Source organism: Perca fluviatilis, chromosome 22, assembly GCF_010015445.1.
Source record: "Perca fluviatilis chromosome 22, GENO_Pfluv_1.0, whole genome shotgun sequence".
In the NCBI taxonomy this organism is placed as follows: Eukaryota; Metazoa; Chordata; class Actinopteri; order Perciformes; family Percidae; genus Perca; species Perca fluviatilis.
The window spans coordinates 8,387,822-8,634,246 of NC_053133.1; the positions used below are offsets into that span (position 1 = coordinate 8,387,822).

General features: G+C 40.2%; 9 protein-coding genes and 4 pseudogenes across 24 annotated transcripts in view; 10 read left to right on the plus strand and 3 right to left on the minus strand.

The window, feature by feature from the left end:
• The window catches only part of LOC120552161 (NEDD4-like E3 ubiquitin-protein ligase WWP1), a 39,970-nt gene extending 9,803 nt beyond the window's left edge, over nt 1-30,167 (minus strand). Inside the window, exons 1-17 of one of the 2 annotated variants that reach the window (XM_039789947.1) lie at nt 30,006-30,167; nt 21,076-21,132; nt 20,669-20,760; nt 20,331-20,469; nt 17,975-18,099; nt 17,192-17,344; nt 16,864-16,936; nt 13,089-13,266; nt 11,098-11,477; nt 10,454-10,549; nt 9,120-9,294; nt 7,518-7,572; nt 7,077-7,161; nt 1,051-1,179; nt 585-657; nt 397-468; nt 140-228 (exon numbers count right to left, since the gene is read on the minus strand). In XM_039789947.1, the coding sequence (XP_039645881.1) occupies nt 140-228; nt 397-468; nt 585-657; nt 1,051-1,179; nt 7,077-7,161; nt 7,518-7,572; nt 9,120-9,294; nt 10,454-10,549; nt 11,098-11,477; nt 13,089-13,266; nt 16,864-16,936; nt 17,192-17,344; nt 17,975-18,099; nt 20,331-20,469; nt 20,669-20,738 (1,892 nt within the window). In that variant the 5' untranslated portion in view covers nt 20,739-20,760; nt 21,076-21,132; nt 30,006-30,167. Of the gene's footprint in view, nt 1-139; nt 229-396; nt 469-584; nt 658-1,050; nt 1,180-7,076; nt 7,162-7,517; nt 7,573-9,119; nt 9,295-10,453; nt 10,550-11,097; nt 11,529-13,088; nt 13,267-16,863; nt 16,937-17,191; nt 17,345-17,974; nt 18,100-20,330; nt 20,470-20,668; nt 20,761-21,075; nt 21,133-30,005 lie in introns of both variants that reach the window. The other variant, XM_039789946.1, reaches the window with a different exon arrangement.
• Nucleotides 30,168-49,303: 19,136 nt separating this feature from the next.
• On the minus strand, nt 49,304-57,594 carry LOC120551944 (annotated as a pseudogene).
• A 30,711-nt stretch (nt 57,595-88,305) lies between these two features.
• Nucleotides 88,306-110,193, minus strand: snx16 (sorting nexin 16). 5 transcript variants are annotated; one of them, XM_039790141.1, is made up of 9 exons: nt 110,021-110,193; nt 108,059-108,604; nt 105,575-105,661; nt 100,371-100,519; nt 100,105-100,174; nt 97,134-97,270; nt 96,464-96,586; nt 94,645-94,687; nt 88,306-89,736 (listed from the first exon to the last, which is right to left on the minus strand). In XM_039790141.1, exons 2-8 carry the CDS (start codon nt 108,443-108,445, stop codon nt 94,669-94,671), a joined length of 972 nt encoding a protein of 323 aa, XP_039646075.1. In that variant the 5' UTR covers nt 108,446-108,604; nt 110,021-110,193; the 3' UTR covers nt 88,306-89,736; nt 94,645-94,668. The 5 variants fall into 5 exon arrangements, with proteins under 5 accessions (XP_039646075.1, XP_039646072.1, XP_039646073.1 ...); XM_039790140.1 differs by having other exon boundaries at nt 89,607-89,736; nt 94,650-94,687; XM_039790138.1 differs by lacking the exon at nt 94,645-94,687.
• Nucleotides 110,194-111,340: 1,147 nt separating this feature from the next.
• LOC120552258 (leukocyte elastase inhibitor-like) lies at nt 111,341-119,060 on the plus strand. 2 transcript variants are annotated; one of them, XM_039790136.1, is made up of 10 exons: nt 111,341-111,460; nt 112,043-112,230; nt 113,919-114,080; nt 114,941-115,081; nt 115,310-115,427; nt 116,705-116,847; nt 117,481-117,558; nt 117,788-117,877; nt 117,959-118,139; nt 118,335-118,561. In XM_039790136.1, the coding sequence occupies exons 2-10, from the start codon at nt 112,048-112,050 to the stop codon at nt 118,559-118,561; spliced, it is 1,323 nt and encodes a 440-aa protein (XP_039646070.1). In that variant the 5' UTR covers nt 111,341-111,460; nt 112,043-112,047. The 2 variants fall into 2 exon arrangements, with proteins under 2 accessions (XP_039646070.1, XP_039646071.1); XM_039790137.1 differs by having other exon boundaries at nt 111,352-111,628; nt 118,335-119,060.
• Nucleotides 119,061-119,927: 867 nt separating this feature from the next.
• ccdc135 (coiled-coil domain containing 135) lies at nt 119,928-133,885 on the plus strand. Of its 3 annotated transcripts, none has more exons than XM_039790143.1 (18): nt 119,928-120,044; nt 122,097-122,230; nt 122,781-122,949; nt 123,114-123,239; nt 124,879-125,073; nt 125,209-125,352; nt 125,585-125,803; nt 125,929-126,066; nt 126,710-126,779; nt 127,690-127,818; nt 127,985-128,113; nt 128,957-129,168; nt 129,984-130,199; nt 130,329-130,439; nt 130,768-130,878; nt 131,845-132,039; nt 132,620-132,759; nt 133,040-133,885. In XM_039790143.1, the coding sequence occupies exons 2-18, from the start codon at nt 122,097-122,099 to the stop codon at nt 133,125-133,127; spliced, it is 2,526 nt and encodes an 841-aa protein (XP_039646077.1). In that variant the 5' UTR covers nt 119,928-120,044; the 3' UTR covers nt 133,128-133,885. The 3 variants fall into 3 exon arrangements, with proteins under 3 accessions (XP_039646077.1, XP_039646079.1, XP_039646080.1); XM_039790145.1 differs by having other exon boundaries at nt 119,962-119,979; XM_039790146.1 differs by lacking the exon at nt 119,928-120,044 and adding an exon at nt 120,983-121,000.
• Nucleotides 133,886-135,447: 1,562 nt separating this feature from the next.
• LOC120552263 (leukocyte elastase inhibitor-like) lies at nt 135,448-147,469 on the plus strand. Of its 2 annotated transcripts, XM_039790147.1 has the most exons (10): nt 135,448-135,586; nt 136,358-136,539; nt 141,187-141,297; nt 142,701-142,841; nt 143,063-143,180; nt 143,314-143,456; nt 145,560-145,637; nt 145,909-145,998; nt 146,084-146,264; nt 146,471-147,469. In XM_039790147.1, the coding sequence occupies exons 2-10, from the start codon at nt 136,363-136,365 to the stop codon at nt 146,698-146,700; spliced, it is 1,269 nt and encodes a 422-aa protein (XP_039646081.1). In that variant the 5' UTR covers nt 135,448-135,586; nt 136,358-136,362; the 3' UTR covers nt 146,701-147,469. The 2 variants fall into 2 exon arrangements, with proteins under 2 accessions (XP_039646081.1, XP_039646082.1); XM_039790148.1 differs by lacking the exon at nt 141,187-141,297 and having other exon boundaries at nt 146,471-146,700.
• On the plus strand, nt 135,455-160,654 carry LOC120552264 (leukocyte elastase inhibitor-like). Of its 2 annotated transcripts, none has more exons than XM_039790149.1 (10): nt 135,455-135,586; nt 152,292-152,473; nt 154,962-155,102; nt 155,336-155,453; nt 155,569-155,711; nt 156,445-156,522; nt 157,639-157,716; nt 159,411-159,500; nt 159,577-159,757; nt 159,963-160,652. In XM_039790149.1, the coding sequence occupies exons 2-10, from the start codon at nt 152,297-152,299 to the stop codon at nt 160,202-160,204; spliced, it is 1,248 nt and encodes a 415-aa protein (XP_039646083.1). In that variant the 5' UTR covers nt 135,455-135,586; nt 152,292-152,296; the 3' UTR covers nt 160,205-160,652. The 2 variants fall into 2 exon arrangements, with proteins under 2 accessions (XP_039646083.1, XP_039646084.1); XM_039790150.1 differs by lacking the exon at nt 135,455-135,586 and adding an exon at nt 149,004-149,057 and having other exon boundaries at nt 159,963-160,654.
• LOC120552265 (leukocyte elastase inhibitor-like) lies at nt 135,478-208,535 on the plus strand. 6 transcript variants are annotated; one of them, XM_039790152.1, is made up of 9 exons: nt 135,478-135,586; nt 201,744-201,925; nt 204,077-204,217; nt 204,448-204,565; nt 204,839-204,981; nt 206,947-207,024; nt 207,253-207,342; nt 207,457-207,637; nt 207,844-208,535. In XM_039790152.1, the coding sequence occupies exons 2-9, from the start codon at nt 201,749-201,751 to the stop codon at nt 208,080-208,082; spliced, it is 1,167 nt and encodes a 388-aa protein (XP_039646086.1). In that variant the 5' UTR covers nt 135,478-135,586; nt 201,744-201,748; the 3' UTR covers nt 208,083-208,535. The 6 variants fall into 6 exon arrangements, with proteins under 6 accessions (XP_039646086.1, XP_039646090.1, XP_039646085.1 ...); XM_039790156.1 differs by lacking the exons at nt 135,478-135,586; nt 201,744-201,925; nt 204,077-204,217; nt 204,448-204,565 and adding exons at nt 191,179-191,286; nt 191,997-192,178; nt 192,782-192,922; nt 193,165-193,282; XM_039790151.1 differs by lacking the exon at nt 135,478-135,586 and adding an exon at nt 196,198-196,609.
• LOC120552268 lies at nt 149,043-170,646 on the plus strand (annotated as a pseudogene).
• Nucleotides 174,827-184,910, plus strand: LOC120552267 (armadillo repeat-containing protein 3-like). The gene is made up of 17 exons (XM_039790158.1): nt 174,827-174,950; nt 175,173-175,228; nt 175,421-175,538; nt 176,041-176,156; nt 176,423-176,501; nt 176,607-176,782; nt 176,893-177,087; nt 177,381-177,564; nt 177,698-177,850; nt 177,934-178,042; nt 178,644-178,893; nt 179,232-179,368; nt 179,723-179,891; nt 180,083-180,177; nt 181,920-182,087; nt 182,405-182,567; nt 184,596-184,910. Exons 2-17 carry the CDS (start codon nt 175,181-175,183, stop codon nt 184,800-184,802), a joined length of 2,367 nt encoding a protein of 788 aa, XP_039646092.1. The 5' UTR covers nt 174,827-174,950; nt 175,173-175,180; the 3' UTR covers nt 184,803-184,910.
• A 4,584-nt stretch (nt 208,536-213,119) lies between the features above and the next one.
• On the plus strand, nt 213,120-225,816 carry LOC120552266 (annotated as a pseudogene).
• Nucleotides 225,817-232,416: 6,600 nt separating this feature from the next.
• LOC120552269 lies at nt 232,417-237,188 on the plus strand (annotated as a pseudogene).
• Nucleotides 237,189-237,623: 435 nt separating this feature from the next.
• On the plus strand, nt 237,624-243,152 carry pigm (phosphatidylinositol glycan anchor biosynthesis, class M). Its single transcript, XM_039790922.1, has 8 exons — nt 237,624-238,050; nt 239,816-239,989; nt 240,694-240,814; nt 240,981-241,224; nt 241,839-241,942; nt 242,152-242,306; nt 242,580-242,681; nt 242,911-243,152. The coding sequence occupies exons 1-8, from the start codon at nt 237,880-237,882 to the stop codon at nt 243,076-243,078; spliced, it is 1,239 nt and encodes a 412-aa protein (XP_039646856.1). The 5' UTR covers nt 237,624-237,879; the 3' UTR covers nt 243,079-243,152.
• Nucleotides 243,153-246,425: the final 3,273 nt, after the last annotated feature.

The window sequence follows — 246,425 nt, forward strand, 5'->3', positions numbered from 1 at the left end:
AGGATGGAAAATGAAAGAAGAGAGAGGGGGGGAGACAAGAGTTGCACATAATCATTATGTTTAGTAAAAAGCTAGTTTGAGCAAAAAATAATAATAATTATATATGATAACATTATACAATTTTTATTGTCTTTATTACCGGGCTAAGCCACCATAGTCTAGACCCTCCTCGCCTCTGAAGATAACATAGAGTCTCCTCCTCAAGTCGTAAGGCTTCAGGGCCATAATCTAATAAACAGAGAAAACACACAGAAGATCAGCTAAAACACAACATCAGCAAATGACAAATGCACAGATGGCCGAAATGTTTGAATGTATTCTTTAAAATAAACAATGCATGTAAGCTGTGATGCATTTCTGCACTTGAACCTGACAGTGGTTGAAGGACCCTCTTACTTGCTGGAAAGAGTCTTCAAACAACGTCTGTCTGGAGACGGTGATCTTCACATGGCTAGGGAGAGCATTGGACTGAGCAAAGACAGGAAAAAACATGAATGCATTTAGGGGGGAGAAATAAGATTAAGAAGAATGACCAAAAGCAAGAGATGACTGCAGCGATTGCATAAGAGAGAAAAAACACATACCTGGCACAAGTAGCGAAAATGGGCAAGCTTCCATCGAAAGCTGCGCTCATAAGCAATCTGAGGGCCTTTGGTGCTAAGGGGAACAAAACAAATTCATTCATCACAGCGTTCTCCTAGGTTGTCTGTTTAACTGTAGGGGAAACACGGCATCATATAATGAAAAACAAATGTGGTGCAACGTTCCTGAGTAAAATAGAACCCTTGAAATGAAATACCAGTGGGAACAATTTATTTTCTGAAACAATATACAGTATATTTTCTTTAACTTAGGCAGTATGTACAAAATTAAAGCAAAACATGACTCCATCTGGTCCCAGTTAACATGTTCTCTTAAACTATGCACAAGCTCCCATAGCTGCAGCGCTTCAGGCTACTGGCAAAACACAGCTTCTAGCATAGCTTTCTGTAACATGTTATGTAATGTAGAACACATGAACAAGTAAATTGTCTAAGAATGCATTCTTACACAGAGGACTTTCCAGTGCGGGGGTCGCTGAAAGTGGTTGTTCGGGTGTTGTGATCCACAAAGTAGCGAACCCCTTCCCTTGTGTAACGGATCTCCCAACCTTCAGGAAGAGGGTCCTCATTCTGTAGCCTGCGCGCACACACACACACACACACACACACACACACACACACACACACACACACACACACACACACACACACACACACACACACACACACACACACACACACACACACACACACACACACACACACACAGATTATTTACATGGACTGAAACATGTGGAAAATGGAAACTATGTCCAAGGACAAGTCTTAAAATCCAAAACGTTACAAAAGACTTTAGCCCTATACTAGTTTATGAACTTGTTTTTGTCAAACTATAACTTTGGTGAAATCTAGACAGGCCAGCAACAGTTGACACACAGCTACTACAAAAAACATTCCCTTAGGGTAATGTGTGAAAATAACAATGAAAATATTGCCTTAAAAGTGAATGTCAGAAAACCAATTAATTGCTGAACAGGTTTTATCTATTAATGGTATTCCAGTATATGATGTATTGCCTTAAAGGACAATTCCGGCGCAAAACGAACCTAGGGGTTATTAACTGATGTGTACCTACTCTGTCGCTCTCCGGGACAAATGTGAACCGAAGCATTGACAACATTGTAAGTGTACAGATAGTTTATTAAAAAGATAGATTATAAAGACAGTCGCGTTCATGTTTACTTGCGGGAGCCATCTTGGAAACCAATCATGACTAGTCGAAAAACAGCCATCTTGGTTTCCAAGATGGCTCCCGCAAGTAAACATGAACGCGACTGTCTTTATAATCTTTAAATAAACTATCTGTACAATTACAATGTTGTCAATGCTTCAGTTCACATTAAGGGACCCTCATTATGCTAACGTTATGGTGTGGTGATATTTCGAGCCTTTTTAGTGGTATTAAATAACGATTTAATTTGAGTGTCCCCATGCCCCAAATACTAGCATTGTAAGCTAACCAACGGTCCGCGGTAGCCTCATCAAAGCTCCAAACTCATTCGATTAGCATGAAAACATGTCCCAGAGAGCCACAGAGTAGGTACACATCAGTTAATAACCCCTAGGTTCGTTTTGCGACAATATTTTTCCTGAAAATATCAAATTTTGAGAAATGTCACAATGGACCAACTTTTATAGGCTGTAAGGTCTGAATTGCAAGATCAGTTCCAAAATTATGTCCTCTTATACTGACATTGTAGAAAAGACCATAGGTATATTTGAAATTTGAAGGAAATTAGCAAAATGTGCTTTGATGATACCAGGTTGTTCTTTTACTGTAAATCATAACATGTTGTATGTTGTGCTAAAATACTAACTAAATTACTAACATTTGTTTCAAGAATGTATTCTTAGACTACTGATTGGTCAAATAGTTGCACAGTAAAGTTCATGGTTTAGACCAGTGTTTCTCAACGGGGGTGTTCAGAGGATGACGGGAGGCGCTGGAAGCAATATTTTGGAAAGGGGGGCATTGAGGTGCCATTCGGGGGTGTTTGTTTGAAGGCTAGTTTAAACCAAAGATTGACAATAACATTACATGTTTATACTTTAAACTATTTGCAAAAAAACAGTGGATTGCAACATTAAAACCTGCCAGTTTACGGCACTGCAACTGGATGAGACGGTGTATCATAACTCCTCTTCTGTCAGCTTCGTTGGGCGCAGCTCCGTGCTGCCTTCATGGAAACGGGATGTCAGAGAATCATTATATATGAGCGCCGTACTTTTTTACTTCGTTGTGTTCTTTAACCCCCCAATGTAACACAAGTAGACTTTATATTTCACAGTAACAGTTTCTCGTCAGATCGTTCATAGAACTCAACATTTCCTACTGCCCCTGAAGGCAGCTTCATTTCACAGACATGTGAGAGATATCGACCGTGCTTTGTTGTTTGACCAACATTTAGCTGTTTCACAAACTCCCGGGCAGTTCAGGGCTTGGGTTTGGTGTTTTAAAACTTTTAAATATATAGTCTTATAGATAGAGGCAGTGATGTAACAGTTTACTGTACGGGATTCTCACACCTCCTCAAAACGCAGCGTGACGTGGGGTTGCGTTTCTCCAAAAGATTTTTTCGGCTATTTACTCGCAAGACAGGCGATAGCAAACATATACTCTTCTAAGCACCATAAAACTTCAAATAAAAGCAGAGTCCGAATGAATCGCCTGTTACTGGCATGGTGTGCCTGCAGGTGAGTTGAGCTGCATAGCATATTATTATTATTATACAGTATGTTTAAACTTTTGTCAATATATGCATGCTGCACCTCGTTATGATAGTTAGATTCTACATATTTAGGTTCTTCAGTTAATTTTACGGAAACAGTATAATTTCTTCAGATTTAACAACTAGTATAGTAAACATGAGACCGAAAAAAAATGGCAGCATCATTAAGTCTGAATAATTGTCGATTCCTCAATTATTTATTTTGCTTTAGTCCGTAAGGATCCACCAAAAAAATTAAAAAATGTTTCCAAGTTGTGAATGTTATCATGTGAAGTCCTGTCATGTATCCCTTATTATCTCTTTTCACTGGGTGCACTTGTTTAGGTCACCTTGGTGGAGACAAACAAACGTTTCCCTACATGTCTCTGCTATTCAGTAGCATAATTCAAATTATGGTTTTGATCATCAATTGGAAGGTCATTCAAATCATTGCCGAGTAAGAGTTCTGTGCAAAAATGATTAAAGCAGGGCTCTCACTAACTTTCAAAGGTTGTATACTTATTTCCTTTGGAAGTAAATCCTTCTACTTTTACCCCTTTATAAGCGCCAGCTTGTTTTCCGTTGGAACAATTTGATTATAGATTTAGATTTGAATGAAAAATAAATTTGATTGCTAAATTGCTAGCTGTTTCTGATTGGCTACGGTTAGTGTTTGTAATGCCTAATTAAAGTTTGAATGTTACATATCTAGTTGTTCTGATTGGCTGTTGTTACCTAATTTAAATTGAATGTCAAATGGTTGCATTTTGTAAATATAATTTTTATTCAGATGGTTTTTTTGATCCCTGGGAAACTAATAAATCTGTTGTTGTCATTCAGTGATATGACTTTTTTTATTATGTTTTATAACAATAGTAACAACAATAATAGGCCTAATATTAGGGTGTAAATCATTAATATTCAGGGCAATTAGCCTACTTCTTATTTGATGGGGGACCTGGATAATGGATAGGGAGGCGCTGGCCCAAAAAAGGTTGAGAACCACTGGTTTAGACCCTGATACTAATTTGCATCATGACTGATTTACCTTTCGACAAATCCAAAAACAAGAGGTTTTGTTGCAAAATGTGCAAAATGTGCTTTGATGATACCAGGTTGTTCTTTTACTGTAAATCATAACATGTTGTATGTTGTGCTAAAATACTAACTAACATTTGTTTCAAGAATGTATTCTTAGACAACTGATTGGTCAAATAGTTGCACAGTAAAGTTCATGGTTTAGACCAGTGTTTCTCAACGGGGGTGTTCAGAGGATGACGGGAGGCGCTGGAAGCAATATTTTGGAAAGGGGGGCATTGAGGTGCCATTCGGGGGTGTTTGTTTGAAGGCTAGTTTAAACCAAAGATTGACAATAACATTACATGTTTATACTTTAAACTATTTGCAAAAAAACAGTGGATTGCAACATTAAAACCTGCCAGTTTACGGCACTGCAACTGGATGAGACGGTGTATCATAACTCCTCTTCTGTCAGCTTCGTTTGGCGCAGCTCCGTGCTGCCTTCATGGAAACGGGACGTCAGAGAATCATTATATATGAGCGCCGTACTTTTTTACTTCGTTGTGTTCTTTAACCCCCCAATGTAACACAAGTAGACTTTATATTTCACAGTAACAGTTTCTGGTCAGATCGTTCATAGAACTCAACATTTCCTACTGCCCCTGAAGGCAGCTTCATTTCACAGACATGTGAGAGATATCGACCGTGCTTTGTTGTTTGACCAACATTTAGCTGTTTCACAAACTCCCGGGCAGTTCAGGGTTTGGGTTTGGTGTTTTAAAACTTTTAAATATATAGTCTTATAGATAGAGGCAGTGATGTAACAGTTTACTGTACGGGATTCTCACACCTCCTCAAAACGCAGCGCGACGTGGGGTTGCGTTTCTCCAAAAGATTTTTCTGGCTATTTACTCGCAAGACAGGCGATAGCAAACATATACTCTTCTAAGCACCATAAAACTTCAAATAAAACAGAAACGGATTTGAGTCATTGAAGCGCCTGTCCTGGCTGGTGTGCCTGCAGGTGAGTTGAGCTGCATAGCATATTATTATTATTATACAGTATGTTTAAACTTTTGTCAATATATGCATGCTGCACCTCGTTATGATAGTTAGATTCTACATATTTAGGTTCTTCAGTTAATTTTACGGAAACAAAGTGTAATTTCTTCAGATTTAACAACTAGTATAGTAAACATGAGACCGAAAAAAAATGGCAGCTTCATAACTTTCAAGCATCATTAAGTCTGAATAATTGTCGATTCCTCAATTATTTATTTTGCTTTAGTCCGTAAGGATCCACCAAAAAAATAAAAAAATGTTTCCAAGTTGTGAATGTTATCATGTGAAGTCCTGTCATGTATCCCTTATTATCTCTTTTCACTGGGTGCACTTGTTTAGGTCACCTTGGTGGAGACAAACAAACGTTTCCCTACATGTCTCTGCTATTCAGTAGCATAATTCAAATTATGGTTTCGATCATCAATTGGAAGGTCATTCAAATCATTGCCGAGTAAGAGTTCTGTGCAAAAATTATTAAAGCAGGGCTCTCACTAACTTTCAAAGGTTGTATACTTATTTCCTTTGGAAGTAAATCCTTCTACTTTTACCCCTTTATAAGCGCCAGCTTGTTTTCCGTTGGAACAATTTGATTATAGATTTAGATTTGAATGAAAAATAAATTTGATTGCTAAATTGCTAGCTGTTTCTGATTGGCTACGGTTAGTGTTTGTAATGCCTAATTAAAGTTTGAATGTTACATATCTAGTTGTTCTGATTGGCTGTTGTTACCTAATTTAAATTGAATGTCAAATGGTTGCATTTTGTAAATATAATTTTTATTCAGATGGTTTTTTTGATCTCTGGGAAACTAATAAATCTGTTGTTGTCATTCAGTGATATGACTTTTTTTATTATGTTTTATAACAATAGTAACAACAATAATAGGCCTAATATTAGGGTGTAAATCATTAATATTCAGGGCAATTAGCCTACTTCTTATTTGATGGGGGACCTGGATAATGGATAGGGGGGCGCTGGCCCAAAAAAGGTTGAGAACCACTGGTTTAGACCCTGATACTAATTTGCATCATGACTGATTTACCTTTCGACAAATCCAAAAACAAGAGGTATTGTGAAAGGATTTTGTACTATGCGTATCTGAAGCTCAAAAGAGTTATCTGTATAGGGGTCTGCATATCCTTTTCTTGTAGATTAAATGTTACCGTACATCATGGTGTGTCATAAGGATTTCTTGACATTCTGTTTTGATATAATAACTTTAATTACTAATCTTGGCTTCACTGAAAGCATGTCAGACAAGCAGATGTTTCCCCTCCTCCATCACACATTCAATGAACTCACTATACCACAGTTGCTGCCTCAGGATTTTCTTCGCTGAATATTTATTCAACAACTTAGTAAAATTATAGATTGATTTTAGAGTTATGCCAAAGTTCCTTTTAAGCTTTTATATCCCCAAGTGAGGGGCAAAGAGTCCTTATGGATCGAGTATTTCTGTCTGAGTAAATACTACGACATTTATAGAAAGTAGACTTCAGCCAATAGACAGTAAATACTATTTTAGCACACCAGTTTCAGTGACTGCGAACAAGGCCAGTAAAATCACTGTTAAACCTCAGAGAGAACTGTGCAACCAATGTAGCGCAGAACAGGAAAAGCCCAATAACTTCTAGATGGCCTTTCATATTAACAAATATAATCTTTAAAAAGATCCTTCGCTCACCCTTGGGTTCGGGGGTCTTCCCACTGTGTTGTCTTGGTGTTATGGTTGACAAAGTACACTCTGTCATTGGAGTCCACACGCCTCTCTAAAGTTGATGAAAACGCAGAGAGGAATCTGTAGCTTAATAGACAGAACGGCCACTAGGCCCCACAAAGTGGCAACACACGTCAGATTATAAATCGGCGCTGACTCATGCTATAAACATAGACTTATTCCACTAGCTGCAATTTGTGATAATTGTGAACTGCGAGCAGTGACAGCAGAGGGAAGGATTTACAGGGGAGGAGGTTGAGAGGAGAGTCAAAATTATGGAGTCAACAAAACAATTTTGGCATGGAAATAGGTTCAATGTAAATTGATACAAAAAACATTTAAAAAACAGTACATACTGACATCCAGTGAAAATATGTACAGTATTTAGAAGAAAGAATGTGAACTCACCCCATCCAGGAGGCAGCGGGCCAAGAGGATCATTCTCAGCAGACATCATGGAGGCCTGAAAACGAGGGATGCACACATAGACATCCATTTCAAAAAATAAAGAAGACACAAATGTGGTAAAAAAAAAATATATATATATAGATATATTCCAACTATGTATATTTATTTAAAAAAATTTAAAAATAGACTCTAACAGCCTCTACAAGCATTTGGGTAATAGGAAAAATTCCAAATGAAAACTGTGTAACATGTGAAGGCAAGAAGGCCTCTGTGGCTGGTTACTGCTCAATACTTCCCAGCTGTCTGTCTTTGATATGTGTTGTAAGCTAATCATCATCAGTGAAGATGACATCACTGCTGAGATCAAAGATTTAGGAGAGGGACCCTCACCAAGATAACCAGATTAGGTCTGAGGCTAGGGTGTGAATATTTTAAATTCTGGCAAGGTAAAGTTCTCACCTTTAGGCTAAATGAGTTGAGCTGTGTATTGAGTGAGTGGGTTTGCACCCAGAGAACAGATTCATTAGGCAAAAAAATGGAAAGGACATAAGTTACATAATTTGTAACCACCATCAAAAGCTGGGATTTGATTTCTAAGCTCATCATGATGAAAAGATTGACATTGACTTGTTTACCCTTGCCAGTTAGGAGAGAAAAAAAACATATTGGGGTGAGAAAATAAAACCGTTTACTTTTCTTTGATATACTCTAAAATACTTTACAATAAACTTTACAGTAAGGCTAATCATTTTCAAAGCCTTCTGTATGTAGTGTTTTGGAAGGTCTTTTTACCACCCGTAATGTAGTCGCTGGTTTTCATTCATTTCACTTTAGTATGAAAATCAGCTTACAATGACTTGAAACTTGCTCGAGTTAGGTATAGCAATAAACGTAATTTCGGCTTTCACTGTTGTCAAAAGGAAAAGAGATCCCTGACATCACAGACCACCAGAAACTAAATTATCTTCGAAGGTTTTTTAAAAGCGGTTTCAATCAGAGCCACATGTCTTCTGTAGTACTGTCAAAGTACTGAGGAATGGTTTGGGCTAAATGCACACTTAAAAAAGGTGATGAGCTGATAAAAGCTAAAAGCTGGATAAATCCAGTGTGGTCAGGTGACACAAAAATGCATACAGGTTCTTTGAGTGTAAGAGCTAAAGATTGGAGTTTTTCAGACTAAAAGCATGTATATTTGGTCACCAAAATTGGAATTATATAGTGGCAATTACAAATTTACTAAGGGGTTTATTTATTTTTTTAAAAAATTCACAGGGTGTACATAAATGCAAAGATGTTTCAGTCCATGTGGACTTTCCTCAGTGCCTTTGGAAAAGTGACATGAATAGGATACAAGACCATGTACTAATATTCTAAAGTAATTCTGAAGTAATCTAAATGTCACAAATTTACAAATGGAGGACACACTGGCCATAATGCTTTTTTGCATGCACTAGTGTGGCCTCTCTTTTTCTATTAGTATGTGAAATGTTTTTTCAACAGTTAAACTAAAACTGAAAAGTAATAATGTTGACAAACTGAATTACTAGTAGACATGAAAACAGTTAAAAAAAAAAAAAAAAAAAGGGGTTTAAATTGTCTTACAGAGTAGAGGTATCTCTGGTTAAACTGGTGCATAGCTCCCTGCAGCTGGCTGCGCTGGCTCTGCCACTGCTCAAAATTGCGGACTGATTCCATAGTGGGACGCTGCCATGTGGTAGTTCGGGTGTTGTGATCCACATAATAGATCCTTCCCCGGTCATCCACTCGGCGCTCCCATCTGGCAGAGTGAAGGAGATGCGGTACAATAAACAAACAAAAAGCAAGCTGGTAAGCAAATGAATGAGCCAGTCTGGAATGTCCAAAGTTTTAAATAAAGGTTTATTTTGTCTATATTGTTTTGTTTAGGAAATTTTATTCAAAATAAATATAGAAACAATAGTTCTTTGTTAGTGCGTTACAAGACAACAGTAAAAATACTAGGGGTGGGAATTTTTTGGCAATTCACGATTAGATTCCGAGGCCAACGATGCGATTCTAAACAGATTATCGATGCAACAATTTTTTTATGTACATTTCCGTGTGATTTTTAAAAATATTCATATAAATCTTAGTTTGCTACTCAGTTTGTTGTAGCAGTGTTTTGCCATTGAGAACGAGCTAGCATGCTACGGTTAACCACCTCCTTTCGTCATAATATGGGCACTTGAAACATGCTTTTGAAAGTCACCTTCTCTCACAGTAATCTTCCATGTCAGAGGCTCATGTTTAAAGGTGGATAATTGGCTTCTTAGAACATGAAGGTGTCAGATGTAATGTCATAAAGTAGATGAACAGCCTGTATGTGTTTTGCCTAATTATTTTATGTATGTCTTCATAAAAAAAAAAAAAAAAAAAAAGGTCTTCCTTTTGGCCATTTTTGTGTGTTTTTTTTTCTGCGCTCTTGCCTAAACTCTTAAGCTGTTGTCCATTATCCCATCCTCCTTCAGTCACTCTGTTTCTGATTTGTACTTGTCTGGAGACAGTAACTTTTAAATAAAAATCAACACATTTAAAAAAAAAAAAAAAAAAAAATCTATTATTAACTTATCTGAATCGAGAATCTAATCGTTCTAGAGAGAATCACAATGCATCTAAGAATCTATTATTTTTCCCACCCCTAAAAAATACCACAGCACTTCATGGGACTCTTTTCATTCAGCAAATTGGTTATATTCATTTATCAGAACACTTCATTATGTAGTATACCAATCTTAAATATGTCGTCGTCTATAGAGACTAAACACAAGTGCAACAAAATTAATTTGGAACAATGGAGACTTATGTAAATAAAAGCCCAAAAGAGACTGCTAAAACGGCCAGATGAACCTGGTAAAGTTACAGATTCCATGTCTAAGAAGGGGCGAAAACAGAAAGTCAGAAAGAGATAGATAACTCACCCTGGTGGTAGTGGCTGTGGTCTTTCCCAGGTCGTAGTTCTGGTGTTGTGGTCTACATAATAAGTTCTTCCATGTGGGTCTTTCCTCTGCTCCCACCTGAAAGACACAACAATGAACAACAATCTGGAAATAAGCAGGATGCAAACAAAAAGCTACAGAAGGTTGTGCAAAAGGACAGAGATGGATAAAAATATAATGACAGTCAACATACAACCGATTTTGCTACATTATTGTTAAATATGAGTCTGTGCGTGTTTGATAATCAAATGATTTGGGCTCAAATCTCACCATAAGGTGGCAGCCGCTTCTTTACTGGGAGGCTTTACTATATTAATATTTATGTTATTGAAGTTGTTAGACAACAACTAAAATACAGTAAATGCCTTGTAATGTAATACTAGCTGCTAATAATAATAATAATAATAATAATAATAATAATAATAATAATAATAATAATAATAATAATAATAATAATAATAATAATAATAATAAGAAGAAGAAGAAGAAGAAGAAGAAGAAGAAGAAGAAGAAGAAGAAGAAGAAGAAGAAGAAGAAGAAGAAGAAGAAGAAGAAGAAGAAGAAGAAGAAGAAGAAGAATGTAACAACAGTTAGGGAATGCAGAAAATGCAGCTGATGATGTTTACCCCGGTGGCAGAGGATCTGAGGCTCCAGCATTGGGGGCCTGCTGCCTGGGCTTGGCCCCATCTGTAGTTACAGTTGCACTGCTACTACAGCTACCACCGCCGCCGCCTCCTCCTGAAGCATTCGCTTCTCCCATTGCTGGGGGGGAAGAGGACGATGATGAGGAGGTTGTGATGGTGGGGGCTCCCTGTGCTGGGGAGGTGAATGTGGAGGAATCAGCAGCAGTGCCATCAATAGGCTTAGCAGCAGAAGAGGAGGATGGAACCTGTGTGGAGGCTGGCAGGGCTTGAGATATGCTATCTGGGGCCGTTTCAGGGTCTGGCAGGGCGGCATCTTGATTGCAGTCCTCGTGGTTATCTGCAGGGGGCAGCCCATCACCTGTTGTAGCAGACGACAGCCTGAGAGCAGCATCACAGGACTCACCATTGACTGCAGAGAAAGACATTGGGGCTATTAACATGCATGAACTAAACACTTTATCCATCCATGACTTGATGTTAGCGACGACTTCCGGAAAATAATTGCCTTAAATGGCTGACTGGACAACAAGAGCCCATTAGTCTAGTAGTTAGGAATCTAAATACATACTGTATAAATGCATCAACTAATAGCAAATGGCTGATCAGCAGGTGTCGCTCTGAACATATCAATTCACAGAAGGAATTAAGCCATCAAGTTCTTAACTCAACATTAACTTTTTAATTGAAATTCGAAATGTGCATTCAAAAGTGTGGAAAAAAATAAATACTCTCAAATATATTATAACACCAATCCATTTAACAAGTTATGTGTAAAAGTATTTTGGACCCAACACTATAGCTATATTAAGGTAAGGCTATTTGCTGCCTTTTAAAAATGCAACAGTAACAATACCACAACCATGTGAAAGTGAGTGACTTTCTAGCAGTATAGGAACCACAAATAAGGGAAATCATGCCAATTCTTTTGATTAGGTAGCATTTGTTTGTTTTTTTAGCGTGGCCCTAACTTAAATGTATGTAAATAATTGATATTGTCTCATCAACCTAGGCTTATTGTGCTATTGGTGCCCTGCCTGTTCTCCATAGCATACTACACTCTGCCAGGGAGTTTTCTACAGAGGAGCTGACAGAAACTGAGATTATAGGCCTCACTTAATAAAAATAAATCTACTGTTATACTCTACTGTTTACTAGGACAAAGTTAGTCTCGCATTGCCAGACCTTCCTCCACAGCGCTGCGGAGGAGGATCTAGCGAGTCAACACAGCATTCCGGGATGGGAGAAAAACGTGCTCTGGTTTATTGGCATTGCTTTAAACCAATCACAATCTTCTTGGGCGGTGCTACACGCCAAGCGGAGCCACGGTGCCTCTGCAAAATGGACTCGGAAGGGAACTTGTTTTGGTGGAACGTGTACGTTCAAAGTTTGTTTTAATCGTGCAACAGAAAACTCAGATTGGACAGATAGTCTAGCTAGCTGTCTGGATTTACCCTGCAGAGATCTGAGGAGCAGTTAACCATAGTCCTCAGAAATCCACCAGAGTTTAAAATTACAACACAAAGAAAGCGGAAGGTAACGGGACATCCGAAAACGGCTATCCGAAAAGAGTGACATCCGGCGGAATTTCCGGCAGAACGAGAGCAATCCCGGAAGTGGAACATCGTGGATATAGACTAGGACGAAGTGAACAATGAAGAAGTAAAACTTAAAGTGGCCTGATCCCTGCCCAGGCAAAATAATGAATACCTGCTGGAAATATGCACATGTACAACTGAGGTGTTCTGATTATGGTTTGCATTAGTCCATCTTTTACATTAGCATATGGTTATCAAATAAAATCTGGAAAAACTGAATTCTCAAAAAAAAACTAACAAAAAACAACACCCACCAAAAAAAAAAAAAAAAAAAACAAAAAAACACAACAAAAAAAAAAAAACACAACACAAAAAACAAATAAAAAAAACCAACAAAAACAGAGTGAAACATATAAATATACGTATCTTCATATAAAACCTACTCTCTGTGTCACTGTCTGAGGGTTGGTGGACTGGGGTGGAGTTGGGTGTGGTGTCTCCATTGACGACGTGACCAAGGGCAGGGCTGCAGGAGCTGGAGGGCACCTGACTATCCACACCATTGGAGACCGAATAGGAACTTGACCTCGGGACCAAGTCTGTACCATTCACTGTGCTTTAAGAGACAACACAAAGGAATTCAAAATTATCTTATCAAATCTGAATCTGGGGATGCACACAACAATTCATTAACTACACAAATAGATCTTAATTCTAAGAATAAAAAAACTCAAGTTTAGATTTTTTGTGTGCGGGTGCCAGATAAAAGACCGACTTGTGACATTGAGACCATTGTCTTGTAGGGGTAAGGACAGCACATAATAGGATGACGTGGTGACGTAATGGGCCTAGCTGAAGAGGTCCTTTTGTGAGCCGGCATAGTTCAGACGGTGCCACAGACGTGCCCACACTAAGACCAATACAAAGTCAGCCGTATGACTTATGTCCAGGCTTTGTCTAGGTCAGTGGTTCCCAACCTTTTTTCCTTGGCGCCCCCCCTACTCATGTCTAAGAAAAGCTGAGCTCCCCCCAAATATCCAATATCCAGTATGCTGCATTGCACAGAAAGTGATGCCAACTAATTTCCCACCATATCTGCCACAGTTTAAATTTCATTAAAGAGCCAAGCAGAAGCTGGCAATCCTTCCAGCAAGGGTTATTTGTTAATTTCTATCTATATCTATAATACTTTATTTTTACCATTATACTGATGTTTCAATATTTATAAGTTAACTACAAATACTTAGCCAAGGGCAATTTGACTTGGTGTTTTAGTATTTAAATCTGATGGAGAGAAATAAATAAGGTACAAAGACAAAACAGACAAGCAATTACTGGAATTATATAAGAAAGAACACACACAATTTGAACCAAATACAACATTGTACTCCTGTAGCCAGCATGGAGGCCAGTATCAAATGTTTGGACAGGCTGTGAGACCAGGCGCCTTGGGCTCCAAAGGAAGGGTCTCGCTATTTGACCGTCTGAGAAAAAAGTAGCAACACAACCTAACTGAAATGGAGGGAAAGAATGAAGAAAAAGCAACAAACCAAAGCGGAGTAGAGTAAAAAGGAAAAATTAAGAGAAATTAAGGCACAGGCAAGGTGAGATTTCAGAAGTGAAAAATAAATAAAGGGAGGTATGTTGAAAGAGCTTAACAGAAAAGAGAAGAGAGACAACGAAGTGAAGACTGACAGTTAAAGCAACACTAAAGCACTTTTCCCCTTCGGTCCTCCTAAAAGGTTAGAAGCAGAATTGTCCATTACCGCTCTCATAATGTCTCATTATGTCTCATTAGAACTACAGATCCGCTACCCTATCTGGCAAACTTGCATAATGTAATGTAATGGACAATTCCGCTTACAACCTGTAAGGGGACCAAAGCGGGAAAAGTTCTAGTGTTGCTTTAACATCCAAGCATAACAGTGATGTAAGACCATGAAGGACGATAGGAGAGTAAAGAAGTAGGGCAACGAGTGCCCCAAGAATCGTCACCCAGCTAAATAGTAGACTCACCCCTGCTTTTATAAGCTACAAGTGAAGTCACATTTTTGGGGAGAATCAGGGAGGCTAAGGCCAAGTTCAGATTGAGACTACACTTTAAAAAAATCCAAGGGGGAATACGCATCAACCAAAACACACATAAACATGTTTAAGATTTCGTAATTAAGGTAACAATGACAAGGGAAAAATTAGTCTCGCCAGCACAAACACCCCTCAGATAGCTACCTTTCCTGTCTGGCTGACTAACATTTTGGGGACTCCCAGGAAGGAAAAAACGCTACAAAGTATTAAATATACCCGTTTGTGTATTGCAGTCCTGCAACTGCAATGCAGAGAGGAGCCAGGCAGCCACAAACCACCCCCCCCCACCAACCTCCTGTCTGTTGGGATGAGCAGATGGGCTTCCTTTGTGGCTTTCCCATAAAAACCCAGTTAGCCTCACTTAAGGACACTTTAATATATACAGATAAAAACTGGCACCAGCCGGGCAGCACTAGAACTTATAGCAGGAGAAGGGGATAGCCAGGGTTGAGAAAAAGCAAGACACAGACCTCTTTGAGGTTAATAAATAAATAAATAAATATATATATAGTGTATTTATGTCTTTTTTTACATAAGCTAGTGCAAGACAATAGAATATGATTATTGAGAGTAAATCAATTTTGCCTGCATGTGTTCCTAACCATGCTAAAACATAACTCTTTGCTGCCTGTTAGCATTTCTTTTTTTAAGGATTAGCATGCTCCATGGTTTCAAGGAGTTATTCTAACCAGGCCAACCATTTTAGGAAAAATGAAGTGGACAGAATCTTCCTCATGAAATACGTGGAGCAGCATAAAATGACCCAAAAAGGCTGGTTCGTTCCCACCAATGATCAGGGTTAGACCAAGTTTATCTGGCCCGTGATCAACCCTTTTTTGTCAGTTCAAACCAAGCCAGTCAACACAGGTTGATCCCTGGCCATGACAATTCAGATCCTACCAGGGTAACAACCCCAAGCAATGCATCCCAATGACCTCAGGTTTTGGAAATGGGCAGGGGGGGTTGTATGTCATATTCATTGAACAGCTAACGTCGCATACTCCAGTCCAGCTGTACTAGTGTTTTGTACTTAAATTCCTCATTGTGCAGTAACTATTAGAACATCACAATTAAACACAGTTCACTTTGACATTAAAAAATAATGTAATATTATGATTACTTCATTTCAAACAACATTTCAACATCAAAAAACAACCACAGACTGGATGGGTTCGGAGGGTTTATTCAGCACTAGCTATGCAGGGTATGTTATACAAAACACAAAATGTGCCAGTGTTGTTACATGTATAGACATAATCAGTGGCTTTCTTACCCTGTTTTAAGCACAGAGTAGGATGCAATTTATTTTTACTGCTGGACTGCGGTTGCAATGTAATTTAGACAGCAGCATCACAATTAGATAGGGAAAAAAAACGCAATGTTATGTAACAGTTGTTATGATTGAAGCAAAGCATTTGACATGATATCACAGACCCTATTACATGCAACTTTAATTCCATCATTTCTGCTGGCGATGGCGTTTTTACGCTTGCCTGTCCGACCGGAGCTGGAGGAGAGCGGACCAGATTAACGATAGCAGTCTGTCAATGCCTTGTTATGGTAACATACCCCACGTTGCCCCTCGCCTTCCCAGTCATCTGCTGCTTAATTTCTTCCTTACTGCTGACTGCCAGGAGCTCCCGCAACTCAAAGTTTTACCACATATCCATGTTGTTCAAATTGAACAACTCATTCACCTCTAGTGTAGCTGAAAACACGCTGGTTTGTTTATGAGCTAAGGCGACATGAGACAATTGCGTCACGACCATTTGCAACCGACAGATAATTTGTCACGCCCCCGTACTTAGCGACCCTGGTTGTGTTCATTACATGATAAAATTTACCTGATGAAGGTCTGAGACCGAAACGTCGTATTTTTCAAAATAAATTATTGCTTGCGTAATGGTCAGTGTGCGGGACTTTCTCTAAGCTTTTGATCTGCTACTTTTGATCATATCCTACGCACCTGCCCGACAAAAGAGGTGTGCAAAAAAGCTTTCCCACATTACATGATAAATTAAATGAAATGATGAATGAAGTTGACCTGCGTCGGTTAATGTGGGTTAACCCTTATAAACACAAAGTCAACCCTGGTTGAGCCCTACGTGTAAAAGGGGTATTAGTTTACCTGTTGGGAGCCCTTGAGGAAGAAGAAGATGAGTCACCATTTTCATGGATGGCATCGCCATTCTGTTGGACTTCTAGAGTGGATTGAGAAAATAATGTTAGCCTACACATATGTGTAAGTATATATTAAGTAAATGACTTCAAAGAAGAAGAATTAGTAAGTGCTTGATTGTACAAAATAATAGTGTACCAGTATTTTTCAGGACATGTATCGGTCTCATTTTTCTCTCTGTGTGCTTACTTGTTGACTGTCATTCACCAGTACACATGGTAAATAAAATTGGCAACGCCACTATCACCCACCCCTTACAAATAAATACTCAACTCACTGGTGCCATTTGCCGCATTGCCGTTGGTAAGCGGTGCCAGTTCCTCCTGGTCAGTGACAGTCAGGCCATCTAGGTAGACAGTCAGCTCCCCAGTGGGAACCAGAGCTCCCTTCTGCTCCACGCTCAGTTTCAGCACCTCCTTCACATTCTCCACTGTACAGCCAAAACAAGGATGGTGTGGGAGGAGGCATTACAATAAAGTAACATCAAGAAAAACAAAGCAAACCACTTCCATAGAAATGCTTCATTTATAATGTTCACATTAAAGAAAAACACGTCGACAACAAACTTGTGTTATAGTGATTCTGATTATAACATTTATAAATCAAGAGATGATAAGGGTATGTAAAATAGACAGGACAAGTTCAGAATACATTACACTGATGCTGGCTAGTCTACATAAATAGTACTTCATGAGTCTGCTGTTGTCTGGTACTAGGGAAGCAAATTTTGAGCAATTTTTTTAACCAAAAGTCCACCGCCTTAACAATCAATAATAGATTTATTTATAATTTATGAAATACGTTGGATGTTTTTCCATTAGAAAACCGTTTTAACCACCGACCTATGTTCAACACAAAATCATTTTTTTTTTGTTTTACAGTTTGTGCCGCAATCAATCTAATTAAAAAGTGAGAGGCTCCACCAAGTGGCGCAACTGCATACAACAGCAAAACTACATATTTTCTGAAAGTTACACCACATTGATAAAAAATGAACACATGCCACCCTAGACCTTGTATTACAATATGGTTCTGTAGGTTTGATGTAGCTTAATCATACATTTTCTGTCATGCTGCTCCAAGGCTTGACATAGGTCCAGAGTGGCTTTGCCCAAAAGAGCGTCTGCCTTCAGGGTATGGTGACTCCATACTTTGAAATCCACCTGTGTGTGCCGTGTTACATTCCTAAAAAAGGTCAGGAACACACAAAGACATGTAATTCTTAAAACATTTAAACACAAATCACACAAATGTACTAGTGCTGTCAAACGATTAAAATATTTTATCGCGATTAATCGCATTAATGTCATAGTTAACTCGCAATTAATCGCACATTTTAAATGTCCCTTGATTTCTTTTTTCCCCATTATTTCCTTCTCATTTTAAAGGAGCATCTTGTTCAATTGTATTTGTCTGTTCTGTATGTTCAAAAATATAAAACAATAAAAAGTTGATCTAAAAAAAAAAAAAAAAAAAGGAGCACAAAACGGTGAAAACAACCACTGGGTGAAAAAAGGGTATTTTACAATTACAGTGAATGCACCACGAGGCTGGCGAGGCGAGCAACATGACATCATGACTGTGTTTTTCAGACAACGGCAGCTACAGTCCAGTGTTTGAAACATCTCCGGTGAAATACAGACACACTTTACACCGTTTAGCTGTAAACAATTTAACCGTGTTTAATCCAGCTGCTAGCTAACGGTAGGCTAACGTTACCTGCTGCTAAGTGTTGACTGAACTCCTGTGCGGCGATGTTTCAGTTCCCTCTAACGTCCGTTTTCGGAGCATCAGAGAGAAGCGCAGGATTCTAAGTGGCACCTAAATAAGGCACCGAAATCTGCGTTGCTATTCAGTCCGGTAGATAACGGTTGTTAAGGCACCGTTGCCATATTAGCACCGGGTCTCGGACCCCATTCAAAACTGCAATTTTCGTCGAAAAGAGACTAGTTTGCAGGTATGTACTACTCTTTGGCCGGCTCGCAAACAAGTGCAAACAAGTGTGTGCAGCGTGCATGTTGTTTAGGTCTAGCTAGATCCGGTGTGGTGTTGTAGTTTTTCTAACTTTACTAGTTGTTGCAACAGCGTGTGAAAAACTACAACTACGTTTGCTGGGCCAAAAAGAACGTTAATCTCACGATAAAAAAATTTACGCTGTTAAAATGGGTTTGCTTCAACGCCGTTAATAACGCGTTAAACTGACAGCACTAAAATTTACATTTTCAGAAAAAAGGACAAAAGAAAAATAAATAGCATTGCTTTTTTTAACACTGATATGCATTTAGCTCCTGTTTACTCGATTAGTAGTACATTTAACTTTATCCAGGCTGGATTCACTAAGCACAATGGATTTTCAGTGTAAGTATAATATGTCTATGTGTTTTATAACCCTGTGAGACTTCACTGTGACAATTCTATAAATGTTTGGGACATGTGAATACATTTTTTTTGTGTTGAGAACAAAGACCAAGACACATGGTGACATATGTATATTTAACAAATAAAATCACCATTCCCAACATCCTACTTTCACCATCTGCTCCCCCTCAGAAAAGAAAAAAAGTGACAAAGAAAACAATTATTTAGCTGCTTCTCATTCTGCTCTCCTCCTAAAAAACTCTTGCCCTTGCTGCAGGCTGAGCAACTGATGTACTCAGCTCACATAACGCTGTTTCCTTGTGTTTTCTGTGCTTACACAAAATGAAGACTACAGCACACTCATTGTATTCACAGATGAGCAAAAAAGCCTAAAGAAAAAAATTCTAGGATTGCGGCTTAGATACCATGTGCAGGTATCATCACAGCTTGCAAAAGATCTGTGGGGCAAACACAGGATCACAAAGACAGCACCACTCTCTCTTGTTAGCAGCAATTAACCAATCAAGACAATGTCTCTGGCATTTAGCCAGGCTATTCGGAAGCCAGAGAGACGTAAAAGTCTTAAATGGTACAGAGAACTCTGTGTGTTGCCATTCAGCATTTTCCCTTGTTCAAATAATTATCAGATGAACCATCAAGCTTATGTTTGTTACATAAGGTATACACTGTCAGACAGATATAATTCCTGCACCAAAGCCAGCATACTAAAAGACCTAGAGAAGAGGACAGAACTGTTGCTCCATCTTTCTCTCACAACAGCTTTTCATGAGCATGGGCTATTTGGAGATCAATATGCTATCTCTAGGAACATTCTCTTTAGGGGGAGTAGCCTATGAAAAGACAGATGTCTGTGATAGATTAGACTCAGAAAACTTCAAAGTCTGTTTCACATTTTAGCTTCTGCAAATATTAAAGTGACAGGGCATTCATGAGTTGTCCCGACATTTATAAAGCACACTGTGAACATAAACTTGTGTATATAACATGCTATGACACACACATAGACAGACAGAGGAGGCAAAAATGTTGCTTCTTACAGAGTGAGCCTTTCATCCCATTTAGGACTGGAGGAGCTGTGAGACTTCGCTGTGCGGCGCGACTCCCCCTCCGCTGTCACCTCCACATAAATGGCAGTCCCAAACAGGCTCTTCTTCCTCTTGATTTTGGCACAGGAAACTGGCGGTGAGTACATGAAGGAAGTGATCAGAATTCTTCTTTTCAACATTTTACATTTTCAGCATAAAGTTGACACTCTTGTTCAAATAATAATTGTTAACAGTGTTTCAATGTGAGCTCTCTGAGGGAGGGACTTGGTCAAGACCCTGAGGCCACCCTGCCACTCCCATACATTCTAACCTACTGTGTTTGGACTCACCAATGGCATGGAGCTGTGAAGTTCCCCCGTGGTTATGGCTAGACTCTGCTCTAGATGAGGCCGTGGCCATGTCATACACCACAGTGGGAAACCTTCAAAACCATACACACACAGTCAGACAAATAAAACAAACATCAAACATACAAGACATATACCCAGTAAAATCCCAAATAGGAAACAGGTGAACTTGGCAGGGTTCTAATAAAAATACAGACGAGAAGTCATAGAAGCTGTTTTTGCATATTCTGAACATTTTGTTCAGGTTTATGATCAAGGTCCTAACAGCTCTTAGCTAGTAATATTTACCTAATTTAAGTGGAATATTACTTTATTTACCTAATGTTTTAATTGTTTCCCATACTATAATTCTACATGGACATAATGGTATAAAAATAATTTATACTCACAATTGGTGTGTGCTGCTAGACCCTCTGGTTCAGCCCACTCCGTGTCCCATGGTTCCCCTGAAACCGAAAAGACTTCATTTTTAGGACAAGGCACAGCACAATCTGTGCAAACTACAGCAATTAAAAGAATGACCTCTGATTAAGACACTTATTTATTATTTTGCATGTATATTTCATATAGCAGCAATTGTTTCACATATACTAACTGTGGTGTTCCCCAACATGGACGAATAAATGGAGCGCTCTTTTCACTGTCACACAATAACATTAGATCTAGTGGTATATTCTATAGTTGCACAAAGCAACTTGCATTCACTACAACTGATCACCAATCACAACTACATCATGTTTGATTCTTGTTTTAGCAGTGGTCAACCATAAAGCTCTGCGTTTGTCAGCACTGATTTCTCCCATCATAGCCATAAACCGACTTCAAACTGCAGTGATTTTACATTCTACTGTGTCACTACTGTATTTTCTAAAAGGTCAACTACACTTGTGAGTAGGGTTGGCCACCGAAACCTAAATGCTCGGTATCTACCAAACCGAATGAGAATTCTACTTTTTAAGTATCGTTTCAGGCACTGTTTAAGCACATGCACAGTTTTGAAAGGATCGTTTTAGCACCGGTAACTGAAAAAACCAAAATAATACCCAACTCTACTTTGGGAATTGTCCAACTTCTTTTGTCAGCAGTGACAATAACATCATCCCGATCACCAATGTCCAGGCATGGTAGCCTCCTCCACAGAAAATTAAACAAGACAACAAGGTGAAGACAACATTCCCATTAATTGTCGAGGTCTCTGCTCCAGAAGTCACTACACCCTATTGTACCAAAGTTAGCTAATTAAGATCAAGCATTTAACATGATTAAATGATCACAGCACCAGGTTGACACATAGGCTGGTTGATCACCCAACATGAATTGCAAGTTGGAGCAGACAGCTTTAAGCAGCTTAGGAGGAACCCAATTAAGAAGTCAGGGTCAGTCCATGGCAGAATGAACTGATCAATGTGCAGGCTACAGGGCAGATAGAGACAAAAAAAAAAAAAAAAATCAGCAGCACAGTGCCAGGCAAAGTTAAGTATGCTATCTTGCTATTTAAAGTTTCATACCAAGTGAGTTCACTAGTGATCTACATTCAATTTCAAAACCCCTTGCAAAACCTTCCACACGACATACAAAAATGTCCATTTTATCCTAATGTTTCAGAGCTTTGGAGTTTATTTATTATTTAATATGTTGCTAAAGTTGCACTTTTTTTTAACTGTAAGATTAAAGGGAGAAGAGCTTGGATGTTAAACAAGAGATTATTCATTATTTTACATACTAGCCTACTGTTAAAAAAAAAGCAAATACAGGCTACTCTTTTTACACTTGTTCTGTTTACTTCAAGTTCTTATTTTTGTATTCGTCCTGAAAGTGACTTTATTTTGCTGTTGGATAGATAGCCTACATCTGGCTTCAGGTTGCACTACAAATTCATTTTACTTTAACAGTGCAGTGTTAAACAATTTTAATAAATAGAGATTTGAACCTTATTGAAATTTGAACTCCGATACTTTTATGGCACCGAATAAAATCCTATGAGTATTTGAAATTATTTATCTTTCGGTGCCAAATTTCGGTTCCAAAAGCGTCTGAGCGCAGGCTTATCTGTCCTCTCCAACACACACACACACACACACACACACACACACACACACACACACACACACACACACACACACACACACACACACACACACACACACACACACACACACACACACACACACACACACACACACACACACACACACAAAAAAGTGCTATGAAAATATTTTATATTCTGAATACAATGTTGTCAGTGTATTAATGTTGGAGTCCCGACCCGACTCTTAGCAAACAAGGGATTGCGCCTGCTTTAGAAAGTTAACTAGTTGCAAGTTTGCGGTAAAATTCAGTTCAGTTGTCAAGGTCAAAACACTATATGTAGCAGCTGTGAATCAAATAAAACATATTATAAATAATGTTATGTCATTTTTTACTCTAACACTGAATGTTTGCTGCTTCAATCCAGATGAGTATTGAACAGTATTTTCCACGACTGAAAAAGACACGTGTTGAGGATGAGGACCAGGCTGAACCGGAGGCATCAGTCTGAAATAGAGCTGAACAGTCCGACCAGTGTAATTAGTTAGGTTATTAATTTGTTTACAATATTTTCAGGCTTCAACCAGTGCTGCTGAAAGACATAGATTTGTTAGACGTTGACGAAAGAGTAGGATAGGAGGACAGCATCCAACAGTGTGTCCTCCTCAGCTTTTGATACTCGACCGTTACGAAAATAATTATCTTCCCCCCTCCCGCGCACGCCACAAATTGCTTTCTAATCTATAGTAAACACTGGTTTATTTTGAATATCTACTGTGTGTTATTTTTTTTCTTTAACACAAAAACAACAAAGTGTTCAATGAGAGAGATGGGGATATATTAAAATTAATAATAAAATAAAAAACATGAGTACATTGTGGCATGTTAGGGCATTATTTATAATATACCAGGCCATCGGGAGTTAAAGACTTACTTTTGCAAGGTATGTCTAATGAAGAATGCAACAGCATTAAAAAAAAACAGTGGCACAGTGATTAGCAGTGTGGCTTCCAACAAGAAGGACGCAATCAATTCCTGGCCCTATCACCATCCATATCAGGTTTTTATGCTCTGCCTGTGTCAGTCTGGATTTCCGCTTGGTGTTCAGTGTATTCTGACAATCAACATACAAGTCATGTGTGCTACAGTCTATCAAGATATACACCAATATCATATTTCTATTTTCTTACACACCATAAGAGATAATTCCTTAAGCACATTAAAAACAATCTAGGTAAAATACACTTGACAACTGAGTAGATGTGCTTTAAAAAAAAACAGACGGCATTATAGCTCTCCCTTAATGGTTTTCTAAAGTGTAAATATAGGCCAAGTTCATTTTGTAAATATCCCTTTGGCAAATCAGCTTGGGGCATCCCAATTAAAGTCATTACATTTCCCCGAAGCATGAATGTGGACTTGCAGAATCTGCGGCATAATTTAATGAAGAGCCTTATTATTATATAAATATATGTATTGAAACAAGAAAACTAAAATACAATAAAAATTTGCCAGAAGCAAACTAATTAATATAATAAAATTAATTAGAGTCAGTGCCAGGATGTTGACAAATTGTCTGGTAGGGCACAACCCCTCAACTCGTTCAGGGCATTTGATCAGTGAGTTATATGATTAAATGCAATCTTGAAAATATTTGAATTACCACACCAGAACCCAAGTCATTTTAACTCCTGTCGTCCGTGCATTTGTCTGATAATGCATGGCAGATGGCAAAGCGTTGTAGTTTCCTAGTCTCAAATGTCTTGTGAAGACAGCCAGCAGTAAGAAACTGCCATAATTAGTCAACTAATTGATTAGTTGAGCAATAGAAAATTAATCAACAATGTTAGTAATCAATTAAATTGTCAAGTAAAAGTCATTTACTTACAAATGTACCAAATTTGTACAAATGTACTAAATTAAGTGGTTTCACCTTTTTTAGTTTTCTATGATAGTAAAGTTATTATCTTTGGCGTTTGGACTGTTGCTTAGACAAAAGAAGGATCACCTTCAGTTGTTTGGCACTTTTCACCATTACCTGACATTTTATCTAACAAACGTTTAAACAAAAATGGTCTAAATACAGTGCTTTTCTAAAATGCCTGTTTGACCTTGAGGGATCACTTTAATTGTCTCAAGTCCAAGAGATAATAAACTATGAACATGTAGGATCACGTTCAGGTGAGAAACACAACTCTGGGTTTAAAAGTGCAATTTGCGCAATAATATTTAACCTTGAACTGATTGCTTATACTGTCTAATGTGCTGGTCAACCTGTATAAAGAAAAGCTGGTAGTGGTGGTTCAGGGATATATTTGCTTAAAAACAGCTAGCACCCTACTTACTGCTAGGCAATCACTTAATATCTTGTGGTGCATGTGCGTTTGTGTGTCTGCATAAATGCCAAAGCCTTTTGAAGGTTTTTTGACAGACCTTAGAAACTGGGCTCATACATGGAGTATTTAGGTTCTTCATTTCACACACAACTGAGTCAAACTCAGTAACAGAACACAAGACTAAGCCATAACACACACTAGTCTTGCTTTGTTGTCTTGGCTTTCCATGAGAGGTGTTGAAAACACACACACACACACACACACACACACACACACACACACACACACACACACACACACACACACACACACACACACACACACACACACACACACACACACACACACACACACACACACACACACACACACACACACACACACACACACACACGAGAGTGGAGAGAATCGCAAATCGAGAAGTTCAGTTCAATTTTATTTATATAGCACGTTTAAAAACAACCATAGTTGACCAAAGTGCTTAGCAAGGTCCAAAATCAAAGAGATAATAAACACAAACAATACACAACATACAATACAAAATAACAAACAGTAGAAAAAGGTAAAGATATCAATGCTCAACTTGAATTGAAAGCCAATGCATAGTAATGGGTCTTAAGCAAGGACTCAAATGTTTCAATGGTCCGAGCTGTTCTCACATGAATAGGTAGACTATTCCAGAGGTTTGGAGCAGCCACTGCAAAGGCTCTGTCACCTTTGTTTTTGAACCTGGATCTGGGCACATTGAGGAGCATCTGATTAGAAGACCTCAGTGCTTTGACAGGAAGAGGAAATAAAACACTGAGAAGCATCGAGAGACACTAGATGCGCTAGATGTGGTAACAGTGGTTTAATAGGGTTTGAGTAAGTTTTACATTGAAACTGCTGTAAGGAGATATAATTTTGTGTAGCTAGAGTTTTTAAAGTGGAAACTGATAGAGAAACGGGTAAAGGGGTAGTTGTGTGTACCATATTTGAAGGGTGTGATTTGTGTTATGTTTTTTTTGTTATTCAATCTAACGGCAAAATATTATTTGTACATTTAAGTCATTTTTCAGTAAACAATACCTTTTTTGTTAAAGAGTTGTCTGGGGTCAGTTATTCCAATACAGCACAATATATTTGCAGGTTAAAAGTAGGGTGGTCTATGACTAATCCAAAATAGGTAAACCTTTGTGGTAGCTACCTTAAAGAAACAAACCCAAACACCTCATCATTCCAGTCTAAAGTTACTTATTGCAGCTTGGGCATTGCACATGACAATGCAAGCTTGTCAAGCCAAATATCCTATATGGCTTTAATAGAAAAATGTTTTTTCCAAAACAAAAAAAAAAGTGTTTTCCAAAGCCAATGATGACGTCCCAAAAAGGTCTTGTTTTGTCCACAACTCGAAGATATACAATTTACTGTTACAGAGGAGTGAAGAAACTAGAAAAAATTCACATTTTAGAAGCTGGAATCAGAGAATTTTTCCTTCTTTTTTTTTTTTTTTTTTTTAATAAAAAATGACTCAAAGCGATAATCAATTATCAAAATAGTTGGCGATTATTTTAGAGGTGGGCGATATTAATTGATTAATCTTTGCAGCTCTATTTTACACAAACCTTACCCATAAAGTACATTTCAAATGTAATCGTATAACAACAGGAGGCAGCCAGAGGTTTTGATCAGTCCAATTAGACCACATAGGGTTCACAGCAGCAGTCTACTGACCATCAGGCACTCCAAATTTGTGATAATTGCATAGTTTATCCTAGGTAATGAGACAGCAATCGTTCCCTGCATACAGTAAAGGCTGTTGTTTAGCCTAAACATTAGCAATCTTTAACCTAGCTCTACTTTCTCTTTTTTATCTTACTTTACAGGTCCAATATGTAATATATTTGATGTAATAAATCCAAAAATGACCCCAATGCGTCATCAGATATTAAGGAAACATGTTAAGTTGAAATACTATCTTTTCTGACAATAATGCTAACGCCAGTATTTTCTCCTTTTGAAATTTCTGTACTGTGACGGAATTTCTGTTTGCGTTTTGGCCTGTGTGCTGGTATCAACTGCCCAGTTTGACAGCCAGACCGGGGTTGCCAGATATACCTGTAAAAAACGTAAACTCAGCGCGCTACAGCTGTAACGTTAGTACAGCCATGGAAGCAGCAAACAAACAAACAGGATCAACGGAGATAGATTCTACCAGACCTAAAAACAAAACGGCATATTTGTAACAGTTGTGTGACCAGACACGTAACAAACCATATTGGGGATGTATTTGAAAGATGGAGACAGCTTAGAGCCCAAAAGGACGCCGAGTTGGCTAATTTCCTCCTGAACATGTAGCTAAACATTACCTTCAGGTTTATTTATCATGGCTACAAGGGACGGGCATTGTATGTAATTTCAACATCTGTGTACTCACATTGAATTAAATAGCTAGAGTACCCGAGTTGGTTAGTCGCAAAAACAATTGAGATGCAGCCAGTAAAGTGATCCCGACAGGTCCTGGCAAACCCTGCTAACTGCTAACGTTACCGGAGGACCACGCAAGCGGGTCACGGCGGTTTACAATGTGTAGCCTGTTCAGCAGCTATAACCGACAACGGTGAGTTATTTTAAGCCAAGAGAGGGGGGCTGTAAATCGGAAAGAGAGGACCGTGAGTTTGCAGTGGGTTTAGCAATTGTTGCCGTAATTCTAAGACAATAAAGTGTGTTCAGTCGGGTGGAGAGGACGGCAAGGTAGTGTTATTTTTAGCAGTTCCTACCGTAATTCTAAGCCTAGGAAGTGCGTTTGTCCGTTGGGTGGAGAGGACAGAAAGGTTGTTGTGTTTTTAGCGGTTCCGACCATAATTCTAAGCCGAAAAAGTGTGTCTGTCAGTTGGGTACACTCGAGTCTGGGGAGGAGAGGGCGGGGGAGACGACTCTCTCCAGTATTTTTAATTTGTACTGCAGTAACTATTTTAAACACTAGCTGTCAATATTACATATTGCACCTTTAAATTCTTACAACTTTTCTTTTTTCATACCGTGGTTTATTCAACTTTTTAACACTTCATCACTGAGTGTGAGATAAGACTCATATACATCACTAAATGCACCTTACACAATAGGTTCTACATCTTTATCAATACTAGTGAAACAGTTGTACATTTTTATTCCCAACTTGTATATATTTTAATATAAAGTTGTTCTTGTATTGTATTCTATTATTTCATTTAATGTATATTCTGTATGCGTGTCTGATATTTTGCTGCTGCAACCCCGTAATTTCCCATTTTTTGGGATCAATAAAAATCTATATCTATCTATCTATCTATCTATCTATCTATCTATCTATGACACACTAGCTTCAGACAGTGGCGACAGGCTACAACTCCTACTTGCTCCCCAGCTGCTTTCTTGCTTTTCAAAGGTCAATGTGTGTGTGTGTGTGTGTGTGTGTGTGTGTGTGAGAGAGTGAGTGAGTGAGTGAAACACTGAGAAAGGACGATAACAAGTATATTTCAGAGCCAGACAGCCAAGGTTGCTACTCAAGTGACAGCTTCCTGTGAGTAAATCCCTACCAATGTGGCATTAACATATACAGTAGCCTCTGTGACAAGCCAGAGCTGAAAAAAACAAAAAAAACATTGGTCATAGCTGAGAGAAAGCAAGCCGCTCACTAATGGTCCTGAAATACAATTGCCAAGACTGTATAGAAAATCTTCACCAGTCACTGATGTTTCACCATTTCTCTGGGAGACTGAGCCTATGCACAAAAAGGGAATTAGACAACTTGACCTAACTTTTATTGATAGGGATTCCCATCAGAACAGGTATTAGCTGAGCCAAAGTTCACTATGTTAGTCCTATGGCACATTGTGCTCAAAGTCCTGTCTTTGAGGACGTTACAGTATTCATATTAATAGAAGGGGTGCTACTGATATGTTGAAACAGTGCTGTATTAAATAGCCTATGTTTACCTGTGTCTTAAGTCAGGTATTGTGCATGACATCTTGATAAACACCTTGTAGACAACAGATGCCAACACATTTAAAAGTTAGAGGTAGCTAACTTAACCATTGTTTCCTTTTCGTTTCAGATCAAGTTCAGTAAACAAGACCATGGATTACTGGATAATAAAGATGCAGATTGCTCTCACTTTCAAACTATATTCAAATATTTTAAGCCGTTACGCTAACACCTTATTGATACAAACGCAAACACTTAGCATCAAACACACTGCGAACATTGGCTAACTGTTGATGATCTACTGACATGCTAACGTTAGCTCAAAAAGTAAGAGTAATTTAATAGGCATCTAATGTTACTGGCCTTTGGATAACAATCTCCTAAATCTGAGCCAATGTTTGGTAATCTTATATTCACACCAAGCATATCACATACGTACAGTAAGTTATACGGCTAACGACATGTAGCTAGCTATGTCGTAGCTAGCCACTAGCACTAGTCTGCAACGAAAGCTAAAGTCAGTTAGCAAGCTAGCCAGCTAGCCACAGAAGAAGAAAAAAACGTTTTAATGTTATTTGTTTGAGTTAACGTTACTAGCTTACCGCTAGCGGACTATCCTACTACCGTCACGATATCTAGCTACATATCTAACTAGCTAGCTAAAAAGTGATATCCTCAGATAATTGAAATAATCAATGTGTTTGTTTAATATTTAGCTGTACAACTTGCAGCAAAGCAGACACGGCTAGTTTAGCAAGCTAACCGTACAAACTTAGCCAAGCTATTTTCCAATTGCTGCCAGCTGACGTTAGCCGGACAGCCGGCTTGCTAACGAATTTAACGTTACTTAGCAGCTTTGCTAGCTAGCTAGCTAGTTGTCCGCCATCATAGAGCTAACGTTAGTCAAACAGTTTGGTTAGATGTTGAAGACAGACTTGTAAAGAATACATTTGGGACATTACGATAAAGTAGTTCGTAATGGTTTGAGTTACATAAGCAGCTGTGTTTACCTTGTCCGTTGTTCCACTCCTTTCCTAGTCGCTGCGTCTCTGCTGTTCTAACGTTAGCTAGCTACGGTTGTCGGTAAAATGACCAACCGTATAGGCCCCACAGTCTGCTACGGTCCTCTTGCCATCTCTGTGCAGAAACCTCCGAGCAGCAAAACACTCGGGCGACAGGCGCGCCCCCCCCAAATATTGCTGTGTAATAACACGGGACACAAGAGTTAACCATCTAAGTCAATACTTAAAATATATACGTATAATATTGTTACTGCACATCCTCACTACCCAGACCATTAGATTAGGGCTGCAACTAACGATTATTTTCATAGTTGATTAATTTGATAATTTTCTCGATTATTCGATTAGTTGTTTGGTTTATAAAATGTCAGAAAATGGTGAAAAATGTGGATCAGTGTTTCCCAAAAGCCCAAGATCACGTCCTCAAATGCCTTGTTTTGTCCACAACTCAAAGATATTCCGTTTACTGTCACGGAGGAGAGAAGAAACTAGAAATTATTCACATTTAAGAAGCTGGAATCAAAGATTTTTTACTTTTGTCTTAAAAAATTACTCAAACTGACTAATCATTTATCAGAAAAGTTGGTGATTAATTTAAGATTTGACATAATCGATTAATCGATTAATTTTTGCAGCTCTACAGTAGATAAACAGTTAGACTAGACAATATGTACTTTGCCCGTGCTTATCATCTACAAGTGTGATTTAAATATGCATAATGTGTGTAGTTTTTTACAGTGCATAAACCAAGACACTATCTTATCTAAAGTTACTTTTCAAAGTGAACGCAAGCACATCATTTCTACATGTTATGTGAATTTTGTTTTCCAATATTGATATTTCTTGAATTTCTCTTATATTCATTTATTTATTTATTGTGTAAATGGGCAGTCCTTCACACACATTTTTGCATTTGTTTTCACTCAGAGGCACCAGCTGCTATGGTTGTCATTTTGGCTGCTTTAGAGGCTGCTGTTGTAGTCTGGCAAGACTGGCAAATATCATGAAAAGACTCATGTTCATGATTTTAAGATACACCCGACACATTATCTGTGAGATAACCTGGGGTCATTGTGTGTTTTAGGTCCTTCAATATCAGACACCCAGCAAATCTTGGCACATGTAAGCTCTAATTCCCTGAGTAATAAAAAAAAGGATTTATCGGGTTGGAGGTTTGAATTCCAGAGTTTACAGTGAGGCTTATACATTAGTCTGGCAAATATTGGACCACAATACCATGCCAGGTTCTTCTGTGTCATCATTCCAAAGTCACTGACATCTTTCGGCTAAAGCTTTTGTCTATTTAATTAAAAAAACAGTATGCTATGTGACAGCTCAGATGAAGTTTGGACTTGTTCTGCCAATCTGTTTATGATTTGATCTTCCAGCTTTTATGCTTTTCCCTTACAATAATCACATTCCTTTGAGTGTAAATATATCCAGAGATTTCTTCAACAATTTATATAGAAATAGACTCATTGAGTGGCTATATTAGTGAAAAGAAACTTGCAGTTTTCAATGCTGGACTGTATTACATTTTTTTTCAATTGCTTAAGCACAATTTTGAATACAGGGCCCGGTTTTTCAAACCCCTTCACACAATCAGCACAATACTACACCAAAGTAGCACAACACCTCAGATCATTTGCTAAATGGAACACTTTTGTCAAAACTATACAATGTCTTATAAAAACCTTATTTTGTTGTCATAACATAAACACAACCATCATATGGTCTGATTCAGTTTGAATCAGTTAAACACTCCTGTGCTCAACCTAAAACACTTTTAGCATTTACACAGAAAAAGTTTAAAAATATTTTCACCAACACCACATGACACCAATTGTGCAGACTAATGAAAATATTTATTTCTTTTCATGTACTCAAGTCAGTCAATACTGAACATTTCAACAAAACATTTTCCGGTTTTCATTTGCTGAACGTACCATTGTACTGTAAGCTTACAGTAATACTGTAACATAAATTACATATCCAGTTCAGTACAGAATAAAAAAAAGAAAAAAAAACTAAACATCTCTCCGCCTAGCCGGATCTGGCCACAGGGCCTCGTCAACATCACAGGCTATATTTTCATTTGCAAGGCAACGTGAAAAGAATCTTTTGGAGTGACGACTCCGCTCTTGTATGGATGCTGCTTCAATTTGATCACATGCTTCCTCCATAGCTTGAATGAGGGCCATCTGGACATAGGGCCAGAGATCATAAACCTTCCACCGCCATGCTGAGAAGAACTCCTCGATGGGGTTTAGGAAGGGAGATTATGGTGGAAGGTATTGAACTGTAAATTGTGAGTGTTGATGAAACCAGTTTTGGACCAGAGCAGAACGATGGAAAGATACATAGTCCCAGATGACAATGTATTGCATCTGGTCCGTTTGGTTTGCTGCTGTGATAAAATTGTGTAATCTGTCTAAAAATGTAAGAATGAGGTCAGTGTTGTAAGGACCCAAGTTGACATGGCAGTGGAGGACCCCATTTCTGTGTAATGGCAGCACAAAGGGTAATTTTACCACCACGTTGCCCTGGTACATTGACAATAGCCCTGTGGCCAATTATGTTTCATCCCCTTCTTCTCACTGTTGTCAGGTTAAATCCAGCGCCAGCCTTATCAATATAAACTCATGCGGGACTTCGTCCGCATCCATTTGCAAAACTCTCTGTAATACAGCAAAAGATCACATTGTGTAGATCAATATACTGTAGGTCTGCTATACAGTAAAATTACATGTACAGTAAAAAGGTTATGTGTGCAGTACACACTACTACAGTCAGTGAACAAAACATACCACCACATATTCACGCCGCAGGACTTTCACCTTGTGAATTTCTTTCAAATGGCACTTTATATATCAGGACTTGATGTTTTTTAAGGATATGGGCTATTGTTGAGAGACCTGTTGGACATTATTGAAAATTTGGTGATATTGACAATATGGGCTTGAATTTCTCTAAGTCTGATTGCATTATTGGCTAAAACAAGGTTTATGATCTCTCTCTTGCTCCTGTGTGAATATGGGGCCCCTCCCTCCTTGGTGTTCTCGACGTTCAATCCTATGTTGGCCAAACAAAATACGTGTAGCTTACTGTAAAATGATACAGGAATAGATAACAAAACTGTCGATATAGTACATGCAGTAAGCTAGACACGTTTCTCACCTGTGCTCTTGATGAAATCCACTGTGTACCTCTGTGTACATGCTTAGGTTAGGCTGTACTCTCAGTCCAGCCTCCCTCAGTGTTAGTCCGTGGTTTATTACATGGTCCACAATTGTAGCACGAATTTCGTTACACAGATTTGGTTGTCTTCTTCTTTGTGCATGTCCTACCCCTCCTCCAGGTCTCCCTCTCCCTCTCCCTCTACCTCTCCCTCTACCTTGACCTCTTCCTCCACCTTGTTCTCTCCGGATTCCCCCTCTCATCCGCACTCTCCCTCTTCCTCTGACACCGTCCATTTTTGCTGAAGACAGGTGAACTTACCTGTTTCCTTTTTATAGTGCTTAAACCTGATTGGTGTGTCTACAATTACTGTAAGTACCAGTGTGTGTGTGTGTGTACACCTGGTGGCTGTGTTTAACCAATTGGGTCATGGGTGTGTTCATTTGAAAGCCTTTGCTTTGAAATTGCAAGGAAATTACATCATGATACATTTCTGTGTCAAATGCATACAAGTGTGTGTAATGTTTTGCAAAAAATGTGAAGCTGACAATGTGCTTACAGTTGTGCAAATCTAGGCCGGTGTTTTGCTCCTTGAGTGTAAGGTTTTGCTAATTGTGGGAAAGTTTTAATTTTAGTGTGTAAGCAATTGAAAAAAACTGTAAGCAATTGTGTGTTGCAAAACTCTCTGTAATACAGAAAAAGATCACATTGTGTAGATCAATATACTGTAGGTCTGCTATACAGTAAAATGACATGTACAGTAAAAAGGTTATGTGTGCAGTACCTGATGGCTGTGTTTCACAGATAGGCTAGGTGTAGTCATTTGACAGTCAGTGCTTTGAAATAGCAAGGAAGTGACATCATGATATACTTCTGTGTCTAATGTCTACAAGTGTGTTTAGTGTTTTGCAAAAAGTGTGAGGCTGACATTGTGCTTGTAGTGGTGCACGTCTGGGCCAATGTTTTGCTCCTTGAGTGTAAGGTTTTGATAATTGTGTAATACCTTTGATTTCAGTGTGTAAGCAATCGGCAAAAACTGTATAAAGCTGTCATTAGATAGTTGCATACCTGTTCTCATTTCTGAAGGTTCGAAGTATGGACGCCACTGTAAAGCTACTCAAGATGGGCTTCTCTCATGGTCAATCCGTGGTTGATCACATGATGAATAAGTGTGGCCCTGATCTCATCAGAGATGACCCTCCTTCTGTCTCCTCCTCCTCCTCCTCCTCATTCTCGTTGTCATCCCCTGTCTCTCCCTCCTCCTCCCCTTGCTCTCTGTCTATTGTTGGCATCCATTGTTCAAAACAGGTAATCTGACCTTTGACCAATGTATAGGCCTATACTAAAGCAGTGATTGGTTAGTGTTCAGTTAAGCATAATGTGTTTGCACATGTGAGGAGTGTGTGTGTGTGTGTGTGTGTGTGTGTGTGTGTGTGCCCTGGTAAATAAGTGTAGTATTTTGATTGGTTGTGTTTGGAAAAGGAAAAAAGTGTTTCATGCAATTGAAAACTGAGTGAAAGGCTGAGAAATAGCTTATGGTTTTGGAGATTTGGTGTGTAGTTTTGCACTTTGAGTGAGAGGTTTCAAAAATCGTGTGACATGAAAAGATTTTGTGTGTAAGCTGTTGGAAAAAACTGTATCTAGAAACCTACTCTTCACGACAGAGACTGACTCTTTCAGAAAACACTTTATTTACCTCAGCAGGCTACAAAGCCTACCTACCAAAATATACCTCAAAGGTAAGTCAGTGTATGCATCTGTTTCAAATCAGTGGTGCAGTATTTGAGTATGTTGCAGGGGACCTCTCAGAATACACGTTCCTTGCCAAGCATTGGAAAAAAAAATTAGAAGACTAGATGTTCTCGAGACGTTTCCCAGCCCTCTCCCATGGGCTGTGTTTGACTTCACCATTCAATTCCATTAAAACGAGATAAAGCATTTCCCATTTGACACAGTCTATCTATGCTATTTATTGAAGAAAATTGCACATTCACTTGTGCTATCTAGTACTGTAGAGAAATCACTAAAAGACGTGTCACTTAGATTTCTGGAGGAAGGAGAGGCTGGGGTCGAATTGAAAGTTAAGCAAAAGGTTTAATAAAACCACACGGTGAAAACGACAGTCAAAACACAATCAAACATAAAACATAAAACACTGCCAGTAGCAGACTGCAAAACATGCTTCCCCTTGTCGGGACACAGATTGCAGCCATGCGACATGACAAAACAAATGTTACACTGCAGCTGACAGCGGACTGAATCTATGATTCTCCTTGTGGAGTCACATAAAAACAGTCCTGAGACATTCTCCGGACTACACATATATTCCCCTACACCTGGGTGGTTCCTCAAATGAAATCTTCCCCTATTGGTCAGATGTCTCTCAAAAGAAAAGGTGTACGTTCCCAATCAATGTGTCTTCAGGCCACACCCGGTCACAGGATCTTACCGAGACGGTGTCAATTGTTTCCAAACTACAGCAATACTCATTCTTTGTCTTAATCACGTCTGGCTCAACAGGGGATGGCTCTCAAAGTTGTTTAAACAATAAGTCTTCTTGAGCTTCTAACTTTAAGCTAAATAACAGACATGATTAATTCTTTAGAAGCTAGGTTTTGGGTGATGCAGTCAAATGCTGATTAGTGTAGTTACTTAATTAGATTTAGCTGCGGGCCCCATTAAACAATGTTTTCAAAACATAGCCTATGGTTTTAACTTTTTACAACCTAACAGTCCACCCCTTCACACCTTAAAAAAGGTGTGAATATCACAATAAATGTTATTGAAAACGAAATAAAACAAAATATGTTGGTTTTACATAGTGCAAATATTTTTTATCTGGCTCAAGGAAAAAATGCATTAGGTTTGATCTTAATCACAAAGGAGCTAAAAACTGACACACACACACACTTCAATATATGCTATCAGTTCAGATGGAGTGAGCACAAAGAAACAATCTTCATCAATGTCCTTTCTGTAGTGAAAGATGCAGACTTGTGATAAAAGTCTGAAATCCAGATTTTGAAAGTTCCTTGTTCAATATTGTCCAATCTGAAAATTTGGGACAAAATCTCAGATCGCTGCTGGTTCATTCTCATGCACCCAACGCCAGGCTGTAACGTCGTCAAAAACCCTAGGAGGCTATTGTGCTCCCATGACATCACATTTGCGCGTCAGCTCAGCTGCAGCTTCTGTAAAAAATGTCCTTATCCTTTCTGACCGAAGAATTGGCTGAACATCCTGGCCCTTTAACAGTTGACTGGAAGGTCAGATCAGAGGGGAGCCCAGGGTCTCCTTGTGGATTTACTGCTGACCCAATTCTCCTCGCTCCCCTTGTTGGCGTTGGTAAACCATGTCTGACACCTGTGGATGTCATCACTGGCCTCTCCCTCCTTATCCCTCCTGTTTCTGAAACATGAAGGTGGACCGGCTGTGTGTGCTGCCTGCTCCAGCCTGTAGGAAAAAGCCATCCTTAGCTTTCCCGGTGCTTCAGCAGGGACTCCAGTCTTCCTGCTCTGTCAGGAAACCACCGCAGGAATGATCTGGTCTGCAGAAGTCAGCATTGTTGGTTTTCTCCGTCGGCGTCTGAGCCTGGACTCCCTTTGACACTCTGCTGGACAGTTGTTGAAGTGTGAACATGGTTCCTTGTGATGAGTCTCTCCCACTCCACTGCAGCGCTGGTGTCCAGCAGCACCTTGCATGAATCTGACCTGGATTCCTTGATCTCCTCGATCAGATGTAGTCATCAGGCTGAATGGCTTCATCAGCAGGAATCTGGAGACTGCTTTCACCTGTGAATAAAATGGCTGTGACAAGCCGACGCACTGCCTTGCGAAAAGTCATATTATTGTTTTCATTGTTGGGAAATGTCTAGGTGTGAAAACAAGGAAGAAGAAAAAATGTGGTAGTTTGTCCTTGATTTGTCCATTAATTTCTCATAGACGAGAAATGTTTCCGCTGTCATCTGTGTTTTCCAAAGTCCTTAAGACAATGGGCAAAAAGCTTTAGTCCATAACACAATAAATGATCCCAAAAAGTCATGAGTCCATTGTAAACATACAGTATATACAGATCATCAAAAACAAAAACATATTCAAATAAAAACACCACAATTTTCTTTTTCAATGGGGGAAATGGGCTGCTTGATTCATCTTTTACTATTACTTCAAACATTTTTGACAAACTTGATCAGCAAATTGCTATTTTTTGAGCAAATCAATTTCTATATAAGTCCCGTGTCATTCTTTTGTGCCACATTTAATACCCTGAGAAGAAGATTTGCATAGCACTTCTGTGTGGCCAGCACAGAGAAGCTTTACAAATCCTCAGATCTCCCCCCATTTTTTATTTATTTTTTAACCAAATATTTTCAAACTACAGAATAAAAATAATAAAAAAAATCAACAAACCATAAAGAAATATCAATGGAAAAACTACTACCTTGACTCTATCAACCCAATGATTTTTTCAGAGACATCATCAGCAACACAGAAGAATAAAAACCAACAAAACAAAAACTAGTGGAAGAAGATTAGCTACAGTAAGATCAGAATGCTTACAAATACAATTAATTTATCTCCATGTTCCTGTTATTTATCATTTTTAGTGAAAAACAAACCAATTTTGAGTCAAGATACACAAAAATGCCAAATATATCTACCAAATTATCCATTGAAAAACCCCCTAAGAATCTTAAATTCATTTTGGTCCAATTTTAGCTAATGTTAAATTGCTTAAAGTACCTCAAATTATTTTTCCCCTTTTCAGAGAACTCCCTGGAATGCTCTGACTTGCAATGGGCTTCATCAATAACTCGGACACAATCCTACTCAAAAGCAACAAACCAAAAAGTAAAAGAAAAGAAAAAGATAACAGAAGGATTAGAGTAAAATGTATTAAAAATGTAGCAGAAGAAAAACAAACTCAAAATCCAGTAACCTACTTAGAATATAATGATTAATCCCTTATTTCAATTACAAAATATTCTGGCATGGCGGAACATATCAAATAGTTCAGAGAGAAGATTACAACGATTCACTCTGGAAATCTGTCTGCATCTATTGCATTGAATGAGGTGTGAAAACCCCCCTGTGTCTCCTAGACAGTCCTTCATTAACACAGGAGACAATATTGTAAGAGTTTGTTTGTTGGAAGAATAACTGAAACTTAGTCAAGGAACAGGAAAATGGATTTAAAGTTAAAAAAGACTAAAACTGTAAGGTATTCTCCATTTCTGTCCCTATAGAACAACACTAAACATGAACAAAAATTAATGTAAAAATAAACCAATCATTTCAATATTCATTACATTCTTTTATGCGTACATTTCCATACATTTTCATTTTCAACTGCTTAGCACATTTTCATACATTCACTGAGAAACTCCATTCAAACTTTAAAATGTTCCACGTCTTTCATACCTTCAGGGTCGGCGCCCAACTCTTCAAAGACATTCATACAGATTAATCAATTTTCTCACTGCTCCACCCTTTTCCACAAAAATCCAAACAGCCTTCCAGTTAGCCTTTCAATCATAAAGCATTCACAATGCAATCTCTTCAGGAATTTCATTTCTCTAGTTTACCGTATTTTCCATAGTCTGACCCCTAGCTGGTTTTAGTAGACGCTCTGTTGTAATGATTAACCAACCAGATGGAGTCGCTGTTCGTTATACCACTCAGGAAATGGAATTTCCAATGCAAAACTCAACACAAACGAATATCCACAACCACACTGCGCCCGCAACCTCAACACGTCCACAAACCCCACCGCTGAGCTGCTGCACGCTCTCAATTTAAACAAAACAATCTTACAATGAAGTTATAACCACACTGCGCTTTCAATTTCAACACATCTTATTTACAGTTTCACAAAACACCACGCGAGTCACTGCCGCGGACTCCAATTCAAACACAATTCTATTTTCAAAAAAAATATTTACAGTAGCCTTTATACAACCCTATATTTAATTGTTTCCTATCTTTAACCTCACAGAGAATTATTTCTCTATCGCCGGCTCTATCGGACTTTCTAACACTATGGCCACACTTCTTGTGACCGCACAAAGAAAATGGTTTTTCCTGTCGCCGGCTCTATCGGACTTTTTAACACTATGGCCACACCTCTTGTGACCGCACAAAGAAAATGATTTTTCCTGTCGCCGGCTCTATTCGGACTTTTTTAAAACTATGGCCACACTTCTTGTGACCTCACAAAGAAAATTATTTTTCTTGTCGCCGGCTCTATCGGACTTTTTAACACTATGGCCACACATATTCGCTCATATTCGGTCTTTTTAACACTAAAATTTTACAGGATTCTAAACCTGGCCGCTTAAAAAAGTGGACTTCTAGCGCACTTAACCATGGACCCTCTTTGCGGGCTTTTAGCTTTACACAACCACATACAAACACACACTATCACATACAATAGGCCTACTTTTGTATTTATCATTTGCTGTTTCAATTTGTTTCTCATTACTTAAAATCACTTTAGATTTTAACAGACTTACGGGGTGATGCTGCTGAATTTTCACATCTAAAACGTTTCCTATATAAACTCTGCAGTGTTTTGATAAAAACAGGTTTTCTGCTCACCTCTCAGTTGTCTGGGCCCATGTGAAAATTCAGCAAGTCACCATGATCCAGTCTTTCAATATGCCTTTTTCCTTTTGTCCTCCAAAGATCACACCAGGGTCACCAATTGTAGAAAAATCACTAAAAGACGTGTCACTTAGATTTCTGGAGGAAGGAGAGGCTGGGGTTGAATTGAAAGTTAAGCAAAAGGTTTAATAAAACAACACGGTGAAAACGACAGTCAAAACACAATCAAACATAAAACATAAAACATAAAACACTGCCAGTAGCAGACTGCAAAACATGCTTCCCCTTGTCGGGACACAGATTGCAGCCATGCGACATGACAAAACAAATGTTACACTGCAGCTGACAGCGGACTGAATCTATGATTCTCCTTGTGGAGTCACATAAAAACAGTCCTGAGACATTCTCCGGACTACACATATATTCCCCTACACCTGGGTGGTTCCTCAAATGAAATCTTCCCCTATTGGTCAGATGTCTCTCAAAAGAAAAGGTGTACGTTCCCAATCAATGTGTCTTCAAGCCACACCCGGTCACAGGATCTTACCGAGACGGTGTCAATTGTTTCCAAACTACAGCAATACTCATTCTTTGTCTTAATCACATCTGGCTCAACAGGGGATGGCTCTCAAAGTTGTTTAAACAATAAGTCTTCTTGAGCTTCTAACTTTATGCTAAATAACAGACATGACCTGATTAATTCTTTAGAAGCTAGGTTTTGGGTGAGGCAGTCAAATGCTGATTAGTGTAGTTACTTGATTAGATTTAGCTGCGGGCCCCATTAAACAATGTTTTCAAAACATAGCCTATGGTTTTAACTTTTTACAACCTAACAGTACCTTTTACGTATTATGTTGATCTTGGCCTAATTACTTCCACAAAGGGGTTATCACCTCCAATCTTCTGTTCTCCATTCTTCATCTCCTGTTCTCCTGTGACCAGCATATCCCAAACACCAATGGCTTGATCTATCATCACCTTTACTCTAGCACTACCATCAGGCCAAGCTTTGAGTGTGTCCTCTGATGCCTTAAAGGTCCAGTGTGTAACGTGTTTAGTTGTTCATTATCAAAATCTGTGTTGCCCGTTCTCAAACTTGTCCTTTTTCATGAATATTTACCACCACCATCAATTCCAAGTATTCCTTTTTGCTTGAAATTTTACATTTGCATTTGCATGAACTGGGGAAGACGCTCCATATTCATGCGCCATCTTGAAATACGTTAGCCGGTAAGGGACATACAGGACATACTGCTCCGCCTTTCACGTTTTCGCTGTCACATGATAAACTTACAGGTGCTGCTAATGGGTATCGTAGCTTCCCGGCCCCAGCAAGTTTGAAGAAGGAAACATGGAGGACCACACATATTCAAAATCCAAATTTCAGGAACAGGAGTCTTCTTCGCCCAGAAAAAGAAAAAGGATATTGAAAGCGTGAAGGCTACCGTAACTGTGAGCGCGAGAGAGTTGATTGCAATATATGATCTCAATGCTAGATGGGAAGAATTCCTACACATTGGACCTTTAACCTTTAAAGGGACAGTTCACCCCAAAACCAAAAATAGATATTTTTCCTTTTACTGCTGTTTATCAATCAAGATGTTTATTTTTTTTAAGATTTTGCTGTTTATCAATCAAGATGTTTATTTTTTTAAGATTTTGGGGCATTTCAGCCTTTAATGGAAAGAACAGCTAGATATGAAAGGGGAGAGAGAGGAGGATGACATATAGGAAATTATCACAGGTCAGACTCGAACCCTGGACCTTCTGCATTGAGGCATACACCTCTATATATGCATACCTGCTCTACCAAATGAGCTAACCCGGCCACATCAATTGAGATGTTTTTGGTGTGAGTTTCCCAGTGTTGGAGATATTGGCCATAGCAATGTCTGCCTTCTCCCATATATACAGTGCCTTGCGAAAGTATTCGGCCCCCTTGAACTTTTCAACCTTTTGCCACATTTAAGGCCTCAAACATAAAGATATAAAACTGTAATTTTTTGTGAAGAATCAACAACAAGTGGGACACAATCATGAAGTGGAACGAAATTTATTGGATATTTCAAACCTTTTAAACAAATAAAAAACTGAAATATTGGGCGTGCAAAATTATTCAGCCCCTTAAGTTAATACTTTGTAGCGCCACCTTTTGCTGCGATTACAGCTTTAAGTCGCTTGGGGTATGTCTATCAGTTTTGCACATCGAGAGACTGACATTTTTGCCCATTCCTCCTTGCAAAACAGCTCGAGCTCAGTGAGGTTGGATGGAGAGCGTTTGTGAACAGCAGTTTTCAGTTCTTTCCACAGATTCTCGATTGGATTCAGGTCTGGACTTTGACTTGGCCATTCTAACACCTGGATATGTTTATTTGTGAACCATTCCATTGTAGATTTTGCTTTATGTTTTGGATCATTGTCTTGTTGGAAGACAAATGTCCGTCCCAGTCTCAGGTCTTTTGCAGACTCCATCAGGTTTTCTTCCAGAATGGTCCTGTATTTGGCTCCATCCATCTTCCCATCAATTTTAACCATCTTCCCTGTCCCTGCTGAAGAAAAGCAGGCCCAAACCATGATGCTGCCACCACCATGTTTGACAGTGGGGATGGTGTGTTCAGGGTGATGAGCTGTGTTGCTTTTACGCCAAACGTAACGCTTTTTGCATTGTTGCCAAAAAGTTCGATTTGGTTTCATCTGACCACAGCACCTTCTTCCACATGTTTGGGGGGTGCTCCAAGGTGGCTTTTGGCAAACTTTAAACGACACTTTTATGGATATCTTTAAGAAATGGCTTTCTTCTTGCCACTCTTCCATAAAGGCCAGATTTGTGCAGTATACGATTGATTGTTGTCCTATGGACAGAGTCTCCCACCTCAGCTGTAGATCTCTGCAGTTCATCCAGAGTGATCATGGGCCTCTTGGCTGCATCTCTGATCAGTCTTCTCATTGTATGAGCTGAAAGTTTAGAGGGACGGCCGGGTCTTCGTAGATTTGTAGTGGTCTGATACTCCTTCCATTTCAATATTATCGCTTGCACAGTGCTCCTTGGGATGTTTAAAGCTTGGGAAATCTTTTTGTATCCAAATCCGGCTTTAAACTTCTCCACAACAGTATCTCGGACCTGCCTGGTGTGTTCCTTGTTCTTCATGATGCTCTCTGCGCTTTACACAGACCTCTGAGACTATCACAGAGCAGGTGCATTTATACGGAGACTTGATTACACACAGCTGGATTCTATTTATCATCATTAGTCATTTAGGTCAACATTGGATCATTCAGAGATCCTCACTGAACTTCTGGAGAGAGTTTGCTGCACTGAAAGTAAAGGGGCTGAATAATTTTGCACGCCCACTTTTTCAGTTTTTTATTTGTTAAAAAAGTTTGAAATAGCCAATGAATTTCGTTCCACTTCATAATTGGGACCCACTTGTTGTTGATTCTTCACAAAAAATTACAGTTTTATATCTTTATGTTTGAGGCCTTAAATGTGGCAAAAGGTCAAAACGTTCAAGGGGGCCGAATACTTTCGCAAGGCACTGTATATAATGGAACTAGATGGCATTCAGCTTGTGGAGCTCAAGAGCCAAAAATTACATTTGAAATACTCAACAGCAATGTCTCTTTACAGAAATAATGACCAGATTACTCAAAATAATCTACAGACATGGTTGTGAGGAGTTTCATGCAGGACATATATTGCTTCATGCTTCTCTTGCCTTTTGCAGTTATTATGCCTGCATTCTTACTTAATCTGTCTGCACACATAAAATGCACGTTTCATTTGTTTTTTATGGGCATTTCTGCCTTTAATGACATGACATCTCAGACATGAGAGGGGAGAGAGAGTAGAGGAAGACACGCAGGAAAACCGCCACAGTACATACCATACAGTATGTGCGCCTGCTCTACCAACTGAGCCAACCAGCCACAATGCACATGTTTCTTTATGTATTTTTCCATTTGAATGAATGACACGACGTTGAGATGGGTGCAGGCTTAAACTCCCTGATCCTAAAAGGGAAGTTACCTGCAGTGAGCAAACGATACATAAACATGTCTGGCTGCGTTTGGAACTACATTGCCTTCCCATGGTTTCTTCCCTTCAGTGAGCCCCCTAGTGACAACATTTGTGACGTACAGGAAGTTAGTCCACCAGTTCATCAGCAAGCAAGGGAACAGGGCCAGGGGTTCAGCTGTGGATGAAACTGAAAAACCATGACAACATTGTATTGACATAACAAACTGTCCTTAGTTTGTCCAGATAAATACACAGATGTGATGAATTGGGTGGCATGTGCTAGATTTTAATAGTCAAGTCAAGTAGAACTGTATTTGTCCCCAGAACGGCGCCAAAAGTAAATGAAAAACAGGGCTAACCGTGACAAACTGAAAGGCAGAGCAGTATGTCCTGTATGTCCCTTACCGGCTAACGTATTTCAAGATGGCGCATGAATATGGAGTGTTTACCCCAGGTCATGCGAATGCAAATGTAAAATTTCAAGCCAAAAGGAATACTTGGAATTGATGGTGGTGGTAAATATTCATGAAAAAGGACAAGTTTGAGAACGGGCAACACAGATTTTGATAATGAACAACTAAAAACGTTACACACTGGAACTTTAAGGCATCAGAGGACACACTAAAAGCTTGGCCTGATGGTAGTGCTAGAGTAAAGGTGATGATAGATCAAGTTACTGATGAGCAAAACATGCCAATGTGGCCATTGGTGTTTGGGATATGCTGGTCACAGGAGAACAGGAGAAGAAGAATGGAGAACAGAAGATTGGAGGTGATAACCCCTTTGTGGAAGTAATTAGGCCAAGATCAACATAATATGTAAAAGGTATAAAATACTAGATAGCACAAGTGAATGTGCAATTTTCTTCAATAAATAGCATAGATAGAAGAAAAAAATATTCATGAAAAAGGACAAGTTTGTGAACGGGCAACACAGATTTTGATAATGAACAAACACGTTACACACTGGACCTTTAAATACAACAAGCAAACATAGCCTACTTAATGTTGCCTTTTAGTTGATGGTTTAACATTTCCAACATGCCCTTCCATGGTATCCATGGGTGCTGCCATTGTTGTGCGATGTCAGACGCTACTTCATGAAGTCGGGTTAGATGGATATGCCTCTAGTTTACAAATAGGATGTCTAATTTTGAGTGGCATTCCATTTTTCCTACTTTTTCTAGTAGGAGGTCGGAAATTTTTGAGTTCTGAGTTGTCTGGAACTAGTGTTAATTTCGTCAGACGAGACGAGACTAAATATGTTCGTCAACAACCTTTTTATCCCATGACTAAAGGCCGGGACACATCAGGCCGATTATCGGCCGTGGGACAGTGTGGCGAGGTCAGTGACTCAAATCTGTTTGGTGTGTCCCGTGCCGTCGTCCGTCTGGGGGGCTGTCGGCGTTCATTTTGGCCGACCTGACATGTTCGGTCGGCGGCAGGGAAGTCGGGACTCACCCGGAAATGGGGAGCGGAATGAGGTGACTACAGTCTCTCAAAATCTGATGAAAATCTTTTAAACTGACCTTTGTTGAGCTGAAATGAAGACAGATTCAGCAAATGCACGGCCTATTTCTCGCTTAAAATGTTTTCAGAAACATGTTTCAGTGAACTATTTTAGTACAATATGAGATCGTATTCTGAATGGCCACCATGACAGTCTGGCTTTCAATTTCCGGAGAAAACAAACCCATGTGACGCGTTCGTCCAATCAGCTGCCGGTTTTCATTTCTTGGGCAACATTACAGATTAGCGCCGCCTGCTGGACATCGGGGACGCGACTGATCATATCGACAGGGTTTTCTGTCAACGGTCGGCCGTCGGTTATATGTGTCCCGGCCCTAAGACGAGACGATGACGAGACTACGCCAATGTCCAAAAACGACTAAATTAAATTAACTTAAATTAACATGCATTATTGTTGACGAAAAAAGACGAGACTAAAATGTTTTGCATAAAATAAAAACTAAGATAAAATCTCTCTTCATTTTCGTCTACAATCATCTCTACTTTTCCATCATGAGATGTGCCACTTAAATGCCTGCACTTCTCTCTGGTGCTCCTAAACGGACGTAAGAGGCACAGGACGCTAGTTAATACTATATTTGGCAGCAGGTAACGTTAGCCTACCGTTGCTAGTTAACACTACACTGGACAGCAGGTAACGTTAGCCTACCGTTAGCTAGCAGCTGGAGTAAACACGGTTAAAATGCTGACAGCTAAACAGTGTAAAAGTTTGTATTTCACTGTAGAGGAGTCCAACAGGGGGACGTACAACAGTCTGCAGCTGCTCACTTCAAACTCGCCTGCTTTGTGCTGCGTTCAATGTTATTGTAAAATACCATTTTCCTATTCAGTGGTTGTTTTGTCGTTTAACAGGAATTTACTGGTGAAATAAGGCTCGATATTTATATAACTTTATATAATTTATTTTTATATAACTATTTGACTGAAATGGTTATCAGAAATAATCTCAGAAATAATTTGTTATTTAAAAAAAGACTAAAATGTTTTTACTAAAACTTGACTAAGATTCCTTGAGTTCTCTTTTGACTAAAACTAGACTAAAATAACGAGACTTTTAGTCAACTAAAACTTGACTAAGATACCTTGAGTTCTCTTTTGACTAAAACTAGACTAAAATTATGAGACTTTTAGTCGACGAAAACTTGACTAACAAAAAAAGATATGTGAATGACTAAATATGACTAAAACTAACCATTACAACTAAAACATTTGGCACAAGACTAAGACTAAATAAAAAATAGGGGACAAAATTAACACTATCCGGAACTCAGCATTAATTTATGTAACAATGGAATATGTCATCCAGCGGACTTTTTAAATCAAAGTTAAAGGTCCTATGACATGCTGCTTTTTGGATGCTTTTATATAGGCCTTAGTGGTCCCCTAATACTGTATCTGAAGTTCTTTCCCATAATTCAGCCTTGATGCAGAATTACAGCCACTAGAGCCAGTCCCACAATGAGCTTTCCTTAGGATGTACCATTTCTGTGTCTGTAGCTATTGAGGAGGAGAGAGGGGGAGGGGGGCAAGGTGGAGGGTGGGGGTGTGGCCTTGACCAACTGCCATGCTTCGCTTGTTTGCAAGCCATGATGTCTCTCTCTTTCTCATGGGCGGGCCAAATTCTCTGGGCGGGCAAAGCAGAAAAAGGGGAGGTAACCTTTCCCGTTATGATGTCATAAAGGGAAGATTCCAGATTGGCCCATCTGAGCTTTCATTTTCTCAAAGACAGAGCAGGATACACAGGGCTCGTTTTACACCTATCACCATTTCTGGCCACTGGGGGACCATAGGCAGGCTCTGGGAATACATATTAATGTTAAAAAAAAACTCATAAAGTGAATTTTTCATGCCATGGGACCTTTAATTACAGACAGAGAACAGAGGAGAACGGCTGTCACCATGACAGCAAAGATGTTTGTTTCTTAACACACAACAGGTGGTATTTAATGCTTTTCACAAATATTCATTATTTGAGCAGTTACAGAGAAACAATTGACTTGGATAAAGGGTTTATTTATTTGTGAGGTCATCAGGTCATTAAGTACAGGAAAACACACACACACGCACACACACTGTTGCAGGACTCAAACTATAAAAACATCATGTCATGTTTAATGTATCCTGTTGACTTACACATAAAATACTTTACCTAATGGTAAAGTATACAGTATGCAGAGTGGAATGTTTGCAATTAGCCCAGATATATGTTACCATAGTGCCAGCAGCATGCGTGTGCAACATGTATTTATTTGTAGTATTTGGCAGGAAAAGTCAAAAGCACATTCACAAACATACATGTTCAAGTAAAGACAATGCTAGAATCACCAGAAATCTTTTAAAATTGTAACATTAAAAGCTTACCATGAAGGGGGATCACTGATCAGGCATATCTATATATCATATCAATGCTACTGAGAAGGCTAATTCTAAGTGTTAAATTGAACTATAATAGGTTTGCTATAAGAAAATAAGTCCTGATTACATGTCAAATATGCTGCTATAACAAAATTGTACACAAATGCTCTCTGCCAAAATGATTCTGATTGATTATAATGGAAATGGAGAGGGCATACAGGCGTAGTAGGAACTAATCCATTCATATTTATATAAAATAAATACAACGATTGTGTTTGTATGGCTAATGGATTCTGAAAATGTAGGCTAAATGTCACGAAATCTGTAGCCATGTCACAAGGTCTTTGTTTGGATATACAGTGTGATGGATGAGAAACTGCATGATTTTTGCAACCTTTACTTCGGTGGTTTTACAGAGGGCTGGACTTTCTTGGCCAGGCGCCGTAACCTCCCTTCTTAATATTTCTCCGCAAATATGACGTGCGGAGTTCCCCAAGGCTCAGTTCTGGGGCCTCTTCTGTTCAACATCTACATGCTTCCACTGGCTCAGATTATGGAAAACAACAAAATAAGTTACCATAGTTATGCGGATGACACCCAAATTTACATAACCTTATCGCCAGGGAACTATAGCCCAATACAACAATTAAATATGTGCATTGAACAGATTAATGATTGGATGTGCCAGAACTTTCTTAAATTAAATGAAGAAAAAACGGAAGTGGTTGTTTTTGGAGCAAAAGAGGAACAATTGAAAGTCAGCGCTCAGCTTCAAACGACAACGTTAAAAACAACAGACAAAGCCAGAAATCTTGGTGTAGTCATGGACTCAGACCTGAATTTTAAAAGCGACATTAACATAATTAAAAAATCTGCCTATTATCACCTTTAAAATATATCAAGGATTAAAGGACTTATGTCTCAGCAGGATCTGGAAAAACTTGTCCATGCTTTTATCTTCAGTAGACTTGACTACTGTAACGGTATCTTTACAGGTCTCCCCAAAAAATCAATCAGACAGCTGCAGCTGATTCAGAACGCTGCTGCTCGAGTCCTCACTAAAACCAAGAAAGTGGATCACATCACTCCAGTACTGAAGTCTCTACACTGGCTTCCAGTGCCTCAAAGAACTGATTTCAAAATACTTTTACTGGTTTATAAATCACTAAACGGTTTAGGGCCAAAATACATTTCTGATCTGCTACTACATTATGACCCACCCAGACCTCTCAGGTCGTCTGGGACAGGTCTACTTGTTGTCCCCAGAGTCAGAACTAAACAGGGGGAAGCAGCGTTCAGTTTTTATGCTCCACATATTTGGAACAAACTCCCAGAAAACTGTAGGTCCGCTGCAACTCTCAGTTCTTTTAAATCTAAGCTAAAGACCTATCTTTTTGATGTTGCTTTTCTTTAAATAATCTATCAACTTTAATTTCTTATACTGCACTGTAACTTTTATTCTTATACTGCATTCTTATACTGCACTGCATCAATTTTATTCTTGTCTTTTAATGTTTTTAATTTGTTTATTAATGTTTTTAAATTGTTTTAAATTGTTTTTAACTGCTCTTTAATGTTTTATGTAAAGCACTTTGAATTGCCCTGTTGCTGAAATGTGCTATACAAATAAAGCTGCCTTGCCTTGCCTTCTTGTTGTCACCAAGAGGTTGCCAGGCAACCCTACTCTTTCTCTGATTGGCTTACCATGATATCTTTAATCTTAAGTCTTACTTCTCATGCCTAACTTAACCAACCCAACCAATGAATGCAACGAGTACTAGCCAATCAGAGGCAGAGTTAGGGCTGGGTAATATATCGATATTATATTGATATCGTGATATGAGACTAGATATCATCTTAGATTTTGGATATCGTAATATCGTAATATGGCGATATTATGTTGTCTTTTCCTGGTTTTAAAGGCTGCGTTACAGTAAAGTGTTGTCATTTTCTGAACTTACCAGACTATTATTTACCTTTGCTCACTTATTTATATCCATATTCCTGATAATTATTTATCAAAAATCTCATTAATCGTTAATATTTTGTGAAAGCACCAATAGTCAACACTACAATATCGTTGCGGTATCGATATCAAGGTATTTGGTCAAAAATATCGTGATATTTGATTTTCTCCATATCACCCAGCCCTAGGCAGAGTAGGACGGGTCTTGCCTCTGTCATAGTAGGATTCATAATTTAACGTCAGCCAAGGAATAGTCTGGCCTATAGCAGCAGGTTAAACCATCAGCTTTACACTTTGGTTTTGATATGGATTAAGCAAACAAGATATATCGTGTTAATTAGTGAGCTTCATTGGTGCTGTAATATAAATTTTATCACCTTTGGATTGAGCCAGACAATCTATATCCAGTATTTGTGCTAAGCTAAGCAAAGATAACTGGCTGCTGGCATTAGCTTCATATTTACTGTACAACCATGAGAGTGGTATCAACTTCTCATCTACTTAACTCTCAGCACGTGGGTGAATAAGCGTATTTTTGAAAAATGTCAAACTAAATATTTAATGTTTTCAGTCTCACACTGACCAAAGAAATGCTTATGCGTGTTTACAGAAAGTCACATAGACTGAGTAAGATAATTTCATTACAGTGATGCTGAACTGCTTATTTGCAGCTGCTATTATTATTTACCTTTGAGCTATTACAGTTCAACCTTGCTGTCATGTACTGTTGTCTTTTTCTTTTATTTTACTTTGGGGGTTGTACCTGTGTTCATAACTTAGCACTTGCTAATCACTGCAGTGATTGTGTGTCAAACATACATTACTATACCCATAGATGACACACTAAAGACTGCAGATAGAGACCATCAACTGAGGTCATGTGACATGAATTCCTTTGCAGGAGAGCAATAACATGAGAACGCACAGTGACAATTAGTGAGTCAATATCTGATTGCTGGTAAATTCATAAAGAATTTCTTCAGATAAAGCTCTCATTCAATTATGGACATAATCATTTAAAAAAACAAAAACACAACAAAAAACAAAGAAATATATATTACATATAATATAGCTATATACAGTACATGCTGTTGTTTTTTAATTTCTTACCACAACAATGTCAGCAACATCCAAAATGAGAACCACAAAAATAATAATAGTGATAATACTGATAATATACAGTAAGCATTGTTCAAAGGAATCAAACAACAAATTAATACATTTTAGCTTAAGTACTTGAATAGGGTGGATAGTTTTTCCAAACAGCTGCCTGTCAGAAGAGGTATCAACGTTTTTTAAACTCCTTCAAATGTGCATTTACTGTCTTAAGAGGCTGACTTCGATGCCCATTGTCCCATCCATATGATACATCAGACTGTGTGTTGAGCTGGTTGATTAAACTGCTATAACACAATTGTGGCAGTCTGGGTGATTTCGTCTCTGTTCATTGGCCTGTAGTAGTGTGTGCTTGAGTTTATTTTTGAGTCTCAGTTTTGGTGTATCGCTGCTCTTTGTGTTCTCTCCTCGTATTACGATTTTATCCTTCGGCAGACGCAGACTGCATTGAAGAAGCGGCAGTGGCATGTGGCGAATGGGTCACAGCAGCCAGACTGGGGCAAACAGCTTTGTGTAAGCGAAGAGCAATTTGGCTTCACAGGTTTGGGTGCCGCTTTAGGAGGAGGGGGGATGTCATTTAGAGGAACAGGGGCCACGTTGGCCTTCTGGAAGGTGGAGAGAACAGAAGGAGGGAGGCAAGTGAATGTGGCAGCATCAAAATCAGGTAATATTGCCTATATCACCTTCTTCTTTTGATGTCTAAAAAGGGTTGGTTTTGTTCATTGAAAGCTGAAAACGGCTAAATGGCTCAGAGCTGAAATAACAACAAATTTTTTTAGAGGCGCACTAGTTATTGTGAAGCCATTTTGTTTTCTTTGTGCACAAAAACAACTATGTCTCAGAGCACCAAGAATGAAGACTATTCTAAGTCGTGATGTATCAGATGTGTGGCTTTGTGCAAACTGTAGCTGAACCTTTTGACTTTTTTGTCCAGTTAATTCTCAATTAAGATCATAAAGACCAACGTGAATTGTATAGAAAGCACAAAACCAAGATTGTAGAGCCTAAAAGATAATCAAATAATGTATTGCTAAGAAAAAATGCTTCCTGTTGACTGGAAACGTCTATGCTCAATGTGACTGGAATATAAGCCAAACAGATCTTACCGGCACATGAATCCTTTGTCGTTCATACTGTCCTCTTCTCGCAAACAGTGGTCTCTGTCTGCCTCTGTATAAAGACTCTGTTGAAACAACATCAAGAATGTGTTATGGAAATAATGGGAAGTGACAGGATTACTTTTGACTGGATTTGTATTTTATACGATTTCACATGACAAATAAATTGATTGATTGAATGATATTGCTGCAGAACATCTTTGCCAGAGATTGCCTTGTTACCAATCTCAAGGTCATCATTACTCCCAGTGTCTGCCTCTCATGCATTACCATTACTGTACATTTGAGTCACAGAGCTAAGCAGCAAGTTTTTTTGAAAATAACTAATTGGCAATCTTTTTTTTAAGAATATTTTTTGGGCTTTTCCGCCTTTATTTGATAGGACAGCTAGGTGAGAAAGGGGGAAGACATGCAGGAAATTGTCACAGATCGGATTTGAACCCCTGGACCTCTGTGTCGAGGCATAAACCTCCCAATATATGTGCACCTGCTCTACCCACCGAGCCAACCCGGCCACGTAACTGGCAATCTTTGAAAACTCCTGAGTATCAAAGGTAAAAGCATTCATTATGCAGGATGAACCCTTTCAGTGTTACATTATTATATATCACATAATTAATATATTTAATGCTAAGTACAAGCAGCATTTTAATGTTGTAGCTGGTCGGGAGCAGCTAACTAACTAACTAACTAACTAACTAACTACTTTTTATACTGTCTGGTAGTTTAATAAGTATATCATATATAATAAAGGTATCATATAATTTGTAAGCAAAATCTTAAAGGCCCTGAATACCTATATATATATATATATATATATAGTGTATTCATATAACAACTGTTTAAAAATTTGGTATGCATTGTTATGCACTTTACTGCTTTTTTGCACTTCTAGTTTGATGCATTTTGTTGTCTTAGTACCTGTACCTGTCGGGGGTGTGCAGGGCCTATAATTTGCAAAGTAAATAGTGACTTTAGTTTTCAAATAAATGCAGTGGAGTAAAAAGTACACTTTTTCTTTTTGAAAGAAAATGGAAATACAAGTACCTCAAAATTGTTTTGAGTAAATGTACTTAGCAACTTAACGCCACTGACACATGAGAGGCAAAAACTGTAGCTTCATCATAATATATTAATAATATATATATTAATAATTATCTCCTAATCACTAGAAAACAAATCCTGCTATGTCAAGATGTAATCATTCTGTAATCACAACACAAGAAAACCTAAACAATTTCAACACCTCTCCAGTTTTCTGTCACTTCCTTCTCTGTCCACCAGAGGTCCTCAGTGAAAGCCCCACAGCAGAGCTGTATATTAGAGAGAGTTTGGACAACTAGGGAATCGAATGTTCTGAGCTACCCCGTTATGCAATTGGTTCCGAAGTGGTCATGTTTTTCGTGGACTCCATGTTGGATATCAACATTCATCTGATTCCCATTGACATAGTACAGGGAATAGTGGAAAAATGTAATAAATTATTTTTGAAAATGGCATAAATCACTGAAGAAATGCTCTACTGTTGCGCGTTTGGCTGCAATGAAAGACAGGGAAGCGGCAAAAGATTTCACAAGTTCCCCCGTGAACCAAAAAGGCGAAAAGTATGGGAGCTGAAGTTGAAAAGAGCAAACTGGAGGGCAAGTGACTACTCATTATTGTGTGAGGTAAATGTCAATTTCTCGACTTTCGACTTATGATAACAAATTACATAGGACAAATATAGTAATACCATCGTTAATGTGTACCATGCTGTCAAAAAAGTTCTAACACTGCTTTAGAAATAAATGAAATTTGAAGTTAGCCTTATGCTAGTGTTAGCTTTTTCGCTAGCACTCCATGTACCTAAATACTTGGAAATGCTTGTGATCTTGCCATAGTCATGACTTGAATTTAAGCTAGTCTGACTTCAATTGTCATCTGTAACTCAGATGTAATATACTGTGACCACGCAGAAATGTCATATCATGTTGATTTAGATCACCAAATATTATTAATACATAACTTTGCCTCGGTTACTACTAAGTTATTACTGCTAGCGTGATAACGTTATGGTCCTTTCCTACCGCGAGTTACACCTGACCAAAACACACTTTTTACCCTAATGCTGTCGGTTATCATTGTCTTATCGTGTATTTTGTCAAAAGACTGTGAGTAACTTTGTTAAGAGTTCAGTTGCTAGTCAGGACTCGGGAGACTGAAGAGAAAAAGAAAGGTAAACACTGGTCAGAGACTAATTAGGCGATGTGGTTACTCACTACAATGGGCATTTTTTAGAGGCCCATTTACAATATAGAAGGTAAATATACACTGGAATATTTCCGTAAGGGCCTTTTACATATTGACAAATGTTGATAATAACATTTATATGCCTCTTTATGTGAAAATAAGCGATTTATTTCAAGATAGCATATTCGCCCCATAGGGTTACACTGTAGAGTCATCTGACGATAGTATCCAATATGGTGCCTATGATTTGAGTTGGCCAAACTCTCTATAATATATGGCTCTTTCCTGTTACTAGCCGCCAGCTGCATCTCATCATCTAATGAGTCTCTGTGTACAACTATAGGCTACTATTTGGCATGCAATGTTCCCTTGGTCACATATTTGAGATTTAACTCAAAAAATGCAACAGCAACTTAATTCATAACACACAATTTAGAAAGTGCATGAATGCATTGCATTTTGAACAGAAAGTCAACTGAAATTTGCACCTATTTTTTAATCACTGTAAAAAAATAAAAAATAAAAGACTATTTCAGCTGTTGTACCATCTTGTGGGACTTTTTTAGGAGGTTAACCTAAACACTAAAAGAGCTCCGGAGGAACCACGCTAATAATGACACGCTAATAAGCACCATGGAGGCCAGTTCAAGAAAGGTGACAGAGGTGCCTGGAGGCCTCACTGCATCTTGTCAGGCTTTATTATTAAATCCTAATTTACTGCACACTGATGATGTTGGATTAATGTAGTAAGTAAGTAAGTAAGTAAGTAAGACATTAAAACCAGATTAAAAATGTGTTCAGCTAGCAGGAAAGGTTACATTTTAGTAGTATTATACATAGAGCAGTTTTGCTTAAGAATTTTTTGTGTCTCCATGTTGACATATGCTGTGCTACAGGGAGCAGAGGGCCTCCCGCTTCCAGATCATGTGGTGCCTAGTCTCGCATTGCCAGACTCTCCTCCACAGCTCTGTGGGGAGCATCTGGCGAGTCCACACAACATTCCAGGATGGGAGAAAAACGTGCTTTGGTTTATTGGCATTTCTTTAAACCAATCACAATCGTCTTGGACGGCGCTAAGCCCCGTACGGAGCCACGGTGCCTCTGACAAATGAAGCTCAACCTAAGTTCTTACAGGAAGACTTCAAATTTCTTTTTTCATCACTCCTAATTGATCAGCTGTTCCATGGCATTCACTTGTCAGCAGACAATCGGATTCAGCCGTTTCATTGTTAGTTAAACCAATCAGATTCAGCCATGTATCACAAGCCAATCAATCACAGCATGACATCCTGTTTTAAATCTTCTCTCTCCTCTGTGGTTGTCAGCTGTCGTTTTAGGAATAGAGTGCGTCCCGCCTCCTCCCCTTCAACCACCGGTCGTCTCACCCACGTACTCCGGGGATTGTCCGCTGTATGGCTATCTTGACTGGTTCCTGGGCACCTTCTTCACCACCACCAGTGTCTGGACTCCATCGGGGGATATGTTTGGGTTCACTATCCCTTTTATAACATATGGATTCGATGGAGTCTAATCTCCAGAGACTTTGCACATTTCATTTTCATATTTTGTCCTGTAAAATAAACATGTTCATTTTTGCAAGGAAGTCTCTCCTGATTGAAACAGTCTCAGGAAGGATCTTGTTTTAATGGAACATGTGTACGTCCAAAAGTTGTTTTAGTCGTGCAACAGAAAACTCAGATTGGACAGATAGTCTAGCTAGCTGTCTGGATTTACCCTGCAGAGAGAAGATAATCATAGTCCTCATAAATCGACCTGAGTTTAAAATGCCAACACAAAAAAGGTGGAAGGTGAGTGACATCCGGCAGAATTTCCGGTGGCACCTGAACAATCCCGAAAGTGAAACGTCGGCGATATAGACTATGTGGTGCCAGTCAAACAGGGGAACTGCTTGACACTTTAGGGTTTCCATTTAAACCTTTTAAATAAACATTATTTGGTGCTATTGTGTAATCCTGCAAGCGCTTGTTTCTGCAATCAACATATAACTTTGCAAAAATGATGCCATTATAAATTTGGAAGGTCTAAAACTGTCTTATTTAAAACATGAATCACTCGGATAGTGTCACTGTAAAAATATTTTCTATAAGTACATGTCATATGTATTATTTAACAACTTTTTATTTTTGGGCATTTCTGCCTTTATTCGATAGGAAAGCTGAGATATTAAAGGGGAGAGAGAGGGGGGACGACACGCAGGTCAGACTCAAACCCTGAACCTTCTGCGTCGAAGAACAAATCTCTGCACATGTGCAACCGCTCTACCAACTGAGCTAACCGGCCACTATTTAACAACTTTTTGTATGGAAGAGTTGATTTATCAGAATCAAAATTAGAATCAGCTTTGTTGGCCAAGGATGTGTACACACAACACACACACACACACACACACACACACACACACACACACACACACACACACACACACACACACACACACAAAATAAGTTAAAGTTGTAATTGCTCTCATTTAAACAGAAATAGAGCTTAGAACAAGGACACTGAATCATTGTGCCAGGTCACATACACACATTACAACTCAACTCCTTATACAACTGACTCACGTTACATAATGGGACATAATGTGCAACATCATGGACATTCTGAACTAACCATGTAGCCTAATCTGACACTGTACATATATTATATAGACTGATAACTGCCGTTAACCTTATCTTTTTATGATCCATAGCCTACTGTTAACCTGATTTTGGCATTGTATACATTTTGGATTAGTACCCTATTGTTATTTTAGACTTTCTATATTTGCACTCCCCCCTTTGTATTGCAACTGCTGCACAGCAATTATCCTAATCTTACAGTATTGCATGTTCTCTTATCTTATAAATCGGTACAATGTCTTTACCTACATTTAAGTTTAAATAGTATTTCATATTTTATGTTGTGCAGTACTTTTATTCCTATTTTTTTCTATATTATGTATTGTTTCTTTTTATGTCTTTATACACTGTTGCCGAATCAATTCCTAAACCTCCTGTCTTTTCTAGGTTAGTCTTTATAATTGATTGTATACATCTCAGCTTTTATTATCTGTTGGATCGGACACAATCAACGTTAGCAGTGATTAGTGAACTAGCCTTATAACCCGTAGAAACGGCGGAGCTGCCCGTGCACTCACCTGTGCTCTGAGGGGCTCGGGCCCTGCGGGATGACACATTGCTGTGGGCAGCTTGAAGATCGTTGCGGGTGAAGAGTCCAGCACTGGCCAAAGCCAAATGCAGAATGCACAACCACATCACTGCCGTTTTCATCCTGACTGTAAGCAGCCGCGTCTTCTCCGACGCCACGATGGAGCACATGGAGGGGAAACCGTGTGTTGCGTGGCCAGCTGCCTGTACATCCAACTGGTTTGACTTCTTGTTCTTCGTCTGGCTTCTCACTCCTCTCGGACTTAAACTTATTAGAGAGGCAGGTTTACACATGCACAGTACACGCCCCCCCCCCCCTCTGTCTTCACGCCTCTCAGCAGTATACACCAGTGACATGGTTTTATTGTAGATTTTACACTCAACACTGACTAATTCTTTCTTTATTACTTTATTTTACTTTCAGAGAGACAGTGGCTGTGACTTTAAGACAAGCACGTTATTTATGTATGTATATATATATATATATATATATATATATATATATATATACAAATAGCTACAGTCATGAATACATTATTTTATAATATTTTAGTGCAATAAAAAGTATATAGCCTAATAAATGGCATTATATGCAATGCCATTTTTTAGGCTATATACTTTTTATTGCACTACAATATTATAAAACAATGTATTCATAGCTGTTGTGGCCAATTTGGATGTGTGTGCATGTATAGTGTGTGTGTGTGTGTGTGTGTGTGTGGTAGGTTTGTGTGAATGGTTTGTTCATTACTTCACCTGCGCACCTGTGTGTGTGTGTGTGTGTGTGTGTGTGTCTGTGTGTGTGTGTGTGTGTGTGTGTGTGTGTGTGTGTGTGTGTGTGTGTGTGTGTGTGTGTGTCTGTGTGTGTGTGTGCTAATCAGCCAGATTAGTAAGGGAATCACAGGTGAGCCAGAGGGTGAATCTAGTCTGGGAAGCCACACAGTTTTTCAACCTCAGCTGTGTGATAGTGATGGTTTTTAGATCTCGTCTGTTCGTTTTGAATCTTTCAAGTCAGTCTTTTGTATGTGTTTTTAAATACATTTATACAATAAAGGATTAACCATACGACGATGCAGCAGCAAGAGTTGGAAATGGCTTCAAAATCCCTGTAGTGGAATTTGTTGTGGACAGATTGCCACTACAGTAGCTATTTGTATTCATGCTAAATCCATGGCCCTATATAATTTAAACGAGTTACATACTTTTAACCAGATAATTTCAATAATAGGCTACAATTATAATTAAAATGGGCATGTAATAAAATTTAAAATGTATACTCTTAAAAGTGTCACAAAAAGCTCATGAGAATAGCTCAAATATAATTAAAAACAATGTCATTTCTGTGGCGACCTTTCTCATCAAATCTAATGCACCCATTATACCATGTAGCCTCATTTAGTAACATTGTTTACTTCATGATGCCCTATGTTCTGCATTGTTCCCTATGCTTGGGTAAAGTACAGGACACCTTGTCTCTGTTTTGCTTAAGATGGACATGTAACAACATCCATCTCCCATGCTGATAAAGCTAATCAGATTTCAAGGGGAGGGCAGCAGCATGGCTTTGCTTTACACTGCAGTCTTATAACTGTGAGGAATTCTTAGCCCATGTCTTATCAAAACATGTATACTTCCCTTTTTCAAGGCTTTCTCACTTACTCCCCCTTGCCAACATTAAGAGAAAGTACGCCAGCTGTAACTGATCACCCAGCATGAGACCGGAGCATAAAGTGGGTGAAACATTTTGCTTGGTATATTTCAACCCATATTTCTATCAAGTAGGCTTATAGCAAAACACGTAGCCTAAGTTTGTAACATTTGCCCTGACATTTTAGTCTTTTGTTACCATTAGTCCCTTTTACTATTTTAACATATTTGCTAAATGTAATTTTACAGATAATTGTTAATCATCATGCGGCTTGCTCACACGTCCTTTTCAATGTTCTCTCCCCTTTTGGTCTCAATCTTCTTCCTGTTTTTGTTCTTGAACTCTCTGTTTTTTCTTTAGCTCCTTTTTGACAGCCTGGAGTTCCATCCAGTTTAGATTATTTCTTTATCCTTTTGAGATATTGCGGTTAGGCAGAGGGTAAAAGTACACTGTATCCATTGTGGGGTGATCGTTTATGTTGTCATTTTCTTACTTAAAAAAAAACCATAACAGTGTAACAACTCTTTGTGACTGTGTTCTCATTACAATTTCTTTTTGATTTAATAAACTGAATGCCGTGACTTCAAATCTTTTCAGAGCCACTTACCAACATAGGGGTATAATTTCAACGCACAAATGAAAGTCCAAAATTAAATTCCATTTCCGGTCCATTTATTTCCATTTCAGGTACAAGCGCTGCATGTCTCTGTGTGTGGTTGAACCGGTATAGCTACCCCTGTCTCAAGCAAAGCCCATCCATACTAACAGACATGATAAATAGAGAATAGGAAACCTTGGGGGTGTCAACAGAAATAATCAGGGGAGTAAACAAGTAAGGTATGTAGGCTAGATCTTAATAATTTTACCATAATGTAGGTAGGCCTAAGCCATCTCATGCTAATAAAACAAAGACATGGTCAATATAAATGTAAATAAAGTATATATGATAAACTCAGTATGTGTCCGGTTTGCACACACTGAGAAATTTGACATGGGCCTACTTAATTAAATGTATTACAATTTTTTCACTCTGTTGTTAGTTACACACATTAGGCTGCAGCTGCCCATGACAGGCGCCCCGAGCAGTTGGATGTTCAGTGGCTTACTCACAGGCACCGTGGCAGTGCCCAGTTGAACTAGCACCTCAATTTAAATTATTAAACAAATGAAGGATAATTAAGGAAGAGTTATTATCATTCTGGTTGAAATACAAGGGCAATAACTTATTCTGGCTAACATATATGCACCTAATGTAGATGATCATGCATTTTTTATAGATTTGGAAAAGAAATGACAAGCTCTAGGGAACCACAATATTGTATGGGGTGATTTTAATTTGATAATGGATCCAGTTCTGGACTACAGTGGGGTTGCAGCACGCTGGGCCCCCAGAGCCTCTCTTACATTACAGAGGATGTGTCAAATTTTAGGCGTGGTTGATATTTGGAAAATTCTGAACCCAGCTGGGAGAGATAATACATTTTATTCGTCAGTGCACAAGACATATTCTAGGATGGACTTTTTTTTTATGTCCAAATCACTGGCTCCCTCTGCTATTACAATGTGTGATAGGAAATATCTTCATCTCTGACCATGCGTGGGTGTGCCTAGACCTGCTGCCTCAAAGTGAGGTGTTCTTATAGGTGGTGCCTTAAATCCTCCCTTTTACAGGAGCCAGAAAATATAGAATGTGTTTTCTTAATGTGTTGTGGGCTATTCGCATGTGCTTTCTTAATGTTTTGTGTTGTGGTCTATTTTTATGGGTTTTCTTAATGTGTTGTGTGTGGACTATGTGCATGTGTTTTCTTAATGTGTTATGTTGTGGTCCATTTGCACGTGTTTTCTTAATGTGTTGTGTTGTGGGCTATGTGCATGTGTTTTTCTAAGTTGCAGTGCAGTGGCCTCTCAGGGCCACAGTAGATCTGATTATTAAACTGGATGAGTGGGAGAGGGACAGAATCTGTAGGAATATTAAAACTATGACAAAATGTCATATAAACGGTTTGCCAGATTGGATGTCTATACTAGAAAATGGGGAAAATACCCTAGCTTTCTGGAGGGCTCCTTAGAAGCTTTGTGCTGGCGGGAGACGTGTATGATGGGCTTATGGTGTTGCCATTTATACATGTTTATTTGTTTTATGGTTCATTGTATACTTTGTTACTATTTTGTTGAATGGTCTTGAATATTATAGTGAATGTGTCATCTTTTCTTGATTTTTGTCTGGGTAGGTGGTGATGATGAAGGGAGGGGGGGGGGTTTTTCATGTTTTGTATGTTGTTAAAAAAATTTAAATTGTTAACCACAAAAAATGCATTTTTATGGGACGCCCTGGTAGCTCACCTAGTTAAGCGTGTTCCCCATGTACCATGCTTGCGATATTTTGTAGTTTAATTTGATAAACTTACAATTTGTGTAGTTTGAATCTTGTATCAAAATAGATTATGTATTTTTTGCCCATCATTGAGAACATTGGCAGATGGTGTTTTTCTCAAAGTACATTGGTTGATTGATTTGGAATGTGATAAGAGGGGCATCTGGTTTCCATATGTTTCTTACAACTAAACCAACATCTTTCACTTGGTAATTCAATAAATCTCAACATATTTGACATGTCCAGTCCACTAGCCTTTTGGATTTATGAAAGACTGCCTTGTTGCTGCATATCTATCATAACCTGATAACTTCAGGAATTTCAGGAAACCAAGGATTTCCTTTTTTTAATTTAAGAAAACCTGGCATTTGCTCAAGCAAAAGAATCTTGCAATACATTTTCACACTGAATACTGACCCTTTCATAGTCATTTTTACAAAAACAATATTAATTTGATTCATTATAATTATTAATTATGGCTTTGCTCTATTTAGCTGTACCAGCCCCCCCCATGCCTGTGATCCAGCATGTACAAAACATTGGCATTGGTTGAAAAAGGTGTGTACACTATGAGAAAGGTCATTCATCAGTATTTCTTCTAACAGGTAATGGTCTAAAAGTTATAGATACATAATTCAAATGTTTGTTATAGGAAAAAAATGTGATCTTTAGCCAAGAGTTTTCAAACAGAAATTAAATTATATTTTATGGAGGTACCATGGTGTCCTACAAGATAGCAAAGAAGCACCACTCTTGCTTTTATGTGCCCACTTCCAGGCACACACCAGAGACAGACAGCCACGCTGTTGGATTTCCTTTACTGTTGGACTGCTTCCTGAACTGTGTCAGAAGTTCTGGTGTCAACAAAGGTGTAAAGATACTATTCATTCTGAGGAGTAAAAAATGTATCTCCTGGGTGAAATACTGTAAGTCTAAGTTAGTCTTGGGCCTCTCGCCTCGTAAATTTCACTCCTTGGATGATCTAAAACCTGCTCTTATCTCTGCCCGAGCCAAGAAAACACTGTGGGCTCCTAATTGTGGAGCCCTCGCGTGTATGTTTTTGTGTCTTTGCAAATCAGTAGCTAAACCTTTGAGATGGAATACTCTGCCTTCTACCTTACAGTCTGCTGTTTCTGTAGATTCTTTTAAAAATCAGATAAAGACATATCTGTTTAGACAAGTGTTTGGTTGACTGGTATCAGAATCAGAATCAGAATCAGAATCAGAAAGGGCTTTAGTGCCAAGTACGTTTTTTTACACATACAAGGAATTTGTCTTGGTGTTGTTGGTGCATGTCACATTCTCTAGATGTAAGAAGGATAAGAAGAATATAAACAATATAACTATACATACAGTATCTCACAAAAGTGAGTACACCCCTCACATTTTAGTAAATATTTCATTACATCTTTTAATGGGACAACACTGAAGAAATTACACTTTGCTACAATGCAAAGTATTAAGTATACAGCTTGTATAACAAATTTAAATGTGCTGTCCCCTCAAAATAACTCAACACACAGCCATTAATGTCTAAACCGCTGGCAACAAAAGTGAGTACACCCCTACGTTATATTCCCATAGAGGCAGGCAGAGTTTTATTTTTAAAGGCCAGTTATTTCATGGATCCAGGATACTATGTATCCTGATACAGTTCCCTTGGCCTTTGAAATTAAAGTAGCCCCACATCATCACATGCCTTTCACCATACCTACAGATTGGCATGGGGTACTTTCCATAAAATCATCTCTCAATGCAAAGCAAACCAGCTATTAGGCTAACTGAAATAAAACCATGCCAATCTCTAGGTATGGTGAAGGGTATGTGATGATGTGGGACTATTTTTATTTAATAAAGACCAAGGTAACTTTATCAGGATGCATAGTATCCTGGATCCATGAAATAACTGGCCTTTAAAAATAAAACTCTGCCTGCCTCTATGGGAATTTAACATAGGGGTGTACTCACTTTTGTTGCCAGCGGTTTAGAGGGGACAGCACTTTTACACTGTTATACAAGCTGTACACTTAATACTTTACATTGTAGCAAAGTGTAATTTCTTCAGTGTTGTCCCATTAAAAGACATAATGAAATATTTACTAAAATGTGAGGGGTGTACTCATTTTTGTGAGATACTGTATATACACATAGTATGTATTAATAAAGATAGAAAATAAAATGTAAAATAAAATAAATAAATAAAATAAGTAAAAATGAATGGTACAGCATTCACTCTGGCCAAGTGGCCATAGGAACGGACCTTTTTGTTATTATAACGCAGCCATCTAACCACCACTATGCGGAAAAGGGAAAAGACCCTGCCCTGAAGTAGGAGCTGAAAGAGTTACAGGAACTGTGGTCAGAGGAACTTAATAATCCCCAAATTGGTCCAGTCAGAACACAAGTAAAAAAGGGTTCTAGGAACTGCAAAAATCCCTCCGGTCGCAAAGGGACATTGTGTCTCAATAAGTATTTATTGTGTTATTAGTGTTCTTTTGTGTTATACCCCCTGTAAAGCACTTTGTGACTTATGTCTGTGAAAAAGGCTTCATAAATACATTTTATTTTTATTAAAATTTTATTTGTATTACTTTTTTAAATTACTTACTTCAATTACATTTGATATATCATAGCTTTCAGCAGAAACTGAAAAATACTTAGATGTTTATTTCCCACTAAAAATAGCTTAAAGGTCCAATATGTAATATATTACCACAATATCTCATCAGATACTAAGGAAACATGCTAAGTTGAAATACTATCTTCTCTGACAACAATGCTAAAGCCAGTATTTTTTCTTTGAAATTTCCATTCTGGGACAGAATGTCTGTTTTTATTTTGGCCCGTGTGTTGGTATTAACTGTCCATTTTGACACCTGACTTGCCAGACATAAAATAGAAACAAGGGTATTCCCAAATATAGGTGGCTAAAAAAGTCCTGTTGGGCTTAACGTGCGACGCACAGTTCTCCTTCTAGGCTTACTTTATTCTCAATCGACTCCTCCTGTTATTGTCACAATATTTCTTTACGTTGTAAAGTTTATATTCATATAATAATAATATTGTTATGCTATTGGAGAAGGCAAATCCTATACTGGTTTGGTTGGCTACATATCATATCCATATAAAGATAACAGACACAGGCAACAATAGTAGGCTAGGCAGAGTCTGGTTCAAGTCCCCGAATGGACCAAAGTACAGAGACAGAGACTGGTAGCTGGAAAGATGCCAGTTCACCTCCTTGGCACTGCCAAAGGGGCCCTTGAGCAAGGCACCTGTTATATTTAATTAGTAATATTTTACATTATCAAAGGATAGATGGAACCACTGAAGTTATATCAACGTTTTGTTTACTTGCAAGTATGGTCAGTTTACAGCACTTACAGCATAAGTACAGAAAGTGACTGACGAATAAGCTTTCTACAACAGCTTTTGTAATACAACGTAGAATGTGATAAAACTCTACAGTCAAAATGAAGAGTTGATGTCGTCAGTTATCTCAGTCAAGGAGCGCCTGTTCTTTCCTCACCACACACCGTGTTCCAGACAAGGACAGACAATGGCTCCCAGATACCAGATGGTGACAGCAGCAACAGTGTTTGCTTTTGTTATAATGCAGTAACAGTTTTAATACTAATCAGAGAAAAAGTATGTATCAGAATTTTTCTGACAGCACCGAACCCCCAACTGCTCGGGATGCTCACTCATCTCTCTATCCTGATGTGTGTGAATTTCAGGCCTGTGTGTATAAGCTGTACCAACAGAGTGAAAATGTAAATGTCCCCTTGCGGGATAAATAAAGGCATGTCTATGGGCTGAAATATGTGCCACCAGAAACTGAATTTGAATCATTTATATTTGAATTTGAATTGTTAAACTTGACTCATTGCATTGAAAAACTGAATTTGAATCACCTAATTTGAAATTGTATTGTTTAATTTGAATCATTGCATTGAGAAACTGAATCTGAATAGTGAAATTGAATTTATTCGTTTGGAACTGAAGTCCAATAAAATTTGATCCTCACTGAAAATTCAACTCTCTATATATCTTCACATTCAGTTCTCACAATTCAAATTCAGTTCTCAAAATTCAATTCCGAGTTACTGTGACAGACATCTGGGTAGTTGAAGGATGAAAGAAGAGCAATTGAGCGCAGATCGATAGATAGAGTTCATTGGCACAGATACAAAGGACTCCTCTTCGGCCAATCAGCACCTACGTTTTGGAGCACAGTACCCACCATGAAACGAGGAAGAAGTGCTTGCCTTGCCTTAATAATAATAATAATAATAATAAATTGAATTTATATAGCGCTTTTCATAGACTCAAAGTCGCTTTACAGGGGAGGTAGATAACAAAAACGGAACAAAACAAAACAAAACAAGATTCAGGCACAGATGAAAAGGGAGGGGGGCGTGGGGCTACGGATAGGCAGAGGTGAAGAGATGGGTCTTGAGGCGGGACTGGAAGATGGTGAGGGACTCAGAGGTGCGGATCTCTTAGGGGAGGGAGTTCCAGAGCCTGGGAGCTGCTCTGGAGAAGGCTCTGTCCCCAAAACTGCGGAGTTTGGACTTTTGGATGGAGAGGAGACCAGCTGAGGTGGATCTGAGGGACCGTGAGGGTTGGCACGGGGAGAGGAGGTCAGTGAGGTATGAGGGGGCCAGATGGTGGAGGGCTTTGTAGGTGAGGACCAGGATTTTGTAGGTGATCCGGTGGGAGATTAGCCTGGGTAAACCCTGACGACCTTCCGGCAAATTTGAGATTTGCTCTGCAGGTCAGTCTGGCGAAGAGCCCATTCAAACCCATTTCCAATGTCCTCAAAATTGAGGCACCAATCACAACCGCTGAGGCGGGCTTTACACCAATCACAACCGTTGAGGCGGGCTTTACGCGACGAGGATAGCGCAGCGACGGCAAGCAGCTTTTTGTTTACATTCAACATGACGGCTACCGAAGCCGTGCTTCACCATGCCCAGGGCTCGGTAGGTCAGTCTGACATATGCCGATTTTATACCGGTCAACGCTATAATTAACTGACAACATAAGTTATACGAGTTACAGTTCTCAAGGACGCACGCACACGGACAGAGACACAGTCTCTTTTTCCTTTCTCTCAACTTCTCGCGCCGTGGTTCTGCGCGCTGCACCGCGTCGAGGGGAGGCCGTGTCCGCGCTATTCTTGCACATGTAAGGAGCCTCGTGAATTAACCTGCAACATATCAGCTGTTTGGAAATTCTTCAGCGTGTGTGCAGAAGATAACAAGTTAGCAATATGCAACACCTGCAAGGAGAAAGTAGGGCGTGGAGGGACCATTGACATATATAAGGGAGGGACCACACCAAGAACCAGAATCAAATTTTTTTTGTTGGATGTGAAAAGCGTCACCCGGATCGTTGGTCTGATTGGTCGAAGGACTATCCAATGAGCCCAGAGGCATTTGAGTGGTGTCCGTTGGTGACGCCCCTCTGGAAATTAACTGTCAATGAACCTTTCCCAGACCCACTCTCAGTTACAGCTGAGAAGGGTCTGGTGTTAACCAGGCTAGTGGGAGATAGGAAGCCAGTGGAGTTGTTTTAGGACTGGAGTGATGCGGTGCCAGGATTTGGAGCGGGTGATGAGGCGGGCGGCTGAGTTCTGGACCAGTTGGAGTCGGTTGATGTTGGTAGAGCTGATGCCGAGGAGAAGTGAGTCGCAGTAGTCCAGTCGGGAGGAGATGAAGGTGTGAATGAGTCTTTCAGCAGCGGGGGGTGTGAGAGAGGGTCTGATTTTGGTGATGTTGCGGAAGTGAAAGAAGGTTTTAATGACTTGACAGATGTGAGGCTCAAGGGAGAGGGTGGAATCAAAGATCACGCCAAGGTTGCGGTCCTGGGGAGATGGGGAGACAATGGTGCCGTCGATGGTGAGCTTGGGGTTATTGGTTTTGCTGAGTGTGGATTTGGAGCCGATGAGAAGGAATTCTGTTTTGTCACTGTTGAGTTTGAGGAAGTTGTGTTACATCCAGGTTTTAATAGCTGACAGACAGGAGTTGATGTGGGAGAGGGGAGGATTGTGGGGGGATTTGGTGCTGAGGTAGATCTGGGTGTCATCAGCATAGCAGTGGAAGTCCAGGTTGAAGTGGCGGAGTATCTGACCAAGAGGGAGGATGTAGATGATGAAGAGGAGAGGGCCAAGTACGGAGCCTTGGGGAACACTTTGAGTGACTGTGGCTGTGGCAGAGGTGTGGTTATGGAGAGAGATGAAGTGGGATCTGTTGGATAGGTAGGAGTGGAGCCAGCTGAGTGCAGTACCTTCGATACCGAGGTCTTTGAGTCTGGTGAGCAGGATGTTATGGCTCACGGTATCGAAGGCTGCACTCAGGTCGAGGAGGATGAGGATGTTGAGGGAACCGGTGTCAGCAGAGGTGAGGAGGTCGTTGCCTTGACCCAGAGACTGGCGTGAGCCGCATGACCACCATGGATTCGGCTGGGACAAACGGTAATGACAATTTAACATATATCTACGATCTAAGTTATCGTTATCGCTATTTTGTAGAGACGTTTCGTTCGCGAGCATAAACAAATCATGTTTACAATTACATTAGATGACTAGCACGTTAGCATTGTTTCTGCTATCATTTTAGCAACACAGCAATGAGCGCTGGAGCTCAGATTCAGTTTGCAATGATTCAAATTAAACAATACCATTATACCAAATTATGTGATTCAAATTCAGTTTTTCAATGCATTTATTCAAGTTTAGCAATTCAAATTCAAATATAAAGGATTCAAATTCAGGGGTGATTCTAGGATCAGACCTTCAGGGGGACTCAGCCCCTGATGAGAATGTGACATGGATATAGTGCCTTGCAAAAGTGTTAACCCCCCCTCCCCTGCTAAATCAGTAATTTCATTAGCTGATAATCTTTGAGCTAGCTACTAAACAACATCAGCTAACATTTTTTGACACTATTAACAGTATGATGGAACTAAACCGGACACTTCATAAGTCACAGCAAAGGACCAATTTGACACAATGTTCTACATCACAATGTTAAACATCACAACCGCACTCCTGCTCGTTTATCTGTGTTCCTGCTCTCCCACTGACAGATTAGATAGAGCGAGACTCAGGCAAAGGCAGGAGTCTGGCACCATAACCTCCGATTGGCCAAAACTAAGTTTCTGTTAACCCTTTCCTTGACTGGGTTACAGGTGCATAGCATTGGCAAAAGCGACACAGGATATTGAACCTGTTTCAAGAACTTTGAACCTGTTTCAAGAACTTTGAACCTGTAATTGTTTGTCCTCTGTCACTAACAGACAAGTTTGCGAACTCTAACTTAACTAACTTCTTTTTGAGCCCCCCCAAAAAGGGTCTAAAATCGCCAGTGTTCAAATTCAGTTTCTTGTGGTACATATTTCAGCCCATACATGTTGTCTTCTTTTGTCTGCAGTGGGAAAGGTTACAATCGGGACTATCGGGTTACTCCCAGGACAAATGACTCTGCAGTAGGCCCAGGTATTTATCTGCACCAGCTGCGGCAATGATAGAAACAGGACACACGGGTAATACATCCATGGGGTGGACCCAGTCTATGTGAAAGGGTGGACTGCGGGCCCCTAGGAAGTACGCAAAGCTTTGAAGCAAATTGAACATATTGGCAAAACAGTGCAACTGCAACTCCCAGCCACGTGATCCCCTCTGGCCCAAAAATACTTTCCCCCGTAGACTTGTAGATGACGAAAGAGACGTCTGTAAATCAGTGAATCCTTTATTTATTTTTTTATTTTTTTATATATAATTTTTTTGGCCTTTAATGGATAGTACAGCTGAAGACAGGAAAGTGGGAGAAAGGGGGATGAAATGCAGAAAAGGGCAGCTGGTAAGAATCAAACCCGGGCCGCTGCGGTAAGGACTGGGCTTTTGTACATGGGGTGCACGCTCAACCAGGTGAGCCACCAGGACGCTCCTGAATAACATTTTGTGAGCGTCACAAGCGTTTTATCAAATCAAACCTGCATAATGGCCTTGAATGAACACCATTGGATTTCCAACCTTGTTAAACCATAAGCATTTTACAGTATAGCCTGCTGGGATAAACAAACAAACTTGTACATCATAGGCTGCCAGGCCTAATGGGCCAGCTGGCCACCCACTTCTAAAACTATCCAGGGCTATCAGAACTGACAGGGTGCTGTCAACTTGTTAGGGGATTCATGTTGCCCAGATCTGCACCATTCCTTGTTTCTAGCTCAGCAAAGAGGTTTTTTGTTTATTTGTTTATTTATTAAGGATCCCATTAGCTGAAAGTCTATGCAATCAGCTAGTCTCCCTGGGGTCCATTAAAAAAAAAGAAATTACATTACATTACAACAACAATATACACATTTCAATCATAACAAAATCGCATATACACATTTCATATCTATACATACATACACAAACACATACATACATACAATCTAGTTTCCATTCATAGTAGGACTAAATATTAATACAATATTAATATAATTACTTTAATCAAAACATATAAAAACCTACATCAACACAAAACATCTAAGATTTCTTTTAAATAACTGCTTATTACGAAGCTGACGCACTTCAATAGGAATGTTATTCCAGATGACAATAGCTCTATACAGGACAGTTTTCATCATAAAATTAGTTTTTGGATAAGGGATTGTTATATGACCAGTATTTGCCTTTCTAGTGTTATGATTATGCACGGAGTTGCAATACACTAATTGATTAAACTGAGAAATCTGCATTTTCATTGTCAATGTGTTATATATCATAATACCTAAAGTAACCGTTATTCTTTGGTGTAAAGTGAGCCATGAAAGAGTGGAATACATCTGATCTCTACTCTACTACTGAATTTTAGTTAAGTCCTTCTTAGTTGCAGAGGACCACACCTCGGTGCAATACGACAAATGACATAATATTAATGACTCTGTTACTATTTTTAAAGTTTCCTGATTTACATATTGACAAAAAAAATTTGTTATTGCAATGCCACATCCTATTCTGTTAACAATCGTATTTATGTGTTCTGTCCATGAGAGACTACTATCAATAACCAAACCTAACAGTTTAGCCTTTTCTACTTGTTTTATTCTTTGTCCGGCTATTTGTAACTTTTATTCCGATCCTAGCATCAATTTTTGTTTTGATCCGATGATCATACTATTTGTTTTGGATATATTTAATGCTAATTTGTTTCCACTAACCCACTTATACACCGAATCTAATTCTCTAGACAGAACATGATTAATTTTATCACATGAATCTGAAGCATAGTAAACAGTTGAGTCATCTGCAAACATTGTCATTGATGCTTTTTTTAACAGTTAAGGGCAAATCATTAATAAAAACCGAAAACAAAAGAGGACCCAAGCAACTTCCTTGTGGTAAACCACAAACTAAACTTTTGCAATTAGATAAAGAACCATTATAAAAAACCTGCTGAGTTCTATATGAAAGATAACTTTTCATTAATGTAACAGCAGAGGGAGAAAATCCATAGCTCTCTAATTTCTCAATTAAAATATGATGATCAATTACATCAAAAGCAGATCTGAAGTCCAACATAACCACACCAACTATTTCAGAATTATCCATACTTCTAAGCCATCCATCGGTCATTTGTGTGAGAGCTGTACTGGTCGAATGTGCCTTTCTATATGCGTGCTGAAACATAGTCATCAAATTATTATTCTGGAAATAATTACAAATTTGAGTATGAATGATCTTTTCCAATATTTTACTGAGTGCAGGCAGAATACTTTTAGGTCTACAGTTATGCCCATTATAAGGTAATCGATTGTCTTTTATTAATGGCATAATTTTTCCTTCCTTCCACAAAGATGGATAAATCCCACTCGCTATGCACTGATTAAATATATAACACAACGGAGCAGCAATATATTCAGCAGTTTTGTTCAATACTATGCTGTCTAAGTTGTCTGTGCCTGGACTACCATGTGTTGGAAGAGACTTTAACAGGGCCATAACTTCAGCAAATTGTACGTAATTAAAATTAAAGCTACACACTTTATCTGCCATGATTTCATTTTTGATCAATTCACAGTAATTAAATGCTTCTGTTCTAAATCCTTTTCTCAAATTACCAACTTTATTTATAAAATGATTATTAAAATAATCAGCAATGTCTTTAGAATCTGTTATAAAACCTCCGTCAGACTCTACAAAAGAAGGTGATGCATTTTTATTTCTCCCCATAATTTCATTTAGAATACGCCAGAGCTTTTTGCCATCATGCTTAACATTGTCAATTCTATTTTTGTAGTACTCTTTCTTTTTCCTTTTATTAATTTTAGTAACTTGGTTCCTTCATTTACAGTATATTAATCTGTCCTCCAATACTCTCGTTTTCACAGCCACTTGTTTAGCTTCATCTCTTTGCTTCATCATATTTTTCAATGTTGAATCAATCCACCTCCCAGCATGTGATTTTATTTTCCTATTTTTCATCGGTGCATATTTATCAACAATATTCAAAAGTATACTCATGAAAGCATTTAAGGAATCTCCTAGGTTGTGTCCACCGTACACATCTTTCCAGTCAACATTTGTTACCTCTCCCACAATCTTTTCGATAGCGGATACTTTATAAGACCTTTTATAAGTACTAAAAATGGCTTTAGCTTTAGAGGTTGATGACAGTAGTGCTGCATGATTGGTATTGGCAAAAGTAGAGGGAAATGTCACACTGTCCCTTGCACATCTAAAAATGTTTATTCCTCTACCTGTTCCGAACAACCAAAACTAAATAATTTATACATGGCAAAGCTACAGTATACCTTTCATGGAATTTTAGTTTATGGATGTTCCACATGTGCCAGAGAAAATAAGTGAGAATCAACTCTTCTCTTAGGTTTTCCACTTGTAATTTCTCATGCATACCTCCCTTTAGAGAATAACACTCACCCGTCACTGGATAAATGCGTAGCAGTAACTCTTGTCTCCTAAATAACTAGAATAACTACAAAAGGTCTTTGGGAGCACACACAATGCTGCACAAATATCTAAAAGTGTTAAATGGACGAATGGAGGGTATCTATAAATGGATGGTTGTGGAGTGCAATAAGTGAGTATACAAGAGACTAAGATGCGTTGAGTCAGCTTTACTCTCCACTTCCATAAGTATATAACACTGTACAGCGAGTGAGAACAACAGTGGCCACACAACATTAATCCGGAGCTCGTATATCATAACACCTCTCCCTTAAAGGTACAGTCCCTTGGTGAATGTCTCTTTCAGTCTTACTTGTGGGTCACCACACAGGCCCCCCCAGAATTCACCCATAATAACAAGGCCAGACCGAACAGGTACCCCAAAGAGAACATAGGACACTATTCGCTAGTGCAAAACAGAACAGTCCAGCTCATAACAGTCCCTAGAAGGGTCAACGTGTAGGGGGGCGGACAAGGGGGCCATAACGGCTGCGCTTAACAGGAGAAGGGCAAAGGGCGAGGGGCAGGGCAGGGGCCGAGGCTGCCGCAGGGGGGCGCCCTCGCTGTGGGGGCTGGGCCAGCTGAAGCGGTTCGCCAACATCCACATGAGCAGGCTTGAGACGGTCTGTAGCCACCCGCTCAGTCCTGCCCCCCATATCCACAACGAAGTTCTTAGACCCTCCCACCAGGACACGGAAGGGCCCATCATAGGGGGGCCGCAGCGGGGTACGATGGCCATCGTGGCGGATGAAGACATACTTTGCTGACGGTAAATCCTTGGGATCATAGGACTGGGGGAGGCCATGGTGAGACGTTGGAATGGGAACGAAAGCGCCGGCAACGTCCCGGGACACAGCACGATGGGAGGCAACTGACCACGGGGCCGTGGCATCTGGAAGAAACTCCCCTGGGACGTGCAGAGGCTGGCCGTACACCAGCTCGGCCGATGAGGCTTGAAGATCTTCCTTGGGGGCGGAGCGAAGGCCAAGCATAACCCATGGGAGGTGGTCAGCCCAGTTCCCCTTGCGCCTCTCCCCCCCCCGGGCCCACTCACGTAGATGAAACCTTCCGCCAAAGTCCGTTGCTCTGCGGGTTATAGGCCATGGTACGGTGGACCTTTACCCCCAGGACCTCGGCGACCGCAGTCCAAAGCGCCGATGTAAACTGCGGACCTCTGTCCGAGGAGAGGTTGGACGGTGTGCCGAAACGGGCCACCCAAGCCATAATGAATGCCCGGGCCACCGCAGCTGCTGTAGTGGAGGACAGGGGAACCACTTCCGTCCACCTGGTGGTCCTGTCCACCATGGTGAGGAGGTAGGTGTAAGCACGGGAGGGGGGAAGTGGGCCCACCAGGTCCACATTCACATTATCAAAACGTCTCTCAGGCACTTTGAAAGGTGCCAAAGGGGCCTTGGTATGACGAGTCACCTTTGCCCGCTGGCACGCCACACAGGCAGCAGCCCAGGCCCTGACGTCCCTCCGCAGGCCTGGCCAGACGAACTTCGCCCCACCAGCTTGGTAGAGGCCTTCACCCCCGGGTGGGAAAGTCCGTGTATGGCGTCAAAAACCTTACGCCTCCAGCCAGCAGGTACCATGGGGCGCGGTTGGCAAGTGGAGACATCGCAGAAGAGTGTAGCGTTGGCTGTGTCAAACACCACATCTTCCATGAGCAGCGCCGTGGGGACCGTCCTGTAGGCTTGCACCTCCGAGTCCGCGGTCTGATCCTCAGCCATGGCTGCGTAGTCAAGGCCCAAGTCGACGGACCCAGCGATGGCTCGGGAGAGGCAGTCGGCGACGAAATTGTCTTTGCCGGCCACGTGCTGAATGTCTGTGGTGTACTCTGAGATAGCAGAGAGCTGATGCTGCTGACGACCAGACCATGGCTCCAAAGACTTGGCCATGGCGAACGTCAGCAGCTTATGGTCGACGAAAGCCGTGAACCGCGGCCTTCCAACAGGAAACGGAAATGAAGGGTGGCGAGGAAAAGACCTTCCCTGTCGAAGGTGCTGTATTTCCTCTCGTTGTCACGGAGCTTCCTGCTGAAAAGACCAGCGGCTGCCAGGCTCCGCCCACCCACTGTTCACACACAGCCCCCACGGCGTAATCAGAGGCGTCTGTAGTAAGAGCAACTGGGGAGGTAGGAGACGGATGCGCCAGCAGAGCAGCGTTGGCCAGCGCAGTTTTGACAGCATCAAAAGCAGCTGCCGGAGATGCATCAGGTGGCCATCTGCGGACGCGCTGGCCACAAGAATGTCGTCCAAGTAAACAAACAGGAACGGCATGTACCGCAGCACTGAGTCCATGAGGCACTGAAACATCTGCGCTGCCACCCTTGAGGCCGAAAGGCATCCGTAGGAATTCGAAAAGGCCAAAGGGTGTGATGACTGCTGTCTTGGGGACATCCTGCGGGTGGACGGGCACCTGGTGGTAACCGCGCACCAGGTCCACCTTCAAAAAGATTGTGGCGCCAGCTAGGTGGGCGGAGAAGTCCTGTATGTGCGGCACTGGGTACCGGTCGGGGGTGGTGGCGTTGTTCAGGCGACGGAAATCACCACAGGGACGCCACCCACCATCAGCCTTGGTCACCATGTGCAGGGGGGAAGCCCACGGGCTGTTGGAGCGGCGCACGATGCCGAGGTGCTCCATGGTGGTGAACTCCTCCTTGGCAATCGCGAGCTTGGCCGAGTCGAGGCGCCGGGCTCGTGCATAGACTGGTGGGCCAACCGTGGAGATGTAGTGCTTGGCCCCAAACCTGGAATGGTAATAACACCACCCGTCCTCATGCTGTCGGCGGGCCGTCACAGCAGCTGCGGTGTCCGGGAGGTCCTCCGGGGGTGGAAGCGGTGCAGACGTGTGCTGGGGGGGGGGGGCAACAGCGCATGGACAAACTGCTGCTGGTTGGCGAGGAAAATCCTGTCTGCCTCCACAGCCAGCGCCCGATAGTCTCTGGAGGAAGTGAGGGGAGAGCAGGCCAGTGCGGTGTGCACGGGTGCTGGAAGCTGACGCAGGAAGATGTGGGCGAAGAGGAATGAGGGATCTGCCGTGCCCAGCACAGCCAGCATCCTTTCCATTAACTCGGACAGCTTGCTGTCACCAAGGCCGTTCAGGGACAGCAGGCAGTCTGCTTTCTCCAGCTCCGACAGTTCAAAGAGTTTCAACAGGAATGTTTTGAGTGCGTCGTACTTGCCGTTAGCCGGAGGAACCTCTAACGGCCCATAGCCCTGGCTGTCGTCGAGGCATCTAAAGCTGATACCACGTGGAAATACTTTGTAACATCCTGCGTTATTCCTCTCAGCTGGAACTGTGCCTCCATGTGTTGAAACCACGGCCGTGGGTTGTGCTGCCAAAAGTCCGGTAACTTGATGGTGGCAGCATAGATAGCGCCGACATTAGCCGCGCCGCTAGCAGCGGCCGGCGCCGCAGTAGCAGCATTCTCACGACCATCGTTGTTCGACATGATTCAGCCGTATCCAACGTGCGTCGGGGTCACCAATGTGGAGTGCAATAAGTGAGGAGACAAGAGACTGAGATGCGTTGAGTCAGCTTTACTCTCCACTTCCATAAGTATATAACACTGTACAGCGAGTGAGAACAACAGTGGCCACACAACATTAATCCGGAACTCGTATATCATAACACCTTTCCCTTAAAGGTACAGTCCCTTGGTGAATGTCTCTTTTAGTGTTATTTGTGGGTCACCACATGGTAACTATAAATCAGAAAATGGGATCAGAAAATGATATTAATTGAGAATCAACTCTCCTCTTAGGTTTTCCACTTGTAATTTCTCATGCATACCTCCCTTTAGAGAATAACACTCAGCCGTCACTGGATAAATGCGTAGCAGTAACTCTTGTCTCCTAAATAGCTAGAATAACTACAAAAGGTCTTTGGGAGCACACACAATGCTACACAAATATCTAAAAGTGTTAAATGGATGAATAGAGGGTATCTATAAATGGATGGTAACTATAAATCAGAAAACGGGATCAGAAAATGATCTTAATTGAGACAACTCTCCTCTCAGGTTTTCCACTTGTAATTTCTCGTCACAGAAACAGTTTAAAAAGATGAGAAGCTGAAGTATTACTACACTGTCATTAATGCAACAGACCCAATCTTTGTTTCTCTTTTCTATTAGATAGCGTAGCTGCAAATTGTCCATGCTGTAGTGTGAATGTGGCTGGTCTAATGTGTCCTCTGGATTGTTGCACAACACAACTACAACACAATCAAAATTCAAGTGAGGCTAACTCAAACAAACAACTTTATTTATCCCAAAAGGGCAATTCAATTTCGCATTCAACCAGTCACATAAAAGCAGATAAGAATAAACACCACCGCAATCATTCAATCAACCAACACGTCAGTAGCAGCAGGTCAATAAATGGGAAACCCAGGCAAGAGCAGCAAAGCACATACAGGTTGCCCAAAATAAGCTAAATAAATATAGAACAATAAATCCAATTTAAGAAGTAAAAAAAAATAGCCTACATAAATCAAAGCATTATACTTCCCCAGGATTACAAGCTCTGGATGTTACAGGTGGCTGCCATCAGCAAAGAGCCTAATGGCAGAAGGATTAAAGAAATTCAAGTATCTGTTTGAGCCCCTGGGTAGCTCACCTGGTAGAGCACGCGCCCATATACAGAGGCTCAGTCCCAGAGATGGGAAGTAACGAAGTACAAATACTTCGTTACTGTACTTAAGTAGATTTTTTGGATATTTCTACTTTACTTTACTATTTTTTTTTTGTGGCGACTTTTTACTTTTACTCCTTACATTTTAACACGAATATCGGTACTTTCTACTCCTTACATTTTAAAAATTGGCTCGTTACTTTAGTTTTGTACAAGAGGTCGTAATGTCGGAGAATAGCGCGGACACGCGCCTCACACCGCGAGCGGGCGCGTGCGCCACACAGAAAAAAAAGTGAGAAAAAAAGAAAGAGAGACTGCTGTCCGGAGGATAATCAGTTGAGATCGTGTGTGTGCGTCCTTGAGAACTGTAAGTCGTATAACTTATTGTAACGGCCGACAGGAGGCCATTGTGTTGGCTGTTCTGCACAGCAGTGCAAAGCATCATGGGACTAGGTTATTAGTGTTGTTTAAGTGTTTAGTTTAAGTGGGTAAATGATGTTAGTGTTTTTGTTATGCATTTACGTTACCTAGGTTTTAGTCCTGATAATGTGCTCATGTTTATTTACATTACCTTTGTTACATTTGTTACCATGACTGAAACACTGGGATAGGTTAATGACCTCTATGTATCGCTTATGTGTAGCGGTTGAATAAACTTCCACAGTTCTATATTTCTGGCTCTTCAACTTCTTCCACGTAGCTCGCTACATTGGTGTCAGAAGTGGGATTGAGCACGTTTTGAAAATGGAAGAAACCGTTGAAGAAATGGTACAACAAATGGAAGCTGAAATCCAGTCGATGGAGAGAGCAATCAAGCTGACCCGTCGCAGCCTGGACCGCCTCAACGCTGACCAGGAAAGGCTCTTCCCGACCCTCCCTGACTGCTCCAGCGTGCCGCGACATCGCCCCCTGGAGGCCGGGAGTATCATCGCACGCCCAGACGGCTCCAGCGTGCCACGACATCGCCCCCTGGAGGCCGGGAGTATCATCGCACGCCCAGACGGCTCCAGCGTGCCGCGACATCGCCCTGCAGGCCGGGAGTATCATCGCACGCCCAGACGGCTCCAGTGTGCCGCGACATCGCCCCCTGGAGGCCGGGAGCATCATCGCACACCCAGACGGCTCCAGCGCGGCGCGCCAACGCCCCCTAGAGGCCGGGACTGCCGCTACACGCCCGGACGGTTTCAGCGCGGCACACCAGCGCTCTCTGGAGGCCGGGAATACCACTACACACTCTGAAGGTTTCAGCACGCCACGCCATCGCCCCCTGGAGGCCGCGAGCACCACTACACGCCCTGGCAGTTTCAGCATGTCATGCCATCGCCCCCTACAGGTTGGAAGTGCCCCTGTCAGTGATACTCTGTTGCAGATGACCGATGCCAATCTACTGCCCGTCACTGCCACTGCTGTCTATGAGCCATCACCACCTGCCCCCTTACAAAGTGTACTTTACCCCGCAGCTGTGCCCAAGACCCCAGCCAAGCTGCCCAAGTACAACGGGATGACACCCTTAAAGCCATTCCTCTCCCAAGTCAGACTAGCAACATGGCATAGCGGTTGGGGTGATGAGGAAGCTGCTGTACATCTGGCGCTCGCATTGGAAGGAAAGGCGCTGCAGGTGCTCCTTGACCTAGCCCCAGCAGAGCAACGGGACCTTCAAGCCCTGACAACAGCACTGGAGAGGCGATTTGGGCAGAGACTTTTCACTGAGCAGAGCAGAGAGCAACTAGCCAATCGCCGCCGCCAAGAGGGGGTGAGCCTGGGCACCTTTGCTGCAGATGTTCGGCTACACACTCAACAAGGATACCCACAGTTCAATGCAGCAGCTCAAGAGGAACTGGCTCTTCATGCCTTCCTGCAAGGTCTCATGCCGGAGCGGCTGCGCCTGCATGTTCGCCTCGCCCGGCCCATGACCCTCAACGAAGCCATCTGCGAAGCTGAACAAGCTGAGGTGATACTCTCTGCACGGCCTGCCCAGCAGAAAACCTCCACCTTCCAACCACACATAAGGATGGCTGACTGTGAGGAGGAGGCTGAAGATGTCTGCCTTGCTCGCCCACCACCACCAAGACGTCGCCCACCCCGAAAGACCGACTGTTGTTACCGGTGTGGCGAGCCTGGCCACAGAGCTCGCAACTGCCCAGCACCAACTCCAAAATCCACTGCCACCCAGCCAGCGGAAAACTACAGCGGAGTGGTCTAATGAGGGGACCACCACTCCAGCTTCTACCCCCCCTCCAAGGCCGATGCACGCTGGTTGGCCGTTTAGGCCACGCCAAAGGGCTGTACCTGCACTGCCATCTGGACAACCAACCCTGCTGGGCCCTAGTTGACACAGGGTCCACCATTTCCCTGGTGCGACCGGGCGTCCTTCCAGGTACTACTGGCCCACTTCCTGTGGCATGGTCACCAACAGATATCAAGCTGATGACGGTGACAGGGGAAACTGCTGGCATGAGTGGAACAAAGCTACTGCAAGTCCGAGCTGGGAACCAGGAGCTGTCACACAAGTTCTGGCTAGCCTACATCCAGGACCCATGTATTATTGGGCTGGACTTGTTGGCCAGCTGGGGTGCCTGTGTCAATGTTGCAAGGGCTGTCATCACTCTTGGCACAGAGACCATTGCACTTCGGTGCGGTCGGGGGAAGAAGAGGCCCAGAGCCCAACGGGCCGATCATCCGGCAGCCGCTGTCAAACGGGCACCAAGCCTCTGTGTGCCATCGCCCACCATCAACACGGCCACCACCAGCACGCCAACTACCAGCACGACCACTACCAGCGTGCCTGTCATCAGCACTCCCACCATCAGCGGCCCTGCCCAGCCACAGCTTGCTCCTGTCCCAACCAAAGAGCCGGTCGTCCCATCCCTGACTGAGTTGGCGGAGGCCATGCCCGACCTGTGGCAATGCAGCAGCGACGGTCTCGACCCGCAGCAGCGCCTCCAGTTGAAACACCTCCTTGATGACTATATGGATATCTTTGCTGCCAGGGATGAAGACTGCAGGCAGACAGGGCTGGTCCAGCATGCTATTGAGACCCGTGATGCCCAGCCCATCCGACTGCGCCCCCACCGGCTGGCCCTCACTAGGCGTCAGGTGGCAGAGGATAAGATCCGGGAGATGGCTGCCGCTGGGATAATTGAGCCCTCCAACAGTCCATGGGCAGCGCCAGTTGTCCTAGTGAGGAAGATTGGCGGTTCTGTGAAGCTTGTTCAGCTTCGCAGATGTGGACTACCGACGCCTTAATAGCGTCACCAAGAAGGACTCTTACCCACTTCCTCGCATCGATGATGCTCTGGACTACATCGCAGGGTCCAGCTGGTTCAGCTCCCTCGAACTGCGCAGTGGCTACTGGCAGGTAGAACTGGCCCCAGAAGCAAGACCAAAGACTGCCTTCACCATTGGGCAAGGACTGTGGCAGTTCCGCGTCATGCCCGTCGCTTCAGGCTCGGGCCCGCCTACATTTGAACGACTGATGGAGAGGGTGCTGGCAGACGCGCCCCGAGTCGTTGTGTCGTGTACCTCGATGATCTGCTGGTGCACGCCAACAATTTCGACAAAGCACTGTCCAACCTGCATGAGGTCTTTACTGCTATCCGTCAGGCCGGGCTGCGGCTAAACCCTACAAAGTGTTGCCTGCTGACAAGGGAGACAAAGTTTCTGGGTCATGTGATCAACGCTTCTGGTGTAGCCACTGACCCGGAAAAGGTGGCTGCCATCCGGGATTGGCCAACCCCTGCCAATGCCAGCGAACTAAAGAGCTTCCTGGGTCTGGCATCATACTACCGCCGTTTTGTCCGAGACTTTGCCACCATTGCCAGCCCACTCAACCGCCTGACTGACCTGGGCCGCCCGTTCATCTGGGATGACGCATGTGCTACAGCCTTCACTCGACTCAGGGCGTCCCTCACTGAAGCCCCCATCCTGGCCTACCCCAACGCCCAGCAACCCTTCATTGTGGACACCGATGCCAGCAATGTGAGGATTGGTGCTGTTCTCTCCCAACAGCCAGGAGATGGGGAGCGGGTTGTGGCCTACTACAGCCGCGCCCTGAGTAGGACAGAGAGGAACTATTGCGTCACACAACGTGAGCTGCTGGCTGTGGTCCAGGCAGTACGGCACTTTCGGCCGTATTTGCATGGCAGCCACTTCATCATTCGCACTGATCATGCTTCTCTTACCTGGCTCCTGAACTTTAAGCATCCCGAGGGCCAGGTGGCCCGCTGGCTGGAGGCCTTGCAGGAATACGACTTTGACATCCAGCACCGGGCGGGGCGACAACATGGCAACGCCGACGCGCTCTCCCGACGTCCCTGTGCGGCAGTGGAGTGTCGCTACTGCCTGCGGCAAGAGGCACGGGACCAAACGGTGCCAACAGTGGCAACTGCCAAGACTGCCAGTGATGAGGAGGGATGGCTCCCACTGACGACACAACAGCTGAAACGGCAGCAGGAGGCAGACAGGACATTGGCACTGGTGGGGGGTTGGCTGGAGACAGGACGTCGACCCAAATGGTCAGAGGTGTCGGCGCTGGGGCCTGAGGTGAAGGCCTACCACTCCCAGTGGGGCAACTTCGAACTCCATGATGGCTGATGTACCGGAGGTGGCAGGCTCCCGGACGGGGAAATGACATCCTGCAGCTACTGGTGCCCTGTGAACTTCGTCCCCAAGTCCTTCAGGTTGTCCACGGCGCGGCGGGGGTGGGGCACTATGGAAATGCCAAGACCCTCCAACGCCTCAGGGGTAGATTCTACTGGCCTGGTTGTCGACAGGATGTGGAGCTACATGTGCATTGCTGTGACCCCTGCACCGCCCGGAAAGGACCTACCCAGCGCTCCAATGCACCTCTGCAGCAGTACTTGGTGGGGGCCCCAATGGAGCGAGTGGGAGTGGACATTCTGGGGCCCTTCCCTGTCACAGACTCTGGGAACCGTTACGTCATTGTAGCCATGGACTACTTCACAAAGTGGCCTGAGGCATATGCGGTGGCAGATCAGAGCGCCACCATGACAGCGGAGAAGCTGGTTGAGGAGATGTTCACTCGCTTCGGTGTCCCCGCTGAGCTCCACAGTGATCAAGGGAGGAACTTTGAGTCCCATGTTTTCCGTGAGGTCTGCCAGAGGTTAGGGGTGAGCAAGACGAGGACTACACCTCTCCACCCTCAAAGTGATGGGCTGGTGGAACGGTTTAACCGTACCCTAGCCACTCAGCTTGCCATCCTCACCAGCCAACATCAGCGGGACTGGGATCGCCACCTGCCCCTGGTCTTGTGGTCCTACCGGACTGCTGTCCAGGAGTCCAGTCAGTGCACACCTGCTGCCCTCATGTTTGGCCGTGAACTGCGTACACCGGTGGACTTGGTGTTTGGGGCTCCTCCTGAGCCTGAGATTGCTGGAGGGAAGGAAATGGACTACTACCGTAGGCTGAAAGAACGCCTACAGGTGGTACACGACTACAGCCGCCAGGCCCAAGCCGACTCAGGGGTGCGGCAGAAAAGGGCCTATGACACACGTTGTCGGGGAAAAGTCTTCAAGCCAGGGGACAAGGTATGGGTGTATTGCCCTGTCCGTAAGAAGGGGGTTTCTCCTAAGCTTTGCAGTCACTGGCAGGGGCCCGGCGAGATTGTGAGTCAGCTGTCAGAGGTGGTGTACCGGTTGCGCATGCCTTGCCAGGGACGAATGGTGGTGCTACACCAAGACAGACTCGCACCATACCGTCCTCTTGCTCCATCTGTGGACAGTGGGGTTGAGGATGGCAGCACTACACACCTCAACCTGGGTGGGACCCCCCCCAGTTGTGTGTCCCCCCCAGTCGCGTCCCCTGTGAGTCCTGGGAGACCTACTCGTCAGCGACGGCGTCCTGGACATTTGAGGGACTATGTTTTGGGTGATGGGGTCGCCGAGGACGACTGACCCCTCAGATGGGGGCTATGTAACGGCCGACAGGAGGCCATTGTGTTGGCTGTTCTGCACGGCAGTGCAAAGCATCATGGGACTAGGTTATTAGTGTTGTTTAAGTGTTTAGTTTAAGTGGGTAAATGATGTTAGTGTTTTTGTTATGCATTTACGTTACCTAGGTTTTAGTCCTGATAATGTGCTCATGTTTATTTACATTACCTTTGTTACATTTGTTACCATGACTGAAACACTGGGTTAGGTTAATGACCTCTATGTATCGCTTATGTGTAGCGGTTGAATAAACTTCCACAGTTCTATATTTCTGGCTCTTCAACTTCTTCCACGTAGCTCGCTACATTATGTTGTCAGTTAATGTAAGCCTGTTGTTGTATTGGTCTATAGTTCCTGCACAGTTAAAGTAGGTTAGCTAGTGATTTAGTTGTTTGTGTTCTTCACCTGTTAGCTAGGTTTCACGTTGCTACACGCAACGTCATTCCCAAGCATCAAAAGAGAGAAGTTGTCCGCGTTTTACAGACACACCTGGGGAGTTTGAAACCAGCATCAGCTTTAAATACGGTCCTAATCTAGTCCTCTCTAGCAAGTTTCAAATAATTTCACTGGAGTTACCGTTATTACTTTTCACGTGATCAAACCGAATTTAATCGAATTGGGGGATGGATATACTGTGGGCTACGTTGCATGTAACGCACCACTACAAGACGACTCGACAGATTCGGCCGCATTCTGCATTCATTTGCGGCAAATAATTGCAGCATGATGGTGGTAACGTTAGCACTAGTAGTATGGACGGCGACATGATTGAAAATGAAGAAAACAGAGATCCCAGAGATTAGGTAGACAAGCAGCAAGACATTCCCAATCATCCCATCTGGCCTTATCTGAGAGAGATGTTTGAGATAGGCTAGGAGGCGTCAAGTATGACTCCTGGCCAATGTGCTGTGTAACTCTAAAAGTATGGGGAACTTCTTAATTAATCTATGTTTAGTAATTCATATTGTATCCTTTATTTTCTTTCTATATTTGAGCACACACACATACATGTAGATTCCTTTAAATGTTAAGGGGACGATTAAAAAAGAGAAACTGGATCTGTGAATTCTCACAGAATCACAATTGAATTCATATCTTGCTACTCAGTCAGAATCTTATTAAGCTGGAGTCCCAGTCTCTGTCACAATAATCATATATGTGATGTTTGGCAGACATCCATTTAAAATGTAGACAATGGCATATAAAGAGCCTGGTTTTTATGTCCACTGAAGTTTCTCATCTTGCACTCTAGTAACGTGTGTGGTCCAGGTAGCTTTGCATAAAAAGTGGTTGTCATTCGCAAGGCTACTTTTACTTTTATACTTTAAGTACATTTCAAAGCCTGTACTTTGTTACTTTTACTTAAGTAAAGAAGTTAAATCAGTACTTCTACTTTTACCAGAGTATTTCTTAACACAAGTATCTGTACTTCTACTTAAGTACGGGAAGTGAGTACTTTTGCCATCTCTGCTCAGTCCTCGACGCAGCGGCCGCGGGTTCGGTTCTGACCTGCAGCCCTTTGCTGCATGTCATTCCCCCCTCTCTGTCCCCTTTCAAGTCTAAGCTGTTCTGTCAGAAATAAAGGCCTAAAAGAGAGAGAGAGAGTAGGGCTGTGTCTTCTGAAAATGACAACAAGGTAGCTGGCCTCTTGAGAAGTCCTGCAGCTGTCTGTGTCCCTAATGAATGGAGAATGGGTAAAGTACACAGCCCTGAGGAGCGCCTGTATTCGAGGTGATAATGTTGGACATGTGACCATTCACAAAAACTTGCTGAACTCTGTTAAAAAGTTTAAAAACAACAATAAAATCTGATGTTAAAATAAGAGGCAAGTCGCTCATTATTAAGCTGAAGAAAAATCAGCAAATAAAAGTCTGGCATAGGATTTGGGTTTTTCATGGTGCTTATATACTCTGTCTAATATAAATAGCATCGTCCACATCTTGTCCTGCTTGATAAGCAAACTGCAATGGATCAAGTTTTCCATCGATTAAGAAGATATTATCTTAAAAAAAAAAAAAAATTCAAAATCTTTCATCACAAGAGATGTTAATGCTACTGGTTCTCTGGGTTTGCAAGATTTTGGAACAGGTATTATAGTAGATCAGGGGTCTCCAACCTTTCTTCATCTGAGTGCTACTTAAAAAAAAAAAAATAAAAATGGCCAAGAGCTACTTGCATCACATCGCTTGCATTTATTTACATAACATACATAAGCTTAATGAAGCTACCGTTTGTACACATACACAAATTGCAATTCCCAAAGCTTATGAAAAATCTTCACTTCCCATTAAGGTTCATGTCTATTTTATAAGGGTCTTTACTATTCTATGGCCCACAAAGTTAGCTACCTCACTTTTAATATTGTGGTAATTTTGTGTTTCAGTTTGTCAACCTATTGGCGAGCTACTTGTAGGAGACCCCCGTAGTAGGTATTTCCTATATTGTCGTATCTGACCACAGTCGGCACACATCTGAAAAAGTGTTGTGAACACCCCCACTGAGCTGGTCAGCACAGTGCTTCAGAGTGCAACCACAGATAGAGTCAGGGTCGGCAGCTTTACCAGTATTCACCTCCTTGAATAACTTTGTGACATTTTCCTGGGTTATCACTAAGTCGTTGAGAAGTACCAGAGACTCTCGCAGCTTGGAAAAATTACAAAATCGGGGCTTTCAAAACGAGAAAAGAAAGAATTAAAGACATTAGCTTGATTACCTGCTTGCTTAATGGATGCCTTAACTCACTTGGTCTAAATTTGGCTGCAATTAATGTGTTCAAAAGTTACGAGTGGTTTGTCACACAGGCAATGGATAGAATGCAGCAGCCAATTCTTGGAACACAGCATGGTGTATCAAAAAAAACGAAATATTAAATTTAATATTCTTAGTATTAGATAGACCTTAGATAAATATTCTAAGGTCTTGTGCGGTTACACACATCTTTTTCACTTTTTCCTGTGCCGAATGTACAAAATGAATTAAACAAGTTTTGCCAAATTGCCAAAAATTCAAAGATGGCAGAAAATCAGTTTAGGAAGGATTGGCGTTGCCCATAAGGTCCTTTGTTGTTTTGAAACAAGAAATTAAAAAATAATAAGATTTCTGCATTTAAACCAAGTCATTCAACAAAAGTGAAGTTGCTGTGAATCTGCACTAAAAGCTCATAATTTTTTCTTAGCCCATTACCTAACTTTCCACCCAATGTCATAGAACCCAACAAACGAGCTATGCGATACATACTGCTGAGAGGTGGTATGATGGATGATCCCTGTGAAAAGCAAAAATAACACATTTGAAATCCAAACCCTGAAACATTAAGTTGTGCTGGAAAGATGGGGGTACCATAAGTAATAAGTAATTACAGCTTACAGTATGCATATAGTCCTCTCTAGGGAAAGCGTTCCAAGTAGTATTTTGGGGGTTATAGCTGAAAAGATACTACGCTGGTAAAGAATAGGATTTTACAGTGAAAAGAATGTATTACATTTTGAAAGCATCACACCGTTAAAATGGGCTATACTGTAACTGTAAGCCCACATCATCTAAGCGCTTAGCTGACAGTTTATTTCACCCAAGCACAACTTAGTGATACCACCTAATTTTATGAAAGCCAGCTTTGAATGTGAGGAAACATACATGTTTATTCCATAGGTCATTCCACATTTATTTGTGTGCAAATTAAATGTCTGTGTTACAGTATCTAAAGTAGTCCTTTTATTGAGTTATCCCTTTAAATCCAGGACATTAATATTGATACCAAATGTTATTTATGTCTTTTATAGTGCAACTATAGGTGTATATGTGAACTAAGACTTCATATTAATTTAATGTAATATTACAAAAACATGTTGGTTCCGTCTATTGCAAGCAACGACATACACATACTGTCATTTAAAAACATTATTTCCATCAGAGGAACAAAGTAGAAGTGTTTCATGTTCTATACAACTCTATAAAGCTATTTAAACACATCAAAAGAAGTTAAGTGGAAGATGTTCAAGGCACTTAGATTTACGTGTGAAGGGAATTTACAGAAGAACAAAACATTAACAAATATCTTAATATACACAAATCCCATATCAACACATTAGATCCAGTTGGGAATCAAGACAGATTCAGTGGTTGACAAGGCACTTTTCTGTCTCAAACAAAGTAGTAAAAACCATATCCTAGCAAACATTATGGGTTGCCATTCATCCTTAAAGTGCATCACACAACCTTTTCCCAGGCCAAGTTTGAGACAACTTAACATTAGCTGTGGTTATTATACACAGTACTCATCATCAAAGAGTGAAAACAACAGCCGGTCAGCACACACTACCAAATGTGGAAACCTCTGCCTCTCAAATGTTAAATATGGCTTTTGGGAATGATGTGTAGGCCTTAACCCTCTGGCTACTGTTTTTTTTAGTTTAGTTTTTTTCAGTTGCTTATGTCTCCTAGTTCTTTCTGAAATACCAGTAATGGGCTCTGCATCTCATTTTCAACTGCCTTGATCTATTAAAACCAAGGCTGTGTTGTTAAAATGTAGAAAGAATACAGTACTAAAAGTTCTCAGTTCCCCTGCTCTCAGAACTGTAGCTCATAAGTCTCTCACATCAGGTCTAAGGTAGTCTATATCCTCGACGTTTCACTTCCGGGATTGCTCCGGTGCCGTTGGAAATTCCGCCGGATTTGACCCTTTTCAGCCAGATGTCCGTTACCTTTTTTTGTTTGTGTTGGAATTTTAAACTCCGGTGGATTTTTGAGGACTATGGTTAACTGCTCCTCAGATCTCTGCAGGGTAAATCCAGACAGCTAGCTAGACTATCTGTCCAATCTGAGTTTTCTGTTACACAACTAAAACAACTTCTGAACGTACACCTTCCACCAAAACAAGTTCCTTCCCGAGGCTAATCTACCGGAGTTTAAAATTTCAATAAAAAGAAAGTGGAAGGTAACTGACATCAGCTGAAAGACAGAATCGGCAGAATTTCCTGCAGCACCGGGGCAATCCCGGAAGTGAAACGTCGAGGACATGGACTAGCACCACTGTGATACAGTGGGGGGCTTTTTCCTGCATCCCTTGACTGAAGCTGAGGTTTCATGCTAAAATGAATAAATGATTGCGTTTCTTAAAAAGGTTAGTTCTATCAAACTACAAAAAAAAAAAAATTCTAGCCAACTCAATGGAGGTCACAGTTACTCAGGATGTTACCTCAGGGTGGCCCTGTCAAGAGACATTATTCTTCAGTAGATGGTGGTTTCCCTGAAATCTTTTGGGTCTGTGGATTATCTTTGGATTACTGTTGAATTTTTCACGTCATTTTCCAATACTTTGAGCACCACAAACTAAATTCCAATCACCTCAATTATATTAAGATAGAAGCAGACATATTCAAAATGGATATCTTAAAATTGTCAGCAGATAAACCCAAAACTATCGAAATGGCCACACACACCAGTAAAGGTAATTAGAAAAATGTTTTATTCTTTTTGTAAAATGGGTGATCTGAGCCTTTAATTATACCCACATTACAGTATTTAGGTAGACCTTGAGGAAACTGATAGAAGTAGAAGTGCAGGCCCAGTCTCTCACTCTATTAACAGGCAAGGTGCCAGAAGAGGTTTAAGGCTGTACAAATGTATGGACTTTACTTTAATTGGCATAGTTAAATTTCTAAAAGCAAACATCACATATCACATATTGCATTCAACAAACAGCAACAATAGGCCACATTTCCTTTGCTCTCTCTTAGTAGAGTGCATTATCGATTGTATGGTCTCTCACAGGAATTCAGTTTACCACAAAACATACATGGCACTAAAACATGAGGAAATCTAGGCTATGAGATGCAAACTAAGTGTGACTGAAAGTGAAAACAATGACGTTTCTCGAGGTCTGTCTCTGTAGCCTCAAGTCAATAGCTGTACAAAGCAATGCCATGGAAGTAGTTGCAAACAGAAAGTTATCAAACCACTGTGATACCCACCAATGTGTATCCTGAGACAGATTTTTTTTTTTTTCATCCAGACTTTTTTTTAATTTTTAATTAAATCTATAGCCACATGAGGGTGTGGTTTCTCTAAATTTGTCACAAGTAATGAGCCACGAGGCAATGCACGTCTGCAGGAAGTGATGGTTCGGGTTTCCTTTAGATTGTCACTATTGTGAATGTCTTCAAGTTATGTTATATTTTTGGTCAAGAAGCCAAACTTTGGCTTTGTGACCGCAGGATCAAATCGATCCAATCAGGCGGCCGCGGTATAAGGTTCAAAAGTGAACAAGGAGGACTGAGAAATCCCCACACCGTTTAAGACAGATCAACTTGGTTTATGGTTTTAAGAAGTGTAGCCATGTAATTCCAGATATAGTTCATATCTTGCACAAGTTGCGTGAGGTCTTCAGAATGAAGTGTTTTGCATGGGCCAGATAAAATATCCCATGACCCATCGTTTAGGGGGAAATATGAGCAGACCGGCTGTTGCAGTATAAAACTGTTCCCTTCTAACTTAGACGCAGATCTTGAGATAAAGCCTGCTTCAGATCCAACTGCAAGACTGGAAGGTGAAACAGCAGCTACAGTCTGGAAGGTGGAAAGGGAAAATGGGAGTTGTGGTGGGAGGAGGGAATGCTAAGGTCAAAGAAAAGGCAGGAAAAAAAAATAAAATAAAAAAAGAGTATGGAATGGCACTCAAACATATGGAAGGTGCAGTGCTCTAGCAGGGGAGGAGGAGATGGAAGAGAAGAGGGGAAAAGGAGGACCAGCGTTTCTTGTTATTGATCCAGCTTCTGGTGGTAAAGCTGAGTGACCTGGATGAGCGGAGGAGATCTGCTGAGTGACGGTCCACACCAACAGGCAGAGGATCGCACCGGTTGGACCTCACACCTGCCACTAGAGAGAGGGAGGTTACAGCAAAGGAAAAACATTCAGCAAATTACTCTCTTTCAAATGTTCAATTAAAAAATGAATGCATTGTGAGAGCTGTACACCTCAGACAACATAAAGCCAGACAGACTGAGAGGATCCAAGAGGAAATGCACATTAGAGGAGAAACGCTAATATAGCCCAACTTGTGAGCCATCCTTGTGAAAGGAGACACATACTGTAGGGACATGTTATTAATGCCACAACACCAGCAAGTTACAGTTACAGGTCCACTGAAAACACAGCAGGAAGACAGGTTTTACCTCTGACTCTCTCCCATCTCACACTGCATGACAGATAGAAGAGAAAGTAGTATACGGGACCAGGACTCAAAAATTGTGACTAGCTGAGATCTCGTTATTTATTACTATCAATAACTAGTCGTAAAACATGAAAAAAGTTGTTGAGTACATTACTGCCTGACATTCTTTTATTTAAAGATTTAGTGCTATGGATTATGGTGTCAAGAGTAGTTTTCAGACTTTTAAACAGATGGTTGACCCAATTCTGTTTTTATACGGGCTGATTTATGGGATTTCCCCTGCGTGTCAAGATGCCAGATGGGGAGAGAGGGGAGGAAGACCTGATATCCAACAACCTACAATTCCCACGTAGTGAGCACACATCACCACGTGAAAGAGAGGCGCTAACAGCACGTGTTAGTCACATACAGTATGATGCAGGAGAGCAGTGAGACAAACCAAAAGGTTTACAGAGCACAGAACATTGCAGAACAATAAATACACGCCATGGTTGGGGACAAATCATTTCCAGGACAATCAATTCAAAAAGTGCAAATAATACACAGTACTTCACTTGAACCTGTTCTTATAAATAACAAGAACCCTCAAGCCTCTGGAGTTAAAACACCCTTCTTTTACGGTTTGTGTCCGTTAGGCCACCGTAGTTCAAAGAGATGGGGCTTTATGTAAGAGAAGATCTTTTTTCTGAATTAGGTGCACTGAAAGTGAACTGACCCCAACCTTGATAAACATCCTGACTGCAAGCACACATAAGAGAAACTATTACAGCAACAATTACCTGCACATATTAGCAAATGAGCATTGTATTAAAGGGTCATTTCGGGTTTTTTCAACCTGGACCCTATTTCCCCATGCATTTGTGTCTAATAGACTGATGTGAACAAGGAGCTTTGAAATTGGTCCAGCAAGAACTCAGTGACCTGCCCTTGCAAACAGAGCTTCAATGTAACCTAACGGGGCAATTGTGCAGCCTCGATTTTTGTCCACTAAAAGGGATTGTTTTTCTACTGACAGGCTCAGATTGTTATTAAAAGTGTTTGACAACATTATCGATCTCACGAGGAGACTTCTTGTCCGAAGAGAGCGGTGTCGAGTCAGGAGAAAGGAGTTCTGGGAGTCTGTTGTTCTGCAGTAGGCTACAGAAATTATAGGCTTGTGTTATCTAAAAGATTTTCAGTTGCCATGGATCAATATTTAAATGATTGTTTAATGCAGTCAATAGGCTATAATACATCCATGGTTTCGTGTTATCTAAAAGATTTGTAATAAAAACAATGGTTCATATTTTCCTCTGATGTGGGGATTGTCCCTGGACAAACAAAGACCACTAATATCAGGAAGCAACAGGTCCCACTACTGACAATATCGGCATTCTTCCACTTTGGGCAAAGGGGCACAGCATCATGCACAGCACTCACAGGTAGGGCTGTGACGGTATGGATTTTTACCGCCACGAAGAAGCAACGTATCGCTGAAATATGGTGGTTAACCACGACCCCGTTACGAGAGGGGCGTGAGTTAGAGCCAGAATGGCAGGGTGCCTTAAGTGAGTGACGTCAGTGCCGCTGTGGTCGCGCAGCAAAGATGTATGTAATGTAAAGTGAGTGCAAAGTGAACAATAAAACAACAAGTTTCTCAAGACACTGTGGCTTTATCGGTTTATCTGTCAATACTGCCGCTAAAGTGAAGGGTCTTAACCCCAAAAAAGCATCGGCTTAAACCTTACAACATATGTTGCAGCACAGGGTTTCCATTTAAGCTCAATGTAAGAGTCTTTGCTGCGTTTTGCTGTCATTTACAGTCATGCTGCTTTCTCTCCTATTTCACAGACAGTCCAGAAAGCTCTATTGTCAATAAAGTAAAATAAATAAATAAAAAAGGTCTGCTGAGAGCACAGTGGTCCAGCAGCAGAGCAGCCAGAGAGCAAAGAGCGACTCAGCAGTCTGTTAAATTGTTGCTCTCTCTACCAATATAAGCGGCTCTGTTTTAGGCTACAAAACCGTGCATGCAGGCTAAAATTAAACCATGCTGTTTTGTCGGGATTAAAGGGGTGATAGAATGGTTATATACGGTATTTCACGCTGTTCCTTAAGGTCTCCTAATAGGGTATGTAACATTGGTTGGGCTGAAAACGTCTCTTTGGCGGGTTTTTTGGCCCTAAAGCTACCCTGTAAAATGGGACTGGACTGAAACGAGAGCTTTTCTTTCTTATATGGTCTGCTCATGAATATTTCGATGAGCTGCACGCTGATTGGTTGAGCTTAGCACGCGCACACACACACACACACACACACACACACACACACACACACACACACACACACACACACACACACACACACACACACACACACACACACACACACACACACACACACACACACACACACACACACACACACACGTCCCCCCCACCCAGCGATCTGGGCAGGTATTGCGCCGCTGTCAAGGCAAACTGTGGAGCTCCTGAACTCCGAAACAGTCATACTAAATTTGCAATTAGCCATCAATTTTTGTAAAACGGCCCATATTTGAGCTTTATATAGTTGATTTCTCGCATAAAAAAAGTCTCAGAAGTGAATTTAGTAATGCAACAGCAGATGATCAATGTATACAATTTCTGAGATTTGCGCGAACGAGATTTAGAAGACTAACTGACCTCAGATCAGTTAGTGGCCTATGTAAATTTTGGGGCGTTACAAAGATAGAAGGTAGAGCCAAATGAGGAGGATTTTGGAAGTTGACGTCAACTTTTAGCTTTGTTCAGATTTGCCCGTTTTCAGAGGCAGTTTCAAATTGTGAGATTTGCAGAGGAAAGAGGTGTCAATGGGATTTTGAGGTTCTATGTATGTCCTATTTACCCTCCAAACTGTCGTTTTTCAACTATGACAGGGTAAACTTCTATCATCCCTTTAAGCAGAAGGAAACACCGCTAGCTGCTAGGCTTATGTATGCAGTGTAAAGTGGATGGTAAAACACTGCAGCGATAATGTGTCCACCTCAGCTGAGAACGGAGAAATGTCCTTCCCTTCCATGTATTATATTAAACATAACCTGTGCATATCACAAGTACTCAATCCTAGAAATAATTCATAATCAGACACATAAAAGAAATCCCCCATATATTTAATAGACTGTCCATCCATGATCCTCTTGTGTGAAGCTGATGTAACGAGAAACGTGAGATTTTTTTTTCTCCTTAATCTCTGGAATAAAAGGATAGAAGGCAGCCAATGATGATAACTAAACAATGATTATTGTGTTCATTAGGCTATATTTTATATCACATGGCATATGCACTCCTGTAACTTTTTACAGGCAAAAAAAGTGTCATAAAAAATGAAAAATAAATCTAAAATGCGGTGATGACGATGATGTCATCACCGCGGTAGTGTCGGAATTGCGGTGATGCGGTTATCATCGCAGCCCTAGTCTTGCTTTGCCAGACCCTACTCCACAGCGCTGTGGAGGAGGGCCCACACAGCATTCCGGGATGGGAGAAAAACGTGCTCTGGTTTATTGGCATTTCTTTAAACCAATCACAATCACACTAAGCCCCGCACGGTGCCTCTTCAAAATAGCCTCAGAGGAGGAACTTGTTTTGGTGGAACACGTGTACGTGTAAAAGTTGTTTTAGTCGTGCAACAGAAAACTCAGATTGGACAGATAGTCTAGCTAGCTGTGTGGATTTACCCTGCAGAGATCTGAGGAGCAGTTAACCATAGTTCTCATAAATCCACCAGAGTTTAGAATGCCAACACAAAGAAAGTGGAAGGTAACGGACATCCAGCTGAAATGAAAGACATCTGGTGGAATTTCCTGCGGCACCTGAACAATCCCAGAAGTGGATCGTCGTGAATATGGGCTATTATAGCCTTATCCACAGGAACACCGCCGATGTTCCGAGCACCGCAGGCTTCACCCTCCTCCGCCCTCTCTCGCTATCTTCCTCTCCCCTCGTCCGCTCTTCATCCATATACTCTGGCTCAAATGAATACGGGCGGCCATCAAATTATAATGACCTCATCCACATTCTCAAAATCATTTAAATATTGAGCCATGGCACTTAAAATCATTTAGATAACAAGCCTGTAATTTCTGTAGCCTATTCTGAAACAACAGACTCCCAGAATGCCTTTCTCCTGACTCGCGTTCCACTCTCCAGAGATGTCACCTTGTGAGATCAATAATGTTGTCAGACACTTTAAATAACAATCTGAGCCTGTCAGTAGTAAAAACAATCCCTTTTAGTGGACAAAAATCAAGGCTGCACAATTGGCCCATTAGGTTACATTGCAGCTACGTTTGTGAGGGCCGGTCCCTGCGTTATCCCTCAATACTGGACCAATTTCAAAGCTCCTTGTTCACATTGGTCTATTAGACTCAAATGCATGGGGAAATAGGGTTCAGGGCTAAAAACCAACAACAACCCGAAATTAAACTTTAAGACTTAAGAAAAATAACAGAAACCTATCCTTAACATCCTGATACCACAAAACAGGGCACCTCCATTATAGTACAGTAGTTAATGTGGGATGCATGTAGCGGAGAAGAAGAAAATAAGAAGACAGCATGCCATAGTGTTAGCCTGCTAAGCTGGTATGTAGAGTACCTCACATGTTATGGGGCTCTTTTTTCAGTTCGGGGCAGCACTGCTGTGAAAGGTGAGGGCAAAAAATAAATAAATAAATAAATAAAAAAAATAAAAAAACATAAGAAGGGAAGGGAAAACATTTTTAAAAAGGACTATGATGAAAATAATAATAATGGTAATCAACTTTTCACTTTCAAATCCCTGATGTAGACGTACATGCCAATGAAACATTCCTTTAAAAAGGACAAATCAGACTGATGTGTTTATCCAGGCACGTGCTAAGGTCCAAAGCATGGCTGTCATTCGTGCTTGGAATACATTACAGGAAATATTGGGTTATGTTATATCATATACTATCAGTGTTGGGAAGGATACTTTCAAAACGTATTCCATTACAGAATACATGCCCACAAATGTAATTTGTAATGTATTCCGTTACATTACTCAATCTGAGTAACATATTCTGAATACTTGGATTACTTCCACATTGAATTGCATTTTGTAAGTGTAGTCATGCGGCCATCACATACAGCTTACTAAACAGGCCTATTCTGGTGTGTTCTTCTATTCCAACTGGCTGAATGTGTACCTAAACAAGCAGATAGGTTGTTGTATTTGTAGTTCCAAACTGAAAACTAAAAAAATCTACCACGAGCTAATTTTAGCTAATGTTAGCTATGTCAAACGGGGCTAGTCAGTCTTTCAATGGCTCTGGAGCTAGTAAATCAGCACATAGGAGAATGTAAAGTTGCACGTCAACTATAAACTGGCAAGGTGACCAGTAAACTACAGCAGACGACTACCCTTGGCTAATTAATAATTACTTTAAGATGCTTCTTCAGGTTGGAGGTGGAGTAATTGGGACACTGAAAGGAGGTTGGTTGCTGGTTCTGTTGTTATATTTCATTCTCCCTGTTCTTTCTTTAATGTGAAATGTTGTTTGAATTTCCAAGATATAAACGCATTCTTGCCCTGGCTCGGTTGTGCCAGTTCCGACTCCATTGTGACTGATCACGCAAATAGCAAATTTATTCGTTTTCATATTGGGGCTTCTGGGAGTTCTGAGTTGCCTTAATTTATTCAGAGTGAATAAACTCGTGAAACATATGCAATCCATTGATTTCAACTATGTAACTGTATTTTAAATACCAACTATTTAAATTGTAACTGTAATGGAATTCAGTTACTCATAATTTGTATTCTGGATAATTCTGAACGCCAGTACATGTATTCCGTAACTCCCCAACACTGTATACATATACAGTATATAAGACATAACCCAACCCAATATTCAGCAAAGAAGATAAATTGCTGAAAATGAACACTGGGCATCTAGGCATCATATGGGGATACAGATGCTAAGCCACTGAGTATGCCATTAATGGGTAATAAAAAAAAGACATCAAGAACATATACGGCACCTTTTGTAATGTCTCTGTACTGTCTCTAGTAATTGGGACTATGTTCTGGTAAGGATTAATAAATAAATGCAGTGCAAAAAAGGAGGCTGACAGCAGGTGAAGACTGATAAATCAAAAGGAAATGTGATTTGCTTAGTGTTTTAAGATGAGGTGGAGGATTATTGGCTCCCCCCTACCTAAAAGGCTTAATATCATCTTTAAAATAAGTTTCATTAGCAGCAGCTAAACACCAAAATAAACAAGTGCATGTCAGTATTCCATGTTCGCCACTTAACCCTTGCCTTTGGCCCCTGAACCACTTCTTAAAACCATTAGAAAATGTACTTCTGTCTATTTTCATGGCAGAAAAAACAAACAAATTGTAAAGTGGGAAGGTGATTATTCACGATGAGGTGTGTGGTGTTTGTGTATTTTACCCAGTGTCCTCAGGCACATCCTGATCAGCCTCTGCAGCAGACGACTCCACATCTGCATCTGTACTGCTCTCACTGCCCTGAGCTGACAGATCACACACAGACTCCGGGCTCACACACTCACCACTGGGACACACAGACACACACACAGACTTATACTTCATATCATTTAACTGCTATTTTAGAATTTGTGTGTGGACCCCAGTTACTACTGTCCTTGGTCTATCCATGTGTAATTTGTAGTTTGTAATCAGTTAACCCCTATATATTGTATTTATTAGGGCTGCTCGATTATGGAAAAAAACAATTATTTATTTATTTATTATTTCGGTCAATATTGAAATGGCAATAATTTGACACGATTACTCATTAACTTCTGGAAAGATGTTGCCATTATTGAACTTAAAAACCAGTGGAAAAAGTTGAATAAATAAACACATCTGTGAAATTTGCCTTAATACTTTTCCTATTTAAAACTTTATTTTTTAATTCAGAACACAAGAGAAAATAAGAGTTTACTTGCAAAACGTTAAATAAATAAAACGAGTTAAATAATAGTTTTTCTCAAGGATTCTGTTTTTGTGATCGTTGGGAGCCAAAATCATAATCACGACTAAATTTTGATTAATTGCACTGCCCTAGTACTTATGTGTGTGTGTTTATGTCTACTGACTTGATATGCTTCTCCAGTAGCAGGATGGCTTGCTCCCTCTCCTCCAGCCTCCTCTTTAGGGAGGCAATCTCCTTCTGCTTCTCTAGCAGCTCCTTCTGGAGACGGTAATTGCTCTCCTCCAAAGTCTCACAGAACGCCTGGAGGTAGTCAGTGACAGAGGGGAAAAAAAAAAAAAAAAAAAAAAAATAAGAGCATAAAATATGTGCCGACAGTGTAAAAAAAAAAAAAATAAAATAAAAAGGTTGAGGGTGGGGGGCTTGAGGTGTCTGCCTGAAAACATGTCTATGTCAAATCAAGTAGACTATTTTACAAGCGCTGATGTAGGGGACAAGTGAGACATGTTTATTGCCTGCTGTAATGCAAGTGAGCCCCTGCCCTCAACACCGAGCTACTTCATATCTTGTAAAAATGTCAGGCTGGGTATCATTTTAAAAGCTTAAATACAGTGCCCATATGGTATCTGTGGTTTGGCAGTGACTTGAAAACTACTACTTCATACCAACACTTCGATACTTCATACAATACTTTATAATTCTTAAAGTACACACACACGCACACAATGTATTTTACATTTTCATTTCTCTTTCCGTCTTCTGTAATATAAATTCAAAAATTGTGGGGCCTTTTGTGGCCCTGATTCAGCAACAAAAATAAATATAATAATAATAATAATATAATAATAAATATCCCTCTAAGAGACTACAGAATAATGTAGTGTGAAATGTAGGGGTGCACCGATCCGATATTAAGATTGGATATCGGCTCCGATATTGACAAAATAGCTGGATCGGGGATTGGAAAAATTAACAGATCCACGGGCCAGTTTGTTTTTTTCCCCCCTGCTTCGCAGCACCGGGAGCCCTGTTAACTGCGTACCCTTCTCACTCTCTTTAAAAGGATAAAACACCATAGCACAGAACAATTTGTGACTTAAACAGTTTCTAACACTAATAATTTTACATTTACAAATGTAGCTACACCGCCGAACGGCATGTTGGGTAACATTATAGCTGCTAGCTAGCCAGGTAGCATAACAGTCTGTTAAGCTGGGAGAGGCTCTGGTCACTACTGCACATTCAAGAACAGAGAAGAAAGTTAGAGGATGAAGAAAGACCGTAAATACACCAGAACAACTATGCTCAAGAGAGGAGCCATCTGTTGTTGCGAGGTTTTTTGTTTCTAAAAATATCGGACATAATTTAGCCACTGTTGTTGCCCGTCGCTCTATCGTTACTCGGTCTCGCTAACGTTACCGTGCTAATGTGAAAGACTCGTCACTTCAAGCATGCAGTGGAGCAACATTATGAACGCAATCCACCTACGGTCCCGCTACAGACCATTGAGAAAGATGGGTTAAGAGCATAGACTGTATATTGTCTATGGTTCAGAGCAATGATTAAAACACTGGATTTAAAATGCCTTGCCTAGCTGCAGAGCTGTATAGTAACGAAGTAGAACTACTTCACTACTCTACTTAAGTACTAAAAGGCTGTATCTGTACCCTACTGGAGTATTATTTTTTTCTCCTACTTCCACTTTACTTTACTTGAGTACGTATTTTCGATGAGTTTAATACTTTTACTCCGATACATTTTTTATGTGCTGCATCGTTATTCGTTACTGTTTTGAATTCCTCACACTACGGAGACAGTGTAGGTTACAGTGTGTGTAGTTATGGCTACGTTAGTTACGTACGCTAATTACTTAATTCAATCCCCGAGATTGCGTCGTGTTTCTTTTCATTACAGTTGCCCGTTCAGAAGTCAGAGACGATGTAAGTTTGTATTGTTGCAGCAGATTAAACTATTCCTGAGTTGTTTCAGTCTGCAATGAGTACTGAATGTTAACCCTTTGACCCTGTGATGTGAAACTGCTAGTTTATCTATATTTTGCTAGCTTGCTAACTTTCCTGTTCATCACACGTTACTAGCTAGTGTGTGATACGTTTTTTGGGGCTGTAATCGTTACTGTGCTGGAGAGGATGTTAATTTTACTTGCACAGTGTGATAATTGTACATTTTATTGTCGTCTGCCTCGCTGAAATACGTCCACCAACCTACTAACATTATTCATACAGCGAAGGAGGCTGACAGCGGAGCTACGTTCAGTCGCCCACTACAACCTCACTACAACCTAACTTACCTGTGGCCAAGGCAGTGTTTATACAACTAGCTTACAACTGTTTTGGTTTGAAAGAGAAACAATGTTAAAGTTGTTTGTATGTGTATTCATTCGATTTGAGTTTATTTTACTACTTTCCAGAAAAAAAAAATAGTTTAGATTCTGTAACTATTTCATGCATTCTCCTTCATATACGTTATTATATAATGTTGTGGAGCCAAGCAAACCCTTTAGTAATCAAAGCTTTTAGTAAACATGACGACATTAAAATGTTTTTGTGATATTCTATGTACTAGTTACTGTCATTCTATGACAGTAGAATAAGCCATTATAAACCTATATAAAGGCCCATTATTGTTATTTATTTAAATTTATTTTAAGAAGTTTGATTACATTATATTTTCGATTTGAATGCACAATTGCTTTTTAAATAACAAATAAATAAGAATTCAATACATTACATCTATGTTATTTTGTCTTAGTTAGGAGAGTAATGTTTAGTTAGGAAGGTCTGGTGCCTTTAGTCTCTTCCACATGGTGGAAGGAAGGTATAAGGTGGAAAAGGTATACAGTTTATTATTAATTCAACAACAGTATCAGATCGGTATCGGATATCGACAGATACACAAAGCCCTGGCATCGGTATCGGGACTGAAAAAGTCGGATCGGTGCATCCCTAATGAAATTCCTGCCATGGACCAAACTTGGTCAGTTGTCAAAGCTACTGTATTAATGTTCAATACCTGGGCCTACTAAAATGACAAGAATCCTTCTTAAAATGGCATGGATAGCAGCATTAACACACATTCAGTACATGAGCACACATATTTTCATGTATATGCACACTTACTCTGCTCTCCTCCAGACTATCAAAAGGCCCAGGGGGGTCATCCAGACACAGAAACTCTCTCACTGCCAGGCTGTCAAGGAGAACAAATGGTGTAACATGAATGTGTGTGTTTGTGTTTTTAACAGACCAGTGTGCTCAGTAACACAAAAAGTACTTAAATAAAAAGTTGGAATTATCAATGATCATGTGACCATTTTGCAAAGCACCTAGTTTACACAAAAAGGCTGAATAATTCAATTTAAACGCTGCATAATCATGTCACATACCAGTTGGCAATGTCCTTGTGTGCAACAAGGTTTTGCAAAAAGGCCTGGAGTCCCAACTGTCTGTCCTCCAGGAAGTCGGTGTCATAGTTGTCTTTGAACCACCGCTTAGGAGGCAGCGAGAGGCGGAAGCCTGGGAACATCTCCTTCAGCTAGAACACACACAAACACAGACAGAGTATGGAAGGAGTATCACAAGATCTCTCTTATACAGTTACAACAGTTCCGCAGACATAAAGCAAAGACAAAATTGGGAAAGACAAGAAAAAATAAAACAAGTCTGCAGTCATCTATTCTGTATCCCTTACCTACTTGCTTACCTTATTTTTTTTTTACATTTGATACAAGCTTTAATTTTAAGGTCGCAATTTCATTATTTTTTCCCATTAAAATATGATCATATATTTAAAATGACACATCAGCTCACTTTGGCTAAGACAAGATTCTAGTTTCACGTTTCAAGACTTTATTGTCAAATGCACAACAAATACAAAGTCATTGGCAATAAAATATTAGTTTGCAGGCTCCCTTTCAACAACACTCATAGAAATATGTATAAAAAGAGACAATCATACAAATAGGAACTTAACACATAAATTAGTGGATAAGTTAAAATATAGGGGTAAAATATAATAAACTTCTACTGTTACTTTAACAGGAAACTCAGTTTCGCATATTGCATATTGTGTACTGGTATACTTAGTGTTGTGTAAGACAAGCAGCACTGTGCCGGTGCCATTATGCTGTCAAGCATACTGCAGATCAGTGGAGAAAAAAGCCAATTGCAGGAAATAATATCAGCTTGCCAAATATTTTGTTGGTTCTTTAACCCTTTATCTCTGAACTCCAGCTGCCACTCAGTTTGTCTTTGCCACTGTCTTTCCCCCCATTTAATACATGAGCATAGACAGTTTACGCAACAGAAAATAAGAAACAGAACACGGTGTTTCAGTGTCCAACACAGAAGGAGAAACGATCACATCATTACACCAAAATATTAAAAAAAGTATTTGTGTAGCAACAAGCGCCAATGCCTCTGGAGTAGGGCTGGGTATCGTTCAAAATCTTTCGATCCGGTGCCAATTTCGATACCGGTTCCTAACGATACTTTTTTCGATACCATATGTTTTAAAATCCATTTCAACATCAACAAAAATCCATTAAACACAAATCTTTTATTTTCCAACTTAATTGTGACCAGGGCAGAGAAACCACCGTTGTGCATGCTTGCCTAGAGCTTAGAGGAAGTGTAACGTCAACAGCACCACGACCGCTTTCGGCTCACTATTAATTTCATATCGCAGCAAACGCTGTCTGCGTGAAGTTTTGACAAACTGTAACCACACTTGAAACCCCTTTATCGGCATTGCTGTGACTCACTGTGACTTCAACAAAACTACAGAGCCGACGACGTAGTTTACTTGGTCCGCGCCTCTCCGTGTAGGTGTGTGTGTCGGTCGGAGCTCTGCTCTCTGTCAGTATGCAGAGAGGACAGAAGTAAATTACATTTGTACGGCATTCTCTCCTCACGAACGGTTCCCACAGTCGTGGGAGCATGCCAAACCAGACAACTTCTGAAACTACTGCCATAGGTGTAATGTTTGATGTGAAAACTCAAAGTACAATTATAAATAAACTCAAAACTACATGACGAGACACTGGTCTTTAATAAGAACTAGGGCTGTCCATTTACTGTGTACTGTAGGTGGTACTTTTAGTTAAATTGTTGTGTGCATTTCAAGAGGAATGACTTGAAAGGTGAAGTAGGTAAGCCTTATAAAACTAACTTTCTGTCTTATTTGCTGAAACTGACCCTATGATCCAGTAGAACTACATAAAGCAGGTAATACATTTTCTTTTTTTTCTTTTCTTTTTTTAAACGGCTCCTCTGGCACCACCTACAGCCTGTAGTGAGATTTACAAAAACCCACAGCTCCCTGTTCAGCTGCACCAATCACCGGATACTGTATTGATAGTAGGGGTGGGGGAAAAATCGATACAGCATAGTATCGCAATATTTTCCGTGGCAATACTGTATCGATACACAGACGCCAAGTATCAATCTATTATTATATACGTGTTGGTCAGTTTGTCTGCTTGACAATCCCATTTTGCAGCATAAACATTGAAGTGAGATGAACAAACGGAGAAATGTATCTTTTTAGATAAAACAGATGTTGACAAAGTTTTGGGGACATCATTTGAAATTGGGAAAAATCTTCACAATATTGCAGAACATTTCAATACGTATTGTGAGGCCTCTGGTGATTCCCACCCCTAATTGATAACAGGCACTGATGTCGGCAGTTTGCTCAGAAGGAAGCGGGTTCAGGGCTCCAGACTAACTTTTTGCCTTGGTCGCACTGGTGCGCCTAACTTTTTTTTTTATTTAGGTGCACCAGCACAAAATTTAGGTGCACCCAAATTTTTCCTTGTGTCGCCTTTAACGCCACAATTTCAAGGTCACCTTTTTAATCACACTCCATATACATTCATATATATATTATGTCAATTAGTTTAAACAAGAATAAGGAGTTGGTAAATTTTTTTTTATTGCAAAAGAAAATGCAACCATTTGACATTCAAATTAAATAACATTAGCCAATCAGAACGACTAGATATGTAACATTCAAACTATAATTAGGTATTATCAAAAGGCCTGCTGCATGTCCCTGGTGTGAACCTTAGCACCTTCATAAGATGACTATAATTTGAATGTCCTTTTTTGTTTGTGACGTGACCTTGGGTGGCATGAAAGGCGCTTTAAATAAAATGTATTATTATTATTATTACAATACAAACACTAACAGTAGCCAATCAGAAACAGCTAGCAATTTAACATTCAAATCTATTTTTCATTCAAATCTAAATCTATAAACGAATCCAACGGAAAATAAGCTGGCACTTATCAAGGGGTAAAAGGAGAAGGATTACAGACAGACAGACAGACAGACAGACACACGTATTTTGGTGATGACAAACGACTTGAAGAACGACACCTACTGCCGAATTTAAATAATTTTACAACCTTTGAAAGTTAGTGAGAGCCGTTTTTTGATGCTTAGAAGAGTCTAGGTTAGAAGAGTCTAGGTTAGAAGAGTCTAGGTTTGGAGAAACGCACCCCCATATCGCGGTGTGTTTTGTGGAGGTGTGAGAGTCCCGTACAGTAAACAGTGACATGAATGCCTGTATCACTTCCATAAGAAAGTTTTAAAACCCCAAACACAAGCTCTGAACTGGCCGGGAGTTTGTGAACCAGCTAAATGTTTGCGAAACAACAAAGCACAGTCGATGTCTCTCGCACGTCTCTTTTCTTTCTCTCTTTCTCCGTGAAATGAAGCTGCCTTCAGGAGCATTAGGAAATGTTGTGTTCTATAAACGATCTGACGAAAAACTGTTACTGTGAAATATAAAGTCTACTTGTGCTACATTGGGGGGGGGGGGGTTAAAGAATACAACACTACGTCACGGCGATTGCTTTTTTTTTTCCTTTCTTTTTTTTTTTTAATCTGAACGCAGCTTCACGTAGTAGGCTAGGCTACAGAGCTCATTTAAGATTACCTCTGACATCCCGTTTCCATGAAGGCAGCATGGAGCTGCGCCAAACTAAGCTGACAGAAGCTCAGAAGAGTTATGATACACTGATACACCGTCTCATCCAGTCGCAGTGCTGTAAACTTCCAGCTTTTAATGTTGTAGACCACTGATTTTTTTAGTAGTTTAAGTGTAAACATGTATTGTTATTGTGAATCTTTGGTTTAAACTAGCTTTCAAACAAACGCCCCCCAAGGGCACCTCAATGCCCCCCTTTCCAAAATATTGCTTCCAACGCCCCCTGGGGGGCGGTACCGCCCCCGTTGAGAAACACTGGTCTAAACTATATATCGCCCACCTCTAACGGGTCCAGCAGGGGTCGAATGCGGGTCAGCGGTGTTACACATGTCTTGTGTAGGCTATGAAATGTCTGTATCGTCCCTGGCTGCGCTGCATTTTTATGAACTATGATAATGTGGCCATGGGTCAGATCTCTCGCCCAGGTCCAGCAGGCTCCGTCTTACACGCTATTACTCAACCAACTGAAGTTAGTTCCATTCAATAACTTCTAATGTGTTTTTCGCCTTGGCGGTCGCAATAACAGAGAGTTACCAGCGGAAACGCTGGTACCAATACAGGTTTCCCTCTCATATTTAACAATATACAGCTGTGTTAATAACAATTAAAACTGTAGACAAATGTCAGCATGTGGACTGGCGGCGCTGTGTCTCTCCATGAGCCGCTTTCCGATGTTGCAGGTGAGCCGGCCCATGTGTGAGTGAATGGGGGCGGGGCTGCGCGGAGGAGAGATCCAAACACAGGCACGGCTTTACAGAAGGAGTGGGTCATGTAACGCAACATTAAACATATCGATATAAACGACATCGCTTTGTTCGTGGAGAGGCAGCGGATGTGAGGACGTTAGGTGCACCGGTGCAACCTAGGAAAAATCTTAGTCGCACCCTTACAAATTTTGGTCACATTTGCAACCAAATTGGTCGCACTGTAGAGCCCTGGGGTTGGTATGCATAAACTTGCACACATACTGTGTTCACACTGGGAACCCTGGGCCATGTGCATAAACAGAGTAAAGCAATGTTGGGTGAGGTCCAGAATACTATGCCAGATATCTATTATTACATGTCCACACCCCCCTCTCTGTCCTCTCTCTTCTTGTTGAATGTAGGGTGTTCCCATCTTTTGTGTTACATTCTTCTTGCCTGGGGTTACTGTGTCTATATTAATAAATTGTGAATTTCAGTAGTAGGTTTAATCAATATTTTGCGGGCCTACAAAGACAAGCTTTGTTTCTTTGTTGCAGCTTTTTAACCATCATCTTTTAATTAAACTGGTCTTAATATTTTTCCCTTTTTTAATCTGTGACCGAACTGTCCTTCCCGGAACCATGAGACCGGTTTCCCCTAGTTGGCTAGGGCATGTCGGCTATTTGGGAACAGAAGGCTTCTTTGTGTAGCTCTAATCACTTCCACAGTGCACTCAAAAACAAAAGAAATCATGCTGAAAGCAATACTTTGATGGTCAAAAACACTGTCTGCAAACAGATGATCACAAAAATAAAGCTTCAGATAGGGCTGAGATTTGGTACTGCACGTACTTTTCATTCAAAACATGCATACACAAACATAATATGTACATAACACACCCAAACACACCTTGTCGTTGAGTCTGGAGAAGTCTGTGTACCTTCTAAAAACAACCCAGTTCTCATCTGGAGTCTTCCTGACCAGGACCTTAAATACCTGCAGCAGAGACAAAACACACAAAGGTGATCTTAAAGCCTTGTTTACGACTCCAAAAGTATAGAGTTGTTGCCTTTTGCTAGCGCTTGAAGATGATTTGTATGCAATTAACACACATCCGTGTGCTGAGTAAATGTTGACAGTAGAATTGTAATCTCCAGTATGCATCATAATGTTTGCTTGTCCTTAGTGAGCATGTTGGTCCCTTTTGTTAAAGTGTTGTCCTGTCACTGTAACTGTAGGAAAACTGATAAAGAGGATCACATGGAGCCAACCTACATCTCAATATAGGCTGAATAACGTAGCTTAACTTTAATCAGCGCACTTTGCTAGAAAGTTTGCCACAGATAAACAAGTTCAAAAAGGTTATTATGATAAGTAGGAATGGAAACAGTTAATCGACTATCGATTAATTGTCGATAAGAATTTACTCGATTAAATTAAATTAATTGTCGGCTAATTGAACATTGCAATCTAAGACCGTTTTACACAGGACGTAGGCCTAATTGAACGTGACACGAGATTCTCACGGGCGGCGAGAGACCAGACCAGAGTGTGGGAGCATTTCAAATTAATTAATAATGACAAAGACGCCCAATATAAACTCTGCGGTACTACGTTTAAGTTCAGCAGCTCTACAGGTTCGCTAAGATACCATCAGCCATGTTACAGGGGAGGAAGTCTGTCGCCTTCAAAACCTACAATTGCTGCTGTGGTGGGAAGGCGAGTATGTGACCACAGGAAAGCGGAGGGCATTACTCAGAGGATTTGCGGCATAATCGAAAAAGATATGATGCAAATTAGCGGTGAGGGATTTCGGGAGTTATTACACTACATGGAGCCAGGATATAATATCCCTTCTCGAGCGACCATTCCCACTTGGAAGCACGCTACAAAAACAAGAAGGCTGAGCTAAAAACACAGTTAGCCGCGGCTAATGTGGCTCTGACGACGGATTGTTGGACGGCGCTGACAACAGAGAGCTACATAACAATCACTTGCCACTACATTGGAAACGACTGGCAGGTAAAGTCAGCAGTGCTTCTCACGGAGAGCCTGTCAGAGAGACATACAGCTGATAATTTAGCTGACAAACTCAACCAGGCTGTGGAGTCATGGGGACTCACCTGCTGCTGGTGTCAACCGAGTAATTGCAGCTGCTGGCAGGTTGGTCAAACACTTCAACCACAGCACACCAGCAACGAAAGCGCTAGAAGCAAAACAAAAACAAATGCAGCTACCAGCTCATCGGCTCATTCAGTCCTGTAAAACCAGGTGGAACTCTGTACATACAATGTTTGGCAGACTCATAGAACAGCGACGCAATGTTTTTGTTTCAGGAGAGGTAGCCTATATCTTCATTTGACTGTTCTAAGGGACACCCTCTAATTGTACTGTCTTCCTCAGGGATGATTTAAGTTGTGTTCAGTTCTATATTTTAAGTTTTCAGAGCTAGTAATCTTACTGTTACCTTTCTCAGACCAAGGGGGATTGTAAGTGTTGCTGCTAATGTTTCCAGATAGTTTACCAGATTATTATATGTAGGGTTAATATAGTGTAGGCTAAGCCTACCCATATTGATTAGATTTCTATTTAAAATGTATTTTATGTTGCTTAATGTTTCACATGCAACAGGTGAGCCAGTGCACAATTTTTTTTTGTGTATTTTAATTTTCTGTGCAGAATTTATTTTGTTAAACTACATAAATGCCATTATCTGTACCGTATCCCAACTGGTACAATAAAACATCAACTGAGCAATATAACATGCATTTTTATTCAGTATATAAGCAATATTTAGCTTTTTATGTTAAAGACACTATTGATACCGTGAGAAATTGACATTCTCAGGAAAAAAGCCGCTCATCAGTTAATCGATCGATAAAGTCAATCAACTAATGATTAATGAATTAATCGATAACTTGCATCCCTAATGATAAGCCTAGTCTCGCTTTGCCAGACCATCCTCCAAAGTGCGCTGGATGAGAGTCTGGCTACTCCAGATAGCATTCGGGATGGTTGGAAAATGTGCTCTGGCAGGAAAACGTGCTCTGGTTTATTGGCATTTCTTTAAACCAATCACAATCGTCTTGGGCGGTGCTAAGCACCGGAGAAAAGCCGTGGTGCCGCTGCAAAATAGGCTCGGAAGGAACTTGTTTTGGTGGAACATGTGTACGTTTAGAAGTTGTTTTAGTCGTGCAACAGAAAACTCAGATTGGACAGATAGTCTAGCTAGCTGTCTGGATTTACCCTGCAGAGATCTGAGAAAAGGTTAACCATAGTTTAAAATGCCAACACAAAAGGAAGCCCAAGGCAACGGGTATCCAACCTAAATGAGTGAAGTCCGGCAAACGTCAAGGATATAGACTAGGATAAGCCTATTTTCTGGTTTCATACCGTGAACTTGGCTCTCTCCTCCATGACTTCGTACCCCAGCACAGTGGGGGTAATAGGCCTCTCCTCGCCTTGTTGGCTCCCAGCAGGATCTGATATGGAGCGGGGACAGCTAGAGTACTCTATGGAGGGCTCCAGAGTCCCGTTCACTCTGGCACGGGTCACAGGGCTCTGGGGGGGTGGTGGTGTCCTGCTCCGGCTACCTCTGTCCACGCAGCGGGATTGGCGCTGGGTACCTAATCCTCCACATCCTCTTCCATGGTCCTGCCCGGTCGAGAAGCTAGAGACGCTGCCTAGTGATGAAGCTCGCTGTGGCCGCCTGAGCTTGCTGCTACCTCCTGACAAAGCTCTGTCCATCGGCACAGGGACAGGCACAAAGGGTGATGCCATCTTCCTGAGCTTTGTGCTCCTGCCCTCCAACCCCCGCCACCGGTGCAGTCAACAAGGTTCTTCACACTGACACTGACTTTGCCTTTCTTCAGTGGTGCAGCATGATGATGAAGTGAAGCAGTAATGCTCACTCTGAGGGGCTGATGAAGACTGAGCACCCTGTACAAAAAAAGAAAAGGATAAATTGGTATGTTCATTGTATTTACCATCATCAATATGGACTATAAGCTTCCTTATACAGGCTGAAAAAGTTGGATCCTCAGATTTCCCTTAAACTTACACAACTGAGCAGACTCTGTCAGCATACGTTATACTTAAATAAGGGTACCAGACTGTGAGGGCAGATGAATTATTGACATGAGCCACATGCCATTCATAATTTATAACTTTGTGCATTATGTGAATAATTCATGATGGAAAAAGCCTTTGAAGACCCGTAGATGATAATTAGTGTGTCAGATCATCTTGTCAATTGATTAGGTTGTATCCACTTGTTCCATTAGAAACCGGACCCTTTCCAGTGAATGCAAACAGGAACAAGCCATGATGCTTTGGTTTGAGATAAAAGGCAGAGGACCCTACATGATGGTTTTCATGGAAGAGCAGGGCCTGAAATCGATTTCTGCTCAGACTGAGACTGGCAGCTATCTGTCAAACGTGTTCACATTAATTCAGCATTAGTGGAGCTTAGATAGGGCAGTCCTGTGTCTCTGAATGACTACAAATGAAAACACTAATTACATACTGGTAATACACATGTCAATGCCATATCAAGGTCAGAGGACAAACGAAAAACTAATGGAAACAATAAAGAAGTACAATAATGAACTGGGAAATATAGGCAGTCGACAAAGTGACACTGATGATATGTACTGCTCATGCTGCTCGCTCTCTTGACTGCAGCTATTTTGGTGCGCTTAAGAAACATGACGAAAGAGGTGGGACTAGAGCCAGCATGGCAACAAAACGCTGGCTGCCTACTTTAACTAACGTTATACTTTTAAGCCACGTTTTTCACGCTTTAGCTAACTTAGCTAAGTCAAGCGGTTAACGTTGATAGTTTAGCTAGCTACCTAACCTTTGGTAGCTGAAGTTAGCAAGCACGCACGCTTACCTAACTGCAAAAGATGACTTCCTTTTACTGAACAGTACCAACACCATTAACAAAATGTGGTTAACCACTTTCAAAAAAAATCATAATTTCAGTCACTGCAACAGCTAGCTAGCTAACGTTAGCTAGGTTCGTAACGCTAACGTTATGCTTACTATTTAAAGTTAACGTTACGCCACTCCGAACAAATTAACGTTAACGTTGAGCTAACTGTTACCTAAAATATTGTTAAAATAAGAGCTGCTTGCAGATGCATGCCGAATCGAGTAGCAATTCCCAAATGTTTGTTTAAGGTCTTCTTTTATTTTATATTAGGTAGATTTATGTTGCCAGTAATAAATAGGGCAACGCTTTCCTCCACACCACTGAAAGATAAGGTTATTACATTACCTTTACGTTAGCTAGTAAGCTAGTACAGGCAGCCAAAGCTAAGATGACGCATGATGACAACGACTTTCGCTTACCGTAGGAGGCGAGTATCTATCCCCTTCAGAAAATAAATTTAATATACACATAAACCCCGGTGTTTGATTGTCCTGTTGCTGTAAATCGAATGCACTATATCCTCCTCTGCCCTGTTCATGTTAGCTCGGTTGAATTCAGACCACGACAGGTGCAGTGTTTTAAGATAACCAGACGAGGGCGCTGTATCATAGCCTACAGGATATTATACCGCACTGTAATGTAATTCTGCAGCAAATAAAAATGAGTTGTATTGTTATATTGTAACCTCTAGGAAAAACCGGATTGATGGTGCTTGTCAGTGCTTACCATGCCTGGTCAGCACATGCTCACACTGCACAACATTTTTCATTCTTTATAGCATAGGTCTATAGTTAAAAAAAAAAAAAAACTTAACCTGTACAGAAATGATGTGAGTAGGCTATATCTATATTTATGTGAAGTAGTCTGGACACTTGAATGAAAAGTCTATCTTGACCCAACTTGCAATATCCCTAATGTTCATCCCCATCACTGTTTCCCCCTAAAAGCAAATATATTTTTAACAAAAATATCAAAATCTCTCAAAAGAAAGTTATAACATATAAATGACTGAAATTAGAATCTGTTGTTAGCCTATCTAATGGCAACAATATTGGCAGTAGAGAAAGCAGTGGCTCTCATACTAAATCATTTAGCATGGAAGATTAGGTTAGTTCACTTTTTTTAAACAGAAAACTTTGCATTGATGCATCTAAGATGACAAAATGCAAACACTACAACCACAAACCTTCTGCATGCATATACAAAAAAAATTAGCATTCATATAATAGCTGGTGCAAGCCTTATAATTTATTTTGTGAGCAGCAGGGCAATTAGTGACCACACATTATATGACTATGAAAATGTCTTTAAATATGTTATTTAGTAATTGTCTCCATGCATGGTTGAAGAACTGCAGCTGGAAAAAAATGATCTTTGTCATTGATAGCAAATAATATCCCACTGTAGTCAGCATCTCAAGTGTACTTTACCTTTCCAGAGTTATACAAACAAAGAACTTTCAATAGCTTGATGTATTTTGATTCACAGTGCAGCTGATCAGATATGTGATTATCACATTTGTATAGTGATGATGTTTCTGAAGATTTTGGCTTAATCAACTGTAGACTGCACCTTGTCTTCATCACTCATCCGGCCTTTTATTATGTGGGATATCTGTGGTTAGCAGACTTACTAAGCACCCCCTTTGACATAAGACATGCACCCAAAGCATAACATGGGTGGGTGTGTCTTTCACTGATGGGTGTGATTTCTAGATACTTTCTCAGGCTGTAGCCAGACTTTCTTGTGCTTGGGTGTGTCAGACTGTAAAATCACACAGAGGTGGCTCAAACACAACACGTCTTACTTTAACTGAATCATTCCAGATCACTTGTTCCCTTGAAGAAGAGTCTCTGTCAGTAAGTACAGGATCTGTCATTTGATTTTGATGGGTTAAGGTTAGAAGGGTGATAGCAAAAGATAACAGGGGTCAACCAGGCAAGGAACAGTTCTTGATTGATACCCTTTAAAGCTGGTTTCCAAAGGCAACAGTGGTCGAGTAGTGGTGAGCAATATCTGTGATTCTGGTGAGTTTGGTGACATTTCATTTTTGTTTAAGAATCTAAATCGATTGAGATTTACATGTATCGGTGAGTGAAATGATTATGATAAATTAGGAATGGGGATTGGTCTACAAATTTCTACCAAACTGTAAAATAAAATACCAATGCAAAAGTGTATTCTAAAGGTTTGCACAAGCTGTATTTTAAGACTTTAAACTATTTAATAGTTGGCAAATCAAACCAAGAGGCTGAAAACTTGGATTTCATCAAAAAGGATAATATGAATTTAGTAGCTTCCTCTACTTTTTACTTAAAAAGCTATTTGTGTTTTACATAATCAACGAAACATATCTTGTCAAAACAGGAGAGGGCAACTTATCAGATAAAAATATATGCTACAGTTTATAATGTGATGAATAATGCTCTGCTCTGCATCAGACACAATGACGGCATCAACCCCATCCAAGACAGCCAAGGCCAACACCACCTTCTCTCTGGCTTTGTTTAAAAAGCTGAATGATGACAACAAGACGGGGAATATCTTCTACTCCCCTTTCAGCATCTCTTCAGCCCTGGCTATGGTGATGCTGGGAGCCAGAGGAAACACAGCCACACAGATGTCAGAGGTATAACACACACACACACACACACGCACACAGAAAATGAACAGTTAAAAAGTTACAGTTCTCATGTAAGCACACCCATTAAGTCAGATGTTGTTCATCATGGTGTTGGAATTTCGCAACAAAATTATTGCATCAAAAGAAAAAGGTGTGGGTATGTTGTTTTTTTTGTGCACGGGTATTCTTAGTTTTTCTTACTGTAATGAAAGTAAAGGCATCTCCCAAGTAATATTAAAAGCATAAGTAAATTATTTGTTGTTGGGTTTTGGTCCAAAATTCCACTGGGAACACTTTGACCTAACTGTCTGGCAGAGTGGGGTGTGGCAGGGGAAAGTGCCCAAACATGCATTACTATTCATTCTGTCTCCCTGCGTCATCAGGAATGGCAAGGATCTGTTCTGTTCTGCCTTGGATTACAGTAAGATGATGAATAGTTAAATTCCTCTGTGAGCTGTAGACCACAGAAATGATGAGCACAGGAAAGCAAAAATGGGAACGTTATGGTCCTGTCTTATGTTAATTTTAGTGGTGGATTGTAGCTTAGTGCATTTACTCGAGTGTTGCAGTGAATTACAATTTTTAGGGTCCTTATACTTTACTTGAGTATTTCCATTCTATTTTCTGCTACTTCATACCTCTGCTTCATTTAATTTCAAAGATAAATAAAGTATTGTTTGCTACATTTAGTTTTAGATGTAGTTGCCGGTTTAGTAACATTTTTAATGTTTGAATTTCTTTTACAGCGTGGCATTGCTACTGTAACTAGTAATTAAAAGCATGTGGATACTTCATCCACCACTGAGGGAGCTTAACAGTGAAACTGTGCTGTAACAGCAATGTACTATGCAAATCACAAATCTTGTCTGAGATAAAGGAAACTATAATTGAAAACACTAAGGAAAAAAAAGGGACAAAAAGCTAGGATCAGTTTGTACACTAAATTGTACAGTATTACCATACCCTTGCACTGTGCATATGCTGTAGTATAGGAACATAGGAATGGGAGTTGCAAAATGGGTTGCCTCATCATTTGGTTTATTTTATTGGATACACTGTAAACCTGACTGGTTTGGATAAATTATGCATGTGTGGTTTTGTTCCCTGCTGTTGAACACATGGGATGTCGATGTAGCAATGTTTGAGCCAGATGTGAAGAAGATGATTAGAGCCATAAATAGAACAGAGCCAAAGCACAGGGCAGCTTCACAGTTTATTTTTAATAGTGGTTATAAATTGTGGTTGTAAGTGTAAAGCGTTAAGATTTTACAATAGAATTTTACTTCTGACTTTCTCGGTTAACAAAAGAGTGTAATCATGAATGAGAGCCATCAGTTAGGGTGAGCAAAACATGTGTGTACGTGCATGCCTTGGTGTGTATGTGATTCAACATGAGGCTGTAGAGAGGTTTATTTAGTCACCAGAGAGTGCAGTTGCAACGCCTCAGTTTTAGTTAACCTGTGCATCAATCTGCCCTGCCCTGCCCCCCCCCCCCCCCCCCCCCCTCCCGCCCTGCCCTGCCCTGCCCTGCCCTGCCCCACACACACACACACCCACACACACACACACACACACACACACACACACACACACACACACACACACACACACACACACATACACACACACACACACACACAGACAATGTTGAACTTGAGCCTAATGATAAGAGAAATTACCATTTGCACCCCCAGGTCCTCTGCTTCACCGAGACAGAGAAGCCGAAGCAGACAGGAGCAGAGCAGATGCAAACGCATTCGACGGTGCAGTCGGCGATGCAGTCGCAGATGCAGACGCGGATGCAGATGCGGACGCAGATACAGCAGACCAGCAGACTGCCACAGTATCTACTCAAGGTGGTAACAAACCCAAAATGAAAGGAATGATTAATGATAAGGCTTGGTGGGGCCATCTGGTGAGCAAATCTGAGATTTTGGTTTTACACACTTAATCTCCCACTGGTTTGCGTGCTTATTTTCTATATCTCGCTGCATCTTTTAAAACAGAATTTGAAAATATGAAGTGTAATGTGAAGTTTAAAACAGCAAAACCAGTAGAATGATTGTGCAGATGGAAAATTCAGTGTCTGGAGAGACAGCAACAAAAACACACCATCCAAATTTTTCTTTGGTCCACAGTGAAGATGATGGTGTAAAACAACATAATGGTATGGAATTGTCTGTGTAAATGCTTTAAAAAAATCTCCCTTTTGGGTTGTTTAATATTTATTTTAATGGTGGTAAAGCTTTTGTTTGGTCTGTTTTTGCCTTTTCCATATTCTTTCTAAAAGGTGCTGCGGGTAACATAAAGAGAAATTAAACTTCTGAAAACATCTGGATCGTGGGAGGTTTTCCTGAAAGTCATTCTAATTACAGTAAATAATGAGAACATTGACGCCAAAATCACTGGGCAGCATTCTAGCACATAGACCAATTGAGAAACAATGGCCAATATACCATTATCCAAAAAACTGACTCTGGAACAGAATTTAGATTTTTGGCTTACAGTATGGACTCATGGAATGTAAATTGCTTTTAAGGTGCTAAGAGTTTTTAGCTGTCTCCCTTGGTAATAGTGTCCTCAACACAGTGTATGCAAAACTGTATCATGGAGCACCAGGGTTAATGATGATTTTGGTGTCCGTTCTCATCATTTAACAGGTAAGCTGACCACCACTGATCCATATTAACATACTGTAATATGTGGCTGTTTGCAGTGCCTGAAACCCCAGAATGGTCAAGATGATGTCCATGCGAGCTTTGCCCAACTGCTGAGTGAGCTCATCAAGGCAGACGCTCCGTATGCCCTCAGTCTTGCCAACAGGCTGTACGGGGAGCAGTCCTACCAGTTTGTTGAGGTGTGTGTAAATTACATGATCAGCTCTCAGGAAATCAATTTTTAAAATAAAAGAGTGCTGTTCTACAAAATCTGTTCTACTATGTTCTTAGAACTTAAAACTGTCAACATACAAATGAAACTCATGTAAATTACATAGTATGCCTTGATGTGTCTTTTGTTTGTGAATTGGGTAATGGGAGTATTTCATTTTGGCGTGAGTATTCAAATGTGCTGTTTATGATTCCAGGATTTCTTGGCAGAAACCAGAAAGCACTACAATGCAGAGCTGGAGTCTGTGGACTTCAAAGCTAACGCAGATGCTGCCAGGGTCAACATCAACAGCTGGGTGGAGGAGCAGACCCAAGGTTGATCTCACATTAACAAACACACAAACTTATGAGTATATATTACATACATTAGAAACTAAATCTGTGGCCAGTAACAGTTAACAATAAATTACACAAAATCTTGAGTAGTCAGCAGGTAACAATTGAGGAACAAATGAGGAACTAACTGCTAGTGAACCATTAGTTATTGAGTAACTCCTTATCAAATTGTATAGACTAGCTAATGATTAGGTAATGGTTTATTAATGATTAGTTCATTGAGAAATGAGTGAGAAACAAATCAGGAACAACTTGATAATTACTTAGTAAATACTCTGTGTTATGTATCACTTTACTAAGGGGGGCACAAAAACATGATATTGATGATAGTTTTATTTGTATGCATTGCCTTTGGTGTCTTTTAATCCTCCCCAGCCATGAATCCTCTAGGATATTTACATGTTACAATGAGGTCACATACAGCATTACATTCGCAGTTTCCATTCCCAGTTTGATTCCTATATCAAGCAAATAAATGCTATTAATATATATATATATATATATATATATATATATATATATATATATATATATGGTTTGCCTCAGCGAAAGGAAGAAATGGATGTCTTAAAACTTCCTTTGGTTAAATGCATTCAATGTGAAGCTTTTAGTTCAACTGCTAAAACCATCACAACCAACCAGACTTTAATTAGTGACAATGCAATTCTTCTTACAAGATCCAACAAGAGAGTACATGATAATTTAAGTAGGTACATGTAGGTAGCACTGTTTCAAGATTTTGTTTACATTTAAATATCACTATCAGGGAGGGAATTTTTTTTAAAGATTATTTTTGGGGCTTTTTCTGCCTTTATTTTGATAGGACAGCTAGGTGAGAAAGGGGAGAGAGAGGGGGAAGACATGCAGGAAATACTCACAGGTCGTATTTGAACCCTGGACCTCTGCGTCGAGGCATAAACCTCTCATTACATGTGTGCCTGCTCTACCCACTGACACAGGGAGGGAATTTTTGACCCACATTTACTTTATGTTTTGTGTCCTTCTATGGGTTTCTATAATAGTTGTTTCTCTTTTCTGCAATTTTCTACCATTTGACTTGTTTTCTGATTCTGTATTTGAGTGCTCTGTTACTCATGTTGTGCCTCTCTAGTTCTTCCTTTTCCAGTAGTGTTAGTACATCGAGAAGTTGCAGTAGAGTAAGAAATCAAATTTTCTTGAGCTTTGGATGAAAACCTTGAGCTTGTGTCTGTGTCTTTGTCTTAATGACGATGTCTTTGCTCATTACTGTTCACCAGGTAAAATCAAGGACCTGTTGGTCCAGAATGTGGTCGACGGTTCGACTATCCTGGTGCTGGTCAATGCCATCTACTTCAAAGGCAACTGGAACCAACAGTTCAAGGAGGATTCTACAGTTGATGCGCAGTTTAGAATTAACAAGGTAACACTGCACAAAACCAGCACTGGATGGAAAAACACTAAGGGGCAAAAGCAGCCGTCTGGCCCACAGTTTCCAAATCCAGACAATCTGGGTTAGGAAACTGTTACACTTAATCATTTAGCATGATAGTGCACCGTTTACCTGAGCACTGTAATGCTGTAGCTGGAATGTGCAGGACACTCTGATAGTGGACCGCTACAAAGCTAAGTTATTTAGCTGGATGGAAAGTCGTACTTATTATTATGTTGTACCATGTTTGTAGTTTGAGCTGCTGCAGCTCAATGAAACCACTGGTGTGCAAACTGCAGCAGACTAGAAAAGCCAATTTTAGTCCTATTCTTCCCTGAATAAAAAAAAGAAGTGTCAGGACAATGCATATGTTCCCATTGGTCATTGATTTTCTGGATTATCCTGAAAAATATCCCGTAGATGTGTTCCCCTGCCATTATGCGCTTGATCCCAGAACATTCCTTTGGTGTTTGTCCGAGGAAACATTGTCTAGTGAAATTTTTCACCAGATATACAAAATGTAAAGATATCGGGCTTCCATCGTAATAATAAAATGTTTTATTTGAACTATGAAATCGGACCTATGTCAACAACAAAAATGAATGTTCTGTTTGCTGTCTTCAGAATGACACTAAGTCGGTGAAGATGATGCGGCAGAAAAGTAAATTCCCTCTCATTGCCATTCCTGAGGCCAACTGCCAGGTAATGTACATGTTTTTTAACAGTATGGTTTTTCCCATGCCTGTTTGTCTGCCATGCAATCTGATATTTCAGTAATTTAAGAACAGATTCCAATAGCATGTAGTGATTAACAATTGGTTCCACTTTGAAAATGATCAATGATTAAAACCATCTGACTTATGATTTTTAAAAGATTCTCCATACATGTAACTAATCAGATGAAAATAAAAAACGTAATGTGTTTGGACAGATCCTCGAGATGCTCTATAAAGGGGAGGAGCTCAGCATGCTCATCTTCCTGCCCGATGAGATAGAGGACGACACAACAGGCTTGGAGAAGGTAGGACACATATAAACACGCAGTGAACAAATGCAGTTTTAAACTTTAAAAGACTAATACTTGTTATTCTACCCACACTAGCTGCAGAGGGAGCTAACTTATGAGAAATTTGTGGAGTGGACTCGTTCAGACATGATGGGCCAAACTGAGGTCCAGGTGGGGCTGCCTCGATTTAAGATGGAGGAGACGTATGATTTAAAAGATGTCCTGACCAGCATGGGCATTGTGGACGCTTTCGACGTCACACTGAGTGACTTCTCTGGTGAGACATATGCCACTTTCCATGTAGAAATGTCATTAAATGATCAGTCTGGCCCTAAAGGTTGCACTTGAAATCAAGCATGCCGAAAACATGACATCAATTATGCGAAACACGAGGTAGTCTGCATTAGGCTACTGATTTACTGAGTGTGCATGGTAAAGCAATGGACTCTCTCTTGCTCTCCTGTGCTGACAGGCATGTCTCCTGCCAACAACCTGGTACTATCAAAAGTCGTCCACAAGGCTTTCGTAGAAGTCAACGAGGAAGGAACGGAGGCTGCTGCTGCCAATGCCGCTGTCCTATCAGAACGATCTGCAATGATTCCGGCCACGTTCATCGCAGACCACCCCTTCCTTTTCTTCATCCGACATAACCCCACCATGAGCGTTCTCTTTGCCGGACGATACTGCTCCCCTGAGTGAGCACTATACTGTACGTCCTGTAGACATGGACAGATTATAAGACAAGGGGGGGGGCCCTGGGCACAGATATGTAAAAGCCCCCCACATCTCCTACATCAGATCAAGAATCACAAATTCAAACAGACACCTTCTCTATATGGTAGTTTTGCACCTCTTTGTAGTAATTTTGTGTCTCTTTATGGTAGTTTTGTTTTGTTACTACTTGTTTTGCATCTCTATTTGGTAGTTTTGTGTCTGTTTGTAGTTTCTTTGTGACTTTCCAACAAGAAATGTTAGCAATAGGCTGTGGCCCAGGGGACCCCTAACCCTTGAGGATTGTGATTCAGCCAGGGGTGGGATGTATCTATTGTAGCTACCATATACGAGGCTAATAGGTATTGCTGGGAGGAAATGGAGAATCATTGCATTAGACTGTGTCATTTCATCTAGTTATCATCTGTGTCCCTGTCCTATATTTTCATGGCCAGGATTTTGCAATAAAGCCTTCGAATGAAAACTATGGTGTTAGATAAGATTAGATTCTGTCTCTGTTTACCTTCTGTATGTCCCTAACTGCTTTCTTTTCCCAAATTCTTTCTATCTGTGATCCATTTCTACTTCCACTTCGCCCTTGTATTTAATTAATCATCTTATCCATTCATCTGTCACAAAACGGAATGTGTTGCAGTTGTTTCCGACAGTCTATTCATTCAGGCATAATATGACCACTTTAACTAGTGTTTCTAAATTATGTTGTGTCTGTGCTAAATCCCAAATTTGATCTCAAATTTAAAGCTGCAGCAGTTAAAACACAGCCAGGATTCGAAGTAGGGTGAGACCATAGATTGTAAAAATAATGGATGCAGCATCAGTGATGTCTGCCACGCCCTGTTTCATGTTGTGTGAAATCGTGTAAGAGAGGTGCTCGGTTAACTTAATGATAATTTCAATTGTGTGTGTGTGTGTGTGTGTGTGTGTGTGTGTGTACGCGCGCGTCTAAACTCATGATTCAAATGGTATTTGTATTTAGATTTAGATTTACTTTAGCATAGATTTTAACACTGATTATGTTGATCATTTTCAAGGAAGTGTTTGGAAAATTAGCATGCATCGGTGATCAGCAGCAGATGATAAGTTTGTGCTGACTTGATGCAACACATGGGAGATGTAGCTATACCACATGTCCATGTCATTGTTTAAAGTGATGAAGTTGTGAGGAATGCCAATATATATGAAGTTTGTTTGTTTTTTCAAAGTCGGCAAGACTGTGTGCTGAAAAAAAGGGGAATCTACAAATGTTTTTAGAGCACTTTAAGGCAACATATTTCTACGTCATCACGTCTGTCTGTTACCATGGACACCGAGTACAACAACGCTCCAAGTTTCAATCGTTCAAAAGGAATCGACGTTAACCAAATCCCGTCTACGTCTACGTTAGGGTCAGTTTGCTGAACAGAAAATATTTTCCCAACAAAACCCCGTTCATTTCTATTGGACTAGCTAGGTGAGTAGCTACAACTCTGAATAGGATATTTGAATATATATTTGAATAACCCATTTAATGTTATGCCTTATTTTAACTTGAAGCTTTACGTTAGCTTACGTTATCTTAACATAACCAAACGCCGTTAGGCGGCGTTATACGTTGGTTTATAATATTTATATATTTATAATAATTATTAGGCTAACTCAAATTCCACAACTTCCACAGTTATTAACGCAACCGGTGCTTCTTCTTTTTTTTTTACACTGGTAACGTAGCTAGCTACGTTAGTCTGGTAAGGTGACGTTAGCTAGCTAGCGGTTTTAAACATATTTCTCCAGCCTGGGTATACAGAATTATAATGTCCCCTGTAACGTCAACTATTTATTCATAATTTTAGATAGCTACTGATTTATTTATAGGGACAAGGCAAGTTAATGAAAATTAGTAACGTTAACGTTATATGAAGATGTAACGTTAAACGAGTTAGCAAGAATGCGAATTTACCTTAGTCCCTAAAGGCAGGTAACAAAAACAGAACATATTAGCTAGCTAGATACAAGAAAACAATACTCATGGGCGATTTTAGACCCTTTTTAGGGTGGCTCAATCCCCCATCCTAAAATTTCATCTCAGCCCCCCTATACATTATAATAATAATATATTTTTTTTAAATCAATTTTGGTGCTTCAAGTTAGAGTTTTCAAACTTGTCTGTTAGTGACAAAGGACAAAAAATTACAGGTTCAAAACAGGTTTAATATCCTGTGTGTCTGTGGCCGATGCTATGCACCTTTGACCCAGGGTTGACAGAAATGTAGTTTTGGCCAATCGGAGGTTATGGTGCCAGACTCCCGCCTTTAGCTGAGGCTCTATCTAATCTGTCAGAGGGAGAGCAGGAGTGCTGTTGTAAAATTGATAGTCCCCAGAGAAGGAGTTGGTAATTTAATGGCGCAGATTAGAATCCCAAATTGAAACGTAAGCAACTAAAATTGCTGAATGTTAGCTAGAACATTGTGTGAAATTGGTCGTTATCACTGTGACTTATAAAGTGTCAGGTTTAGCTCCACTATAGTGTTAATAGTGTCAAAAAATGTTAGCTGATGTTGTTCAGTAGCTAGCTAGAGATTATTGGCTAATGAAATAAAAGATTTAGCAGGGGGATTAACAATTTTGCATGCATTATATTTGTGTCACATTCTCATTAGGGGATGAGCCCATGGATGAGCCCCCCTAAAGGTCTGATCCTAGAATCGCCCCTGATACATACAATAATACAATAATAAAAAAAATATATATATAACTATACTAACGTTACTTTTTCCTAGGATTGGCCTCATGTTTTCCCCAGCATCAATGATATAAAGTTACACGCATATTAATAATAATAAGTACTTCCAGTGTTTTACCTAGGTTTGTGGAAGAGTTAGGTGCACATATTTGGCGGGTGAGTTTAGGGGTCTTCCCTCAAGAAAATGTTACATAGAAAAAAAAAAATGCAATTTCACATAATTTTGGACAATTATTACCACTATATCTGTGTCTAAATTATTGTAAACGTTAGAGCAGTTAATAAATAAATAACACTCAAAAAGCTTAAAGATAAAACTTGCTGAAGAAGTCCACTATAGGGACTGACTACAATCATTAGATCTGAAAAAAGTAATTTAGTTTTTATTTATTTATTTGGCTTAGGCGGTTCCCAAAATGGCTTGGGTGCTGCACCTAAGCCTTATAATGGTAGTGAAAACCCTGACATCACTTTTTACAATGTCATTTTTGTAAGTATCACAGTTTTATAATATACAAAACCATCAATGTTGGAAGATTTCTAACTTACAGTGACAGTCCTGGTTGATTTAGGAATTGTATATGATTGAAAGCTATGGAATTGTGCTGAGAGTTTAATAGTCTGAAGTCTTGTTGATACTGCTTCAAGTTTTCAGAATTGTGTGCATAGTCCCAAGTAATGACTCATCATGAGCTGCTAGTCGGGTTCATGATAACATCTGTGTTTCTGACTGGTTCCTTCTGTGTGTTTGTATACACTTTACATTGAATACTTTCATAAAAGATGGAGACCTTACTGGAGTCAGACAGTGAGGAGCAAGTCAGAGTTGGAGAGTCACAGGAGGAGGAGGAGGACGACGACCGAGAGCTGAAGGAAACGCTCAGTAATCTCCATGTTTCAGCTCCTCAGGAGCTTCTGTGAGCATCCACGACGTATAAACACACCACACACAGCGAAGGAGGCCAGGAGTTGTCTTCAAATAACCCATCCATTACTAATTGTTGTGTTTAATAGATCTATCTATTAATACATTTAAGGCTGAAACAATCAGTCATTTAATCGATTGGTAACAATTTTGAAGTAAAACTACTTTATAACTATAGAGTGGGTTTTTCAGTTTTTGGACCTTTGGACAGAAATAGTTTTTATGTCTACTTGGGCTCTAAGAGAATGTAATTGGCTGTTTCACAACTTTCTGACATTTGATAACCAAAACAGTTATCAAGATTATATCTGGCAGATTAATCGTTTTAATGAAAATAATCATTAATTGCAGCCCCATATAAATTGCTCCAGAGTAATAGTTTGGGACCTCAAAAAACAAACTCATGTACTCAAGACTTCATTCCTTGAATTGCATTCCCTCATATTAATATCAGATATAATCTGATAATCTGATCTGTGTGTGATTATGGGTATAACGCCTTATGACCATAAAACAATTATTCTCTTCCTGTGCTTCACCAGCCTGAAGTTGGACAAGGCAGACGAGCTGTATCCTGAGTCCTACAGGGTTAACTCCCCCGACGAGATTCGACTGTTGGCCATCGCCGACAACTTCCAGCGTCAGTATTCACACTTGTTTCCCAGCCGCAAACCACTGCTGCTCTGCCCTGTCAACGAATGTGGTGTTAAGGTAACATTAACAATCCATCTCAACTCAGTAGAAATCATCATTCCTTTTTTTATTTTCTTTCTCTCGGGGAAGAGAAATGCCAACTAGTCCTTACATCTTTAAACAGCACTACTATATGTACCTCTGTCTAATACCTGTGTATATTTGTCATTCATAACATTCAGAAGTTTGTGTCCATGACTCTTCGGCCCACACCGACAGTCTACCCTGAACTTTTCACCTGGGAGGGCTGCGCCTCATTTGTGGCTAATTTCTTGTCTCTGGACCCTTTGGACCCGCCTGTTGACCTGGTGAGAAAGGCAACACTGGTGCAGACACATAAATTTGATCCAAATTTTTTTAAAAGAACAAGAGCTGGGCTGAGTTTTCTCAGATAGGACACACTAACCCGATAATCGGCCGTTGGACAGTCTGGCGAGGTTGGTGACTCGAGTCTGTTCCATGTGTTCTGTGCCGTCGTCTGTTTGAGGGGCTGTCGGCTTTCATTTTGGCCGACCTGACATGTTCAGTTGGAGACTGTTCAGTCGGAGACAGGGCAGTTGGGAAATGGCGAGCGGAATGAGCGTGACTAGTCTCTCAAAATCTGATGAAAATCTTTTAAACTGACCTTTGTTGATCTGAAATGAAGACAGATTCAGCAACTGCATGGCCTATTTCTCGCTTAAAATGTTTTCAGAAACATGTTTCAGTGAACTATTTTAGTACAATATGAGATCATATTCTGAACGAGCCGCCATGACAGTCTGGCTTTGAATTTCTGGAGAAAACAAACCCACGTGACGCGTTCATCCAATCAGCTGCCGGTTTTCATTTTTTGGGCAACAATACAGATTAGCGCCGCCTACTGTTATGGAGACGTATTACGTCTCGTCTCTTCAGTGTGGTTGGCCGTCTGGTTGGTGTGTAACTGCCTTTAAACAACTTTTGAACATACACATGTTCCACCAAAACAAGTTCCTTCCCGAGGCTATTTAGCAGCGGCTCCGTGTGGAGCAAAGGGCTGCAGGTCGGAGTTGAAACCGCGGCCACCGTGTCATGGAGTAAACCTCTACATATGTGCGTCTGCTCTACCAACTGAGTTAACCCAGCCACATGTATATCACCTTTTAACAACAAGACAATTCAAAGTGCTTCGCATGAAACAAAAAAGACCAGCTCTCATAAGTCTTCGTCATTTTGGTTTGGTTTATTTCAGCATATCAATGTATTTATGACATATATCATATCAGACGATGTCAGAGTTAGAACAATCAAGTCCTAGACTTTATTTGATCATTGTACCTGGTGGTGTGTTATGAACACTTAATGGGAGCTAAAGTTGTTAAATTCTAAAAAGCCATTGAGTGCTGGACTTCCCTAAAGTCACTAAACGGTCAAAATTGTAGCAACGGAGGCAGAATTGTCCTGACTTTTAGTCTCCAGTAGGAGTCAAGTTTCAGGAACACTGGCTCCTATACTACCCATGATGCAACTCAATAGCATCTTTCATTAGACCCCCACTTGTTCAAAATTTCTCAAGCCTGAACTGAGATAATCCTGATGATGTCACTATGATGTCATCAGGGTAATTTTCATAGACTTAACAAAACTCCAGAGCGACAGAAGACAATATACTGTATAACTTATGACACCTAACTGACCTTTATGTGTAGAATTAGTGCAAGCCCCATTTTAAATGACAGTACTGTAGTAGATACTGTATGTGGACAGAACACCTCAGGAACATGTTTCAGGGTTTCAGAAAGGTGGATGAAAAAAAAAAAATAAACCTCCATAAGAGAAATGATTGTGCAGTTGGGACTTGTAGAACACGAGGTAGCTTGGAGAAGCAGCTAAATGCATAATTCTTGAGCATGTGTTCACATACACATCCACATGCACCTTCAGCGTTTATGAGTGATACTGAAGGTTCGTGTGTTGCTGTCCCAGCCCAGGTACCTGTTCTCCTCCACCTCAGTGCTGCAGAGTCAGAGAGCCACATGTTTTGAATATGCCGCCCTGCTGTGCAGCCTGCTGCTTGGCGTCAACTACGACGCTTACTGCGTCAGCGGCTACGCTGTCAAAGAGATGTGTCTGCTCGACCAGAGCCTGCAGCAGTGCCCCCTGCTGGACACTGAGGTCAAGGTAAGTGCAGTGTACATTACTGCATATCTACTGTACATAGAAAAGGTGGTGAACAGCTTGAACACATGGGTTTCCTCCCAGATTGTTGACTCACAGACATGAGCATGTCTGCTTTCTTGTGCTCTGTGTTTGCAGAGTGTGATCTCAGAGCAGGGTTCACAGGAGAATAAATACACAGTGAAACCTCTGAGGGAGCTGAAGAGTCACTTTCTGACGCAGCAAGAAAAGAAGAAACAGGATGCAGAAGCTGCGTTGCTTCAGGAACAAAAATTACAGCAGGTAATGTGATCTTACTGTAAAACCAACAAGAACAAAAGCCATACTGATAAAAAATAACGCAAGGTAGCTCATGGACTCCAGACCAGGAATCAAATCAACAGTCACTAACTGTTTGTTCTGACATCACAGCACACACGAGAAAAGGTCTGTCAAATAAAGCTGAAAGTTAGATACAAAACCAGTCCGTCTCTACTCTCCCTCCACTTACCTTTGAGCTCTTCTTCATGAACAGGAGAGTGAGCAGCGACCTGCGGACCCCCTGCGAGGACTGAGGGTGCACTGTTGGGTGCTGGTGCTGTCAGGGAGTCGGAGCGTCCAGGAGAACTTCTTCATCGACCCTCTGACCGGGAACAGCTACACCACTGACAACGACAACTTCCTGGGCATCGAGAGCGCGTGGAACAATCTCAACTACTACGTCAACATGCAGGACTGCAGGGACGGCTGCGCTGTGAGTCCATGTCCACTCCAGACACAATATTCAGTTACAGTCATTAGAGATCAACACATCACAAACAACAATCATTAGACTAGAAATATGCTATATGTTTTCTCTGTGTGTGTGTGTGTGTGTAGGATGTGGTGTATGACATGGAAGATTTAAAGGTGTGGGAGCCAGTCCTGTACGGCGCAACCAGTAAAAAGCAGCTGATTTCAGATGTCTTGAAGAAAAAGGAGAGTAAGATGATGAGAAAAATCAGCAATGATGAGGAGGTGTGTATGTGTGTTTTCTGTATGTGTATGTGTAGCTTTACATTTGTGTATATACATATGTGTGTATGTTGTGGATAATTACACTTAAAACAAGACTCAGAAGCAGAGCAGGTATGACTAAAATGATCCTAACTCAATCCCACATATTCCCTCCAGCTTTCTCCTCTTTTATAGATAAAAACTACAGTGACCAGCAACTTTAGGAAATTACTGAGACTGTTTTAAACATGAAAGTTTAGAGATTAACTTCTTCAGTAGGAACCAATGTGCTTGAAAATGAGAGCCACAGACAGGAAGTCAGAAAGTATTGAGAGATGGACTAACATGTTGTTGTTTTGGATCTGCACATTTGGATTTGTTGATAATAAGACAAATATAGAAAAACAAAGACCAAAAGCTTTGCCCAGTTCCCAGATGTTGTCTTAATGTCTCCAACTGCAGCATTTACTAACATTTTTCCTTAGTCCTTTTACACCAACTTAATTCATTAAAAAACACGAATTTATGCCGTCCGAGGTGAGAAGAGAGAAAATAATGGCACGATTTACCAGAGTTACAGCTAAAAGAAGCATTGACACTGAAATCAGATTTTCCCCTGAATTAAGTTATTTGTAAACTCAACAATGTGTTGTTCATTATAAAGGAAGATGAGCAGCCCCAGGCTTTTGAGATGCCACGATCCTGGGTCAATTACATCACAATCCAAAAAAAAGGTACAGTAACTAACCCACACGAGCTCTATCCATCTGACGGTGCAGCAGGGGGGGTACTGATACTGAACATTACCCCCCACACTCTTTACCTGTTTGTTTTCAAGGTCGAGTTAATGCTTATTTGTCATTACATCTATAAAGATGGAGATGTCAACGGGTCAGAGCAAAAACTGACATAAAAGCATCAAGACAAAAACATAATCAGATTCAGCTTTATTGGCCAAGGAAGTGTATACATACAAGTCATTTAACCCTTGTGTTGTCTTCCCCGTCAACCATGCAACGTTTTGTTTTTCTTGGTCAAAATGTAAAAACAAATTCCAAGATTTTCCCGACATTTTTGTCACTTTTCCATACGTTTTTTTGTCACTTTTTTCTGTGCTTTTTTGACATTTTTTCCTACGTTTTTCAACGTTCTATTATCAATTTTTACATGCTATAAAATTTAATAAAAAACCCAAATTCAATGAAAGTAGTGAACTGATCATTGACTTAACTTGTGAAGAGCCTTGTATGGAACCATCCACGTTATTTTGTTTTAAATTTTGGTTTGAAAGAAACCCACACTTCTGATATCGAAACTTTTTGAAAATGGATCAGATTTGACCCGAGGACAACAGGAGGGTTAAGTTGTATGTGCAAACACAAACAAATAAACAAATAATGATGATTTTATCATATCATTGTTATATTATTATCATATCATATTATCTTATCATTATTTTTATTGTTATATTGCTGTTACTACAACAATGAACCACAAGATAAAAACCTTAATGCAATAAAACATCTGAGTATTATTCAAATAAAGTGCATGTAGCAGAGAAAGAAAATACAAACCTGAACCAAACACATGCAAGCTGGTGCTGTTAAATCCTCCACAAACTGCAGCCTCTGCTTCCTCGTTCAGACCTGGAGACCCGCTGGCCAGGAGGACAGAAGGTGACCCACTACAGAAAAGCACAGCATGAGAGGTTTGCACCTTACCTGCGGTCAGACGGCATGGACACACGACTGACTGCTTACAAAGACCTGGACTGTGAGTGTTTCAGAGAAACTTTTGACTTTTGAAAAATAATTCAGCATATTATTATTATTATTATTACCATAGTCCCTACAGATGTGAAAAATTTACTTAATTTAGGTTTATGACATTGGAATTTGTTTGTGCATAACATGTGGTGTGTGTGGTGTGTGTGTTGAAGGCACAGAGGTCGTCATGGTGAAGGAGTGGTATCAACACAGAAAGGACCACCTAGTGGAGAGGGAGGTCAACAAGGCCAACAACTTAACCACAGAACGCTTCAAACGTGGAAGACGTTTCCACCTTTTATGTAAATCTTCTTTGTGCAGCTGTCCAGTTAGAACCTCGCATCTCATCAAGACACATTTTAACCTCACCTCTAGCACACAAAAAACAAACAGAATCACCCAGACTAGCTGCAGGGGGCAGAGGTGAATTTAAACACAGTGAATGTGGAGCATCTTTTTTTGAAGGATAAGATCTCTTTTTGTTATCCTCCTTACTTGTGAGCACACATTGTAAAAAGCAGTTGCTGTGCCGCAGTCACACACTACATACTAATAATTCTAAGCAGGTTTTGTAGTTGCTAAAAACGTCTTCTTTTTTAAATCACAGATCTGGGTGAAATAGCTCCAGGAACAAAAAATATTAAATCTTTTGAAAAACATTTTACTTTCTCTTGATGTTTAATTAGCAGTGGCATTTCAAGTTTGTAGTTTTACTGGATATTTACCATGTATTAAATAGTTTATATTAGTTTATTATTTTTTGTGATAACAAAAAAGTAAAGTACAACAATGTCTTTGAACAAGAGCTTTGCACACGGCATGTACTTCAGGGCCGGACTTCTCAGTTTAATCCTGTAAATAGAGGTTTCTGGTAATACAAAATGCTGAACAGATTCTAACAAGAACATTAAAAAGTGTGATTCAGTCAGGAGAATCTTAACTATTAAACATCACAATAAGAAATTATACTGACTAATGAATTCATTCACCGTCTTGTCCAGCAACTGCTTCATGGAACGTGCATTTAATAAAGTTTGAGAGGGGAAATGTGCAGGAACATAGTTAACCAGGATCAGGGCTTTAATCTTTAATATTGTTTCCTCAGTGTAAAGTCAGTCACCTGAGTGATGTTTGTTTTTGCTCAGTTCACAGCTACACCTCCCTGAGCACAGACACAAAGCATGAGATGGAGTTTAGCAGTGCTCGTGTTGACGATCTGGTGCGGAGGGTGGAGTCACCATGTGAAATGACGGAGTTCTACGAGGGCCGGAAGGACTTTCTCTACTACCGGCACGTCGTCTTTGTTCAGCTTTCAGAATCAGATTTGGGCCTTGATCTGGATGACCGACCGCTGGAGGTAAAAATATGTAACAGGAAAAAAGGAATTCACACGGGAGTCGTTTTATCATCATTTTATAAATTGTATCAGTAGTTGGGAGCTTTTTTAGGTTATTCACCATACATCTTTAACAGTGTTTGATACATGTCTCCACTGCATGTTGGGCACATAATATGATAATAACTGTATTTGGCCAGCACTTTTAAAAAAAATGTTTACTTTTCTTATCTACTTAAATTTTAAAAGCCTAACCAGGGACAGGGGTTGCAAATTAGTCATGGCTATAAACCTGTATGCATGGCATCTACTTTGTATTCTTTATAAAGCAATGTTCTATGCATTTGTCCCTGCCAAATAAACATTGAATAAAAAAAATAAATAAATAAATAAATTCAATGAAAAGACAAAAAAACACCATGTTGAGAGACAAGTCCGTCTCTTAATACTGACTTTCTGTCTGTGGCTATCAGCCCATTGATTCCTACTGAAGACATAAATCTTTAAAACCATAAAACTTCATGTTTAAAAAAAAAAGTAGAATGGATAGATGGATGGATCTTAGGTGCCAAATTTGAAACGGTGATGATTGTATAGATCTTCTGTGCTGCCTTGTTGAAGATGTGTGAAGCATCCATGTTTCCCCAAAAATGCACTTGATACCTTTTTATTAAATTGCCTTAAAGTCTTCACTACATAGACTATATTAGCCTGGACAGTAAACTGCAATTTGACAGGTTAGCGGAAGCACACAACCGCAAAATTCTAGGTTAAACTAGACAGGATTTCTATGTGCATCAATGTGGGTTTCTGTGGGGTTTTGTGTGTGTAAACAGAAAGTGGTGGAGCGTTTCCACAGGAACAGATCCATACCGGCCAACAAAGACGTGGCCCAGCGAGTGTTCCTATTGGCTGAAAGACGGATTGAGCTGACCTATCACTTAGAGGATCACCGATTTATCTCTTCAAAGAGGAGCTTCATCAAACCGCGAGAGTCAACAGAAAATAAGAAGGCCGAGGACTTCACACCTGACATGGTTTCCAGTTTTCAGGTATAGACAACAAACGCACAATAATATAAACAGTAGAGTTCACAGCCTTTTTAACTAAAATTCTATGAGATCATACACTCCAATAATAACTTTGTGTCTGTGTGCATCTGTTTGTATGTGGGGGTTCAGGTGGATCCATCGGAGAAGCCTCTTAAGACCCTGGCTCTGTATGATATGCTGGTGGCTCTGATGAAGGATGAGGAGAAGGTGGTTCTCCAAATCAAAGAGTCTAAGCAAGAGGTAACCGTGTCACCTGGAGTAAAAGTATAGCTAGAGTCCCAATTCAGAGGTAACAACCCATAATAGTCATAGATTCTGGATTTCTGATTGACGGACAAACAGTTTTGATATCATACACATTATTCTAAGAAGATTATGTCTGGAAAAGATCTTTTAAATTAGACTAAGTCTGGCCTAACCTTCACACATCCCACTGGCAGTCCTTGCCCAATCCTTTTGTCAAACATTTCCCAGTTAATTACCCCGGCAGGTTCTGTGATACTTGAGTTTATAGAACATTGTGCTCTTGCTACTTTTACTCGAGTTAAGGACTTTAATGTGTGAGCAGGTGAGAGACATTGTGGCCTGCAGAGAGCAGGAAGAGAGAGATGTTCAGCTTGAGTTCTCCCCATGGACGACAACCGGAGCTGCCAGGGCCCGCAGCCAGAGACAGAAAATGGTGGGACACACACGCAAGCACACCCACACGCACACGGACACGCACACACACACACACACACACACACACACACACACACACACACACACACACACACACACACACACACACACACTCACACTGAAACTACACAAACGTTATGGTTGTGTCAGATTCCCAGTTTGATTGCTATTATGTGGATGACTGTTTCCCTACCTACCACTTTACCGTACCCTACTAAACTATGCTTACCAACCTACCTACCAGTGGTGGAATGTAACTAAGTACATTTACTCAGGTACTTTTGAGGTACTTGTGCTTTATTTTCCTTTTTCTTCTACTTTACTATTCTACTTCGACTCCACTACATCTCACAGGTAAATATTGTACTTCTTTTTACTACTTTAATTTTGACTACTTTTCAATGTTGAGATCATAACTGTAACACAAATATAACTCAATTAACAAATGATGATGTTTTATAATGGATTAAACTACCGAGCAGTATATAATATACAGTAGTCCTTTAACTCCACCTTTACCAGCTTCAGCATTAAAGTGATGAACAGATTAATTCATCAATAATTATAATTCAATTATATACAGTATATATTGTTATCAAATGCGCCATTCTCCATAATGAGTACTTTTACTTTTGGTACTTTAGGTATATTTTTATACTAATACTTTTACTTAAGTAAGTTTTTAAATGCAGTTTACCTGAAACAGAGGATTCCTACACGGTGGAGATCCGAGAAGGCTGTGCTACCGACCTACCTCATCTTACCTATTTACCATATATATTGTCCTACCCACTAAACATTTCAATATATAAATTACATTTAAAATTGCCACAAACGTCACATTTAACAATGTAATTCAGTTTACGGTAAACAGCCACTTATGTCTGGCAAAAGTAGAGTTCTATACAACCAAGCAGGCTAAAACACCTTCAGGAAAGCAAAACACTTTCTTTGCTTGTCGCAGGAGCATCTGGCCGCCGAGGAGCAGAGGTGGTTGCAGGAGAAGGAGAAGGATATCCTGGCTCCCCTCCTGATCCGGCTGGACAACGCAGAGACTCTGAGCGCCGGAGACGCCAAGCATATCCACCAGGACTGTTTGGCTGAGTTTAAACAGAGACTGGTAGACCACGCCAACCTCATTCAGGAACGCTATGAAAAGGTACGAAACAAATTTACTCCTTTTCCACTGCAGGAACTTAAAGTTACATTCTCTAAGATCTCCGTTTCGTTCCTTTTGGCAAAAGGAACGAAACGGCTGTAATTACAGCTGTAATTGCAGGTGTGTTTTGGGATCTCAAAAGAGAGATCCAAACAATATAGCAGAACCTGTATGTCACAGGTTTTTGCTTTTGTTTTCCACTCTTCTCTGCCCGCTTTGTAGACCAGTTCCTGGAACTAAATGTAGGCACTGCTCAGACACTAAATCCATGTTGCAGGAACTTTCAGGTGTTACCAGCAGTGCCATCGATGATGATTGAGTCAGGCAGATGGTTAGTCATATATAAATGAGGATAACTACAACAAGCACAACAGGAACCATCGTTTTACTACTGCTTCTGCACAGAGCAGGACAACCAAACTTTAAAAAAAGAAGAACACTGTTGTTGGAGAAATCATCATTTTAAATGACCCTCATTGGTATTTGTGAAGAGGAGACCATTCAGAGGGAGCTGGGTTCAGCCATTCGAAAGAAAAAGATTTCTCTGGGGCACGCTAACTAACGTTAAATCTGTGTTCAGGAGACTCAAGAGCTGCAGAGTAAACAGCAGTGGTACCAGAAGAACCAGCTCAACATGACCGAACTGCAGGAGAAAGAGTACCAGACCTACTGCTCTGAGAAAACACTACAAATACATGTGGCCAAGAAACGCCTCATCATGTACTTACTCAAACACAAACACACACACACACACACACACACACACACACACACACACACACACACACACACACACACACACACACACACACACACACACAGATCATCAGTATTTTCCAGTTTAAAAATATTATTATACTAATAAGATTCATTTATTTTAAGCATTTTAACAATTTAAAGTAGTATAATGATGCAAAAGCATTGGTCGGCTAGCTGTTACTGCAGAAAAATTAGCAGACATTGGTGTGTGTATATGATTATTTATGTGTGTTTGTTCCAGGCACAAGGAAGCAGCTCCTCAGAAGTACCAAACTCTTGATCAGAAGCTGAAACGAGACCCTCGACTGGCCCCTCATCTGCTCAGCTGAGCCAGACACCTGCCTTCTTTTTATACAGTGTATATATATATATATATATATATATATATATAGAGTGTTTGCACACATTTTGCGCCAGTAGAGGGCAGGTGTGTGCTGTATTTCTTTATAATACAGTCCTTATAATACAGTCCATCTGTGCTGGATGATTCTTTAATCTACCAATGTTTCAACTGCACAGTGTGGCAACACAAAATAACCTGCAAAACAGCAGCAGAATGCATCAGCACCAGACTGAATCAACAGTCGAGCTACAAAGCAGATTTAAGATATTTATATATCTATATACTGGAAAATATAATAGTATCTCTATTATCTGTACCCCATACAGAGCCTTTGGAGCAGCTAGATACATTTCAAATAATAAAGTTAAAAAAACAGAGAGAATCACTCCAACCATACTACTCAATAAATATGTTTGTACCAGCTTGCATCCACGAAAGACAATCTGATCTTATCCTTTTCCCTTTTAGTATGACTACTAATATTTAATAGGGGACCTCTCATGCACAATGTTCAAAAGTTTTCTTGAATTCTTTCTGACTTTGTTCCGTCTTTTCTGTCTTTTGTTGGTCTGTTCTTCCAACACCTGTGTCCATGTCAAAGCACCTCAAAAGCAACAGCTGGATTTATATGACATTTGCTTTGGATATTTGTAGTCCTAATAGTCTATATCATGGATGTATTAAGAGAACGGTCTATATCCATGACGATCCACTTCCGGGATTGGTCCAGTGCCTCCAGAAATTCCGCCAGATGACACTCTTTTCAGCCGGATGTCCGTTACCTTCCGCTTTCTTTGTGTTGGAATTTTAAACTCCGGTGGATTTCTGAGGACTATGGTTAACTGCTCCTCAGATCTCTGCAGGGTAAATCCAGACAGCTAGCTAGTCTATCTGTCCAAGTTTTCTGTTGCACGACTAAAACGTTTGAATGTACACATGTTCCACTAAAACAAGTTCCTTCCCAAGGCTAAAGTATTTTGCAGTGGCACCATGGCTCCGTCCGGCGCTAAGTGTTGCCCACGACGATTGTGATTGGTTTAAAGAAATGCTAATAAACCAGAGCACGTTTTTCTCGTATCCCGGAATGCTGTGTGGACTAGCCAGACCCTCCTCCGCAGCGCTGTGGATGAAGGTCTGGCAATGTGAGACTATAGTCCTAATGCGTCCCACTGTTTTAGGTGACTCCCATCAGTCAAAGTTGCTCTAACGATAGCTCATAGGCAAGGCTAGCTTATCAGTATTAGGATAATTGTCAAGTAGGTTTTCACATGCAAGGAATGTGCCTAGGTCTTTGATGCATAACAATAAACATATTAAGAGGAAATATAACATAACAGCAAGTTTTGTAATAGTCAGGAGTCATAAATAAAATTGACAAAAAGAAAAGCAATTATAACAAATATGTACAATATATCTGTTTTGTTTAATGAAAGGCTGAACAGTTTTGTACACTTCATTACTGAGGTAACCACAGTTTTATAACTTCCGTGACAGGAGTAAGATTAAAGAAGCAGATAAAGCTGTTTGGTCCCTGAATATGTCTTTATTGAATATTTGATCTCTAAATGTATTCTTTCAAATGGCGACCCTGTTGATTTATCAGCAGCAGTGGCAGCAAAAACTGTCCTGTCCTGTTAGTGGGGTCCTGAGGAGTGTCCTGACACTGTCTGTCTGTACACTGTCCTGTGACGCTCAGACACTGTCCTGTGACTCCCATGACTGTCCTGTGACTCCTATGACTGTCCCAGGCCAGTCAGACACTGTCCTGTACACTGTCCTGTGACTCCCAGACACTGTCCTGTGACCCTATATCCTTTTTTTATTCATAGGAGCCACAGGACAGTGCCTGACTGTCCCGGGACAGTCATTGGAGTCACAGGACAGTGTCTGACTGTCCCGGGACACTACTAACAGGACAGGACAGCTTTTGCTGCAACTGCTTCACGATTTATGATGCTGAGAGAAGGAAACTTAAGGGAAGTTGAGATATGATTAATGTTAATAATGTAATAATTTCTATTTTTTTTTAAGTTTTGGGGAGAAGTGTTATCTATTTTTGTTTCAATATCTTAGAGCTTAGGAGAAGCGACTCGATAAAGAAAAAAACAACTTCTCGTTAGTATTAGTGAATGTAAAGGTAGAGTGAGCCACACTCCTTAACAGTTGGTGGCGGTAATGTACTATAACATTATTTGCCAACTGCCATAAAACAAGAAGAAGAAGAATGACGCATGCAAATCCAGGAAGCTCCTTTGACTGGTTGTCGTTGTCGGCTCCAATGGTCGGCTCTGGCATGGCTATGTATAAATCTATGGGCTGTGGCTATGTGTTGTTGGGGCGTGTCAGGAGACAAGCTTGTAAATAAAAGCTAAAGTTGCAGACTGAAGTCTTCCTGTATCGGAAAGACTCTTAATCGCCCGAGGACCATCAGAAAAGTCTCTGTATGTAAGTAGAGGATGAGTCTCATTCAGTTAGCTACACTGTTGGGGAAACAGCAGTAGGCTACGTTTATCCAGACTAGAAGGACATTGATTCCTAAATCACTTTTACCTGACCGGTTAAACGAGACAGACTAGGCCGTGTGTGACAGGCATAGAACAGTCAATGGTTACAGGTGAAAAGTCCTGTACCTCGCTGACTCACGGTCTTTGTAATGCAACGTTAAGTAGAATGCGTGGAATGTGTGGAGCTACTTAATGTAACCTAAGTACTTTATGTTTTTTGCTATCCAAGACCGATAATAACCATTTCAGATGTTTTTTCTACCATATCGCATTGAAAAATCTGGAAGTTTAATAATTTCTTGAATATGTGATCTTTTATAAATATATTTACAATCTGCTGGTAAATTTGCATAAACACCACCAGCTATGCAGCTAATTTAAACATTATGTTAAATTATTAACCACTACTTTACTTTGTTATTATTAATATAAACAGTAGGTGGGTGAAGATTTGGGTAGGTGAACTCATTGTTATAAAATCTATACTGAATTAACTCTGCTTGGTCTATTTAATGTTTGTCTTACTGGTTCAGAAATGGTCTCAATAGATCAGGTATTCATATTCAGAGACTTTCAATGTAATTGTAAATTAACCACTATCTAAGTGGAGTTTGGCCCAATGAGAGAGTGAGATACTAGTCCGTTAAAGAGATAAAAACATTATTTTAAATTTGTAATAATGATTGCTCTGTCCTCCTATCTTCTGTGTCAGACACAATGGCATCTCCAACCCCTCTGTCCAAGGCCAACAACACCTTCTCTCTGGCTTTGCTCAAAAAGTTTGGAGATGACGACAAGACGGAAAACATCTTCTACTCCCCTTTCAGCATCTCTTCAGCCCTGGCTATGGTGATGCTGGGGGCCAGAGGAAACACAGCCACACAGATGTCAGAGGTATAATACATATATATATATATATATATATATATATACACACACACACACACACACACACACACACACCAACTGTCTTTGTAAAAAGTAACAGATACAGTGCAGGTTTGTGCACCTGGTTTGGAGTGGTTTTGTGAAGCTTTTAATCAACGGGGTTGATGCTTTGTTTCTTCTAGTGGACAAATTATGCCGCTTTTGCATTATAAAATGCACTCCTTTACAAACACCGCCACAAACTGTGTAGGAGTGGGAATCGCCAGAGGCCCCCAGATACGATATTGTCACGATACCTATGTCACGATACAATATTATTGCTATTTTAAACCTATATTGCTTTGTATTACCTTTTTTTCAACTTCAAATGATGTCCCTTAAGGAAACTTAACATTGTCATTTATCTAAAAAGATAAATTTCCAAAAACTCAAACATCTAGAGGACACAAAAAACAATTGTTTTTATTATTCTTGTACCAACAAGTTAAATTCTCATGTGCAATTTATAAAATAAAAGCTCAATACTTGCCATTGGTGTATCAATACAGTATTGCCACGGAAAATATTGCGATACCATGCTGTATCGAATTTTCCCCCACCTTTTAAAACTGTGTCTTTTGAAATTACCATAAAGATAACCCAGCACCTCTCTTTGTACAGTATATGAAGAATGAAGGGCAGAGTGAAGAACTGAGGCGTGTAAGCCCTTACTCAGTATGAATCACCAGTTTCTTTCTTTCAGCGTCAGCAAGAACGACAAAGATCTCTTCTGTTCAGACTTGAACTAGAATTTATGGGGGGGTGGCTCTGTGTTGTGTTACTATAGGAACAGAAAACATTATATGGATGTGTAAGGGCAATAAAGATATAGGTAAAGTAATCTGTACACCTTATCAGTTCCCATTATGTGCAGCAGGCATGTCCGCTCGTCTGGCTGCCAGGGTAGTTCCCTAAAGTTGAGTCGCTAAATGGATTCCTAAGTTTTTACAAAGTATGGGGTTCCTTTGGTAAAAAACATTGTCAAAGCTTAATTTATTTCTATATAGGGTTAGTAATATACTGTTTGACTGCTTTATATTTTTACACCGTGAGGAGAATAAACCCTCTCACACAGTGGCAGTGTCTGTGTACCAGAAGAAACAACAGAAGGGCCTTGGCAATTAAAATACAGTGAGAAATAAGTAAAGGTAGTTAGAACGTTTAGGTAGGAGTTAACATGGTGTAAAACGACAATAAAAGGATTGCCAAAGCAAAGCCACGCCCAGATGACTGGACTGGTGGAAGTGTGATAATGTGGGAGGGGCAGGACCTTACTCTAAATCCACCATGTTTCTAAGAGAACAACTCCAGTCATTTGAAATTATAATATTGTGAAAGATTACACAAGAAAAGTGAGCATACTGCGTACTGTAGTTACTCACCATCATTTTACAACACATAGTCTCATCACTTAACTTACTATGCACCCGTGTACAATGTAGATAGTTGTAGAATGAATTTCTAAATTATTAGGAAGTATAGGGTTCCTTTGGGAAACACATTGTCAAGCTTTATTTGTCTATCTAGTAATTATCAGTAATATAATTGTAATAGAATAATAAGTGATTTACACTTTTACACCGTGAGGAGAATAAAACCTCTCACACAGTGGCAGTCTGTGCACCAGAAGAAACAACAGAAGGGCCTTGGCAATAACAAATACACTTAGAAAATCAGTAAAAGAAAAATTCTAAAGAATTGCTAAAGCAAAGCCACACCCAGATGACTGGACTGGTGGAAGTGTGAGAATGTGGGAGGGGCAGGACCTTACTCTAAATCCACCATGTTTCTAAGAGAACAACTCCAGTCATTTGAAATGATTATATTGTGGAAGATTACAGAAGAAATTGATTACAACATACTGTTGGAAACTGTGGGGAACTGGAGCCTGTGGGGAAATGAATTGTTTGAAGTGCAAGGTGACAGTCAATAGTGTTAAAAGTTATTAACAGCAATGTGCAGGTTACAAATATGATAGAAGATATTACAGTATTTTGTCCTTTTTGTTCCCTGCTGTCTTCTGATTCAGTGACAGTGGGGTTATTACCATGTTATTAGACAAGTTCAGGGACAATGTCGGTGTTATAATGTATTACAGCCAGTGGTGGAATGTAACTAAGTTCATTTCCTTAAGTACAAATTTAAAGGGGTGAGAGAATGCAAAACCGATTTTCACCTTGTCATAGTTGAATAACGACAGTTTGGTGGGTAAATAGGACATACATAGAACCTCAAAATCCCATTGACACCTCTTGCCATTGCAAATCTCACAATTTGAAACTGCCTCTGAAAACGGGCAAATCTCAACGAAGCTCATAGTTGACGTCAACTACGCTGCTGTACCTTATTTGGCTCTGGTCTCTATCTTTGTCACGCCCCGACATTAAGGGCTACACCACTGATCTGACATCAGGTAGTCTTCTGAATAGGTCGTGCAGATCTCAGAAATGGTATACATTGTTCATCTGTTATTTTATCACTAAATTCACTTCTGAGACTTTTTTATGCTAGAAATCAACTATGTAGAGGTCAAATATGGGCCATTTTACGAAAATAGATGGCTAATTGCAAATTTTGTCCGACTGTGTGTCGGAATTCAGCGGCCAGTGCTGCCTGGGTTGCTGCCTCGCTGCCCAGCCTGTCCTCCTTCACAGACCCCGGCCCCGCTGTGAGGTAGATGGAGCTCTGTCACGGACGGCAGCCCTCGGTGCTCCATACCCGCACAAAGTCACCGTTTCTGGGTTACTGGACTACCAAACGCCGCTGCCCTGACAGAGCTCCAGGGCCTGCACCTCCCCTCTTCCTGCTAAATGCCCGGTGTGTGTGAGTGAGAGTGCGGTCAGCGAGCTTGTTACACCAGCAATCTCTTACCACAGGTTCCAGTTAATCTTATAATGGATATGTGTGTTGAGTTATTTAAACAAACAATCGGGGAAATAAACGCCTCTTGTCCATGAGGGAGCTGGATGGAGCTCTATCATTGAGAGCTAGCTAGCCTCCTCCTAACGAGACCTCTGAAATTCACAAAAATGCATTAAATTGAAATCGGACAAAAGTGTTAGCTAAGCTTTGTAAGACCTTAGGGCAGCTGTGATATACATGGCGTGACGAAATTCAAAGTCTAAATATACTATAGTTATGCCGAAAGTGTAGCTGCGATCTTTTCCCATAGGATTGAATGGGACACATAGCCTAGCTAGCAGCTCCTCCTAAGGAGACCCCTCAAATTCACAAAAATGCCTTAAATTGAAATCGGACAAAAGCGTTAGCTTTGTAAGACCTTAGGGTAGCTGTGATATACATGCCGTGACGAAACTCAAACTGTAAATATACGATAGTTATGCCAGCAGCTGGCAGCCGGCCAGCTCTGTGGAGCACCGCCCCAAGCCCCAGTAGTCCAGTAACCCAGAAACCGTGACTTTGCCCTGGGTATGGAGGCTGCTGCTGTCATGTCAGACTGTGTGGAGCTCCTAAAGTCTGACACGTCTTACCAAATTTGCAATTAGCCATCAATTTTTGTAAAACTAGCTTTATATAGTTGATTTCTCGCATAAAAAAAGTATCAGAAGTGAATTTAATAACGAAATGGCAGACAATGTATAACGTTGCATTGTCTAAAATATGAGACCTGCTTTCTCGTCTGTGTATGTGGTTCGCTCAACCAATCAGCGCACAGCTCATCTAAATATTCATGAGCATACCATACTTGTGTGAAATACCCTAATCATTCTATCACCCCCTTTAAGGTACTTGTTCTTTACTTGAGTCTTTTCTTTTCTTTTCAATCCACATTCTACTTCTACTCCACTACATTTCAGAGAGAAATATTGTACTTTTTACTCCACTACATTCATTTACCAGCTTCAGTTACTAGTCACTTTATAAATTAAGATTTTTACTTGTAACGGAGTATTTGTTCAGTGTGGTATTAGTTCTTTTACTGAAGTAAAGGATCTGAATACTTCTTCCACCACTGATTACAGCCTTTTATCAAAGAGTTCACCCTATTTTAAATGAATTGTGTGTTGTGTATAAAGGCTTGTATCATGTGGACCCGCCAACAGTTTTGTTGTCATTACTTAAAATTCCTCATGGGGGCGACAGAAACTATGCACTATAGCTTTAAGGGTTTTAAAATCAGAGAAGCATTTATGACATCAAAGTGATATTGTTGTCAACCAATTGAATAAAATTAAGATATTTTGCTTAAATCTTCTCTTTACTTTTGGCTTTGTGCCAAGTCATGCACCTTTCCCAAGGCACACTGATGTAAATGTAAATTTAAAAGGCCCAATCTTGTGTTTGCTGACCTCCAGTTCCTTCCTCCACTAACTCAGAGGTGTAGTCAGGGTGCGGTGAATACACCCTGACTACATTATTGGGTAAGGATACTCTTAAGGACCAGAAAGTCCAGTTGTGTAAACTGGTTTCTCATAACTTTTTTCTGTTTCGCTGTTTGACTTGGTATAGTGTTTGATCCATCTTCCAATCTAATGGTAATGTACCGGACAACGCCTGCGGAATACATCATTGTTAGGATGATATTATAACTTCCTGTACACGACCAGAGACACATGGTCTCTAACTTAACAGTGATCACAATTGCACCCCAAGGTCCTCTGCTTCACTAAGGCAGAGAAGCCGCGGCATGCAGGAGCAAAGCAGATGCAGGGGCAGCAGCAGCAGCAGGTCCAGTCCAGACTGCCAGCGCATCTGCTGAAGGGGGTAACTGAGTCAACAGCAGAGGAATAATAAACTAACTGAGGGGCATTTTACTGTCTTTTATGGGCATTTTAACAGTCATGGTGTCATCTGGTGAGGGGAGAACTTGGAGACAGACGGTGGTTTAAGAGAAAATTCCACACTTATTTTCACTCTGCTTTGCTTGCTGATCTCCAATCTGCTGCTGTCTTGAACTGAATTTGAGAGAAAAAAGCAATGCAAGGGTGCAGCGCTTGTTTACTGAAGGGTTAGTGTGTGTGTGTCCAAACAGCTCAAAACCCTATAGTATTACTTAATACACAGGAATGTAGTCCTGCCATTTTTATGGTTTCTCCCTGGTGTGCTTCTTATCTCTTATAAGCAGCTGCTGGAAACCAGTGTGATTAGACTTCACCCTCACTTACAAATTTGAAATTGAAATTACTTGAAAATACTTCAGGAAAATTAAGTACACATAAATAAAGCTGTTTCCTTTTGTATATATGCCATATCCTAGTGTGTTACTCTGATAACACTCTTGTATGTGGTTAATACCAAAGTTAGTGAACGTCATTATGACAGTCTTCTGAAATGCTGATTTGGATGCACACCAGACAATACATAACATCCTGAATTCAGCAGAATAAAAAGATGGACATTTGTTTTTTGAAGATAACGATGTAAAAAACAACATGGTGAAGGAATGACGTGTGTCTTCATGTATATGTTTCTGGAAGGGCTCGTCAAAGCTTGGGCAGGCATCTCCATGGGTTCTTTTAAAGTCTGTGTTTAAGGTGTTAAAGAGTTCCTTCTACTTTTTCCACGTCTGGTTTTTTTATTGTATTTATTATGCATTTTGCCATATTTTTCAGTCAGTGTTTGGATGTCGTACACTACCATTGTCTTGAAAATGATTTAGGTGTTCTCAAATACAACATGTATGTTATTTGGAGGACTGGATAATGGATTACTGAAAACCTTTCAAATTTTAAATAGTACACCAGTAAAACATTTTACTACTACTACCTATTAGGTAGATCATTATGGACCAATCTATTGGAGTTGTACTAGACTATGCTGATACCATTTGCATATCCAAATTTTAAATACCTTTTTAACCTTTTTTTATGACCAATTGATTTACAAGAGACAGCTTTACAGACAAAGAAATAGGTTTTAGTTTGGAAGTATATTACGTGAGTGACTGTGTACTCTAGTTATCCACCATCATTCAACATGCATGCGTAATGTAATGCAAATGCATAGCATGGAGCACAAAAGTCAACAACGACAACCAAAACATTTTTTATTTTGTCTATACTCTCATCAATTAATAGGCAAGATGCCCAGTCTAATATACTGTTTATAATAGACTGGTCTGTCTATGCTCAGTGCATCTCTGTAACAGTTGTCTCCTTTGTCCACAGTGCCTAAAAACAAAGGATTGTCAGGATGACGTCCATGTTAGCTTTGCCCAACTGCTGAGCGAGCTCAACAAGGCTGGTGCTCCGTATGCCCTCAGTGTTGCCAACAGGCTGTACGGGGAGCAGTCCTACCAGTTTGTTGAGGTGTGTATGCTTAGCATGTGTGTATGCATCTTCATGACTATGTGTGGTGTGAGAGGCACTCATGGGAATCTTTAAGCTCTGTAAGAAGAAATAATGAAATGAGGGATGAATGATGAAGTGGGCAGCTGTTGTCCACTCCCTCATTGTGAAATACTTTCCTGGCTGTAATGACTTTAAATTTCACTAACTAAATTAAGTAACTGTGTTGTTGATGGTTCCAGGATTTCTTAGGAAAAACCAAGAAGCACTACAACGCAGAGCTGGAGACTGTTGACTTCAAAGCTGGCTCAGAGGCCGCCAGGCTCAACATCAACAGCTGGGTGCAGAAGCAGACACAAGGTGGATCATACACACTAACATACACACTACACACATGGAAACGTGGCTAATTAGCTTACAATTTCATCAAAACTTCAGACTTGCTTTCAGTTGTGTGCCATTGCTTCACGTATGTGTCAATTATGTTTACCAGATAAAATTAAGGATCTACTGGGCAAAGGTGTGGTGGACAGCCTGACCAGGCTGGTGCTGGTTAATGCCATCTACTTCAAAGGCAACTGGAACAGGCAGTTTGAAGAGAGTGCCACACGTGATGCTCAGTTTAGACTAAACAAGGTAACACTACTCTAAGAAAAAAATAATTAGACTAACACTGATTTACAAAACCTCAGTAAAATGGGTTTTTAAATCTGTATTATGGTAACATAAACCATTTATGCCACTAGGACGATAATCCTGACTTCTTCATTAAAAGTTGTGAAGAAGTGTAAATGAAAAGAATTTGACATCAACCTGACCATATGAAATGGTGGAAACCAGGGACAAAGAGGGTGACATTTGATTACTTAATAAAAGCTAATTTTTCTTGAAATTTTTCTATTGCATATTACTCAAGGCTGGGAGGATTTGTTGTAGGAAGGTACCTTTTCTTAGACCATATGTGTGAGGGTAGGAATTAAAATCAAGGGGGTAAGCATCTGTCAACAACCCGTAGCTCTTATTGCGCCATTCTCACCCGCCGTTAGCATTCCATTGACTGCCATTCATTTTTACGTCACTTTGAGAGTGAATAAAAAGACTTTATTTGTCCATTGTTTACTTCTAAAGAAACACGACAATGTATAAAAGGCTCCATTACCTTGTACCTCACGTTATGGCTCCGTAGCAGGCGTTTTTGTAAAAATAGGCTAACGATTGTGTCATAACCAAGTGACTTACTGTCGAATAGTAGAGGAATTACCATATAGTACAGGAGAAGCATGCAGGCAGATTCGTCTTACATTAGCTGTTTAAGTTTAATTACTAATGTTAACTAGCATTTTAGTTAGCAATAATTAGCCTGTGCCTATGTTATCTCCTTAAATATACCTACGCTCTCTGTCTCTGCAAGATTGGGAATGATTGAGATTTCTCTCGGCACAGCTACCAGAAGACTTGGTCCATTTTATATATACTATCTATGATTAAAATTGAACGGTAGATCAAGAGCTTTGCATTCTGGCCTCGGGTCTCCTTATGTCAATACTGCCCCCACTGCTCCGATTCTCCAGGCAATCTCCTGCTCCATGACCCATCCTTGTGAGCAAGACCTCTAGGTACTTAAACTCCTTCACTTGGGTTAAAGACTTCTTCCCTACCAGAAGTAGGCACTCCATTGATTTCCTGCTGAGAACCATGGCCTCAGATTTAGAGGTGCTGATCCTTATCCCACCCACTTCACACTCAGCTGCGAACTAATCCAGTGAGCGCTGAAGGTCACAGACCAATGATGCCATCATGACAACATCTGCAAAAAGCAGCGATGAGATCCCCAGCCCACCAAACTGCAACCCCTTCACACCAAGACTATGTCAGCTCGATAACTTGTCCATGAATATCATAAGCAGGATTTTTAACAAAGGAGAGCCCTGGCGGAGGCCAACCCTCGACTGGAACAAGTCTGACTTAGTACCGAGAATCCGGACAAAGCTCTCACTTTGGACGTATAGGGGATTTGTTAGCTCTGAGAAGAGACCCCCTCACCCCATACGACTCGCAACACGTGGGACGCAATCCCGGCTCTCCCGGGTGAAAGAACTGCTACGGCGGAAAATCACTCGCAATGTAGGTCAATGGCGGGCGATTTGCGTTGATAAACACGCTAAAAAGCAATTATGTGTCTTGATAACACGCCAAAATGGCATACGAATTGGCGTGTCATACATAAGCCACTTCATGAGATCAGTCTGTATTTTTTAAAGAATATTGTTGGGCTTTTCCGCCTTTAATTTGACAGGACAGCTAGGTGAGAGAGAGGGGGAAGACATGCAGGAAATCGTCACAGGTCGAATTCAGACCCTGGACCTGTGCATCAAGGCATAAACCTCTCAGTATATGTGCACCTGCTCTACCCACTGAGCCAACCCAGCCACTAGCGATCCTTTTATATAATGGAAGAAATACAAAATGTACTGTAGCTTAATGCAGCTTTAAATGTACTGTAGAGCGTGTCAAAGAGTAACTTAATAAGAGGCTGAAAAGCAGTGTTTTGCAGCTACCTCTGGTTGAAAGTTTCAAGATTGTTGCACCTCTAAACAACACCCAACAGTGATGTCACTATGTACTGACCACACCCTGCTGAACATTTCTACATCACTGAAACAACGTGATGTGTACAAGATTTCGGTTGGTGTTAAGTTCCTCTTCAAGCTTATGTATTTTGCTGCTTACTGTTTACAGAATGACACTAAGCCAGTGAAGATGATGCACCAGAAATCCAAGTTCCCTTTGACCTACATTCCTGAAGCCAGCTGCCAGGTAATGATGCAATTGAACCAATCGTATAACCTTTTGTTAAACAGGATTTAATGAGATTTCAATGAAATGTGAATGATTCAAAGGAGAATTGAGATTTTGGTTATGATTCATTTACCATAACTGTGAAACTAACTACTTAACAAGTTGTTTTGTTGTTGCATGGAATTGCATGGAATCCTATAAACTATCTTGTTGATACACAAAAAAAACAGTTGTCAGACCAGTATATACTGTACATTTGCTGTAATGTTTGAAACCCTCTGTTGAACAGATCCTAGAGATGCCTTACAAAGGGGAGGAGCTCAGCATGCTCATCTTTTTACCCAATGAGATGGAGGACAGTACAACAGGTCTGGAGAAGGTAAGACACACACACACACACACACACACACCCACATAAAGAAACCCACAGACAAACTAATAATTGATTCTGTGTCCACCCCCAGCTGGAGAAGCAGCTGACCTATGAGAACTTTATGGAGTGGACTCGTCCAGACATGATGGATAAAGTTGAGGTCCAGGTGGGGCTGCCTCGGTTCAAGTTGGAGGAGTCATATGACATGAAGGAAGTCCTGGTCAGCATGGGCATGGTGGATGCCTTTGACATGGCAAAGAGTGACTTCTCTGGTAGGACATGTGCCTGGATCATATCAGATATATTCATAATCATTTAAAGAACAGGCAACTGAAACCTGAACTGTCTCCTGTCAGTTTAAAAGAGACAATAGTTAATATAGAGGTTCTCCCAATTCAATCTACTCTAATCATGTCGTAAGGTAATTCCTGGCGTTATATTTATTTAAAATATTCCGTCTCCTTCTCATCTGTGACAGGCATGTCTCCTGCTAACGACCTGGTAGTGTCAAAAGTCGTCCACAAGGCTTTTGTGGAGGTCAACGAGGAGGGAACTGAGGCTGCTGCTGCCACTGCTGCTATCATGATGATGCGCTGCATGCCCATGCGTCCAACTATGTTCATCGCAGACCATCCCTTCATCTTCTTCATCCGACATAACTCCTCCATGAGCGTTCTCTTTGCTGGCCGATACTGCTCCCCTAAGTGAGCAATACATCGTTTAGAGTAGTGTTACTCAACTTAAAGGGGGGTTACAATACATATAGTGTTGAAACAGTATATATATAGTATTTGATTTGGTAGAACTATAAAAACGTTGAGAATTACAGCCCTAGAGTTTTAATACTAATCACACCCTGAGTTCCCATCCTATATTTTCAACACCAGAATGATAAGTAAAAACTGCGGTGTTGCATCACTTCTTATATTCTGTGTTTATCCTAAACATTAGGTTATTGCATTGTTTATCTTTTGCACCTAATCTCATTAGTGTATGTTCTGTTTACTTTATGCATGGCCCTCTTTTCTGTATCCTCACACCCTACCCTAGTTAATCTATACCGGTAAAGTCTAGTTTATCTTCTCTTAAACCTTACACCCTTTGAAAGAATTTGCCTTTATCACAATTTCTATTATGCCTCTTTTTTCAACTGCCAAACATCAACTGTACCATATTATGAGACGATTGCAGATTCTCTGCACTTTATCTACAGAACATGCAATTTCAGCCTTTAATATATTCAGTTAACCAAAGAGAATAATGTGATTAAATCCCATTGTCAGAAAGATATGAACTTGGTAATTATTGGAATTGTAATCAAGAAAGTGCACTTATTTGTAATTGTACCACTATGCATATAATGAATTTAGACTATAGAAAAAGAGCTTATATGAAGGTTTGAACTGGTTTTGAATCCAGGACATTTTATGTATGCTTAATGCTATTACATATGGAATAAAAGTGTGTGGTTTACAAATATTGTCTGTCACCATTTTTTCAAACCTTTTTTTTTGTTTGTTTTTTACATTTTCTCAGACCTGTGTAATAATATGTATAACCTGCAGTTGGATCTGCCAAGAAAAGTAGTGGGATTACTAGTAACACGACACTGTAGAACTGTTAATACTACACTGGTTGTCTATGAAAAGTCTTTATCATATTACTTAGTGTTAATGTATAACCTCAACTCACAGTAGTATAATGCTTTGATCAATACTATATGAGGAAGGACAAGTAGGCTGTATTACAGGAACTTTTTTAGTGTCCAATTTCTGTTGTGTTTCTTCTCTGAGAGGGGATTAAGAATATATATAAGGCTACCTAAACAACGATCAATGATCACCAAAATGCTCATGGCCATATCTTGTCATGAACACAATTGCCTGTCAAAAAAATTAAACCGAAATCCAACGATTATCTCACATTAACGTAACTTATTTCTTCTTCAGTGGCGCCTATATGGCGAGAAAACATCTTAACGTGGTTTAATGTACCTAAACAAATATCAATGATTACCAAATTTATCTTCCATATTGCTCCTCATAACCACTGAAAACTGTCAAAAAATCCACCCAAAGTCTAATTATTATGGACGTTATCTGACATTAAGCGTTTCTGCTTAGATGCCTAGGAAAAAGCTTAAACATGGTTTAATGTCCACCTAAACAACGATCAATGATCACCACATTTCTCTCTCATATTGCTCCTCATAACCACTGAAAACTGTCAAAAAATCCACCCAAAGTCCAATTATTATGGACGTTATCTGACACATTAAACCACGTTAAGCCTGTTCCTCGCCAATGAAGAAATACACGTTAATGTGAGATCGAGAAATTTGGTGATCATTGATCGTTGTTTAGGTACATTAAACCAAGTTACGTTTTTTCACGTTAAGCGTTTTAGAATGTCCCACTTGGGGGAAACTTCCGATTCGCAGCAATTCCGATTCGGGGGAAATTAAATAATGCAATTAAGGGGGATTTGCCGTAAATCTGAAAATGTGTTTTTCAGAATAATAAGCCTCTCTGGGATAATTTAGTCCAGATTTGACAAGTCTAGATAGGTTATAGTGGTTTTGGATCTGGACCTGGTGTAATGTGGTCTACATATGAAAAAGAACAGGGAAATCCCCCTTTATTGCATTTTCACAAATATAATAAAGCTTTCACAAATCTGAAACGGTGTTTTTAAGAATCTTTAGCCTCTCTGGGATAATTTAGTCCAGATTTGACAAGTCTAGGTGTATAGTCGTTTTGGATCTGGACCTGGTCTAAAATCTCTGCGTTCTCATAAAGACAATAAAGCTTTCAATACAGTAAGAGGTTCAAAAAAGGCTCAGTCACTCAGCAATGTAAATTATTTTTAAATTAGTTTCCCTGCTGAATCGGACGCTGTGAATCGGAACTAACTTCAGCTTTAATTACATTTCCCCTTAACTGCCGAATCAGAAACTTCAGCGTCGTTTTTCAGGGCGTGTCAGGAGTCAGCTTGTAAATAAAACTGAAGCTTCAAACAGAAGTCTACACCTTCTTCCTCGAGGACCACCAGGAAAGTCTCTGTCTGTAAGTAGAGGATGAGTCTCATTCATTTGTGACAGTGGGATTTATTTTATCATTTAGATTGTAGTGAAAAGTCCTACTTTGACAGTCGTTTGACATGGCCTATAGCGTTATGAATGGAGTGACGTTATAGTAAATGTTATTTTATGTAAGGTAGGCTAAGTATAATGTAATATTTAGTCAAGTTTATTTATATAGCACGTTTAAAACAACCAGAGTTGACCAAGTGCTGTACAAATTGAAGTGGCTGGCACAAGTAAAATCAAAGCAAAAGGAATCATAAAATAACACAAATAAAAGCAATAATAGCAAGAAAATACAGTACAACATATAAGAATAAAAGAATCTTTAAAAAATTGAATTAAAAAAATAGAATATAATTTTTAAAATGCTAAAAAAAAACTCTTAAGAGCAACCAAAGGTCATTGAATACAAATATGTCTTGAGATGTGTTTTAAAACTGTCAATGAAGGGGGAACATCTGAGACAAAGTGGGAGATTATTCCAAATCTTTGGAGCAGCCACAGAAAAGGCACGATCTCCCTTACCCACTAACCTCGATCGAGGAACAGTTAAAAACAATTGATTCGAGGATCTAAGAGGCCTGGATTTGGAGTAGGGACTGAGGAGTTCTGAAAAATACTGGGGAGACTGACCATGAATGGCTTTAAAAACAAATTAAAAGAATCTTAAAATCAATCCTGTATTTAATAGGTAGCCAATGCAGGGATGCTAGAATCGGTGTGATGCTTTCTCTTTTCCTTGTGCCAGTCAGAAGTCTCGCTGCAGCATGTTGCACCAGCTGCAGAAGAGGCAAAGAGGAATGGCCAACACACAGGTACAGTGAGTTGCGATAATCAAGCCTGGAGGAGATTAATGCAATGGTGACAGTCTTCGTGTCATCAGAAGACAAGATGGCCTTCAGTTTAGTAATATTCCTGAGTTGAAAAAAGCAACTTTTCACCACTGAATTGATCTGCTTCTCAAAACGAAGTGATGAATAAAAGATGACACCAAGTTGGGCATGCAGGTTAAGAGATAGCAGACCCAGGTGGCTAGCTATGCTCGCTGTGGTGTTAGGGGGACCAAGAACAATCACCTCTGTTTTGGAGTCATTGAATTGTAGGTAGTTTTTGGCCATCCAGCATTTTACATCCTGGAGGCAGTTGAGAATGGATATAACAGAGTTGGAATCCCCCGGATTTTACGGCAGATAGATTTGTGTATCATCGGCATAGCAGTGGAAGGATACATTGTGTTGGTGGAATATATAGCCCAAAGGGAGCATATACAGAGCAAATAAAATAGACCCTAAAATGGAATCTTGGGGTCCTCACAAATGGTTGTGGATGGTACAGGACAAATGGTGTCAACAGGGTTGAGAACTGAATTTATTGTATGGAATAAGGCTTTGGGACTGTGGTGGTTTTTGGAGATGATGGTGTCAAAATATTTAGCCCTTGCTGCTTTAACCGATAATTAGCCAGACAGCCTTTCAGCATCTCAAAAGACACCTGTCCTTTTTCCATTTTCTCTCTGCCTTTCGACATAGTTGTCTAAGAGCACGCATGTCACTATTCAGTCAAGGCTGAGATTTGGCTCTAGGTTTGCTGATAGTCAGAGGGGCAATAGAGTCCAAGATATTTCCACAGATTGAATTCAAATCTGTGATTAAAAGAGTCCATAGTTCTGAGAAATTCAGCGCTGGCATTGGATGGAATGTCCATATGAATATTGAAGTCCCCAGAGATTACAATCTTGTCATAGCCTAAAACAACAAAAGAATTCTGAAAATTCAGTCCGAAATAAAGAATTCTGTTTGGGAGGGCGGTATACAGTTACACAAAGGACAGGCTTTGTACCACCTATTTTAAACATAAAAACCTCAAAACTGGTATAAGCATTTGTACCAATAGGAGTGCACCGGTGGCATTTTTTTTAAATGACAGCAATATGAGCAATACCTCCTCCATGGCCACTAAGCCTGGGTGAGCTAAAGAAGTCGTAGTTGGGGGGACATACTTCTAAGAGCTGGCTATATTCACCAGACTCCAACCAGGCTTCCGTGAAGAAGCAGAACAAGAAATCTAGGAGGGTGGAGGAGATAAACTCATTTAGAATAAAAGTCTTTTTTGAGAGGGACCTCACATTTAGGAGGGCCAGCACACATAACCACTGGTAATGCAACAGCAGTGCATTTTATGTAAAGAAGATTGTTTTTGCTAACCCTATTAACGGTTTAATGAGGACAGGAGGCCCTATAACAGTCTGAATGGGAAGATGGACCAGTGGTGGTGTTGATGGCAAGGTAGGACAGCAGGGAAGGTTAGTGCTGCAAACAGTGTGCTGAGCTGATGCCAGAGAGGGAGAGAGGGTTTCCAAGGAGTGTGTGTGTGTGTGTGTGTGTGTGTGTGTGTGTGTGTGTGTGTGTGTGTGTGTGTGTGTGTGTGTGTGTGTGTGTGTGTGTGTGTGTGTGTGTGTGTGTGTGTGTGTGTGTGTGTGTGTGTGTGTGTGTGTGTGTGTGTGTGTGTGTAAATAGTCAGTCGCGTGGTAAAGCCTGCACAGCATGCTGGATGTAAGCGGCTAGCATTTGCGAACCTAGCTTGTTTGAATGATTACCGTCTCTCATGAAAAGAGAATATTGATCCCAGAAAAGATTTAGCTACTTAATGTAACACAAGTAGCCTACTTTATTCGTGCTATCCAAGAGCGATAATAACCATTTTAGCTGTTGTTTCTACCATATCCCATTGAAAAATCTGGAAGTTTAATACTTTCTTGAATGTGTGATGTTTTATAAATATATTTACAATCAAACATTTGCATAAACACCACCAACTATTCAGCCAATTTCAACATAATGTTAAATTATGAACCACTACTTTAATTGTTAATACTACTATAGTTCGGTGGGTTAATGTTTGGGTACGTGAACCAATTGTGAATTAACTCTGCTTGGTCTATTTAATGTTTGCTGAACTAAAGACTGAGTCTTGACTACAACGAGGACCACAATGGAAATAAGTTTGTAACTTTCTTGTGTTATCCTCGACAGTTCTGATAAATGTACAATGTCACTGTGTTGGCATTTTGTTATGCATTTATTTCTGTTACTGTCTAATAAATCAATCAATCAATCAATCAAAAAAAAAAAGTCTTACCGGTTCAGAAATTAAAATGAAAACATTATTTTAAGTTTTTAATAATGAATGCTCCGTCCTCTTTCCTGTGTGTCAGACACAATGGCATCTCCAACCCCTCTGTCCAAGGCCAACACCACCTTCTCTCTGGCTTTGCTCAAGAAGTTTGGAGATGACAACAAGACTTCAAACATCTTCTACTCCCCTTTCAGCATCTCTTCAGCCCTGGCTATGGTGATGCTGGGGGCCAGAGGAAACACAGCCACACAGATGTCAGAGGTATAATACGCTTGATGGTGTTTTTTGCCTCCAACGGTGCCTTCCAGGCAGCTAACCTTTATCCTAAACATAACCATTGCCGCGCTGCCTGGAAGGAGATGTTGGGGGCAAAAAACACCAAAGACCATATAAAACACACACACACACACACACACACACACACACACACACACACACACACACACACACACACACACACACACACACACACACACACACACACCTAAACACACATCTGTCATAAAAGTAACAGATTAACATTGCACGCTGGTTCAGAGTGATTTTGTGAATTGCACAAAATCACTCCATTAAAGCACCAACAAACTGAGGTTACCATAATGTTAGTCTCTATCGACGACGATTTATTTACAAGATTGTTCAGGTGCCGCTGGAAGTTCCGCTGGATGTCCTTACACATGTTCCACCAAAACAAGTTCGTTACAGAGGCTATTTTGCAGAGGTACCGTGCCTCTTAGCAAGACGATTGTGGTGATTGGTTTAAAGAAATGCCAATAAACCAGAGCATGTTTTCCTCCAATCCCAGAATGCTGTTTGGACAAACCATAAGCCAGACCCTCCTCCGCAGCGCTGTGGAGGAAGGTCTGATAATGCAAGATTATTAAGTGATAACCCACCATTACTGTAGATTATAGTGGCTCTGAGCCCAAATTCAGGGTCCAAAAGAGTCATTTTGCTACACAGTGATGAATATGAGGTCTATGCAGAGGGCATTTACTAATGCCCTTTGGCCTTTGGTGGCTGTGTAAAGCCCTTAGTGACTATATTAGTTCTTACAGCTACAGTGTGAAATACAAATATTATCCATTTCTAAAGTCTGGCTGGCCATCAGCAAGCCATGTAATTTTTCCTATATTATAAATTAGGTCAAAGGAAACTTCCAAACCATGTGTTTGCAGATAATAGAACACAAAAAATAGGTTTAGGACTAGAGCAAATGCTGGGTAGCATTACAACACTGGAACATGGAAACTATGCATTTAAATAAGAAAAAGAACTGAAATCACACCACAGGAGTAGCTACGGCAGGAGTAGTGTTCTCTTGTGCGACACCTTGGGACTCAGTGGGATAGAATCGTTTATTTTTTTGCTTTATTACAACTCTAACACTAAAAAAACTAAATTATTGAATAATCGCTCTTGTTATTAAATTGAGTGGGCACTCGGCTAGCTGTAGGTATGATGCTAAGTGATAAGGATGACATGTATCCTGAGCTGAGCCTGACCTCTTTTTTGCTTAAACACTTGATCCTATAGGACCGTTAACTTCAGTGGGTCACTCACTGGTTTGCTCTGATTTGAAAGAACAAGCTTCTCCCACTGATTCCACAGCTATCGTCGTTCCTCCTTTAAACCTGCACAAGTTCCAACAAAACAAGTTCCTTCCCTAGACTATTTTGCAGAGGCACTGTTGCTCCGTCTGGCGCTTAGTGCCGCCCAAGATGATTGTGATTGGTTTAAAGAAATGCACATGAACCAGTTTTTATCCTATCCAGGAATGTTGGACTAGCCAGACTTTCCTCCGCAGCACTGTGGAGGAAGGTCTGGCAATGCGAGACTATACCATAATGTTAACCCCAGCACCTGTCTTAGAAGACTTAGTAGTAGTAGTAGTTAGTTGAGTATCTGAATGGATGCCAGCTGGAAGAATATTTGCAGTCTTGTATAATTAAACTCAAATATTCCCAATTAGACAATAAATAGTAATGCTTATAGTAATCATTACAAACACAGCGTTCACTCTTACCATGGTCCCATGTACAATGTAGATAGTTGTAGAATTAATTCCTAAGCTATCAGGAAGTATAGGGTTCCTTTGGTAAAAACATTGTCAAGCATAATTTATGTCTATCTAGTGATTATCATCAGTACTATAATTGTAATAGAATAATGATTGGTATATCATTTTACACCTTGAGGAGAATAAACCCTCTCACACAGTGGCAGTCTGTGCACCAGAAGAAACAACAGAAGGACCTTGGCAATAACAAATACACTTAGAAAATCAGTAAAAAAACATTGGTAGTAGAAAAGGTAGTAGAAAGTTTAGGTGGGAATTAACATGGTGTAAAACAAGAACATTTTGTAACATTTTTCTAAAGAATTGCTAAAGCAAAGCCACACCAGAGCCAGATGACTGGACTGGTGGAAGTGTGAGAATGTGGGAGGTGCAGGGCCTTACTCTAAATCCACCATGTTTCTAAGAGAACAACTCCAGTCATTTGAAATTATAATATTGGAAAAGATTACACAAGAAAAGTTAGCAACTCTAGTTACTCCCCATCATTTAACATAATGTATGAAAATGCATAGCATGGAGCACAAAAATTCAACAACTTAAAGGAAAACTTATTTAGTCTATAGTCTCATCACTTAACAGGCAAGATGCCCAGTCTAATATACTGTTTATATTAGACTGGTCTGTCAATGCTCAGTGCATCTCTGTAACAGTTGTCTCCTTTGTCCACAGTGTCTGAAAACCAAGGATTGTCAGGATGATGTCCATGTTAGCTTTGCCCAACTGCTGAGTGAGCTCAACAAGGCTGATGCTCCGTATGCCCTCAGTGTTGCCAACAGGCTGTATGGGGAGCAGTCCTACCAGTTTGATGAGGTGTGTGTATTTAGCATGTGTGTATGCATCTTCATGAGTATGTGTGGTGTGAGAGGCACTCATGGGAATATTTAAACTCTGTAAGAAGATGTGATGAATGAGGGAGTGGACAGCAGCAGTGTGAAAATGCTCTTCTTGCTGTAGTGACTTTTAGTTCCACTAACTAAAGTTAAGCAAAGCGATTGTTATGTTTGGGTGATCAGAATCAGTAAATGTGTTGTTGATGGTTCCAGGATTTCTTAGGAAAAACCAAGAAGTACTACAACGCAGAGCTGGAGACTGTTGACTTCAAAGCTGACTCAGAGGCCGCCAGGCTCAACATCAACAGCTGGGTGCAGAAGAAGACTCAAGGTGGATCATACACACTAACACACATGGAAACATAGCAGCAACCATTTTTCAACACTTTAGACTTGCTTTCAGTTGTGTGACATTGCTTCACTTATGTCTCAATTTTCTTTACCAGATAAAATTAAGGATCTGTTGGCCAACGGTGTCGTGGACAGCCTGAGCAGGCTGGTGCTGGTTAATGCCATGTACTTCAAAAGTGACTGGAACAGGCAGTTTCAGCAGCGTGACACACAGGATGCTGAGTTTAGACTCAACAAGGTAACACTGCTCAAGGAAAGCATGTAATTGACTTACACTAATTGACAAAAGTCTTCTAAAGTCAGTGAACATGGGTTTTTATATCAATAATATGGTAGAATAAACCATTTACACCATAGACGCTAATTCTGACTTCTTCATTGAAAGTAGTGAAAAAGGGTGAAGGAAACAATTCAACATCAATGCTAGGGTTGGGTACCGAACTCTGTACTTTTTTGGGTACCAACCAAATTACGTCGGTTCTAACGTGGACTGATTCACGCTAAATCAAACAGTGAAGAGCAACACACATTTTAGCCACCAGATAAATGACCACTTAATAAAATGTATATCAGTGTAAGTGTACGCTATATTTAGATTTTTTCACCACTTTACCTTGCCATGAGAGAGCCCTGTTGAAGTTTATGTAGGGGAAACTGAAGGGGTTCTTCAAAGCCACCAGACTCCTTTGACAAAAAAAGTCATTTTACTTACCAGAACATTAGGAGCTGCTCATCTACCACTGCCTCATTCTCTTGGTTAGTTTTTGTTATTGCATGACTTTGGTGAATCCAAACTAACCCTTTAAAACACCAAAGTCACACAATTACACAAACAAAGTAAGTGATCGAGGCAGCCGTAGACCAACAACTCCCATCTTCTGCGAGGAAAAATTATTAGCGAGTTAGCACCGTGAGGAGGTAATCCTAGCCCAGACTGAATTTCGTTCTGAAAGTCAGTGTGTTGTTTTCAGAATGACACCAAGCCGGTGAAGATGATGCACCAGAAATCATGGTTCCCTTTTTTCAACAAGCCTAAAGCCAACTGCAAGGTACTGATGCCATTGATTCATTAATGAATTGTAACTGACCAGGCAACAATCAAACTAATCATTTATAACTTTTTGTTAAACAGGATTTAATGACATTTCCATTGAATGTGAATGATTCAAAGGAGAAAGGATGAGAGTTTGGTTATGATCCATTTTACCATACAGTAACTGTGAAACTAACTGCCTAAAAAGATTTTTGCATGTCATCCCATAAGCTATGTTGTTGATACACATAACACAGTTGTCACACCAGTATATATATACGGTGTCGTGGACAGCCTGAGCAGGCTGGTGCTGGTTAATGCCATGTACTTCAAAAGCGACTGGACCGAGCAGTTTCAGCAACGTGCCACACAGGATGCTGAGTTTAGACTCAACAAGGTAACACTGCTCAAAGAAAACATTCAATTGACTAACACTGATTGACAAAAGTCTGCTAAAGTCAGTAAATTTGGGGTTTTTAAATCAATAATATGGTAGCATAAACCATTTACACCATAGATGCTGATTCTGACTTCTTCATTGACAGTAGTGAAAAAGGGTGAAGGAAAAAAAATTCAACATCAGGGCTAGGGTTGGGTACCAAACTCTGTACTTTTTTGGGTACCGACCAAATTACGTCGGTACTACCGTGGACTGATTCATGCTAAATCAAACAGTGAACAGCAACACACATTTTAGCCACCAGATAAATGACCACTTAATAAAATCTATATCAGTGTAAGTGTACGCTATATTTAGATTTTTTCACCACTTTACCTTGCCATGAGAGAGCCCTGTTGAAGTTTATGTAGGGGAAACTGAAGGGGTTCTTCAAAGCCACCAGACTCCTTTGACAATAAAAGTCATTTTACCTACCAGAACATTAGGAGCTGCTCGTCTACCACTGCCTCATTCTCTTGGTTAGTTTTTGTTATTGCATGACTTTGGTGAATCCAAACTAACCCTTTAAAACACCAAAGTCACACAATTACACAAACAAAGTAAGTGATCGAGGCAGCCGTAGACCAACAACTCCCATCTTCTGCGAGGAAATAAATTAGCAGGTTAGCCCCATGAGGAGGTAATCCTAGCCCAGACTGAATTTCATTCTGAAAGTCAGTGTGTTGTTTTCAGAATGACACCAAGCCGGTGAAGATGATGTACCAGAAATCATGGTTCCCTTTCTTCAACAATCCTAAAGCCAACTGCAAGGTACTGATGCCATTGATTAATTAATGAATTGTAACTGACCAGGCGACAATCAAACTAATCATTTATAACTTTTTGTTAAACAGGATTTAATGACATTTCCATTGAATGTGAATGATTCAAAGGAGAAAGGATGAGAGTTTGGTTATGATCCATTTTACCATACAGTAACTGTGAAACGAACTGCCTAAAAAGTTTTTTGCATGTCATCCCATAAACTATCTTGTTGATACACATAACACAGTTGTCACACCAGTATACAGTACAGGCCAAAAGTTTGGACAGACCTTCTCATTCAATGCGTTTACTTTATTTTCATTACTATTTACATTGTAGATTCTCTCTGAAGGCATCAAAACTATGAATGAACACATATGGAATTATGTACTTAACAAAAAAGTGTGAAATAACTGAAAACATGTCTTATATATTTCATATTATGGCAAGAACCAATCAGCTAAGTAAAGAGAAACGAGTGGCCATCATTACTTTAACAAATGAAGGTCAGTCAGTCCGGAAAATTGCGAAAACTTTGAATGTGTCCCCAAGTGCAGTCGCAAAAACCATGAAGCGCTACAACGAAACTGGCTCACATGAGGACCGCCCCAGGAAAGGAAGACCAAGAGTCACCTCTGCTGCTGAGGATAAATTCATCCAAGTCACCAGCCTCAGAAATCGCAAGTTAACAGCAGCTCAGATTAGAGACCAGATGAATGCCACACAGAGTTCTAGCAGCAGACACATCTCTAGAACAACTGTTAAGAGGAGACTGCACGAATCAGGCCTTCATGGTCAAGTAGCTGCTAGGAAACCACTGCTAAGGAGAGGCAACAAGCAGAAGAGATTTGTTTGGGCCAAGAAACACAAGGAATGGACATTAGACCAGTGGAAATCTGTGCTTTGGTCTGATGAGTCCAAATTTGAGATCTTTGGTTCCAACCACCGTGTCTTTGTGTGACGCAGAAAAGGTGAACGGATGGATTCTACATGCCTGGTTCCCACCGTGAAGCATGGAGGAGGAGGTGTGAAGGTGTGGGGGTGCTTTGCTGGTGACACTGTTGGGGATTTATTCAAAATTGAAGGCACACTGAACCAGCATGGCTACCACAGCATCCTGCAGCGACATGCCATCCCATCCGGTTTGCGTTTAGTTGGACCATCATTTATTTTTCAACAGGACAATGACCCCAAACACACCTCCAGGCTGTGTAAGGGCGATTTGACCAAGAAGGAGAGTGATGGAGTGCTGAGCCAGATGACCTGGCCTCCACAGTCACTGGACCTGAACCCAATTGAGATGGTTTGGAGTGAGCTAGACCGCAGAGTGAAGGCAAAAGGGCCAACAAGTGCTAAGCATCTCTGGGAACTCCTTCAAGACTGTTGGAAAACCATTTCAGGTTACCTCTTGAAGCTCATCAAGAGAATGCCAAGAGTGTGCAAAGCAGTAATCAGAACAAAGGGTGGCTACTTTGAATAAACTAGAATATAAGACATGTTTTCAGTTATTTCACACTTTTTTGTTAAGTACATAATTCCATATGTGTTCATTCGTAGTTTTGATGCCTTCAGTGAGAATCTACAATGTAAATAGTCATGAAAATAAAGAAAACCCATTGAATGAGAAGGTGTGTCCAAACTTTTGGCCTGTACTGTATACTGCATATGTGCTATAATGTTTGAAACCCTCTGTTGATCAGATCCTAGAGATGCCTTACAAAGGGGAGGAGCTCAGCATGCTCATCTTTTTACCCAATGAGATGGAGGACAGTACAACAGGTCTGGAGAAGGTAAGACACACACACCAAACACACATAAAAAAACAGAGACAGACAAACTAATAATTGATTCTGTGTCCACCCCCAGCTGGAGAAGCAGCTGACCTATGAGAACTTTATGGAGTGGACTCGTCCAGACATGATGAATAATGTTGAGGTCCAGGTGGGGCTGCCTCGGTTCAAGATGGAGGAGACGTATGACATGGAGGAAGTCCTGGTCAGCATGGGCATGGTGGATGCCTTTGACGGAGCAAAGAGTGACTTCTCTGGTAGGACATGTGCCTGGATCATATCAGACATATTCATAATCATTTAAAGAACAGGCAGCTGGAACCTGAACTGTCTCCTGTCAGTTTAAAAGAGACAACAAGTTAATACAGAGGTTCTCCCAATTTAATCTACTCTATTCATGTTGTCTGGTAAGACCTGAGTTATATTTATTTAAAATATTCCGTCTCCTTCTTTGTGTGACAGGCATGTCTCCTGCCAACGACCTGGAACTGTCAAAAGTCGTCCACAAGGCTTTTGTGGAGGTCAACGAGGAGGGAACTGAGGCTGCCGCTGTCACTGCTCCTATCGTGATATTGGGCTGTTGTATCTCGCCCCTGCCCCATCCACCCGTCATGTTCATCGCAGACCATCCCTTCATCTTCTTCATCCGACATAACTCCTCCATGAGCATTCTCTTTGCTGGCCGATACTGCTCCCCTGAGTGAGCAATACATCGTTTAGAGTAGTGTTTCTCAACTGGAGGAGGTGGTTACAATACATCTAGTATTGGAACAGTGTACCATTTTATTTGGTATAACTTCAAAAATGTTAAGAATTACCACTCTAGAGTTTCCTAAAGCTAATCACAGCCTGAGTTCCTGTCACCAGAATGATGAGCAAAAACTGAGGTGTTGAATGTTCTTAACTGTGACTACTTGTTTGCATCATTTCTTATATGAAGGAGGGAATGATTCTGTGTTCATCCTTAACATTATGTTCTTGCACTGTTCTTTGTATCTTTTGCCCTTAATCTCAATCTCATCCTTAGGATCTTGTTTACTTTATGTCCTTGTTAATTATTGGAATTGTAATCAACAAAGTACAGTTATTTGTTATTGTACCATGCATGTAATGAATATAGACTATAAAGATAAAGAGTTTATATGAAGGTTTGAACTGGTATTGATTCTTCCAGGTAATTTTTATATATGCTTAATGCATATGAACTAAAAGTGTGTGCTTCACAAATATTGTTGTCACATTTGTTTTTTTTAAAACACACATTTTTATTGACAATTTTGTGTGACAAGATGGATATATAATATATATATATATATATATATATATATATATATATATTTCTACAGGCTTGTCTTCACTGAGAGCAAGAGAGAAGTTAAAATAAATAGATTCTTTAAAAAAACACTTTAAACCCCGAAGTCTAGGGGTGTTACACTATTCAAGCATGAATTATTCAAGTAAAATGAAGACTTCCTTTGGCATGCATGATATTATTCCCCTGAAATGAACACTGTATTAATTTCAATATGCATAATACTCCATTGTCTATTGTGGTCACTCACTTGCTTAGTTGTAAGTAATAGAGAAAAGAGGTCTACTAGCCATGCGTTATTTGTTTAATTCAGAAATCAGTACCTGCACTGTTCAGTCACCAGACCCTTCCAAAAAAATTTTGTCATTCATGTTGTACCTACCGTTTTCTTCTCAAAGTGGTCAATTATATATTCAACAATAAGCCCTTTGTGTGACTTTGTGTGATATGTTTTTATACTTATATGAAGGTTTGAACTGCTATTAGGTCAGGTCATTTTTGTATGTATCCTTATGCTATTACATATGGAATAAAAGTGTGTGGGTCACAAATATTATTTTTACTTATTTTTATTGACATTTTATCAGACCTGTATGATGAAATGGATAACCTGCAGTTCCATCGGCTACGTAGGTCGTGTCTGGCCCAGTAAAGTAGTGGGATTTATAATACCAAAACATTGTGGAACTGTTAATACTATACTGGTTTTCAATAAGAAGTCTTTATCATATTACTTACTGTTTAACCTGGATAAACAGTAGTATAATGCTTTGATCAATTCTATGTGAGAAAGAATAAGTATATTACAGGAACTATTTTTAGTGCCCTATTTCTGCAGGTGTTTCTTCCCTGAGAGCAAAAGAGTAATTCATGTTCTTAAAAAAAAACAAAAAAAACCTGGTTGAACTTTCAAATCTGGGGCTGTTACACTATTCAAGAATGAAGGTCTAATAGTATTTGAAATAACATTTTTAAGGGGATGAAATGTACATGCAAGTGTCTTGTCTGACCAGTTTAAATGTAACGGGAGGTATACGTCACATAAGAAACATTTTTGACAACTGCCTAAACTTTATCCCTAACCACAACAGATGGGGGTGCTTCGCATTAACAGGATGGCATTTGACTGGTTTTCAGGGCGTGTCAGGAGCATAGACTGTTACTATTTACAGTCAATGGTCAGGAGTCAGCTTGAAACTAATATAAAGCTTCAGACAGAAGTCATCCTGTGAAAAGGAAATAGTCCTTATTACTCGAGGAGCACCAGAGAAGTGGGTAAGTAGAGGATGACTCTCATTCATTTTGTCACGGTGACATTTGATCATTTAGATTGCATATTAGTTGGTGTAACAGCAGTAACGTTAAATTGATCCAGACTAGAAGAACTTTTATCCTCATTGTCTGGTGTTATGAATAGTAATTTGTGTATGTAATGTAGGTACAGTATAATGTTATATATAGCTAATTAATGTAACATAAATACTTTATTTCAACATTATGTTAAATTATTTAACCACTACTTTACTTTTGTTGTTACTAATATATTTTGGTGGGTAAAGGTTTGGGTAGGTGAACCAATTGTTATAAAATGTATACTGAATTAACTCTGCTTGTGTATGTAATGTAGGTACAGTATAATGTTATATATATCTACTTAATGTAACAGAAATACTTTATTTTTGCTATCCAAGAGCGATTAGAACCATTTCACCTGTGTTTTCTACTATATCACATTAAAAAGACACTTTCACACGTGTGGTGTTTTGTAAATATATTTACAATCTGCTGGTAAATAAACACCTCTAACGATGCAGCTAATTTCAACATTATGTTAAATTATTAACCATAACTTTACTTTTGTTGTTACTAATATATTTTGGTGGGTAAAGGTTTGGGTAGGTGAACCAATTGTTATAAAATGTATACTGAATTAACTCTGCTTGGTCTATTTAATATTTGCTGAACTAAAGACTGAGTCTTACTGGTTCAGAAATGGTCTCAATATATCAGATATTCATATTCAGAGACTTTCCATGTAATTGTAAATGAACAAATATTTCAGTGGAGTTTGGCCCAATGAGAGAGTGAGGTACTAGTCAGATAAATAACATTATTTTAAGTTTTTAATAATTAATGCTCTGTCCTCTTTCCTGTGTGTCAGACACAATGGCATCTCCAACCCCTCTGTCCAAGGCCAACACCACCTTCTCTCTGGCTTTGCTCAAAAAGTTTGGAGATGACGACAAGACGGCAAACATCTTCTACTCCCCTTTCAGCATCTCTTCAGCCCTGGCTATGGTGATGCTGGGGGCCAGAGGAAACACAGCCACACAGATGTCAGAGGTATAACACTCACACACACTCACACACACTCTAATTGTCATAAAAGTAACAGATTAACATCGCAGGCTGGTTCAGAGTGATTTGAGTTTGATTGATTTACAGTTTTTTTCAGTTGCTAAGCGACAGTGGGCACAACTGGAGTCAAATGTACATGTGCAAAACTCAAGCCACTCTGGATTACCAACAGTCACCCGAGCTAAACCGTTCACATCACCTGCAAAACTCATTCAAAGCAACGCAACTCTTAACACACGTCTCAGAGCAGGCTCAGTGCAGCCAAACACTCAGAACAAGCCTCACCAAGATAACACACACTGAGAGTAAAAACACTAGCATCAAACACCAATACAGAAATTACAAACTTTCTCATCTTTACAGTTTGAACAATTTGAGTGACTTGACACTACTCAATAGTTTATTTTAGGAAAATATATAGATTGTATAATATACCAATTTTTACGTAAGGTAAACAAGAAGGAATGAAAATCAGCAGTTTTCTTCAATATAGTATTTTGTCTCTGCTAATTTTTGGAATTACTGGGGTACATACGTAACAGTACCAAAGAATAGTGTGACTAATCCTGCCTCTCTCCAGCATCATGTGGCAAGTTTTCTTCATCACATTGGATGTCTGCATCATCTCTAAATACAAATGAATGTGGTGTTTCCATTGCTTTCACCTCCATTACTTTCTGAAAATCAGTAAGCATGCAGATTTACTGTTGTAAAGATATAATGTATTTCACTTTTCTTTTTTTTTATAGCTGTGTACAAAACCTCAGACATCTTACCTGGACATATTGGTATCTCTGCTCTTTTACCCGTTTCTCTCAAATGGTACAGTGTATAATTGTTTCATTCTTATTTGGTGTTTGTATACAAAAAAAGGCTTTCTGAGCTTTCTCTATATAAATACTGTATACTGTATGTTCACTAACAAGTCTAAAACAAGACACCTGCTTAGGCTTTGAGCTAAAATTCCAATCAGCAGTGTTTGATAGGCACCAGACTGACATTTATTCTGTTTTGAATGTGTGGTTAACAGTTTTGACAGCAGTGTGTTAGCATTTGAACAAAGTGCTGTAAATCTACAGTGTTGTGCACGTTGTGGTTAAAGTCATGGAATAAGTGTGTAGAGTTTTGAAAACTGTGTTCAAGCAATGAAAATGAACTAGAGTTTGGTCCACGTGAACTGCTGCTGTGCAGACTGTAGTTAGAGTTTTGCACATGTGACTCCAGCTGGGCCCACTGTCGAAAAAAACTGTAAACTCAATTATTCCCAATTAGACAATAAATATGAATGACTTATTATAATCATTACAATCACAGCCTTCACTCTGACTATTCTTCCATGTACAATGTAGATAGTTGTAGAATGAATTTCTAATTTATTAGGACGTTTAGGGTTCCTTTGGAAAACACATTGTCAAGCTTAATTTATGTATATCTAGTGATTATCAGTAATATAATTGTAATAGAATAATAAGTGATTTACACTTTTACACCTTGAGGAGAATAAAACCTCTCACACAGTGGCAGTCTGTGCACCAGAAGAAACAACAGAAGGGCCTTGGCAATAACAAATTGACAAAAAACAATTCTAAAGAATTGCTAAAGCAAAGCCACACCTGGGGAAGTGTGAGAATGTGGGAGGGGCAGGACCTTACTCTAAATCCACCATGTTTCTAAGAGCACAACTCCAGTCATTTGAAATGATAATATTGTGAAAGATTACAAAAGAAAAGTGAGCGTACTGCATACTCTAGTTACTCACCATCATTTAACATAATGTATGCAAATGCATAGCACTGTTGGAACCATCCAGTAGTGAGTTTGGCTTGATGTCAAGCCCCGCCTTCCCGCAGGCTGCAGCGAGATACACTTGGTCCTACGTGGAACTTAACGGACTGCACACAGTAAGGAGGCTTAAGTTTCTGGGCAGAGGAATAGTGTGTTTTATTAATGTCAGTAAGGCTAATGCTGCCACTTGTTACGACATTAATGTGATTTTAGATTACAGTTTTTTCCAACTGCTTACACACGTTTTCAAAACTATGTCTCCTTTTTTCAAAACTCTACACACAATTCCCAAAACTGCACACACAAAATGCAAAATGCCTCACATCTCCTTCAAAATGAAACACTGCATTCAAAATACCATGTGTGTGTGTGTGTGTGTGTGTGTTGTGAGTGTTTGTGCGTGCTTGTGTGTGGGCGGGGGGGGGGGCAGAATTGTATGCACTTTGTGCACAACAAAGTCTGATTGATTTGTAATGCTGAAATAGTCATTAGATAGTTGCATGCAGTATGGACGCCACTGTAAAGCTACTCAAGATGGGCTTCTCTCCCTGATCTCATCAGAAATGGCTCTCCTTCCTCTTCTTCCCTCCTCCTCCTCCTCCTCCTCGTTGTTATCCCCTGTCTCTTCCTCCTACTCCCCTTACTCTCTGTCTATTGTTGGCATCCATTGTTCCAAACAGGTAATCTGACCTTTGGCCTCTGTATAGGCCTATACTAAAGCAATGATTGGTTAGTGTTCAGTTATGACATAATGTGTTTGCACATGTGAGGAGTGTGTGTGTGTGCCCTGGTAAATAAGTGTAGCATTTTGATTGGTTGTGTTTAGAAATGGATAGCAAGTCACTTCTTGTTAGATTTTTGTGTCTTAGGTAGAGAATTGTGTTTAATGTTTTGAAAAAAGTGTTTTATGCAATTGAAAACTGAGTGAAAGGCTGAGAAATAGCTTATGGTTTTGGAGATTTGCTGTGTAGTTTTGCACTTTGAGTGAGAGGTTTCAAAAATCGTGTGACATGAAAAGATTTTGTGTGTAAGCAGTTGGAAAAAACTGTAATACTATTGATGCAGCTATTGCATGCAGCTATTGCTGCATGCTTGATTTATTAATCTGCTCGGACCATCGAGTCCAATCTATTTTCTGTGAATGTATCATTTGATCACGATACTGTTGCTATTGTGATTGACTAATGTAGCCTGGTTTAAAACTGTAAATGCCACATTTCTTTTCTCCCGCTGGGAAGAAGTTAGCTACTGTACTGAATGAGAGTGTGATCATTGTCAGAACCTCGAAAATCAAGACTCAAGGTGCCTTTTCTTTATTCCAAGTGTGTTTTCACTCCATTTCTCTCTCTCTCTCTCTCTCTCTCTCTCTCTCTCTCTCTCTCTCCCTCTCTATACACACACTCTCACACATAAAAACACTGTCTCACAGAGACACTGTGTTTTTGCTTTGTTTTGTTGTAGTTTAAAAAAGGGTATATTGGTTTTAATTGATCGAAGGATTATTGATAATTTTGAATTTAATAAATTCTACTATATTTTAAATAGCGGTTGCCTGTGATTATTTGTGTATTTATTGTAATAAGCTGGTTAAGCAGGTCGTTGCTCGAATTCACCCTTCCTTTTGTTCCTTTAAAGAATACCAGATAGATTAACCAAGTTAAGATCTGTATTTTAAAGGGAACACCACCTAATGAGACTGTTTCACAGTTTGATTATTGGTCTGTGACGTTTCAGGGTGGTGCCCTGTTTTGATTGTTTGTTGATTTGATAAAGTTATTAATAACCATATTCATAACTTTATGAATATTGATAAACCTCTTTGATAATTTGCCAATAATTAAATCTGTACACATACAAATTCCCAACAGCATGGAGCTCTAAAGTCAACAACTTAAAGGAAAACTTGGCTTATTTAGTCTATAGTCTCATCACTTAACAGGGAAGATGCCCAGTCTAATATACTGTTACAGAGGTATATTAGACTGGTCGGTCAATGCTCAGTGCATCTCTGTAACAGTTGTCTCCTTTGTCCACAGTGCCTGAAAACCAAGGATTGTCAGGATGACGTCCATGTTAGCTTTGCCCAACTGCTGAGTGAGCTCAACAAGGCTGGCGCTCCGTATGCCCTCAGTGTTGCCAACAGGCTGTATGGGGAGCAGTCCTACCAGTTTGATGAGGTGTGTGTGTGTTTCATGTGTGTTGTGAGAGGCACTCATGGGAATATTTAAGCTCTGTAAGAAGGAATGATGAATGAGGGAGTAGACAGCAGCAGCGTGATTGTGAAAATGCTCTTCTTGCTGTAGTGACTTTTAGTTCCACTAACTAAAGTTAAGCAAAGAGATTAATATGTTTGGATGATCAGAATCAGTACATGTGTTGTTGATGGTTCCAGGATTTCTTTGGAAAAACCAAGAAGTAATACAACGCAGAGCTGGAGACTGTTGACTTCATAGCCGGCTCAGAGGCTGCCAGGCTCAACATCAACAGCTGGGTGCAGAAGCAGACTCAAGGTGGATCATACACACTAACACACATGGAAACATAGCAGCAACCATTTTTCAACACTTTAGATTTATCGATATATCGATTCAATCATCAATGATCAAATATTATCAATACAAAGTGAAAATATTGATACATATCTCCTCTTTAAGTGATAAAATGTGTTATTTACACCACTAACTAATATACCACAGCAAACATAGCAGTTGAGCTTAGCATTTTTCAACACTTAAGACTTGCTTTCAGTTGTGTGACATTGCTTCACATATGTGTCAATTTTGTTTACCAGATAAAATTAAGGATCTGTTGGCCAAGGGTGATGTGGACAGCCTGAGCAGGCTGGTGCTGGTTAATGCCATGTACTTCAAAAGTGACTGGAACAGGCAGTTTCAGCAGTATGCCACACGGGATGCTCAGTTTAGACTCAACAAGGTAACACTGCTCAAAGAAAACATTTAATTGACTAACACTGATTGACAAAAGTCTGTTAAAGTCAGTAAATATGGGTTTTTAAATCAATAATATGGTAGCATAAACCATTCACACCATAGACGCTAATTCTGACTTCTTCATTGAAGTAGTGAAAAAGGGTGAAGGAAAGAATTCAACATCAGGGCTAGGGTTGGGTACCGAACTCTGTACTTTTTGGGGTACCGACCAAATTACGTCGGTACTACCGTGGACTGATTCACGCTAAATTAAACAGTGAACAGCAACACACATTTTAGCTACCAGATAAATTACCACTTAAAGGTCCAATGTGTAGGAATTTCTCCCATCTAGCGTTGAGAGCATATATTGCAATCAACTCTCTCTCGCCAGGCAGTTCACAGTAGGTATTGCAGCTACGGTAGCCTTCACGCTTCAAAAAACGAAGATGTACAAAGGCTGTCTATCAGCCGTTGTCAGTATGGCGGAGGGTGGCGCGGACGCACGCTTCACACCGTGAGCGGGCACGCACGTCACCCGACGGAAAGGAGAGAGAGAAAGAAAAGGAGACTGCAGCGGTCCAGAGGATAATTAACTAGTTGGGATTTAGTGTGTGCTTCCAAAGCAGCTCCAATGTTCACTCTCTTTTCCGATGATGCTGGTCTCTTGCTCTTTTCTATATCTGTTTTCTTATTCTGGCCGAAGAAGAAGACTCCTGTTCCTGAAATTTTGGATTTTGAATACGTGTGGTCCTCCATGTTTCTTCAAATTTGCCGGGGCCAGGAAGCGACGATACCCATTAACAGCAGCTGTGAGTCGGAGGCGGAGCAGTATAGCCTGTATGTCTCTTATTGGCTAACATATTCAAGATGGCGCATGGATATGGAGAGTCTACCCCACTTCATGCAAGCGCAAATGTAAAATTTCAAGCCAATAGGAATACTTGGAATTGATGGTGGTGGGAAATATTCATGAAAAAGGACAAGTTTGTGAACGGGCAACACAGATTTTGATAATGAACAACTACAAACTTTACACACTGGGGCTTTAAAAAGATCAATATCAGTTTCACCACTTTACCTTGCCATGAGAGAGCCCTGTTGAAGTTTATGCAGTGGAAACTGAAGGGGTTCTTCAAAGCCACCAGACAATAAAAGTCATTTTACCTACCAGAACATTAGGAGCTGCTCGTCTACCACTGCCTCATTCTCTTGGTTAGTTTTTGTTATTGCATGACTTTGGTGAATCCAAACTAACCCTTTAAAACACCAAAGTCACACAATTACACAAACAAAGTAAGTGATCGAGGCAGCCGTAGACCAACAACTCCCATCTTCTGCGAGGAAAAATTATTAGCGAGTTAGCACCGTGAGGAGGTAATCCTAGCCCAGACTGAATTTCGTTCTGAAAGTCAGTGTGTTGTTTTCAGAATGACACCAAGCCGGTGAAGATGATGCACCAGAGAACAAGGTTCCCTTTCTCCGACATTCCTAATGCCAAATGCAAGGTACTGATGCCATTGATTCATTAATGAATTGTAACTGACCAGGCAACAATCAAACTAATCATTTATAACTTTTTGTTAAACAGGATTTAATGACATTTCCATTGAATGTGAATGATTCAAAGGAGAAAGGATGAGAGTTTGGTTATGATCCATTTTACCATACAGTAACTGTGAAACTAACTGCCTAAAAATATTTTTGCATGTCATCCCATAAGCTATGTTGTTGATACACATAACACAGTTGTCACACCAGTGTGTGTTTTGTGTGTGTGTGTGTGTGTGTGTGTGTGTTGTGTGTGTATATATATATATATATATTTGCTGTAATGTTTGAAACCCTCTGTTGAACAGATCCTAGAGATGCCTTACAAAGGGAAGGAGCTCAGCATGCTCATCTTTTACCCAATGAGATGGAGGACAGTACAACAGGTCTGGAGAAGGTAAGACACACACACACACACACACACACACACACACACACACACACACACACACACACACACACACACACACACACACACACACACACACACACACACACACACACACAAAAAAACAGAGACAGACAAACTAATACTTGATTCTGTGTCCACCCCCAGCTGGAGAAGCAGCTGACCTATGAGAACTTTATGGAGTGGACTCGTCCAGACATGATGGATAATGTTGAGGTCCAGGTGGGGCTGCCTCGGTTCAAGATGGAGGAGTCATATGACATGAAGGAAGTCCTGGTCAGCATGGGCATGGTGGATGCCTTTGACATGGCAAAGAGTGACCTCTCTGGTAGGACATGTGCCTGGATCATATCAGATATATTCATAATAATTTAAAAAACAGGCAGCTGAAACCTGAACTGTCTCCTGTCAGTTTAAAAGAGACAACAAGTTAATACAGAGGTTCTCCCTAATCAGTTAGCTGTATTAATGTCGTAGGGTAAGACCTGACATTATATTTATTTAAAATATTAATGGTCTCCTTTGTGTAACAGGCATGTCTCCTGCTAACGACCTGGTAGTGTCAAAAGTCGTCCACAAGGCTTTTGTGGAGGTCAACGAGGAGGGAACTGAGGCTGCCGCTGTCACTGGTCCTATCATGAGGCTGTTATGTGGCAGTATAATGTGTCCACCCATGTTCATCGCAGACCATCCCTTCCTCTTTTTCATCCGACATAACTCCTCCATGAGCATTCTCTTTGCTGGCCGATGCTGCTCCCCTGAGTGAGCAATACATCGTTTAGAGTAGTGTTACTCAACTGGAGGGGGTTACAATACATATAGTATTGAAACAGTATACAATTTGATTTGGCATAACTATAAAAAGGTTGAGAATTTCAGCCCTAGGGCCCTATCTTGCACCTAGCGCAATTGACTTTGTACACCGACGCATGTATCGTTCCTATTTTGCACCCGCAGACACACATCGGTAAATTAGGGAATGAACTTGCGATCCCGGGGGTGGTTCAGCAAAAAGAGGAGGCGTGTTCAGGCGCAAACGTTCCCTAGTGCTATTTTGCAGTTTCAGAAAACAATTCCGCCACAGACCAGGAAACACCTAGTCTAAAGTCAGTGGCGCTAGTCTAAAGTCAGTGGTGCGTTATTCAGATGCTATTTTAAGGGCGCATGCTTGGCCATAATGTAGCATGTGCACAACACGCATACACTTTGTTTCTCTCATCTACACGGACGCAGCAGTTCCCATTTTTGCAAACCATACATAAAAAATAGAATATACTACTAAAAAATATTACTGAAAATGCGCTTCAGGTGTTTGGATAGGTCAGAAAGGAGTAGGAAGGGGCAAAACAGGAGCAAGTGGTGCGTTTGGAGGTACGCTTCATGGCTGCAGCAATCCTCTCCAGACTTGAGGAGATGCGCCCGAGAGACCGCAGCAACATCCCCACCCGGTCAAGACGGGCATTTATTACTTTGCCGCATCCCGGACAGCTCCCGCTGGAACAAGCGCGCCTGCTCTTAAAGGGAATGTGAGATGACGCTGTGATTGGTTTATTGCACGTTACGCCCAAACCACACCTAGCTACTTCAGACCAACCCATTTATCCCGCTGGTATAATAGCAACAGCGTCCGAGATTCGCGTTTGATAGTTGCGTTTCAGATCGTTAAAATAGGGCCCCTAGAGTTTTAGTACTAATCACACCCTGAGTTCCCGTCCCATATATTTTGAACACCAGAATGTAGTAAAATGTAATGTAATGAGTAAAAACTTCGGAAACTGTGGCTTCTTGTTTGCGTCACTTCTTACATTCTGTGTTCATCCTGAACATTAGGTTCTTGCATTGTTTATCTTTTGCACCTAATCTCATCCTATGTTCTGTTTACTTCATGCATGGCCCTCTTTGCTGTATCCTCACACCCTACTCTAGTTAATGTATACCGGTAAAGTCTAGTTTATCTTCTCTTAAACCTTACACCCTTTGAAAGTATTTGCTTTTATCACAATTTCTGTTATGCCTCTTTTTTCAACTGCCAGGCATCAACTGTACCATATTAATATATGACGATTGCCGATTCTCTGCACTTTATCTATAGAACATGCATTTTCAGCCTTTAATATATTCAGTTAACCAAAGAGAATAATGTGATGAAATCACATAGTCAGAAAGATATGAACTTGGTAATTATTGGAATTGTAATCAACAAAGTGCAGTTATTTGTCATTGTACCACAATGCATATAATGAATTTAGACTATAGAAAAAGAGTTTATATGAAGGTTTGAACTGGTATTGATTCTAGGTCATGTTTATGTATGCTTAATGCATATGAAATAAAAGTGTGTGCTTCACAAATAGTTGTCACATTTGTTTTTTTAAAAACACATTTTTATTGACAATTTTGTGTGACAAGATAGATATACAGTATAATATATACACTGAACAAAATTATAAACGCAACACTTTTGTTTTTGCTCCCATTTCTCATGATTCTAGTATGTACTGTGTAAATACTTTATCAGCCACTGTCTTCTACTTTTGGCAAAAGATTTTGCACTTGTCTGATTTTGAATATATATATATATATATATATATATATATAAAAAAAATTACATATACTGTTATAGAGAATTTTATCCATATCACCCACACCTAACCTCAGCCCTCCCTTAGCCGCCCGAGCACGAAAGTGCTAGGCCCTGCACTTGTACAGATGCACTCGATTTAAAAAAAGTTGTCCATGTGTCAATTCTAGCAAACCTGCTAGAGTGTCTGGACACTTTCAGCCTCATTGCCTTGTATACATTTTTGCAGCTCATGTTGGCATACTACTTTTGAGCTGAAGGTCATGTTTTTACAGGCAGGAGGAGAATGAGATTCAACACTGTTAAGGCAAGGAAAGGCATGCCGTGTTAATGAAGCATAATAAGCTCTTAAGGAAATGCAGCTTGACTTGAACATTACAGGGTGTGTTGAAATGTCTTTGCATGTAAGCATAATGTGTACACACATGGACAATTAGGCCCTAAACTACAGTTGGACATTGTTCTTCCTGAGTGCAAAGAACATGGTATCTGAAACAACTGACAGAGTTGCAACTAAGTGCAACTGACTTTTCAGGGCAGGACCAAGAGGATGCTAATTAGTCATCTATCCATCACACTTCTCACAGTTATTAACCAGAAAATTTCAGCTTAACTGACAGGTTGTCAACCCTAAACCAACTGTAGGCATTTGATCTTGAGTGGTTAAGGTTAGGATAGCTGATTGGTCAGGGGATAGGACCTGAACAAATGGGGTTACGTTACCTTGCGTAAGCATGGACACCTGGCCAATAAATGCTATTGAAAGGTGGGTCTTGGCGTGGCCATAGTGGGATTCGTAATATTGCGTCCTGCCCGGCTCTGGCTTATTTGCACAGGTGTTGCTGAATTGTCTCGTTTGTCTGTAACGATCAGGTATTCCCCATTTGCTGATTAGCTAATGAGTTAGTGTATGACTACATTACGCAACAGCAGCACTACAACCAACACGATTAGCTCTTTGTAATACAGTCATGTCAGTGCAATATTGCTGTGTTTGCTCTGGTTTCAGTTGTCTCTTAGTCCCATAATTTCATTTTACATACATTTTATATAGCTATATATAAATTATTTATATGAAATTATTTGTCATAGTATTTGCCTAAGTATAATAAAATAAATCAAGACTGCAAGAGTTGTATTACTGCTGTTAGAAAACATAGCTTCATGTGTAGCCAGTCATTTGTGATTAGTTTGTGTCAAAATATACTTTCACTTGTATCGCCTTTAAGCAGTCAACTCCAAGCACCTTTGCAACCAACATTGGTTGCAATATCCTAGCATCTCTGCTCTACCTCATGTAGTGTTGCTGTGTGTGTGTGTGTGTGTGTGTGTCAGTGTGTGTGTGTGTGTGTGTGTGTGTGTGTGGTGTGTGTGTGTGGCACTGACCTACAAAAGTCTTATCACTCTTGAAGAGCTCCTTTGAGTAATTGTGAACTACTTGGCCAGTGTAGTCTTTCAGCTGCGTTAAACTTCAAACGTATGCTAATTTGGTGTTTTCTCAGAGGCTGTCGAACATGCTCGATGAGACTGGAGGTCTGGCCAGAGGGAGAGAAGGTAGTAAAATAGATGACACCAGAAGTAAATCCTGATGGGGTAATTCAAAACAAACACAACATAAACTCTGGCTGCACCAAAGTTAGAGCTATAAATAAAACAGGTAGAGAATGGTTTAGAATCAGAACTGATGCTGTTTTCTAACCAAAGAGGCAGAAAAGAAACTATATTTATTTCCTAGAGCAGATGGGGTGGAGAGATTACTCTTTTCTATCAACAGATTGTGAGTATAAATGAGGAGGGCGAGGAAAATAGAAGTAAAAGTGGGTACAGAATATTCCAATAAGTACTCAGTAGAAAATGGAACTCCGCAAGGTAGTGTATGTAGTTCATTATTGTTTAATATAATGATCAATGACATCTTTGAACAGGTTGGACATAATGTAGGAAAATCACTTTTTGCTGATGATGGGGCTCTTTGGGTTAGGGGTCGAAACCTGGACAATTTTAAAAACAAAATGCAAGCTGCAATAAACAAAGTGGAAGAATGGACTAATATATTAAGGGGATTTAAACTGTCCATTGAAAAAACACAAGTCATATGTTTTGCTAAACGACATATATCAGTACCTATGAAATTATATGGACAAATGATTGAGCAGGTCAGAGTAGTTAGGTTTCTTGGGGTTTTGTTGGATGAAAAGCTGACTTGGTGTCAACATATTAAGGTGAAAAGAAGTGCAAAAAGATCAATCAATAGGGCATCATTATTAAATGTGTCTTTCACGGGTAGAAGGTAGTGAAAACACGAGTTACGGGTTGCCTGGAACGCAGCATTAGCCTCTAGGCCTCTTTATGCAGTTTATGGTTTAGCCCAAAGTGGCACGCGTTGCCTAGCAACGGGGTGTCAACCTCTTTTTCCACAACACTAAACTTAGCTAGCTAGCTACGGTCTTGTTTTTCTGGTCGGCTGTCATGCTAATTATGAATCTTGAACTTGTCCTTTAGTTTGAAAAATAAAAACAAACAGGTAAGTCACAGTGAATATATATATTTTTTAAAGTGATGACTGCAACTTTGTTTTAGAAGCGTCATTTGTGAACACTAGCTAGTAGTAGCCGGCTGTCAGGTTAGCTTTGTAGTTTAGAAAGCATAGCTGGCTATATTCATGACTGCAGGTATTGAACGACTATCTGTGATCAATAAACGCTGTTTAGAACAATATTGTTGAACAGTTTCTCTCTAACGCTAGGTCACAGAATGGGAAAGAAAGTTAAGAAGGAGAGCGAAACTCCATGCAAGGAAACGGTGAGTAATGAAAGCCTTCTCATCTTTACCTTTTAAAAAGCCTAGCTAGCTAACATGTTTCTGAAAGGTCTTTTTTATATTTCGTGTCCATTGAAACACATGCCAATAGCCTAAAAAACAAACCGACAATTCCGAAGACAGACATAAGATCAGTTATGAAGCATTTGCATCCCTCTCTCCTCACAGTTACAGTTTGAGCCACTACCTGTTGAGGCCAAAACTCCAGCAACAGTAGTGCTGCTGCTGAGCTGCCCAGAGGAGGACATCCTAGTCAAAGCCTGTGAAGCAATCCACAAATTTGCAGAGAAAGGTACATTAGACTACCCACGCTAACCCCTAGACACATTAGTTTTTTTTTGTGGGCAACCCTGCAGCTGAAAAGCACAAAATGTACTTGTGGCTGACCACTGTGTTATTTCCTGAGATTTACTATGAAATCTACACTATCATTTAATTTGTTTCCATTCTATGCTCAAGCACTTGACATGTATATGCTGTGTATGTGTGTAATAACTAACAACAGAGTGAAAACTGTAATTTCCACTTGCAGGATCAATAAAGTATGTCTTAATCTTAATAATTTTGTGTATCAAGAGCTGACATAAAATTATCAACACATTATAATATTATGTATATTACTATGTTGAACACTTTAGCATGTTATCTGCCATTGTCTTTTATATTCAATCACATTGCAGTGTTTATCTTCACTACTTCACTGACGCATAATAAAAAATGCCCACAGGCACTCAGGTCTGTTTGGCACCATGCTTACAGTAACTTCCCTGTTCACTGTCTCCCCCTGTTGTTAGGAGATGAGAACAAGGTTTCTCTGCTGGGACTCGGGGCATTGGAGCCTCTCTGTCAGCTCATCACTCACAACAACAAGCTGATCAGACGCAATGCTTTCATGGCCTTGGGCACAATGCCCCCCACCGGGGTTACAAAAAAAAAAAAAAAAAAAACACCCCCCCCCCCTCTGAGGTTGTTTGGTGGCTTACTATGCAATTGATGTGACTGGCCGGTTAACTTACAGACCAACTTCCTGACCATCTATCTGCTTGTCAGGCGATTGACTGTTAAGAGATTTGTTGACTAGTTGCAGAATTCAGTTTTGTTTATTTACAGACTGAGTGACTGATTGATGTGCTCAATGAATAACTGCCACTCAGTTATTAACCTTGTCTCATGTTTCTATTGCAAGGTGATATAAAGAGTGCTCTGAAAAAAATAGATGTCATTCCATCAATCATTGACAAACTGTCACTTGAAGGTGAGTCACTTTGATCACACAACGAATAGACTCAGAAGTAGATATTTACTGTATATGAGCTGCAATAAAACAAAGAAACAATGCCATTTTTTTCTCCTATTCAAGAAGATATAGTTGTCCATGAGTTTGCAACACTGTGCCTGGCCTCTCTGTCAGTGGATTTTGTCTGTAAGGTCAAGATCTCTGACAACAAGGGCCTGCCACCTCTAATCCAGCTCTTATCCAGTCCAGACCCCGATGTCAAGAAGAACTCCCTAGAGATCATCTTTAACCTGGTTCAGGTGACTCAAAGCTGTCAATCTAGAGAAGGTTACAAGGGCATGGGTGAAATGTAATTGTTCCAAAGTTCTTGTTGTCTTTTTGTATCCTGTGTTGTGCTGTATGTATGAAGGACCACCAAAGTCGTCTGGCATTACATGAGCTGGGAGGGATCCCTCCACTTCTGGAACAGTTGAAGTCCGACTTCCCTGTCATTCAGCATTTGGCTTTAAAAACGCTACAGAATGTCACCACTGATACAGATACATGCAACACCTTCAGGGAAGAGCAAGGATTTGAGAAGCTCATGGATATCCTCAGTAACATGGTAGGTAGGTGTGTGTGTGTGTGTGAGAGAGATAGAGAGAGAGAGAGAGAACATAAATGCTTTTGTGGTAAGATGCTAATGTATGTCTTTATCGTGCCATTAATAAAAATGATAAGACAAAATATGGAGAGGATAATAACTGCCTGTATATGCAGTTTATGCTTGCACCATTAGCAGGAAATTGTTATCTTTCAATTAACACTTGTTCTCACCTCCTAATTCCTTTTCTATCCCATTCAAGGTCTGTGTCTGCTACAGCCTCTGCCCCTTATCTATGCTTTTATTTCTTCCAGGACTTCCGTGACCTTCATGCTGAGGCCTTACAGGTAGTTGCTAATTGTTTAAGTGACAGTAAGAGTTTACAGCTAATCCACAAGGGTGGAGGACTGACGAGGCTGATGGAGTCTGTTCTCACCCCCAATTTACCTGAAATCCAGTCCAACGCTGTTAAATGCATCGCCAGGGTTGCTCAGAGCTGTAAGCAGAGAAGGGGACAAGATATAATCATTTTCTCATAATTTTCCAACAACAGGTTTGGAAATCGAAATGGTATACATACCTTATCTTTGTGTGTTTTTCTGTGTTTGTTTTGTTGTGTGTGCATGTGCAGCCGAGAATCGTAAACTGCTCCATGAGCAGAATGTGGAGAAGGTTCTGGTAGAGCTTCTGTCTGTGGCGGACATCAGCGTGAAAACAGCTACCTGCCAGGCTGTGTCAGTCATGAGCTTCCACCTAGCCAGCAAAGACAGCTTCAGAGACCTGGGTACATACACATTCACACAGCCACCTTAGCATCAACACACTGGTCATGATAAAGTGTGAATGAGTTGGATTTATGTTTTTCAGATGGTATCCCAGCAGTTGTACAGTTGCTGAACAATGAGAGTTTGGAGCTAAAAGAGGCAGCAACCCAGGCCCTCTCCAACCTCACACATAGCAACCAGTTAAATGCATTGTGAGTAACAGACAACCTATTAGATAATGTAAATGTCACCCCTATAGTTACTTACTCAAAAGAGACCTGGAAATGAGTGCGTATGCCACAAAGTTTTAGTGATATGTGTAACTTATTGACACAAGTGTAAAACATCAAGTGATAAGTTTGCAGTCTCTAAAACTGAGGCTTGGAAGGAGGTGGCATTTTGAAGTTGAGCGGTGTGCCTTCCTCTCGGTTACTTAACAAATGATTCAATGCTTCATCTGTCTTCTCATGGTTCTCCCTCACTGAAATTCTCTTTATCTCTCTTCTCTTCCTTTCTCCATTTTATCTTCCACATTTTTATTATCCTGAGATAGCTTCCCTGTAGCCATCGCCTCTCACTGTCCGATTACTGTGTCTCCTTCAGCTCTCGGGACATTTACCTCCACCTTCCCTGCATCATTCCCTCAATATCCTTATCCTCTTAATGTTTGTTATCCCTTGTACTATTTGTGCAATTCCCACATATCATACATATTGCATACATTCTGTGTTGTATGATATGTTATGAGACTTCATTAATTGCCAGCTCTGTATGATGCAGTAAATCTCCCATCCATTTCTGTGCTATCTACAGCGCAGTGTATGAGGCAGGAGGCGATGAGATTCTTGTCCAGCAGCTGTATGGAAGCTGTCGCAGGACGGTGGCAAATTCTGCTGCCACGCTTGGCAACATGGCAGGACAGGAGGTCATCCGCTGCAGTATCTTGTCACATGGAGCTATACAGGCTCTGGTGAAGCCCTTACAGTCTACAGATACACAGGTTCTGATCAACACCACGCTGTGCCTGACGGTGCTGGCCTGTGATACAGAAGCTAGGGCAGAGGTTGGTGTTTGTGTGTGTCTAGTCTATACTGTATACACAATGTTTCACTTCCTGGATGCTCTGTTGCTGCCGTAAATTACGTCTGGCAGTACCTTCAGCTTTCTTTGTGTTGGGATGTTAAACTCCAGTGGATTTATGAGGACTATGGTTAACTGCTCCTCAGATCTCTGCAGGATAAATCCAGACAGCTAGCTAGACTATCGGTCCAATCTGAGTTTTCTGTTGCACAACTAAAACAACCTTTGAACGTACGCATGTTCCACCAAAACAAGTTCCTTATACATTTTCAAACAATATTTTAAATGCTTTCTTTGACATTAACGCCCTGTCCTACATAGCTACAAAATGCTGGAGGCCTTCACCCACTGGTCAATTTGCTGCGCTCCTATCACAAGGAGGTGTTGCACCATACATGCTTGGCTATCAATGTCTGTGCCAGTGATGTGAACACCGCTGCGGAGATGTGCCAATTTGGGTAAGACACTGCGATGACAGTTAACAATGACATTAGAACATGACTGATGAATCATGAAATGTAGAACTGAAGGAGTGCTGTTGAGTAGTGTAATGTAAAAGCAGAGTAAAAATGTAGTGTTGCAACCAACTCAGAGTAATCTCTTAAATAGCCAGTAGATGACAGTATGGGACAGTATTATGTAGTAGTATTATGTAGTGCCCTATATTTAGTTTAGTTTATTTATTTCTAAATATAGGGTACTAGCATTATGTGTAGCTCCAAAAGAAATAATAGGTAATTTTGTCCATATGTGTTCATATTTTTTTAAATATTTGTCATCAATGTCTGAATATCTGTAAATGTGTGTCTCAGAGCCCTGGAAATGCTTCAGGAAATCAACCTATCAGTGAATCGAAGGAGCCGTTTCAGCGAGTTGGCCATGATCAGCCTGCTTAACTTTAACTTGTCTGTTAAATACAGCCTGACAAGTCACTTGGCCTCCACTGACATTATTAGTGATGGCTTCTATGATGTTGGAAAGGTGTGTGTGTGTGTGTGTGTGTGTGTGTGTTATTGAAAATGATGTCTAACAAAGGTCACTTAAAGGAATCTGAGCTTATATACAAATACAAAAAACCTCTTGTCAAATCTCCAGACATACTCATAATCTGTTACTTTAACATCTCTCTCTCTCTCTCTCTCTCTCTCTCTCTCTCTCTCTCTCTCTCTTAGGCTTGTGCTGGTCAAAGGATTCAGACTTTAGAGGAACTGTCCAAGCAGCCTGTCAACGAGCACCGGCAAATCATTGTTGTCAACACAGCCACAGGGTAGGTTTTCTTTTGAATGTTCTACTACAACTAAACATTGTGTATTATTTGTATGCATCATAACTCCAACCCAGTTTCTGTGAAAATATATCCAGAAAATCCCCAAACTATTACAGCTAAGCGGGCCTTTTACACAAGTACTACACAGTGGGAAACTAACAACAACAACCACACAGATGGGGGTAGAGCATTGGCTGAGACTTGGCAAGTTTCCTACACTACAAGCCACACCATGTAGTTTGTCAGTGTAATTTATTGTGGCTGCAAGTACTATCACCCTCCCCTTGTCTACTCCAATCCAGTGCTCCATTTTTTTTCCTTTTCCTTCTCTTTTCTCCCCCTCTCCCTGTTGCCTCCAGTGCGCCGCTTTAGCGTGGCCTCTCAGGGTAAACAATCCCATTTTTTAAGATGGCAACACACTCAGAGTATAAGAGAGTTTGTGTTTAGACTAATGGACTTACACGCACAACCATGCACAAGTGCACATGCATGCATAAAGATTCCTGCACACACACACACACACACACACACTTTCACAAGCTTCCAGCATTTTGATGAATTAGCGTTGCCAAAGAGAGCAGTACCCCCTCAGGGTACCTCTGGTCCAACCCATTTCAACCATTGTCCATCCTGGAGCATGCATACACACACAACATCTTAGGCATTCTTAAGCAGTGTGTTATATAATCTATCCATGGCTTAGTATGACCAAAGTTTCACTTTTTAACTATATAAAGCAAAATGCCTCTTACTAGAATGAATTAAAGATTAAGGGTTGGCAGACATTTGCTCACTAGGTATCTTCTAATTTTCTTATGAAATCTACGTAAGAATATGTTCAGAAATGAAAGATAACATATTGGTATTAATTATTATCAGTGTATATGTGAACACGTGTTTTCTACACATGTTGCATGTATATACTCTTCTCTTGGATACCGGCAAACTATTTCAAAGACAAGAACAATAGGATCTCTCTGACACATGCATACATATTCCAATGTACATACTGTGCGTTACAAGTGTTTAAGAGGCACCCGTAACAACTAAATATTATACACACATGTCAACTGAAAATATAAAAGATAGGGGGTTCTGGTGGAGGAATATTTAGGATAGCACACGCCCTGTAGTGGATGGAGCTTGAACCGTTTAGTGAGTGATCTTTCTCAATACAGCACAGCGATACAGTAGACCTAATTATGACATATATCAAAGGCACTGTAGGTGTGTGGTCTGAAACATGAGTAGAAAGAAAATATACACACATCAGGTTAGCCACAACTACCAACAATTTAACTAGGTGTTTCTGATAATGTAAACACTAAAAGCAAAAATAATCATGCATACGACTATCAATAGGCATGCTAACACTCATATTAGTATCAACTACTACCAACATTAAATACCCGCTGACTGTGTAGCTGGGCGACGTCTCAATAGGCAGTAACACTGTGTTCTTTTGAGAGTGCAATTAACTTGTACACAGTAAGAAATCTATAAACAGGATTACAGAACGTACATCAGTTTACAGAATGTACATCAGTTATCTTGACACAGCTTAGCAGTTCCTGTTAACAAGTGACAATATTGATCATCACACAGAGGTAACATTACAGTGAGCCAAAATTACACATGCTAATTGTGTCTGTAAACTCAATGTTTGTCATTTCACTCAGAGTAATGTCCATAGTTGAAAACAAGTCTCAGATTTATTTTTAATTCACTGTCTTCCTGTACAGAAAGAACAAAAAGGATGATAAACAGAAAAATGAGACCCAGCCTGAGTCTCCTACAGAGAAACCGTGGAAGATGATGGATGACGTCTCATTGCAGCTTCTAGTTAACAAGGCCAAAAATGTCATCCTCCCACTGAGTGATGAACGAGAGCAGTGTGCTGCCTTGGCCAGGTAACATATTAATGCAGCCAGCACATAACCAACATGCAGGGATGTTGCTACAAATAGAGAACAAAATCATCTCATATTATATAATTAGCAGCCATTGTTTTTAATTTTCCAGAATCATTTTAACAAATTGAAACAAGACACCCTGGAAACTGTATTTGCACACCAGCTCATATAGTGCTAGTAAGGGTTCACTAAAAATGACACCAGTGGCGTGTAACAGCATTATAGAACACACCACTCTGTGCAAAAGGATGCAAAACTAATTGTGAAGGGTCCTGCATTCTAATGGGTTTTGTGTCCATGCTTTTGGATGCCAGGCTGGTGAGTGAAGCCATGGGCGGAGCAGTAGAGATGGAAAAGTTGCATGAATTCCCATGGGTGCTGCACCTCAGCGAGCTCAAGTTTCAGCTTCGGTCTAATGTTGTTCCCATCGGTTTGATCAGCAGGGGAATCTATTGCCACAGGGCACTTCTCTTCAAGGTACCACTGACTTAGCTACCACACAGCATCATCAGCGGTTTCCCCCTCTGTACCAATCTTTTCCTTTCACGCACATCTTTTAACATCCTATTTCATGAATCTTCTATATAAATTATCCCCATCCTCCACTTAAAGTATTATTATAATAAACTTAGCACAAAAAGTAAGGACATTTGTGTTTGGTAGATTATTTCTCTGTGGTAACAATGCTTTTTAGCAAAACATTTTTTTTTTTTTTATTTAACCTTTATTTAACCAGGAAAGTCCCATTGAGGTTAAAAACCTCTTTTTCAAGGGAGTCCTGGCCAAGAGGCCAACATCTTATACCGTTGGAAAGCCTGTTTAGTTCCCTTTCAAATGGTGCCCCATTTGTAAGGAACATGCATTTGTGGGAAGAGCAGCAGCGCTGAGTATGTGGGTTGCGCCCATGAAAATTTTTCCTAATCTTCTTTGCCATTGCCAAACAGGTTATTTTGCTGTTTTTTTTACTTTGTTTTGAGCTTCTGGTAACCCTATGTGCTGCCAATCAGGTGCCAATCAGGCACTGTGAGCATGGGCCCTACTAGTGTAAGTACAGCTACAGTCAGTAAGTGTCTGCTCCAAGAATCGGCATGCCGCGTTTTACTGATCTGGATAGGGCCCTTCAAGCAACTTCAATCTGGTGTTCCGCAAAACCAAGTTGCGGCATTATTTGGAGTGAGCCCCAGTACCATCTCCAAACTGAAGGCCAAGTTCCATATAACGGGGGATGTCAAAGACAGGCCGCAAAGTGGGCGTCCCAAGACGACGACACCCCAAGAAGACCATTTCCTCACCCTGTCAGCACTTAGGTGCCGTAGGCTGTCTTATACAGATTTGCAGTCAAGGTTTGCAGAACGATATGGCTGACGGCTTTCTGCCCATACAATCCGGAACAGACTCCACACAGCCAATCCCTGGTCTCATAGGACTGCCAGGAGTCCTGCCATGACTGCCCTTCACCGTCAGGCCCGTTTGCGCTGGTGTCGGCAACACATGCACTGGAACCTGAACATGTGGAGGAACGTTATGTTCAGTGATGAGTCCAGATTCAGCCTACGGCAGTTGGATCTTAAGGTCAAAGTGTGGAGAAGACGCGGAGAACACTATGCTGATTGCTGCACCAATAGAGTAACATCTTTTGGTGAAGGCAGTGTGATGGTGTGGGGCGGCATCTCCCTCACTGGAAAAACGAGGCTTGTCATCATTGGAGGCAATCTCAATGCAGAGAGATATGGAGATGAGATTCTGCAACCAGTGGCAATCCCATATCTCCACAGTCTGGGACCGAACTCTATCCTCCAAGATAACAACGCTCGCTCCCACGGGGCGGGGTTTATCAGAGACTACCTCCAGAATGTGGGAGTGGAGAGGATGGAATGGCCTTCCAGCAGTCCTGACCTCAACCCCATTGAACACTTGTGGGATCAGCTTGGGTGTGCTGTTCGTGCCAGAGTGACCAACACAACCACGTTGGCTGACTTGCAACAAATGCTGGTTGAAGAATGGGATGCCATCCCACAGCAGTGTGTGACCAGCATGAGGAGGAGGTGCCAGGCTGTTGTGGCTGTGTATGGTTCTTCCACACGCTACTGAGGCTCCTGTTTGTGAAATGAATACATTGTTAAATTTCCAATATGTCTTGTTTCTTCAAACTTCAGTCATCCAATCCACCAAACACCAAACGAGTCAATGGCAGAATAAGCTGTTTGGCATTGGCAGAGAAGATTTGGCAAATTTTTCATGGGCGCAACCCACATACTCATCGCTGCTGCTCATCCTACAAATGCATGTCCCTTACAAATGGGGCACCATTTGAAAGGGAACTAAACAGGCTTTCCACCAGTATAAGATTTATTGCCAAAAAGCATTGTTACCACAGAGAAATAATCTACCAAACACAATATTTACCTTTACTTTTTGCTATTTTTATTAAATAATTTTTAAAATTTCTCATTCCATCCATCTTGTTTCCAAATCATAATAGCCTGACCTGTCTTCACTTTTCAGTGTCTGGCTGATTGCATTGGAATGAGCTGCACACTTGATAGGGGTGAGTACAGCCGGGCTTGGAACGAGGTACTCCTCTTCAATGGGAATCCCTCCATGAATGAGCGCTCCTCACAGCCCTGCCGCTACATAGTAGACCTCATGCACCAGCCTGGAAGGCTGCTGACAGCCAATACCCCTGCGGCTGTGCAATACCAGACTATCTAGACCAACACTGTAGTGTAGAAATACTGCAGTACATAATGCTGTGACTGGACATTTTACTTGGATGCATTATAGATATTGATTTATATTGTGTATTTGCTGTATGGCAGACCATAAATCCATACAATAAAGTATTATTCAAATAGTCAGTTGATTATTTTGGTGCACGCAAAAGCCAAAAGGTAAAATGCTGTTTTAAACACACTGGTTTAACCTGGTTCTTCGCCACAGAAGATTCACGATGTAGTTACTGTAGCAAACAGTGCCCCGGTGCACCTAGTTCAACTCTGCAGTTGGAGTTGGTCATCAGGTGATCTTTATCTGCTGTTTGTGCCTCAAGTGAGGTCAGGCATACTACATGCTATAGGCAGTGCATAAGTATTTAGATCCTTAAGTAAAAGTACTAATACCACACTGTAAAAATACTCTGTTGGTAAGTAAAAGTCCTGCAATGTTACTTAAGTAAAGTAGCAGTATCAGGAAAATGTAGCCTACTTACAGTATTAAAAGTAAAAGTACTCAATGCAGAAACACCTTCACATTTTAGAAACTAGAAACGATCAAAACATTTCTGTCAATTAACTAAGTGTTTAATGGCTAATCATTTCAGCTGTAGATGTGGGCCAATATATCATTGGGTAGATTAATTTATAATAAAACATAGTATTTTATAAACTACATGTATTTGTGTGCACAAATCTTAAATTTTATTTGCAAAGTAACTAAAGCTGTCAGATTAATGTAGTGGGGTAAAAAGTACAATATTCCTCTCTGAAATGTAGTGGAGTAGAAGTAGAAAGTAGCATGAAAAGAAAAGACACAAGTAAAGTACAAGTAACTCAAATTTCAACTTCAGTACAGTACTTAGGCCTAGTTACATTCCATCATTAGCTATAGCATTAGGCTACTCAGCACCATTCCTTTAATATGTGTGGCATACTTCCTATTGTAAGCTACCTTAAACTAAATGTGGGTCAAAGCTGAGACCCATTTGTAATTTTGGGCTATAAAATTGACTTGACCACCACCACCAACCAGATTGATTGCCCCGATTCATCTTTCTTTTTTTTCTTCTTTTTTTTAACAAGCCATAAAGCTGGCACGCAATTAGGGTGCTGTTGTGTATAATAAGGACGCTGGAGGAGAGGTTTTTAAACCGCAGCTCACTTTACTTTCAGAGAACAGGAACTACACATTTCAGACCAACACAACTGTCAGTTCCTCTCTGGGGGGAAGTTCAAACATGAAAGGGAAACACAAAGTCATTCAGGTACTCAAGGCACAAAGTCCTTCAGATAATCAGGCCGTGCCCTCGTGCGCACTGGCCGTGGGGAACACACAGCTGAAGGTGTGACAAACTGTGGTGTGGAGGCTGGGGGCCGGGGCAGTGGCGATGGTGGTGGGGGCACTGGGTATGACAACGAGGGAGTATCTTCAGGCTGTGCGGCTGATTGAGGTATGGAGTCCTCCTGCTCCTCTCTGGGTGGCATTATGTCCCCGCTGCTCTGAATTGACGTTGCCGGAGGTGCTGGCACCTTCTTAAGGCAGCAGGCGTGCCAGCGGGTGCCATCATCTAGGAGGTATGTGGCTGGTCCCAGTCGTCGGGCCACTTTCTGTGGAGTGGACCAAAATGACGCCATCTTGTTCCCCCTGTGCGGTCGGCGACCTCTCACCCAGTCTGCCACAGTGATATCTGGTATCTTGACCCTCTTTTTCTTGTCAAACCACTGCTTCATCTGATTCTGACGGCGGGTGACTGAGGCTTCGACTGGAGGGAGTGTGTTCTGGCCTGCAGTGGGGCGGAGCCTGTCCAGGGGCAGGTGCAACTCCCTACCCAGCATGAGTGAGGCTGGGGAAACCTCCGTGGTTGAGTGCTGGGTAGCGCGGTAGTGTAGCAGTGTTAGACATATGGCTTGTTTAAATGAGCAGCCCTGGGCCTGATGCGCTCTGAAGCCATTTTTCAGGGATTGATGAAACCATTCCACCCGCCATTTGCATTTTACTGGGCGTACGGAACGACAGATGTCTCAAATCCCCTGGTCCTTTAGGTATGACATAAAAAGAAATAAACTGTGGACTGTTGCGTGGTAATGGTCTGTGGAAGGCCCCAGCCGGAGAAGAGGCACTCCAGAAAGTCCACAATGACCTGGGAGGTGACAGAGCCAGTGGTGGTCAGCTCAGGCCATTTGGATTGTAAGTCATACACTACGACCAAGAACCACTGATAGTGGGGGCCCCGTGGATGCTCCGCCCTTGTCTAGCTGCAGATGCTCCCAGCTTTTCCCCCAGCTGAGGTTGAGCGCGGGGCGGGGTGGTGGGGGGTAAGCGGCCGGTTTTCCCACTCACAAGGCATGCTGGGCATTCTTTAACGAGGGCCTCAATGTCTTTGTCTATGCCTGGCCACCACACCAGGTCTCGGCATCTCTGTTTAAGCTTCACTATGCCCAGGTGGCCCTCATGCGCCATGGCCAGCACACGGGCGCGAAGGGCCCCCTGGAATCACAGTGCAAAGCCCACGCACCACACATGTGTCATTCCAACAAGAGAGCTCCTGCTTGACCCGAGAGAAGGCTAACAGCTCCTCTGGCAACGCCCTTGGCCATCCCTGACGAATGTAGGTGCAGAGCTGGGAGATGACTGCTCTGAGGCTGCCTTCAATTCCTGCAGAGTGACCGTGGACTCGAGCGGCGTGTGTAGCATGTGAATAATATCACTTTCGATGTGGTTGACGCTGTCGGGTGGGGCCTGGGCAGGCACTGACCGAGAGAGAAGGTCTGCAACGACATTATCCCGGCCCGGGGTGAACTGAAGAGTGTAGTTGTATTGGCGAAGGCGGTCGTACCAACGATGCAGTCTCAGCGGCTTGTGACTGGTGCCAGTAGAGGAGAGCAGAGCTGTCAAAGCCTGGTGGTCAGTTCTCAGCGTAAACTGGCGGCCATAAAGGTAGAGGTGCCATCTCTTGCAAGCCCACATGCAAGCGAGTGCCTCCCGCTCCCCAACCGAATATCCTTGTTCAGTTTGGTTCAGAGCCCGGGAGGCGAATGCAACAGGCCTCTCCATGCCGTTCTGTACCTGTGACAGTACAGCCCCTATCGCCATGGCCGAGGTGTCACAGGTGACCAGGGTTTGACTGGATATGTCAAAGTGTGCCAACACTGGAGGTGAGGTGAGTTGAGCTTTGAGGGTTTGCACTGCCTTGGTGCATTCCAGGGACCAGTCCCACGGCACATCTCTCCGAAGCAGCTGGCGCAGTGGGGCCATTATGGCCGAATACTGAGGCATGAACTTCATGTAGTAGCCCGTCATGCCCAGGAATGAAGCAAGCTGGGCAGCCGAGGTCGGTTCGGGAAGGGAGAGGATGGCCTCCACATTAGATTGAAGGGGGGAGATGCCCTCAGTGGAAAGTCGGAAGCCTACATATTCAATCGCCGGCACCGCAAAAACACATTTTCCACCATTTAGGGTTAGACTGTGCTTGGCGAGGGCTTTGAATACACTTTGCAGGCGACTGTCATGGATAGCAGCAGTAGCACCATGTACCACCACATCATCAAGGTAGATCACCACACCTGGTATACCTGCCAGCACTGAGGTCATGACCTTTTGGAAGCAGGAGGGGGCGGAGCTAAGGCCAAACGGCATCCCTCGAGGGCCGCGGGAACGTAGTCGTATGCGAAGGCCGTCAGGTTTCTGCTGTCAGGGTGGAGGGGCACCTGGAGATAGCCCTCTCTGAGATCCAGTTTAGAAAAAATGGTAGAGCCGTGAAATTGTGCCGTGAGCTCCTCGGACGTGGGCAATGGGTATCTGTCCGGGATAACTGCTTTGTTTACTGCGCGGAGGTCCACACAGACGCGCAGAGCCCCTGTTTTCTTTCTGACCACAACCAGATTCGAAATCCATGGCGAATGCATCAACCGGCTCAATGATACCAGCATCCAGCAGCCGCTGCAGCTCAACGGACACTCTATCCCTCAGGGCCAGTGGAATACGACGCAGTGGCTGTACGACTGGAGTCACTGAGGAGTCAATGAAGGGTTGATGGGCGAAGGAAAACAGACAGCCCAGCCCTTCGAACAGTGATGACCACTTCTGATGCGGTCCGGCAGAGACAGTCATGATGGCAGCCCCCCCTGTGTCAATGAGTGAAAATCCCAATGCCGTGAACAGATCCAGCCCCATTAAATTAGCCCCTCTTCGGGCCACATTGAAGACAAAGGAGGGCAAGATCCTAGTGCCATAACTGACAGACACTGCGATGGACCCCAACAGGTCAATTTTTGAGTCACCATACCCATGTAGGACAGCAGTGGGCGCAGCCAGCGGATGGGAAAGGAAAAACTGACGGTATGTACTGGCATTCAGGAGGGAGACACTTGCGCCTGTGTCTAGCAACAGAGGAGTACACACTGTGTCAATTTTCACTGTACATGACTTGAACTGCATTGGCCCTGATGTTACATGGCGAATTATGGTGGGTGAGCCACGGGAAGTGTGTCCATCCGACCTGGAGGGGGCAGAGCGGCACATCTTTGCAAAGTGATTTTTCCTTCCACAGTTACGGCATGATTGGCCATTAGCTGGGCAGTTCTGGGCTCTGGTGGCATGAGTGTTTGATCCACAGTTACCGCAGGAGAGCTGCCTTTGACGCTGACGTGGCACTTGTTGTCTTGTGAGATGCATGACTGGGTCTGGGGCTGTGTCTGGTGCATCCAAACCAGCGCTAGATTGCTGCTGCTGCTGTTGCTCCTGCGACTGCGCACTCAGGCGTACTGCTTGACTTAATGATGATTCTGTCTGTGTTAACTTCGCTGCACATTCCGCTGCACTTTCAATTTGGAATGCAATGGCAACAGCTTTAGCTAGTGTCAAATCATCTGATTCCAGTAACAACGTCTCCCTGATTTTAGGCTGTGTAGTGTGTTCAATCAGTTGATCACGTATCATCTCGTCTGTTAATGCGCCGAATTTACAATGGCTGGCCAAACCTTTCAGGTTGGAGATGTACTGATGGACTGACTCACCCGGGAGTTGATGCCGTTGCCGAAACATAAACCGTCTCAATAAAGCACTCTGTGGGGCAGCAAACTGGTCTTTCAAAAGTTTCACTGTCCCTGCATAATCCGTATTTGTCCCGTCGCCGGTTAGCGTCTCCAGCACACGTTGTCCCTCGACTCCCAAACAGTGCCTCAGCAATGCCGTTTTCCGAGCCGCACTCACGTCGGCTAATCCCATAGCTTGAATGTACGTTTCAATAGACTGATGCCAGCGATTCCACGGTACTGTTGGCTCACCGGGAAGTGCGAGGAAGGGAGGTGGAGGAGGAAGGGAAAAGTCAGCCATCGTTGTCGCCAAATGTTGTGTATAATAAGGACGCTGGAGGAGAGGTTTTTAAACCGCAGCTCACTTTACTTTCAGAGAACAGGAACTACTCATTTCAGACCAACACAACTGTCACTTCCGCATGCGCCAAGGCGTTACCAAACGAACACAGGTTACATCGTCCTGAACGGACATAACAGGTGCTCTTTGCACATTGTCCAGCAATAAAATAAAAAAAATAAAAACAGTGAACCCTGTCCACTTTAACCTATATAGCTGCTTGAAGGTGTGATTTTTGACCGGGTCACCCAGCTAGAGCAGAGGGAGGACCAGCGCGAACTCGCCGTCGCATTTAACAATCCAGCGAGAGCTCTTAACTTTAGACAGAGACAGACTCGACACAGCAGCAGCAGCAGACACGTCTCGTTTAGTCACCCGTCTCTTCGTTGTAGTTTCTCAGCACGCGAAGGCCAGATCCGCAGTGTTACCGAGGAGGATCCCGGTATTCACCCGTCCTGTATCCACATCTCAAGGTACTGGGAAGACGTTTGATTTCTTAACTGTCACTTCGTTTTTTTTAGGGGTTTACTTTTTCATCTACATGCTATCTCTCTCAGGCTGCAGAGTCCTGCAGGTGCACCAGCTAGTTTGCTCACTAACAACTTAGAATAAAAAGCCATACGCATGTATATCCTTTTCCCCAACGAGAGTTTTGTGTGTTTTTTTTTTTTGTCAATTAAAAAAAAACAACAACAACAAAAAACTTCTGGATAACTTCCTGGTTGAAGTCTGAAGTTTATTAAAAACGAATCGCTTATTGAGAAAACATGACGACAATATTACCAAAAAATAAGTACGTCATAGTCAAGCTTAGATAAGAGGAACAGACACTTTGTATTCCAGCTCAAAAACGAGAAAACTAGCGAATTTATCTCCCGGAGCTGAGTGCTGCTGGTTTCCCCTTCGATCGTCGAAGACTTAACACCTGTCGACAGCTCCCTAATCACGGAGGGGGCACTACGCATTGTAACAGGATGGGATTTGACTGGTTTTCAGGGCGTGTCGGGAGTCAGCTTGTAAATGGTAAAACTGAAGCTTCAAACAGAAGTCTTCCTGTGAAAAGGAAATCCACCTTCTTACTCGAGGACCACCAGGAAAGTCTCTGTCTGTAAGTAGAGGATGAGTCTCATTCATTTGTGACAGTGGGATTTATTTGATCATTTAGATTGTAGTGAAAAGTCCTACTTTGACAGTTGTTTGACTAATGGTCTAGCGTTATGAATAGAGCAACGTTATAGTAAATGTTATTTTATGTAAGATAGGCTAAGTATAATATAATATTTAGCTACTTAATGTAACATTAGCCTACTTTATGCGTGCTATCCAAGACCAAGAGAGCGATAATAACCATTTTAGCTGTTGTTTCTACCATATCCCATTGAAAAATCAGGAAGTTTAATACTTTCTTGAATGTGTGATGTTTTACAAATATATTTACAATCCGCTAGTAAATTTGCATAAACACCACGAACTATTCAGCCAATTTCAACATAATGTTAAATTATTATCCACTACTTTAATTGTTATTACTAATATAGTTAGGTGGGTTAATGTTTGGGTACGTGAACCAATTGTGAATTAACTCTGCTTGGCCTATTTAATATTTGCTGAACTAAAGAATGAGTCTTACCGATTCAGAAATGGTCTCAATAGATCAGATATTCATATTCAGAGACTTTCAATGTAATTGTAAATTAACAAATATTTCAGTGTGGAGTTTGGCCCAATGAGAGAGTGAGATACTAGTCAGATAAAGAGATAAAAACATTGTTTTAAGTTTGTAATAATTAATGTTCTGTCCTCTTTCCTGTGTGTCAGACACAATGGCATCTCCAACCCCTCTGTCCAAGGCCAACACCACCTTCTCTCTGGCTTTGCTCAAAAAGTTTGGAGATGACGACAAGACGGCAAACATCTTCTACTCCCCTTTCAGCATCTCTTCAGCCCTGGCTATGGTGATGCTGGGGGCCAGAGGAAACACAGCCACACAGATGTCAGAGGTATAACAAACACACACACACACACACACACACACACACACACACACACACACACACACACACACTAACTGTTATAAAAGTAATTTATGTCTAGCTAGTGATTATTAGTAACATAATTCTAATAGAATAATAAGTGAGTCACACTTTTACACCGTGAGGAGAATAAACCCTCTCACACAGTGGCAGTCTGTGCACCAGAAGAAACAACAGAAGGGCCTTGGCAATAACAAATACACTAAGAAAATCAGTAAAAGAAAAATTCTAAAGAATTGCTAAAGCAAAGCCACACCCAGATAACTGGACTGGTGGAAGTGTGAGAATGTGGGAGGGGCAGGACCTTACTCTAAATCCACCATGTTTCTAAGAGAACAACTCCAGTCATTTGAAATGATAATATGTGAAATATTACAATAGAAAAGTGAGCGTACTGCGTACTCTAGTTATTCGCCATCATTTAACATAATGTATGAAAATGCATAGCATGGAGCACTAAAGTCAACAACTTAAAAGGAAAACTTATGCCCAGTCTAATATACTGTTTATAATAGACTGGTCTGTCAATGCTCACTGCATCTCTGTAACAGTTGTCTCCTTTGTCCACAGTGCCTGAAAACCAAGGATTATCAGGATGACGTCCATGTTAGCTTTGGCAAACTGCTGAGTGAGCTCAACAAGGCTGATGCTCCGTATGCCCTCAGTGTTGCCAACAGGCTGTACGGGGAGCAGTCCTACCAGTTTGTTGAGGTGTGTGTGTGTTTCAGTATGTGTGTATGCATCTTCATGAGTATGTGTGGTGCGAGAGTCACTCAAGTGAATATTTAAGCTCTGTAAGAAGGAATGATGAATGAGGGAGTGGACAGCAGCAGCGTGATTTAGAAAATGCTCTTTTTGCTGTAGTGACTTTTAGTTCCACTAACTAAAGTTAAGCAAAGCGTTTAATATGTTTGGGTGATCAGAATCAGTAAATGTGTTTTTGATGGTTCCAGGATTTCTTAGGAAAAACCAAGAAGTACTACAACGCAGAGCTGGAGACTGTTGACTTCAAAGCTGGCTCAGAGGCCGCCAGGCTCAACATCAACAGCTGGGTGCAGAAGCAGACTCAAGGTGGATCATACACACTAACATTAGGGTTGTAACCATACATCGATCTGGATCGATATATCGATTCAATCATCAACGATCCAATATTATCAATACAAAGTGAAAATATTGATACGTATCTCATCTTTAAGTGATAAAATGTGTGATTTACACCACTAACTAATATACACACAACACACATGGAAACATAGCAGCAACCATTTTCAACACTTCAGCGACTGGAACAGGCAGTTTCAGCAGTATGCCACACAGGATGCTCCGTTTAGACTCAACAAGGTAACACTGCTCAAATAAAACATTTAATTGTCTAACACTGATTGACAAAAGTCCAATAAGTCTAATAAATTGTAATAATAAAATAATTACAAAAGTTATAAATAACAGAATAACCGAAATACTTCCATCAATCATTAATTTCAACCAAACGGGGTTTAAAGATAGACAGTTAAAAACCAATATTAGAACATGTATATCTCTAACACAATTAGCTAAAAAAGAAAAACTAGATGTGACACTGATGGCGGTAGATGCGGAAAAAGCATTTGACTGTTCAGAGTGGAGCTACCTGTATGAGGTTTTAGCTGCATATAACTTCCCAAACGAAATAATAAAAATGATCAAAACTGTATACAAGTCCCCTGTGGCATATGTCTATTCAAATGGTATTCTATCAGAGGCAATTTAGATAACTAGGGGCACAAGACAGGGATGTTCACTTTCCCCATAACTCTTTGCCTTGGCTGTAGAGCCGATGGCTCAGAAAATTCGCCAATCAGACATGATAGGTGGTATTAATGTTGGAAGAGAATGTTATAAACTTAGTTTGTATGCAGAAGATCTGATGTTGTATCTGACTAACACAGAACTATCCATTCCATATCTAATGTAAATTATTGAGCAGTACTCAAAAATATCTGGTTACAAAATTAACATAGAAAAGACATAACTTCTATCAACAACAGGACTTTTGCCTAAACATCACAACTTATTAAAATACAACTTTAAATGGCAAAAATAAAGGATTAAATATCTAGGGTGTTATATCAGTTTAGATAAAGCAAAACTATATAAAGATATTTTTTCACCATTAATTAAGGATCTTAAGGCTACTCTAGATAAATGGACAGACCTCACTATTAACTTAATTGGCAGAATTAATTTGCTTAACATGATATGTCTTCCTAAATTCCTGTTCATATTCCAGACAACACCAGTGATCTCCCCATAAGGATTAAAAAAAAAAAGCATTAATAAGCTATTCAGTTCTGTTCATATGGTAAAATAAGGCTCATAGGTTGAGTAGGAAACTACTTCAGAATAAGAGAAAAGAAGGAGGGCTAAATTTCCCAAATCTTGAGCTATACTACTATTCTGCTCAGTCTTTTTATATTAACAAAATCATTAACAGATCGGAGGGAGATATGTGGGCAAACATAGAGGATCATCAGCTTGGGGAAAAAAACTGTTTCTAGCCTTATTTACAAAGCGGGAAAATTAAAAATGTCAGTTTTGTCATGAATAGCACATTAAGAAACATGGAAAAAAAAAAAATATTTTGTGGAAAAAAAAAAACTGTTTCAAAAAAAAAAAAAAAATAAAAAAAAAAAAAAAAAAAAAAAAAAAAAAAAAAAAAAAAAAAAAAAAAAAAAAAAAAAAAAAAAAAAAAAAAAAAAAAAAAAAAAAAAAAAAAAAAAAAAAAAAAAAAAAAAAAAAAAAAAAAAAAAAAAAAAAAAAAAAAAAAAAAAAAAAAAAATTTTTAAAATAAAAAAAAAAAAAAAAAAAAAAAAAAAAAAAAAAAAAAAAAAAAAAAAAAACAAACCCTCAGCTACTTAGAGGCTATCCCTAAACTCAGGAGAAAACAAGAAATGAATAGGGAAAGTGTACAAACACCTTATAGAAGCACAGGCAGATAATTATTCACTCCAAAAAATATATGAGGGTTGGAACAAAGATCTTAAAATGAATAACCTAAATATAACCAACACCATTACCACCAATGAGAATCTGCATCTTATACAATTCAAGCTCATGACAAGAATACTACACTAAATCAAAAATAAATAAATCTGATGCCTCTTTCTCTCCTGTTTGTCTGTCTGTAAAATGTGGCAAACACAAGGAGACAATAATACACGCCTTCTTGGAATGTGAGAAGGTTTGTAAGGGTTGGTTAGACATCCAGAAATGGATGAACAACACTTGTAAAATCAAAATTGAATTCACAGTCTTGAGCAGTATCTTCCAAATACAGACAAGCTAAAATACCCCATTGGATGGATGGTCCTTTTCTCCTCTTTGGTATATACATTTTTTTGTGAGTATCAGCATGCATGAGTGTAGTTTAAGATGTGGAGTAGAGGAATACTGTTACTAGTAGGAGTTGTACTCTGATTGGAGTATGAAATTACACAGTATGCTGGTACATGTATTTCTTCTTGATGGAAATAATAAAAATAATTATAAAAAAAGAAAAGAAAACAAAACTGGTTGAACCTTCAAATCTGGGGCTGTTACACTATTCAAGAATAAAGGTATAATAGTATTTTAAATAACATTTTAAGGGGATTAAATGTACATGCAAGTGTCTTGTCTGACCAGTTCAAATGTAACGGGAGGTATACGTCACATAAGAAACATTTTGCATGTAAAAATGCGGAGAATAATCCGCACTTGCTGTTTTGGACACACAGGTTTAAATTCATGCAGATAACCAGAGATATGCTGCATAATATAGCAATGGGAAATGTATGAAATAAATATAAAATAGGTAGAGAAGGGATTTGTTGTTGTGAGTACACAAAGGGACCACATAATACTGTATATGTCAGGAACACAGTAAATGCATCCTACTCCAGCACACTAGGTGGTGCTAATGCATCGCTACGTTGGTGCCCTGAGTAACGTTACAAGTCAGAAAAGAAGAAAAATGTTAGGAAAGGCACTTCCTGATAACTTCCTAGTTGTTGAAGTTTATTTAAAAACCGAATCGCTTATTAACAAAACATGACGACAATATTACCAGAAATCTGTTTACTTCTTGCTAATCTGGTTTCTCCTGTTGTATCGAAGACTGATCCCCGTCGATACATAATTCCCCCTGCCTAAACCTGAACCAAACCTGATCCCTAATCACGGAGGAGGCGCTCCTAGACTGACTGTCAGTATATATCTATTAGGGGCGCTACGCGTTGTTTCACAGGGCGTGTCAGGAGCATGGATGTATAAAGAAAAGAGAGGTGTCAGGAGTCAGCTTGAAACTAGAGCTCCAAACAGAAGTCTTCCTGTGAAAAAGAAATAGTCCTTATTACTCGAGGAGCACCAGAGAAGTCGGTAAGTAGAGGATGAGTCTCATTCATTTTGTGACAGTGAGATTTGATCATTTAGATTGCATATTATGCATTATTATCCTCATTGTCTGATAGTTATGAATAGTAATTGGTGTATGTAGGTTAATGTAGGTACAGTATAATGTTATATATAGCTACTTAATGTAACATAAATGCTAGGGCTGCAACTAACGATTATTTTCAGTCGATTAATCCGTCGATTGTTTTGATCTATAAAATGTCAAAACATGGTGAAAAATGTGGATCAGTGTTTCCCAACGCCCGAGATGACGTCCTCAAATGTCTTGTTTTCAAAGATAATCAGTTTACTGTCACAGAGGAGAGAAAAAACTAGAAAATATTCACATTTAAGAAGCTGGCATCAGAGAAATCCTATATATATTTTTTTTTATAAAAAATTACTCAAACTGATTAATCATTTATCAAAACTAGTTGCTGATTAATTTAATAGTTGACAACTAATCGATTAATCGATTCATCTTTGCACCTCTGATAAATACTTTTATTTTTGCTATCCAAGAGTGATTATAACCATTTCACCTGTGTTTTCTACCATATCCCATTAAAAAAGAGACTTTCACACGTGTGGTTTTTTTGTAAATATATTTACATTCTGCTGGTAAATAAACACCTCCAACGATGCAGCTAATTTCAACATGATGTTAAATTATTAACCACTACTTTACTTTTGTTGTTACTAATATATTTTGGTGGGTAAAAGTTTGGGTAGGTGTAGAGTTAAAACAATGCTGATCTTTGATGTCTATGTACTTTTATGTTTTAATGTATTCACAATATATGCTGCAGCAGGGTTAAGGCGGAAGGATTGTATCAATACTGTTAGACTTAATCAATATCTTTCTGTTTCATACCGATTCCTAAGTTTCTCAAGATAATTAGATCATGTCGGTCTTTGTTCCAAAAGGTCAAGGGTGTGGCCCTGCTTTTATCACACGGCAGGAAGAAACCTTTTGCCTATCCGTCTTGGAGCCAACCCCATCTGTCGTGCCGACTACATTAAACCGGGGATCCACATACGTTAGAACCTTTGATCTTTAATCTATGTCTGAACGTAACATCAAAACATGCATTATGTTAGAGGTATGCCCTCCTAATTTGGGCAACGAAGAAAACTAATGAGATGCGCCCCAACATGCCACCGTGCCATGGAAGGACCAATGGGAATGGTTTTAATTCATGTGGGGAAAAGGAACCGCCCACATGTCCAGGAGAATATATTTATAGTGAACCAGCGGAGGGTCGTTAAGGACTGAATAGATGTTGATCCGTTAGCAGAGACAGCTATTTCAACCCGCTGCAGCGTAAAACTTTTTCTCATGTCATTTCATTATTAAATCTGTTTGCTAAATCTTCATTGGACCAAGCCTCTCCTTTCTCAAAAAATCAAGAAAAACTTAACATAGGTGAACCAGTTGTTATAAAATGTATACTGAATTAACTCTGTTGGTCTATTTAATATTTGCTAAACTAAAGACTAAAGAGTCTTACTGGTTTAGAAATTGTCTCAATACATCAGATATTTACATTCAGAGACTTTCCATGTAATTGTAAATTAACAAATATTTCAGTGGAGTTTGGCCCAATGAGAGAGTGAGACATTAATCAGATAAATAACATTATTTTAAATAGCAAAAAATTGCCGGTGCAACACGGATGTCTTCTACTTGATGATTTTATTTCTTAAGGTGCATAACAGTGACTAACCTTTCGATGCATAGTTACATCTTCATCAGAGTCCTTGGAGAAAATGGGCAATGAACCCCTTAATAAGGATCATCAACAGGTGTGATTGTGCTCAAAAGGGGCAGTGACAATCTAAAGTTACATCCATCTCAACCAAGGTGTTACACTCAGTAATCAGTCGTTAAAGGCCCATAACCAAACCAAAGATGAATATATACAAACAAAAATATACAAATGTAAAAAATGTATACAAATGTAAAAATGTTATAAGTTTTTTACAAAGATGTTCACAGGGCAATGGGGACTAAAAGTATATTTATCTAAATACTATACTGTAACACACTTTGACATTAGAGAAAGCAAGTCAAATTTAATTCTTCATTTAAGCCTAGAGGTTCTAAAGAGCCAAGTGTATGTATCCAAAAGGCTTCCCTGCATAGGAGTTTATTGATAATATCACCACCCCTGGGTGGGGGTGTGATTTTCTCAATTCCCCAGAACCTCAGTGATGCAGGGGAGCCATGATTAGCCTGCTTGTAATGCCTCGCCATGGCATAAGTTATGTTCTGGGTCCGAATAGCTGTCTTGTGTTCAGATATCCTTAATTTGAGCTGACGTTTAGTTTCACCTATATACGCCAGTCCACAAGGGCAATTTAGAAGGTACACAACATGTGTACTGTTACAATTAATAAATGAAGAGATAGAATATTTCTTGCCAGTGCGGGGATGTGAAAATTCCTTCGTATTGGTCGAATTCGAGCATTGCGCGCAATTACCACATTTATATAAACCAAGGGGTGGGTTTGAAAGCCAAGTAGTCTGAGGTGGATTAGACATGTCTGAGTGGACCAGTCGATCACGAATATTACCGGCACGCCTAAATATGAACCTAGGCGGATTGGCGCATATGTCTTTCAGTGCCGGGTCACTCATGTACTTCCGTTTACTTTGTTGAGAATTGCTCTCTAAACCCTGTTTCTTGTAAAGTAAGTAAGTAAAGTTTATTTCTAGAACACATTTAAACACAGTTTAAGCTGACCAAAATGCTGTACAAACAAGAACTAAGGTGCTGTATTAACCCTTGTTTTGTCCTTCGGGTCACCAGGACCCAAAGGACAACACAAGGGTTAAGGACATGCCAGTGCTTGCGAATAACATTTTTCATTCTTCCTGCTTCTGGAGTATAGCCGGTCGAAAAGAATACACTGGGTGTTATTTGTAACTTAGGTTTTTTCTTCAAAAGTAAGGCGCGATCTAAACTTTGAGCCCTGTCCCATGCTTTTGTAATGTCAGATTTATCATAACCTCGTTGTTCAAAACGGTGCGCTAAATGAGCTGCTTTGGACATAAAATCAGCTAAGGTACTATAATTTCTTCTGACTCGCAAAAACTGACCCACTGGTATATTACGGACCAGATGAGGCGAGTGGTTGCTATCGGCTCGTAAAAGGGTATTCCTACTAAGGGGTTTACGGTAAATGGTAGACTGTAGAATATTATTAACGTCCTTAAAGATGGTGAGATCTAAAAAATCAATGGACTGGTTATCACATTCCATAGTAAAGGACAAATAATCAGTGGAGGAATTTACATAGATAAAAAATTGATTTAGCTCACTAGGGGTACCCTTCCATATTAAGAGAACATCGTCTATGTATCTACGCCACAGTGATATTTTGGAATGAAAAGGATTATTTATGATATTATGTATATATTTTTCTTCCCATAGACCCATCACCAAACAAGCATAAGAGGGTGCAAAAGCACTTCCCATAGCAGTCCCTTGTAGTTGTAGGTAAAATTTGCCAGAATATTTGAAGAAATTATTCGATAGAATGATCTCAACAAGATTAAGAAGAAATTCTAGTGGAGGCAGAACATCAATGGGACGTTTAGCCAGGATGTACGACATGGCGAGGTAGGCCAATGTGATGGGGTATACATGTATAAAGACTTTGCACATCCAAAGACACAAGGACATCATTACTTTCTCAATTCCAGTCATTAATCAAATTCAAAACATCAGTTGTATCCCCCAATATACGATGGTAAACTGTGAACATATTTTCTAAGAAAGAAATCAACAAATTGTGAGAGACGCTCAGTAAGGCTCCCTATGCCAGATACAATAGGACGCAAAAGGAGGAGGATCATCAAGTCGTTTTGTGGATTTTGGGGAGACCATAAAATACTGGACATCGGGGGTGGTCACTCAATAGAAAAGCCCTTTTCTTTATCGATTATCCAGCCTTTTTTGTGAGCTATATCAATAAATTCATCGATCATATTTTTTGTGCTGGAGGTAGGGTTACATAGAAGAGGCTGATAGTGTTTTTCATCATTTAGCAATTTGAATATACCACAATCATAATTCTTTAAACCCATAACAACAATTCGCCCTTGCTCGGCGGGGCGAATAATAATGTCCTGTCTAGATTCCAAAGAGCGTGTGCATCCAATTCGCTTTTGTTAGGTTTTTATTTTAAGAGGGACAAAGCACTTATTTTGGCCATATCTTGCTCAACTAACTGACTAAAAGTAACAATGGTGGCATTTAGATTAGAAGAAGGCAAAAACCTAGATTTCTTTTTAAAGGGAGTCACTTCTCTAGGGGTTTCACTAGTACTAGAATCATAATTTGTGCTTACAGTAGTACTGTCAGACAAGACACTAAACCTAGAAAAAAAATGTTTAAGGTGAAGCTGTCTGAAGAATTTAAATGAGTCCACTTTCAAAGAGAAAGAGTTGGTGTAGTTAGACGGTGCAAACGAAAGTCCTTTCTGAAACACTGCTTTCTCTGTATCCATAAGGGCTGAGTCCGAGATGTTAATTACAGTCTCCTCTGGTGATTCCGCGGGGACCAGCGCGTGGGTAGCGGAGTTTCTCTTCTTCCCCCTTGAGCCCCGCCTCGTCTTTGTCTTTGGTGTTTGTAGCCTCGATCCTGAAAAGACATAGGGTTGGAGTGTAGTTGACCACCACCTCCAACATCACTCAGGTCATCAGAAGAGTCTCTCTCACTTGCTGTTGAAAGAGGCATGTGCCTGTTTGTCTTGGGTAGAGATAGGCGGTTATTCCTAGGAAACTTCCTTCTGTTTCCTTGCCAATCATAGACTGTCCCGTCTGCATAATCTTTGGTATCCCGTTCATATTTTCTTATCTTATAGGTCTGTAGATCCTTCACAAAGCCGGATAAAATAGAGGAGATTTTCTCTGTAACCTCAGCAAACATATCGGCATTGACTTGGCTCTTCTATTTACATTCAGAGACTTTCCATGTAATTGTAAATTAACAAATATTTCAGTGGAGTTTGGCCCAATGAGAGAGTGAGACATTAATCAGATATATAATATATAATAACATTATTTTAAGTTTGTAATAATTCATGTTCTGTCCTCTTTCCTGTGTGTCAGACACAATGGCATCTCCAACCCCTCTGTCCAAGGCCAACAACACCTTCTCTCTGGCTTTGCTCAAAAAGTTTGGAGATGACGACAAGACGGCAAACATCTTCTACTCCCCTTTCAGCATCTCTTCAGCCCTGGCTATGGTGATGCTGGGGGCCAGAGGAAACACAGCCACACAGATGTCAGAGGTATAACACACACACACACACACACACACACACACACACACACACACACACACACACACACACACACACACACACACACACACACACAAACTATCATAAAAGTAACAGATCAACATTGCAGGCTGGTTCAGAGTGATTTTGTGAAGCGGCCCAAAATGCTAATAAAACACCACCACAAACTGTCTGATAAAATGACCATAAAGTTAACCCAGCACCTGTCTTAGAAGACTTGTTAGTTGAGTATCTAAATGGATGCCAGCTGGAAGAATATTTACACTCCTCTATAATTAAACTAAATTATTCCCCAATCACAGCCTTCACTCTTACTATGCACCCGTGTACAATGTAGATAGTTGTAGAATGAATTTCTAAATTATTAGGAAGTATAGGGTTCCTTTGGGAAACACATTGTCAAGCTTTATTTATGTCTATCTAGTAATTATCAGTAATATAATTGTAATAGAATAATAAGTGATTTACACTTTTACACCATGAGGAGAATAAAACCTCTCACACAGTGGCAGTCTGTGCACCAGAAGAAACAACAGAAGGGCCTTGGCAATAACAAATACACTTAGAAAATCAGTAAAAAAAAAATTCTAAAGAATTGCTAAAGCAAAGCCCCTGCTTGTGGGAGGGGCAGGACCTTACTCTAAATCCACCATGTTTCTAAGAGAACAACTCCAGTCATTTGAAATGATAATATTGTGAAAGATTACAATAGAAAAGTGAGCGTACTGCGTACTCTAGTTACTCACCATCATTTAACATAATGTATGCAAATGCCAGAGATGGGGACTCGAGTCGCACTTAAGTCGGAGTTGTGCCTTTTGTCATTAGTTTTGCTTTCAATAACTTTGTAAACAGTTGCAGTAAGCCAACAGCTACATGCAAGGTGTTGCACCAAGATAAATGATGCCAGATCAACAATGTCGGACTTCATCAGGCATCTCAAAACGCACCCAGATAGGTCAGTCACTTGCAATGTGAAAGAGACATTACATTTAGCATATATCGTCACAGGTAACAAGCTAACCATTGCAAAGTGTTTTGCTAATTCTGGGAAGAGGCAAATGGTTTCTTTATAGTTAGTAGTTGCTGAGGCTCAGACATGGCGCACAGGAGGCAGGACGCACGGATCCATCTCCCCAGGAACAAACGCTGTGTCGGGCGGTCCACCAAACACTGGGCTGTCTTGACTGTCTTAATTCTGCACATATTTCTGTTACTGTAGTCCTATTTACTATTTCATTATTTTATCCATGCGTGGCGCAGCGGATCCGTGCGCACTGTCACCTGCCGTGGAGACGCTGGCCTCACTATCCTCTCCTCCTCTGAGTCGGATCTCCCTCGCACTGGACTCAGTTTCACTGAGCGTACTAACACTTAGAAAATAAATGGCATTACATCAGTGAGTTCAAACTGCTTATTGTGCGTAATTTGGACTGACACTTAGATGCGTGTTGTTCTGTAACTGGTGTGGCGCTGCCACTATTCTCTTGATTTCCACTTCGACATTAGACATTTTTTTGAGTGAAAGAGATGTTACATTTAGCATATATCATCACAGGTAACAAGCTAACCATCGCAAAGTGTTGTGTTAATGCTGGGAACAAGCAAATTGTATCTTTAGAATTGTATCCATATGATGTGACAGACTTAGATTAATATTTCACCAGGTCCGAGGGCTAGAGGGAAGTGTTAAGTAGACCCCATAAAGTTATAGTACAACTGATTTTGATACTGTACTGTATGGATGGTAGCTACAGGACATGCTTTGAATTCATAAGATTTAACAATACAGTGTTAGGGACAGATCAGATGGCCAGAGACTTGAGACTTGACTTGGACTCGTGGCAAAAGACTTGAGACTTGACTTGAACTTGCCCCTCAAAGACTTGAAACTTGACTTGGACTCAAGCTCAAAGACTTGAGACTCGACTTGGACTTCCAAAAAATTACTTCTGAACATCTCTGGCAAATGCATAGCATGGAGCACACAAATTCAACAACTTAAAGGAAAACTTGGCTTATTTAGTTTATAGTCTCATCACTTAACAGGCAAGATGCCCAGTCTAATATACTGTTTATAATAGACTGGTCGGTCAATGCTCAGTGCATCTCTGTAACAGTTGTCTCCTTTGTCCACAGTGCCTGAAAACCAAGGATTGTCAGGATGACGTCCATGTTAGCTTTGCCCAACTGCTGAGTGAGCTCAACAATGCTGATGCTTCGTATGCCCTCAGTGTTGCCAACAGGCTGTACGGGGAGCAGTCCTACCAGTTTGTTGAGGTGTGTGTGTGTGTGTGTGTTTCAGTATGTGTGTATGCATCTTCATGAGTATGTGTGGTGTGAGAGGCACTCATAAGAAGGAATGATGAATGAGGGAGTGGACAGCAGCAGCGTGATTGTAAAAATGTTTTCTTGCTGTATTGACTTTTAGTTCCACTAACTAAAGTTAAGCAAAGTGATAGTTTTGTTTGGGTGATCAGAATCAGTAAATGTGTTGTTGATGGTTCCAGGATTTCTTAGGAAAAACCAAGAAGTACTACAACGCAGAGCTGGAGACTGTTGACTTCTTAGCCGGCTCAGAGGCCGCCAGGCTCAACATCAACAGCTGGGTGCAGAAGCAGACTCAAGGTGGATCATACACACTAACATTAGGAGTCGAACCATACATCGATCTGGATCAATATATCGATTCAATCATCAACGATCCAATATTATCAATACAAAGTGAAAATATTGATACATATCTCATCTTTAAGTGATAAAATGTGTGATTTACACCACTAACTAATATACACACAACACACACTTTGAAACATAGCAGCAACCATTTTCAACACTTCAGACTTGCTTAGTTTCAGTTGTGTGCCATTGCTTCACTTATATGTCAATTTTGTTTACCAGATAAAATTAAGGATCTGTTGGCCAAGGGTGATGTGGACAGCCTAAGCAGGCTGGTGCTGGTTAATGCCATGTACTTCAAAAGCGACTGGAACAGGCAGTTTCAGCAGTATGCCACACGGGATGCTCAGTTTAGACTCACCAAGGTAACACTGCTCAAAGAAAACATTTAATTGACTAACACTGATTGACAAAAGTCAGCTAAAGCCAGTAAATATGTTTTTCTTAATCTGTATTATGGTAACATAAGCCATTTAAGCCATAGACACTAATTCTGACTTCTTCATTGGAAGTGGTGAAAAAGAGTGAATGAAAAGAGTTCAACATCAGGAAACCTGACCACATAGAATTGTGCCAACCAGGGACAAAGAGGATGACATTTGATTACTTAAAGATACAATATGTAACATTGTGTCTAAAAATGACAATACCTATGTTATGTATTTTGTTGAGTTGTGTACTTACACTATCCTAAATGTTTTCAACAACGTTCAAACCCAAAAGGATCTGTTATTTTATTTTAATGACACGGGACGTTTCCTTTAGTCGCCTGTCAGTGGCGTCATAAAACCTTTGACCCCTCTGGTTCTTCTAACTTCCGTCAAAACACAGGCACCAAGATGATACGTTCGGGAGTATTTGTAAATCATACAATCTCACAAAAAGAATAATACTCTGTCACTGTAATACATCTTTCTTTCTGCCACACAGAATCATTTTGTCATTGATTACATGCCAAATACAACACAGTAATACAGCAGATATCGTATTTATTGATACATTTCAATATCGATTGATCCAGCTCAACGTGCTACCTTGACGTTAGTGTTACCTCATGCTAATGCTCGGTGGGGAACGTTAACGTTATAAGGTTACAACATCGTTCAACACGTTCGTGAAGTTATTTTAAGTATAATTGTTTTGATCAAGGTAAAGTTACAGCACTGGCCTACCCCAGAATTAAGTTTGCCAGCTAACGTTAGTGTTAGGTCAGGATGAAAGTGGACAACAGCCCGGGGGACACGGCACATCCACAGTTAGCCAGCAGCCAGCCACTATTATAAACTTATAGCAATCCGAACCCTGCCAGCATAAAGTCCAGCGCTGAGGGATAACAATGCTAACGGCAGTAACAGAAAGTTTTATGTTCCGTCGGGGAAACAGACCATATCGCCCCAGGCGTCCGAGTCTGGCTGGCCACGGTATGGTGCTGAAATTCTCGCAGCGGTCTTCTTTACAGTTACATTTGACCCACAAATGGTAACTGTCCTGTGGACAAAAGGTGAAGGTGGGGAGAGTCCGAAAGCAACCCCAGGCAGCCATCGATGGCGTATCCTCGGCCGGTATCTCTGGGGCCGCGGCTCAGTACCGGAGATACTTGGCGACCAGCCCCAGTCGCGAAGTAGCTGAGTCTCTCAGAGGTGTTGAGTAACATTACAACAAGCCCTTTTCCCCCCGGTGCTGTAAAACATCCAAAAGGTTACACTGAGGTGAAATATATTGAGGTATTGTGGTTTTAGCTACTGGCTAATGTTAGCTTGCTTGGTCACTAACTGGTAAACTAGCTAACTAACGTTAGCTACCAATACAAACCGAATCAAGAAAACATAATTATGTGGGGGAAACTGTAGCTATTTTATCAGAATGACATGAATAAAAGTTACTAAACGTAACAAGAATAAAACTGTAATGGATAAACCTATCCTTGGACAGATATATTTTAATCTGCAATTGTATTAAAGTACAACTCCCATAATGCCACTACACAACGTCATCAAAAGTCCGTTTACATCCATTGTTTTGATTGAGAGACTCCTAGCGGCAGAAAATTACATATTGTACGTTTAATAAAGCTCATTTGTCAGAAATTGGATGAGGTACTTATCCATAGTCAGTGTAGATGGTGGTTGGCCCGTCGCCATTTTGGAGGAGCAATGCTAATTTTAGCCACATAGAAAAATTTGTTTAAGTGTAAACAAACTAAGTGATCGAGGCAGCCGTAGACCAGCAACTCCCGTGTTCTGCGAGGTTAAATTATTAGCACTGCTTGTCACTTCCATTTGTTCTGCAGCACCTTTAAGCTTACACATTCCTCTGGCTGCTGTTTTCAGAATGACACCAAGTCAGTGAAGATGATGCACCAGAAAACCTGGTTCCCTTTTTCCGACAACCCTAAAGCCAACTGCAAGGTAATGACGCAATTTAATTAAATAATCAATTAAATACAGTGTGTAACTGACCAGGCAACAATTAAACCAATCACTTCATAACCTTTGTTAAAAATAATGTATTGAAATGTCCATGGAATGTGAATGATTCAAAGGAGAAATTATTAGATTTTGGTTATGATCCATTTTACAATGGAGTAACTGTGAAACTAATTACAAAACAAATGTTTGAAACCCTCTGTTGAACAGATCCTAGAGATGCCTTACAAAGGGAAGGAGCTCAGCATGCTCATCTTTTTACCCAATGAGATGGAGGACAGCACAACAGGTCTGGAGAAGGTAAGACACACACACACACACACACACACACACACACACACACACACACACACACACACACACACACAAAACAGAGACAGACAAACTATTAATTGATTCTGTGTCCACCCCCAGCTGGAGAAGCAGCTGACCTATGAGAACTTTATGGAGTGGACTCGTCCAGACATGATGAATAATGTTGAGGTCCAGGTGGGGCTGCCTCGGTTCAAGATGGAGGAGACGTATGACATGGAGGAAGTCCTGGTCAGCATGGGCATGGTGAATGCCTTTGACGGAGCAAAGAGTGACTTCTCTGGTAGGACATGTGCCTGGATCATATCAGATATATTCATAATCATTTAAAGAACAGGCAACTGAAACCTGAACTGTCTCCTGTCAGTTTAAAAGAGACAACAAGTTAATACAGAGGTTCTCCCAAATCAATCTACTCTAGTCATGTCGTAGGGTGAGACCTACATGCTATTATAGTAAGTAATCTTTTTTTGTTCTCTTGTGTGACAGGCATGTCTCCTGCCAACGACCTGGTACTGTCAAAAGTCGTCCACAAGGCTTTTGTGGAGGTCAACGAGGAGGGAACTGAGGCTGCTGCTGCTGCCACTGCTGCTTTGATGCTGATGGGCTGTTGCATGACCATGCATCCACCCGCCATGTTCATTGCAGACCATCCCTTCCTCTTCTTCATCCGACATAACTCCTCAATGAGCGTTCTCTTTGCTGGCCGATACTGCTCCCCTGAGTGAGCAATACATAATTTAGAGTAGTGTTACTCAACTGGAGGGGGCGTTAGAATACATCTAGTATTGGAACAGTGTACCATTTTATTTGGTATAACTTTAAAAATGTTAAGAATTACCACTCTAGAGTTTCCTGAAGCTAATCATAGCCTGAGTTCCCATCACCAGAATGATGAGTAAAAACTGCGGTGTTGAATGTCCTTAACTGTGACTACTTGTTTGCATCACTTCTTATATGAGGGAGGGAATGATTCTGTGTTCATCCTTAACATTATGTTCTTGCACTGTTCTTTGTATCTTTTGCCCTTAATCTCAATCTCATCCTTAGGATCTTGTTTACTTTCTGTCCTTGGTAATTATTGGAATTGTAATCAACAAAGTGCAATTATTTGTTATTGTACCACTATGCATGTAATGAATATAGACTATAAAGATAAAGAGTTTATATGAATGTTTGAACTGGTATTGATTCCAGGTCATTTTTATATATGCTTAATGCATATGAAATAAAAATGTGTGCTTCACAAATATTGTTGTCACATTTGAGTTTTTAAAAACCCACTTTTTTTATTGACAATTTTGTGTGACAAAATGGATATACACTCACCCTAAAGATTATTAGGAACACCTGTAAGATTTCTCGTTAATGCAATTATCTAATCAACCAATCACATGGCAGCTGCTTCAATACATTTAGGGGTGTGGTCCAGGTCTAGACAATCTCCTGAACTCCAAACTGAATGTCAGAATTGGAAAGAAAGGTGATCTAAGCAAGTTTGAGTGTGGCATGGTTGTTGGTGCCAGATGGGCTGGTTTGAGTATTTCCCAATCTGCTCAGTTACTGGGATTTTCACACACAACCATTTCTAGGGTTTACAAAGAATGGTCTGAAAAAGGAAAAACATCCAGTATGCTGCACTCCTGGGGGGTGAAAATGCTTTGTGGATGCTAGAGGTCAGAGGAGAATGGGCAGACTGATTCAAGCTGATAGAAGATCAACTTTGACTCAAATAACCACTCGTTACAACCGAGGTATGCAGCAAAGCATTTGTGAAGCCACAACACAAACAACCTTGAGGCGGATAGGCTACACCAGTAGAAGACTCCACCGGGTACCACTCATCTCCACTAAAAATAGGAAAAAGGGGACAATTTGCACAAGCTCACCAAAATTGGACAGTTGAAGACCGGAAAAATGTTGCCTGGTCTGAGGAGTCTTGATTTCTGTTGAGACATTCAGATGGTAGACTCAGAATTTGGCGTAAACAGAATGAGAACATGGATCCGTCATGCCGTGTTACCACTGTGGAGGCTGGTGGTGGTGTAATGTTGTGGGGAATGTTTTCTTGGCACACTTTAGGCCCCTTAGTACCAACTGGGCATCGTTTAAATGCCACAGTCTACCTGAGCATTGTTTCTGACCATGTCCATCCCTTTATGACCACCATGGACCCATCCTCTGATGGCTACTTCCAGCAGGATAATGCACCATGTCACAAAGCTCGAATAATTTCAAATTGGTTTCTTGAACGTGACAATGAGTTCACTGTCCTAAAATGGCAGGGGAAGGTTGCTTGTGTGTATGAGATTGGGGTGTGGGGCTGGGGATGTGTGCGTTTTTTTCCCTCCTAGAGAAGTGAGGTGTAATTTATGTAAAATGTAGCTGAAGAAGTTTTGAAACAAGATGTAACCAAGTTTCCTAAAAGAAAATAAGTTAATTTGAAAAGATCAGTGCCCTAGCAGCAAAAGAGAAGCAAGTGACCTCACCAAAAGCATGCTCTCCAAGCAGGTATAGACTTAGGGATGTATGGATGGTTGTTTGTTATGGGTGTATGTTTGCTATGGGGTGTGAGTGAAGGTGTGCCTTGTCTTTCTGTTCACTTGTCCTTTGTATGTCTAATATGTATGAATGGTGGGAGTGACTGTGTGTCTTGTGTGTTTGGTTTAGGGCTTTGACTTTTGCCCAAAAATCATATTCGAAGTTTGTTTGTTTATTAATATTAATATTTGAATATATTCTAATATGTATTCATAATTTTTTAATATTTTGACCATTAAATGCCTTCAGTAAGACCTATATTGGTATAAGTTGTATATGTTCTGTCCACCAGAGGGCAGTCTATCAGTCAATGTCAATAGGCAGATGATGTTTTCAGAAGAAAAATACAATCATTCAAATTGTTAATATTATTAAAAGTCAGACCCTGGATTAAACACAAACAGTATGCTTTCGACAGGACGTTCGGAGCTTTCACCGTAGCCTACCTACGTAAGTGGTCTGATGTTTATACTTGTGCTCTGGTGTGCGCGTTGAGCCGTCGTGTGTGTTGTGTGTGTGTGTGTGTGTGTGTGTGGGGGGAGTGTGTGTTAGAGTGACAGTAGCCTACAGAGATTTGTCCGACACGACTGAAGCGTGGTGTCGTAGCATTAAAGTTGCTTGACGTGCGACAGAAGCATTGCACGGTCAAATGGATCTCCATCACAAGGCAGGGATGTTCACTTTCCCCATAACTCTTTGCCTTGGCTGTAGAGCCGATGGTTCAGAAAATTCGCCAATCAGACATGATAGGTGGTATTAATGTTGGAAGAGAATGTTATAAACTTAGTTTGTATGCAGAAGATCTGATGTTGTATCTGACTAACACAGAACTATCCATTCCATATATAATGAAAATTATTGAACAGTACTCAAAAATATCTGGTTACAAAATGAACATAGAAAAGACATAACTTCTATCAACAACAGGGCTTTTGCCTAAACATCACAACTTATTAAAATACAACTTTAAATGGCAAAAAGAAAGGATTAAATATCTAGGGTGTTATATCAGTTTAGATAAAGCTAAATTATATAAAGATATTTTTTTCACCATTAATTAAGGATCTTAAGGCTACTCTAGATAAATGGACAGACCTCACTATTAACTTAATTGGCAGAATTAATTTGCTTAAAATGATATGTCTTCCTAAATTCCTGTTCATATTCCAGACAACACCAGTGATCCCCCTTAAGGATTTTAAAAAAACATTAATAAGCTATTCAGTTCTGTTCATATGGTCAAATAAGGCTCATAGGTTGAGTAGGAAACTACTTCAGAATAAGAGAAAAGAAGGAGGGCTAAATTTCCCAAATCTTGAGCTATACTACTATTCTGCTCAGTCTTTTTATATTAACAAAATCATTAACAGATCGGAGGGAGATATGTGGGCAAACATAGAGGATCATCAGCTTGGGGAAAAAAACCTGTTTCTAGCCTTATTTACAAAGCGGAAAATTAAAAATGTCAGTTTTGTCATGAATAGCACATTAAGAACATGGGAGAGATTAAAACATATTCTTGGGCTAGAAATCACTGTTCCTAAGAATACACGCTTGTGGAATAACCCATCCATCACCAGAAGGAGGAACTGAAGTGGAGATCATGGAGTGACAAAGGAATAACAACTATTGGAGATATTACCTCTCATACCAGTATAAAGCCATATGAACAATTGGTAATAGAATTAAATTGAACTAATAAGGAACTTTTTAGATATCTTCAATTAAAGAGCTGGATAACAGATAACTTTGACTTGAACTATAATAGGCCTACAGAACCCTAAGCTACTCAGAGGCTATCCCTAAACTCAGGAGAAAACAAGAAATGAATAGGGAAAGTGTACAAATACCTTATAGAAGCACAGGCAGATAATTATTCATTACAAAAAATATATGAGGGATGGAACAAAGATCTTAAAATAAATAACCTAGAAATAACCAACACCATTACCACCAATGAGAATCTGCATCTTATACAATACAAGCTCATGACAAGAATACTACACTAAATCAAAAATAAATAAATCTGATGCCTCTTTCTCTCCTGTTTGTCTGTCTGTAAAATGTGGCATACACAAGGAGACAATAATACACGCCTTCTTGGAATGTGAGAAGGTTTGTAAGGGTTGGTTAGACATCCAGAAATGGATGAACACTTGTAAAATCAAAATTGAATTCACAGTCTTGAGCAGTATCTTCCAAATACAGACAAGCTAAAATACCCCATTGGATGGATGGTCCTTTTCTCATATAAAAAATAATTTTAAACTATTGGAAGGATACAGAGCCCCCATTGCTACAGCAATGGAAGGGACTAATTAAATATTATTTAAGTATAGAAAAATCAATGTTTGAAGACCAGAACAAAAGGCAACAATTCAACAAGGTGTGGCAGGACATATATGAAGCCATGTAAACTTAATGACTAAGAAATAAGGACTAGGTAATGTATGGTGAGAGCTGGAAACCAAGTCTGTGTGTGTGTGTGTGTGTGTGTGTGTGTGTGTGTGTGTGTGTGTGTGTGTGTGTGTGTGTGTGTGTGTGTGTGTGTGTGTGTGTGTGTGTGTATGTGTGTGTGTGTGTGTGTGTGTGGTTGGGTTTGTGTGTCAAACTGTGTGGGGAGGTGTGTATGCAAAAGTATGAGTATAAGCATGCATGAGTGTGGTTTAAGATCATGTGGAGTAGAGGAATACTGTTACTAGTAGGAGTTGTACTCTGATTGGAGTATGAAATTACACAGTATGCTGGTACATGTATAACTTCTTGATGGAAATAATAAAAATAATTATAAAAAACAAAACAAAACAAAACTGGTTGAACCTTCAAATCTGGGGCTGTTACACTATTCAAGAATAAAGGTATAATAGTATTTTAAATAACATTTTTAAGGGGATTAAATGTACATGCATGTGTTTTGTCTGACCAGTTCAAATGTAACGGGAGGTATACGTCACATAAGAAACATTTTGCATGTAAAAATGTGGGGAATAATCCACACAAATTCATGCAGATAACCAGAGATATGCTGCATAATATAGCAATGGGAAATGTATGAAATAAATATAAAAGAGGTAGAGAAGGGATTTGTTGTTGTGAGTACACAAAGGGACCACATAATACTGTATATGTCAGGAACACAGTAAATGCATCCTACTCCAGCACACTAGGTGGTGCTAATGCATCGCTACGTTGTTGCCCTTAGCAACGTTACAAGTCAGAAAAGAAGAAAAATGTTAGGAGAGGCCGAAAGGCACTTCCTTTTATATATGTCAATGGGCACTTCCGGATAACTTCCTAGTTGTTGAAGTTTATTTAAAAAACGAATCGCTTATTAACAAAACATGACAATATTACCAGAAATCTGTTTACTTCTTGCTAACCTGGTTTCTCCTGTTGTATCGAAGACTGATCCCCGTCGATACATAATTCCCCCTGCCTAAACCTGAACCAAACCTGATCCCTAATCACGGAGGAGGCGCTCCTAGACTGACTGTCAGTATATATCTATTAGGGGCGCTACGCGTTGTTTCACAGGGCGTGTCAGGAGCATGGATGTATAAAGAAAAGAGAGGTGTCAGGAGTCAGCTTGAAACTAGAGCTCCAAACAGAAGTCTTCCTGTGAAAAAGAAATAGTCCTTATTACTCGAGGAGCACCAGAGAAGTCGGTAAGTAGAGGATGACTCTCATTCATTTTGTGACAGTGAGATTTGATCATTTAGATTGCATATTATGCATTATTATCCTCATTGTCTGATGTTATGAATAGTAATTGGTGTATGTAGGTACAGTATAATGTTATAGCTACTTAATGTAACATAAATGCTAGGGCTGCAATTTACGATTATTTTCATAGTCGATTATACGGTGATTATTTTCTCGATTAATCAATTAGTTGTTTGATCTATAAAATGTCAAAACATGGTGAAAAATGTGGATCAGTGTTTCCCAAAGCCCGAGATGACGCCCTCAAATGTCTTTTTCTCCACAACTCAAAGATATCCTGTTTACTGTCACAGAGGAGAGAAAAAACTAGAATTTAAGAAGCTGGCATCAGAGAAATCATATATATATATACATATATATATACATATATATATATATATATATATTTATCATTTATCAAAATAGTTGCCGATTAATAGTTGACAGCTAATCAATTAATCAATTCATCTTTGCACCTCTGACAAAATACTTTTATTTTTGCTATCCAAGAGCGATTATAACCATTTCACCTGTGTTTTCTACCATATCACATTAAAAAAAGACACTTTCACACGTGTGGCGTTTTGTAAATAAATATATATTACAATCTGCTGGTAAATAAACACCTCCTACGATGCAGCTAATTTCAACATGATGTTAAATTATTAACCACTACTTTACTTTTGTTGTTACTAATATATTTTGGTGGGTAAAAGTTTGGGTAGGTGTAGAGTTAAAACAATGCTGATCTTTGATGTCTATGTACTTTTATGTTTTAATGTATTCACAATATATGCTGCAGCAGGGTTAAGGCGGAAGGATTGTATCAATACTGTTAGACTTAATCAATATCTTTCTGTTTCATACTGATTCCTAAGTTTCTCAAGATAATTAAATCATGTCAGTCTTTGCTCCAAAAGGTTAAGGGCGCGGCCCTGCTTTTATCACACGGCAGGAAGAAACCTTTTGCCTATCCGTCTTGGAGCCAACCCCATCTGTCGTGCCGACTACATTAGACCGGGGATATTTGTTTCTGTAAACTTGAAAGGAATGGACATCCACTTACGTTAGAACCTTTCATCTTTCATCTATGTCTGAGAGTAACATCAAAACACGCATTATGTTAGAGGTATGCCCTCCTAATTTGGGCATCAAAAAAAACTAATGAGAAGCGCCCAACATGCCACCGTGCCATGGAAGGACCAATGGGAATGGTTTTAATTCATGTGGGGAAAAGGAACCGCCCACATGTCCAGGAGAATATATTTATAGTGAACAAGCGGAGGGTCGTTAAGGACTGAATAGATGTTGATCCGTTAGGAGAGACAGCTATTTCATTTTATTATTAAATCTGTTTGCTAAATCTTCATTGGACCAAGCCTCTCCTTTCTCAAAAAATCAAGAAAAACTTAACATAGGTGAACCAGTTGTTATAAAATGTATACTGAATTAACTCTGCTTGGTCTATGTAATATTTGCTAAACTAAAAACTGAGTCTTACCGGTTCAGAAATTGTCTCAGTAGATCAGATATTTACATTCAGAGACTTTCTATGTAATTGTAAATTAACAAATATTTCAGTTGAGTTTGGCCCAATGAGAGAGTGAGATACTAGTCAGATAAATAACATTATTTTACATTTGTAATAATTAATGCTCTGCACTCTTTCCTGTGTGTCAGACACAATGGCATCTCCAACCCCTCTGTCCAAGGCCAACACCACCTTCTCTCTGGCTTTGCTCAAAAAGTTTGGAGATGACGACAAGACGGCAAACATCTTCTACTCCCCTTTCAGCATCTCTTCAGCCCTGGCTATGGTGATGCTGGGGGCCAGAGGAAACACAGCCACACAGATGTCAGAGGTATAACACACACACACACACACACACACACACACACACACACACACACACACACACACACACACACACACACACACACACACACACACACATACACTAACTGTCATAAAAGTAACAGATTAACATTGTAGGCTGGTTCAGAGTGATTTTGTGAAGCGGCCCAAATTGCTAATAAAACACCACCACAAACTGTCTGCTAAAATGACCATAAAGTTAACCCAGCACCTGTCTTAGAAGACTTGTTAGTTGAGTATCTGAATGGATGCCAGCTGGAAGAATATGTGCAGTCCTCCATAATTAAACTAAATTGTTCCCAATTAGACAATAAATATCAATGACTATTATAATCATTACAATCACAGCCTTCACTCTTACTATGCTCCCGTGTACAATGTAGATAGTTGTAGAATTAATTTCTAAATTATTAGGAAGTATAGAGTTCCTTTGGGAAACACAATGTCAAGCTTAAGTTATGTCTATCTAATGATTTTCAGTAATATAATTGTAATAGAATAATAAGTGATTTACACTGTTACACCTTGAGGAGAATAAAACCTCTCACACAGTGGCAGTCTGTGCACCAGAAGAAACAACAGAAGGGCCTTGGCAATAACAAATCGACAATTTGTTTTTCTAAAGAATTGCTAAAGCAAAGCCACACCCAGATAACTGGACTGGTGGAAGTGTGAGAATGTGGGAGGGGCAGGACCTTACTCTAAATCCACCATGTTTCTAAGAGAACAACTCCAGTCATTTGAAATGATTATATTGTGAAAGATTACAATAGAAAAGTGAACCTACTGCGTACTCTAGTTACTCACCATCATTTAACATAATGTATGCAAATGCATAGCATGGAGCACCTAAAGTCAATAACTTAAAGGACCGGTCTAAGGCCCTGTCCACACGTACCAAAACGATCTTTTTTTTACCCGTCTTCCCTGGATTCGTTTCAAGAAAAGTTGCGTCCAAACGAATCCACTTGTAAATGACTCAACACGCTACTTCATATTCCAGGCCTATAGGCGGCGCTGTTTCTGCTACAGAAATTCACCAAAAACGGAGAAGAAGAGCATAGTCACTTCCACTTCCCATCATGACATGACTAGATTATAACGTTCTCTTAATACATCCGTGGACTATAATACCTTTCACCACCACTGCTCATTTTATAAAGGCTGCCGCAAGAAAACGTGTCTTTGTTTACATTGTGTAATGTGCTGTTGGATTGCTTTTTATTTTGCATGATTGCAGCGCGCTAGTAGCGAGCTAACGGTAGCGCACTAACGTTAGCTCGCTAACATCGGCAGTCAAACAAACATCAATGATCCATGAATGATGTCTTTTTAATAATCTATACGTTTTTCTTGCAGTAGCCTTTCTACGATAAGCCGTGGTAAAAGTTACTATAATTATATTAATAATTAATACTATAATTCGTTCAAGGAGTTTATAAGCAGACAGATTAGCTAGCTAGTTGATAAATTGTCTACTTCCACTTTATAAACAGATAGCCATAGCAGCTAACGTTAACGTTACTTCGCTGCTGGAGCGGTCAGCTACTTTAGCGATGTTTAACGTTAGCTACATAACGTTAGCAATATATCTTGTTTAGAATCCAGAGGGAAGGGTCAGGGAGCAGAGACACAGTATTTAGATGAAGTGAGCTGGTTTGACCATGGAGATGGGACATGCTCGCTTAGCTTCAACGCAGTTGTGTGCGTCAGCGGCCGTGGGAGAGGGTGTAAAAGAGGGGTGTGGCGATGACATCATCGATACGGATCCGTATTCACCATCCATACGGAAAACGAGAGCCGTTTTCGGATTTTTTCACCCTGAGACCAGGTTTCAAAAAAGTGCGTTTTCAGGCAGTGCGTTTGCAGGATTCGTCTGGACGGTCGGCCCAAACGATGCAAAACATGTGCGTTTGCACAAAAAAACATTTCCGTGTGGATGGCCCCTAATATACTGTTTATATTAGACTGGTCTGTCAATGCTTAGTGCATCTCTGTAACAGTTGTCTCCTTTGTCCACAGTGCCTGAAAACCAAGGATTATCAGGATGATGTCCATGTTAGCTTTGCCCAACTGCTGAGTGAGCTCAACAAGGCTGATGCTCCGTATGCCCTCAGTGTTGCCAACAGGCTGTATGGGGAGCAGTCCTACCAGTTTGATGAGGTGTGTGTGTGTTTCAGTATGTGTGTATGCATCTTCATGAGTATGTGTGGTGTGAGAGTCACTCATGGGAATATTTAAGCTCTGTAAGAAGGAATGATGAATGAGGGAGTGGACAGCATTAGCGTGATTGTGAAAATGCTCTTCTTGCTGTAGTGACTTTTAGTTCCACTAACTAAAGTTAAGCAAAGTGTTTAATATGTTTGGGTGATCAGAATCAGTAAATGTGTTGTTGATGGTTCCAGGATTTCTTAGGAAAAACTAAGAAGTACTACAACGCAGAGCTGGAGACTGTTGACTTCTTAGCCGGCTCAGAGGCCGCCAGGCTCGACATCAACAGCTGGGTGCAGAAGCAGACTCAAGGTGGATCATACACACTAAGATTAGGGGTGTAACCATACATCGATCTGGATCGATATATTGATTCAATCATCAACGATCCAATATTACCAATACAAAGTGAAAATATTGATACATATCTCATCTTTAAAGTGATGGTTCGGAGTAATTTCACCCTAGGGTCCTTTGCACCATGACCTCAAGCCAAACAACCCCCAGAAGCTTTTTCAGCTGGGTCTAACATTGAACGAGTTAGTGTTATCAGCTGAATAGCTTAGTTCAGGCGCTAATGGATCCACGTTTGTATCACGTAAATGACCCCACTAATAATGCCCGAAATGATACCAAACTTCTACAGTAGTACAAATAGGTTATGCTCTCATAAAACGATGGATTGGAAAGTTTGTAAGTACACCAGAAGTTTATGTAAATAACACTTGCCTGTTCTGCTTTGCTGCTGCTGCTACCGGCAGTAAAAGAGCGTGCTTAGGGCCGTTTACAACACTGAAAACCGTGCAATGGACCCTAGGGTGAAATTACTCTGACCCATCACTTTAAGTGATAAAATGTGTGATTTACACCACTAACTAATATACACACTACACACATGGAAACATAGCAGCCACCATTTTTCAACACTTCAGATTTGCTTTCAGTTGTGTGCCATTGCTGCACATATGTGTCAATTTTGTTTACCAGATAAAATTAAGGATCTGTTGGCCAAGGGTGATGTGGACAGCCTGAGCAGGCTGGTGCTGGTTAATGCCATGTACTTCAAAAGCGACTGGAGCGAGCAGTTTCAGCAGTATGCCACACGGGATGCTCAGTTTAGACTCAACAAGGTAACACTGCTCAAAGAAAGCATGTAATTGACCAACACTGATTGACAAAAATCAGTTAAAGCCAGTAAATATGTTTTTCGAAATCTGTATTATGGTAACATAAACCATTTACGCCATTGACGCTAATCCTGACTTCTTCATTGAAAGTAGTGAAAAGTGTGAATGAAAAGATCATCAGGGCCATGGCAGGAAACCTGACCACATATAATTGTGCAAACCAGGGACAAAGAGGATGACATTTGATTACAGTACTTATTAAAAGATAATTTGTCAGAAATTGGATGTGATACTTATCCATAGTCAGTGTAGATGGTGGTCGGCCCGTCGCCATTTTGGAGGAGCAATTCGCATTTTAGCCACATAGAAAAATGACCACTTCAAAAAATCTATCTTAGTTTAAGTGTAACAAATTAACTGATCAAGGCAGCCGTAGACCAGCAACTCCCATGTTGTGCGAGGTTAAATTATTAGAACTGCTTGCCACTTCCATTTGTTCTGCAGCACCTTTAAGCTACTACACATTCCTCTGGCTGCTGTTTTCAGAATGACACTAAGCCAGTGAAGATGATGAACCAGATGACATGGCTCCCTTTTTCCGACAACCCTAAAGTCAACTGCAAGGTAATAATTCAATTTATTTATTTATAGTATCAAATCATAACATAAGTTATCTCGAGACACTTTACAGATAGAGTAGGTCTAGACCACACTCTATAATTTACAAAGCCCCAACAATTCCAACAATTCCAGTAATTCCCTCAAGAGCAAGCAGTGCGACAGTGGCGAGGAAAAATTCCCTCTTGGGAAGAAACCTCGGACAGACCCAGGCTCTTGGTAAGCGGTGTCTGAGCGGTGGTGGGGTGTGTGATGAACAGTGGCGATAGTAGTCACATTAATAATGGAACAGTGACTGGATGTAGCGGGAAGCTGCAGGGTTCAGCAGGACGCAGCATGACATTGCAGGGCATCGCTGAGCTCAGCAGGGAGTGCAGCAGGACCACGGCGACAGCTGCAAACAAGGTCTTGGTGCCAACGTTCTCCAAGGAAATACGCTTGGGGAAAGAACATAAGGACTCCGGGAGTAAACTCCCCAGAAGCTAGGATTAGTAACAAGCATTTCTGGGACGGGCTGCACACAAATAGTAATAGTAATAGTAACAGTAATAGAAACAGTAATAGAAAGGGAGAGGAGAGAGCAGCTCAGTGTGTCAAAGGAAGGAAGTCCCCGGCAGTCTAGGACTATAACAGCGAACTATAACAGGTAACTAAGAGAGACAGGTCATAAGGAGAGGTAGCTTTTTCGGGCTTAGAACTCTCCCCCGCCGGATCTGGCTTGGCTGGCCTGCCTCCCTCTACTTTGTTATGTATTATTAATCTAACAATTATGAAGAGAAGCAGTTGGGCCAGTTAGGTGAACACTGCAACTCCTCACTCCCTAACTATAAGCTTTATCAAATAGGAGGTTTTAAGTTCATTCTTGAATGAGGTGACAGTTTCTGCCCCCGAACCCAGATCGGGAGCTGGTTCCATAGGAGAGGAGCCTGATAACTGAAGGCTCTAGCTCCCATTCTACTTTTAGAGACTCTAGGTACCACCAGTAACTCTGCATTCTGGGAGCGCAGTGCTCTAGTAGGACAATAGGGTATTAGGAGCTCTTCTAGATATGATGGTGCAAGACCATTTAGAGCTTTGTAGGTCAAGAGAAGGACTTTAAACTCAATCCTGGATTCAACAGGAAGCCAATGCAGAGAAGCTAATACAGGAGAAATATGATCTCTTTTCTTAGTTCTTGTGAGAACACGCTGCAGCATTCTGGATCAGCTGGAGAGTCTTAAGAGACTTATTTGAGCAACCTGACAGTAGGGAATTACAATAGTCCAGCCTGGAAGTAACAAATGCATGGACTAGTTTTTCAGCGTCGCTTTTGAGACAGGATATTCCTAATTTTGGCAATGTTACGCAAAGATGAAAAAAGGCTGTTCTTGAGGTTTGTTTTAGATTGGCATTAAAGGATATATCCTGATCAAAGATAACTCCTAAATTTCTAACAGTGGTGCTGGAGGCCAGGGCAACACCATCCAGAGTAGCTATATCTCTAGATAATGAAGTTTGGAGGTGTTTAGGGCCCAGCACAATAATAATAATAATAATGCAATTTAATTAAATAATTTAATTAAATAATCAATTAAATACAGTGTGTAACTGACTAGGCAACAATTAAATCAATCATTTCATAACCTTTGTTAAAAATAATTTATTGAAATGTCCATGGAATGTGAATGATTCGAAGGAGAAAGGATTAGATTTTGGTTATGATCCATTTTACCATGCAGTAACTCTGAAACTAATTACCCAACAAATGTTTTATATGTTGCATGTCATCTCACAAACTATTTTGTTAATACACAAAATTAACCAAACAGTTGTCGGACCAGTGTGTATATATATATATATATATATATATATATATATATATATATATATATATATATATATATATATATATATATATTGCTGTAATGTTTGAAACCCTCTGTTGAACAGATCCTAGAGATGCCTTACAAAGGGAAGGAGCTCAGCATGTTCATCTTTTTACCCAATGAGATGGAGGACAGTTCAACAGGTCTGGAGAAGGTAAGACACACACACACACATAAAAAACAGAGACAGACAAACTAATACTTGATTCTGTGTCCACCCCCAGCTGGAGAAGCAGCTGACCTATGAGAACTTTATGGAGTGGACTCGTCCAGACTTGATGGCTAATTTGTTCGGTCCAGGTGGGGCTGCCTCGGTTCAAGATGGAGGAGACTTATGACATGGAGGAAGTCCTGGTCAGCATGGGCATGGTGGATGCCCTTTGACGAGCAAAGAGTGACTTCTCTGGTAGGACATGTGCCTGGATCATATCAGATATATTCATAATAATTTAAAGAATAGGCAGCTGAAACCTGAACTGTCTCCTGTCAGTTTAAAGGAGCAACAAGTTAATACAGAGGTTCTCCCAAATCAATAATAATAATAATAATAATAATAATAATAATAATAGTAATTAAAGCTGCAAGCAGCATTGGCCGGGCCTCGTGCCTCTGTGCGTGTCAGGGTTACTGACAGACTGTGCATTTGCGCGGCTCTCAGAACGCCGCAAATTGTCACCAATGAAAAGGGAACTCCCTGCTGAGTTCAATGATACCTGACACAAGACTCTACCTTAAATGGGTCACCAGTTATGAAAGGAGGCGTGGCTTCAGCATAGAGGCCTGGCTAAACCATTACCAATGAATAAGGAAGTCTCTCGGAGTTCATTGATATCTCACATAAGATTCTACCTTTAAACGGGTCACCAGTTATGAAAGGCGTGGGCGCAAATGCATAGGGGCAAACCAAAATCATACAATGAAGAAGGAACTCTCTGCGAGTTCAATGACACCTCACACAAGACTCTACATTAAACAGTTCAGATGTTATGAAAGGTGGCCTTAGTAAGGGGCGTGGTTAATGTGTAAGGCTGATTTCCTGTTTCCAGCGGGGGCGCTGTCCAAAAGTAAATTTTGGCCTGTATATGTCCTCAGGCCTGGACTCTTGCTGATGGTGGGAAATTTCAAGCCGATATGAAAACGTACACTGTAGTTACAGCCACTTTGTGGTTCATCGTAACACTCAAAATGCCCACACCGTTTGATGAAAAGTTTAGCGTTGGACAGGCCTTCGCACCTCCTTTCTGGTCGGGGTTACAGGTAGACGTGCTCCATGCGCCTGTGTATTTACGCAACCATCGGACATCGCAAACCGTCACCAATGAAAAAGGAACTCTCTGCTGAGTTCAATGATACCTCACACAATAGTCTACGTCAAAAGGCATAAAAGGGGCGTGTCCTGAGTACATGGGCGTGGTTAAAGTATAGGGGCGGCTCAGTATCACATGTAGGCCACACATTATAAGGTTCATGTAAATCGGATGATGTCATATAAGGCGCATTTCCTGTTGCCAGGGGCGGCGCTATGACCTAAAGTCAATATTGGCCAATAGTTGTCCTCAGCCCTGGATCCTTGTCAAATGTTAGAAATTTCGGGCAGATATGACAATGTATACTCAATGCCCCAAATGGCCACGCGCCACACCGTTCGACAAAAAGTCTTGATTTTAATAACTTCTCACCTTTAGGTCTACTTCCTGTTGCCACTAGGGGGCGCTATGACTTTGAGTAAATATCTGTCTCCTAGATGTTCTCAGAGTTGGACTCTTATTAATCAAGTTACACCCACTTCCTGTTTCGATGGGCGATCGCACAAAATCGCCACCCGCGCCATGGCAATGCCCTATCACGAAAAGTTTTTCTTTTAATAACTTTTCATCTTTCCACGTTGCGTGGGTCTACGCTTAACGCATTACAGGGGCTCAATTTTGTTAATTTTGTAGGGGGCTAGCGAGCCATTTTTGTGCTCCTATTCCTGAAACCCTTAAAAGACGCTACATTTTACATAGGCCTGATGTGACCAGCAATTTTGGTGAGTTTTTGAGTAGGTTAAGCCTCTCAAAAGGCAATTAATTTACAGGGAAAGAAGAAAGAGTTTCAATAGGGCCTTCGGCTTCTGGCCCTAATAATAATTTATACTTTATTAATCACGCAAGGGAAATTACAATATTTTCACTCTGTTGTTGTTGTTATTATTATTATTATTATTATTATATACATACACACATGCTCAGTACCTATACATGTGCTCAGTGTTGTGCCTGAACGCGTGCATTGAATGATAATTCATGAACTCATTCATATTTTGGGGCGAACATGAACTGAACATACCATATTACTGCCTAATGAACGTTACTGTGAACCCGTTCATTCTGGTGTCTGTGAACGGCACGCTCTCTCTCTCTTTAACTTCGTTCAATAGGGTGCCAGATTTCTATAGAGCCTTCCAGGCGAAAACACACCGTAAACAGGCCTTAATATGTTGCGGAAAATAACCCCAATCTGGCAACACCAGCCACCAGTGTCAAACACGCCGCGCCGTCATCAAAACAAAAGCAGCATGGAGGCGAAGGGACAGCAAGGAGGCTTCGTATGATCATTTAAACGAGTTTTATGACAAGGTCGGTGAGGATGGGAAAAATCTTACATTTTTGTGCAGACTTTGCGCCGCCGGCTTTCAAAAATCTGCATTTCAGTCACATCCACAGCAAACCTGAAACGGCACATTGAACTGATTGGATATGAAGATGAAATCTGACGCATAGTTTCAGTGTTAAAACTGATAAAATAATTGCTGTCTGTGGTTCTATATGGGCTGTGGCAATAATTTTGAAAAATAATAGCTTGAGCAACATATGGAAAAAAGAACTATGAAGTAGTTCATTTTTGGAAGTGTGAACTTGGTTCAAAATTTTGAAGTATGAACTATGAACTGAACTAGTTCATTTTAAAATTTGTGAACTGAAATTTGAACTAGTTCATGTAGAAAGTGAATTTTCCCAACACTGCAACCACTAATGGAGAGATGTCAGAGTGAGGGGGCTGCACATGGAAAGGCTCCAGAGCAGTTAGGGGTTTGCTCAAGAGCACCTTGGCACCTCTCCAACTACCAGTCTACTACCATACTTTGGTCCGTATGGGGACTTGAACCACTGCAACCCTACTCTATTCATGTCGAGGGGTGACCATTCGGTATTTATGGAATGGACCACTGGAGGAAAATAGGGAGGGTCATGTCTTTTTAGGCGGTCACCCAACTTTTGTATTCATAGAAACTTCAAAATTTCAAAGTGGCTTGTTTGGTGCATATTTTTCCATGTAGCTCTCAGTCTCGGCCCTCTTTCGCTACCAGATGGGTCTGACCCATGAGTTTGCTGTGGGGGGCAGGGGGAGCACTGCTCCCCTAGTGGCTGAAACGGACAATTGCATTGTTTAAAAAATGAGTGGAATAATAAGTCTGGCATGACCAGATATTTTATAAATATCTTAAATAGCACAAAACAACTAAATGGTGGTAGGTAATACATTTGATTTCATATACTGCTTTAGTAAAAACACATTTCCTGGCTGACGATGGGAGCAGCAGGACATAAAAAACAAAAATGACTGTTGCTAGTCTGGACATCTTACCGTGCCAAGGTTGCAATAAAGGTTTCCTAAATGCCACATTTGATGTCAGCTTACTAATTGATTGCGGGTTTTGTGTAAATTTGGACTTACTTTCCACTTTGTTTAAACGGCGTAGTGGAGGAAGCCTAGTGACAAGTCCATAGCAACCAGTTTGTGTGTTGAATGTTACTCAGAGTGCCTTGCTGAATGGTCTCAATGTTTTATTGTTTTATTTCATGTGAATACTAGTTTACTAGAGGAGTAACTTAGTATTTGAAGTAATGCAGTAATGCAGGAAGTGTGCATTTAGTTTCCATGCTTATTGTGTTTCCACAACAACGTTAGTGAGTAAATCTACTGAAATGGCCACCACACCATAACAGAGGAGTATGTCATGGCTGTAAAATATCATGGGATTCTGTACTGTGTGTCTGCCAACGCGCAAACCAGTACAGAAGGTATCAGTAAATTGTTGGGGGAGGGTCACGCCTTTTTTCCAAATCGTTTTGTAGGGTTATAGACAAATTATTACTGGCGAGGGAGGGTCATGTCTATTTTGACTAAAGGTCCCAAAACTCCTCCGGTGGCCCCTGAAATAAATAACGAACAGTCCCTTATAGTTAGTAAACATTTTTATTCTCTTGTGTGACAGGCATGTCTCCTGCCAACGACCTGGTACTGTCAAAAGTCGTCCACAAGGCTTTTGTGGAGGTCAACGAGGAGGGAACTGAGGCTGCTGCTGCCACTGCTATTATCATGCGGGCGGGCTGTTGCATGCACATGAATCCACCCCCATGTTCATCGCAGACCATCCCTTCCTCTTCTTCATCCGACATAACTCCTCCATGAGCATTCTCTTTGCTGGCCGATACTGCTCCCCTGAGTGAGCAATACATCGTTTAGAGTAGTGTTACTCAACTGAGGGGGCGTTAGAATACATCTAGTATTGGAACAGTGTACCATTTTATTTGGTATAACTTGAAAAAATTTTAAGAATTACCACTCTAGAGTTTCCTAAAGCTAATCACAGCCTGAGTTCCCATCACCAGAATGATGAGTAAAAACTGCGGTGTTGAATGTCCTTAACTGTGACTACTTGTTTGCATCATTTCTTATATGAAGGAGGGAATGATTCTGTGTTCATCCTTAACATTATGTTCTTGCACTGTTCTTTGTATCTTTTGCCCTTAATCTCAATCTCATCCTTAGGATCTTGTTTACTTTATGTCCTTGGTAATTATTATTGGAATTGTAATCAACATAGTGCAGTTATTTGTTATTGTACCACTATGCATGTCATGAATATAGACTATAAAGATAAAGAGTTTATATGAATGAACTGGTATTGATTCTTCCAGGTCATTTTCATGTATGCTTAATGCATATGAAATAAAAGTGGGTGCTTCACAAATATTGTCACATTTGATTTTTTTTAAAACACATTTGTATTGACAATTTTGTGTGACAAGATGTGTGTGTATATGTGTGTGTGTATATATATATATATATATATATCCTATTTCTACAGGCTTGTCTTCATTGAGAGCAAGAGAGAAGTTAAAATAAATAAATTTCTTTAAAAAAACACTTTAAACCCCCAAGTCTAGGGTTTAGCATGAATTATTCAAGTAAAATGAAGATCTTCTTTTTGGCATGCATGATTTTATTCCCCTGACCTATATGATGAGATGGATAACCTGCAGTTCCATCTGCTACATAGGTCGGTGTCTGGCCCAGTAAAGTAGTGGGATTCATAATACCACAACATTGTGGAACTGTTAATACTATACTGGTTTTCAATAAGAAGTCTTTATCATATTACTTACTGTTTAACCTGGATAAACAGTAGTATAATTATTTGATCAATTCTATGTGAGAAAGAATAAGTATATTACAGGAACTATTTTTAATGCCCTATTTCTGCAGGTGTTTCTTCCCGAGAAGAAAAAGAATATTTCATGTTCTTAAAAGAAAACAAAACTGGTTGAACCTTCAAATCTGGGGCTGTTACACTATTCAAGAATGAAGGTCTAATATTATTTTAAATAACATTTTTAAGGGGATTAAATGTACATGCAAGTGTCTTGTCTGACCAGTTAAAATGTAACGGGAGTTATATATCCCATAAACATTTTGAATGTAAAAATGCGGGGAATAATCCACACTGTTGTTGCTCTTGTTTTGGACACACAGGTTTAAATTCATGCAGATAACCAGAGATTTGCTGCATAATATAGCAAAGGGAAATGTAATAAATAAATATAAAATAGGTAGAGAAGGGATTTGTTGCTGTGAGTACACAAAGGGACCACATAATACTGTATACATTATGTCAGGAACACAGTAAATGCATCCTACTCCAGCACACTAGGTGGTGCTAATGCATCGCTATGTTGGTGCCCTGAGTAACGTTACAAGTCAGAAAAGAAGAAAAATGTTAGGAAAGGCACTTCCGGATAATTTCTTTATTTTATTGGTTTATTTGATAGGGACCATGCATATTTATGCACATTGATTTATACAAAACACATACGTAAATATGCCAGAATTAGTAAAAATAACAAAATAATAATAAAAATGTCATCTGCAGTCCCTAGGCAGGTGGCACAGGACTAACAGAGACAGCCAGCAGTCATACAGCACTCATTCAATATAAATTAAAAAGGTACACATAATGGTGACATATACATTGACAAAACAAACAAACAAAACAAAAGACAAGATTATGTAACACTTTATATACCAAACAAGCATACTTTAAATGTTTGAAATTGTCAAAACTTAAAACTGTGTGTCTCTAAGGTATCGTAATGGTGAAATGACAGTGCCTTTTTATCAAAAGTTTTTGTCACGATCCTCAGGTGGATAAAGAGGTGAGGCTTGGACCCAAATGCAGCTCAAAACAGAACAGAGAGTGTCCAGGCAACTGGCAGAGCAAAAAAATCGTCCAAGAAATAGTTCCAGACAAAACCAGTAAGCAGCAACACCTGCGCCACACAGACCGACGAAACAGAGGTAATGCTCCGACAAGACACAAAGGAAAAAAAAAAAAACACAGAGACTAAATACACAGGATAACGAGGCCAAACAAGGGACAGGTGAAACAACGCTGGGAAACAGGTGAAACACATTAGGACAATCACAAGGGAGGGAAAACACAGGAAGTAAAATAGACAAGACAAGACAGAAAACCAGAGACTTCAAAATAAAACAGGAAACAGATCATCCAGAAACATACAACCATGACATTTTTTTTTTTTTTTCTTAAATAGAGATTCAATGCTTTTAATAGTAGTTATGCTAGTTACAGTAATGACCAGTTTGTAAAAAATACTCAATATGTGAAAAGATCATAGTATATAAGAACAACTTGGCAGCTTTGGTGTCAAGAAATGGCCTAACTTGTTTAAAATTCTGTAAAATTGAATTTAACTTTATTTGCCACCTTTTTACATGACTTTTGAATGTTAGGGTAGAGTCATATATGACTCCTAGATATATAAATGAATTAACAATATCAAGCTCCTGTCCTCTAAGGAACACTTAGAACATTAGAATGTGACACCTTCATGTTTTGTTTGGTAAATGCCATACAGACTAGGTAGAGACATGACTTAGTGAGCCAGTCATCAATTTGAGCCATTGCAGATGTAAGTGTGGATGTTATCTATTGGTAGTTCTTAGCATGTGTAAAGATTACAGCATCATCTGCATACATCTGAACATCAACATTTTTACATGCCTCTGGCAGATTCATTTATATATCAAAAGCTTGCTTTAGGTCTAGGAAGACAGCACCAACATAAGAATTCTTATCTAGGTAGTTAGTTACTTTAGTCCTCAGTGCTGCTTGCTAATCTGGTTTCTCCTGTTGTATCGAAGACTGATCCCCCCGTCGATGCATAATTCCCCCTGCCTAAACCTGAACCAAACCTGATCCATAATCACGGAGGGGGGGCTATGCATTTTTAACAGGATGGGGTTTGACTGGTTTTCAGGGTGTGTCAGGAGTCAGCTTGAAACTAAAGCTTCAGACAGAAGTCTTTTTTTTATTACTTTATTGTAGTTCTTTTGTTAATGTCACGTGCAAAAGCATTACTTTACATCATTTACCGTACTACATTTCCCCCATATTAACATTCAATAGAAACACAAAGGAGGAACACATCACACAACAGGGAAGAGAAAAAAATTAAAAAATAAAAATAATAAAAAACACAGAAAGACAGAAAATAAGACAGCAACAAAATGCAGGCGTACGCCTATAAGCGCGTGCATGTGTATGCAAGTATTTAAAAAACTGTTTTTGTTCTAAACCATATCTAGTCACCAGTGTTTCATATGATTCTATGGAGTTAGTATTGAATAGTGTGAGTATAATATTATCCCCTTAATTGTCCAGCATTCTAAACTCTGTTCTATGTGGTTGGAAGTCTGAGTCATGTACCATTTCTCTAAGGAGGATACTCTCCCTCTGCACTTTCAATCTTTTACACATTTGCTTCCAATTCTTAATTGTATTTCCAATGCAAAAAGTCTGAAGATATTGTTTTTGTGTTTCTGTCCTCAAGTATGGTAACATGACGACAATATTACCAGAAATCTGTTTACGTTATCAGAAGCAATACAAGCTTGAGATAAAAGAAACTGACACTTTAGCTAACGTATTCAAGCTCAAAGACAAGAGAACTAGCTAATTTAGTCCTCAGTGCTTTTTTACTTTTTAAATTGTTATTATACAATAGTGATACAAACAATTAAGGCGCAATGTGTGTTTGTACATTTGTCAAAATGTGTTTGCAGCTTAGAGGTAGAGACAATATATACAACAAAGCATAACAAATAAAGAAAATAAGATGCTAGGGGTCTTTTTAGTCCAGTAGGTCCAACAAATACAAGAGTCTTTTGGCGTTTTCCTTTGTCATGTATTGTAGAGATGTAGCAAAAGCTTAAGCTCATTTTTCCAACCGTTGATGTGGGGCTTGACTTTTAAATACTTGCACATATGAATAAAATACATACAACGCTCAATCAAGTTATTTATCAAAAATTCTAGCTTCTTATCCTTTAGATACATTCCAGCTTTAATTGACATTTCGTTTAATGGGTGTAGCAGAATACCTTTAGATTGAAGCCAGCATTGAAAAGACAGCCACAAGTCATTGGTTGGTTCACACTGAAAGAAAATATGTTCAACCGTCTCAATATCGCTCTCACAGAAAACACAGGAGTTATTTTTCCAGTTAAATTTTACATGTAAGAAGTGATTCGATGAATAAATATCATTTTATATTTTAAATGTCACTTCTTTGGCTTTTGGTTGGAGAGGATCGTTTCCTAATTTTTTGTGCCTCTTCACCACTATAGTCTCGGAGAACATATTTCCTTTTCAGTTGAAAGGGATAATATTTTATACATACCACATTCCTTACAGACTTCTTAGTAAACCGTTTACTGTTCAAACTGACACCTTCAACACAAAGAGGCCTCATCTCTGACATGACATTTGCATGAACCAAAAGTTGTATTTAGTCCTCAGTGCTGCTTGCTAACCTGGTTTCTCCTGTTGTATCGAAGACTGATCCCCCGTCGATACATAATTCCCCTAAATCTGAACTAACCTGATCCCTAATCACGGAGAGGGCCCTACGCATTTTTAACAGGATGGGGTTTGACTGGTTTTCAGGGCGTGTCAGGAGTCAGCTGGAAACTAATATAAAGCTTCAGACAGAAGTCATCTTGTGAAAAGGAAATAGTCCTTATTACTCGAGCAGCACCAGAGAAGTCGGTAAGTAGAGGATGAGTCTCATTCATTTTGTGACGGTGAGATTTGATCATTTAGATTGCATAGTTGGTGTAACAGCAGTGACGTTAAATTGATCCAGACTAGAAGCACATTTTTAGAAATGCACCCTTCTGTGTTTGAGTGCTGAGAATGCCCTGATAAGTTCATCTTTGTCCAGCGATTTTCTCACCTCGTGCTCAATTGAAATCTGAGTGAGAGCTGACAGCCGCTCCTGGAGCGTTGTTGACCTCAGGTGTGTTTTTATTAGCCTCAAGCGAAGAGAAACTCCTCTCTCCGCTCGCTACAGTCACAGGCACTGTCATCATGAGTCGGAGAGCAATGCTGAGGTTTGGATACAGTTCAACTAAACTGTTTCTGGAAATGTAGCTCAGAATCTGCAGGCCAGTGGTTTCTTTTGCTGGCGCGGCCGAGATCTCGCACAATGTTCTCAGCGTCCACATCGCCGAGGTTTTTTTTTTATATTTGCGCAGCTTTCTTTGAGGGTGTAATTTTCCACGGCCCTTTTCATTTTCCTCTCTGTGGGGGCAGTTGCAACACTTTTTAAATTTCCTTCAGTTTCTCAGCAACTGTTTGTATTAGAAATAAAAAATATATATATTTTAAACCCATATATGTCACCTACCTGCCCATACTGCTGCAACATGTGTACGTATGATATAGCTACTTAATGTAACATAAATACTTTATTTTTGCTATCCAAGAGCGATTATAACCGATTAACCTGTGTTTTCTACCATATCACATTAAAGGTCCCATGACATGCTCTTTTGGATGCTTTTATATAGACCTTAGTGGTCCCCTAATACTGTTTCTGAAGTATCTTTCCCAAAATTCAACCTTGGTGCAGAAATACAGCCACTAGAGCCAGTCCCACAATGAGCTTTCCTTAGGATGTGCCATTTCTGTGTCTGCAGCTTTAAATGCTATTGAGGAGGAGAGAGGGGGGCAAGGTGGAGGGTGGGGGTGTGACCATGACCAACTGCCATGCTTCCGCTCATTTGCAAGCCATGATGTCTCTCTCTTTCTCAAGGGCGGGCCAAATTTTCTAGGTGGGCAAAGCAGAGAAAGGGTAGGTAACCTTTCCCCTTATGACGTCATAAAGGGAAGATTCCAGATCGGCCCATCTGAGCTTTCATTTTCTCAAAGCAGAGCAGGATGCCCAGGGCTCGGTTTACACCTATTGTCATTTCTAGCCACTTGGGGGCCATAGGCAGGCTGGGGGAACTCATATTAATGTTAAAAAAACTTCATAAAGTGAAAATTTCATGCCATGGGACCTTTTTAAAAAGACACTTTCACACGTGTGGTGTTTTGTAAATATATTTACAATCTGCTGGTAAATAAACACCTCCAACGATGCAACTAATTTCAACATGATGTTAAATTATTAACCACTACTTTACTTTTGTTGTTACTAATATATTTTAGTGGGTAAAGGTTTGGGTATGTGAACAAATTGTTATAAAATCTATACTACATTAACTCTGCTTGGTCTATTTAATATTTTCTGAACTAAAGACTCAGTCTTACTGGTTTAGAAATTATCTCAATATATCTGATATTCATATTCAGAGACTTGCCATGTAATTGTAAATGAACAAATATTTCAGTGGAGTTTGCCCCAATGAGAGAGTGAGATACTAGTCTAGATAAATAACATTATTTTAAATATGTAATAATTAATGCTCTGCACTTTTTCCTGTGTGTCAGACACAATGGCATCTCCAACCCCTCTGTCCAAGGCCAACACCACCTTCTCTCTGGCTTTGCTCAAAACGTTTGGAGATGACGACAAGACGGCAAACATCTTCTACTCCCCTTTCAGCATCTCTTCAGCCCTGGCTATGGTGATGCTGGGGCGGGGCGGAGGAAACACAGCCACACAGATGTCAGAGGTATAACACACACACACACACACACACACACACACACACACACACACACACACACACACACACACACACACACACACACACACACACAACACACACACTAACTGTCATAAAAGTAACAGATTAACATTGAAGGCTGGTTCAGAGTGATTTTGTGAAGCGCGCCCAAATTACTAATAAAACACCACCACAAACTGTCTGATAAAATGACCATAAAGTTAACCCAGCATCTGTCTTAGAAGACTTGTTAGTTGAGTATCTGAATGGATGCCAGCTGGAAGAATATTTGTAGTCCTCTATAATTAAACTTAAATTATTCCCAATTAGACAATAAATATGAATGACTATTATAATCATTACAATCACAGCGTTTACTCTTACTATGCTCCCATGTACAATGTAAACAGTTGTAGAATGAATTTCTAAATTATCAGGAAGTATAGGATTCCTTTGGGAAACACATTGTCAAACTTAAGTTATGTCTATCTAGTGATTATCAGTAAGATAATTGTAATAGAATAATAAGTGATCTACCAACTTGAGAAAAGTAGGGGTGAAGGGTCGCTTCCCTCCAACAGGCCATCAAGTCCTTGTCAAGTGCTGTCGAGGAAAGCAGTAACTGGCTCTGGATCGCGCGAAGGATCCCAACTGGGCAGCAAGGTAGAGACAGATGGTATACGGTCAGGCATAAGCCCAACTCAGGGAGAAGGATGCCCTTGCCATGCAGAGCCCATCAGGGATATGGAGGGTATGGCACAGAGGGGCGTGTATCTTGGATGCTGGGTACACTGTTGAGCCCTGTGGAGACGTTGTGGCCTTCAATCAACGTAACGTCGATGAAGTAGGGTGCCCACCTGATGACCCCAATGAGATACCTCACCCTCCTTTTCCACACTCCACACCGACTGCTTCTGTCAAGAGTTTCTTACTAAAGAGATTGAAACATCTAGTTCTATTAGCTTTACTTACACTTTTACACCTTGAGGAGAATAAAACCTCTTACACAGTGGCAGTCTGTGCACCAGAAGAAACAACAGCAGGGCCTTGGCAATAACAAATACACTAAGAAAATCAGTTAAAAAAATTCTAAAGAATTGCTAAAGCAAAGCCACACCCAGATGACTGGACTGGTGGAAGTGTGAGAATGTGGGAGGGGCAGGACCTTACTCTAAATCCACCATGTTTCTAAGAGAACAACTCCAGTCATTTGAAATGATAATATTGTGAAAGATTACACAAGAAAAGTGAGCATACTGCGTACTGTAGTTACTCCCCATCATTTTACAACACATAGTCTCATCACTTAACAGGCAATGACGCCCAGTCTAATATACTGTTTATAATAGACTGGTCTGTCAATGCTCAGTGCATCTCTGTAACAGTTGTCTCCTTTGTCCACAGTGCCTGAAAACCAAGGATTATCAGGATGATGTCCATGTTAGCTTTGCCCAACTGCTGAGTGAGCTCAACAAGGCTGCGCTCCGTATGCCCTCAGTGTTGCCAACAGGCTGTACGAGAGCAGTCCTACCAGTTTGTTGAGGTGTGTGTGTGTGTGTGTGTGTGTGTGTGTGTGTGTGTGTGTGTGTGTGTCCGTGTCTGTGTCTTCATGGGGTATGTGTGGTGTGAGAGGCACTCATGGGAATATTTAAGCTCTGTAAGAAGGAATGATGAATGAGGGAGTGGACAGCATTAGCGTGATTGTGAAAATGCTCTTCTTGCTGTAGTGACTTTTAGTTCCACTAACTAAAGTTAAGCAAAGTGTTTAATATGTTTGGGTGATCAGAATCAGTAAATGTGTTGTTGATGGTTCCAGGATTTCTTAGGAAAAACTAAGAAGTACTACAACGCAGAGCTGGAGACTGTTGACTTCTTAGCCGGCTCAGAGGCCGCCAGGCTCGACATCAACAGCTGGGTGCAGAAGCAGACTCAAGGTGGATCATACACACTAACACACATGGAAACATAGCAGCAACCATTTTTCAACACTTTAGACTTGCTTTCAGTTGTGTGACATTGCTTCACTTATGTGTCAATTTTGTTTACCAGATAAAATTAAGGATCTGTTGGCCAAGGGTGACGTGGACAGCCTGAGCAGGCTGGTGCTGGTTAATGCCATGTACTTCAAAAGTGACTGGAACAGGCAGTTTCAGCAGTGTGACACACAGGATGCTGAGTTTCGACTCAACAAGGTAACACTGCTCAAGGAAAACATGTAATTGACTAACACTGATTGACAAAAGTCTTCTAAAGTCAGTGAACATGGGTTTTTATATCAATAATATGGTAGCATAAACCATTCTTCGCCATAGATGCTAATTCTGACTTCTTCATTGAAAGTAGTGAAAAAGTGTGACGGAAAAAAATTCAACATCAATGCTAGGGTTGGGTACCGAACTCTGTACTTTTTTGGGTACCAACCAAATTACGTTGGTTCTAACGTGGACTGATTCATGCTAAATCAAACAGTGAACAGCAACACACATTTTAGCTACCAGATAAATGACCACTTAATAAAATCTATATCAGTGTAAGTGTACGCTATATTTAGATTTTTTCACCACTTTACCTTGCCATGAGAGAGCCCTGTTGAAGTTTATGTAGGGGAAACTGAAGGGGTTCTTCAAAGCCACCAGACTCCTTTGACAATAAAAGTCATTTTACCTACCAGAACATTAGGAGCTGCTCGTCTACCACTGCCTCAATCTCTTGGTTAGTTTTTGTTATTGCATGACTTTGTTGAATCCAAACTAACCCTTTAAAACCCCAAAGTCACACAATTACACAAACAAAGTGATCGAGGCAGCCGTAGACCAACAACTCCCATCTTCTGCGAGGAAAAATTATTAGTGAGTTGGCACCGTGAGGAGGTAATCCTAGCCCAGACTGAATTTCGTTCTGAAAGTCAGTGTGTTGTTTTCAGAATGACACCAAGCCGGTGAAGATGATGTACCAGGAAACATTGTTCCCTTTCTTCAACAACCCTAAAGCCAACTGCAAGGTACTGATGCCATTGATTCATTAATGAATTGTAACCAGGCAACAATCAAACTAATCATTTATAACTTTTTGTTAAACAGGATTAATGACATTTCCATTGAATGTGAATGATTCAAAGGAGAAAGGATGAGAGTTTGGTTATGATCCATTTTACCATACAGTAACTGTGAAACAAACTGCCTAAACGTTTTTTTGCATGTCATCCCATCTTTTTGATACACATAACACAATTGTCACACCACTATATATATATATATATATAAATAAATAAATAAATAAATAAATAAATAAATAAATATAATACACAAAATAACCAAACAGTTGTCAGACCAGTATATATATACATTTGCTGTAATGTTTGAAACCCTCTGTTGAACAGATCCTAGAGATGCCTTACAAAGGGAAGGAGCTCAGCATGCTCATCTTTTTACCCAATGAGATGGAGGACAGTACAACAGGTCTGGAGAAGGTAAGAAACGCACACACACACATATAAAAAAAACAGAGACAGACAAACTAATACTTGATTCTGTGTCCACCCCCAGCTGGAGAAGCAGCTGACCTATGAGAACTTTATGGAGTGGACTCGTCCAGACATGATGGATAATGTTGAGGTCCAGGTGGGGCTGCCTCGGTTCAAGATGGAGGAGTCATATGACATGGAGGAAGTCCTGGTCAGCATGGGCATGGTGGATGCCTTTGACGAAGCAAAGAGTGACTTCTCTGGTAGGACATGTGCCTGGATCATATCAGATATATTCATAATCATTTAAAGAACAGGCAACTGAAACCTGAACTGTCTCCTGTCAGTTTAAAAGAGACAACAAGTTAATACAGAGGTTCTCCCTAATCAATCTACTCTATTCATGTCATAGGATAAGACCTGACGTTATATTTATTTAAAATATTCCGTCTCCTTTTTTGTGTGACAGGCATGTCTTCTGCCAATGACCTGGTAGTGTCAAAAGTCGTCCACAAGGCTTTTGTGGAGGTCAACGAGGAGGGAACTGAGGCTGCTGCTGCCACTGCTGCTATCATGAAGCTGGAGTCTTGCATGATAAGTTGTCCATCCGCCACGTTCATCGCAGACCATCCCTTCCTCTTTTTCATCCGACATAACTCCTCCATGAGCATTCTCTTTGCTGGCCGATACTGCTCCCCTGAGTGAGCAATACATTGTTTAGAGTAGTGTTACTCAACTGGAGGGGGTGTTAGAATACATCTAGTATTGGAACAGTGACCATTTTATTTGGTATAACTTGAAAAATGTTAAGAATTACCACTCTAGAGTTTCCTGAAGCTAATCACAGCCTGAGTTCCCGTCTGTGTTCATCCTTAACATTATGTTCTTGCACTGTTCTTTGTATCTTTTGCCCTTAATCTCAATGTCATCCTTAGGATCTTGTTTACTTTCTGTCTTTGGTAATTATTGGAATTGTAATCAACAAAGTGCAGTTATTTGTTATTGTACCACTATGCATGTCATGAATATATACTATAAAGATATAGTTTATATGAAGGTTTGCACTGGTATTGATTCCAGGTCATTTTTATGTATGCATGCATATGCAATAAAAGTGGGTGCTTCACAAATATTGTTGTCACATTTGTTTTGTTTTTTTTAAACTCACATTTTTATTGACAATTTTGTGTGACAAGAGATCTATCTATCTATCTATCTATCTATCTATCTATCTATCTATCTATCTATCTATCTATCTATCTATCTATCTATCTATCTATCTATTATCTATCTATCTATCTATCTCATTTATTTATCTCCTATTTCTACAGGCTTGTCTTTACTGAGAGCAAGAGCTAAGTTAAAATAAATAAATTCTTTAAAAAAAACAACAACACTTTAAACCCCCAAATCTAGGGGTGACTGTCTAATAGTATTTTAATTAAAAATGTAAGGGGATTAAATGCATTGACCACTGTAAAGAAATAATCCAGACTGGCTGTTTTGTCAGTAAATCCATCCTACTCCAGCACAGTAGGTGGTGCTAATGCATCGCTATGTTGGTGCCTTGAGTAGAAAATAAGAATTTGGAACTGCACTTCTGGATAACTTCCTTGTTGTCATGTCTGCAGTTAATGGGAAAAGCGAATCGCGTATTAACGAAACATGACGACAATAATACCAGAAATCTCTTAACGGCAAGCAGAGATGAGAGCAACGGAAACTCTGGCTAACGTATTCCAGCTTAAAGACGGGAAAACTAGCTAACTTAGCTAGCTCCTAGTGAAGCCTGCTAATCAGGTTTCTCCTGCTTGGTTGGTGATGGAGAGGCTAATAACCAAGCTCACAGAAAAACATGTCCTTTTCACGGCTTCATTCGCTATACGACTGGCCTTGGTCGCTTTTGGAGACTACCAGGACAGGACTATGGTGGTGAAGTACACTGACATTGACTACCATGTGTTCACAGATGCTGCAAAATTCATTACTGAGGTAATAGAAGTCCTATAACTTAGCTATGTGTCATAAGGAGGAAAGTTAAAGTAACCATAGCCAGATAAAGCTAATGTGTTGAAAGGAAAATTCTCAAGTATACTTACATTTTAGATACTACTTAGCAATATGTAATGCTAATATCATGCTACGCTACTTTTATTTTTAGAATTGTTTTTATTATGCAAGTACAACGAAAAACAGAGAGGCAAACAACCTGGTTTCCAGTCCAAGTCCATCCAAGTGTTAACCAGTGTTAAATTATATCCTCTTTACAGTAGGTGAAGAAAATAAATAATTCACAATGCTCATTCCCCTTTTACTTTATCCATACAGTACTCTTTTCTCGATGTTTAGGTAATATTTCATTACATTTTTCCATTTTTCCAACCCTGGGGTATCTGTATTTTTCCAATTTTGTAACAACAACTTCTTATGAACTAATGAGGAAAATATGAATTGCCATCCCATAGGATATTTCATTTTTGTTACATTTTGGAGTAAGCAGGCTTCTGGTGTAAATATAAATTTCTGCTTACAAATGTTGGCGAGCCATCTCTCAATATCAAGCCAGGTTTTCTTTACTTTTTCACAGTACCAAAATGAATGAGTGAGATAGTCACTACTACTGCACTTTAAACAGGTGGTGGGGAAGATGCATCAAACTTATGAATTTTATCCTTACTATAATAGATTCTAGTCATTAATTTATATTGAATCAATCTAAGATTTTCATTGGTTGTGGCTTTATATGTTAGATTTAAGCACTCCTTCCATTTTGTTTTAGCATTGAAGTCCTTTATATCTCTGTCCCAGCTTTCATATATTTTAGTTAACAGATTACAATTGATTACTACATTATTGAGATAATCATAAATAACACTTATACATTTTTTCTTTCCCTTACTTTGTTCCAAGAGGGTCTTTATCTTTTCTGGAACATCATTCACTATATCACAGTTCTCTTGACCCAGTTTTTTAACTGCATATATTTAAATATATCTGAGTCTTTTAGTTTAAATGTATCCTTTAGTGCAGTGGTTCCCAACCTTTTTTCTTTGGCGCCCCCTACTCATGTCTAAGAAAAGCTGAGCCCATTCATTCATAAAATAGTGATGCCGTGGCAGCAGGAAAAACGAGGATACAACAAAATATATAGTTTTCATACAGACTTTTGTATACATTATATATTCTGGTGTATTATAATTTGTTTAACATGCAAATATTTTTTTTTTTACCTCAACCTCAAACCAGATAAAGACTCGCGCCGCCCCTGTGATCTTTGCCGCCCCCCCTGGGGGTGCCCGGACCCCAGGTTGGGAACCACTGCTTTAGTGTTTCAAATGAAGATATATGCTACATGCTATACATGCTAGGCTACTTCTACTACAGTCTTTTAAAACGTCAAACATTCAAGCTAAACTTCAAAAATCAATAGCTGTGTTTCAGAAGCAAATACTTTTTATTCCACTAACTAACTTTTTTTTAATCAACTATATTTACTGGTTGCCTTTCAGAATAAGATTTTACATAGAACACATGTGATACATTGATGTAAAATGATGTATTGTTACAGAATTAACTCCCCAACATTAGGCTATGTGACGCAGTTAAAATGAACTGTAGCCTACCTCCACCAGCTACACCATTAAAGTACTGCTTATTGCATGTCAATGCCATTCTGCATCAAGAGTACTTGTAGTAAGTACACTTTGTTGCTTCTGTGCAGTACTACATCATTTAAATATGGGACACTTTTGCACAGGGGCAGTCCCCGTACAACAGATCAACCTACCGCTACACCCCTCTCCTAGCCTGGCTGCTCACCCCTAACATCTATCTCAGCATGGTGTTTGGCAAGATCCTCTTCATCGTGTGTGATGTGCTGTCAGGACTCCTCATCTATAGAATCCTTCGCATGAGAGGTCTGGGCTCAGAGGTTTTTTTTTTTTCCAAGCTGTTTCTTGTTGACCATAAATGCTTTTATTAGCATGTTTTATTGATAATTGCTGAACATTGTTGCAAATACAGTACAGGCCAAAAGTTTGGACACACCTTCTCATTCAATGTGTTTCTTTATTTTCATGACTATTTACATTGTAGATTCTCACTGAAGGCATCAAAACTATGAATGAACACATATGGAATTATGTACTTAACAAAAAAGTGTGAAATAACTGAAAACATGTCTTATATTTTAGATTCTTCAAAGTAGCCACCCTTTGCTTTTTTTGATAACTCTGCAAACCCTTGGTGTTCTCTCAATGAGCTTCATGAGGTAGTCACCTGAAATGGTTTTACCTTCACAGGTGTGCTTTGTCAGGGTTAATTAGTGGAATTTTTTCCCTTATTAATAAAAAAAGCAAAGGGTGGCTACTTTGAGGAATCTAAAATATAAGACATGTTTTCAGTTATTTCACATTTTTTTGTTAAGTACATAATTCCATATGTGTTCATTCATAGTTTTGATGCCTTCAGTGAGAATCTACAATGTAAATAGTCATGAAAATAAAAAGGAAACACATTTGAATGAGAAGGTGTGTCCAAACTTTTGGCCTGTACTGTATATCATTTTGTCCAGTAATACAACAGTATAGAGCCTTCTTGAAAATGCAGAGTGCATATTACTTGTTTGTTTTTCAGACTGCACGTCGTGTTTGTTCTCTGTGGCTCCTTAACCCGCTGCCAATGGGAGTATCCAGCCGTGGGAATGCTGAGTCAATCCTGGCAGCCCTTGTGCTGGGGACATTACTTTGTATTGAAGGTAAGGGTGTGGACGTTGTGAGTGTGTGTAGCTTTGGAGCTTCAAAAACACATTTGATCTCATAATTATTATAATGATATCGCAAAATGATGTAGATATTGCTAATTTTGTAAGGTAATGTGTACACAGCTCCTGTGCCAATACGTTCTTACCGTTTTTCTTCTAGCCAGGCATGTGATATGGGCAGCCATATTCTATGGTCTGTCAGTTCATATGAAGATCTATCCTGTTACATATGCTCTGCCCATCGCTCTAACCCTGCGCACGTCTGAGACCAGATCCGAGGACAACAAAAACGGGTGGAGGAGGTTCATTGGATTTATGGGAAGCTTTCTCAACCGAGAGCTGTTCCTCTTTGCAAGTGTGGCCGGAGGAGTTTTCTTTATGCTCACAGCCCTCTTCTATTATATGTGAGATGAACACAGAACTTGCACACAAACGCACAGTAAAACGGTTTCCATTTTGGTAACACATTATTCATTAAAACTCCCCCTAAAGTATTCACATGGTACAAAACATGGTTCTTGAAATGTCTGATTTAAGTATTTCTAATATTATTTAATATTAGGGCTGGGCAATATATCAATATTATATTGATATCGTGACATGAGACTAGATATCGTCTTGGATTTTGGATATCGTAATATTGTAAATGGCTTAAATGTGGTCTTTTCCTGGTTTTAAAGGCTGCATTACAGTAAAGTGATGTCATTTTTTTGTGTTACCAGACTGTTCTAGCTGTTCTGTTATTTTTACCTTTACCCACTTAGTCATTATATCCACATTACTGATGATTATTAATCTTAAATCTCATTGTGAAGATATTTTGTTAAAGCACCAATTGTCAACCCTAGAATATCGCCACAATATCGACATTGAGGTATTAGGACAAGAATATCGCGATACCTGAATTTCTCCATATTGCCCAGCCCTACTTAATATTAGCCTCTCCACATCCTTTTATCTGAAGGAATACACTTTCACATAAAATAAATACTTTAATAATCCTCTCCTGTATTACCAGGTATGGATGGGAGTTCCTTCATGAGACCTACTTGTACCATCTGACCAGAAGGGACATCAGACACAACTTCTCTCCATACTTCTATATGCTCTACCTCACCACAGGTATTCACCGCTCCAGCCATTTACAGCCTCCTAGTGTGACAACTTACTGCAGACAGAATACAGACCAGCATAAAGTTAAAAATATATAGTTGAAAGTATGTTTATTATGTATTTTCTTTGTTCCTCTGTGTTAATTGGGAGTGTAAACTTACAGGAGATGATGCAGCTTTCTTAGCCTGGCCAAATGTTTTTGTCTTTTGTTGGTTCAGACAGCAGGTGGAGCCAGTGGCTCGGCCTGGTAGCTTTCTTGCCACAGCTCATCCTGCTGTTGGTAGCATCATGGGCCTTTTACTCTGACCTGGCCTTCTGCTGTTTCCTGCACACCGCAATCTTTGTCTCTTTCAACAAAGTCTGCACTTCACAGGTACATAATCTAAGTTTAGATGATGCATTTCCAGTTTGATATCACAAGTTCATTAGGGTTACCTCTTAGTGTTACTTGTGAAAAAGGAGCTAATTTGTGTATTAGAACTGGTTCCCACCCATCAGAAGTTAATTTGTTTTGTCCTCCAGCGTACCCTCCAGAGACAGGCACTGTGAATATTAATGTAGTTACAATATGTGTATAATATTACATAGCCATAGCTCACACCATTCACAGAGCATTTAATAATGTTTGCCTGTTAACCTTTCATAGTACTTCCTGTGGTATTTGTGTCTACTCCCTCTGGTCATCCCACACCTGAGTCTGTCACTAAAACAGGGAGTGCGACTGCTGATCTTCTGGTTTGTTGGACAGGTAAGTCAATTTATCGCATTATCGGACAAAATCCTCATAACAAACTGTCATTAATTATATTGCCATTAAAATAGTGCATCTTCAGTGGTAGATGCATTGATGCCTTCCAGTCAATGTCTTCCAGTCTTTTGTTCACCTGAATCGATTCTTATATTCACAATATTAAAGCCGAAGTAACTAAAATTCATGTTGGTATGAAGAAACTATTATATTTCCTCTCCACTATCAGGGTATCTGGTTGGGCCCAGCCTACTTCCTGGAGTTTGAAGGCTACAACACCTTCCTGTTGATCTGGCTTGCTGGATTGCTCTTTTTGATTATCAACTCCTCCATCTTGATTCAGATCGTAACTCATTACAAACCAACACAAACTTCACAGAGACTGAAGGTTGAATAACATTCCAGTATTTTGAACTTAAGATGATGGACTATGGATATATGTTAAAAAAAATAAAGTGTGTATTTTGTTAAGTCTCCCCAGTACTTAATTACCTAAATAATTTTAGCCCAGAACAGATTCATACAATGGCATTTCCTGTTTAATTTTCAGTCATTCTTTAACACCATGATGTCAAACAGCTCTGTACCAAAATATTTAACACACCATTCAGAGTTTTTGGTTGGTATTGTCATTTCTTGAGGATGGGAAGCACTTTCTCATTCCAAAGGGGAAAAAATAGACTGATCGTGTATAGCTGGGCCTTTTCTTTAGTTTGTTGGGAAAATACATTAAAGTGTTGCGCTAATTGCTGTGGCAGATCAGTTACATTATGTTGGTAAATCATTGTGAAGAGTTAGGTTTATAAAGTTATATCTTCATATATCCAAAGGATGTATGTGATAATAATATATCGCCTCATAGGTAACATGTATGACATTGATATAGGGGCATATACTGTATGTCATTATTACATTTCCATATGGAATGAGATGTGATTTAAAAAGACTTCCTTGGCTGCAGTGTGCAGTTGTTACCAGTAGGTGGAAGCATTCTCCAGCAGAAGAAAAAGCTTGAGCATCCATCCTTGTGTAACCCTCACAGATTAATCAGTCAACTAGAGCATGAATACAACCCAAAAAAAGACAGTGCTGGCAGTGGCTCCATAATCTCACTGTAGTCTTCCCCTAATCTCACATGGAAATTATTAGAGCATTCACTAGTCCTGTGTGTTCAGATCATGTTTGCTGGCCCTGCCCAATGGGATTGATTGTGGGAGTGCATAATGATAACATTAACATGTATTTGTGGAAGCATGTGAGATACACAGTAGAGGGTTGTATTAGTGGCTTTCCTGAGACGTTCTTGTAAAACACTTTGTGTATCTGTGTGTGAGAGAGAGAGAGCTTGCTTGCTTGTGTGTTGTGTATGTGTGTATGACTCACGGTCAGCTGCGGCCTGCATGTCTAGTTTATGATTCACCAGGTTGCACTCAGTAACCTTTCAACTGGCTAGTTGCCCCTGGGCACACTCATAAACCATTTCATTTTAAAACTGCATCCCACTGAATACCATCACATTCAGCTGTTTATTTTGAAATCCCTAGGACTGAAAATATGAATGTTGTTTCTTCTTCTTCTACAAATGATGATGATTTAATTCAGGCAATCCCAACCAGGCATACTCATCAAAATAACAATTCTTCTACTACTTAATGTCCACATTTTAAATCAATACGATACTATTGAATATGCATATTGAAGTCAGCTAAACATACAGTACAGGCCAAAAGTTTGGACACACCTCATTCAATGCGTTTCTTTATTTTCATGACTATTTACATTGTAGATTCTCACTGAAGGCATCAAAACTATGAATGAACACATATGGAATTATGTACTTAACAAAAAAGTGTGAAATAACTGAAAACATGTCTTATATTTTAGATTCCTCAAAGTAGCCACCCTTTGCTTTTTTGATAACTCTGCAAACCCTTGGTGTTCTCTCAATGAGCTTCATGAGGTAGTCACCTGAAATGGTTTTACCTTCACAGGTGTGCCTTGTCTGGGTTAATTAGTGGATTTTTTTCCCTTATTAATAAAAAAGCAAAGGGTGGCTACTTTGAAGAATTTAAAATATAAGACACATTTTCAGTTATTTCATAATTTTTTCTTAAGTACATAATTCCATATGTGTTCATTCAGAGTTTTGATGCCTTCAGTGAGAATCTACAATGTAAATAGTCATGAAAATAAAAAGGAAACACATTTGAATGAGAAGGTGTGTCCAAACTTTAAACTTTAAGTTTCTGTAGGGGAGGGGCTGGATAATTTGAACTATTCTGGCTGAAGCAGTGCAAAGGCTCATGGGAAAAAAAACGTTTCGGTTTCTGTCCAAGTTAAAGTGTGTTATAATAATGTTCTGTTATTATTTTGGGTGTGCATTTATGTTATCTGGGTTTTAGTTTTGTATGGTTGATTTAGTGTTTATCTCCAGTTGTTGTTGCACCCTGACCGAGACCCGGGGGGGGGGGACTGATGGGGTCTGGGCAGTGACGTAGTGCGAGGCTAATCACGTTCATGCAGAGCACGATGGAAATTACAATCTTTGAATTGTTCTCCTTTCTGTTTTAATGGAGCTAATGTATAGAATACATTGTTCTTAAAACTATTTTGTAACAAAGAAAAAAACATTTATGAGGATGATATCTTTCTATAGTTTTGATAAGTAGAGCATGACATTTCATATTTATTATATTTGAACAAAAGTAAGTTTACTAATGATTTTTAGTGATGCCTACTAATGTAAACTTGATTTGTCTACTGCATCAATTTACCAATCTGTTTCCGATACAACTTGACCTGTTAAGTTTCACGGTTTAAGGCAACGGATGTCCACGCAAATTTCTAGTAAAGTCACCTAATTTGGGATAACAGTGTAAGGTATAAATAGTTGAAATTGTTAGCTAAAAGTAATGGATAAACAAAACAGTTAGCTGACAGTAATGAGTAAAGTGTTAAAATGGTCAACATAACAGATAAACATATGTAAAGTACTAAGAAAGGACAAAGGCCAAGTGGGGAAAAAGGTTTCAAAAACAACAAAGGTAAAATTGCTTAAGAAGGCTGTGACTAAGTACATTCTAAGAGTTATGAATTTTCAGAATAAAAAGCTAAAAGTAATTGTTGGCATTCCTTTTGTGGTAAATGTATTTTAACGAGTTGGCAAATCTGATAGAAGTAAAACAGCCGGTTTAAAATCAATTTAAATGAATATATTTGGAACATGCCGGGTGGTTTGGAGGGGTTTGAGTTCATCTGTCACAGCTGTGGGAAAAGACAAAAAAAGATGGGAAACTAGTGCTTTAAAGGCATTGGCAGAGGCAAGGGAGCCAAGGTAAGGTGCTGTTATGGATTGGTTAATTGATAGTCAGGAAGCAAGATAGGGTGAGGTTGGATATGGGTGGGGGATTAGGACTTCTTCCATGTAATATTTTTAAGGCTATGTGTGCATGATTAAGTGTACTTCCTGGTTATATACCGTGTATGTATGCCTCAAGGGTTCTCCACATGCACCGGGATGGATGGGAGAGGAGATCAGGGACGGCAGTGTGCAGCATTGAGTGCATCTGCCTTTCTCTGTAGCGTGGTGTGTGATGTTGTGAGTGAGAGAGTGGGTGTAACCAATTAGGGCAAATGGTGTGCAAAGCAGCAAAGAGTTGGGTATGAACGGTCACGCAACCTTGCATGGTATAGGATTATAAGTCTTGGTCTGCACACAAACGCACACACACGCTCTCTCTCTCT

What these genes read in the sequence shown, in the direction of transcription:
- LOC120552263 (XM_039790147.1), top strand. Translation starts at nt 136,363, where the DNA reads ATGGCATCTCCAACCCCTCTGTCCAAGGCCAACAACACCTTCTCTCTG. An exon ending in CAGCCACACAGATGTCAGAG is followed by an intron (nt 136,540 to 141,186) that starts GTATAATACATA and finishes TTGCACCCCAAG; the next exon opens with GTCCTCTGCTTCACTAAGGC. An exon ending in GTACAACAGGTCTGGAGAAG is followed by an intron (nt 145,999 to 146,083) that starts GTAAGACACACA and finishes GTCCACCCCCAG; the next exon opens with CTGGAGAAGCAGCTGACCTA.
- LOC120552265 (XM_039790152.1), top strand. Translation starts at nt 201,749, where the DNA reads ATGGCATCTCCAACCCCTCTGTCCAAGGCCAACAACACCTTCTCTCTG. An exon ending in AGTCCTACCAGTTTGTTGAG is followed by an intron (nt 204,218 to 204,447) that starts GTGTGTGTGTGT and finishes TGATGGTTCCAG; the next exon opens with GATTTCTTAGGAAAAACCAA. An exon ending in GCACAACAGGTCTGGAGAAG is followed by an intron (nt 207,343 to 207,456) that starts GTAAGACACACA and finishes GTCCACCCCCAG; the next exon opens with CTGGAGAAGCAGCTGACCTA.
- LOC120552258 (XM_039790136.1), top strand. Translation starts at nt 112,048, where the DNA reads ATGACGGCATCAACCCCATCCAAGACAGCCAAGGCCAACACCACCTTC. An exon ending in GGTGGAGGAGCAGACCCAAG is followed by an intron (nt 115,428 to 116,704) that starts GTTGATCTCACA and finishes ACTGTTCACCAG; the next exon opens with GTAAAATCAAGGACCTGTTG. An exon ending in CACACTGAGTGACTTCTCTG is followed by an intron (nt 118,140 to 118,334) that starts GTGAGACATATG and finishes CTGTGCTGACAG; the next exon opens with GCATGTCTCCTGCCAACAAC.
- ccdc135 (XM_039790143.1), top strand. Translation starts at nt 122,097, where the DNA reads ATGGAGACCTTACTGGAGTCAGACAGTGAGGAGCAAGTCAGAGTTGGA. An exon ending in TGCTGGACACTGAGGTCAAG is followed by an intron (nt 125,074 to 125,208) that starts GTAAGTGCAGTG and finishes CTGTGTTTGCAG; the next exon opens with AGTGTGATCTCAGAGCAGGG. An exon ending in AAGACGTTTCCACCTTTTAT is followed by an intron (nt 128,114 to 128,956) that starts GTAAATCTTCTT and finishes GTTTTTGCTCAG; the next exon opens with TTCACAGCTACACCTCCCTG.
- pigm (XM_039790922.1), top strand. Translation starts at nt 237,880, where the DNA reads ATGGAGAGGCTAATAACCAAGCTCACAGAAAAACATGTCCTTTTCACG. An exon ending in ACAGCCCTCTTCTATTATAT is followed by an intron (nt 241,225 to 241,838) that starts GTGAGATGAACA and finishes CTGTATTACCAG; the next exon opens with GTATGGATGGGAGTTCCTTC. An exon ending in TATGCTCTACCTCACCACAG is followed by an intron (nt 241,943 to 242,151) that starts GTATTCACCGCT and finishes TTGTTGGTTCAG; the next exon opens with ACAGCAGGTGGAGCCAGTGG.
- snx16 (XM_039790138.1), bottom strand. Translation starts at nt 108,445, where the DNA reads ATGGCATCACCCTTTGTGCCTGTCCCTGTGCCGATGGACAGAGCTTTG. An exon ending in AGGAGAGAGCCAAGTTCACG is followed by an intron (nt 105,662 to 108,058) that starts GTATGAAACCAG and finishes TCTCTGCTGCAG; the next exon opens with GTATTTAAGGTCCTGGTCAG. An exon ending in TCTCCAGACTCAACGACAAG is followed by an intron (nt 100,520 to 105,574) that starts GTGTGTTTGGGT and finishes TGTGTGTTCTAG; the next exon opens with CTGAAGGAGATGTTCCCAGG.
- LOC120552264 (XM_039790149.1), top strand. Translation starts at nt 152,297, where the DNA reads ATGGCATCTCCAACCCCTCTGTCCAAGGCCAACACCACCTTCTCTCTG. An exon ending in AGTCCTACCAGTTTGATGAG is followed by an intron (nt 155,103 to 155,335) that starts GTGTGTGTATTT and finishes TGATGGTTCCAG; the next exon opens with GATTTCTTAGGAAAAACCAA. An exon ending in AGCAAAGAGTGACTTCTCTG is followed by an intron (nt 159,758 to 159,962) that starts GTAGGACATGTG and finishes TTTGTGTGACAG; the next exon opens with GCATGTCTCCTGCCAACGAC.
- LOC120552267 (XM_039790158.1), top strand. Translation starts at nt 175,181, where the DNA reads ATGGGAAAGAAAGTTAAGAAGGAGAGCGAAACTCCATGCAAGGAAACG. An exon ending in TGACAAACTGTCACTTGAAG is followed by an intron (nt 176,502 to 176,606) that starts GTGAGTCACTTT and finishes CTCCTATTCAAG; the next exon opens with AAGATATAGTTGTCCATGAG. An exon ending in GCTTCTATGATGTTGGAAAG is followed by an intron (nt 179,892 to 180,082) that starts GTGTGTGTGTGT and finishes TCTCTCTCTTAG; the next exon opens with GCTTGTGCTGGTCAAAGGAT.